Consider the following 288358-nt stretch of genomic DNA (forward strand, 5'->3'; position numbering starts at 1 on the left):
ACAGGCTGCTTTATTTAAGAGTGGCAGATGTGTTTCTTCTGCCCGCCCCTTCCTACAGCAGTCCAAGCTGCCCCATTTTTTTATGGCTTTTTAGGACGCACTGTCTCAGTGGCATTTTGTTTCCAGACTGTTACAATACTGTAATGAACGGGCTGTGCACCGTGCAGTAATTGGTAGATATATTTATTGTTCTTCTTCTTCTAAGCAAACATTCAAGAAACAATAAATGAACTGATAAGTGTTTACAATTATCCCAGTGTTACAGTTGTTGGAGACGCCTTCACTCCGCATTTAGTATTTTTGCTGAATTCACCTAATCTTACAGCCTCCTGGTTTTAAAGACCTGCAGTGCGCGGGAGGTTTTTTACTTGTCACAGTCCTTCAAACTCCAAGTCAGTACAGCAGAAATTGCACCGTCCGGATCACAACGCGCACTCGCAATCACACAAAAAACCAACCAACCAAACAAACACGCACACACACAGCCTGACTCGTAGACCTCAGTCTTTCCAACTGAAAAAGCGCATCAGTTTCCCTTTTAAGTTTTAAGTACAAAGAGGTACAATATTAAAGTGTGCCGCCTGCAATTTAACATTGAAATATGTAGTATGCTATTAATAGATGAAGCATACGCTTTTCTTAATGCTGACATCTATTAAAGTTTTATGTCTGTTATATCGTTTCTTGTTAACGTGTTCCTGTTTCAATAGTAAGCTGATCGTCTAACGTTGCGCCCCAAGAGTATGTGATTAATATTCATGGTAATTTTAAAGCTCCGTGGTTTTGTTCTTATTTTAAAAGTCTTACTACTATTATATCTCAAATATTTGAATGTACGGAGGTCAAATAACACGTTTTGCATCACAGTAAAGGTTTGCTCTGTCAAAAGACTTAAAATGTCTTGGTTATTTGTGAATGCTCATGAGTAAAAGATAATGGCAGAGTGCTAACGATGAAGGAAACTATATTCCAACGGTTAAGGCCAAGCCTTAAGTACCGATAATTACCGGTAAGTACCGATCATTTCTCACTGTAAACGACTAAGGCCTATCTGTAGTGGTTAATTCTCTTTTTATCCTTACCTGACTCAATGTCTAAAACATTTTTTAATCAGAGGCAGTTTTCCAGACCACTTTCGCTCGCTCGTCCACTCTCATGGCATGAAATAAAACATGTATCTCGATATGTTTTAAACACATTGTTATTGTTTTGATAGGTGTCCCTTTTTTGGTATGGACTGGCATAATTTGCGGTGGGTTATCCGTTTCATCTTTCACAATTCTGCATTTTTGTGACAGTGGCTTACTTATTAACTGGACCATTTGTCAGAAAAACAGAGGTCAGTTGAGAGGGAGTAAATAATGAAATGATGAGAGTTTATATTAGTTTATAATATTAAGGAGCTGAAGTAAAACTTTCAGATTCTTGTTCACATAATCGAACATAATCGAAATGATTTACTTGTATCGGAGGGGAAGAGGTGTCACGGGATTTTTGCTGTGTAACAGATTTATGCATAAGGAACATAGTCTGGTGACGCTATTTTGTTAATTGTGCCAATTTCTGCATTGCAATGCATTTAAAAAAAAATATATATATATATATATATATATATATATATATATATATATATATATATATATATATATATATATATATATATATATATATATATATATATATATATAGTACACACCAACATGTGTTTCACAACTCACACTTGTCTTACACACATTGTAGGACTCTTGGTAATTTAATGCATTTTCAACATGATTTTTATTAAATAAGTAAATAAGGGCTTTTATCATTACTGGAGCTCCAGCAAACCGTAGTCTATGCCACTTGTTGAATTAATTAAGCATTAGGGCTCGAAACAAAATATGGACATCCAGTTCAATTCAATATGGTTTCCACCTGCCAGAAAAACAATGCAATATTACAATTCTCATGTAAAATGTCACTAAAAATAAATACAAGTGGTGTTAGTGACTTTTAGACATTTCAGGCTTCTGGATGACTTCTCCAAAATCAAATGAAAGCAGGACACTAGGTGATAAAGTTTGGCATGTTGGCTATACGTTCCATTTTAGTTTTTTTCTGCACTTTGTACATTAAACCTATAGATGGCGAGGTATACTTATTCTTATTTCAGAATTTACTATTTGGGAAATGTACACCGATGTGTGTTAGGGATTTGTCTTGATAGTATTGGCGTGACACACAAGGACAGCACACAAATACAAAAGATAAATATAAAAAAGATGAAAAAAAAAACCTAGATTAGTTGAAAATGTCAAATATTGCAGACCACTGGTCTATATATATATAAGAAAGCTGTAAAATTCATTGTGCTTTAATACTATGCTTCTCAACCTCTTGTCATCTTAGGTTTATAAATAACAACAACTTTAATAATAATAATAATAATAATAATAATAACAGCAATAATAAAAAAAATAATAATAAATAAGCCATTGTTTTAATATTTTAAGGGGCTACTGATTGCAAATTTCAGTTCTTTACCCAGTCAAGGGGACATTTAGATCCATCATACCGAGGAACTGAAATGATTGAAATAAGTCCAGCTACAAGCAGATGACACCTTTTTTTGCATAAGGAACCTTAATGAAATGCGTTGGCACACACACTTCAAAATGTAATGTTGCATAATAAGCCAATGTGTATAAACTCGATGGAGAAAGACAGAGTTCTATTTTTGTCTGACTGAATATTGCCAGGTACATTTTGAAGTGCCTGTGGTCATACTGTATTTCAACCACTAAAATCCAGGATCCCAGTAATGGAGTGTTGTTGCATACTAGAATACTTACTTTACAAACTTATGTACGTAGAATCATTAAACACAAAATTCATTTATACTTGCATGTCTGTATAAACTATATCAATTAAGTCAATTTAAAAAATAAGCAACACATAAAAGGCAACCTTAAATATAACTTTAAAGCATATTAGGAAAATCACAAAGTCATCACAATTTTAATAGAATATAATAAAATGCATGAAATGTGTATGAAGATTAATTTTATTTATTTCACTATATTATAAAATACTACAAGTTACATTTTGTCCAGTGTTTCTGAAAGAAAGGTACTCATGCACTTTATATTTTTTAAAATGAATTTGAAATCCTAAAATATGTAGCTCTTCTACTCTGCACATTACAACAAAACCTCCATAAGTCGATAACGCTTTGTCTGCATCTTCTTTGTCCAATTGGAACAGAAGTGATGGCTGACCACATTTTGAAAAAAATGTTTATTCTCCCCACAGCATTTCTTTGCAATTATCATATGTCAGACAACTTCTATAGGCGCAGTGGCAGTGCTGCTGCCTCACAGTTAGGAGACCTGGGTTCGCTTCCCGGGTCCTCCCTGCGTGGAGTTTGCATGTTCTCCCCGTGTCTGCGTGGGTTTCCTCCCACAATCCAAAGACATGCAGGTTAGGTGGATTGGCGATTCTAAATTGGCCCTAGTGTGTGCTTGGTGTTTGTGTGTGTCCTGCGGTGGGTTGGCACCCTGCCCAGGATTGGTTCCTGCCTTGTGCCCTGTGTTGGCTGGGATTGGCTCCAGCAGACCCCCGTGACCCTGTGTTTGGATTCAGCGGGTTAGCAAATGGATGGATGGATGGAGACGACTTCTCTCACTTCTAACAATGATAAGTGATGTCAACAACAGTAGTATTGTTACTAGAACCAAAGAGGAGCATAAGCAATGTTATTTTAACACCACACTTCTGTCAGATTTTCCAATATAAATGGTGGTCACCCTGAATTCACTGACGTTTCCAGTGCAGGCAGTAATGTAAACAATATGGTTGAGTATTTCAGTGCAAAGATACGGGTCACGGTAGATCTGATAGCACCAAAAAACATGTTAAGAAGTCATCTACGGTTGTAGTACCATGGAAAGCTGAGACAGTGTGCAAACTTAAAAGGGAGTGTCGTTGGGCAGAACATCAATGGAGGAAGAATAAACTAACAGTTCATTATGAAATCCTAATGGCTCATATAGTTAAATATAACTCAGCAGTTCGTCTGGAGAGAAGTCTTACTTTTCTAATTTGATAGCGCAGGGAATCCTAAAGCCTTATTTTCAATGATTGATCACTTTTTAAACCCAGCTCCTTTAGCACTGAAATAATCAGAGACTAAAAGTAAAGATTTTAAGGAACAGATAAGTAATATTAGACTTACTATAAAACCGACTTCAAATAAAAATTTTGTTGAGCCTCAACGAGCTCAGCATTGTGAACTAAGCTGCTCCATTAAAATTGGTTTATCTGAACTTCACAGAATAATACCTTCAGTTAAAACAGTCAATTTGTGTATTAGACCCCATTCCTATAAGCTTCTTTAAAGAAGTTTCTGAATTATATACTTCAGATCATGATATTCTTATAAACTGCCTTAGCCAGAGGGTAGGGCTTTTGGGTACTGCCTTAGACTGGTTTAAATCATATATAACTGGAAGGAAAATTCTTTGTCAGTTATGGCGATAGTGCATCAAAAATACACAATATTCTATATGGTGTACCACAGGGATCAATTTTAGGACCATTATTATTTTCATGTTTCAGTTGGACCAATTAACTTTAAAGTATAATATAAATTATCATAGCTATGCTGATGACACACAGCTCTATTTATCCATTGTACTTGATGACCCACAGGCTCTAAACCCTTTACTCCAGTGCCATGCCAGTATAACAGAATTGGATGAATCTGAATTTCCTTAAACTAAACATTTGAAAAAAAAACAGACTTGTTATTTACTGGCAGCAATAAACAAAGTCAGAATCTTAGAAACAGAATTAATCATCTGGCCCTGCGAATCAAACCAGAGGTCAAGAATTTAGGTGTTAATATTGACTGTGGCGTTAATTTCAGATTCCATTTTAATAATATTACCAAGACTGCTTTCTTCCATTAAAGGAACATTGCAAGGGTGCAATCTGTTATAACATTTAATGATGCCACAAAATTAATAAATGCATTTGTATTTAGCCAACTAGATTACTGCAATGCTCTCCTATCAGAACTACCTAAGGAAAAAATATGAGCATGTCTCCCCAATACTAATATCTTTACATTGGCTGCCAGGGTCCTTTTGAATCAATTTTAAACTACTTCTAATTGTATATAAGGCTTCAAACAATTGTGCTCCCACCTGCCTATTTCCTTATGTACCAAATTGCAGTCTTAGATCTGCACATTCTGGTTTGCTCACTATACCAAGATCAAATTAGAAAAGAACTGGTGAGGCAGCATTCTGTTCTTATGCGCCTAAAATTTGAAATAACTTACCAGAAGAAATACACCAGGCTAAATCTATACAACATTTCAAAAAACCTCTAAAAAAATTATTTTTTTTATCTGACTTTTCAGTAACTACAGTATATCATAATATAGTGATCTGAATTATATGTTTAGCTGTTTTATGTGTTAATAATTACCCAGCCTTAATCTATTGCTTTTTTTAAATGTTTTTTTGTCTTCCCATCTGGTGCTCTGTGCCACCTACATCTGCTCAAATTGCTCTATTTTGCAGTCACCTGAGGTACTGGAAGAAATGAGGAGGAATTGGAAACCTTTACTGATGAATGTATCAACTGTGCCCAGCTAAGGGTGGACGACCAGCTGGCCTATGTCATTCGGAGTTTCAGGATGCATAAATTGATTACCATCAGGCCTACTATCTAACTTACTCGCTTCTGTCTTCCGACCGTGGCCCTCCAGAGATTTAATTTTCTCCTATGGCCATTGTAGGAGTTTTTTATTTTCCACTTCTCCGTGTCAGCTGGTTAAACATTCACATTCAGGAATCAAGAACTTCATACATCCTAAATCAAGACTTCTCAAAGTGGTCGATATTGACCCCCTGGGGTCGATTTGAACTTTTTAGGGGTCAATAGTTTCAATAAAAAAATTTGGGGGTCGACGACAGCAAAAATAGACCAACTTACTACTGCTATTTGTTTGTTACTTCAAAATATCTATGACACCAATAGGTACCTAATAAGAAGTAAAATAATTCAAAAAAACACTTTTTTGATAAAAACACCTCGTACATACCAAACTTATGAATGAAAAGTTAAAATGTGTCATTAAAAGAGTCACATGTAAGAATGCATGAAAATACATGTAGCTCATACATGTCTGTGCATTGTCTTATCGAACTTATCAAAGCAAGTGTGGACATGAAAAACCGTTGCATGTGACTAGGGGGTCGATGGTTTTAAACGTTATTGGTAAAGGGGTCTGCGGCCAAAAAAAGTTTGGGAACTCCTGTCCTAAATCAACTGAAATCAGTATGGATTGTTTTATTTGCTTTTGTATCTTTTCATTAACTTTTTTACTTTGCCAGGGTAAAATGGAGACACATACTATACTGTATATATTTATTTTTATATAAATTAGTTAGATCCGGTTGTTCTATTGTCAACCTTAATGAATAAATATTTTAATTAGAAAACCTTTTTCTGATAAGAGGTAACTTTGTTTAAATTTTGCTTAACAATACCTGGTTGATTTTGTATTTAATATACTTACATTTATTAGAAATGATCATAGTATTAATTAATGATATGTGGCATGGTGGTAGGACTGCTGCCTCGCAGTTAGGAGACCTGGGTTCACGTCCTGGGTCCTCCCTGCGAGGAGTTTGCATGTTCTCCCCGTGTCTGCGTGGGTTTCCTCCGGGTGCTCCAGTTTCCTCTCACAGTCCAAAGACATGCAGGTTAGGTGCATTCGTAATCCTAAATTGTCCCTAGTGTGGTCTGGGTGTGTGTGTGTGTGCGCCCTGCAGGATTTTTTCCTACCTTGTGCCCTGTGTTGGCTGGGATTGGTTCCAGCCGACCCCCGTGACCCTGTGTTAGGATATAGCGGGTTGAATAATGACTGACTGACTAATTAATGATAATAATCCAAGTAAATGTGGTATACCTTTGTTTATGTTGATATATTTGCAGAAAGCACCTTGAGCTGTATTTAAATTTGTGATAAGGTGCTATATTAATAAAGTTATTATTATTATTATTATTATTATTATTATTATTATTATTATGCTGCTAGAGCAGTCTGTATTAATATTGTTATTAGCCAGTTTTGGTACATTCCTAACCCAAACCCCCCAGACACCCGCTTTAATTAGATAAATATTGGTATGTCCCTAGCTCCCGCTTTGCTACTGGTGCTGCTTTAGTCTTAGCTTTACATCCCACAATATTGCATTTTAGGTTAAAGAAATTGCGATGTGCACGCAGCCCCGTCGCGCTACCCATTCTGCTTCAACAGCACCATCGCAGCCCCATCGTGTAGTAGCGAGTCTGTCTGCCAGAGTAGGCTCATTACCACCGACCTCACAACCCCATCGTGCAACACGTCCATCAGCCATAGAAGCTCATCACCGCAACAACGAGTTCACTCACAGCCCCGCTGTGCAGAGCATCTGTCGGACTGGGACCAATCGCTAAGCTAATAGAATAGTATTCTTAGTTGTCACAGCTTTGGAGACTGTATGATTTAATGACTATTTGCGTGCATTCCATATTGAAATACCCAAAACAAACATGTATACCATTGTTGATGTTGAACAACTTTTGCTGCCTAGATGCTTTAATCTTGCAAATGACATATAGGACGATGAGTACAGCTGTTTTTTTGTGCCATATTGTCATTTATCTTAAAGAAGCCAGTATTTGATTTACCAAGTTCCCATGAATAGTTATGATTTTTGAAGGCGAATATATGTTTTCCTGATGGATTTTTTTTTCCAAGACTGAAGTTAACACCAATGAGCCAAATAAGGGCAATAAAGATAACATCCCACAATCACAATGGCAGGCTACCTGGACACTCCATTCTGTATGGTCTAAAGGGTGTTTTGTCCTGTATGTCAGTGAAACCGGTATGTGCTGGCAGGTGACAGTAGTTTACTTTCACGTGGAAAAAAGGTAGAACCCTAGCCAGAAGCTGCCACCAAAATCATGGCATCCATTGTTTCCAATGGTAGGGTCCCCCATGGAAACTGCCAGCTGTTGGCCAAAAGTGTTTTCTCTGTTCAGCTGCCCACCTTTCATGGCCTCTTTTACCAATGTGCACAAAGATAACTTAGTTTTGGGACACCTACTAAATGTATCGAACATTCAGCCCTTTGGAAATCCATGTTTTCTTGTGGTGAGGCTATCTGTTGTTGGTGTGTATGGCAGTCTTGTCTTTCATAATCTGTGTGTCTCTGGTTTATGTCTTCACAAACTAAAAGATGTGTGATCTTGTTTCAGGTTGTGTGTGACTTTTTATTGGGGAAAGTTATATTTTTCATGAAAAGCATGAAAATGCATTCTTAGAAGTAGTATATTTTTGTTTTTGGCCAAAGGTTATAACATGTGATAGGCCCACATGTATGCACAGATGTTAAGCTATTGAGGTCATGTAAACTTATTTTGTTTCAAGATATGTAATGTAAGAAAAGGGCATGTTTCTTTTTAATAGAAATAAAGTGACAAAGATTTATTTTGTTATTGAAATGTGCTGTTTACAATGTGTGTATATGTTTGTGTATATAATGTATAAATATGTATAACACTGAAGAACAATAAATATTTTTTAACAATTTACATTTTGTGTTTCATTTTAAATGAATGGATAAATCTTTGTATTTGTACATCGAAAGCAAAAATTCAATCTAATTGTGCAAAATTAAGTTAACACTTCTTCTTCTTCTTCCTCTTTCGTCTGCTCCTGTTAGGGGTTGCCACAGCGGATCATCTTGTCCCATATCCCCCTGCCTTCTGCATTTTGCTGTGTGACACCCACCATCTGCATGTCCTCTGTCACCACATACATAAACCTTCTCTTGCCTGGCAGCTCTATTGTTAACATTCTTCTCCCAATATACCCCTCATTTCTCCTCTGCACATGTCCAAACCAATGCAATCTCGCCTCTCTGACTTTGTCTCCAATAGGAATTCGCCAGGCTGACGCGGTGGAGGACTTTAAAAAACTGCTAAAAACACATTATTTTAACATGGCTTTCTGATAACTTCACCTTCATCTAATCCTGATACTCTGTGCATTCAATTCATTATAACTATTCATGATGGCTCTAAAACCTGTACTGACCCCTACTCTCTCTTCTGTTTCTTTTCCTGGTTTTCTGTGGTGGTGATCTGCGCCATCACCACCTAATCAAAGCACCGTGATGTCCTACATTGATGGATTAAAAGTCAGAAGTCTACATGACCATCATCATCAAGTCCTTCCAAGAGAACTCTAAATACAAAGAGGCTGTTTATTTTATGTTAGGTAGATTGCCCAGAGGGCACTGGGTGGTCTCATGGTCTGGAATCCCTGCAGATTTTATTTTTTCTCTCCAGCCGTCTGGAGTTTTTTTTTTGTTTTGTTTTTTCTGTCCTCCCTGGCCATCGGACCTTACTCTTATTCTATGTTAATTAGTGCTGTGTTATTCTAATTCTTACTTTGTCTCTTATTTCTCTTTTCTTCATCATGTAAAGCACTTTGAGCTACATTATTTGTATGAAAATTAGCTATAGAAATATATGTTGTTGTTGTTTGTCTCCCAACCGTCCAACTTGAGCTGACCCTCTAATGTCCTCATTTTTAATCCTGTCCATCCTCGTCACACCCAATGCAAATCTTAGCATCTTTAACTCTGCTACCTCCAGCTCTGTCTCCTGCTTTCTGGTCAGTGCCACCGTCTCCAACCCATATAACATAGCTGGTCTCACTACCGTCCTGTAGACCTTCCCTTCCACTCTTCCCGTCTGTCAAAAATCACTCCTGACACTCTTCTCCACCCATTCCACCCTGCCTGCACTCTCTTTTTCACCTCTCTTCCACAATCCCTGTTACTCTGAATTGTTGATCACAAATATTTAAACTCACCCACGTTCACCAACTCTACTCCTTGCATCCTCACCATTCCACTGACCTCCCTCTCATTCACACACATGTATTATGTTTTGTTCCTACTGACCTTCATTCCTCTCTTCTCCAAAGCATATCTCCACCTCTCCAGGGTCTCCTCGACCTGCTCCCTACTATCGCTACAGATCACAATGTCATCAGCAAACATCATAGTCCATAGGGACTCCTGTCTAATCTACAGTAATTGATACTGTAGCAGGAATTACATTTTCAATTAATTACAAAGAATTGAAAAGTAAAACATAACACTTGAAAGAGATTATTTAGCTGTGCAATCAAATTCTCCAACACTAGTCTGTGTTTTGCACTGTTTATTTTTAACACTTTTTGTTTATTTTTAACACTCCTATTCTAGGAGGAGTGGGGCCATATGTTATCTGAGGTAGTGTTGAAAATGACTCTGCGGGAGTTAATTTAACACTTGCATTTTACTGTGTATTGCCTATGCAAGAAATGGATGAAGAAAAGCACCATGAAGACATTTGTGCGTCAGCATTTACATTTGATAATTTGCTTCCTCGCATCGATCCATTCATCAAACATCAAAGTATGCAGATTGAACTTGTTGTAGTTGGAAGCCTGCAGTCACATGTTAATAGTTAATAATGATGCACACGCTGCCCATATTTTTGCTGGTATTGCAACTTGCACACGCGTTATGTTAGTTTCTGAGAAAGTACTCTGAGGATGCATCAAAAGAGCTATGGGAATGCGTGGCAGCCAAGATGTGTGTGCATATGCATTCTAAACATGAAGTGTAAACTGGCCCTTAGTGTTTGCCATTGCTCCAAGTTTAGTATCACCTGCAAATTTCACAAGTTTACAAATTACACCATAATCAATGTCATTAATATAAACTGGAAAAGGACAGAACTCTGTGGGAGTCCACTGAAGACTGCACTCCACGTGACGCAATCTCTTCTTATCTGTACTCTTTATTTCCTTCCAGTTCACCAGCTTGAGATCCAGTTTTACAAGTTACCTTAGATGCCAACAGCTTCTGACTTTAGAACTAATCTTCAGTGTAGGACTGTATCAAAGTCTAAGTTAATTATGCACTATGCTTTGCTTTTGCTCAGCTATTGCAGTTGCCTGTTTAAACAGAAAAGATTGATTTGGCAAATTGTTGTCACCATTGTTGAAGACTGGGGTCACATCTGCAACCTTCCAGTCCTTAGGGACTTCTTTCTGAAGTGGCTTTCTCAGAAATTCCTGATACGGGTGTCTAAATGGAAATCTCTTGACACATTTGAACTCTGGAAGTGTTCCCGATTAATTGTAGGGTCTGCAGACACATACACACAGGACATGTTTTCTAAACATTCATGCCTTTGGAATGAGGATTATGACTTACAATAAGCACTGAAGAAGAGTCAAGGTTATTAACCCAGCAGCTTCATGCATGCACTTCACTTCTTTATTTAAGTTTAATCAGCTATGTGTGTGTTTCGTTTTAAATACAAATATGCAGTTTGTAAATGGCAGTGATTTCCCTGTCTGCTTGGAGAAGCAGAGACTAAAAAGTCAGAAAATCCCTGTTTTATGATGTTACCTCTGATCATTAATCTACTGGTAAACTTCATATAGATTCAGTTATTTAAGCCCTTGAGATGTCAATGTCAATTTATTTATATAGCACATTTAAAACAACATAGGAGTGCTGTGGCCAAAGTGCTTAACAATAATAGAATAAAAGAAAAGAAACAAATAACATAAATAGAAATAAAATATATGAACATAAATAAAATAAATAATAAATAGAAGTAATATTACATAATCACATTGAGGAAACCATCAGTATTACTGAAGGTCATGGAAAGGAAGTGAATAGAAATGAGTCTTTAATCTCGTTTTGAACAGTTCAGTTGTAGACGACTCCTTTATATGATGAGGTAAAGAGTTCCACAGGCGAGGAGCAGCAGCTGCAAACACTTTGTCCCCCTTAGTTTTACACTTGGTACGAGGGACAACAAGAGACAACTGACCAGAAGATCTAACCACTCTGGATGGCTGGTGTAAAACACACAATTCAGATAAATATGCAGGAGCAAGATATGTAAAGATTTAAAAACTAGCAACAAGATTTTAAAATCAATTCGAAAACTGACAGGCAGCCAATGTAAAGAAGCTAAAATAGGAGAAACAGAGTCATACTTTCTTGCCCTGACCAGAAAGCGAGCCTTATTCTGGACCAACTGTAACCTGCATATCAGGGATTTACTAAGCCCAGAATACAGCGAATCAAGGTGAGAAAAGATAAAAACATGAGTAGCTTTCTCAAGATCTCTAGAAGATAAAAAAGACTTGATCTTACCTAACAGACAAAGCTGGAAAAAGCAACTCTTGACTACAGAATTTACTTGTTTCTCAAAAGAGGGGTTACTCTCAAAGATAACACCAAGATTGCGGACTTGAGGTTTGCAAAAGACAGAGAAAGAGCCGAGAAATCCAAGACCAATTTGGGCTTTAGCTGATGGACTCACTATAAGCACCTCCGTTTTATTTTGATTTAGATCAAGAAAATTATTAGCCATCCTGGATCTTAGTTCAGAAAGACATTTGTGCAGTTGGTTTATTGCAGAGTTGCAGACAGAAATATAAACCTGAGTATCATCAGCATAGCAGTGAAAAGAAATGTTAAATTTCCTAAAAATAACTCCAATAGTGTGAAGGTATATAGAGAATAAAATAGGACCTAAAATGAATCCCTGAAGAACACCATATTTAAGAAGAGCAGTAGATGTCTGAGGGGTCTAATAAAGTTCTGAGTTTTTGTGGTTATGTTCAATTGGTGATTAAGGATAATACTGCTGACCACTGGAAGAAGTTAGAAAAGAAATATTATGAACTGTTCTGCTGCTTTTTTCATTTATTAGGTTACGGAATACAAGCATTCTTCAGCCCATTTATCCATCCATCTCTGATCCCTTTTAATTCAAATTTAGTGTAGCACAGACCTAGTATTAAGGGTTGGCTACTTTCATTTATTGTTTTCTTTAGATACAACTATTCTCAGTGGAAATATGCATATAGAGATGTTAGTTTTTTTATGTTACAGAACATTTTGTTTACTGGGAAAAAGTTACATTTATTAATGTTATATCATTTACTGCTTTACAGTGCCATTTTGTTTTATTCATTGGCTCCACTATTTTGTAGATTCTGTAGGTAAGATGGTCCTCCCAGTTGGTGTGGTGTGAAGGTGGTTTCGTACACTCTATTTACCATCTACAATTTGGAAAAAATTTCTAAATTTCAATTTGTAAGACAGACCTTCCTGTTGTATCTTTGTTATTCCGGTTTCTAATTTTTTTTTATTGTCTCTTGTGACTACAGTTCAGTTTAGCCTACTGATTTATGTTTTTTAAGTTATTTTAAATTTTTCATTAATTCCTCTCCTTCTGACTCTAACTTTCATTAATTTCCTGCTCCAGTTCTTCACTGCTCATACCTTTGAGAGTCTCTCCTGGAAGGATTTGCCAATTTCATTGAAGTGAAAAAATTACTACTTGTTATGAGAAGGAGACAGAAACATGAAAAAAGAAAGTCTGGAGTGTGAGAACTCCAGACAGGCTACTAAAGCAAACCAAAATATCACAAAAGCCCCATCCTAATCCAGATGGTCTCTAACAGCAACCAGCTGGTTTAGGTCTAACTATAGTCCACAGAGAAACTGACTGTAACAAAGGACCACTTTATCTTTAGTATGTTCAGGACTTATTGTGTTCACTCCGGAGTGTCGATCAGGACACTGGCAAATGATGCAGAGAATTCCACACAGCAGATTAGATTGAAATTGAACTCATTTATTTGGAGATATACACCTGTACTCGAATAGGTATAGGTGGATTTGTATGTGTGGTCTACAATAAAAAGAATACATAAAACTTATTGATAAAGTACCCAAAGTCCACTAGATGGCAGTATTACTGAAATTAAGCACTAGCTTACCGGCAGTATAGAATCCAAATCAATAACGTAATCAGTACATGTAAACGACTTTACGTCTTAACATATAAAAAACATAAAATACAAGTTAAATGCAAACGAACCCACCTCTGGTCATCAACGCACACTTATCTTAACTCGGTACACTGCTGATTCTTACTTATATCAAACAAATGCGGAATTGACTATCTTTAATGTGATCCGTGTCTCTTTATAATTAATATCTCTCTAACACTGACCTTAAAGTTCAAAATGTTCTTAAAATTAACCAAAAGGCCTCACAAGATGATTAAACTAAAAGCTCTGCCTTATTTAGACAATGTGTTAGAATTTGGTTTCTATTTCTCATATTTTTTTTAATTTTCATTTTTTTTTGAGGGGGAGGGGGTTGCTGAGTATGAATTCCACATTTATTTCTGGAGTTTCCATTTGCTTTAATAAGTTAAAAAATATTTTGGCCAGTTTTGCCCACCTTTTCTATGATCACCACAATTTGGGGCTCCCATCATTAAGGCGCAAGGTAGAAACCAATCCTAGACAGGACACGGGGGAAGAAGGGCACACATAAAGTCACTCATATCAGGGACAGTTGGATGTCTTCATTTGTCTAATTACTGACATCTTTTGAACGTGGAGTGGTACCGGGACAAAAAGACAAGAACACAGAGAGAGAAGGGTTAAACTCCACAAACAACTTTATGATGCTGTGAGACATTTTATGTTTTTTTGTGCCTTTTTGCTGTACTTGAAAATTTTTGCTGAATCATATAATCCGACAACTTTTAATTATTAACCTTCAACTAAAGACCAAATAAAAGTTCATGTCAGTTCGTCTGATCAGCCTCGCAGTTCATTTGCAAACTTTTGGCCTTTTCTGATTTGAATTATTATTATTATTATTATTATTATTATTATTATTATTATTATTATTATTATTGTTGTTGTTGTTGTTGTTTTTGTTGTATTCAAAACATGTTCATTTCTTATAGATGGAATTGTTATTAATTTGAAAAGTGATGTTTTGACACTGAAAACGGCTATTTAGCTTAATACGTCACATTGTAACGTTTTGTAAATTTGTGGTTAATAGTTCATTGGAACATAATGGATAAAAGGCAGAAAACACCTTTTAATTCTATTTTAAAATGATTACGAATAAAAGTCTAATATGAACTCACAAAGTTCACACAATTGTGGCGCAATAGCTCCACTGGCACACTCCCTAAAACTTCAAGAGTTATTTAAACTCCACCTAAGACCAATACGTTTATTTTAACACGAAAACATGGAACTCTTCGGAGCTGTAATTTTAGCAGCCATCGTACTGGGTTTGCTGTTTTTCTCTTTTTCTAAGAGCGACTCGATTCGTTACACGAACATGCCGCCAGGTCCGACTCCCTTGCCAATAATAGGGAACCTGCTGCAGGTGAACGGTGGGAGACCGCATCTGAGCTTCTTAAAGGTGGGCGAATTTCGTGGAAAAACACTGCTTGAAGGTCTGGAGATCCACCATGTCTACACTACGGTGCTTTTCCTTTTTCTCTAATCCACAGATGAGCAAAACTTATGGCCCCGTGATGACGGTTCACCTTGGTCAGCAGCCCGCGGTGGTTCTGGTCGGGTTCGAGGCGGTCCATGAAGCGCTCGTGAAACAAGCGGACGCATTCTCCGGCAGAGCGGAGATCCCGGTATTCATGAAGGTCAACGAGGGATACGGTAGCTGTCACTATTTGTGCTGATTTTGCTCTGATTTTAAAATCGATTTTAATTAAGTCTGTTTATTCGGGCATACGTTTTTGGTCTGCCTATGACATTTACATTTGGGGTACACTGATACCTTATACATTGAACACTGAAATGCGCGTATGAATACATTTTGATTATCACATGTGAACACCTTAGATGTTTACACGATTTACATTCCGATTTATGCTGTATTTCGTTTGTTTTCATTTAATTAACCCAAATTCATACAGAGCGAAAAAGGTCCAGCAAAAATACTTTCTTCTTTATTGATCATTTGGTCGTTTATTTATTGATTAGCCACGCTTGCCAATTGGCGGAAGGAACAGTGTGCACCACACCTTCTCAAAAGAGTTCATATCGGGGTTTCTGTTTTTCAGAATTATCTATTTTTCTAAACGGGAAGCTGCACGCTTCTTTTAAATATGTTACGGTATCAAAAACAAAAAAAGATTGGCAAACTAAAAGTAACAGTTGGGGAAGAGGGGGTTAGAACAGGGAGTGTAGATACTGTTAAGTTTTCCGGGCCAGATGCACACGCACGGGTCAGTGGCACAGAACAGTTCAGAGACCTGGACGGGACTGATTTTTAAAACCCGCACCGGCCCAGTCCCACATACACCTGGCCTCATTTGTCCCGCTCCGGCACGCATTCTAACGGTTTGGTCTTGCTCCTGCCTCCGGAAAAAACACATTGCTTCCATTAAGGAAAAACGTACTGTATGGTTGATAAGCCTGTTTACCACAATTTAGTAGAAGGATGTGGCTGAAGGTTTTCCCATTTGGCCCAGTTGCTCTTTTCACTTTTTTGCGAAAATTCTACTTCATCAGTATTTAAAGCAGATCTTCGGATGGGACTTAAATAATAATTTCTCAGTATAAATCTGCACGTCTTTTTCACAGAAAGGAATAGGCTACAAAAGAACATCGTGTAAGCAGCATGTCTTGTTAAAGGTTTGTCAGTAGGCAACCGCTTACTGTTCTATATTGAAATAAAGTACGATCAATGTTAATAATTGCTATTCACTCCACAAATATGTGGAACGGACACGGAAGGTAGGTGCTGCCTACGTACAAGTAGCTTTGCTTAAAACGTACGCTTTTCTGTTCGCCGTATTACTGGTAGCTTAATGAACACTCCCTACTTTCTCACAGTAGTTTTTGCTTATCAGTACCAAGCAAAGCATTGTGAACTTAATGGCATCTCCACCTCTGCTCCAAAGCTCTGCGAGGAAAGAGGACGTTACTAACAGCTGTCCAGTGAACTTCACTGCAATCTTTGATTTAGTGCAATCGCATTAAATTGCGATCATTATTGATCATTACACATCTCTTCGTGTCCCTGGGCCTTTGCGATCATCTTAAATAAAAGGTAAGGAAACAGAAGCTTTGGGCTGAGAAATGTTGCTTCTTTGTTGAACATGTGGATAAGAGTTGGTGCTGAACATTTTGTTGACAAGTTCTTTCAAAAAGTTATAACATCTGATTCTAAATCAGTCGTCGCATCATTAAGAAAAGAAAACATACCAGTTGTGAGTATAATTTTGTTGTATTTTGTTATTGCTGCAGCACTGAATTCAGCACTATATCTTGTCTCGACAGACTGTTTTGAGTGACCTAGTAAGTTTGCTCTGTTGTCCAGGATGTTTAAAATACTGAGAGAATCTTGTTAAGAATTTGGCCACTACAGTTTACTCTGGTGTAACTTTGCAAAGCAGCGATCCTATCTGTCCGTCTCTTATGTATCATTGTTTGATGAATGTCTTTGGGTAGCCATATGATGTGAAAAGTCGGAAAAGATAGCGCCTTTCATTCCTTTTAGCCTCCTTGGTATTACAATGGGTGTGAAGTCTTCTGAATTGAGTCTGAACCCAACTCTGTTAATGATGTTGAATGATATCTAGTAAAGTGTAATATTTTGTGTGTATAACATTTCTTATGATAAACATCTCTTTCAATGGATGTGCCTAGGGAATCCATTCCCGGGAATTCTGGAATCCCGCATGTCATTCTCGGGAATCGGTAGATCGCAAAGTTAGTGCAGGTAGATCACATTGCATTCAAATTTTTTTTTTTTTTAAAACGTTAGTCTATCATATATCCTCCCTATGGCATTTGACACTTGATTGACATACAGGGCGGCCAGTCTGAGGTCTCTTTTCTTCTAACACACTGGTCATCCCGCACGCATGATCAAACGCGCGAGCTACTGCAGAATTCCGGCTATCTAAGTGATCTAGTTAGCCTTCCAATTTATATCGACTAAAGAAGGGATTTAAAAAAAAATTGTTTGGGGAGGGTACGGGCTTTATGTGTAATTAGAAGAGGATTTTTTTCTCTCACAATGTCACAATCGAAGTGCGTTTGTCTGATCTGTCAATCTATCATTGCTATTCCAAAGAAGGAAAATGTGGAAAGGCACTTTCGAACTGTTCATAAAAACTACGAAACTCACGTCCTTCCAAAAAGCGATATGAGAAAGAGAAAAGAGAGGGAACTGAAATTGCAGTTAATCGGACAGCCGTCATTTTTCACTCGGCTGAATTCAAAAGCTTCTTAACTGCATTATTCGGCTCTATTTATTTATGCGAGTCAGCCTTTTCCTACATGTAGATTATTAAATCCAAATACTGTAGTGACCATAAATGTATTGAATTGTTTTTGTGCCATAAAGGTTATTCAGTTATGCAAGGTACGACAACATATATGTTATGTATAAAGTATACTCTGTGTATATATATATATATATATATATATATATATATATATATATATATATATATATATATATATATATATATATATAGTTGAAATAGTTTTACTGTCAAATAATGCAAAGAGTACACGACACGTGTTTCTCGGGAATTGAACATCGGCGTGTGGTTCCTTAATTTGACAGTAGGCCTATATAGATCGTTACCTGGTAGGTAACCTCCCATACAATGAGATTGTTATTCAGACTACGAATGCCTTGAATGTAATTACCCCGATCTACATACTGTCAAATAAACGAACCACACGCCAGCTTCGCCTCTAATGCTGACGTCCGAGGTTCGTTTGCCGAGAGGGGGTGCAGTGAGTGTGTACGCCTGATGAGCCCAGGCGAAACACGTGTCGCGTACTCTTTGCATTATTTGACAGTAAAACTGTTTCAACCATTCTATGATCTGCTTCTCGCAACTGAAAGAGGGCACCGTGGCGGATGTTAGCCGACTTGCTGACCAACCACAAGCGTTACCTGGTAGGTTATCACCCATACAATCAGATTGTGATTCAGACTGCGAAAACCTTATATACTTTTTAATGTAGGTAGATCATTTCAACCTGGTTATTTTAAAAGTAGCTCGCAAGCCGAAAAACTGTGGGCACCCCTGATCTAGTTAGTTGCGGTAATAAGAGCGTAGAAAGCATAACTTGTCCAGCTTGCGGTCGGCCAGGTGAGAGTACTTCGTGCAGAGTACGCCAGCCGCTGAGAAAGCACGCTTTGCCTCCACTGAAGTAGGCAGCACAGTCATCAGATACAGATACACTTGTTCTAAACAATGCCCGCGCTTGCCGTTGCTGTGAAACACCGCCATTTCAGCTGTTACTGATGCATCCAGTTTCTTGTCATCATTCTGTGATGGCAAGTTTCTTGGCACAGATAATGCGGATGCAACAGACTGACGCATTGCAATTTCAAGTTGCTGTTCAAAGCTGTTGTCTGACAGACGTCAATGAAGTCTTCAGTTTTCAACTATAACTCTGTTATTTCTTGATCGATTTTCACACTTTTACACGCAATATATGCGAACTTGGCCGTTCCTGGTTTCCCGGGAATTACAGCAGTTCCATTCCCGGGAATGCGGGAATGAAAAATGTCCGGTAAACGGGAGCCGGGATTGGATTCCCTAGATGTGCCCAGGAAATTGATGCATTGACTTATTTGCTTTTCCATAGTAAACAGGATTGCAGGGAATATATATATATATATATATATATATATATATATATATATATATATATATATATATATATATATATATATATATATATATATATATAATGTGGCGGGTGGCGGATGGCAGAGGCCCTTTCCTGGCTGGAATACCCCTGTGATAGAAGGACCCGGGGAGAGGACATTTTCAGGGCAATACCTCTCCTGGACAGTTTCAGAGCCCTGGACTGCAGCACTTCCACCCCACCCACAGCCTAGCAGAATAAATCATTTAAGTAAATCGAATTATTGAAAGACCTTTGCGATTTCTGTTTTCTTAAACCATCTTCCAGTTCTGCAATATCAGTCACTGACACATTTTACATTTCCCTGATACTTACCTGTTGTGTTATTCAAAGCAGGCACCTGCTGTCACTTGACAGCGATCATTCAATTAAAACACACGGTTTCCTTCAATGATTCCAAAAAAGCAAATAAATAAATAAATAACTCTTGCAATTACTCCAGTTATAACCATTATCCTTCATACTTTAATAAACTTTTAAATAATGTCTTATTTGTCTCCATAGTTAGGCTGGTTAGAAATTGAACTTTAAGAAATCTATGCATTTTAAGTGAATTAACCTCACAATTTTATTTTTAGTCATATATAACCAATAAACTTTTATTACAAATTTTTTTTTCTTTCTTAGTCAATTTTTGCATAAAATTGTGTTACTTGAAAATCTTTTTATATATATATATATATATATATATATATATATATATATATATATATATATATATATATATATATATATATATATATATATATATATATATATATATACAGTATTTATGCGTGTACCACACATACATTTTTTTCCTGAAAATTAACATTAGAAAATCAGGTGCGCGTCATACACAAGGAAATGTAATTCTGTAATGTTTACTTCTTCTGCTTGGGCTCGCTTGCTCTCTCGCTCACGCTCACGCTCTCTCTTTCTCTAAACGCTTCCTATACAATCATAACATGCGTTGTACATGGGGCAAAAAATGATTTTTGCGATTTTCTTTGTAAAAATTAGGGTGCGCGTCTTACACGAGGGCACGCGGTACACGAGTAAAAATGGTATATATATATATATATATATATATATATATATATATATATATATATATATATATATATATATATATATATATAGTGAAAAGGATGCTGTATAGTGCCTGACCCAGCACAGACTCACTCAGAGGTACGTGTAAAACACACAAAACTTTTATTTTTCTTCATCTGTGGGGAACGTCCTCCCCGTGAACCCCTCAGGCAATACACCATCCCAAAATCACTTAAACCACAACACACAACCCTTCTTCTGGCACCACCACTCCCCCTAGACAACATCGTCCTCTTCCTCCCGATTCTGGCTGCCGAGTGGTGTTCGCTGGCTCCCTTTTATCAGGCACCCAGAAGTGCTCCAGGTGGATGATTGCTGACATCCGGCTGCACGTCCAGGTAAGGCAAAACCAGTGCCTAAAAGGGGCCAGCCTCTCTTGTTGCAGCACCCCTTGGCGGCGCCTGTGGAACCCCACAGAGCTGCTCAGAATTCCAACCCCCATGAAGCCCTGGGGGAGTCCAAGGCACCTCTGCAACTCAGGGATGCTGCCCTCTAGCATCCAGGGGGAGATGTTGGGCTTCCCCCCCTTGTCTCCCTGGCAGATGTGGTGAAGAGACATCCCGGCCAGGCATGGGCCCCGGCCATCTGTCACAATATATATATATATTATTTATTTATTTTAGAGGTGGCCCTATGACCCAGCCATAAGGTATAGGGCACTGTTCATATCGCAGCACACCAAATAAAAAGCCAGTCGGAATTTTGAAGATTTCACCAGAGAAGCAGCTCCTGGGTGTCTTATTCAACTAGACATCACTATAATTTTATTAAATTTTGAACATGCATAATTCAAATGAGTATGTATGTTACAGCATGTAATTATATGTTTTTTAAAGTAACCACTATTTCCTTCTCTTTGTTTATCAAAAGAGTGAATCTAGAAGTAAATAAATAATTTTGCTATTTAAAGAACAAACATACTTTTAAAGACACCACCAGAACAGTGAATTCACAAAGTAAAAGATATAGCGTATCTACTGTGTTCTGTCGAGTAAAGCGATAAACAGTCTCATTTAGTTAGGAAGATGCATAAACCAAACTTCTTCTTTATTGCCACAAAATAATTTCCAAACATTATTTCATGTACAAAAAACTGTTATGAACAGAATTACAATTATGTTATTGAAATAATTCATTTTACATTAACTTAAAAACGATATTGTGTATGCATTGTCCAAATCAGACAGCTGCTATAAAAAAGAGTAGTGTAAATGATGTATATTCATGCATGTGTTGAGCATATCAGGTTTCCAGTCCAAATTGGTTAGTGATACCAAGTTTCACGCTTCATTTCCAGTGTGAATATCAGCTCAGTGCTTTGAGCCGCAATGAATGGAGGGAAGTCATTTCCACTGCGCATGTTAGTTTACTGCTTCAGACAACACTTGGGGAGGTGGGGGTCATTTCCAGTGTGCATGTCAGCTCGATGTTTTGAATCCTTATTCATTGAGCTTCATTTGTACTACGCATGGTATCACCAGATTTCAAGAACTCAACAGAATTGTCAGGGGAAATAAAAGTCTGAGGATCATTAATACATTTTAAATGATTGTTCCAGATAATACTTAATGTCAAGAAACAAAACTATAAATTATTCATCTTACAAGTGCCGACTGGAATGCCTAATGCTGTACAGAAGAGCTTTAGTGATACAGCTCACAAACCCCCTTCTCACTGTAACACTCTCTTCTCATAAATATCTCTCCTTTGCCTCTTAACATTAAATTATAAAGACATATGAAAAGTACATGTGCATATTGTTTCATGTGTATGACAAAATGAAGCATTTGATTGACGATTTCATGTGTTGTTATGTCTAATGATTGCGGGTTTAGGGATTTGAATTACTACATATTAAATGAATCAGGTGGAATTTGTCCTTACTACTTGTTAATGAGTTAGGTACACGGTAAATGTGTTGATGACTGGGATTGTGCTTATGTAACTGGATGATTGGTTAGGAATGGTACAGAGAGGAGAACTATAAGAGGGGACTGGGCAGTCTAATGGTCTGGAATCCCTACAGATTTTATTTTTTTCTCCGCCGTCTGGAGTTTTTTTTTTTTCTGTCCCCCCTGGCCATTGGACCTTACTCTTATTCTATGTTAATTAATTTTGACTTATTTTGTTTTCTTATTGTGTCTTTTATTTTTCTATTCTTTATTAAGTAAAGCACTTTGAGCTACTGTTTGTATGAACATGTGCTATATACATAAATGTTGTTGTTGTTGTTGTTATAACTTTTATGTAAGGAAATATTTTATTATTATGCTGTGCTGTGACTAAGACAATTTGTATTGATCGTCTGTCTGGACCTTGATTAATGTTTTCACAAGAGAAGGATGTTGCTGGTAAAGTCAGATGCATTTTTTTAAAGCACCTCCAGATGTGTTTATCCTGCAGCTCTTTGTTGCCACAGCACTCAAGCCGACCGCTTATTTCCTACGACAGCACTGCCTACACATTCAAACTGAGAAGATGCATAAAAGACACAAATATGTGACGATTTTTGGGGTATTGTGGGGGTAAGTCAATAGGCTGGGTGTCGTCCAAGACACCCATACTCCCATCCCCACACTTACATAACCACAAACTTTACTAGCCAATATTTGGACACTGTGTCAGTAGCCCCTGGGGTTAACCCATTGTGGTACTTCTGTTTCACAAAGCGAAATTAGATAATCCAGGGACTCAGAATTAATTTTATTTTGCTATAGCATTATTTCTCACCAGTGGATTAGCCAATCGGCACATGTAAACCCAAATTAACTGAAAATGTAAATGCTTTTATGAGCTGAGCAGTGAACTGCTGATCAACCATTAACTACAAGTCTGAGAAACAGAGGAATTATTGGCATATCCTCCAAAGAAGGGGCAGAACAGCAGTCAAAGAAGAAAGAAATGGGTGGATAAATGTCACAGACGGTTAAAGCAGTTAATCGGTAAATCCCGTTTAAACTTTGTGCACTAAATTATTGTTATTGTGCCAAATGCATACCTGACAGTATTAATTAATTTACTCGAAACATTATATGCCCTCAAGTAATAATTGTATTCCATTTTCAGAACGTTTATAATATTCAAAATCTGCAAGACCCGTGATGTTAAGTGTTCATTGAATAGTTCTAGTTGTTACTGTGAGGAATGTCGAATGTAATTCTTACTGCCCTTAATCCTACTGTCTTTTTTTTTAAACATTTTATTGAATTTATTAAAAGGAAATGACATTCCGTACAAACAAGTCAGATTTTACAAAACTAAGTTCAAATCAAATCAACCCCCACCCATGAGAAAGAGAGCTAGGCCAACAGAGTAAAACTTTAATAGTAGGAAAAATAGATAGATAGATAGATAGATAGATAGATAGATAGATAGATAGATAGATAGATAGATAGATAGATAGATAGATAGATAGATAGATAGATAGATAAAAATCAATAAATCCAGTTTGGTCTTGTGATATTATTGAAGGAAGCACTTTCTCAATCATTTTAGCTAGGACTTTGGAGAGTATCTTAACATCATTATTTAGAGATTAGAATGGTCTGTATGATGCACATTGTAATAAGTCCGTATTTTGTTGAGGGAAAACAGTAATTAATGCATGGCAAAAAGTTTAAGGTAGAATTTTATTATCTCTAGCTTACATAAATGTTGCCAGTAAAAAGGTGGTTAACTTAATTGAGATATTTTCTATAAAACTCGGCAGGGTAGCCATCAGGGCCTGCTGCTTTCCCACTCTGAAGTGAGATTATAGCGTCCAGCAATTCTGAGAGTGCCAGAGGTTTATCCAATTCCTCTGCACTGAGGGTATCTAATTGTGGTATCTGTAATGCATTCAAATATGCATTAGATTGTGTCTTGTCTTCTTTAAACTGAGTAGAATATAATGACTTATAGTAGTCTCTAAATGTGTGCATTATATTTTTATGGGCAATGATTTTGAACTTACTGCTTGATGATTTGTTTAGCAAAGATCTTATTAACCTTTTCTATATCTTGATTTAAAAATGAATACTTTCTCTTCAATTCGTGATTGAGTCCTTTAACATTTCAGCTCACAAAGTTAACTGTTTGGTCATGGAGACATTGCTTCTGAACTTTTATTGACATTTTTTAGTCTTAATTTAAGATAGCACATTATTACATAAGGCAACGTTGACCTTAATTTCCAATTTTTACAGGAGATATTACTATGAAGCCTATTGTTGGCTATTGTCTGTTACAATTATAAGGATTTAAAGGATAGATTAGAAATAGCTTGCTCTCTTTATCTCCCATTCCAGTCCCCCCACCCCCTACATTTTGCCTCCCCACGTAAGGCTAGACCACACTTCACAAAGTCCTCTGACATACCTAGAGACAGAGCACATCCAAAACAAAACAAACCCCCCAGGAGCAACTTATAAGAGTTAAAATAGAGATAACTATTGACAGTAGAGACCAAATACTATAAACCTAAAATATAATCTTAAACAGTCTTGAGAGAGTAAGCTCAGGGAGTGATGTTAAACAGTAGCACTGGATAAGCAGATAATGTTTGATAGTAAGCCCTAATACAATAAACTAAGGGTATGATGTTAAACAGTCCCCTATGAAAAAAAAAGTACACATACATACATACACGCATATAATTTTAATTAAAACGTAAATAAAAAGTGGCCAAGAAGGAAGTGGGATGTATAATTATAGTACCAGTATCACTGCGACTCACGATTGTATTTCAAAAAGGATCAGTTTTCTTAGCTCTTCTGTTTCCTGCATAGAAGTAAAAAATATAGAACTTGCTTTGAATGTCCTCTTTCAGTTTGGTGGGTTACAAGAGGTTGTATCTGAACTGGGCTTTCTGTAAGCGCTGTTTAATGTTGCAAATTGTGGCTTGTTTAGCTGCTGTTGAGGTTGAGATTTCAGGGAAAATACAAATGTAGTTATTTTCAAATAAAATCTCTTGGTTCTATCTGAGATGCAACATTATTTGTAATTTAAATAGTAATTTTTCAAAATGTACAATGAGAGTTTTAGGTTTTGAGGTATTTGATCCACGTATGCGGTAAGCTGACGCTATCACGGTGTCTGATTTGAAGTCTTCTCCAATGATTTTAGAGTATAGTTTGGCTATGAATTTCACTGGGTTTGGACTTTCAAGATTCTCAGGGAGACCTTTGATTCTGATATTTTTCCATCAGTGTCCATCTTCCAGTGCAGCTAGTCTGTCTCCATATACTTTGAATTGCAATTTGTAGCCGTTGCTTTTCCGTAAGTGGTAGATGCCAGTTGTTTTGCTATTTCAATATGAGTTGTAAACGTTTGCTTAACATCTTCAGACTGTGCACCAAGAGCTCTAAGTTTATTCTCAAACTTAGGTGCATTTTCCTGTATTTTTTCCTTAATTTTTTTCTAGCATACCTTTTAAAGGTTGCCTCAAAGCAATTACTTAAACATTTTTCCTGGTCTTTAATATCCTGAAGCAACTTCTCATTTGTCTTGTGTATGTCCTTTATTTCTTTCCTTATATCATTTATATCACTTTTCCTTTTATCATTTATTTCTTTCTTTATATCCTTCTTTATATTATTCTTGAGCTGTGGCCATTACAGCGATCATTACCTTCAGTTCAGACAGATAGTTTTGGTCATCTCAATGCTTTGCAGGTGAAGTAGCAAGCCCAGTTGGAGTTGGTGTTGCTGGCTCGTGAAGGTTAGTTTGCAACGTGGAATGTAAGGCCTTTTTCAGTTTCAATGTGCCTTCTGGAATTGACAAGTTCTTCTGGCCCGACTTGCTTGCACATTCACTCCCACTGTCACTCTCGGCTGGAGACAATGCAGCAGCGTCAGGTCCCAGGAATTCTGTGCTTTCACCTACCTGTTCCAGTTTAGTCTCTAGCAGGCTGTCCCTTGAGCTTGAACTTGATGCCCGTTTAGGCATGGATGAAGCTTTACTTGTCTTTTCCATTTCTTTCTGAGCCTTTTTAGTGCTGCTCATGCTTATATATGCTTGCATATACTGTAATTGAACCCCCTTGGGTTGAGTAAATACAGAATACCTCAGATGAGACAAAGGCTTGAATTTTGATGCCTAAATTCAGGAAGCATGCTTATTATAAAATCATGTTCTGAGATTTTTCAGTTAAGGGAGACTTAAGGTTAAAGCTAAGGTGGTTCTGACTTACTAATAATGGCAGTGTAGGGTGGCCACGTGTTGCATGTTGATTAACACATGTAAGTAAGATTTTCACTGTACTCTCTACATTATAAATCTCTAATTCAGTTCAATTCAGTTTATTTTTATATAGTGCTCTTCACAAAATGCAGGTAAGGAACTCTGTGACTAATTCTCTGGTAAAATCCAAATACAAACTGTACAGATTACTACTTATGTAATAAGTACACATAAAGACAGTTTTATTTTAACTCTTTGAGGGCTGACTCAGTTTTCTGAAAAGCACACAAAGCAATGGTTTCACAAATAAATCAATATAAAACATCTGCTGCTATGTGCCGTGACTGCTGTTGGTGCACATTTGGCACCTCTGGTGGCAGTGTCTGCACAGGGGCACCTCAATGGTCAGCAAGAATGCACGGTGGGCTGGCTGCCTGGCTGTCTTCACACAGCAGGTAGGTGGTGGTGGCGGTCACAGTGTCACGCAATATGGTTTGTACCTCCTGTCATCATAAGTGGTAATCCTCCCAGGCAAGTGCTGCTGTAGGAGCATCAGCTACACGAAAGTGTTCAGCACCACAATCAGCTGGGGACCAATCAGATGATGCCAGTACCTCACTTTCGTTTTCGATATCCATCTCCAGATCACTTGCATCAGACTTGGAGTCTGACAAATCAGAGTCCTATTCAACGAAATTACGTAAAACTTCCATGCTTTGCACATATACTTTGGTTTCTTGCCAGATGTCGATGCCATTTCAGAGGTTGTTTGCTCTTTGCTACAAATGCATGCATTTGGAATCGAGGTCAAATCTGCAAAGCTATGTAACTTTCCTTCGAATTAAAACATAAAGGCGAGTTCTGTTGCAGTTTACAGCTGATTACCATCCCTACCCCTAAATTTTGACAAAAGTCAACATCAGCCCTGAAAGAGTTGAAGAAAGCAAAATAAACTATTTTGAAACTGATTTCTGTCCATGGATTATTTGTTGAACTATGACCAGATGACAGGGGAAGAGAGGAAAGCAAAAGCTTAAATCAGCAGCATCCCTAGAGAAAATAAATCTCTGAAGGATTCACAGTGAGTGATAGTTTAGCCAGTTTGGAATGCTGGATGGACTTGGGGGTTTGGTTAAAAAACAGCATCCTTCAGTGTCCATAACGGGCAATCTGCCATATTATAATTAGATGACTGATGACAGAATCATTCCATCCATTGATTCCAATACTTGTATTACCTTAGATGTCTTCCAAGAGTGGGAAAACAGCTTGGCAGTAGAGTAGCAGCACTAAGTGCCACAGCAGAATACTGAGAAGAAAAAGAGAATGGAGGAGCGTTAGTAATGGCTCAAACTATTGTGTTTCTTATATTTAATAATTAGAGATTTAATGTGCACAGTTAGTCAACAGCTCTATTTAGGGTATGCCAGACTAAGCAACCGAGACTTCAAGGGATCTCTGATATAAGCAGATGGATCATTCCACAGCTTTGAGGTCCTGTAACTAAAGGCTCAACCTCCCACTGTTATTTTATTAATCCTTAGAATTTTTAGTAAGCCAGCATCTTAAGATCTTAATGTGCAATCTCTTTGTAAGAAATAATGAGTTCAGATAAGTAATCTGGGCCTGGGCCATTTAAGGCTTTATATGTAAGAATTTTCTAAATCGGTCCAATGAAATTTTAAACTTTTAAAGACTGAAAGTATGTGGTTAGACAATGATTCTTGCAGCAACTTTTTTTTTTTAAATTAGTGAAAGGCTGACTAAAGAACACTTTATACAATCTATGAATAACACATTTCAAAAGTCAATCCTAATAGCAATAAATACATGATTTAAGTTCTCAGTATCCTACATATTTGGAAAATTGAGGTTAAGTTGCAGCCTGCTGCTGAAAGAGCAAGTTCAGGTGTTTTAGATATAAAGGAACTAGCTACTTGTCTCATCCCCATTTAGCACTATTGTTACTAATCCAAAGTATAAATATGTTTTTGAGAACATATTGACATGACATATCTGTGACTTTAGGCTTCTTCTTCTATTCTTTTTTTTCTTTTCTTACTACAGCATACCAAATAGCTTAGTAGTCTGGCACTCATTGATAATGACATTCCATACTCAATAAACCTTTTCTTTTCCTTATGTTACTCAGTTATGTTTACCTGTTTTGTAAGTCACTTTGGATAAAAGCATCTGCCTAGCAAATAAAAGTAAATGTGAATTATAATGGCGTCATCACTATTTGCTGCCAGCTGATAAGATGTTTCTATACTCCTCAGAATGAATTGTGCCACTGCTGTCAGCAGTTCCATCATTAGTGAAGATAAGTGTGCCAATTCCTGTGGCAGCCAGACATGCCCAAGCCATAACACCCCCACACCACAATGTTTAACAGAGGAGGTGGTTTGCATTGGATCTTGAGCAGTTCCTTTTTGTCTCCCCACGTGGCTCTTGCCATTACTCTGATACAAGTTCATCTTGTCTGATCTACCCACAAGAACTCTTTCCAGATTTCTGCAGGCCCTTTTCACAAACTGTAATTTGGCCATCCTGATTTTGTGGCTAACTAGTGGTTTGTATCTTGAAGTGTGGTCTCTGTATTTCTGTTCATGAGGTTTTCTGCAGATACTCTTCTCTGACACATCCAAAACTGCTGTTTCTGAACTGTTAGACATGTGTTTGGGGCCTTTTCTTTACCATAGTGAGGTTTCTCCCGTCATCAGCGGTGGAGGTCTTCCTTGGCCTGCCAGTCCGTTTTCAATTATTGAGCTCATCACTGCATTCTTTCTTCTTAATGATATTCCAGTTGATTTAGGTAATCCTAAGGTTTTATCGATGTCTCCAACACTTTTATTCTTGTTTTTCAGATTCATAATGGCTTCTTTAACTTTCATTTGCACAGCTATTGTCCTCATGTTGAACAGTGGCCACTACAGACTCCAAATCTTATTTTATGCTTACATGGATAAAGAAACGAAACACATCCGAGTGGTCACAAACATCTATTATGCCGATTGTGCACTGAAATGAGGAGACCATGTATAAATAGGATTGTAATTTCTACATGGTGTGATTGAAATGTATGCAAATACCTCTAAATTAAAGTCTGCAATGTGCACTTTAATCACATTTGAATTGTTTTATTTGTAATTTTAAATGGTGGAGCAGAATGAATGTTTAGTAATAAAAGTGTACAAGATTAACTGCTTCCTCTGGTAAAATGATTAGTGGTTCCATTCCAAGGCATCCAACTTTTATCCTTTAAAGTTTTTCTTTTCAAACATAGCAGGGAGGATTGAAGGCAGAGGATAGAGACTACACCAGAGGTGGTGGGGATGATGTGGTTTTCTTGTTGGGGTAGAAGGATTTCATTGGAGGATACTGATTGGGGCCCATGTCCCCACAATCTTTTGCAATCTGGGTACCCCATCATATTATCACTACATTTTTAATCTATAAAATACAAAGTCCTTAATCAATGTTGCCATGAATATACAGAGCCTGTTGGTAAGTTAATTGGATTATGTGTGTTTGGCATTGCATGACATTCTAAATGAGGCTCAAAAAGAAAATGAGATGTTTTTGGTCACAACACATATCCATTACAATCAGAAGAAATTTCATATTAGAAAAATCAGATGTAAGCACAAACTCGTGCCTTACTGTGCAATATGTCATTGTCATATAGTGCACTGGTGGTTGATGTACGTAAATCACCAAAAAACTGAAAGGTGATTGAGTAATAAAATTCACTGCTATGTCTTTGTTGCAGGAATAATTTTCACTAATGGGGAGCGCTGGAAACAGCTCCGCCGTTTTTCTCTGTCCACATTCAGGGATTTTGGGATGGGGAAGAGGAGCATTGAGGAGTGGATACAGGAGGAAGCTCAACATCTTGTAAAGGAAGTTCAAAAAAACATAGGTGAGCAGAGCTGAATGTTCAATAGCAAATTTGTAATGGCAATCACATCTTTAAGAGATTCAATCCTGTATGTGCCTTCTTCAGCAGCATTGAAGGTGTACCTCCATTAGACTGAGTAAAACCTTTATTTAAACATCTTGCCATCCTACTCTGTCATAAAGGCATATTTCAAATTGCATACCTCATTTCTTTTTTAGAATAAATCAAATTACATTTTTTTCATATCTATTGGAACCCCCCAAAAAAAGTAAAATTGTGAATTTCCCCTTGGGATTAATAAAGTATCTATCTATCTATCTATCTATCTATCTATCTATCTATCTATCTATCTGATCATCAAAACATAGCATCTCATTCAGCACGTTTTTGAAATTGGAAGTATTTGTTATATCTTTCCTATGAGTAGTTGTGTATCTTAGGTTTGCACTTCCTTAAAATCATTTTTGAGATTATTTTTTGATTATTTAGACTACCCCTTTTAACATTGCAGTTTGGAAACACGATGTCTTAAAGTGAATGCTATTCAAACATAAAGTTAAGGTTTTCAGTGATCACTTATCATAATCAGGAATTAGATAACAGTTGACCTGTACATTACTTTCAAATTTCATCCCATCTGAAGGTTGTATTTCTCTTGTGTCAGTGTCATATAATGAGTTTATAGCTGCTTATGCTCTCAATAAGCTTATAATTGAAAAAGTAGGTTCAAAATTGCACAAAATGGTATTAAGAGCATACAGGCTCTTTCTATGGTTCATTAAAGAACTACCACAAACACTCGTGTATTACCTGTGGTAACGGACATGTTAAAAATGTTATAGCTGTGCTTGAGGGAAACTTAATTTTCCAAGCTTGTATTTTCTATAAAGCATAATAATGATGGACAAAGAAATTAGTTATGGCGAACTGATGATAGAAGTCTAACAGATAACAGTGATGGAGTGAAAAAGAAGTTTTTCATTTTTTTTGGTTTTGCGGCTCAGTTGATGAAGTAAATTTGCCTAGAACATGGCTGAAGTGACATTTAATGGGAGTATAAGCAGTGGATAGAAAGAGTTAAACCAAATATGTTCAAAACATAACAGAATATGTTTACCAAATAAGAGGAGACCATGCAATCCATCAAGCTCAAGTGGTTAGTTTAAACTTAAATTATCTCCTATACCATTTAAAAGTTTTCAAGGTCTCCATTTGAACTGAACAACTATGTAGATTGTTCCAGATTCCCACAACACTTTGTGTGAAGGAACAATTCCCAGCTTTACTTCCTCTTGAGCTTGTGGCATGGAATGCATATCTATCTATCTATCTATCTATTATATTGCTTTTCCTATCTATCTATCTATCTATCTATCTATCTATCTATCTATCTATCTATCTATCTAACCCACTTATCCAGAGAAGGGAAGAAACTGGCATCTATTCCAGCAAGCATAGGGAAACAGTTCATCGCAGGGTGAAAACATACTTTCACACAAACACACACTAAGGCCAATGTAGTGTACAATTCATTACTGAAATGAAGGAATTGTGGGGATCATTTTTACGAATACCATTTATGATTTTAAAGACCTGATCTGGGTTCACACACAGCATTCTCTGCTCAAGACTGAAGAGGTTTGATCTCTTTGCCTCTCAGAGAAGGACATAACCTTTATCCTGTGATACAGTTAACAGTTCTTCTTTGCACAGAATCTTTTTTGTTATCAGAACCACAAACAAGTCTCCTGATACAATTTTAGCAGCACTTTATAGATTTGGTGTATAACATCCCATACATTTTAACAATTTTTACAAATACATTCTCAAGACAGTGTGGTTTTCCCTGTACCCTAAAGATTTGCATATTAGATCTATTGGAGATTCTAAATTGACCGTGTGTGCTTGTGTGTTTGTTTGTGTGCTTGTGTGTGTGTGTGTGTGTGTGTGTGACTAGGCCCAATAATGGACTAATTCTTTCTAAAGGGTTAGCTTCTGTCTTGCACTTGATTCTGCTGGAATATGTGTAGACCATAACATGATCTTGAACTGGATTAAACAGGTTTGAAAATGCTTTATATGTTTCATATTATGGTATTTAGTTTTTAAAATAAAGCCTAATATTTTATTAACAACTATTGATGTTAACGATGATACAACATTATTTATTAATTTAGAATTTTTTTAAACATTTCAGCCTTTTGAATGCTATCTATACAGTTATGGACAAAAACAGGTAGCATATATTGGAGTGAAAGTAGGAAACAAAGCCAGGGCAGGTGAAAGGGGAAAAGATGAGAGTAGGTGTGAAAATGCTGGCATTAGAGAAGATGAAAGGAGAGATGTAAAAGTTAGTCAGTCGTTAAGACCTGATAAAATATTTGATCCTAGAGTGAGAATAAGCTTATATTCTTCTGATTCTCTGTGAAAAGTGTCTTTGGATCAATATTAACAGATCACTAACAAAAAGATCAATGAGACTGTACTCAAAATATGTGTAATGTTCTACCATTGGTTTTGTGAGGTCTTTGATCTTAACGGCCTGAACATTTTTTCCTTGAATGATCTGCTACCCATCTCCCTGTCTCACCTTATGTAGATGGCTAGACTCACACATCCTACAAGAGATGCAGTAAATAAGATTTTTAGCAAGAGGCTCGTTGTTTAATATCGAGTTTACCAGAAGGACCAGATTCAAGGGTATTGTTGGTGACATATTTACAAATGACACAGCTGATCTTTTTACAGCTCAAAGTGCTTGGTGAAGAATGTGGTCTGTTTTGTCTTGGTAGAGTTCTATATTACTCTAGTTTCCCCTTTTGTATTCTTTATTGTGTAGCCTTTGTCAGAATGCCTCAAATCCCATAGACGTAAAAGTATTTTTAAGATATTGTACTTTATAACTTCTCTCCACCTTCCCTTCTACATCAATAACCTCAGGCAATTAGGAAGAGTAAAAAGACAAGCAAGAGTTAAGTTACAACTTTAAATAATGCATTATTGATAATATTCATAAAATGATACCGACACGCAAAGTACAAGTGAATATTGGCAACCATACAACCTGATAAATATTGATATGTAGCTTCAGGTGGCACACAGACTTTAAAAGTTTCTAGTTAAGTCATCATTTCAGGCTTCTTCAGGACAGGCCACACACCTGTCTCAATATGGCTGCTGAGCTATTCTCTTCATTGTGTTGTCATTTTCATGGTAATGGTGTGTGTGTGTGAGAGAGAGAGGAAAGGGTAAAGCAACCAAATTTATACATTCTCTGTTCAAATCCTATGGCCAATAGGGTGTCATGGTACAGAATGGCTTCTGATTCAAAACCAAACAGCCAACTTTAGACCAATAGAATTCTGGTGCGACACATCATTCAGTTACTGGCTTATTATCACACATGCCCCCAAAAGCCATATATAGAGTGAAGCTTGCAAGCTAGGTAGTTCGGCTTTCCTGTGTGGGTTAATTGATAGTGTATGTCCTGCAGAGATTCACTTGCCAAACCAGTTTGAGGCACTTCACTTAACCCTGCCACAATAATTTGCTTCCTGAGTCAGTCCAGAAGACTCTTGGGTAGGTTAGACATGAAAACATATCATTGAAATAAAGCACTAATATTACAATTGCTTTCTCTGGCCACAACATTGTCAAAGGTAGGAGATCCAGGAAGGGTTAATAAAAATGACTATTGCGGAAAGGTTTATGAAATTTTGTTTAATGACCAGTGGGAGAAAGAGAGTGTTAGGGTGGAATGAGAGGTCTAGCATTACCGAGGCTCCTCCTAGAGTGGATGTTACAAGGTCTGCTCCTGGCTTGATTGAGGGCTTGTCCAGATGGCAGAGTCTAAGCAACTGTGAAAGCGACAGACAGTTTTTAAGGGTGTGAAAGGAGGAAGGAGCTGTAGAGGAAGTAACTGTGTGAGTCAGTTGGATTGTAATAGATAGAGGTTTTAATTACTGGAAAGCTGATAGAAAGGCTAATATCAATGAACAGGAAAGTTGTGGCAAACATACATACAGTGTATATATACAGTATATATACATTATATAACTGGTGGGGCACACATGTGACACCCACAAAACCGAAACCAGAGAATTCAAAGTTTTTAAAAGAAAAGGAAATTTATTAACAAAAACTGCTATGTAACACACGAAGGGAAAAACAATAATACTAAAAATACCCAAGATATCTGGCATTCATAAGTGAAAAATGTGAAGTGGTTGGTCCATGTATGCACTGTCAACCACATCCCATCACACAAATTACAGATCACCCTTCTTTTCATTCCTCTGCCCATCTTTCCTACATCTCTCTCTCTCCCATTAACTCCAGTGGAGCCATTATCACTAGTCATCTCCCTTCTTCCAGCTTGCCTTGGTGCTGGTTGAAAGATGCTTTTAAGCCCGGGTCCAGGAACACTTCCTGGCAACTCTTACCAAATACTTCAGGGTTTACCAGGTGACTATTCAAAAGCCTGTTCTTGCTCATGTGGAGTCCCAAACTTGCTGTTCTGTACTTTTAAGCCCTGAAGTGTAAACCACAGTATTCTGACGTAGTCTAGCAAACCTTAACAACACCACAAACCCTATTGTTACCAGTCCTACCTCGTTACAATGCATGAAGTAGTGGTCAACAGTGATTAAAAGCTCTAAGACATAACCCTTATTTTAAGAAATATACAAGTGTTATTTTATATGCTGACTTTTTGTAGCAATCCCTCCTTTGTGACATTCTATTTTTATGAAGTTTCTGCCACTTTTTGAATCAATACTGAAGCTGCAGGATAAGTAAGCACTGCTTAAACATTCTTATGGATAACTGGAAAAAATAACAAGCCTAAGACCCCACAGTTTCCCTGACATTCACCTACCCTTGTACTATTTGCCAAAAATCAGTATGAAACTGAAGGAGAGGAATACTGACATTCTAACACACAGACACAACATTACAGCAAAAGACATTCAACATCACTTCAAAAAGTGGAGGAAGGTTGAAATCAATGCATATAATCTGTGGGTAATTACTGTGAAAGCCACCACACATAATAATGATGCATGTACATTACTGTTAAGTAAATGTTAACTTTAAAACTTTTGATCATCCATCATATATATTCATATTGTTTTCTATAAGAATGTTGTTTCCTAAAATTCTTTCATTTAAAATGCTTACAAAAGATCTATTTGACTTTTAAATAAAAGTCACCCACACTTTTAGTCTTTCTTCCTTCATTCTCCATTGTCTTTCATATATCACGAGGGACATTCAAAAAGTTTCTGCACTTTTTTTTAACTGTATTTACAGTAATTCACCACTCTATCGCAGTTCAGCTATTGCGCCCCTGCTATATCGCGGAAAAATTCAATAAGTACATCCTACCTGTAGTGTACTTTGCAGCCAATTCATAACAAAGCATACGGTTTTCAGCAGACAAAGAGTTTCGCATTACAGCACCCAGATGATTTCTTACAAAGCCTGTTATTGGCTGAAAGAGGAGACTCAACCTATTAGAGTGGATTATATTTTCTGATTAGTTGCTGCTAACGTGGTGTAATCTTGCAAGAACAGCGAGCATGGGTCCCTGACGAATCGCGTATTGCGTACCTTACTTGTGGTCAGACTTTTGTGAGCTTTTAGTTTGTTTTAAGCCCTACTATGGCTCCCAAGTGTCTTTTAGCTTGTAAGCCTTCTGGTAGTATGGAAAATAAAATTAGTAGATTCATCCATCCATCCATTTTAAGTGCCTTGAGCATGGGAAAGGCGCTATATAAATAAAATGTATTATTAACCCGCTATATCCTAACTACAGGGTCACGGGGGTCTGCTAGAGCCAATCCCAGCCAACACAGGGCACAAGGCAGGAACCAATCCTGGGCAGGGTGCCAACCCACCGCAGATTAGTAGATTTATGTATTAGCATAAATAAATATAGGAAAATGTATAAGCATTAACCTTAGTGCTAATATTAATACAAAGCTAAGCCTACTAAACAAATGGTTAAACAAAGGAACATGCCATATTTCTTTTTTAATTGCAGCTTGGCTTTAGCTGCCAATATAATCTAGCGAGAGGACCCAGGAAGGGAGGAAAATGAGGTAATGACAGCCTAAGGATGGAAGAAGGGAAAACACCTGTTGGCTCTCAGCCGACCTAAAAATAAGCGAAGCAGATAATTGACAGAAAATAAAAATACTGTGGTCATCATAAAAGAATTTGACAGGCCAGCTACAGGAAAGGGGAGTCAGAATAAGCAGTGAATGAGCTGGTTTGAGCGAGGTCAGAATGATAAGAAATGAGATATAAACTGTGATTTTTGAACTGTTTGGGGCTCAGCCTGATTTGGCTGAATTGGGTTGAGTCCGTGTGGTTGTTTATTGCAATTAAACAATAAACTCTGTTTGCCCATCCTCCTGACTCCTGAGAGCCTTCATTCTGGGTGAAGACCTTTGGTGCGTCTTTGCGCCGACAATTTTCTCTTTCGACAGTAGCAGTGAGCCTAAGCGCCAGAGGAAGACCTTGACCATACAGGAGAAGGTAAAACTGATGATGATTATTATGTTACTCATATCTTTAGCCCAACATCTGTGTATCATATATGTATCCAAAGTGTGTTTTAATAAGTTTACATGTCTTTAAAGCGTGTGGGAGGGGTATTTTAAGGCTTAAACCATAAAAATATTGTGGTCGTTCTATATCACGGATTTTCACCTATTGCGGGTGGGTCTGGAACGTAACTTCCGCCATAGGCGGGGGATCACTGTATTAAGAATTTTAAAACAAATTACATCACTCTTCTACATTGTCACCTTTGTTTGTGATGCAATTTTCCCAGCGTCATAACTTTTTAATGCCCAATTACTACTCCTTCCACCTTCACCGTTTCCAATGAAAATATAAAGTGCAGAAACTTTTTGAATGTCCCTCATAGTTGAAAAGGTTCTGATAAGAGTATAATTTTATCTGCATGTTAATCTCCTGTACCTTTTCTGATACTTTGATCTTTACAGGACACCCCTTTGATCCCACTTTCTTCCTGAGTCGCGCTGTGTCTAACATCATCTGCTGCCTCATATTTGGACAGAGATTTGAATACCACGATGACAACTTTCTTCATCTCCTGTCCCTATTAAACACAAATGTGCGATTATTCAGCAACCCTTTCACTCAGGTAAGAAATTAGTTTAAGGCTTGTCAGTGCAGTTTTAATTCAGGTCTTACCTGTAATTGACTAAGCATGTTAGCTGAAAAGGCTTATACCAGATAGATATGAAGTTGAAATTCAAACAGTAAAAAAGCAAAAGTGAGAGCACCAGAGCATCTCTTGCCTGCTCATCAACTTATATGAGGCACCAAATTAATGAACCACAAATACTGCAAGTGGAATGAAACATTTTTCAGGAACAAACTTGTTTTGTAAATTTTGCTTCCTCCAACCAATGAAGCTTTGTTCCACTTTTCCAAATTTGAAATCAACGGCCCTCCTGGATTTTGGCACCTATAAAGTCTCTTCTAGATTCACTTCTGTACTGCTGAAAACACTTCTGGAGTCATAGGATAAATTTTTATCCAAGCTATAAAGACTTTATGTTGTACATTGGGATTGTTTTGTGTAGTATTTACAAAAGTAATTCAGAAAATAATTCAATCATATGTAAAGAAAAAAATAGACAACTTAAAAGTATAGATAGATAGATAGATAGATAGATAGATAGATAGATAGATAGATAGATAGATAGATAGATAGATAGATAGATAGATAGATAGATAGATAGATAGATGTGAATGTGCTATATAATAGATAGATAGATAGATAGATAGATAGATAGATAGATAGATAGATAGATAGATAGATAGATAGATAGATACTTTATTAATCCCAAGGGGAAATTCACATAATCCAGCAGCAGTATACTGAAACAAAAAACAATATTAAGTTAAAGAGTAATAAAAATGCATGTAAAAGCAGACAATAACTTTAAATAATGTTAGCATTTACACCCCCGGATTTAATTGAACAGTCGCATAGTGTGGGGGAGGAATGATCTCCTCAGTCTGTCAGTGGAGCAAGACAATGACAAAAGTCTGTCACTGAAGCTACTCCTCTGCCTGGAGATGACACTGTTCAGTGGATGCAGTGGATTATTCATGATTGACAGGAGTTTGCTTAATGCCCGTCGCTCTGCCACAGATGTTAACCTGTCCAACTTTACTCTTACAATGGAGCCTGCCTTCTTAACAAGTTTGTCCAGGCGTGAGGCGTCTTTCATCATTATGCTGCCTCCCCAGCACACCACCGCGTAGAAGAGGGCACTTGCAACAACCGTCTAGTAGAACATCTGCAGCATCTTATTGCAGATGTTGAAGGACGCCAACCTTCTAAGGAAGTATAGTCGGCTCTGACCTTTCTTTCATAGAGCATCAGTATTGGCAGTCCAGTCCAATTTGTCATCCAGCTGCACTCCCAGGTATTTATAGGTCTGCACCCTCTGCAAACAGTCACTTCTGATGATCACAGGGTCCATGAGTGGCCTGGGCCTCCTAAAATCCACCACCAGCTCCTTGGTCTTGCTGGTGTTAAGGTGTAAGTGGTTTGAGTCGCACCATTTAACAAAGTTTTTGATTAACTTCTTGTACTCCTCCTCCTGCCCACTCCTGATGCAGCCCACAATAGCAGTGTCATCAGCGAACTTTTGCACGTGGCAGGACTCCGAGTCATATTGGAAGTCTGATGTATATAGATTGAACAGGACCGGAGAAAGTACAGTCCCCTGCGGTGCCCCTGTATTGCTGCACACAATGTCAGACCTGCAGTTCCCAAGACGCACATATTGAGGTCTGTCTGTAAGATAGTCCACAATCCATGCCACCAGGTGTGAGTCTACTCCCATCTCAGTCAGCTTGTTTCTAAGGAGCAGTGGTTGGATGGTGTTGAAGGCGCTAGAGAAGTCCAAAAACATAATTCTTACAGCACCACTGCCTCTGTCCAAGTGGGAGAGGGATCAGTGTAGCATATAGATGATGGCATCGTCCACTCCCACCTTCTCCTGGTATGCGAACTGCAGAGGGTCGAGGGCGTGGCGGACCTGTGACCTCAGGTGGTGAAGCAGCAGCCGCTCCATGGTCTTCATCAGATGTGACGTCAGAGCAACAGGCCGGAAGTCATTCAGCTCACTAGGACGTGATATCTTTTGTGCTATATGTGAGGTAAAAAATAAACTCAAAACCTAATGATTGCTAATAAGACAATCTTTTGTTAATATTGCTACAGATTTTGGACACCGCTATAACCACATAGCTATCTTATGTCAAAAGGCCTTCATGTTGCCATAGGTCATGTGGCATATCCCACATTACAGTGACCTGATATAGTATACAAAATTGATGACACTCATGAATAACTGCATGATAACAGCATAAAATGTAAATGCATAAAATTATTTTGAAACAATGTTATCCAAAATAAAGATCACATATAGTATATCAATCATAAAAAAATGAATAGCATTATTTTCAAGAACCTGACACATGTGAAACTAGGAGTGAGTACCTACTGAATGTAAGTAGCTCCCATGAGTGAAAGCATTACACTAATGAAAAAATAAACAAGAGTAAGCAGATGAATTGAAGCAAAATAAAGACAAATATAAATAAAAAAAATAAAGAACAAAATATGTGAAATATGGTAAAAAAAGGCAAGAGAAGATAATATAATATTATAGACACATGTAGTCTGTCTTGTCATACTGGGTGGAAGTCTTTACTATATTATTAATGGAATGGAGATGGTGGAGCAACTCTGCTTATCTTGAGACACTTTGTATACAGTTTAGTAAAGATGGTGGCAGATGGGAGTGGCCATCAGGATGACTGATAGACAAGCCAAAAAGGGGAAAATGAAGAAAAAGATTAACTTTTTTTTCTTTTTCCTTTTGATCTAGCTGTTCAACATTTTCCCAAGCCTCATAAAAGTCATGCCAGGCGTTTACAATAAGATTTTGAATAATGCAAAGCAGCTGAAGCAATTTGTCTCAGAGCAAATTGAGAAGCACAGAGAGACGCTGATGGCTGACAGCCCTCGAGATTACATCGACAACTTTCTTATCAAAATGAAGCAGGTGAGTAAAGAGCAGAGCCACACAAGTAAAGAGGTGCAGATATTGAAATGAGTTGGATTAAGGGTTAAAGAGCTAAAAACATACCTAGCATTGCAGCATTTCATAAAGGTTTATACAATTAAAAATTCAGTTCTAGGTTTCTTGTAACCTTTCTTAATGTTTCCATCTTTTGATCTGTAGGGGTCATGAGGTAGTAGCAGGTGGAGTTTTCTAGGATCATTATTGTCATATTTACAGAATACAGCGAAATTCTTGCATGTGCCAATCAGCATAAAACAAGTCACCACCTTTCAGGGCTATCATTAGTGAGTATAACAATGTTACCTCAAAACATTTGCTATCTTTACCAGAAAAGTCTCAGAATACAGTTTACAGTACTACTGGAGGGCAAATTGCATTTTATTCAGATAGATACAGGGATTCAAAGAGTATTCAGATCCCTTCACTTTCTGCACTTATTATTTTTTAGATTTCGTTTTAAATGGATTGTCACCCACATAGGGACAGTTTATAGGCTCAAATAGTGCTATTCATCAGCCAAACCAGGTGTTGACACTCTCACCTGATCCTCTCTCCTCTTGTTCCTCTGCAGTTCAGCTGAAGGACCTTCCTCTCAATAACATCACCATCGGTCCACCCACTGCTGACATCACTTCCGGCAAACTCTGATGACATTACTTCAGGTACCCAGAACATTAGTTCCTGTTCTGGCTGCCCTGACTCCATCTCTTCCTCCTATCCACCATATTTATAGTGCAGTCTCAACCTGTTAGTCAGTTCAGTTGTGAACACTATTTATGTAAAGACGTGTTTTTTTTTACTTTTAGCTGATTTTTCAAGTATATGGGCTATCCCCAAACCTTTTTCTGTCTGCTGCCTAATTTTTTTTATCACAGGATACATTTTAAATTTTTACCCATCTATCTTGCAACACTCAGTTACCACGCATAACAACAAAGTTAAAACATGTTTATAGAAAGTTTTACAAATGTATTAAAAATCACAAACTAAAATCATTCATTCCCATAAGTATTTAGACCCTTTGATGTGGCAATTTAAATTGTGGTCAGTTGCATCCTATTTGATTTAGTTAATTTTGAGATGTGCGTAAGACTTGAGAGTCCATCTGTTTCAAAGTGAATTGATTGGACAGCATTTGGAAAGGTATATATACCTTTCCAAATGCTGTCCAATCAATTATTAAATACGATAGAAGGTCCCACAATTCACACTGCATGCCATGACAAACACCAAGCCATGAAGTCCAAGAAAATCATTGTAGAGCTCTGTGATCAAATTGTGGTGAGGCACAGATCAGGGCAAGTGGATAAAGCAATTTCTACAGCTTTAGTGTTCCCATTAGCACAATTGTTTCAGTAACTGTGGGATGGAAGAAGTTTAGAACCACTAGGACTCTTTCTAGTGTTGCCTGTCTGGCCAAACTGAGTAACCAGGATATAATGCCTTGCTCAGGCAGATGAGCAAAAACCAAATGATCACACTAACAGAGTTTCAGAAGTCCTCTGCTGAGATGGGACAACCTGTTTGATGGACGACCATCTCAGCAATACTCCATCAATCAGACGTTTATGAAAAAGATATTAACTCCTGCTTGCTGCCAAAGGGGCTTCTGCAAAGTGCTGAACAAAATTCTCAATACTTACATAATTGAGAGATTTCAGTTTTTGATTTAAAACAAAAAAATGAAAACTTTTCTAAAAACATGCTTTCACTGTGTCATTTTGGGTTATTAAATCTAGACTGATGAGTGAAAATGAGAAATTTATTCATTAAAAAATTAAATCTATAACATAATAAAATGTGCAGAAAGTAAAGAGGTCCGAAAACTTTCTGAATCTACTGTAGAAAAGACACTATAAGATAGATAGATAGATAGATAGATAGATAGATAGATAGATAGATAGATAGATAGATAGATAGATAGATAGAAATTTGGTGATTTACAGCCAGAAAATCACTTGCTATAGCAACATCACGAGACCAATTTCAATTATTTCCTTTTTGAAGCATTTGTTTTTCCCCTGTGTAAACTTAGACCTTTCAAATACTGAATAATATACAAAAATGGCACATTTTCTTTTTCCTTTTTTTTCATGACAAAGAAGAATGCCACATAAAAATAATTTTAAGTCAATGATTTTGAATATTTTTGCATGGTATTGTTTGTATGAATATATACATTATGTTTACGGTTCTCTATAGGTGTACAATATATGAATACTGTACTGTGCTGGTACTAAATGTATGAATGTACAAATGAGAAATATTCATAGATGAGAAAATTTTCTTCAGTAAGAAAAAGTGCTCCAGGATCCGAATACTTTTTGTAAGGTACTATTTGTTTTTCATAATGGTTGTGAAGTGGTAGTGTTGCTTCCTCACAGTAAGGAGACCAGGCTTCACATCCCTGGTCCTCCATTTATGGAGTTTACATGTTCTCTCGTTGTCATTGTCAGGGATTGCTCCTGGTGCTCTGGTTTCCACCCACAGTCCAAAGATGTACAGATTAGGTGAATTGGATATCCAAAAGTGGATGTAATGTGTGGTTTGGGTGTGTATGTGCTTGTGTGTGTTTGCCCTGCGATGGACTGGCATTCTGTCCAGGGTTTGTTCCTACCTTGCGACCTGTACTAGCGGGGTTAGGCTCCAGCACACCCCACAACCCTTTTACAAATAAGCGGGTTAGTAAATGACTATTCGACTGAATATATATTTAAAGGTAGGCATGACAGCCTGATGTTCAAGACTACCAGTTCATGAATCTGGTAGGGATTAAATTTTGCACGTTCTCCTCATGTCTTTGTGGGTTTTCCTCCAAAGACCCACTAGTTATTTTAATCATCATTGTCCAATTTGGCCCCATGTTGGTGTCTATATGAGTGGGCCCTGTAATTGAATGGTGTGCTCTTCAGAACTGTTACCTGCCTTAAGTACAGTTCTACCAAACTAAGCACTGGTCTTCCACATCTCTGATCTTTTTATTATATTGATTTATTCAACAGTTTAATTTGGCATACCAACATCTCATGCTACCAAACAGTAGCCATTTTACAGTTTTACTGCTTGATTACAAAATTCACTTTTTTTGTCATTCAGACAAATCCTAATCTCTAACTTATTAATATACATAAAGCTACCCAGTTTCTGGCTCCACACAGTGTTAGTAATTGTGTTACATTACACATCAGGATGGCCGTAGCTGTTAGCATGGTTTCCTGCTCACAGGAGAGACATTAGGTATAATGGAAGGATTAAAACCCAGGGATGACATGATTTTGCCTTCTTATCAGAGTGGCCTGCACAAACCTACTGTATTTACTGTACTAGATAATTGGAAGATGGTGGTGAATCAAGTGGCTTAGGTCTTCAAAATTTTGACTTGGTCAGGTTTTAGAGGTGACATTTTATATTATTGGTGAACACTTAACCTCAGAACTTGGAAACTTCTTACAGCGTTCTGAGCCTGTATTCAGTGAACATTGCTAGCGAGAGAGGTTTCAGTTAACTTTACAGATTAATTAATTTTTGGTGGCAGATATCATTTCATTCAATACTTATTTACTGTCTTTTTTGCATCCCTTTTTTCACAGGAAAGTGGAAATCCTTTGACAGAATTTAATGCAAACAACTTGTTGATCAATGTTGCCAATTTCTTTTCTGCTGGAACTGAGACAACCAGCACCACTCTACGTTATGGACTCCTAATCCTCATCAAATATCCTCACTTTCAGGGTAGGGGCCAGTTTTAACTAAAATGTGCAACACATCCTTATGTATCTTTACAAAAATGCGCAAAGTAGCTACTGGCAATGTCATATTTGTCTGTCTTTTTTGAGGATGGGTGCTCTAGGTGTCTCTTAAGCCAATATATACTCAACATTTTGTGAGAAATCAGGAAAATGAATTACAATACCAGTTACTGGTGTGTAGCTTTGAATAGTGTGTGATTAGTTTTGATGCTGAGAAGCCCACAGTGCAGCAACGTGATGTATGTATATTGCAGTCTTGAGTTACCTGAAAAGGTATTATGTAAATTAGGCACCTGGTATTTGTGTAACTCTTGTAGTTCACACTTAATTCTCATTTTCTGTATTATTATTATAACATAATGTTTAAAAAATGCTCTTGTATGAAAATGTGTTGATCAGAGTGTTGCCTGAGGTAACCGAATTGTCATCTAATCCCAGGCATTTTTCTTATTTTCGAAATGGTTTGTCATTGTCGCGGACACTTGCAATTGGCTGATGCTCGAAGCACTTCTGTGTTTTTACTTGATTGTTCATTTTTTATTTCTTACATTGTTAGAAAAGATTCATCAAGAGATTGACTCTGTAATAGGCAGGGAACGCCCTCCTTCAGTGGAAGATCGCAAAAATATGCCTTTTACAGAAGCCATGATCCATGAAATCCAAAGGTTTATCGATCTCATCCCCTTGAATCTTGCCCATGCAACCACAAGAGATGTAATCTTCAGGGGATACAATATCCCAGCGGTGAGGCCTTAAGCATTTTCCAGTAGTATAATATTGATTAGCAGACAAATTTAATATCTGTTATTTTAGAAATTTTAGAAAGACCCTTTCAGAAAATAAAATAAATAAATAAATAAATAAATATTTAATTCTGCTCTATTTATTTTCTTAATTTATTTTAAAGTTTTAGAGTTATGGTCTTCAAATAGTGCCACTACTTGTTAAGGTCTTTATATTATGGAAATCTAGCTCTTTCACCCAGGTGTGTAAATGTCATGTACTATTTACAGGCTTTTCAAATTATTCAGTTTGTAAACTTTCATATTATTAAATATGCTGATGCAAGAATCATGACTACACTAAGTACGACCACATAATTCCTGCTCTCTAGTATTTATACTGACTTCCCATTAAGTTGTATGGTGATTCGCGGATTTCTGCGGACAATGGGTCTTTTAATTTATGGTACACGCTTCCTCAGTTTGTTTGCCCAGTTGATTTCATACAAGGGACGCTATTGGCGGATGGCTTAGAAGCTACCCAATCAGAGCACGTATTACATATTAACTAAAACTCCTCAATGCTATAAGATATGCCTCCTGCGCTTTGCTCGATTGTTTGCTTGTCTCTGCCTCTCTCTCTCTCCCTCTCTGACATTCTCTGCGCCTGACGGAGGGGGTGTGAGCAGAGGTGCTGCTTTCACAGAAGCTGTTTGCCTAGTGAATACAGACGCTCCTCTAAGAAATGCTGCTTTATCGAGGTGCGTCCAAAAGCACACTTATTGATTTTTTGATTGTTTGCTTTAATCTCGCGCTCTCTCTCTCTCTCTCTGACGTTCTCTGCGCTTGACGGGGGAGATGTGAGCAGAGGGGCTTTTGCACAGAGGCTGTTTGCTTAGAAGATACGGACGCTCCTGTAAAAAATGCTGAAAGGCTACCTTCGCATTGATCCCTTCATTGCCGCTGCTTTATCGCGGTGCTTGCATACTTAAAAGCGCAACAGCCCTATTGATTTTTCATTGTTTACTTTACTCTCTCTCTGACATTCTCCGCTCCTTACGCACACTTTGAAGAGGAAGATATGTTTGCATTCTTTTAATTGTGAGAAAGAACTGTCATCTCTGTCTTGTCATGGAGCACAGTTTAAACTTTTGACTAAAGGGTGTTATTTCATGTCTAGAGGGCTCTAATAATGTTAAAAAACGTATTTAGAAGGTCGTAAACAGGCTTTCTATGCTCTAACTGCGAAAATATTAGATTTATAAATAAAGAATCCTACTTCGTGGAAATTAATTTATCTGTCTGGAGCGGATTAACCGCGATAAACAAGGGTTTACTGTATAACTGTGCGGAGAATATTTATAAACAGTGTGGGAGAGTTTCTAAGGGCTTAAAATATATAAAAATAATCATACAAACATATGGTTTCTACTTTGCGGATTTTCACCTATCGCGGGAGGTTCTGGAACGCAACCCCCGCGATCGAGGAGGGATTACTGTATATATATATATGCAGACATCCATGCCGTCCTCTTAGCTGCAGGAAGCAGATCATGATACATAGTACCTGCCAAATAATGCAAAGAGTACATGACATACATTTCAGTCCGGCCAGGTAATGCCAAAAAGACATCCGAGTTCCTTCTGATTAGGGACAGCAATTCTGTCTTCTGGGTGTTCTTCAAGACATCAACAATAGCAACCTTCGTCTGAGAGACTGTAGCGGAAGTGACCAACACCTGGTTGGGATCATGCCACTCCTTTAAAAGATTAATATGTAAGATTTGCAGGGCTTTTGCCAGTCAGGAATTCTAACCTTATAGTTCACCGGGCTCATGACTTCCTCCACTACCGCTGGACTCCGCCATCTTGCCACAAACCAATGTATGTCAAACAGGATCAAAATGAGAACCTGATCGCCCCTTTCGAATTCACAAAATTTTCTTTTTCTATCATAAATATGTTTCTGAGACTCCTGTTCACAGTTCTGGTACTCCACAGTGATAGAAGACAATTTAGAAATATGTTTTTGGAATGAAACGACTCGATCAATGAATCTGCTCCCATGAGTTTCAGGGCGGACGCCCATCCATTCTCTTTGAAAAATGTCTAACAATCCTCGTGGCCACCTGCCAAATTATAGCTCAAAGGGACCTAAGCCAGTAGAGGCCTGAGGAGATTCCTGAACACTGAACAGGAGAAAGGGCAACACGGTGTCACAGGAGGTCAGGTTGTCATGAGCTACACACCGAATCATTTGTTTTACAGTCTTATTAAATCTTTCACTTTGGCCATTTCTCTGCGGATGATAGACAGTGGTGCTCAACTGTTTAATGATATTGCTATTTCATGACGCAGGAAGTAAGGGCATTTCTTAGTCAGTTACAATCTCATAAAGGATACCAACATGAGTGAACACTTCTGACGAAGCTTTAATAACAGCCAGTGCATTAGCCTTCCACAAAGCGGCCACCTTGGGATATGTTGTTGCATTGTCAACCAGCACGAGCATATACTGCTAACCATTCTTACTCTTGGGAAGTGGACCAACAATGTCTAACCCAACGCTCTCAAAAGGGATGCCCACAACAGGCATTGGTGAGAGGAGAGCCCTAGTGGATCTGTGTCAGGAACCAACCTGACAGTCGATCCATGACTTACAAATCTGCTCCACATCTTTACCCATATTCAGCCAAAAAAAGTGTTTTGAAATGTGGTCCCTCGTCTTTTCCTCACTGAGATAACCTCACAGGAGATGGGTGTGGTCAATTCTCAAAATCGTCACTCTATGAGCCCTTGGAACCACTAACAACTCAATCAGCCCACCCTGCGGTCAGAAATCAACAGATACAAAAAGCTGTACTTAATTAAAAAGTGCAGAGTTTTAAAACCCGGGTCCTCCCACTGTCCATGGTAACAATCATTTGTGACATGTGCTTGGTTAAATGCAAGGTCTAAGCTGCTGTCAGCTCATTGAAAACATTGTCCCCAATTAATGTTTTCACCGAGCCTGAAGTAGCAGCCTCATCAGGGGAGGTTGAAGGTGCCACCACTGCCCACCCACTGTCCCAAAAGTTCAGGTGAGAATTCATCCCCATCCTCACTAGACAAATCAGACTCAATCTCAAAGCCAGCTCCCAGGTTGACTATGTCAGTGGTGAGCCTCTGCCTATCTACTACAGAAAGAAGTGCTCTGCAGGTAGCTAGAATGTGTGGGAAGAAGGCATTCCTCTTCCCTACTAAGAGAGGCCATGGTGAAGTGTCAGATATAGCAGTCCACACTTTAATGCTCCTCCCTTTAAATTTCAGAGGGAGTAAGACAGTCTCATACCCTTAAACATTCCCACGAACACAACAATTACTCACCGGCTCTGTCATTGTGCAATAAATCTGTCAGAGAAAGTCTTGGTGGACTATAAATAGGTCACTACCTGAGTCCAATAGGGCTGGGACCTTGTGTCAGGCCAACTTAATGGAGACCTTAAGGTTGTCTTTTTTCTAGACTGTGGGGTGACCCTGAGGACAGCATACCTCAGCCAAACCGATCTCCTTGGACTGTGCTGGCAACAGATGGCACTCCAGAGCCAAATGTCCTGGATGATCATAGCAAAAGCACTTGTGCTCAACCCCTATTGCAGGATTTTCACAGTGCTGCCTTATAACTGTAGGGCCAGCCTGCGTGCCCCCACCAGTGGTGTCAGCACCTCTAGAAGCCAGGGTTTTGACTGGTGGGGCTGTGGTAGGGCTGAGGAACACAACCTCTCCAATTGACCACTAAGCAGGGATGTGAGAGTTGGTTCAAGGTCAGAGCCATGTTAGGGTAGCCCATCTGTCTCCATGTGGCTTGGTTACCCTCCAATCTGCAAATCAAATCGAGCCACCAGAGGATGTCACTTCTGAGCATCTCATCACAGAGGTCATCGCTTTTCCCAGACAATAGTGAGGCTTTTCACAATGTGCTCAAAGGCGTCTCCACGGAACCAACTTTGAATAATGTCTAATAAGTACTGTACCTGTCGCCATATAGGACTGTCCGGATCACTTTGCCACAGCAAAAACTTATACCCCCTGGCCAATGACCTCATAGCCGTACAGAGTATAATTTGCTGCTTCAGGAAATCATAATCATTAAATCTCTCAAGAGGAAGGTTTTGCATAACCTGCAGGGCCTTTCTGATCAAAAAGGGGGCACGATAGCTGCCCAGCCTCCCCTGTCCCAGCACATCAGCGTAGCTGTTCATTTAAAATAGTATAGAAACACTCCAAGTTGTCTGAAGGAGCCATTTTCATGAGCTTGGGCGAGCAAGGACAGGAGCATCTGCAAGGGCCTCATCAGGTTCAGGTGGAAGAGGAACATTTTGTGCCTGTTGGGGAGTAAAAGTAAAAGTAATTGCTCCCTGAACCTAATAACTGGTTGGGCCACCCTTAGCAGCAATAACTGCAATCAAGCGTTTGTGATAACTTGCTATGAGTCTTTTACAGCACTCTGGAGGAATTTTGGCCCACTCATCTTTGCAGAATTGTTGTAATTCAGCTTTATTTGAGGGTTTTCTAGCATGAACCGCTTTTAAGGTCATGCCATAGCATCTCAATTGGATTCAGGTCAGGACTTTGACTAGGCCACTCCAAAGTCTTCATTTTGTTTTTCTTCAGCCATTCAGAGGTGGATTTGCTGGTGTGTTTTGGGTCATTGTCCTGTTGCAGCACCCAAGATCGCTTCAGCTTGAGTTGACGAACAGATGGCCGGACATTCTCCTTCAGGATTTTTGGTAGACAGTAGAATTCATGGTTCCATCTATCACAGCAAGCCTTCCAGGTCCTGAAGCAGCAAAACAACCCCAGACCATCACACTACCACCACCATATTTTACTGTTGGTATGATGTTCTTTTTCTGAAATGCTGTGTTCCTTTTATGCCAGATGTAACGGGACATTTGCCTTCCAAAAAGTTCAACTTTTGTCTCATCAGTCCACAAGGTATTTTCCCAAAAGTCTTGGCAATCATTGAGATGTTTCTTAGCAAAATTGAGACGAGCCCTAATGTTCTTTTGCTTAACAGTGGTTTGCGTCTTGGAAATCTGCCATGCAGGCCGTTTTTGCCCAGTCTCTTTCTTATGGTGGAGTCGTGAACACTGACCTTAATTGAGGCAAGTGAGGCCTGCAGTTCTTTAGACGTTGTCCTGGGGTCTTTTGTGACCTCTCGGATGAGTCGCCTCTGCGCTCTTGGGGTAATTTTGGTCGGCCAGCCACTCCTGGGAAGGTTCACCACTGTTCCATGTTTTTGCCATTTGTGGATAATGGCTCTCACTGTGGTTCGCTGGAGTCCCAAAGCTTTAGAAATGGCTTTATAACCTTTACCAGACTGATAGATCTCAATTACTTCTGTTCTCATTTGTTCCTGAATTTCTTTGGATCTTGGCATGATGTCTAGCTTTTGAGGTGCTTTTGGTCTACTTCTCTGTGTCAGGCAGCTCCTATTTAAGTGATTTCTTGATTGAAACAGGTGTGGCAGTAATCAGGCCTGGGGTGGCTACGGAAATTGAACTCAGGTGTGATGCACCACAGTTAGGTTATTTTTGAACAAGGGGGCAATTACTTTTTCACACAGGGCCATGTAGGTTTGGACTTTTTTTTCTCCCTAAATAATAAAACCATCATTTAAAAACTGCATTTTGTGTTTACTTGTGTTATATTTGACTAATGGTTAAATGTGTTTGATGATCAGAAACATTTTGTGTGACAAACAAGCAAAAGAATAAGAAATCAGGAAGGGGGCAAATAGTTTTTCACACCACTGTATAAGATTATGAATAATTTGGCACTAAGGTTTTCTGCGTTGTCATAACTCCACTGATGACAGTGCTGTAAGCAGAGGAGCAAACAGGAAATGTATTCTTACATCAAGAAAAAAAGGTCCAAGAATCTCTCTGATAAAATAATTATTTCTGTCTTCTTTTCATTATCACCTTATATCTCATTATATACGCAAAAGGTATATTTTCTTAAGTTTAAAACTTTCCTGCTTCAAAGTTAAATGCTTTTTTCATTTGCTGATGGACCTATGTACCCCTTAGCTCTATTGTAAGCTTTACAAGCAGACAAAGTATTTTTTAAATTAAAAAATTAAAGGATTCACTTTAGAACATAATTTTATGTGGCAAGTTTATATAAATCTGCGGTGGGCTGGCAACCTGCCCGGGGTTTGTTTCCTGCCTTGTGCCCTGTGTTGGCTGGGATTGGCTCCAGCAGACCCCCATGACCCTGTAGTTAGGATATAGTGGGTTGGATAATGGATGGAAGTTTATATAAATGATGACTGTGAAGAAGTAAATTTGACTTGAAAAATACCCTACTTATGATTCCAACACACGACTTTTCTTCTGGTGCTGGAAAATCTCAGAAAAAATAACTGATTTGGTTTTTGTGTTTAGTTTGGTTTCAAGTTCTCTTTTCTGAAAAAAAAAACCCAAACATATGCAATTGTGTTTTCCAGTTTTATTTATGGTAAAATAAACTACAACCAGAGCATCTTCCGCTACCTTTACTAGCAGCTAGCCTACTTTCCTTAAGCTGAAAATGACCCTAATTCAGAAGCAGCACTTAAACAAATTAAATCTAAAAGAGTACTACTAAGCAAAGGCAAAGAGTCCAAAACCTCATAATCTAACTTACCAATTCCTGATGTGGCGTTTTTCAAATTAAAATGAACTCTTCTTTTAGAGCACCCAGAGTACTTTCCAAGCTAACTACACTGTGCTGGCCTGGGTGCCACTCAAGTATTTAGCCCTGCTTACACTGTAATGAGCTGATATGCAGCTGCCACCCCTGTCAGCCTGTCAAGAGCCATCCGCCAGTTGGTACAATATATAGTGGAACCTCGGGTCACGACCGTAATTTGTTCCAAAACTCTGGTCGTAACCCGATTTGGTCGTGACCCAAAGTAATTTCCCCCATAGGATTGTATGTAAATACAGTACAATTAATCCTTTCTGGACCGAACGAGCTATATGTAAATATATTTTTTTAAAGATTTTTAAGCACAAAAATAGTTAATTATACCATAGAATGCACAGTGTAATAGTAAACTAAATGTAAAAACACTGAATAACACAGAGAAAACCTTGAACAGAGAATGCTCGAATCAGTCTCTTTAAAAACAAGCCCGGTGCATTCTTCATCTGCCTTCTCGGCCTTACATGGCCAGCCCTCTCTTTCCCTCTCTCGCTCACTGCACAGGGAATGCACAGGGAGAGACTGAACACATGCGGAAATCATCGGTGTGTACGAACCGGAAGGGAAACTGGCTTGTTCGTCACCCAAGTGTGTGGTCGTGAACAGATGCAAAAGTTTGGCGAACTTTTTGGTCGTAACCTGATTTGTACTTGTTCAGAGATGTTCGTGAACCGAGGTTCCACTGTATAATGAAATAATAAATTTTAAAAATGCATATTTAAGTAACCAGTTTGTTTTGGTCATAAATGTAATCCAAGATTCTCAAATAAAGCAAAGAAGTCTGATCCAAAACTATGGCTTTAAATTGATACTTTTACAGTGTTAAGTTATATTTAGTTTGCATTTTTATTGCTTTTTTGATGTATATTTTGTAATTAAATCAAACACCATGGTCATAGTGAAAGATAATTAAGAATTCATACTTATATATTTTTTGGCTTTATTTATTTATTTACAGTATTCATGTGCATTTGTCAGTGTAGCTTCAACCAAATTAACCTTTTATTTTTTTTTTCCTTTTCTGTTTTGGCTACAGAAGACAGTGGTGTTCCCTGTGCTCCATTCAGTGCTGTTTGATAAAACACACTGGGAATCTCCTTATACCTTCAATCCAAGACATTTCTTAGATGAGAATGATCAGTTTAAAATAAACCCAGCCTTTATGCCATTCTCAGCAGGTAAATGGGGCTCTGTTACATTCTTTAAAAACTCTTTGTTAACAATTAGGGGGGACAACAATTTATAACTAATGCATTGTGACATACAGTACAGTATTTCACTACTGCATCATCAAGCCAACATCCAGGATTAGAATACCACTGCAGGTTACCAGGTTTTCCTTTACGTTTCCCGTTTTCATTCCACATCTCAAACACACATGCATTAAGCTAATTGGTGCATCCAAACTGGGGCCATTTAGGTGTATGCATGAGCCAGGCAATGAACTGGCGCACTGTGCAGGATTGACTTCTTTTTGGTGCCTAACGCTACACTGATTATTTCCACCCAATTGCAACCAAGAAATGGAACGGAACATGGAGCTGTTATGTTGACAGACAGCAAAGTTTTAAATATACCATCTTCACATAATAATTTAAAAATGAATTGACTTTACTTGGACTCGTTGTATTTCAAATACTTGTGGGCATTTCTGTTATCTACATTAACCAAAGATGTATTTTAAGAGATTTTCCTGTAAGATATTATTTTATCATTATTTTAGGGATTTTAAGCTTGAATTCCTCCAGTTCCTAATGCAATTATCAGCCATTGGATCCTGTTAGTGACCAACTGTGGCTCATCTTCCCATTTTACACCACATGCTCTGAAGTCTCCCTATATTTTTATCACTGCATGACTTCCTGGGTTGTCCTTGCCTCTTTTTTCTGATTGATGGTTTCCAGACCATGGATATACAGTATGTGCTTGATGTGTGAAATTGAGTCGGAAGATGTGTCTTGTAAACTTTAATCTATGTTCAGCAATGTTGTCCTCTAGCTTCTTTTATACTGTTTGTTTTAGTATTTAGCTATTTGCTACATGATCTCTCCAGGTTACTTTAAGAATTCTTCTCCAGCATTGCTGATGGAAGACCTGCAAGTTATGTGCTGCCTTCATTGTCATCTTCCACGTTTCACTGACATATGTTTCTGCAGGCAATACAATTATTGAGTAAAGCTTAGGGATACCTTGTTTTTAATGTTGGTGGACCCACATAAATGTAAAATATTTTACTCTATGTCACTAGTTTGCCTTTCTATACACCTACCAACCTTTTTGGATATATAGTTCACAATTGCAATGCAGTTGCACCCAGAACTAAGGTCCATCACCTTAATTTCAGTTGTTCCTTCTGACTTCACCCAGGTGGAACTGCCACTATGGCCTTCCTGTAAGAAATGTCTCTCCTCACTCCAAAATGACCTACCTCTGAAAGAAACTCATTTCCAAGTCCCAGTTGTAGAACATAGCAAATGTGCAGGCATGAAAGCAGGTGTAACAAATTTTAATCTTTAAGCATTATTCAAATATCTACTGCCATATCAGGAAGCAAATAGAGTGTGTCAATCTACCCCATACAACCTGGCAATGCCATAATTATTGGGTGGTGACTTAAAGCATTCTCAGTTTGATGTTCCCCTCTCCTCCACGCCTTTCTCTCTGATCAGCTCATTTGTCTGATCTTATATAGTTGTAACTACTTTTAATGAAATGCTAATCAATTACAATGCATACTGACACACCCACCAAAAGTCACTAATTTTCCTGGGCGGCTCCAGAAGACTGGCACCCTGCCCGGGGTTTGTTTCCTGCCTTGCGCCCTGTGTTGGCTGGGATTGGCTCCAGCAGACCCCAGTGACCCTGTAGTTAGGATATAGCGGGTTGGATAATGGATGGATGGATGGATGGGCTCCAGAAGATTTTTAGGGGTGTGACCAGATAGTGCCAGAGAATATCATGGGTTGACACAATTAAAGTCTACAGACTAAGCAAACTAAAAGGTATAACAGTTATTAATATAATAATAGCATTGCATAGCAGTAATATTATACTAAAGAGTGCAGAAATAAGATAATTTATTGGCTTATTAAGCACAAATTTGCCCAATTCCAATTTGAAGGAATCGTTTGCAGTAGCCTACTGCAGATGAACATTGTACTTATCGTTTTCAATTATTCCACAGCAAAACTAATCACAGTAAAAGCATATCGATCATTTACACAGGAGTAACTTGAGTATACTAATATACATATAAAAAAATGGTGTATATTAAAGTATGGCTGTATATCTCCCAATCAATCAAAAATAACAGATAAAAATCCACTAGACTCTATCCCAAAATACAGAATAATTTTAAAGAAAATCTCATAATAATGTTGTTGTTTAAGTAAGAAAAAACAAAACATAAATAGATCTGTGTTTTCACTCACTTTGTATGACTTGCTGCTTTCTTCTCAGTAACAGCAGACCCCTTTCTGTAAAAATAAGAGTTTGCTAACATACAATCATTCCTCTATATACACATATTTATGTTACCTGTACATCTCCCTGCAGTAGTTGAAGTAAGACAGTGTTCACCTGTACCATACTGGCATCACTTCCAATATAAAGACAGAGTACAGGCACCTGTTTGAGAAGCTTCAAGGAGACCGGTATCCATGACCCTTCGATCAGCTTCACTGACTCACGATGATCGATCGAGGTTTCAACGTCGTCAATAATAAAAGTACCACAAGTAATCTGCTTCCACTTCAAGCAATGTCTCTCTGCTAGTCAAGACCTTACTCATTCACAGACTCACTCAATGCTGGTAAAAATGACTCAATACAACTTTATTCCTGTGTTACGGTACATTTTTGTAAATTATTTTATGTCTAAAAAAGAAGTTGAGGTTAGATGCAGCTAAATTACATAATTCCTACAAGAAGGTAAATGTGCCTTGCCACTTACACTATCTGACCACCTAAAGTTATCTAGTTAGCTATATTACCATTACCTTACTCACTGTATCTCTCCTATAGCTGTAGTTAGTGTTGTGAGCATCCTTTATTCAAACAAAATAACTTCATTACAACTGTTCTCACAGTAGAACCATCCAGCGTTGTGAGCAGCATTACTCACATCACTGAGAAATGAGTAAAGTGAAGAGGGTCAAATAAAATATGGATTTTTGAAATGTAACCAGTAATACCATGGACACTGTCTAGAAAATTTCACTGCAATTAGTTTCAGACTTTTTCAACTGTCTGAACTGGAATAGGCAGTATTTTTGTATGGTGGCCATCATCCCCATTTGCAGTCTGTGGAGGCACCATTGCCCATTCCTAGCCAATTTGCAGTTGCCAAGTAGCATAACATGAATGTTTTTAACATTCAAAAGGAACCTGGAGTACACAGAGAAAATACACGCAAAGATGGAACATGTAAACTTCATCACTGACTTATTTGGCGCTGTCTCTCCGTGGCCATGTATTGGACTAAGTGTGGTAAGTGAAATGTGGTATTTAGTGGAATAACACAGTATGTAATTAGTCAAATTGACTTTTTATGACAAATTCCACAAAGCACTTTACAGAATGCCAAAGTTGTTCAAATAAAATATACTGTCAATTTTATGAATGCTTTAATTCCCTTGATATCACAGTCTATTCTGTAAAATGTGAATTTTGTATACTTTTGGAAACCTGCAACACTCACGGTCCTGCTATTGAGGACCTGTAGTGATCATATTCAGCTAATGTAGGTGTCTTTGTTGTTTTACAGGAAAACGAATTTGTGCCGGTGAGGGTCTGGCCCGTATGGAACTCTTCTTGTTTTTTGTGACCCTCCTACAGAACTTTTCTTTCTCGTCATTAAATGACTCTGAAAAGATCAACCTTAGCCCATACGCCAGCTCAGTTGTAAATGTACCCCAAGCATACAAACTTAATGTCCATGCACGTTAGGAAGAAAAGGTCATTAAAATGTAAACATTTATGAATGAGGTGAAAGAGAAGCTTTGGTTGAACTAAATCGTTTAGAATAGTTTGGGTGATTATATTTGTCAAACAGCCTAAAAATTACATAAAGGACCTTCTTGGTGAATGTCTAATCAATGTGATTGTGGATTTCCCCTCAGGGTCAATTAAAATCTATCTATCTATCTATTATAAACTGACTTTCCATTCTCTCTCTTTGTACATTTTTGTTCTTTTAAAATCAAAAACATCAGAGTTCATTTCAAGTAATCCATGTTAGTGCCCTGATCGTTGGATTTCTAGTTATGTTATTTTATCTTTTCTCATTAAACATAATGTTATCTGTATCTGTTGTGTCTTCTTGTATTGTGATGGGGTTAAATGCATTGGAGCAATTCTGGTACTACCACAAAAGAAAACATACAAAATAAATACTGCTTGATATAAGTGCTCAATAACTCTGTACTTTAGAAAATTAGAGAAAAGTGGAACAAAATAAAATAGGAAGAATGTAAATTGTCTAAATAATTGTTTTGTTGGGAGTGAGATCCTTCCCCATATGGAGGAGTTCAAGTATCTCTGTGTCTTGTTCACGAGTGAGGGAAGAATGGAGCGTGAGATCGACAGGCGGATCGGTGCGGCGTCCACAGTGATGCGGGCTCTGCATTGGTCTGTCGTGGTGAAAAAGGAGCTGAGCCGTAAGACAAAGCTCTCAATTTACCAGTCGATCTACGTTCCTACCCTCACCTATGGTCATGAACTATGGGTAGTGACTGAAAGAATGAGATCGCGAATACAAGTGTCTGAAATGAGTTTCCTCTGCAGGGTGTCTGGGCTTTCCCTTAAAGACAGGGTGAGAAGCTCAGTCATCCGGGATTAATCATATCAAGATTACACAACAGTGTGGTACAATGTACAAGTACTAGTGCCTTGCAATAAAGTAGACAAGGGTTTACATCCTGAATGTTCCATGTGTGGAGTTTGCATGTTCTCCAGTTTTGTTTAGGTTGCCTTTGGGTTCTCCGATTTCTTTTCACAGTCCAGATACCTGCAGTGTTGAATTAGCATTGTGTACGTTGTGGTAGATAGGGGGCGCTCTCGCTCCCTTGAACCCCAGTCCACGACTCCAGACACCAAGTAAAAGTCCTCAAATCGACTTTATTTAAATGCCACAGTGCACAAAGCACCCTCTCCTCCACAATACTCATAAACAATCACAATAATAACTACAAATACAATCCTCCAGTTCCCAGACGCATTGCCACCCTTCCACCCAGCTCAGCTCTCCATCTGGGAGCTCCCACAGTCCTTTTATACTCTCTGACCCGGACGTGTTCCTAGCCAACAGTCTACAAGTCCTTATTCCTTCCGGGTCAGGGTAAATAGTACTTTTTTTCAACCCGGAAGCCTGTCGCTCTTCCTATGACGAACTTCTGGGTCATAGGGCACAAAGAATTCTTCAGTCATCCCTGCAGCTCCCTCTCGTGGCCCCAATGGCATCCAGCAGGGTGGTGCATAAAAACTCCATTGTTCATGATGCCCTGCTGGTCTTCTGGGGACCTCCATGCTGCAAGGAGGGCTCCATCTGGTGGCTGGGGGGTACTGGCCGGGATAAGATAGATAAGATAGATAGATAGATAGATAGATAGATAGATAGATAGATAGATAGATACTATCTATGATAAACGACTGGCCATCCTCCACAACGTATTCACATCACAATAGACTGGTGCCTTGTCCGTAGATTATTCCTGCCTTTTGCCTGATGCTTGCAAAGAAAGGCTCCAGCTTTCCTTTGACTATATGACATTGGATGAGCAGGTTAAGAAATTGCATAGAATGGACAATTACATAGCAATAATAAAGGAGCTCCAATTTTTTAAATAAAAATGTTATAATAATTAGTAATTGCACTTAGTAAAACATATACCTTCTAACTTCTGCAGATGCCAAAGAGTTAAAGAACTCCACTTTTAATAAAATACAACCTGTGGCTATCAATGACAGTTTACACTAAACATAATAGTGTGGCATTTGTGGGCACCCAATTCTGTACAAGGACAGTGATATTATTAATGCACTTAGTTTTAAGTTTTAGAATTCATAGTTCTCAATCAACCTTTTTTTTGTTTTATTTGTATAGTTATTTCTTTGACTGGACCACTGTGCAAAAATAAATAAATTAATGGAATCATTTTAGATTAGTTGGAGTATCTGTAGAAAATTTGCCTTCTGTGGTCAAAAAGTCACCATCTACATTCACTGAGCAAGAATGGCCATACTGGTTCGAGCTGACAGAAAGGCTGCGGCAACTCAGGTAACCACTCAGTGCAACAGTAGTGAGTAGAAATGAACCTCAGAACACCCAACACGTTGAATGTTAAGGTGGATGGGCTACCTCGTTTGTTATGTATGTGTTTCTAATATGTAATGCTTGGCATTACATGGGGTAATCCATGCCCCGGCCACCCCCCTGGCATTCCATCCCGCTAAATGATAAGTATCAGCTCATATGTAATTTATATCCACTCATTAGCAAACAATTGAACGAAAAAGCATCTTCAAACGCAAAACATTTTGAACCTTGAGGAAGATGGTTTATAACAGCTGAAGATCATGCCTGGTTCCAGTACTGTCAGCCAAAAACAGAAAGCTGAGGATGCAATGGGCACAGTCTAACCAAAACGGTACAGTTGAGTCTGGAAAAAAGTAGCCTGGTCTGATGAAATTCAGTTTATGCCAGTCATACAGACGAAAGGGTCATTTGGTGAAAACAGCATGAATCCATGTACCCAATTTGCCTTATGTGACCAGCCCAAGATGGTGGTGCTTGTGGAATGGTGTAGGGAATATTTTCTTGACATATTTCGGACCTGTTAATTTCAATCAATCATATTTTGAATGTCACAGGCTATTTTACTTTTGCTCAAACCATGTCCACCCCTTCATGGCCACTATTTGCCAGTCTTCTCATGGCTACTTCCAGCATGATAATGCACAATGTCATATAGCAAAAGTTATCTCAAACTGGTTTTGTTATTGATAACCTGCTGCAGCTGAGCCCATACCCGGTACTCCAAGAGAATTTTATTAAGGTCGGTACAGTTTTAAATTCCCGAATGGTCTTTCTCCTTATATATCACCAAAAGAGGCTTATCAAAGTTACATTACTTACTCTATTGACCCGTAATGACAGTACACCTTAGTTGTTTGTACGTGGTGGTTTTGGTTGGGTTCCACTAGACGTTGGTGCCGGGATGGGGGTGTTGACACTGACTAAGAAGCTCACCGGTGACTTTGGTAAGAATCTGCTTCAGTTTTGACTGATGACCCACATCAAAGTCTGACAGCTACCCGGTTTAAGAAACATTTTAATTATGGAATTGCAAATGGCCTCTTTCTACGTACATTCTGTATTTTAAGTCGGGTTTAATAGCAGTGTTTTAGAATGCTACATGAGCTTATCCAAAAGTAATTTTCGTGAACAGCTGATCAAATGTGCTTATCTGACATTCAGTACATCCAATGAAGGGTCTCAGAAAGGCGAAACAAAGACTCACGTCCATTACTGGCTAGGGTGGGCTTTTGTGAAGGAGCATGGGAGAAAGATTACAGAAAATGTATGTATTATATTTTAACAAAATTCTAATAAGCTGCATTAGACTGGCCCTTTAATGTACATTTCACAGCAGCTGGCTATCAGTAACTTATGTCCAGCTATTAATTCTGGACAGACGCCCAAATAAAAGAGTTGCAACATTGGACCTCTGTGACATTGAACTGTAAATGAGATAAAAAAAATGGATAAACTTGAGCAGATTTTTAAACACATGTTAAAATAGCTTTTATTATTTTTAACATTTATTATGGTAAACATAAACTCAGCAAAAAAAGAAAAGTCCCTTTTTCAGGACTGTGTATTTCAACAATAATGTTTTAAAAATCCAAATAACTTTACAGATCTTCATTGTAAAGGGTTTAAACAATGTTTTCCATGCATGTTCAATTAACCCTAATCAATTAATTATCATGCACCTGTGGAATGGTCGTTAAGACCTTAACAGCTTACAGAAAGTAGGCATTTAAGGTCACAGTTCTAAAAACGCAGGACACTAAAGAGACTTGTCTACCGACTGTGAAAAACACCCAAAGAAAGATGCCCAGGGTCCCTGCTCATCTGCGTGAACGTGCATTAGGCATGCTGCAGGGAGGCATGAGGACTGCTGATGTGGCTAGGGCAATAAATTGCCATGTCCGCACTGTGAGACGCCTAAGACAGCGCTACAGGGAGACAGGAAGGACAGCTGATCATCCTCGCAGTGGAAGACCACGTGTAACAACACCTGCACAGGATCGGTACATCCGAATATCACACCTCCGTGACAGGTACAGGATGGCCACAACAACTGCCCGAGTCACACCAGGAATACACAATCCCTCCATCAGTGCTCAGACTGTCCGCAACAGGCTGAGAGAGGCTGGACTGAGGGCTTGTAGGCCTGTTGTAAGGCAGGTCCTTACCAGACATCACAAGCAACAACGCCGCCTATGGGCACAAACCCACCTTCGCTGGACCAGACAGGAGTGGCAAAAAGTGCTCTTCACTGATGAGTCACGGTTTTGTCTCACCAGGGGTGATGGACGGATTCGTGTTTATCGTCGAAGGAATGAGCGTTACACCGAGGCCTGTACCCTGGAGCGGGATCGATTTGGATCGATGGCTAGGGCCATTCCCCCCAGAAATAACCAGAAACTTGCAGGTGCCTTGGTGGAAGAATGGGGTAACATCTCACAGCAAGAACTGACAAATCTGGTCCAGTCCATGAGGAGGAGATGCACTGCAGTACTTCAAGCAGCTGGTGGCCACACCAGATACTGACTGGTACTTTTGATTTTGAGCCTCCCTTCATTCAGGGACACATTGTGAAACATTTTTAGTTTATGTCTTATGTTGTTGACTTTTAGTGTTCATACAAATATTTACACATTAAGTTTACTGAAAGTAAAAACAGTTGAAAGTCAGAGGACGTTTCTTTTTTTGCTGAGTATATTTAATATAAGGATCAAAAATTGCATAAATTGCTAGATGACAGTAATTTGCAGAATTTGTAATTGGATGAAATTCACAATGGTTCTTTAATGGGACTTTATGGCTTTTTGAAGGCGGAGTGGTGGCTTCGATGCTAGGGATATGCATCAACAATTGGAAGGTTGTCGCTTTGAATCCCATAAATGCCAGAAGTGATTCCTCTCTGTTGGGCCCTTGAGCAAGGTCCTTAAGCTGCAATTGCACCGTATGACGTTAACCTGCAAGCAGGCACTCACACTGTTCCACTCCATTCGAAGTCACCTATTGCACGGCTACACTCGGGTCCCAGTCTAGAATCCAGAGGTAATTCGTGGAGGGTGCGGCAATGTGCTGTATCAGTACATGTTCCTAATTTCTCTTTATGTTTTTTTACTGGTTGTGTGGTTTCTCGTGGAACTATTGCATGAGCAAGTGTGACCCGGTGGAAATTTTAAGGATTTGTGTGGTATTTATTTATTTTGTGTCTGAGATTGTTCTTTCACTATTTTTTATTTTTTTATTAAAAACGCTGAGTGAGATTATTACTTAAATGTGTTTTGAGGTTTTATTACTATTTGGATGTTTTTCTTTTTGTGTGTGGGTTTTGTATTCTCTCTGAAGTGACATTCATCACCATCACTTGGAAGATCTAATTTAGCCCATGTCATGTATGCTGAATTGGGACCAATTGGGAGGCAGGACTTCTACTTTTTAAGGATCGGCCAGAAGTGTTTTGTTGGTGCGTGACCCTGGTTTGAACTTGGGGATGTTGTGTGCGGTACCCTGAGAGTGAGTGCTGTTTTTAGCTTTTCCAAAGGAGTGCGGACAACTGGAGGAGATTGCTTTACACCGGATATGTGCAGCGGGTGCTTCACCTTAAATTGACAGAATCCAGGACTGATTGTACGACTAGCTCGAAGGAGAGAGGCGCAGAGAGTGAGATAAGAGATCGGAGAATCGACTAGCTGGTGTTTCCAATTCACTTCATGCTGTCGAGGTTTCGATGTATTCGAGTCCCAGAAGATGAGCTGATAGAGCATTGCAGGAAGCAGCCTTTTGAGACAAGCTTATATGGAGGATCTCCAGTGGATGCAGGATCGAGCTGAACGAGTAAAGTCAGCTGTGCCTTTAACTTCTTGGGTTTTACACAGATTTGTTGATAATCAACAGAGACAGAAAATCTGGAGTATCTGTACAAGTGCAAATGCGTTGGATTTTGATTGATTGATTGATCTATTCTGTCTCAGATGTTGGTGATGACCGCATGGTATTTTTTTAATTTAACTGAATCTGTCTGCCCCTGAGTGTGTAGTGTGAGATGTCATGAGCATTCTCAGTTTAAGTCATCTTCCCCGTCTGTGAGATGGGCGCGCTGTCGGTGGATACTCTGGCTGGGCCTCTGCTGCGGTGCTTCGCTGGGGTCTGTGTTAGCCTGTAACCTTTTTGTGAGTGTGGTTGTAGTAGACACGGCAGGCCCGATGTCTACTTGGTTGCATCGGTACAGAGCTCATTCCATGTATACTAGATAGGAGCGTGGGGCTACCTGTTGGAGGCAAGTTCCATATGCTGGTTCTGTCACCCGGAAGAGGATTCATTCTTATGCTTTGTCCCACGTTCAGTTCGGGAAGGTCTCTGTCCAATTTATCGTATGATTGTTTGGCGACTTGCCATTTAAAATGCAGCTGATCAGGGACATCTGTAAGTACACATGATTGGAGCAGTGTGTCAGTCACCTGGAGGGGTGTTTTCAACCTGCGGGCCATAAGCAGATCTGCGGGATTGGTGTCCATGCCCATAGTCGTTTCTCCAGAGCAAAATTGCTTTCCATGGGTTGTCACCCTCACGGTTCGGTCGTCTGCAACCGATCTTAACCATTTTCACTTGTGATTCCACTTTGCCGTTAGCTTTAGGGAACCTTGGGGTCGAAGTAACGTGCTCATAATCCCACTTCCGAGTGAACTTGGAGAACATAGTGCAACAAAATTGTGGACCGTTGTCCATAATGACTCAGTCGGGCTAGCCATACCTGGCCAATTGAGCCTTGCATCTCTTAATGGTGGTGTCTGCCGATAGGTCAGGCAATAGTTCAACTTCCCAGAAGTCTGAATAGTGATCAACGACGAGCAGAAAGGCCTTTCCTGCATAGTTAAACATGTCCATACTCAGAATTAGCCTTGGACTGTGTGGGGAGTGGATGTGACATCATGCCTTCTTTCTGCTGTCCATGTGCATATTCGTTGTCCTACATAGTCTATAATTTCCCAGTGCATATTTGGCCAAAACAATGTCTTGCAAGCCTGTCTAAAGCAGGCTTCACCACCTATGTGGCTCCAATATATGTGCCTCAGCATCTCTGTACGCAGTTGCTTTGGAATTAATTATATGCTGGCCTTTAAAAAGTACCCCGTCCTGTAGACCGATTTTGCCGCGGTAGGCCCAATACTCCCTAATGGCCATGGGTGTTTCCGTCTTCCTGTCAGGCCATCCGTTTAACACTACTGAGTTGAGGATTTGGAGGTGCTCCTCACGCTCGGTGGACTCGTTGATTTGTAATAGACACTGGCACGTGACATTCAAATAGTCAGCCTGGTTTGTGTCCTTTATATGGTCCTGTTCATTGTACATGCTGCAGACGGAATGCTGGACATCTGACGTGTGTGTTCCGTGAGAGCGTATCGTGGCGCTGCTCAGCGTGTCGCTCACATATATAATCAGGTCAAGTTTGTAGGTTATTTCTGTATTGTTCTTATTGTGGGTTCCAATAACTCAGCGACATGTTGTTTAGAAAAGAGTATCTCTTTACTTGCATAGTCGTAGACATGTACAACAACTTCTGCAAAACACCTATTACCACTTCCTGTATGTAAATTAAGACATTACTATTAGCTGTTGAGTTCAACGATCAGCATCAACTATCATTACAACTTCCAGAGCATAGTTTTGGAGTGAGAGTAGTATACTTTGAAGTCGTTTTGGAGTGCTAAGCAAAGGTTTATTAAAGATTGTGACTAGCGGTTTGTGGTCAGTTTCAACTATCATTACATCTTTCTTTCCTTATTAACTCAAAAGACTGTCATTTCCTAAAACATGGTATCACCATATTTTCAGTATTTTAAATTTCACCATTTCAAACTGTGTACAATAGCCAACACCCAAGAATTTTCATATTTTCAAATTGTTTTAACATGACTCAATCAGTCTTTCAGGATATTTCCTGTGACATGCAGATTTCCTTATTGTTGTTCCTTTAAATACTCTTCAACAACATTCTCCTGCTCATTATTAGAATGTTCCTGTTGATTAAAAGCTTTTTTCCTTCAGAAGATGCTGTTGATTCCTTTGTATTGTATTATTCTACCTTCTTCTGTTTGTATATGGTCAGATCTTGATTGCGCTTGTTTTAGTACAATCCTACTTTTGGGATGCGCTTTTTTTAGTACAATCCCACTTTTGACACCAGGTATTGTTGTTATTGTGGGTTCCATTAACTCAGCGACAGGTTGTTTGGAAAAGAGTAACTGTTTACTTGAACAGTCGTAAGACATGTACAGTACAACAACTTCTGCAAAACACCAACTCCTATTACCACTTCCTGGATGTAAATTAAGACATTACTATTAGCTGTTGAGTTCACAGATCAATATCAACTATCATTACAACTTCCAGAGCATAGTTTTGGAGTGAGAGTAGCATACTTTGAAGTCGTTTTTGGGTGCTAAGCAGAGGTTTATTAAAGATTGCGACTAGCGGTTTGTGGTTAGTTTCAACAGTGATCTCTCCACACCATACAGATAGCTATGAAAATGGTGGCAGGCAAACACAATGCTTAAACATTCCTTTCTCGATCTGAGCGTAATTCTGCTCGGTTGCAGTGAGAACTCTGCAAGCAAATGCTACAGGATGCCCTTCTTGTAGTAGGCAGCAGCCGAGGCCATTCTGACTAGAGTCACTTTGTGCTGTGATGGGCTTGTTAACATCGTAATATCTTAATATTGGCGCTGCGGCGATTAGGTGCTTGACCTCGTCCATGGATTTCTGGTGCTTTGGCAGCCAGTGCCACTGATCGTCTTTGTCCAGGAGCTTGCGTAAGGGCTCACACACTTCTGAGAGGCGGGGCACGAATTTCAACAAGTATGTAATGGATCCGATGAGCCTTTGTATACCCTTTGAATCAGTGGAAGCAGGCAAGTCTTTTATAGCCCATACCTTCTCTGGATCTGGCTTGAGATCCTCTGCTGAGAGTATTTGTCCATGAAAACGAACTTCATTCAATTTAAACTGCAACTTGTTGATATTCCTTCTCAGCTTCACTTCTCTGCAGCAGTCCATTAGGGCAATTATATTGGCATCATGGTCGCGAGTGGCTTTCTCCAGACAGTTTCCGCAACCCACTATAAGTGTATAATCAACAATTGGCTCAGCACCACACAGGCCAGCTAAAAATTCATTTTTATTTCTTTGGTACACATCAAGAGCTACTGACCAGCCAAAGGGTAGCTTCAGCCAATGCATTCACCCCCAGGCTTTAAGCAACTTATTAAAGACGTCTTCGAGTGTCTCCATTATATAGTGGGACCTTTTCAGATCTTTGTTCAATGCGTTTGGATCTATGCAGATTTGGATTTTTCCAGCTTTTTTTACCATGACCATGTTGCTTATCCATTCCATAGGGTCAGTCACTGGGGCTAGATGGCCATCACGTATGTGTTTGTCCAGTTGGGCTTTGACAGCTGTCCTGAGGACAACTGGACCATTTCATGGTGAGCATTGCACTGGTGTGACAGTCCGATCCAAGTCAAAGTGTACTTCCCCAGGGAGAGATTTGATGGAATTGTGGAATACATCCTGGTATCTGGTGGTAAGTTTCAGTTCAGTCAGCGTCTCTGTGATATTGCCTTCTAAATTCTGAAGTTCTTTCGGTATTGTGACGTACATCAGTCCCAAACGCTCACATGTTAAACATGATAGGAGTGGATTTTGATTTACTTCAACTATTTCAAATTCTATAGCTTGAGGCTGTGTCCATTTATCAGACATTCAGTGCAGAAAAGGCCCACTGACTTTATCACCTTCCCCAAATGCAGTTTCAGTCTCGTCTGGCTAGGAATTCGCTTAACGTTGAGTGCTAGCTTACATTTATCCTGCAGACAGGGGCGGCCTTAGGCGTGTGCGAGGCATAGGGCTGACCAACCCCATTCAGGGACGTGAACGTCACCAAACACTGTTACTGGTATGTGTGGACTGTATAAACTTGCATGCGAATTTAATAAATTATTATTTTATGTTAACATACACTGGATTTTCTCATTACAGTATTCAGCTACATTTTTGCAAGATAACATGCAGACTTTATCAAAATATAACAATATAATCTATTAAAAAATGCGCCACAATCCCTTTCACTCATGGCGTCAACAGAAATGAGGCTAAACCAGTAATAAAATGTTGCTGCACGTTCCACTACCAAACACCTCTCACACTGTTTCAACTAGGCCTACTGTAGCAAACTGAAAAAATACTCAACTAAGAAACAATGGTAGGCTCTCTGGACACGAATGAGTCATTAGAACACTCTAGACGAGAACGGGCCATTCAGCCCAACAACGCTCGCCAGTCCCATCCACTTATTTCCTCCAAGAAAACATCAAGTCGAGTTTTGAAAGTCCCTAATGTCTTACTGTCTACCACACTACTTAGTAGCTTATTCCAAGTGTCTATCGTTCTTTGTGTAAAGAAAAACTTCCTAATGTTTGTACGAAATTTACCCTTAACAATTTTCCATCTGTGTCCCCGTGTTCTTGATGAACTCATTTTAAAATACAAGTCTCGATCCACTGTACTAATTCCCTTCAGAATTTTAAATACTTCAATCATATCACCTCTTAATCATCTTTTGCTTAAACTGTATAGGCTCAGCTCTTTTAATCTTTCCTCATAATTCAACCCCTGTAGCCCTGGAATCAGTCTAGTCGCTCTTCTCTGGACCTTTTCTAGCTCTGCTATATCCTTTTTGTAGCCTGGAGACCAAAACAGCACAGAATATTCCAGATGAGGCCTCACCAGAGTGTTATAAAGGTTGAGCAGAACCTCATTGGACTTGTACTCCACAGATCGTGCTATATAACCTGACATTCTGTTAGCCTTCTTAATGGCTTCTGAACACTGTCGGGAAGTTGATAGCTTAGAGTCCACTATGACTCCTCAATCAATCAATCAATCAATCAATCAATCAATCAATCAATCAATCAACATTTATTTATATAGCACATATTCATACAAAAAAAATGTAGCTCAAAGTGCTTTACAAAATGAATAGAGAAATAGAAGACACAATAAAAGATAAACATAAGTCAACATTAATTAACATAGAATAAGAGTAAGGTTCGATGGCCAGGGTGGACAGAAAAAACAAAAAAAAAAACTCCAGAGGCTGGAGAAAAAAATAAAATCTGTAGGGGTTCCACACCAAGAGACCGCCCAGTCCCCTCTGGGCAAAAGAGCTCCTTAATCCTTCTTATAAGGTGTACTCTCAATTTTCCGACCACCCATTATGTATTCAAACCTAATATTTTTACTTCCTATGCGTAATACTTTACATTTGCTGATATTAAATTTCATCTGCCACAAATCTGCCCAAGCCTGTATGCTATCCAAGTCCTTCTGTAATGATATAACGGATTCCAAATTATCTGCTAATCCACCTATCTTGGTATCATCTGCAAACTTAACCAGCTTGTTACTTATATTCCTATCTAAATCATTTAAATATATATTAAAAATAGCAGCGACCCCACCATTGACCACCGCTGGTCACCACTCTTAACATTGGCCAGTTCTGATGAGGTTCCTCGCACCATCACCCTCTGCTTCCTGTGTCTGAGCCAATTCTGCACCCATCTAAAAACATCACCCTGAACTCCCACTTCTTTTAATTTGATGCCCAACCTCTCATGTGGCACCTTATCAAATGTTTTCTGAAAGTCCAGATAAATAATATCATAAGCTCCACTCTGATCGTATCTTTTTGTTGCCTCCTTATAGAATTCCAGCATGTTAGTAAAAAACGACATCCCTCTTCTGAACCCATGCTGACTGTTCAGAATAACTTCTGTCCTTGCCATGTGTTGCTCAATCTTATCCTTAATAATTCCTTCCATTAATTTTCATGTGATGCATGTTAGGCTTACTGGCCTATAGTTGCTTGGATCTGCCCTGTCACTTTTTTATATAATGGGATGATATTTGCCATTTTCCAGTCCTTTGGAATCTTTCCAGTGCGCAGTGACTTCCTAAAAATATGTGTCAAGGGTTTATATATGTACTCACTAGCCTCCTTAAGAACACAAGGATAAATATTATCTGGTCCTGGTGATTTGTTTGATTTCATCTTATTTAATCTGAGCAGCACTTCTCCCTCTACAATTTCCAAATCCCTCAGTACCTCCTTAGTAGTCACGTTTACCACTGGGAGATTGTCCACTTGCTCACTTGTAAACACCTCAGAAAAATGTAAATTTAGGGCATCTGCTATTTCTCTGTCTGTATCTTTTAATTCCCCTTTACTGTCATAAGCGACAAGCCATCAGTTGTTCCCAAGTCAAAACAGAAGCCAACTCAGCAATTAATGGGCTATATCTCTTTTAGAAGGGATTATACTGGCGACCCTTTAAGGGCGATAAAGGTGGACTATGGAATGTTTTCAAAGACGTACATGTACGGAAGTGACATTGAAGAGGGATTTTAAAAGGGTTCCCCTTAGAAGCATCTCAAATATGCAGAATATAACTTGGGACACGCAGACCTCAAAAGCAGTGCCCCCTTAGGCGCGGGGCCTGGGTCGGTCACCCCACTTGCCACCCCCAGACGCCTCTCTTGTCCCGAGTCCAGCTGGCAACGTTGTTGGGTGTCGTTGAGCTGCAGGTTGTTAAACCCTTTTTTCCTCGGGAGCTGGGTGACCCCATTGTACTGGTGGTGTATATGTTTGTCAGCTTTGTCATCCTCCTTCCGTTCAAGCTCGGTTTGGTTGTATACCATATGCAGCTGACGCTTGTCTTATTTTGCTATAAGGCACACCATCGTGAAGTGGTTGAGAGGTCCTCAGAATCGGCAACCTTTGCCAAAAGCTGGGCACATGGCTCTTCCCCGGTGTGTGTGTGCTGCCACAGTACTTGCACTTTTCAGCTCTCCCAGGGTTACTCAGAAGTCATGACTTGGTAGACTTGAGTATGCCTTGTTGTGCTGGCTTTTGGATGTCCACGCCATTAATTATGTCATCCGCTTTAGCCTGTGTTAGCACCTTCATTCGCAAATCTGTTTGCTCCACAGCTCGGTAGATGTCAATAGCAGATGCCAAAGTAAGTTTCCATTCTCTTAGCAAATGACGTTGTGTGCTTTCATCATCAATACCTAGCACCAGCCTGTCTCTAAATCAATTTGTCTTTCAACTGTCCATAATCACATGTTGCAGCTTTCTCCCTTAGTTTAGTTACAAATACGTCTATTGTCTCATCTTCTTCTTGCTTAAGGGATCTGAAGACAAAAACTTCGAATATGACATTCTTTGTCGGCTTGAAATGCCTCTCGAGGGCAGTCAAGATGGCGGTGGCGTCGTTTTGCTGTTCTTCCGTCAAGTGCAGATTGTGTTGGTAGATGTGTTGCCACTCATTTCCCATTACTTGTCTGAGGGTGGCTGCTTGTACATCTGCGGCTTTCTCATTAAGCTTCTCTCCCCATTCCCTTACCTATAAGTGTGTATTTCTGTGGTTCAGCAACACTCTATTATATTTGTTTTGCTTCAGTGTTTTCACTGCCTTCACCACTACTCCAGTGTTTCTCTTGCTCTTTGAATATTCACATGACAATTGTACTGAGTGAAAGGAAAGGCTGTGCAGACAAGATTAAAGGATGGATAGGGAGATGAACTGTAAACTTTAAGCATTGCTGGGTAAATACCACAATATCTGAATATCTGTCACTTAAACCAAAATACTAAATCAAACAATGATCACTATAATTCTTTTTCCGACTGCTCCCGTTAGGGGTTGCCACAGCAGATCATCTTCTTCCATATGTTTCTGTCCCTCATCTTGTTCTGTTCCACCCATCTCCTGCATGTCCTCTCTCACCACATCCATTAACCTCCTCTTAGGCCTTGCTCTTTTCTTCTTGCCTGGTGGCTCTATCCTTAACATCCGTATCCCAATATACTCAGCATCTCTCCCCTGCACATGTCCAAACCAACGTAATCTTGCTTCTCTGACGTTTTCTCCCAACAGTTCAACTTGAGCTGATTCTCTAATGTACTTATTCCTAATCCTATCCATCCTCGTCACACCCAATGCAAATATTAGCATCTTTAACTTTGTCACCTCCAGCTCAGTCTCCTGCTTTCTGGTCAGTGCCACCGTCTCAAGCCCATATAACATAGGTGGTCTCACTACTGTCCTGTAGACCTTCCTTTTCACTCTTGCTGATAACCGTCTGTCACAAACTACTCCCGTCACTCTTCTCCACCTATTCCACCCTGCCTGCATTCTCTTTTTTACATCTCTTCCACAATCCCCATTACTCTGTACTGTTGATACCAAGTATTTAAACATTTGCCATCTCAACTCCTTGCATCCTCAACATTCCACTGACCTCCCTCTCATTCACACACATGTATGCTGTCTTATTCCTACAGACCTTCATTCCTCTTCCCAATAGAGCATATCTCCACCTCCCATGGTCTCCTCAACCTGCTCCCTACTATCGCTACAGATCACAATGTCATCAGCAAACATCACAGTCCACAGAGATTCCTGTCAAATCTCGTCTGTCAACCTGTCCATCACCATTGCAAATAGGAAGGGGCTCAGAGCTGATCCCTGATGTAATCCCACCTTCACCTTGACCATCAGTCACTCCTACTGCAGACTTCACCATTGTCACACTTTCCCTCATACATATCCTGTACAACTCTTATGTACTTCTTTGCCACTCTCGACTTCCTCATATAATACCACAGCTCCTCTCGTTCTTTAACCAAAAATGATCCCAACCCGAAAATCAGAAAATAACTTTAATTATCTCATTTCTTAGATGTCGTGAAGCACACAGTGCACACTAATAAAGCATAATGTGGGTGACACCAAGCACCATGAATTCCAAAAGCCTCAGCAGCCATGCAACATGTCAAGGAAATAGAATGACTAAATGGCAGAATGGAAGAATGAAAGCATAATGATAAAAAATATACTGCTTAGAAAATGAAAGGAACACTTACTTGTAGTTACTTGGCATTTTAGCTTGCCAACACACACACATGTGGGAGGTACACGTTGGACTTAGTGATTACTAAAGATTAAAAGTTGATATGAGGCAGATCGTGGATATCAGTTTATCAGACTATTTTCTCTCATTTTTTAATATAGAGATACTGATAGCTTAACAAGAAGCATATTGTTAAAAAAACACTTTTTTGATACATCTGCAGCATAAATGTTTGCTAACATTTTAAACAACCAGTCTATTTGTAGTGCTTACTACAATAGTGATAATAATGTAAATAGTAAAGTGGAAAATTTGAATGCTAAAAGTGAGTGCTGCTGCTGACATAGTTGCTTCTGAAAAGACAGCACTATTATATCATAGAAGACCCAAAGAGTGTCTGATTTAAAGAAAACATGCTGGAGAGCTGAGCATAAATGGAGAAAACTAATTTGATAGTTCATTATGAAATATTGAAGGCTAAAATAACAGAATATAACAACATAGTCTGTCTTGCGAGGTGGTGCTACTTCTACAAATTAATAAATAACAGTGCTGGTAATCCAAGAGTCTTATTCTCTACTATTGATCATTTGCTAAACCCAGGTCACTCAATAGAATGTCTCCAAAAGACTTCCATTGAAACGTGTGAGGCTTTTACTATATTTTTTAAACACAAAATGAATATTAGAAATAATACAGAACATCCCCCCAAAGCGGACCCTAATAAATCTCAGTAATCCATTTTAAGCAAATTCAATTCTTTCACCAGGATAGATTTACCTGATCTATGTAGAATAATTTCTCAACTGAAACCATCCACCTGCATCCTTGACCCAATACCAGCAAGCTTTTTCAAAGAAATATCTAATGTGCTAATTGATAGTGTACTGGACATAGTAGATTCATCACTAAATACAGGGGTCTTCCTAGACTGTGTTAAGACTGCTGTGGTGCAACCCCTGCCAGAGAAAAATAATCTCGAATCCTCTGTTTTTTAAAATTTCAGACCTATTTCTAACTTGCCTTTCTTAGGTAAAATTCTAGGAAAGGCATTCATAACACAGCTAAATGATCACTTAAATAAACATGCTATTCTTGACAAGTTTCAGTCAGGTTTTAGAACAAATCACAGTACAGAAACTAAAGTTAAAGTAATTAAAGTAGTAAATGACTTGCGGCTGTTTATCTGTTCTCATCCTCTTAGATCTGAGTGCCACATTTGATACCATTGATCACAATATTCCTATAAATCACCTTAGTCGGTGGGTGGATCGCTCCGGCAGTGTCTTAAATTGGTTTGAGTCTTACGTAACATATAGAAATTGTCTGTCAGTTGTGGTAATTATACTTTGAAGACACATGACATTTGATATGATGGGTCCACTGCTCTTTTCGATCTATATGCTTCCAATAGGTCAGATTATCCCTAGGCATAACATGAGCTATGACACACAACTATATTTATCAATAGTGCCTGATGACCCCGACTCTCTTGGTTTACTGACCCAATGTATTACTTGTGTTTCTGAATGGATGAGTAGTAATTTTCTTAAACTAAATAAGGAGAAAACAGAAATCTAACATTTATTTACTGTATATAGCACATTTTCATAAAAATAATGCAGCTCAAAGTGCTTTACAAGCTGAAGAAAAAGAAAAGAGACAAAATAAGTAAGAATTAAAATTAGGGAACACTTTGAATAAAACACATAGAATAAAAGTAAGGTCTGATGGCCAGTTTAATATTATTTGTTTAATAGATATATATTTTACAATAACTGAGCTAAAGTTGTAGCAAATTAACAAAAGAAACAAACTAGAACAAACTAAGACCTAAGATAGAGCTGTGGTGAAAACATGAATGAAACATAGCCAGCTTGTTTTTGTAGCTCAGATCAAGTCCAATGCCCTACACTGTAAAAGACACTCATTCTTCAAAGTGACCCCAAGCAAGACATATAAAACACGTGAACTAAGGTAATTTCACAATCCCTTCTCTTTTTAAAAGAGGGATTCCCGTATACATTTTGTTATATTTTTATGTATAAACTTATTTTTATGTATAATCATTTATGTAAAAGCTATACAGATGATTATGACTGGCTTCTAAGTCGATGTAGATTTCCAAGAGCTATACTCTTGGAGCTGTGTGTTGTTAGAATACTAGGATGTATATTTGTATAATTTTTATGATGTTTATTGTGTGGCAATTGGTTATGCGGAGAAAGAAAGCGGACGGACAGTAATTGGTGATTGGTATGCTGAAGTATAATTACCACAACTTACAATAAATTCCATCCAGGGTCATTTGCGTCCCAGAAAACACCTTTTGGGAGACAGGAACAATGCCTGGACGGGATGCCAGCTCATCACTAATACATGCTTCAATGCATTATACATCTTAGATTTCTAAAATGTTCAGAGAGCTGTAATATCATGAATGTAATGTATTCTATGTGGTGATAACTGCCTGTGAACTCCTGTTGGCAGAGAAAGCCTGCTTAAGAAGCATGTAGCATTTAATGATATTTTTAATGTTTCTGATTACATTTTGCCTGAAGAAGGGGCCTGAGTTGCCTCGAAAGTTTGCATATTGTAGTTAACCAATAAAAGGTGTGTCACACGCGTGCGCTTAGGAGGCAGTCAACAGGTCCTCAGGTGAGTGAAGAATGGACAAATGGGGGGTTGTACTGTGGTAATGATGCCTCTCTTTCAGACTTTGCAGAAATAAAGACGAGAAATAACACTACAATACCTGCACCAGTTCGGAATTCTGAAAATGGCGACTCATCCACTTCTTTAACAATGTCACTTCCGACCCCATACAGATGATGTCACTTCCGGCTCTTAATAATGATGTTACTTTTGGTCCCACACAGATGATTTCACTTTCCGGATCCTCAGGGTGACGTCACTTCCAGTCCCACACAGATGACATCACTTCTGGTCCTTCATGATGACGTCACTTCCGGTCCCATCCCGATGACGTGATTTCCGTGCTGATTCATTTCCTGCCACCATTTTCTCATGATATAAAAGCCATTGAAAAACACCAGTGAACTGTCGAATGTTCTATCTTATTTGACCAACGATAGTGCTTCAATAATATATGGGGCATATTCCCCAACTCTTTAACGTGTCATTTTGCTTGACTCTTCTCTGCACTCATAATGGCTAACATGGTACAACACCCTAGTACTATGCTTCTGAAAGAAATTTGACATTTACAGGTAAGAGGAGGCAGAGGCAATACTTTATGATCAGATATCTCAAATCACTGCTATAAGTGTTGCCGACAGATAAGCCAGATGTACAGATCAAGTTCAATATATGACCACCAAAGTGAGTAGGAAAATCCACCTGTTGCACCAAGCCAAAAGAGTCCAGTAAAGATTGGAATTTATTTCTCAGCTTACATGTAGTAATGTCGATATGGATGTGGAAATCAATGAGAAGAATGACTCTCTCCGAAATGGAACTTAAGTGAGTTAATAATTCATTCAAATCAGATAAAAAAGATGCATTGTATTTTGGGGACGATAGAGAACAAAGAGTAAGACAGGACCTGATTTTGTTATTCGCTTAAGAGCCAGACACTCGAAAGGCAATGGAAAGATAATTGGGATTCTTTTGATGTTTAGTTCAGTTCTAAAAGTTACCGTGACTCTTGATGATGTTGCCTTCATGAGAGACGTAAAATCATTTGGTTTATGCCAGGTTTCTGTTAGGCACAGTATTTCAAGTTTGGAGTCTGTAATGAATTCTGATACCTCCAGCGCTTTGCCATTAAGAGATCTTGTGCTAAAACAATGTAATATTATCTGGTTCATTAGGTTCATTGTGCACAAATCCATGATCAGAATTTATTTTAGCAAATTGTACATTTGGCACACTGACACTCCTATTTCCAAAGCAATAAACAGGATGATGTATTCCTGAACAAATGCTGCCGTAGGACTTTTTATTCACAGCCCCCATTGTGGTGATGACCTGACCTATGATGTAAATATGTCGCACAATGCCAGTGTTTTTAGGACATTCCAGTCTGACAATTTAATCTGGACTAATTGTTTAACATTAAGGAGTTTGTCACGAATATTTTAGCATAGTATAGTGTCAGGGATGCCAGGGGCAACGACCCGGCCGGGACGCCTTGAGGGACCGGAAGAGGGTCTATGCCCACCCTGGATCATGTGGGGGCCGCCATCCTGGTTGTTTTGGGGGCCACGGGTAGAGGGCTTGGAAGCCCAACCCTGCCTTGGGGACCCTGGATCTCAGCACTTCCGCCACACCAGGAAGTGCTGGGGGGACGAGGAGCAGAGACACCTGCAGAGCTTCCGGGAGAACAGCCGGCACTCTTCCCTGGACAAGGCCCCAGGGATACACTTGGAGCCCATCTGTGATGAAACAAAAGGGGCTGCCTCCCTTCATTCGAGGCTGGAGTCAGGTGGAAGCAGGACAAAGCAAGAGAGGAGAGTGGAGGCGGCCTGAAGAGAAGGCATTGTGTGGCCAGGACTGTGTGGGGTTTGTGTGTGTGCACGGACTTTAGTATTGTAAATATTGTAAAATAAACGTGTGGTGGTGATAAACAACATGTCCGCCTGTCTGTGTCTGGGCTGCGTCCACAATAGATAGAGCAATACTTATCTGATAATAGCAAAGAAGCAGCACAGCACAGCAGAGAAGGTGAGACGGGCAGGGTGGAGTGGTGCAGATGAGTGGCAGTAGCAAGCAGCAGAAGAATCATAGTACGAGATGCACAGATGCATATGAAGATACCATAATTCGGAGGTTCCAAGATACAACCACATACACATAACACTAGGTATGATCGTCCCAGAGCTGCAAGCCAGATGGGTGTATAGAAGGAATCCAGAGCAATCCAGTATATCCGTTATAATCAAGAAGACAGATCCTCCACAGCTCCTAGATCGCCACAGTGCACAGAAATGTTCATCACCACAGAAAGATTTATTTGTCCCCAAGGCCCAATCAATGCAAAGTCTATAATGTCTATAAAAATACATGTAAATCAATACAGTTTGAATCAGTTGCATCCATAAATTATACATGCAATAAATAAGTGAAAGTTTAACATGAATTTTAGTGAAAAGTGTTGTTAATAGAGAAGAACAGCAGCAACATGCATTCGCTAGTGTCCCCTACCATTTCCGAATGTGAAACAGGATTCCATGTGAACACCAGGTGAACATGGGTCAGATGGTCTTGAAAGATGGCAGAGCGCCTTTCCGAATCACCTCTTGTGAGTGTTGTGTTCAAAAAGGATTGTATGTTAATGGTAGGATCACATACCCTGAAATGTCAGCACATCTGAGAACTGATTGTCATTTTGCATCATATTGGTATTTCCCCACTAAATGATCTTGGTATAAGGTTAGTAACCACATTTGTTCTTGATTATATGCATTTAATATGTTTGGGAGTTGTGGGGAAATGAATATTTTTACAGGGAGCCTAGTGGTATTCTTAGTAGAATTTCAGACTAGATGAACTCTGTGAGGCAGTACATTCCAAGAATCCTATCCAGAAAACAAAGATCTCTGTTAGATGTTTCACAGGGGAAAGCTACTGAATTTCATCAGTTTTTCATGTATACTGGCCCTGTTATACTATTTAAAAAGCTATCAAATGACAAGTGCCTTAACTTTCCAGCTTTATCTGTCTTAGTGAGGATCATTCCGAGTCCTAGTCTTTGTGCAGAGTATTGTGATTATGCTACAATTTTGCTAAAATATTTTGTTGAGGATTTTGTTCATATATATGGTGTATAATAATGTGCACTGCTTAATTCACTTAGCCCAAGATGCAAAAAAAAAAAAAAATTGGACACCTAGACAATGTTTCCTTTTGAGAATTTCTTGGGCAAACTTATGAAAATGGTGAAAAGGCCACAAAATTCTGTTGTGCAAATTGTCAGGTATTTAAAGAGGGCTAATGTATCACTACACATAAAGTGAAAAGGATATAATAAACATTTGTCAGGATCTTTACCACCTATATACAAGAATGGTTCACAAATAAATATTACAAAATTAATGACCCTTTTATTTCCTGTTTTAATAGAGACATCTGTTAATATAATAGCAGAGTTGCACTTTTTAAGAACATTTTGCAGTTTCCTTCTGCGAAAATACATTTTTTATGTCAGTATTTTGACAGACATGAGCCTTTTTTAACCATCCTCTTACATCTTCATGTTTGGGGATTAACAGTGTTTCATCACTTTCTGCCCACCTGTGTGCTCTGTCAGTAACTGATAAATAGTATCTAGGAAGATAATTCTTTTACCATTCAAAAACTCTTTTGTTGAATTACCTCAGCTCTACAACTGCTGAAGGAGTGTGTACATACAGTAGCTCTCACTCTCACACTTCCTTACTCCCTTTGTTTCTTTTTGTGAAGTTACTGCTGCTAAGCACTGCAATGCTCATGTTTAAAGTGGTGGAATTTACAGAGGCAGGAACAGGTGCCATCATTCCTACCAAGTGACTCCATGGAACACAGAAAGATACATGCTTCTGGCCATTTGGGAAAGTTGATAACACTGCCAGAGAAAATGCTAGTCCATCAAACAAACTGCAGGAAGTATAATATTTGTGTTTTGGGAGAGGCAGGTAAATTAAATGAAAAGTTGCTATAGCTTTCATATTTTACCCTTTTGATCATCATCACCATTTACTCAATGAAAACTGTTTGTTTCATAGCGAATTATGCACAGGCCAGAAAAAAACTAATAAAAGCAGAGATGTCAACAGATTTATAGAAGGATTCAGAAGATGAAAAAGGACCTTGGGAAAGAAGGCAAGTTCTATAATTACTTAAGAATTTGCAGTTTATGTACTGATTATACATATTTTCCTGATAATTGAATAACGTGTATGATCCTATGTATCAGTTTTTGACAGTATTAATACCTGCAGCTTTCTTATAGACATCTAAGTATTTATAATCTGTAGTAGGCCAACATAACAAAAAAAGTTCTGTAAAGGTTATAACATATATGGTTGTTGAATTCACATTAGAAAAAATAGACAATTCAGTTTTCTCTAAAGTCAAGTTACACTTGGCAAATCAGGCTGTGCATGCCCATGTTTACTAAACAATCATCAGTGGTAAAAATTGAAGAAAAGAAAAAAAAGTTTATTCTATCCCATCATTTTAATATGTGTGATTAAACTTGCATGGAAATTATGAATATATTAGCCAATACATTAAATGCTTTATGTGATAGATGTCTGATTTGCATTATTGGTTCCGTTACCCTTTCTCTGAAACAGACGAAGAACGGCATGCAAGTCAACTGACATACAGTATATTGAACTGAAATGTTAAACTGTAAAAAAATCAGAAACTAGTAAACCACCATGAAAATGCTAGAAAAATGTTTGAATTTCACTGTTTAAAAATCTATATGGGTTGTGTTATTTTTTGTTTATGGTTTGAGATTACATGTATGTATCTATCTATCTATCTATCTATCTATATTTTTCCTTATTTCCATATATTTCCAGGTCAAGAACACTCTGGAGTTTGGACTATGAATATCAACATTGTAGACAGCCACCTATAACCCCAAAGGCATTAATATCTGGGCCCACAATGAAAAGACCACAGTGTTCAAAGTTTTTTTTTTTTTTATATCTTCAAGCACAGTAAGAACTCTGACCTACAACCTTTCACATGGTGACCTCAGCATCTCATTCCATTTAGTTGTTTGGAACGTAGTAGCTTGAGGTGTATTTGCAGAATACTGTGGTCTTTTATCAGATTGTGATGTGCTCATTGTGGGTCCAGAAATAAGCCCCTAAATCCCTTTCAGAGGTTGCCTCCTGTATGACAAATTGTCTCCCATCTTGCATTTATAACTGATGTTTCTTCTGCCCACATGTAGAAAAGTGCAAAGTGCTACATTAAACTACATTTTCTGGGTGTTCGCCCAGTTCTGAAGGTTGTACATGTCATTTTGATTCTTTTTGCTGCCTCCTCTGTGTCTTCCATCCCTCCAATATTAGTGTCATCTGTGAATTTCACAGGTCTACTAACTATACCAGATCAATGTCCTTAATAAAAATCAGAAAAAGTAATGGTCCAACAACAGACCCCGAGAAACTCCACTGATGACCTTCCTCCATCTGGAGTATTTACCTCTTACCTGTACTCCTTGTCTCCCAGTGGTTAACCATCTACAGGTCCAGGTTGGTAGTTTACCTCTGATGCTTACAGCTTCTAGTTTCAGATTTAATCTTTGGTTTAAGACTGTATCAAAGGTTTTTTTTTAATTCAAAGTAAATGATATCATATTTTTTGTTTTTGTCAACTTTTCCAGTTGCTTCTTCAAAAAAATCTAAAAGATTGGTTTTGCAGGACCTTCCTCTCATAAACCCATGCTGGTTACTATTTGGAATATTATTTTAAGTAATTTTCTAATTTATTTCTTATTATAGTTTCCATAATTTTATTTTTCTATTCTTCATTATGTAAAGCACTTTGAGCTACTGTTTGTATGAAAATGTGCTATATAAATAAATGTTCTTGTTGTTGTTGTTGACTTATTGGCCAGTAATTACTAGGATACATTTTTTTCTCCCTTCTTGAAATTTGGATTCACAATTGCAACTTTCTAATCCTCAGGTACTTCATCCACTTCATCCAGTTTAAGTATGGTGTGATTGTACATACATAAAACAGAACGTGATTTTGCCAGCATTAAATGAAAATTTGTGTCCGTGTCCATTCTTCTAACTTAAACTGAGCAATTGAGCAATTGCTACACTCATATTGCAAATAGAGCACATAGTGAGAACGAGCCTACTTTAGTTAAAAGTAATCAGTTACATTTCATTAATGCACACGTCATCTGTAATATCATGATGTGGCTGGCAAACATTACGTCTCAGTGGTCTGGGTCCACCTGTGATTCATTTATTTCTAGGCAAAGTAGCTTTGACAGGTACTGTATCTGGTGGATGTCTTGTTGGTAAAGAAACCCTCAATGTTTCATGTGGCTTATACAATGTATTGTAACAGAAATCATACCATTACATGTGCCAAGTGATAAAGGTTACCCCCTCAGACACTGGCATCTTATGACTTTCATGCACCATAAAAGCATAGAAGAGATCTGCTAAAATGCCATGTATGATCTTGTATTTTCAGTTGTGAAGCACAGCCAGATACTTTTGAAGGCAAGTGATCGTTTCTGCATGTTGGTTAGATGATGAAAATGTTGTGTCACGATGAACCCTTAGATGCCTTGCAGAAGTTGTTTCCTGTAGGACAATGTCACCTATCTTATATTTATAACTGAAGTTTTTTTGCCCATGTGTAGTAATTTGCACATTTCAGCATTAAACTGCAATTTCCAAGTGTTTACCCATTTTCTGAAAATGATCCAAGTCTTTTTGAAATTTTTTGCTGGTTCTTTACTGTTTGCCAATGTTCCAATTTTAGTTTCACCTGCAGATTTCACATGTTTACAAACTACCCTGGAATCAATGTCATTAATATAAACTTTAAAAAGGAACGGTCCAAGGATAGAACCCTGAGGGACTCCACCGAAGACCTCACTCCACACGAAGCATTCTCTTCTTATCTGTGCCCTTCATCTCCTGCCAGTTTACCAATATGTTTTGCAAGTTTCCTCTGATGCCTACAGCTTCTAGAATTAATCTTCAGTGTGGGACTGTATCAAAAGCTTTTGGAAAGTCTAAGTTAATTATGTTGTATGATTTGCTTTTGTCGGCTATTGCAGCTGCCTGTTCAAAAATATATAAAAGATTAATTTGCCAAGATCTTTTCTAATTCGGCTCTCGTTAGGCCTTCATAATTTCAATTGAGACAGAAAAAGACTTAAAATATAATCACCAGAATTTATTTTGTCTCCCTTCTTGAAGACTGGGGTCATATTTATAACTTTCCAGTCATCAGGTATTCCTCTGTTCTCAAGTAACTGCTCCGAAATTCCTAATAAGTAAATAGTCTAAATCGAAAACTCCTAACACATGGTGGGAAACAGTCTATCTTGATAGAACTGAGCACATTTGATGAATCAACCCTGAAGTGTTCCCAATTAATAAGGTGTGCAGACTCAGTAAATGTTAGTTCAATTATCTAAACATGTCCTTGGGATAACTGTTGTGACTTATGGTAAGCTGACAACTATTAAGTTGGCACTGAAGAGGAGCCAAGGTTATTGACCAAGCAGCTTCATGCAATTGACTACTTTATTTAAATTTTAACCTGCTATGTGTGTGTTTTATTTTAAATACAAATATGTAACTTGCGGTTCTGGCTGTGATTAGCTTATCTGTTCTCAGAAACTGAGAATAAAATGCAAGAAAATCTCCCAGTTTCATGGTGTTACCTCTGATCATTAATCTACTGGTTGACTTAATATAGTTTCAGCTATTTAAGCACTGCAGATATCTGTGGGGTCCAACAAAGGCTCTGGTTTCTTGTTGCTATGATCACTTGGTGTTTAAGAATAATACTGCTGATTATAGGAAGGAATTTGAAAAGAAATATTGTGACCTGGGCGGCACGGTGGCACAGTGGTAGCGCTGCTGCCTCGCAGTTAGAAGACCCGGGTTCGCTTCCCGGGTCCTCCCTGTGTGGAGTTTGCATGTTCTCCCGTGTCTGCGTGGGTTTCCTCCCACAATCCAAAGACATGCAGGTTAGGTGGATTGGTGATTCTAAATTGGCCCTAGTGTGTGCTTGGTGTGTGGGTGTGTTTGTGTGCGTCCTGCGGTGGGTTGGCACCCTGCCCAGGATTGGTTCCTGCCTTGTGCCCTGGGATTGGCTGGGATTGGCTCCAGCAGACCCCCGTGACCCTGTATTCGGATTCAGCGGGTTAGAAAATGGATGGATGGATATTGTGAACTGCTCTGCTGCTTTAACAACTATTTGGTTACAGAAAACAGGCATTGTTTAGTCCATCTACTGATCCCTTATAATCAAAATTCAGCGCAGCACAGAGCTAATGTTAAGTGTTGGAAAATTTAAATTATTATTTTCTTTAGATATACAGTACAGGCCAAAAGTTTGGACACACCACCTCATTCAATGTGGTTTCTTTATTTTCATGACCATTTCCAGCACTCCATCACTCTCCTTCTTGGTCAAATAGCCCATACACAGCCTGGAGGTGTGTTTGGGGTCATTGTTCTGTTGAAAAATAAATGATCGTCCAACTAACCTGACTTCTGCACAACACAACTGCTGGTCCCAACCCCATTGATAAAGCAAGAAATTCCACTAAATAACCCTGATAAGGCACACCTGTGAAGTGAAAACCATTTCAGGTGACGACTACCTGTTGAAGTTCATCGAGAGAATGCCAAGAGTGTGCAAAGCAGTAATCAGAGCAAAGGGTGGCTATTTTGAAGAAACTAGAATATAAAACATGTTTTCAGTTATTTCACCTCTTTTTGTTAAGCACATAACTCCACATGTGTTCATTCATAGTTTTGATGCCTTCAGTGAGAATCTACCAATGTATGGTTGGTTCATAACCAAATGGTTATGAAAATAAAGAAAACACATTGAATGAGGAGGTGTGTCCAAACTTCTGGCCTGTACTGTATATTCTTGGACAATATGTATAGAAATATTGGTTTTGTGTCATACAGATCATTTTGTTTACCTGGAAAAGGTTACATTTATTATTCTTATGTCATTTACCATTTCATAGCACCATTTTGTTTTATTTATCCATTTTGTGGATTCTGTTGATAGGATGCTTTTTCCATTTGCTATGGTGTGGGACTGGTTTCTTAAACTGTATTCAGCATCTGCAATTTGGATAATAACAAATTTTAAGATAGACCTTCCTGTTGTATCTTTGCTATTCTGGTTTCTAATTTTGTGTTCTCCCATGTGACTACAATTCTGATTAGGCTTCTGATATTAGATTTTTGATTTCTTCTAAATTTGTCAGTAATTACTCTTTTTCTGACTCAGATCTTAATTAATTTCCTGTCCACTGTGTATATTCATTTTGTCACTGTGCATACCTCTGAGAGTACAGTATGAGCCTCTCCTGGATGTATTGGGTGTAAACAAACCTTGATTGCCAACTTCATTGAAGTGAAAAAATTACTGCCTGTTGTGAGAAAGAGACAGGAACATGATGAAAAGGAGTGTGAGGTTTTCAAACGGGATAATAAAGCAAATCAGAATGCCACAAAAGCCCCATCCTAATCCAGCTGCTCTCCAAATGCAAACAGCTGGTTCAGCCCTAACTAGTACCCAGACATTGGAGACTGACATTACAGTTCAAAAATGTTCTTAAAAGTCTTAAAATTACCAAAGTGTCTATCAAGGTGTGGGAAACTGAAAGCTCTTCCTACTTTAAACAATGTTTGAATTTGGTTTTTGACTTTTTGCTCTTGAGTTTTTGACCTTGGCATTTGACCCTTATTTTGACTTTGATGTTCATGTTATTGATGAACCAGTTTTGAGTCTTTTCCATCTCCTCATAATACAAAATTATGAAAGTGAATAATTTTAATTCAATTATGAAAAGAAACAACTCAAGTAAATAAATAAGAGCCAGGAAAAGAAATTGCTGGCTGTCACATAACAGCACTTTCAAGTATTGTCTTCATGTGCTTCTGAGGCAGGCTTGATGTTCATACAAAATAATTATAAAACAGTTACTTGTTTCAATAACTTAGGAACAATGAAATAATGATTTAATATTAATTTAATCCTTAAGTATTAGAATCATGGGGTGGTACTGTGGCGCAGTGGTAGTGCTGCTGCCTCGCAGTAAGGAGACCCGGGTTCGCTTCCTAGGTCCTCCCTGGGTGAAGTTTGGATGTTCTCCCCTTGTCTGCGTGGGTTTCCTCCCACAGTCTAGATAGATAGATAGATAGATAGATAGATAGATAGATAGATAGATAGATAGATAGATAGATAGATAGATAGATAGATAGATAGATAGATAGATAGATAGATAGATAGATAGATAGATAGATAGATAGATAGATAGATAGATAGATAGATAGATAGATAGATAGATAGATAGATAGATAGATAGATAGATAGATAGATAGATAGATAGATAGATAGATAGATAGATAGATAGATAGATAGATACTTTATTAATCCCAAGGGGAAATTCACATAATCCAGCAGCAGTATACTGATACAAGAAACAATATTAAATTAAATAGTAATAAAAATGAAAAAAATTAAAATAAAATTAATGTTCGCATTTACTCCCCCGGGTGGAATTGAAGAGTCGCATAGTGTGGGGAGGAACGATCTCCTCAGTCTGTCAGTGGAGCAGGACAGTGACAAAAGTCTGTCACTGAAGCTACTCCTCTGCCTGGAGATGACACTGTTAAGTGGATGCAGTGGATTATTCATGATTGACAGGAGTTTGCTTAGTGCCCGTCGCTCTGCCACAGATGTTAAACTGTCCAACTTTACTCCTACAATGGAGCCTGCCTTCTTAACAAGTTTGTCCAGGCGTGAGGCGTCTTTCATCTTTATGCTGCCACCCCAGCACACCACCGCGTAGAAGAGGTCTGCCTGTAAGATAGTCCACAATCCATGCCACAAGGTGTGAATCTACTCCCATCTCAGTCAGCTTGTCTCTAAGGAGCAGAGGTTGGATGGTGTTGAAGGCGCTAGAGAAGTCCAAAAACATAATTCTTACAGCACCACTGCCTCTGTCCAGGTGGGAGAGGGATCGATGAAGCATATAGATGATGGGATCCTCTGCTCCCACCTTCTCCTGGTATGCGAAATGCAGAGGGTCAAGGGAGTGGCGGACCTGTGGCCTCAGGTGGTGAAGCAGCAGCCGCTCCATGGTCTTCATCAGATGTGACGTCAGAGCAACAGGCCGGAAGTCATTCAGCTCACTAGGACGTGATACCTTTGGGACAGGAGTGATACAAGATGTTTTCCAAAGCCTTGGGACTCTCCCCTGTTCCAGGCTCAGGTTGAAGATGCGCTGTAGAGGACTCCCCAGTTCCAACGCACAGGCCTTCAGCAATCGTGGCGATACACCATCTGGACCCGCTGCTTTGCTGGCACAAAGTCTTTTCAGCTCTCTGCTCACCTGGGCTGCTGTAATTGTGGGTGGGGATATCTCACCTATGCTGGTATCAGCAGAAGGATGGTTGGAGGATGCAGTACTCCGAGGTGAGAGTGGGTTACTGTGATCAAACCTATTAAAGAAGTTGTTCATTTGGTTTGCTCTCTCCACGTCTGTCTCGATGGTGGCACCCCGCTTCAAGCTGCAGTCAGTGATAATCTTCATCCCATCCCACACTTCCTTCATGCTGTTGTTCTGCAACTTCTGCTCCAGCTTTCTCCTGTACTGCTCTTTCGCCCTGAGCTGGACTCGGAGTTCCTTCTGCACGCACTTGAGCTCATGCTTATCACCACCTTTAAAAGCCCTTTTCTTCTGGTTCAAAAGGCCCTTGATGTCACTTGTAACCCATGGCTTGTTGTTAGCATAGCAGCATACTGTTCTTACTGGAACTACAATGTCCATACAGAAGTTGATGTAATCAGTTGTGCATTCAACAGCCTCTTCAATGTTCTCACTATGTGACCCAAGCAATATATCCCAGTCTGTAGTTCCAAAGCAGTCTCTCAGATCCTGCTCTGCCTCAGGGGACCACTTCCTGAATGAGCGTGTTGTTGTAGGTAGCGCCCTCACTCTTGGTTTGTATTGAGGCTGAAGCAGAACCAGGTTATGATCTGCTTTCCCAAGCGCAGGCAGTGGGGTGGCACTGTATGCGTCTTTAACGTTTGCATATAGTAGGTCAATATTCCTGTTTCGCCGAGTGTTACAATCCACATACTGGGAGAAGGCAGGTAATGTTTTGTCCAGATGTCCTTGCAGCAAGTGGAGATTTTAACGTTTACATGTCCTGAGTTGCACCACTTTGTATTGACATAGAGAGCGAGTCCTCCTCCTTTCTTCTTCATGCAGGTACTTGCGTCTCTGTCCGCTCTAACTGTGCTAAACCCGGGTAGCTCCACGTTAGCATCTGGGATGATAGACATTAGCCACGTTTCACTAAAACACAGCAGGCTGCATTCTCTGTAGGTTCTGACATTTTTCACCAGCACTGCCAGTTCGTCGATCTTATTTGATAGTGAGTTTACATTTCCTAGGATCACAGAAGGCACCGACGGTTTATAACGCCATTTTCTTTCAAGTTGTCTTGATTTAATCTTATCTTTTATCTTTGCGCCGGCTCGGCTGCCCCGATATCGTCTTCTTACCTCGTCAGGTAAATAAGGAACCACACCGCCATAAGCATTTCTTCTCAGTGCTTTAAGCTGACTACTTGAATAGGCGATTCTCGGAGTGTAAAAATCCATGTCAAATAGTAAAATAGTAAAAAGTGTCCAGGGAGCAATTCCACATAAAAGAAAGTGGTAGAAGTGATCAGTGAAATAGAGAAAAATAGAGATAAAAAGGTAAAAAGTTAAAGTCATATACGGAGCTGCTGGAAAGGCTGCCACTCAGATGCGGCGCCGGAAGTATATCGGAGACATGCAGGTTAGGTGGATTGGCGATTTTAAATTGACCCTAGTGTTTGTGTGTGTCCTGCGGTGGGTTGGCACCCTGCCCAGGATTGGTTCCTGTGTTGGCTGGGATTGGCTCCAGCAGACCCCCATGACCCTGTGTTCAGATTCAGTGGGTTGGAAAATGGATGGATGGTATCAGATTCACCTCATATTTAGGGAAAAGAGACATTATTTTAAAAAACTGCCGAAAGCCATATGTAGAAGGTTTTTTTTTTTTTTTTATTGTCATATAGGACTTTATAATTAATCATTCAGCCTATGAGATGAGGGCCTGTAGAAGGGCACTTTATAAAGTTGGAGTTGTGTACCTCATTCAGCATAAGTTACTGATAAGGAAACAGGAGTCCAGGGAATGATTTATTCATTATCTCTTTTCAGAAAAGAAAACACAGAAGATGGTCAGCCATTCAGATTACTTGTACACTGTTTTTTCAGTAATTCTGCTATGAAGACATTTTAGAAGTTTGAGGTCCTTATAGAAGTCTGTGTCCTTATAAGCATAATGCCATTGTTAACATTTTAGAAAGACAATGGGAGTTTATTGTTAACGAATTGCGGATTGTTATAGAGCATTTTAAAGTTACTGATGATGTTTTAAAATGAATAAGCACATTGTGTGAATAATACATAGAGAAATAATAAGTTAACTGAAATGTTAACTGAAGTGAATGAGGGACATGCAAACAGAAAAAAAACGAATATGAGGTTATGAGATTATTGTTTGTGGATTTAAATAACATGAAGTAAAGGAAAAAGATTTGTGAACAGGATTTAATGCAGATATCTCTATGGCAGTGTTTCTCAAATAGTGGCTCCATCAAGAGGGGCGCGTTTGACCTCGGGGAACATGCTTTTTTATTTTTCTTTTAAATTTTTTTTTAATTTAGAATGCACTTTAAATCTTTTCTGTTACATTTAATAAAGCTATTCTTTGTTGTAAATTGGTCCATATTTCTTTCTTTTTTATTCTCTTATATGTTAATAAGGATACAGTGTTATGCAGAGGTGTACTTATAACAATTTTATAGACAAATGATACTATTTATAGTCGCGTGGGGGGCGCGAGATGTTTTCTTTTTCCTAGGGGGGGCATGACAGAAAATAATTTAGAAGCACTGCTCTATGGATTGTTAAACGTTATATTGTCATTAAATGCATTTTTGTTTTTGATTTAGTGTAAATTTACTGATGAGGAAACAAGCATCAAGTGAGTGTTTTCTTAATTATCTTCCTTTCAGGAGACTACACTTGACATAAACCATTAATTAAAGTTTTTGTTTTTTAGTTGAGTCCAATATGTTTAAAGCATCACTAATTACAGAATATATTTTGAGTGTGTTCTACTATCCATCCATCCATTATCCAACCCGCTATATCCTAACTACAGGGTCACGGGGGTCTGCTGGAGCCAATCCCAGCTAACACAGGGCGCAAGGCAGGAAACAAAGCCCGGGCAGGGCGCCAGCCCACCTCAGTGTGTTTTACTACTTCAAAATAATCTTTATTTGTTCTTATTTTGAAATTGCTTGTACATTTTTATTTCAAAGCTTGTAGTCTCAGTGTATTTGTCGAGCAAGTAAAATGTTATTAGCATAAAAAATAAAAAGTATGATAAACAAGATGACAAGAGCTACCCAACTGGAGAATTACAATACAACCACAGTAATCCATACATGGCACAAACACAGATTAAAATGTAAAACCGATGTGTTGAAATTAGTTTAGTCAATGGTCAGTGTCGCTGTTGAAGACTATGGTTAAAACTAACAATGGTATACAGTCATGTAATGCCAAAACATAAAATATTTGTGCTGAATATTAGAAATATTAGGACATTCCCTGTAGGTGAAGCAATTTAAACTTTCTCTACTTCTTTCACTGTTAACAATTCCTGTGAAAATTCAGAAGAGACCCATTAACTCAGCCGAAGAAAAAGACTAACAAATCCTGTGTATTTAATTGTAAACACAGGTTTCTTTAATGAGGCTTTCATTGAGCTGCCTTCTCTACTCTCAATGGCATGGCTTTGAGAGATGCTGCTCCTTAAACTTCTAAAAGAAAACAAACAAAATTAGGAATGTCATACGGAGCAGAATGCAAACATAGCAGAAGTTACTTGTATCCTGATTTCCTTCGTAACCTCCTCATTATTTGCTGCAGCAGGTGTCTTCTTATATAAGACTCATTTCATCAGCAGCCTGAAAATTTACCCCTGCCCAAAAACAACAGGCAGATGGCTTTGTTCTCTTTTGGGATCCACTGCAAGTGGCTTTTGGCTGCTTAATTTGCATTTGTTGTAGAGCATGTGTGCACCAATTGATTCATTCCTGCCAGGCTGTAATGCTACAAACCTTTAGTACTGATTGCCTCATAAAAACAAAAACTACTGCTGGACACTACACTGCCTTCTTCTTAGGTTCTTGTCCCCAAACATTGCAAAGTCATGGTTCTAAAAGCCATATGTTCGACAAAGGAGACAAGGGGCTACAGATATCTCAGATACTTGCTTCCTGAGTGTTCATCATAAGTGGAAGTTCACAGTAAAGACTTTCCTGAATCACTGAATCCTCCTCCTGTAAGTATTCATCCATGTATGAGGGCAATCAGTCTTGGTGCAGTTGATATGGTCACTTCCAAGAGCTACTTAGTTTGACGGAATGTCATTTATCCCTTGATGGGTTATACATCCATTCTTGGTCTCTTGGATAACAGAGTTGTTCATGAATCATCACATCACGTTACATTTTTGTGCAATTCCAGTTTCCTTTAAGAGCAGTCTGATGTATCCTTGCATTCCTGCAGTTTCTGTTCAAAGAGACTCTGTTCTTTGGCTAGAGAGAGCCTGCAATCAAATGCCAGAGACTTTTGTAATCCCAGACCTAAAACAAATAGTTCAGTATTGCTTTAGTGAATTCTTGAACAATATTGGCATGCAATCAGGGTTGAAGGTTGAGGTTTGAATGGGACTGATTTTTTAAACTCCTGTGGTACTCCATTTCGCTCAACATACATTTGGCCTCATTTGTCCTACTCAACCCAGCAAACTGTTTTGTCCCGCATTGCACATTGCTTCCATTAAGAAAAAAGTAATGGCTGATAAGACTGTTTAACACAATCTTGTACAAGGAGGTGGCTGAAGGTTTTCCCTCTTTTCGCCCAATTGTCCTTTTCACTTTTTTGCGATGATTTGGTCTTCATCAGTAATACAGATCTTTTGATGGAACTAATTTTTGGGCACAAGTCCACACGCCTTTTTCACAGAAAGGAACAAAAAAAGAGTAGTGTACAAGAGACATGTCTTGTTAAAGCTTTATAAGTATACAACCGATAACTATTCCATATTAAAATAAAGTACGGTCTATGTTAATAATTGCTCTTTATTGCACAAAAATGTGGAACAGACATGGTAGGAACAAGTCGCATATAGGTTTTGCTGAAAACGTAAGCTTTTCTAGTCGCTTCATTACTGGTATCTTAACAAACACACCCCACTTTCTCACAGTACTTTTTGCTTATCAATACAAGTACACTGTAACCAAGCAACGCACTGTGAACTTAATGGCATATCCTTGTCTACTCGTAAGCTCTGTGAGTAAGAGGGAGTTACTAACAGCAATCCTTCACTGCGCTCTTTGATTGGTCCAATTGCATTAATTCACGATTATTACAAATTATTATAATTTGTGCTCTTGCGCGTTTGCGATCCTCTTAAATAAAAGATATTAAAACAGAAACTTTGGCCTGAGAAATGTTTCTCCATTGTAAAGCATGTGGATAAGAGTTGGTGCTAAATACTTTGTTGGCAAGTTCTTTCAGATGTCGTAAAATCGGATTCTAAATTAATTGTCGCGATATTGAACGGTTTCAGAAATGAGGCCGTAGTTGTGATCTTCTTATTAATGCGGTCAATCGTCAAATTGCTGCAGTACTGAATTCAGCACTATATCTTGTCTCCATGGACTGTTTGAGTGACCTCTCAAACTTACCCTTTTGTCCAGGATGTTTAGAATACTGATAGAATCGTGTTGAGGATGTGGGTACTACTGTTTAATCCGATGTGGCCGAGCAAAACAGTGATCGTGTTTGCTCCTCCGTCAGTAAGTCAATTCCGAAATTATTTTTTTCAGACAGTAAAGCGTGATTGTTTTCACCCTTTTTAATCGCACCTGCTTCAAATGGGGTTGCAAAAAGTACCACTGAAACAAGATTGTAGCTCTCGTTAATATAATGGATGGCTACAGATAAAGCGGTTTTCTCAAGATTTTCCAAATATCAGTTTTGACAGGTAACCCATTAACTGTCTCTAGCATGTCATACACAATATCTTTTCTGAGATTGAAGCTTTTTCTACATCGTTTCGCGATTCAGTCGTCGGATGGGGAAGACTCTCTTTAAACTTCAGACTTCCCAATTTTGGATGCCGTGTCAAGGTACTACTACTCAGAATGAATATACCCCTGTCGCAAAGCTCAATGTCCTTGCAAACAAAACACACATATCTTTCCCGTGCTTCGTTTTTAGCGTTGTTACTTTTGACAGGTTTGGCCAGAATGTCAGTTTAATTTGACCCTTCGCTTTAAACCTGAGGTACCTGACTCGTGTCCACTGTATGTTAGCACATTTATCGCAGCAAGCAAACGGCACTTCGTTGATGTTGCCACCGATAACAAGTGAAAGCGACTGTCAAATGTCAGACTTCCCTTTCCTGAGTTTTGCAGTCTTCTACTCTCCTTTTTTAATGCTTTTTTCCACCGCTGTGGATGTAAGGCTGTATCCGTGTTCTGCAGTCTTGAGAAGGCTACATGTGAGGCTGTATATTGTAGCGACCCGTGGTTGAGTCTTAAAGTTTTTAGAGCCGTACTCTGCCGTGCACCTCTCCCAAGCTGTAGGCTAGCGGACTGCCAGCGTTATGCATGCAGCTGCACCCAGCTCTTTAGGTAGCGAGCACTCGTGTCCCATACACCGCACGACTCCGAGTGTCCCGGTAATAATTGCTTCGATAGAAATCTTAGCAATACACAGCTCTGTCCTGTTGTATCTCTTTATTAGAGCAGATAGTCAGCAAAAACAAAGCTTAAGCTCATTTGTTTAGCCATTGCCAAGGTCATTAATGAAGCCATCTTTCTTATCGATGGTAACTATTTACATTCAAATAACCCCCGGACGGCAACAACCCAACCCACCCCACCAGTTGAGCACAGACACATACAATAATTACAACAGGAAACACAATTATATTACTTGGTTAACTTAATGCAACAATAAGCTTTTACATAAATTACCCACAATGCTATTTACATAAATTACCCATAATGCCACACGCCGCCAGCGCTGCTGCCGGGTCGCTACAATATGCATGCGATCTAACTGCTTAGACAAATAAATTATATGAATTCATGAATATATTAGCTCTGAATCACAATCTGATTATTTGGGTGTTTACCTACCAGGTAACGCTTGTGGTTGGTCAGTCAGCAAACATCCGACAAGTCCTCTCAGTTGCGAGAAGCAGATCATAGATGTTGGGCAGTGTCTGCCAAATAGTACAAAGTGTACACGACAAACATTTCACCGATCTTCAGCCAGGCTTCAGGCTTCACCTCAGGCGCTGACTTTCGAAGTTCGATCCCAGTAAGGAAGCAAAGGTGCATACACCCGATGAGCTCCAATCAGGTCAAAATACGTGTCGTGTACTCTTTGCATTATTTGCCAGATACTATATCACTATATATATATATATATCTATATCACTAGCTATGAACTGCTTCTCGCATATGTCCACCGCCTGCTCCCGCCCGCAATACCGAAAAGGTCATGGAACTTCTCCACCAGCCATGACTTTTATGAATGTCCAGTCTTTTACGTGAGACTTGGAATAATATAGACTTTCAAAATAACATCCTTGGTCATAGTTTAGTTCCACATGTACTCTGAACTGGCTAATCATATTAGCAAAGAGAACATCAACTACTGTTTGGCCTTCTAATCAAGTGGTGTATGATTCAGGCCACTAAATTGGTATATTACTTCAGTTCAAAACGATTCCCACACATGGATTGGGGAAACAGCCTTAATACCCACTTGCACACATTCCAAGCAGTAATGTGTGGTGAGGTTAATGGCTGGTGAGGCACTGACTCCTTCAGAGTCAGATTTACAAATATATGAACCCAAAAGAGTAGCTTATTGACTATTCAATTGGCAGCCAGCATGCACATTGACTACTGCTTATGTTTCATATCTGAGCTTTCTTTACACACACATAGGTGCATATTTGGCTAAGAAAGAGCGTTACATTTCTAGCGGCGAGTGGAGAGAGCACATTTGCTCTGCACCCTCCATGTGTTTTAAATTTACCATTGCAATTCCACAATTCATACTCATTCAATACAAATGAAAGCATTGAGTGATATACAAAAAAAACGGATTTCAATTTTGACCTTAATTGAAATATTTCTTCAAAAAAAAAAAAAGCTTTTTATACTGATGCTTTAAGTAATTTTAATAGAGACTGTTCAATAACAGGATAACAAGAAAAACAAAATAATGTTTTATTTAAGGACAAAATTTAGTTTTTAAATTTTGGATTTTTTTTTCTTAGTCTGATCCCATTTTTTATAAAATTGAAAACCATTTATGGTCTTACCTTTATTTGTAAATGAAGTTCATTCACCTATCCTTCTCCACGAAAATCTCCGTCACTTTCTTGTTAAGGTCCTCCTTATTTTCCATCCATTATCCAACCCTAACTACAGGGTCATGGGGGATCAGCTGGAGCCAATCCACAGCCAACACAGGGCGCAAGGCAGGAAACAAACCCCGGGTAGGCCACCAGCCCACCACAGGGCACACACACCAAGCACACACTAGGGACAATTTATGATCACCAATGCACCTAACCTGCATGTCTTTGGACTGTGGGAGGAAACCCACGCAGACACGAGGAGAACATGCAATCTCCACGCAGGGAGGACCAGGGAAGCAAACCCAGGTCTCCTAACTGCAAGGCAGCAGTGCTACCAACTGCACCACCGTGCCGCCTTCCTTATTTTCCTTTAGTTTTAAAAATCTTAATCTTCTATTTTGGCAGTGAGTCTGAACAAAAAATAAAAACAAATGGAGTGCTGCAGTGCACCTGACTTTTTGATATCGCTAACTTATTGGCGCCCAAAGCCTCTGCTTAGAAGAACAGCAGCAAGCAGTTCTCGGACAAGCACCTGTTGGGCTCACATGCTCCCCCTTCTGTGCGGCACGGTACTTTTTGCCTCACCTTGTGCCTATTCACTGTGGTTTTATGTCCGATCAGCTAGACCAGGGGTCTCCAATACGTCGCTCGCGAGCTACCGGTAGCTTGCAACCCCTTTCCAAGTAGCTCGCCAAAGGACTAATGAATCCTACATAAATTTGAAAACTTGATTAGTCAAATTAGGGGTGGGTGATCTTTCCAAAAAAAATCATATTGAAGCTGGCAAATGAGTGAGGTGATAACCGTACTACCACCTTCGGTCCGTTGCGTGGATCTCGGATTTGCACAAATAAAATCGGTACCGCAATCAAACTATCATATATAGCGAAATAAGAGAAGTCGCAAAATCAACCAGAATTTTCAAGCACAATATGGAAAAAAAAACAGATCTAAATCCGTTAAGTAGTTCACTCGTGAAAGACAAAGAGGCTGACAGAGAGACATCGGATTTTATATATTATATATTAGCAAACCTTCAAAATAATGTGCAGTTAAAGCATTTCTGGAGCTTAGTAGAGCTAGATAACTATAAGAATCTTCACCAAGCAGCTCTGAAAATGTCTGCTTTATTTGGGTCTCCATACCTCTGTGAGTCTGATGTGAATGTCATGAAATCAAAGTTCAGAACAAGACTGAGAGACGAACATTTAAATGACTCCAAAAGAGTGAACCAAAGTGGCTCCACTCCACCATACACATCAGTGCCAGTCATTTGACTAACTAAAAAACACATCACACGTTCAACTGGACCTGTGAATAAAATGACACAGTGACATGGAAAATGACAAATGAATAAGTCATATCTGTGGATTTGGAATTGCATTGTTTTGTTTTGACAGTATTCATGTTTTAATTCAATAGTCTGAGATACACTAGAAAATGCATGCAGTTAAAATAAAAGCACTTGCAGGTGAACTAAATATTTTTGGTGATGTTTTAATGGAAAACGTGAGTTGTGGACACCAACATTTTGTAAATGATCAGGCAAAACAAGCTTATTCAGTCTGTTTGGGTTGAAATAAGCTTTGAGAATCAACGTTAGAAAACATGAGTAGCTCTCGGCCATTTTTAATTTGTAAAAGGAGCTCTCAGGGGAAAACAGGTTGGAGACCCTGAGCTAGACTGTGTCACACACGTTAGCCAGAATGTGGAAAGACAGGGTGTATAATAAGCGTGTCTGTAAACATTACACTGGTGACATACAGGGAGACAGCAACAGACACGCGCCAATTACATGCATCAATCCCGTATATGAGGTAGAGTGCAGTCTGAGGTGAGGCTCTTCGCTGCCACACCTCGTGTTTCTCCCCTGTATTTGAACAGAAAATGAGCCAATTCAGCGATTTTGACTACAAAAATGATTGAAATTATTGGAATTATACAGAAAACAAATTTATAGCACAGACCAGTGGACTCGTTTATTTTATGTTATCATTATTATTTCATTTTACTTTTCATGACTACAAGTGAGGCTCTGCCTCACCTGCCTCCTCTGACCACATGTTCCAATTCCAAGTGTGTACCAACACCATATTTCTGTAAGAAGTCCATGATAATATTTTTTTCAGCCAGATTGTCCTTTGAGTCCAGAGGTATTTGGTATCTTCTTCCAGGCGGGTTGACCTCCAGCTGCCTCCCAATCTTGTGTCCTCATCAGGGTTCTTTTTCTAACCATCATTTTTCTCTCCAATGAATCAATTCTACTGCACAACAACTAGCTCCTCATTTGCAGTTTGACATTGCCATTCATTCTCCTGTTGGCTGAAGTACTTAAAAATTAATTGCATGCATATTTAATTCCTTATGTTATGATGAAGTTAATGTGCTGAACAGTGAACTGAAATGACTGTCCAACCAAAAATCTGTTGATGCCTAGTCAGTCGGTAGGTAGACATACAGAACTCATCTGATTGCTGTCTGTGTAGAGGAAGCTGCAAATGCTCTCTTTCAAAATCATCAAGCAAGGATTTATGATCATCTTTCTGTATATAGGTGCTTTGCAGTCTCATCCTATTCTGGAATCAGGCATCAGCAAAGCAGAAGAAATTGAAAATGGCCAAAATAAGGAATTTGCTATGAGAAAAAGTGAGATTATGGCTCAGCAATTGTATACAACACAACTGAAGTCCATTGATGCTGACAATTCATCAACATTAGGAGGTAACCCAGTGAAAAGGTTCTTTAGACAAATGAGTCTGCTCCCACATGATTTACAAATAAAGCTTCATAAAAATCTGTTGATGCCTCAGTCTCCTGGAATGATAAAGGTCATTGCAGTGCTGTGTCATCACTTTGTATTTTTAACTTCAGCCTATATGGATAATGCTTAAAATGGCAGACGACTCCTAATACTTGCAATATGTCCTTCTATGTGACAAAGTAACTACACTCTTGCGTTATCAGAGCCTGACTGCATAGGCTATCACCATCTTGGCTTCTGGATGTTGGTGGGACAATACAGTGCTGAGGCCCATACCACTAGCATCAGTTTCTTAAATGTAAAGATACTGTATGTAGGGTCAGGTGGTGCCAACACAACTACCTGGCATAAAGTGACTTTCAACAACTGGTTAAGCCACTTCTGTCTCAACTACCCAATTGAATAACTGCTATTTATGCATAGAAAGGGGTGGCAATTGTTGTAAACCCTGGCACAAATTCACAAAAATATGAGATCAAATGCAGAAACATGTGCTTTTGCTTATGAGTAACGGGAACTGGTCAGTCCCTGTTCATGTTTACTTTGCTCCACTTAATGTAAATACTCTTTCTGCTCTCCTAAGTGCTGAAAAAAATTTTTTCTTGGGGTGCAGTTTCAATTTAGCTGCATTTAATCAGTCTAGCAAAATTTGCAAGGATCAAATGCAGCTTGAAAATATTGTGTACCAGCACATCAACTAAATACACCAAGCACTGGGAGCAGGGTATTGCAGGTAAAACACAGTCCATTAAATGTTCAAAAGAGGAAGGGGCATTACATAATCCAAGTGGGAAGAATTCCTTTAAGTCTTTTTATTTTGGTATATCAGGTATATTTTGGTATACTTTCCCATCAGACATCACTTCTAACTCCACAGCTTGTTCTCTCATTCACAGGTTGAAGTGGCTTCTGAATTCATCCCAGAGACATTTGTTATCTTAATGGCAGGGGGTTAACTTTGGTTCTGTAATCGATTCAGACATATAAGTCCAGGCAGTAGAGCAGGAGTCACCAATTACAGTCCTGGAGGACCACCGTGGCTACAGGTTATCATTCTAACCCTTTTCTTAATGAGTGACCTATTTTTGCTACTAATTAATTTCTTTTGAATTAATTGTAATTGACTTTCTCTTCAACACTCAGACCCAATGATTGTTTCTTTTGCCCTAGTTAGCAGCCAAATCATAATGAGATACAAAATGAACCAAAACAACTAGTGCCCATCATACAATATCTGAAAATAAAGAAACACAAAGGTCTCAGGAATGCTGATCTGCTCAGGTCCCCAGAACATTTTACCAGAGCTCTAAGAAAAGAGAAAATCAACAATATTGGAAATGTCTACTATTGCACAATGGGAGCAGCGACAAGCCATGGAATTAAAGAACGGGTGTAATTAACGACAAGAATTGTCGCCTCATTAAGCAACTGGTTGGAGTGAAATTGGTTGGAGTTTGAGGCCTTGACTTAGTTGGTCTTCTGTTGGCTCACTCACTTCATTTAATTTCAGTATGGGTGCTGTTTAAGGACAGAAATGAAGCAATTCAAAGGAATGAGGAAGAAATTCAGAGGAACAAATCTTAAAATATCAAATTAATTTAAAAGAATTCCACAAGAAGTTAATTAGCACCATAAGCAGGGCATTCATAAAAAAAAGGGTTAGAATGGAAACCTGTAGCCACAGTGGTCCTCCAGACCCGGGTTTGCTTCCTGGGTCCTCCCGGTGTGGAGTTTGCATGTTCTCCCCGTGTCTGTGTGGGTTTCCTCCCCCATTCCAAAGACATGCAGGTTAGGTTCATTGGAGATCCTAAATTGTCCCTAGTGTGTGTGTGTGTGTGTGTGTGGGTGTGTCCTGCAGTGGGCTGGCGCCATGCCCGGGGTTTGTTTCTTGCCCTGCGCCCTGTGTTGGCTGGGATTGGCTCCAGCAGACCCCTGTGACCCTGCGTTACAATATAGCATGTCGGATAATGGATAGATATATATCAATATAACTGATGCAATAAACAATTCAGATTCCATCATTATTAACATTTGATTGATCTGTTCAATATTACTGTATATAAAATGCATTTTACAATTAGCTTGTCTTAGTCATTACATTTAAGTAAATATGAAACATTTTAGCATTATTGCTTTAGAGATTAATGTTAGAATTTGCTGTATGAATATAAACAAAAATCTGTAAAAAACACAAAAAAGATTATACATTGGAACAAATAATATTGGTAGCTAAAACATCTGCTTAAGCATAACCACCCATGCCTTCATGTGTTGAAGGACATTATGGCCATTAACTGTAGAAATTTTTATTTCTTTATTTATTTTGTTGTTAATTAAAAAGATGTATTTATTGATTTCCTTAGGTTAATTTATTATATTTTGTGGGATTTTTTCTTTTCTTTTTAACTGTGTGGGGATATGTTAATGGGATACTTGACTTGAGGATGTGATAGACAGTGAGGACTCATTAAGGGAAGTCAAATGTTATTTTTATTTGTGAAGCAACTTCTGTAAAAAACAAAAAAATAAAAAATACAAATTTTTTGAAAAAAAAAAAAATCACATTACTAACTAGTAAATCTGGAAGCCTATTGACAAGGAAGGAGTGTCTTGGTCTCCTAACAAAGAGGAACATTTCCTGAAAAGCTTGTAAGACTGGTTGCAATGATTTGTGAAGGATATGCAGCATTAGGGATAAATGAAAAAGGAGATAAAAATGTTTAGTATGAAAGTACGTTTAGATGATGGTTTGTCTTTTCGAAATGTCTTCTTTTCTATTGTGTTGAATTTTCTTAGTGAGGGTATCAGCGGTTCTAAATTCTGGAAGTTGTGTTACGCTATACCTTGTGATCACTGCAGAATCACACGAAAAATTTCCAGGAAAGGAGACTGAATGATCTGGACAGTCTAACCGAAAGTAAAGGATGCAAAATCTGACGTGATCTTTAAAGACATCAGAGGTTATTAATACAGGAAAAGGAAGGTAGAGTTAGTGAAGGTAGAGAAGTTAAATAATAATTAATAATTGGTTACATCAGAGTTTATGCAGCAGAATTGTTTCCTTTTGCTTCCTAAAACTTAAATTAGCCTTTTTACTCCCACCCAAAAAAAAACAAACATAAAAAGTTATAGGTTGATTATGGATCAGGGGCGGCATGATGGTGCAGTGGGTAGCACTGCTGCCTTGCAGTTAGGAGACCCGGGTTCACTTCCCGGGTCCTTCCTGTGTGGAGTTTGCATGTTCTCCTTGTGTCTGCATTTCCTCCCACAGTCCAGACATGCAGGTTAGGTGCATTGGCGATTCTAAATTATCCCTAGTGTGTGTGTGTGTGTGTGCATCCTGTGGTGGGCTGGCGCCCTGCCCGGGGTTTGTTTCCTGCCTTGTGTTGGATTGGCTCCAGCAGACCCCCGTGACCCTGTAGTTAGGATATAGCGGGTTGGATAATGGTTGGATGGATGGATGATTATGGATCATCCTTATGAAAAGAGCATGCATCTGTGTGTGCTTGTAGCGTGTGATAACTCAAACAAAATACAGTGCATCCGGAAAGTATTCACAGTGCATCACTTTTTCCACATTTTGTTATGTTACAGCCTTATTCCAAAATGGATTAAATTATTTTTTTTCCTCAGAATTCTACACACAACACCCCATAATTACAACATGAAAAAAGTTAACTTGAGGTTTTTGCAAATTTATTAAAAATAAAAAACTGACAAATCACATGTACATAAGTATTCACAGCCTTTGCTCAATACTTTGTCGATGCACCTTTGGCAGCAATTCCAGCCTCAAGTCTTTTTGAATATGATGCCACAAGCTTGGCACACCTATCCTTGGCCAGTTTCTCTCATTCCTCTTTGCAGCACCTCTCAAGCTCCATCAGGTTGGATGGGAAGTGTCGGTGCACAGCCATTTTAAGATCTCTCCAGAGATGTTCAATCAGATTCAAGTCTGGGCTCTGGCTGGGCCACTCAAGGACATTCACAGAGTTGTCCTGAAGCCACTCCTTTGATATCTTGGCTGTGTGCTTAGGGTCGTTGTCCTGCTGAAAGATGAACCGTCGCCCCAGTCTGAGGTCAAGAGTGCTCTGGAGCAGGTTTTCATCCAGGATGTCTCTGTACATTGCTGCAGTCATCTTTCCCTTTATCCTGACTAGTCTCCCAGTTCCTGCCACTGAAACACATCCCCACAGCATGATGCTGCCACCACCATGCTTCACTGTAGGGATGGTATTGGCCTGGTGATGAGCGGTGCCTGGTTTCCTCCAAACGTGATGCCTGGCATTCACACCAAAGAGTTCAATCTTTGTCTCATCAGACCAGAGAATTTTGTTTCTGATGGTCTAAGAGTCCTTCAGGTGCCTTTTGGCAAACTCCAGGCGGGCTGCCATGTGCCGTTTACTAAGGAGTGGCTTCCGTCTGGCTACTCTACCATACAGGCCTGATTGGTGGATTGCTGCAGAGATTGTTGTCCTTCTGGAAGGTTCTCCTCTCTCCACAGAGGACCTCTGGAGCTCTGACAGAGTGACCATCGGGTTCTTGGTCACCTCCCTGACTAAGGCCCTTCTCCCCCGATCGCTCAGTTTAGATGGCCGGCCAGCTCTAGGAAGAGTCCTGGTGGTTTCAAACTTCTTCTACTTATGGATGATGGAGGCCACTGTGCTCATTGGGGCCTTCAAAGCAGCAGAAATTTTTCTGTAACCTTCCCCAGATTTGTGCCTCGAGACAATCCTGTCTCGGAGGTCTACAGACAATTCTTTTGACTTCATGCTTGGTTTGTGCTCTGACATGAACTGTCAACTGTGGGACCTTCTATAGACAGGTATGTGCCTTTCCAAATCATGTCCAATCAACTGAATTTACCACAGGTGGACTCCAATTAAGCTGCAGAAACATCTCAAGGATGATCAGGGGAAACAGGATGAACCTGAGCTCAATTTTGAGCTTCATGGCAAAGTCTGTGATTACTTATGTACATGTGCTTTCTCAGTTTTTTTATTTTTAATACATTTGCAAAAACATCAAGTAAACTTTCTTCACGTTGTCATTATGGGGTGTTGTGTGTAGAATTCTGAGGAAAAAAATGAATTTAATCCATTTTGGAATAAGGATGTAACATAACAAAATGTGGAAAAAGTGATGTGTTGTGAATACTTTCCGGATGCACTGTATGTCAGTTTTCACCATGATGTGCACCTGACCATTTTAAGAGTAATTATCTCCACACTTAATCATCACAGTCTAACACCAAAGTCAATTAAGCTTCAGAGATATCAGTCTGTCCAGTTAGGAAGCATATCGTGTATCAACTTCATCTGCTTTGGTGCAAATGAAAGTCACTGGAGAGGCAACTGCAAGACAAAAAAAAAAAAACGGAACAGCATGTGGCGGCCACAGACAATAGCTTTTCTTTCCTGACTGATGCTTCTCTGGTTTTGCTCTTTGCTAGTATCTTTGCCACTACTGGTAACATGAGGAGGTACCTGCAGCCGACCGAGACTATAGAGGTAGTTGCTACTTAAGATTGGCACATACCTGCCGTTGCAAAAAGGTCCATTTATTTTTTGTCGTGTCCCAAATACACTGAATTAAAGGTAAGGGCTGAATGAAGCTAGTGCCAATATCAATAGAGTCAGGCACACGGCAGAAACCAACCCTAGTTGGGACGCGGGGGGCAGACGGGCACAAGTAAAGCCACTCATATCAAGTTGGGCGTCTTCCTGCGTCCAGTCACTGACGTATTTTTGAGGTAGAGTACAAATTGGAGAAACGAACAAACAGACACGCAGAGAAGGGGTAAACTCCACAAAAAACTTTTTAATGCCGTGAGACAACTTATGTTTCCTATAGCCTATTCGCTGCATTGGAAAAAATAGGCTGCATATAATCCACCCTCTTTCAATAATTAACCTTCAATTGTTAAACCAAAATAAAAGTGTCAGATAAAGAGTCTGATCAAAATTATAGTTATTCTCTTTTGCAAGCGTTAGCCCCTTTCAGTTTATAATAATAATAATAATAATAATAATAATAATAATAATATTAATAATATTATTATTATTATTATATTATTAGTGAATTTATGCTCATTTCTTATAGATTAACTTATTCTTAATTTGAAAAGTGAGCTTGACAGTACAAACCGCTATTTATACCTTAATACTTCACATTGTAACATTTTATAACTTTGTGTTCGATAGTTTTTCGGAACGTAATCAACAAAGGCAGAAAACGCTTTTAATTCTATTGTAAAATTACAGAAGTCTACTACTACTGAACGAGTACACAAAATCGGTTGTGGCGCAATAGCTCCAGTGGCACACCCCCTAAAATTTCGACAGGTTATTTAAACTCGAGATCGCACTCACAAGTTAATTTTAGTACGAAAACATGGAACACTTCGGAACAGTAATTTTAGCAGCCATCGTACTGGGTCTGCTGTTTTTCTTTTTGTCTAAGAGACACTCGATTCGTTACACAAAGATGCCACCAGGTCCGACTCCTTTGCCAGTAATTGGGAACCTGCTGCAGGTGGACGGTGGGAGACCGCATCTGAGCTTCTTAAAGGTAGGCGGATTTCTAAGAAAAATGTTGCCTGCAGGTCTGGAGCTCCATCATGTCTACACTACGGAGCTTTTCTTTTCTCTCTAATCCACAGATGAGCGAAACTTACGGCCCCGTGATGACTGTTCACCTTGGTCAGCAGCCCGCGGTGGTTCTGGTTGGATTCGAGGCAGTCCATGAAGCGCTCGTGAAACATGCAGACGCATTCTCTGGCAGAGCGGATATTCCGATATTTACCAGAATCAACGAAGGATACGGTAGTTTTCACTATTTACGCTGATTTTGATTTTAAAATCTATACGTATAAGTCAGTATATTCGGGTAGACGTTTTTGGTCAGCCTATGGCACCTACATTTCGGGTAAACTGGCACCTCTCAGGTATACGACGAATACTGCAAAGCGTGATAGATTTTGAACAAATTATCTTTACTAGATTTACAGTCAGATTTATTTTTTATTGACCACTTCATCATGTGTTTATTCGTTGAATATGCACGCTTACCAGTCAACGGAAGGGAAAACTATATTTACCGTGCAACACTCCTGATAAACATTCTCAAAATAGTTTGTGTCGAGATTTCTGTTTTTTCTGATTATCTCATTTTCTTAACGGGATAAGGTGTAGACACACTTCTGTTAAAATTTTATGATATCAAAAAAGGTTGGTAAACCGAAGATAATCTTCAGGGAGATGGGGTTAGAGTATGTATACTGTACCTTTGCGTTTTAGAGGCCAGTGACACAGAACAGTGTCTAGCTTGCCTAAAAAGTGTCAGGGGACAGGGCTCGCGCTCCCGGAGCAGTGTCTCGCTCACACGGGCCAATGGCTTTTCTAGCATACCAGCTACTGCCGTGCCTTCACACACTCAGGACACCCTACTAAGGTAGAGTATGGGCCCACTTATGGCACAAAACGCTTACTACAATTACAGCACATATTGTACTGTACTGGTACGTTATAGAGTATACAGTGGGAAGCGCTCGCACACCAATGTCTCTCTTCCACTGGCCACTCATCTACATCGTGCTGTATTTTACTGACGTGTCTTCACACACTCCACTGGACACCGACTTATGGTGCAGTGTGGGTTCCCTAATAGCATTATAATAGCCAGGGGCTAACACGGAAGGGCAGTTAACACACAACTTTTTTTTTTTTTTCTCCTGAATTGGGTTCAGATTTTGCAGTATGTTGGGGGCGTGGAACAGCGCAAGTGAAGGTACGAGCTGCAGGACAAAACCTTTCCTTAGTGAGGAAGAATTACGACGTAAAAATAATTTTTAGATAAACACTAGTGGTTATACTGGAAAAAAATAGAAGAGAGAGAGATAAGCGTTTATCTAAAAGGAGGAGCATACTCTTTAAAAACTGTGTATTTGGCAGCTTTGAAGCTATAGAACAAAAACCGGGCATCGTGTTAGGAAAGCAATAACTTATGCAATTGAGAGAAAGTGGAAGTAATTAATTAATTAATTATTAATTATAATAAAGACGGAGGCAGTCAAGTGATGAGAATATTATAGTTGTTAAATATCTGCAATATTTCATCCATCCATTTTCATTTAAACCTATATTTATTTTCTTAAATATTGTGAATTATAGCATGTACATCTTAATAAAAGTGAGTTGTTAAAAGTAGTTATGCAAATTTTAATAATTTGATGTTGGAAATTTTGTAGAGTAGCATGGATGAGTTAGGACTTCTTGTGTTGAGATAGAGCTAGGTGGGTCATGAAGGTGACCAAGCCCAGAATTAGAAATTTTTAGGACCTTACAGAAGTGGACTAACTCTTGAGGTGTACTCTAAAAATAAAGGCGTCAAAAGGGAAACAATTTTGGTTGCCAAAAGAACCATCCACATGAAGGTTACAAGAAAGACTTTAATTTAGATCTGTAACAAGTTCCAAATACTAATGAGTAGATAGTAACAGATTTCCGAGATACCAATGGGTCATAATTTTAAAAGAACTGCATACAATAACACAGGCTATGGGTTTTCTTAATATGTCAGTATCCTCCTAATAGCAACCTACCATACTTTAAATATTTCAGTTTTTTTCTACATATTATGTTTTTCAAAGCACAAAGAACCAAACTCATACTGTATATAAAGAACACTTCCCAGTGCAAAATGGTGCATTGTCAAGCAAAGGCTCAACAAGGAACCACACAACCCAGTAAAGGACAGTAAAGTGTCATTAAAGAACAAGTATTTTTAAGAATGATGTGGGCAGATATGTGGAACCAACGGGTCACCTGGATTTAGTCTTAGTGGTATTGAAATGCAGGTCTGATACAGAGGCAGACAATCTTATACAGTGTAATATCTTCCAGATCCACAGGTGGGGGAACTCCCTTGGAGGGTGAATAGGCTTGTCTCCAGATTTGGGGTGACGGGTGGGGAGCAGGGTTATTGGGATCTAGATGTCATTGCCAGTGTTGGAACAAATGAGATAAGTAAAGGCAGGTTATCAGTTCTACAGTCGAAATTTAAAGAGTTACATGCCAAGCTGAGGCACGAAATTGACAAGTTAGTCTTCTCTTAAGCTTTGCCTGTGCCACACAGCAGTCAGGTAAGAATGAGGACATTAAAATATTTAATATGCTGCTCAAATCGTTAGGTATGATGGAAAGGTATAAGTTTATGTGACATTAGGATTCCTTCTGGAAAAGATGGCACCAATTTGATGGCTTACATTTGAAGGCAATGGTTACCAATGTATTGGGGAGCCAAAAGATTAGGTTAGTTTAGGACTGGGGATCAAGGAGTTTAGGACAGGCCTGGTTTAGAATGTCACATTAAGGAATGTGCAATAGTAGAGTTGCAAATATGCATATTAACTAAATTTCTAGTCTAAAGTTAAAATGCCAAATTATAAGAAGTAACAACTCAGGCTAGTGTTTAAATAAGCTAAACTTATAACTCACACAATGACCAAAGCTGTATTTTAGTTGGCTATCTACCACAAAAAAGTCGGATGATAACTCATTTATTGTAGTTTGCGGTCTGACTGGAGTTTTTGTTCAGCACATATCTATCATGAGCTGCTTTTTTCAGAACATACATTTATGGAAAAAATACATTATATAATTACTAAATTATTTTTGGGCTACACAGAGTTTGGTGAATATACATATTATTAGATATTATAAATAATATTCACTAAGGAGACAACGTATCTTAAGTTAAAGGTAGACTTTTAGTTTAGTGACAAGTGCAGAAGCATTTTCCTGCCACTCAAAAAAAGAGCAAAAAAATTTTTTTTTTTTTTTTGAATGATTGATTGTGTCATTGCAAAGAAGCATTGTGTTATTAGAATTGTGTTACAAGAATTTACTAAAGAATACACTTTCAGGGTTTGTAAAATGGATAGATAGATGACAGTGGCACTGTTAATAAATTAACAAGAATAAATATATCAAATGACATTATGTTTTACATGAGCATTAAAATACACATTTAGTATACCATCTGTTTTCAAGTTCCAGTTTATTGTGACATACAGTACAGGCCAAAAGTATGGACACACCTCCTCATTCAATGTGTTTTCTTTATTTCCATGACCATTTACATTGGTAGATTCTCACTGAAGGCATCAAAACTATGAATGAACACATGTGGAGTTATGTACTTAACAAAAAAAAGGGGAAATAACTGAAAACATGTTTTATATTCTAGTTTCTTCAAAATAGCCACCCTTTGCTCTGATTACTGCTTTGCACACTCTTGGCATTCTCTCGATGAGCTTCAACAGGTAGTCACCTGAAATGGTTTTCACTTCACAAATGTGCCTTATCAGGGTTATTTAGTGGAATTTCTTACTTTTTTAATGGGGTTGGGACCGGCAGTTGTGTTGTGCAGAAGTCAGGTTATTTGGACGATCATTTATTTTTCAACAGGACAATGACCCCAAACACACCTCCAGGCTGTGTAAGGGCTATTTGACCAAGAAGGAGAGTGATGGAGTGCTGTAAATGGTCATGAAAATAAAGAAAACACATTGAATGAGGAGGTGTGTCCAAACGTTTGGCCTGTACTGTATGTGTAAACATGGAAAGCAAAGATCATTAACGGATTGATGATTACAAAGTGGCTGATGGTTGCAAATAAAGGTGCCAGAGTGGTTCTTCAGTGATGCCATAGGAGAACCATGTTTCGTTCCCAAAAGAACTATCCTCATGAAGGTTCCAGATAGAACCCTTGTTTATCTAGATTCATAACACTTTCATTACAGTAAATGACCATGAATAGATGGTAACAGATTTATGAAATATCAATGGTTTCTGACTTAAAAAGAAGTCTTGCTCTATACAGCAAAAACCCTGGTTTTCTCAATTTGCTAGTATCCAGCAAAGAATTTGATCTACAAAACAACTTCATATGAAAATAACTCTTCTCTGAATTAAAAGGTGTTTTATCAAGCAATAGTTCTATCAGGAGCCACTCAACCACTCTGGGACTGAAGAAAGCTGGTTTCTAAAGAAAACTGAGCAAAAATGATGCCTTAACTAAAGACATTTTAAATAAAAACAAGTCTGTGTGCCACCTGAAACTACATATCAGCATTTGTCAGGTTATATGGTTGCCAATATTCACTTGTACTTTGCATATTGTTATTATTTATGAATATTATCAATGATACATTATTCAAAGTGTATCTTAACTCCTGCTTGTCTTTTACTACACCTAACTGCCTGAGGTTTTAAATGTAGAAGGGAAGGTTACATACTACAATACCTTCTAAACAGTGGTAAGTCTGTGAGATCTGAGGCATTCTGACAAAGGCTATACATTAATAATACAAAAGGGGAAAGCAATGGAGTAGGTAAGAACAATAGAATTATTTTAGTCAAAAACTGAATACTAGTCAATGGCGCTTCCAAGGTGTGGAATGGAGTGACCGCGGCCAACATGCAAAAATATTGGGCACCCCACTGCAATTCACCCCTTTAAAATTATGAGACAGGTCTTTTGAGGCATTAGCAGAGGCATCCCATTCTTACAGATGAGTCCTTATAAATCTAGACATGTAGGAGGTTGTCTGTGTTGAGCTGAATAATGACATTCAGAGTAAGCATCTGTTGAAAGTGAAATAGTTCAGAGTGATGTCAAGCTTTTTCTAGCTGACTCTTCCTCATTCACAGGTGGTGATGATGGAGTTTCTGTTACCTCCATTCCTCAATAACAGGTCACTAATTTCCGCTGCTGACAGAACTGGAATCAGGATAATCCACATCTGATGGCTCAGTTAATGCTGGTGATCCCTGCAACAGTTGGTCCACGTCTTTGCCAAACAGTACCATCAGCAGTGCAGACAGTGTAAGAGATATAAACAACAAAAGGAAGCTGATTGAGTGACATAGCGAGTCGGAGAAACTCGAAAGTTCAAGTTCACAAAGTCTCAATGTGCCCGAAATAAAAATATACACATATCAAACTCTTCAGCTCTGATCAGTGGAAAAGTTGTTTGAAAAAGTAGCTGCGAATATGCACCTGACTTTATAGTCGTAAAACAAGGGTCAAATACTCAGTTCAAAATATTAGTTGGAGCTGCTTTGGGCATTCCATGTCAAAGTACCTAAACTAATACAGCCGTTGCAGCTTATCGTATATCATACTGTCTCATTCGCCATATAGATCTGCAATCTGTTGTACTTTTAAACCGCATAACAGAAGGTGTTCTATTGACTCTGCTGGAATGTCAAAGGATGGACGTTCCAGAGCAGGGAACTGCGTCACCTGGGGCCTCATGTATAAACGGTGCGTACGCACAGAAATGTTGAGTAAGAACTTTTCCACGTTCAAATCGCGATGTATAAAACCTACACTTGGCGTAAAGCTACGCACTTTTCCACGGTACCTCATGCCTTGTCGTACGCAAGTTCTCCGCTCGGTTTTGCAAACTGGCGGCACCCAGCGTCAAAGCAATGGTACTGTTCTTGTGTGATTACTCCTTATTTTCATGACGCGGCTTTATAAATACACAGAAACTAACCGCATATTGTTTATTAGTGTAATGCATCTGATTGTAATTAACTCGTAACAATATAATGGTCCAGGGAACAGCCATAGTATTCCAAATACCATAACTGCTTTAGCGTTGTTACTCTTCTTCTTCTTCCTCCTCCTCCCGTTAGGAGTTGCCACAGCGGATCATCTTTTTCCATATTTCTTTCACTGCACCACTCGGAGTATTTATATCACTGTATCTGAGTGTGAATCACAGCAGCAGCTGATCGGAAAGAGAATTATCGGTATACGGCATTAAGCACACGCTGTCTCTGCCAGGGCAAAACGTTTCAAAGCCTTTCCTGTACGGACCTCGCGGTTCAAAACAGTTTAATCCCAAGAACTTTAAATGCACTCAATCAATTGCTCCTTGTAGAACTGTTTGTACTTATAAGTACAATCACCCCACTGTAAACTTGCACTATAGTTATAATATCGCACAACCTGAGCCACTTTATAAAGCACGTATTTACATATGATGACGATATCATTTGTAAGGTGAAATGCAGCAAAATATGTTTGTTAAATTATACAGATAAAACTTTAACTTCATTTAAATAATCTATATTCTTCACTGGGAGTGTCTTTAAGGATAGAATAATTAAACATGTACTACGAAGATATTTCAATGTTCTTTAAACGTTTTGAAGAATCGGCGCTAAGCTTACAGATGGCTTAACGTCTATTACAGAGCTGATTGTATGGCGATCGGTTACTTGGGGAAAGAAAAGCACTGACTGCAGTGACGGCTACGCCAATATATATTGAATATAAAACAGAAAGATAAAATAACAACACAGCTAAAAACGCAGCGACAAATTTCGGCAAAAGTTAAATGCTTGTGTCATGAGCACGAGGCGGCTAGTGTCTGCAACATACGTGGCCATCCACCGTGCATAAGATACTTTACTGACATTGGCAGGCGAAGGAGCCAGCCACCGATTCTTTCTCTGCCCAGTGCCACCACAAGCCAAGAGCCGCCCCTGAGTACTGCTGCAATAAATTATTTCATCGAAGTGAAACATGTTTAATAACGTGCTTTAACTCCTATCATCATGAAAATGACATCACGTATACATCTCAGTATTTTAGTTATTCAGAGAGCTGTAATATCACGAATGTAATGGATTCTGTGTCCAGTTGGAGGAAGAGAGCCGGTTTAAGAAGCAAGTAGTGATTCACACACATAGATCACAAACATAGAAAATCAAATACAAAACAAAGCATTTAACGTGCTACTTTAATTACGATGTGATTTTAGAAACTGGTTAATTAAACAATTTTAAGATGAATTTTATGATGTTCTACTTTAATGACAAAATAAACTACGTGATTAAAGTGGAAATTTCGAGATTGAAGTTGACATTTCGTGCTTTTTCCCCACCGTGTGGCTTTTTTCTCTGTACCCTAATAAGCTTTCATATGACACTCAGACAGTGGGCTTACAACTCGGCTTTCCACGGCGACTTTGATATGTGACTTCTTTTTATTTCCGGCACTGTGCGATTTTGTGGATGTGAGCTTTCAAGTTTCTCCAACACACTATGCCACTCGATCAACTTCCTTTTGTTGATTATACCACGGCTTATTTGAACAAATAGTATGTTTTTCCTTTGCCTCCACTTGGTATTTGCTGTAATTCTTATGTTTCCCCCCGTGCTTTTCCCATTGTCTTTTCACAGAAGGCTGCGCTTATGGGCGATTTATATTGATTTGCATATTCAAATAGGCGTAATTCTGGGAGGATTTGGGGCGTAACATAATGCGTGTGCACGAGCGTTAGTTTTCAAGCTGATCGGGATTTATGTAGCGGAAGAACATGGAAGTTGGAGTACGCACAGATTCCTGCATCTGGATTTTTCTGTGCGTAAGCACATTTCGGCTTTTGTGCTTACGCCATGTTATAGTGCGAGTTCTACGCACGGCGTTATACATGAGGCCCCTGAACTGGAGTGTAGTCGAGTCTGTTCCATCAGTTCTTCGATAATTTCAAAAATAGTTTAATCTATATTGGAGTCTAAAAGGGCCGCCAACATTGTAATTTCTTCCGATAAATCTTCAATTCTCTCTCTGAAATATGCACTATCTTCGGCAGAATCCATTTTATCGGCTGTAGTAAGCATTTTTCTAATTAAGTCTCGTGCTGCCGATTCACCAATCAGTAACTAGAGGGCGTGTTAGAGCCCACCCTCTCAACTTTGACGAGTGAAAGTGACAGTTTTATTTCAAGTCGTATTTCATGACGGTTTGTACGAATGTTACGGGCAAAATTAAATAAATAAATAAATAAGCAACAAAAAACATATTTCATGACACATTTATTTATTTATGTTCTCATTTCATGACAAATTTATTTATTTAGGCTCTCATTTCATGACACATTTATTTATTTATGTTCTCATTTCACAGTACTTTTATTTATTTGCGCATTTATTTATTTATTTTATTTTGTCCGAAATAATCCTCCATACAAATGGACTGGTTGTTTAAGATGTTTGTAAACTTTGAAGCTGCTGATGAACCAAAGAAGCGTTTTTTAATAATTTGCTTCTCGTGAATTTTTTCTATCATTTTTTCTGTATTAAATAGTAAGAGAAAATGGTCTGATAAACCAGTATCAACGATCTGCTGCACATCAACTTTTAGTCCTTTAGTAATTACTAAATCCAACATATGCCCTGCTTTGTGTGTAGGCTGACTAACGTGCTGTCTCAAATCTAAAGAGTCCAGGAGGTTCATGAATTCTTTTACTTTCAGGTCACATACGAAAGTAAAAGTCACCAACTATTAGGAACATGTCATAGTTCGTTATTATAATTGACACCAAGTGTGAGAATTACTCAAGGAAAGATGCATTGTATTTAGGAGGACTATACATGGACAAGGCAGAAACTCCATGAATAAAAAGTGCAAGATATTTTCAGAGGACTTGAATTTTTGTTTCGAATATTCATTGCTCCTTTGCAATTATTATTATACACAGTGTGAATTCCTTGTCGCCACTTTTTGTTGTGTTCCTTCCAACTCCAACAAATAATGACTACAGACACCGAAAATAAATTTAACATGCTTTTTACTGAACTGAGATACGCATTTACTTTTTTCCCCCCAAGGCAATGAACAAAACATTTGTTAATGTAAATGGGGGCATTCACATTGGTGCTTAACAAGGACAAATACATAACAAAACCTTTTATACTTTGTGCAGTAAATTATTGTAATTGTGCCGATTGTACATCTGACAATACTTGAAACATTATATGCACTCAAGTAAGAGTTCTAGTCTGTTTTCGTAATTTCTGTGATATTCAAAAAGTGTAAGACCCCTGATGTTAAGTGCTCATTGAGTTGTGCTAGTTGTTACTGTGAGAGATTTTAAACGTTAATCACCCTGTACTTGACCCTACTGTCTTATGATTACATGCCGAAACTGACCAAAGGTTGATTACTTTTGTTAGCAAATTTGCAAAAGAAGACTTGGAATGGTACCCACTGTTTGAATGTAATGTACCCTTTTTAAACTTAAAACCCGGATATTTGGTTTTATCATTTTGTAATTGAATGTTGGCATCTCATATCATGTAAAGAATAGAGGCACATTGATATTTGTAAGGTGTATCTGATATTGTAATGATTAGGCTGGAGATTCAGAGGGCCATGTGGCTGGACACCTACTGAACACTGTGCTTTCAGAAGAAAGAGTGTGTTATTCAAATGAAGCATCACCAAACTCTACGGCAGGCCATTTAAACATTTAATCAATTTTCCTTGATAATCAGCAGTAACATACCATTTTCTGTACACATTTAAATGAAGAAGAAATTTAAACCTCTGTTCTTTGGAAGCTCCAGGTTTACACCAATGACAAATTACAGGTAGTCCCCAGGACTACAAGTGCATCCAACCTATGACTTATGAACGGGGCCGCAGCTGCGACGCATGCACCTCAGTAACTGCCGTTCCGTCATCTTCAGCCTGGGGACGCTGCAAGTGGTGGCTGGACGGAGGCTGGAGGGGGGCGATTTTGCTGCTCATGCAGTGTAGTGTCCCTTGGGTGGCTCCCGTGGACCATAGTCACCGGGGCCACGGCTATCGCTCGTGTGCAGGACGGAGGCTTGATGGGGTGGTTTGCTGTCTGCCCACCACGCTGTCACAGCTACTGCTCCTGACTGGACACAGGCTGGATGGAGCAGAGGGGCCGTTTCACTGCCCGCCCACCTAAACACAACCTGCCCCGTTCGTTCTTGGTGGGTAGCTGGTAATGCTGCAAGCGGTGACCCGGTTGTGGCTGAACGGAGGCCATTGAGGGTGAACGGGGTGGCGGGGGGTAGCATTGTAGTGTGCCTCAGGTGGCTGCCTGTTGAATGGGGGAGGTGGTGGGCGATTTACTACCCGCCTTTGGCCGCACCGTGTTCGTTCTCGGTGGGCGGATGCTGCAGGCAGCATACTCTAGTGGAGGTGACGGTGTGACTGTGCGGGTGGTGAACCGCCCCTCGCCACCCCCATTCATTCTTAATAGCAAGCCTGCTTGTACTGTTATGCACATAGCTGGAAGTTGTCTCTTGTCAATACACCAGACGTGTTGATGACGGGTGCCTTCCTGCTGTGATAGCGTGTACAGTGCTGTGCAGAAGAGCTTGTCTTAACCTTTTGTCTTCACCCTTCAAGAATGTCTCTGAAACAAATCTGATGCAAGTGCTGGTGATACGTAAAGAAGAGAAAAACCATCACCATTGAAAATAAAGTAGAAATAATAAAAAGGTCAGAGAGAGGTGAAACTCCATCATTCATTGGCAGACCACTTGGTTACAGTTGGTCAACAAGAGCATTTATTAAAATAATGTATCTGTTCTGACTTACATACAAATTCAACTGAAGTACAAACCTACAGTCCCTATCTCGTACGTAACCCGGGGACTGCCTGTAATTACAATGGTGACAGTCATAATTAAACATAATGAGGTACTACTTGCGAGTCCTTTTCTATCTCTCTGGATATAAAAAGCCCCCTTTGTAAGGGCCCGTAGTCTTTGTTGGACATTCACTGCAAAAATGAGACAAAGGAGTATTCTGCTGATGTGAGAAACAGCATTATTAAAATGCACAAGGTAATGACTATAAAAATAGCAAAGGGTTTGAATGTCCCATTGTGCACTGCTGGATCCATCAAAAGAAAGTGGAAGGTTCATCACAGCACCCAGACTCTTACTAGAAAAGGTCATCACTCAAAACTAAATATCAGAGTGAGATATCAACTGGTCAGGGAGGCGACTAGAAATCCAACTGTTGTCCACAGATGTCTGCAATGCTCTGTGGCTGAAACTGGAGTGAAGGTGCAGGGGTCCACCATTTCAAGAGCTCTCCATAAAACAGGCCTCTACAAGAAGGTAGCAAGAAAGAAGCAATTCCTGAAGATGGTCCACGTAAAAGCACTTTCAACCGTGCGCTTGTGGGTTCAAGTCTTGATAGTGACACTGTGTGACCAGAAGCAAGTCACTTCACCTGTCTCTGCGCCGCGGGTTCGCTGGGCATAAGAAATTTACTAACTAAATGTTGCATGTTGGATAAAGGCATCACTCGTAAATGTAGAATATTTTGCCTTTAAAATAAGAATGCGGTTTGCAAAAGCTGTGTGAAAAAGTACAGTCGCGGGTTGCAAGCAAGATGTAGCTGGAGCAAAATAAGACGGCCGAATCCGTACCTAATTTCAGCCTTGTGTTCATTACAGACTCAATGGCAGTTTCTGTTAAATAGTAATAATTACTGCGAGTCCTTTTGCAAACGTATTGTGGGAAAAAGAAAATACTGCACCATTTTAATGCATATCTGTGTCCTGTCCGCTTCTCTTTACACTCCATGACTATACCTGCCCTTGAGTTCCTGTTTCTGGCCCCTCCTATTTCACAGTTCACACGAATAAAACCGATATAGTTTATACACAAACTTGCGATAGGCTGCACACGTATAACCAGTATGTTTTATGCGGAACCGACATAGTACACACATGAAACCTGTAGCAAAGGACAACTGTATCTGTAATGTGTTCAGGACTTATAATGTTCACTCTGGAGTGTCAGTCAGGACACTGGTAAATGATGCAAAGAATTCCACACAGCAGCTCAGAATGAAATTGACTTATTTATACGAAGATGTGCACCTGTATTTGACTAGGCATATATTTGTGTGTGTGGTCTACAATAAAAAGAATACATAAAACTTTTTGGTACATTATACAAAAGTCCACTACATGTCAGTATTACTCAAATTAGACACTACCTTCTCAGCAGTATGATATCCATATCAATAAAGTTTGTCAGTAAACAGTATTAACAAACTTATAGTAAAGTACATTGATGTAATACCATAAACTATTATTAAATAATATTGGTGTATGTAAATAATACTAAGGCACATTCTCAACATATAAACGCTAAACAGTACACTTTAAAGAACTTTGCATCTTAACGTATAAAAAACATACAATACAAGTAAAACGCAAATGAACCCAACTCTGGTTATTAATGCTCACTTCTTATTAATTCAGGACACTACTGACTCTTAGTTATTACAAACAAATGTTTCTGTACGCAAAAATGACTACTGTAGTACACGTACATCTCTTTCGCTTTTTGAACATCCCATATGTGCTCTCCTGCATGCTGAGAGGTGCTCCTTGAAACGTGTCTTTTAATTATTGCTGTCTCTCTAATACACATACTAGTATAAGACGTGCATGAAACCAATATAGTCCATACACAACATCCATTGTTAGACCGGCACATAACGCAAGCCAATATAGTTCATATGCAAACCGATAACATGCGAGCATAAACCGATGCAATTCACTCACAAACCAGTAACAAACGTACTGGAACTAATTATATAAACACAAAAACAATATAGTCCATATGCAAACAAGTGGCATGCATATACAAATGGATATAGTTCACGCACAAACCGATAATATACAGACACGAACCAATGTAGTTCATATGAATAAAACCAATATTGTATACATGCAAACCAATTAAGTATGCACACAAACTGATAGTAAATATTGAAAAACAAATAGTGTTCACATGTAAACCAATAGTTTTCATACAAAAATACAGTATATGATTTATGGCCTGTTTTGCCCGTCATAGTATGATGCAGTTGAAAGGCAATTAATAAAGACTCATCAATGATTCAAACTCCTGAAATGTGTGTTGGTGCTGTTGCTCCCTGACTGGTATTGAGTGTTACAATATCCAGTATCTATCTGGCTGTCTTTCTGTACATGAACAATGATGATGTGAAAAACATTTCCTGTTTATATTGTTGTAATAATATTATTATAATACTAGCCAACCCGCAGCGTACCATACGCCGCATAATCAGGCCGGTTTTTTAATAATTTTTAAGCACTGGGAGAAAATTAAAATATGAAAAATCGGTAATGTAATAAATCAGCAAGAAAAGCAACATTGTAACAATGCACAGAACGAACCAACACACAATCGTCTGTGACTGAAAACTGGCGGACCGCAATCGGAAGAATGATCAATTGTCCAGGGCGGAGGTCATGGTGATGTGCTTTCGCAGTGACAGCATCCATAAGTCCCCTGTATTGCTCTACACGCAAATCTTGTTGATGTGAGCGAAGGTAATGTAGACGCGCGCCTTCTGTTCTGACATATGCGTCAATGATGTATTGCTGGAACAGTTTGCCACTGGAATGCAAGAAATGAAGATCTCATGGCAAGCCTGAAAGCATAAAATTGGAGCTGTGTGACTCGCGTTCTTTTCGCGCTTCGCTTTTCCTCAACATGGGTTAATTGTATGTGCCAGCCTGGATCTACGTAAGGGAATAGCAGTGGATAAACTATGGGGTTACAGTTCATATTGAGAACAGAGATACGCTTACAAGCATCTCCCCTTGGATATATGCAAATGTCGCGTTGTGCAGGAGGTTCCCCATCTTCACCTACAAACATAGCTGCAACATCAGTTTGACGGGTCGGGGCGTTATACCTTCTCATATCCAGACCTGGATTTTCCATGAACAACATTTGTACAGCAGTAACAGGGTTACCATGAGTGATAATGTCATACATTTGCATGTAAGACTTTACGAAGGGATTAAACTGCCATGTCATGTTTTCTAGTTGAAGCAACAAAATATCACTGCAAGCGCAATTACATTGATTTTGCAAACGGTGACTGGTAGCCTCAGCAGAATCGAAGATATATAGCTGACCGTATTGTGGTGAAGTGTCAGGATTGTTATATAAAGGAGAGACCTGGTGATAAATTTGACCGTGGATTCTGAAAGCATATGGTCCTTGTCCAGATGGTTGAGCGATGTGTGCGCCCATTGACGCAAAAGCTAAAGCAGAGTTGTATTCTCTGATATGATCACAGTAATTTCGGGACAGCGGGTTCTTGCCAGTTAAGAGGTCTTCTAATAAAAGAGGGGGTTTGGATAGTGGTGGCAAAGACACCTTGCCAGCATGACAACACTTAATGTAATGTCCGGATTTGTTGACCTCTGCTGGCCAATGAAGAGCATTGCAAGAAGCACATAGTGCGGTAGGAAGGTCAATGTTATGTTCTTGGACGTGAAAGGCGGTATCTTGTTGAAAAGCTGCAGAAAAGTGAATGTGATGTCTGTGCATGAGCGATTTAGTGCTGTGTTGACACTGAAGGGAATTGGAATGAGTTGTGTCGAAGCATTGCTGGCAATGTTCACATTGCATAATTCGTCCAGTGGAGTGTGTTTTTAAATGCATGTTGAGAAATCTCTGCACTCGGAACGTTTTTGAGCAAATTGTGCATTCAAAGATCTGTTTGGAATGCGTTTGCTCAGTGGAGTGGGTGTTTAAATGTGCTTTGAGATATTTCTGGCGTGTGAAGGTTTTGAAGCAGTGTTGACACTGAAAAGAATTCATCAGGGAATGTGTTTTGAGATGGTTAGTAAGGCATCTGCGTGCGTGAAAGTGTTTGTCGCAAATTTTGCATACAAATCTTTGTGTTGAATGGATCTGCATATGGTTGTGGAGATCCATCTCACCCGTGAAGTCCTCGGTACAAAATGTGCAATTGAAGGTGAGAGTGTAATGAGTTCGTGTTTATTGAGAGCGCGTTGTTGGCAATGTTCACATTGCATCATTCGGTTAGTGTTGTGTTTTTTCAAATGCGCGTTCAGATATCTGTGCACTCTGAAGCTTTTGGAACAAAAGCTGCATTGAAAGTCCTGTGTGGAATGCGTGTGTTCAGAGGAGGGTGTCTTTAAATGTTTTTCAGGAAGAGGAGAGTGGGCAGGTGACGTCACATTAGTGTGGCGAGCAAGTGGGTGTGCACGCTGTGTGCACATACCGACAGAGTCAAAAGATGTCACCAGAAGGTAATCACATGGGTATTTGAGAGGCATGAGAACCTCGTAATGCCCATGATCCAAAGAACCGCTAAAGAGCAGGGATATGACGAAACACTGGGCCGGATTGTAAACTCGAGGAGGGGCATAAGGACGTTCTTGGAAGTAAATGCTGATAGTAGCTGGAAGGATTTGGGACATTGCCACAATTTCTGCCTCGCCACCATAGACTCCGGACGTATTCATGTAATCAGCGTATTGTTGAGCAGACTGTATAACAATGCCTCTGTGACTAAGAACAACGGACACCACGTCACCTAAGTTATCCCAATGTTGGCAAACAAAGCTAACAGCCATGTTACGAAGTTTGAGAGCAACAGTTTCGTCAATGACATTTCTCCAAAAAAAACCTGACTGATAGAAACAAACAGTTACCTGAAGCAGGAAATTTCTATAACATTGAAAGAAGTGTTGTTTCCATGAAATACATTTCAAGCGGTAGCCATGGAGGGCAAAAGAATAGTCAACGTGGCTCACAGCTGGGTTTGGACCGCAGCACAGACCAAATGGAGTGAGTATGTGTTTGATGAGCTGTTTGATTTGGCGGGCAGTGGTTTGAGGTGCGTTCCTGAGCACGTGGGAGGAGGGGTAGAGTTTCTGGGCGGGGCTTCGTTGTTCCTTTCGCATGGTTTTTCATGGTGGACGCAGTTGGGTGTTGAAACCGAAAAGAATAATGAAAAGTCAACGTGGCTTAGACGTGCATGTGGACTCCTAGCACAGATGAAAGGGGCTAACTGGGTGGTCGGTGAGTTTTTGCGTCTGGGCACATGGGCAGGCAGTGTGAATGCCTAGAGAGCGAGGGTAGACACAGACCGGTGAAAAAGGAGTGCTGGTGGGCAGGGAAACGTGTTCCGTATTTCTGCAGGAGCATCTAAGAAGTCGCATATTTGTCGCGGATGCGAATTGCTGTATGTAGCGTGTAAAACAGTTTGCCATGGTGCACGCGGTTGTGCGTCGTGACCGAAAACTCAGTTTTTAAAGACTGCTCACTTCATTGTGTTTTAACCTCAGTTGTAAAGGATTGTTTTAAAGATCCCATGGGATACCCCTCGCAAACTGTTTTACACGCTGCATATGGCGATTTGGCGCAACGTGTAGGTGCATGTGGCCTCTACGACAGAAGAATATAAACGACGCTGTTTCTTCTGTGTCATCGTGTCCAAGTTGGTGGGCGTGGCTCTGCGAGTTGTCGTCGTATCCAATGGTCTTGGAGTTGGTGGGCGTGGCTCCATCCTGCGTGCGCCATAGGTGTCTTACTTGTCGGCGGCTCAGTGAATCCACGCCCCTTCCGGCGTGCTTTCCATGGTTGTCTTGCCTTAGAGAATTATATATATAGAGAGAATTATATATATAGATTCTGCCTAGCTAAGTGCTGTGATTGGCTAAGCAGCAAAGTATACATAGTGACTAAGTGAGTTAGTTAACGAGTGTTTAGTGATGTTGCAGTACTGATTATTATACAGGGCTCATTAAAATTGATATCATGAATGTATTAAAAGAAACACCTACTGTATTTCTTTAAGACTGTGTTAACAATTTCACCCTGATTCTGTTGTTTGCGCTCTATAAAATACATTGCAGTTGTATCCTTCATTCACTCTCCATGCTTTGATAAACATGTGTGTTCAATCCACACAGTCAATTTAATTGGGAAATCCTGTAATCCATTTATTCATTTATCAGAAGCTTTAATCCAAACTAGTTTACAAGGGTGAAAAAATAATTGAATAACATTATGTTGGGATTAGTGTGGTTACAAGTTCCACACGGCAAGATACGTAAACAAGCAAAAACAAGAGGATAAACAGGATCAAAGCTAAGAGCCAGAAGTGCTATAGATAGTAGTGACAGACATAAGCCAAATAAACTACAATGCAATAGAGAAGTCAAATTGTTGCTTTATTTCAATACAGAACTCTAGAATAAAACTATATCAATAAGCTTATAGGTAGGTATTCCCAGAAGAGAAGAATCTACAGACATGTTTCTATAAAATTGGTTTAAGTCAAAACACACTCTAGCCTAAGTAACTCACCTATCTTAACACATTTGCAAAATCATTATCTAGAACATAAAAACACAACATCTAAGCCTTAGAAAAAGGAAAAGGACATAAATATACTGTACTGTACACTGTAATGTAGTAACAGAAAAAATGAGTGAAAAAAAGTCCTTAACTTTATTCCTTCTCATGTCTCAATGTTTTTAAGTTTTTATGGCAGTGAGCATTGTAAACTCGAAACATTGTGTGTCGAGACATTGTAACCCGGGACCCCCTGTATAGAAATGTGACAGCTGTTTAAATTTGATTGCCTCTCTGATGGTGGTTATTTATTTCTGTCTTGGAAAAACAGCTTGTGTCTGTGTATGTTTATGTGTGTGTTCAGACACTGACTGCTTCAAATTTAGGAACACCTATTGTATGTGATTTCTTTCTCAATATTTATTACAGATTGATGCTGATCACAACAAAATTATGTCAACCTTTAACTCAGTTGGAATCACCAATAGTTGTAATGAATTAGCATAGTTTAGGCATTATCCTTGGTACCAGTCTGTCATTTAAAATACACATTACATAAATATCCAAAGCATGTTTTTTCAGTCTTAGAAAATTAAGATGTTTTTCTAAATGTGCAGGACACTGAGAAATTAATTTGGACTTTTTTTAGTATTAACTCCAGTTTTCAAGTCCTTACACTAGCTTTCAGTTAAGCTTAGGGCTGATTTCAAAATCCTCCCTTTAACATAATAAGCCTTCAATGGCCAAGGCCTTGCTTACTAATCTGAACATATCATCTATATATATAATTCACAAAGGCAAGACACCCCTGGAAAGCACGCCGGAAGGGGCGTGGATTCACTAAGCCGCCGACAAGTAAGACACCTATGGCGCACGCAGGGAGGAGCCATGCCCACCAACTCCAAGACCATTGGATACGACGACAACTTCGCAGAGCCACGCCCACCAACTTCGGACGCGACGACACAGAAAGAACGCCGTCATTTATATTCGTCTGTCGTAGAGGCCTCATGTTCCTCCGAGCCACCTTGACTGTTCATACTATGAACTTCATAGAAGCATGTTTCTCGCGGAGGTGAGTCGACATATGCAGCGTGTAAAATAGTTTGCGAGGGGTATCCCATGGGATCCTTAAAACAATCCTTTACAACTGAGGTTAAAACACAATAAAGTAAGCAGTCTTTAAAAATCGAGTTTTTGGTTACAATGCACGACCGCGTGCACTATAGCAAATTGTTTTACACGCTACATACAGCAATTCTCTTCCGCAACAAACATGTGTCTTCTTCACTCACGGACAATTATATGTTGCTCTCTCCAGAGTTCCATCTTTTCATTCACTTTCTGTTGTATCCTCAAACCCTCCCTTTTTAGACAACTGTGTCTTTCCAGAAGTGTTCAACCATCAATAAATAATTGTGCAGCGTTTGTTATGCCGTGGGTTCACTATTGTGTTGTCTTTTGCTCTCTCCAGAGTTCCGTCTTTTCTTTCACTTACTGTTGTATTCTCACACCAACCTGTTTTAGACAACCGTGTCTTTCCAGAAGTGTTTAGCGTTCAATAAATAATTATGTATGAGATTGAGCGTGTGTCTACCCGGCGCAGAGAGGCGTGGGTAAGCCTTTGAACCCCATTCGGGCTGCAAACCGTGGAATTCCCACTAAGTGCGACTCATACGCTCTCACTAATTATGTCCCTACCCTTTGTGCACACCCCACTCCCACCTCGCTACTACCATGGTCGGGTGTCTTGGTGGATTATATATAGAAAAGCAGCCAAAACCGCACAGAGCAATGAGACGTCTACGTGAGTCACAGGTGCATCTGGACTGTGTAAAGACGACAACAACTCAAGTGACGAGTTGGAGGTGGGAACATGAGCGGGCAGTGCATACTAAATGAGAATTCAGCAGACTAGCATGACGGAGGGAGCTGAATGGACGTCCTTCTCCTCTCCTCTCCTCCCATTCCACACAAAGTGCCGTGCACCCCCATCCCTCCGTCTGGCAGGAGAAGGCGCGATGACGGTCCACCAGTTTTCAGTCACGGACGATTGTGTGTTGGTTCGTTCCGTGCATTGTTACAATGTTGCTTTTCTTGCTGATTTATTACCTTACCGATTTTTCAAATGTTAATTTTCTACCTGTGCTTAAAAATCATTAAAAAAACGGCCTGATTATGCGGCGTGTGGTACACCGCGGGTTGGCTAGTTGCTTATAAACCAGAGCACAATTTACAATTTCAAGATGCTGGCTTACATCTGAGTCCAAAGATTAATACAAAAACAGGGAGTCTGAGCTTTTAGTTACAAGGCTCCAAAGCTGTTCAATGATCAGGTCAGGTCAGGATGGAGAGCATGCATTGCTAGAGCACGTTGCCACACCCATCATGTGACAAAATAGCTCATAATCCTAGTTGGCAATGCCAGGCAGACATGCATTTCAGTCAAACACTCCAGAAATGACCATCTATTTACCACAGCCTGGTGTTACGTGGGTGTCCCCTTGGACTGGTCCGTCTGCTCATGTCCTCAACAATGAGGATCATGTGAGCTGGATCACCGTCAAAGAGTCTCGCCACATGACAATAGTGCTGTAACTGATGTTCCTTCACAATGCAGGTAATGTGCCACATTTAGGACTCCATGAGCAACTGCTTGTTCGACACAAAGTCAAACCAGTGGTACCCATGGATTCTCCGAAGAGACACACACTTCTTTCCAGCAACATCATGACCCCACCATGCTCTCTTAATCTGTCTGCTGACTTCATAGGAACAGTCACCAGAGATATGAATGTCACTGCTGAAGTAAGTAAACCTCTCGATGTGGTTGGCACTATCTCTTCTGACAGACACAATGCTGATGGCTGTGCCCAAGAGTTCATTAAAGACCTTGATCTTGTTTTTATCCAGGTCACTCAGAAGCTCAGACACTCAGACTCCTTGCTCAGTCGCTCGAGAGCCCTGATCAGAGCCTCCATTGGCTCTGCGAAGAGTACAGTATCATTGGCAAAGTCAAGATCATTGAATCTTTCTTCAACAGATGCCTCAAAGTCGTTGGATCCTCACTACCCTTCCCAACACCCAATCCATGCTAGCATTGAACAAGGTAGGAGCAAGAACACATACCAGATGAAACCCAGAATCAACTGGGAAAAACAGAGAGGTTCTCCCTCTACTCTGCACAGCGCTTGCAGTACCAGTGTACAGGTCAGCCATGTTCAATGAACTGCCTGCTTGCATAAATCCAAGCTGCCAAACTCACTAGTTTAGCCTAGTGTGCTCTGACTAGAGCTGCTGATTAGCTGTGCATACTGAATCTCTGTTTGTTAGTCAATTGTACAAAAATATAACTAATACCAAATTTAAAAACCTTTACTAACCGTCCTCTGTTCTCCTCTTGCCTATGGAAAAGCCATCTTAGATAAAGGAGCATTGGAATCATCAGATGGAAAGATTCATATTGGACAGTCCAGCACATACTCTTCCATAGGAATACCCAGGAGGGTGTGGGAGGCTAGTTGGCCAATGTCTCCAGGATTATGACCATACCTAACTTTGTCTTTATTTTTACTTTGACAGTTTTCATCTCCTCCATTTTTAATTGGCCATAGTTTAATTAATATACAGATATTGGTTTCCATTTATGATAATCAGTTTCTATTTTGTTTTCTGATTATTTTAATGAATGTGTATCGTTATATGTACTAATCCTGTGTTTAGTAATTAGTATAATCTATACTTGCATTTTTATTCATAGTGATCTGTGCCTGCAATCAGCGAATAACCCCATACAAAAATAAGTACTATTGTATTGTCTATGTGTAACAACTCCAGTGTTGTGGAGAAAGCTGTCAGTAACCACAAATAAAAAAAGTAGTAGTTGTACTTAATTTGCATCACTGTTAGCTCAAAGCCCCTGAACTTGTCATGTTTAAGAAGGTTACTTAAATATATTAAGGTCTTGGATGTAAAACGGCAACATTCATGCAGACACTTCTCTGGGCATGCTAGAATTTTTGATTGAGGTCTGATTATGTTTCTCTGGGAAGTATTTGGTGAATGAGTTGTGCTTCTGTGTTCATTTTCTAGAAGCCATACCACATGCAATTCAGAACAGGTAGTCCATCTAAAGTTAAGTATCCTCGGGCCTGGCCAGTACTTAGATGGGATACCATCTAGAGAACACGCTTGGGTTGCTGCTGGAAGATGTGCTGGTGAGACCATCTGAGGTGCTTACCCTGTGGTCTTTACGTGGATCCCAATGTCACCAGTGCAGTGATGGGGACAATGTGCTGTAAAAATATGGCACCTTGTCCTGACTCTCTGTGGTTATAAAATATCCCTGGGCCTTTTTTTGTAAAGAGTAGGGCATTCCTGATGCCCTGGCTGCCCAGTAGTTCTGGCACCCTAATCATTCCCGGTCTCTTATTGGCTGACTATCCCTCTCACCCTGTAGGTGTTGATAAAGTTCTGCGCTGTTTAAATCTTGAAGGATCAGTGCTAAGGATTACATTACTTTTCATGCAGTGGTCTTAAGCCATTATTTGTATTAGCTCATAACTACATTTAGCCCATATTTAAATATTTTTATCTTTTGTCTCAGCTTATACATTGATTTACAATAAAAAATAAAGAAAACATGTCAAAACTCTTAAGTCTCTTTAATTGGTTTGTACTAGCAAAAGTTACCCATTTAGCTTGTTTCAAAATGAGCCTTCCAATTTGTTTTCAAGATCATATTGTTCTTACAGATGAACAACAGTTGATAAGAGATAAATGATGACGTTGTTGTGAACTCATAAAAGCAACCTGGTCAATGCAATGAGCACACACATATCTTAGTAGCGGCAGCAGGGCCCTAGCACAGCATAGGGCATTTATGTGGATTTACCAATAACCCATTTCTCCAAACTAATCAGTACTTAAAAGTGTTTGATCTGTTTATTTCATATAGGTAATCATTTGTTAGCCCCACTCACACAAGCGCAAATCGTAATTAACAAATTAACCGGCTGGCACATCTTGCGGAAGGAAAGAAAAGACATACACAGGAATAATGTGCAAACTCCACACCAAGGTGTGAATGTTTGCGTGGAAATTCAGGAAGCATGCTTATTGTAAAATTATGTTCTGGCATTTTTCAGTTAAAGGAGACTTAGGATTTAAGCGAAGGTGGTTAAAAATGGCACGATAAAATTGCCATGTGTTGCATTCTGAATAGAACATGATAGTAAGAATTTCACTGTATTCTATATGCATGAGAGTAAAGTCCCTAAAAATCTCTTATTCAATTCAATTCAGTTTATTTTTATAGCACTGTTAAATGAGTTCAGGTGAAGAATGCAGTGACAAATTTTCAGGTAAAATTCAAATACAAACTTTACATATTACTAATTACATAATGAGTATACATAAAGTTCATGCAAAAGTTTGCTGATGACTCTGCTATTGTGGGCTGCATCAGGAGTGGGCAGGAGGAGAAGTATAGGAAGTTATTCAAAGACTTCGTTAAATGGTGTGACTCAAACCACTTACACCTGAACACCAGCAAGACCAAGGAACTGGTGGTGGATTTTAGGAGGACCAGGCCCCTCATGGACCCCGTGATCATCAGAGGTGACTGTGCAGAGGGTGCAGACCTATAAATACTTGGGAGTGCAACTGGATGATAAACTGGACTGGACTACCAATACTGATGCTCTGTGTAAGAAAGGTCAGATCCGACTATACTTTCTTAGAAGGTTGGCATCCTTCAACATCTGCAATAAGATGCTGCAGATGTTCTACCAGACGGTTGTGGCGAGTGCCCTCTTCTACGCGGTGATGTGCTGGGGAGGCAGCATAAAGAAGAGGGACGCCTCACACCTGGACAAACTTGTGAGGAAGACAGGCTCTATTGTAGGAATGAAGCTGGACAGTTTAACATCTGTGGCAGAGCGACGGGCGCTAAGCAAACTCCTGTCAATCATGGAGAATCCACTGCATCCACTGAACAGTATCATCTCCAGACAGAGGAGTAGCTTCAGTGACAGATTGAGGAGATCGTTCCTCCACCACACTATGCGACTCTTCATTTCCACCTGGGGGGGTAAACGTTAACATTATTCAAAGTTATTGTCTGTTTTTTACATGCATTTTTATTACTCTTTAATTTAATATAGTTTTTTGTATCAGTATACTGCTGCTGGATTATGTGAATTTCTCCTTGGGATTAATAACGTATCTATCTATCTATCTAAAGACACATTTTTTAAAGCAGACTGGAAAACAACTAGTTTGAAACTGATTAACTTAAATGGAGCCCAGCACTATCTGTCCATTAATTTAAACTTCTGAACTATTACCAGATGACAGGGGAAGAGAGGAAAACAAACACTCCAGTCAGTAGCATTCCTGGAGAAAATAAACCTCTGAAAGGTTCACAGTGAGTGGCAGTCAAATTCATTTTGGAGTGCTGGGTTGGGGAGGCCTTAGCATGAAACGGTGCCTTTTGGTGTCCATAGTGGGTAGTCTACACTTTTAGACTTAAACTACTAAACAATCTAATAACAGAATCATTCTATCGATGGTTCCAATGCTTGAAGTACCTCAGATGTCTTTTCCATGAACAGGAAAGCAGCTTAGCAGTAAAGTAGCACTAAGCACTGGCACAGCAGGATACAGATAAGAGAAAAAGAATGGAGGAGGATTAGTAATGGTTCAGATTTATTATATTACTTTTATTTTTGAACAAAAAGGTAACAAAAAAGCAAATAAATAAGCTAATAAAAAACAAAAAGCTAAAAAGCTAATAACCAGAATATAATATGCAAAGCTAATCAACAGCTCTAATCAGGGTATGCTAAACTAAAGAACTGAGTCTTTGAAGCATCTCCTTTATAAGCAGGCAGATTATTCCATAGTTTTGGGGCCCTGTAACTAAAAGCTTGACCTCCCATTATTTTATTAATCCTTGGAATCTTTAGTAAGCCATCTTGAAATCTTGACATGCAATCTGTTTGTAAGAAATAAGAGGCTCATATAAGTAATCTTGGCTTGGACCATTTAGGGCTTTATATGTAAGAATTTTCTAAATTGGTTCGAATTAAACGGTAGTCATTTTAAAGACCTAAAGATTAGTGATATGTGATGGCACTTTGTAGATCTTGTAATGATTCTTGCAGCAGTTTTTTTTTTTAAATTAACCATAAGTTGCATATGGAACACTTTTATAAAACCTATGAATAACACATTGCAGTAATTAATTCTACTAGCAATAAATGCATGAATTCATTTCTCAGTATCCTGGAAAATCTAAGTTAAATCAATAACATATTTTTTTTCTGCAGCCTACTACTGACAACACTTTAAAGGGAAGTTCAGGTATTTTAGATATAAAGATAAAAGGAATTAGCTGCTTGTTTCGTGCTTATTTAGCACTACATGTTATTAATCCAAAAATGTAACATGTTTATGTTTATTATAATACATTGAAGTGAAATATCACTGTATTTAGGTCTCTTCTTCTATTCTCCTTTTGTTTTCTTCCTAGAACATACCTGATAGCTTAGTAGTTTGATACTCATTAATGATGAAGTTCCATGCTCAATAAACCTTTTATCTCCCCTATTATAATGGACTCATCACTGACTTTGTGCCTACCAACCTCCCACAGTCAAATCAAACATCATGTCTGACTAAAGACTAAACAAACTCCACATAATACAAATGAAACAAAAAATGATAATTGCATTTTCTACAGTCACAACCCTACTGTTTCATATTCACATTCTTCTTTTTCTTCTTTCGGGTGCTCCCGTTAGGGGTCACCACAGTGGATCATCTTTTTCCATATCTTCCTGTCCTCTGCATCTTGTTCTGTTACACCCATCACCTGCATGTCCTCTCTCACCACATCCATAAACTTTCTCTTAGGCCTTCCTCTTTTCCTCTTCTCTGGCAGAACTATCCTTAACATCCTTCTCCCAATATACCCAGCATCTCTCCTCTGCACATGTCCAAACCAAAGCAATCTCGCCTTTCTGACTTTGTCTTCCAACCGTCCAACTTGAGCTGACCCTCTAATGTCCTCATTTCTAATCCTATCCATCCTCGTCACACCCAATGCAAATCTTAGCATCTTTAACTCTGCCACCTCCAGCTCTGTCTCCTGCTTTCTGGTCAGTGTCACTGTCTCCAACCCATATAACATAGCTGGTCTCACTACCGTCCTGTAGACCTTCCCTTCCACTCTTGCTGATACCCGTCTGTCACAAATCACTCCTGACACTCTTCTCCACCCATTCCACCCTGCCTGCACTCTCTTTTTCACCTCTCTTCCACAATCCTCATTACTCTGTACTGTTGATCCCAAGTACTTAAACTCATCCACCTTCGCCAACTCTACTCCACGCATCCTCACCATTCCACTGACCTCCCTCTCATTTACACACATGTATTCTGTCTTGTTCCTACTGACCTTCATTCCTCTCCTTTCTAGAGCATATCTCCACCTCTTCAGGGTCTCCTCAACCTGCTCCCTACTATCGCTACAGATCACAATGTCATCAGCAAACATCATAGTCCACGGGGACTCATCAAATCTCATCTGCAAACACTGTTTCATATTCACATTACATAAAAATATTGAGAAATTGAAAAAAAAAATTGAAATTATGAAAAAGTAGGCAAATAGTATCAACAATATTTAAATGACAGGAAATTTTGCAATTTTATAAATTTGTCTGGTAATTGTAGTTATGGAAAAATAAGCACATTTTTATTCCTTTAACAAGTTAGGAAAAATAATAAATGGTTTATCTTTAGTGATGCTCTGCCAAGTTTCTAATACAGCCCCCCTTTTGCTTGCCCTTTTAATTTTTTTCTTTAGCATGTAGCAGCCATGCTCAATTTGATTTAAACTGGGTGATTGGCTTTTCTGTTCATGAATTTTCCATTATTTAGCTTTGAAAAACATCAGTGTTTCCTTAGCAGTATGTTTGAGATCATTATCTTGTTGTAGGATAAAACACTGAAAAGATGGTTTTTATACCCTCCATAACTGATTGTGCAACTGCTGTCAGCAATGCCATCATCAACGAAGATAAGTGTGCCAGTACATGTGTCAGCTATACATGCCCAAGCCAAAACACCCCCACTACCATGTTTAACAGATGAGGTGGTATGCTTTAGATCTTGGGCATCTCCTTTTCATCTCTTTGCTCTTGACATCACTCTCTCATCAGCAGTGGAGTTCTTCCTTAGCCTACCAGTTCATTTGCGATTACTGAACCCACCAGTGTGTTCTTTCTTCTTAGTGATATTCTATACAGTTGACTTAGGTAATCTTAAGGCTTTACAGATGTCTCTAATAATGGTTTTATTTTTTTTCAGCCTCATAATTGCTTTTTTGTCTTTCATTGGCTCGACTTTTGCCTTCATGTTGAATAATGATAACTACAGACTCCAAAGGTAGTCTCTAAGTGGAAGCAGGCCAAGGAATCTTATGTCTGAGTATTCAGAAACACCTGTGACGCCATTTGTCTCAAACATTATGGTGCCCTAAAATGGGTGGGGGGCATGTATAAAAGGTGTAATTTCTACTGTACTGTACATGGTGTGACAGAAAGGCAATGTGCACTTTAATCATGTCTTGATTATTTGATTTCTAATTTTAAACTGTGGAGCAGAGGTGTAAATCAAAGAAAAATGTTTCTTTGTTCCAAACTAGATAGATAGATAGATAGATAGATAGATAGATAGATAGATAGATAGATAGATAGATAGATAGATAGATAGATAGATAGATAGATAGATAGATAGATAGATAGATAGATAGATAGATAGATAGATAGATAGATAGATAGATAGATAGATAGATAGATAGATAGATAGATAGATAGATAGATAGATAGATAGATACTTTATTAATCCCAGAGGGCACTGATAATATATTCAAACAGCATTTACAACTTGCCTCAGCCTCAGTCACCAACTATCGCACAAATGAGAAGCTTCAAGACCAGCTGCAGGGCAGACTTTAAAGAGGCTTTTCAAAAAAATTCTTGAAATGAAATAATGATAGGGCGTAAAAATTATATTTCCACGTAAACAAATACAACAAGGGAATGAACTTGATGAATCGTCTATGGTAGTGTGCTCCTGATTCAAAAGATTGTCTGGTAATGAAAGATTACAGAATTAACTGCTTACTTTGTGAAAATGATTATTGGTTCCATTCCAAGGCATCCAACTTTTATCTTTTAAAGCAGGGAGGAGTGAAGACAGAGGGCAGAGGTAGTGGGGATGATGTGGTTTTCTTGTAGGGGTAGAGGGATTTATTTGGAGATTACTGATTGGAGCCCATGCCCCTACAATATTTTGCCATCTTAGTATTCCATCAAATTATCACTAAAATTTTAATTTAATCACTAAAATCAGAACTGCATTCTTAATGAGGCTCAAAAAGAAAATTAAGTGTGTTTCGTCACAACACACATGCAATAAAATCAGTACAATCTGCAAATTATTAAAATAAAATGTAAAAACAAACATATGCCTTAGTACGCAGTATTTTAGCGTCATACAGTATGTTGGTTGTTTATGTAAATCACCAAAAGAATGCAGAAATTCACTTTCATGTCTTTCTTGCAGGGCTAGCTTTCACTAATGGGGAGCGCTGGAAGCAGCTCCGCCGTTTCTCTCTCTCCACATTCAGGGATTTTGGTATGGGGAAGAGGAGCATTGAGGAGTGGATCCAAGAGGAAGCCCGGTATCTTGTAGAGGAAGTTCGAAAAAATATAGGTGAGTTACAGCTAAATGTTCGATAGCAAATTTGCAATGACAATCACATCTTTAAGAAAAAGCAGATTCAAGAGGAACTCAGACTGGAGCCTTCTCATTATCGTTCTTCTGTGCCTTCTTCAGCAGCATTGAAGGTGTACCTCCAGGGGGCTGAGTAAAACCCATATTTACATATCCTGCCATCCTACTCTGTCTTAAAGGCATTTTTCTATGTGCATACCTAATTTCTTTTTTAGATTAAATCAAGATATATTTCTTTTATATCTGTAGGAACAAAAAAATGTAAAATTGATTATCAAAACACAGCATCTCATTTAGCTGGTTTTTGAAATTGAAAGTATTTGTTTTATCTTGCCCAAGAGTAGGTGTGTATCTCAGGTGAGCACTTTATTGAAATCATGTTTGAGAGTAATTTTTTGATAATTTAGGATACCCCTTTGAATATTGCAGTTTGGAAACATAAAGTCTTAAAAGGGTGGCATGGTGGCGCAGTGGGTAACGCTGCTGCCTCGCAGTTAGGAGACCCGGGTTTGCTTCCTGGGTCTTCCCTGCGTGGAGTTTGTATGTTCTCCTCATGTCTGCGTGGGTTTCCTCCCACAGTCCAAAGACATGCAGGTTAGGTGCATTGGCGATTCTACATTGTCCCTAGTGTGTGTGTGTGTGTGTGTGTGTGTGTGGTTGCCCTGTGGTGGGCTGGCACACACCTCGATTTTGTTTCCTTCCTTGAGCCCTGTATTGGCTGGGATTGGCTCCAGCAGATCCAGCGGATCCCGCTTAAGTGGTTAGTTTATTCTTAAATTGTCCCCTATATTATTTAAAAGTTTTCAAGGTCTCATTTTCAGTTTCATAACTAAGTAGATTACTGCAGATTTCCCACAACACTTTGTGTAGATTTTCTGTAGCAATTACTGGCTTCAGTATTAAATACACTTCCATTGAACTTGTGTCACAGAATATCTATTTTTCCATCTATCGATATATTTATTTTCTAAATCCAGATATGCAGGTTAGGTGGATTGGCAGCTCTAAATTGTCCTTAGTGTGTGGGTGTGGGTGTATGTGTCCATGCGGTGGGTTGGTGCCCTGCCCAGGATTGGTCCCTGCCTTGTGCCCTGTGTTGGCTGGGATTGGCTCCAGCAGACCCCCGTAACCCTGTGTTCGAATTCAACGGGTTGGAAAATGGATGAATGGATGGATGGATAAATCCAAATATCCAGAGCAGGGTTTTGAACAAACTGCCATCCATCCTAGTAAGCAAGCACAGAGTACAATGAAGGAGCAGTTCCTGGACAGTGTACCAGTCCATTGCAGGGTAAACACCCACTTGGACACAAATACACACTAAAGTCAAAGTAACATATAATTCATTGCCTAATAGAAAGAATTGCGGTGGATTAGTTTTATGAATGCCATTAATGATTTTGAAAGCCTGGTTTGAGTTCAAATGCAGCCTTCTCTGCTAAGGACTGAAGAGGGCTGATTAGCCTGTCAGAGAAGGGCAGCACCTTTATCCTGTGATACATTTAATTGTTCTTCTCAGCACAAAGGTCAGTCTTTCTTGTTATCAAAACCTAATCACAATTCTCCAGATACAAATTCAGTAGCATATTACAGACTTGGAGCATAACATCCACTAAATTTAATACTATTCACAGATACATACTCCGGGCACTGTAGATTTCTCTTTACATTCCAAAGATGTTAATATTAGATCTATTGGGCATCTTAAATGACCATTTGTCACTGCATATGTGTGTGTGTGATACTGGGCCCAGTTGTGAACTAGTGCTTTCAAAAGGGCTAGCTTCAGTCTTGCACTTGATTCTCCTGGAATAGGCTTACACCATCTCATGATCCGGACCTGGACTGTAGTTTTTACAATAAAACCTAATATTTTATTCTCATTTTTAATGTCTTCTTCATCTTTTATTGATGTTAAATATGATACAACATCATTTAATGGGATATAATTGTGTTCAACATTTCAACTATTGAATGCTATTTGTACAGTTTTGGAGAAAACCCTGTAAAAGATTACAAAATAGAAAGATTAGTGTGACTAATCAATATATGTGAAGTGTTCTACCATAGGCTTTGTGAGGTTTTTAATCTTAATGGCACAAACATGCCCCCTGGAATGGTCTGCTAGCTATCTCTCTCCTTTACCTATGTAGGTGGCCCGACACGTCCTACAAGAGATTCAGTAAATAAGAATTTTAGCAAAAGGCTCATTATTTAATATTAAGATTTCCAGTAGGGCCAGATACAAGGGTATTATTGGTGACATAGTTGTAAGTGATACAGCTTCTCCTTTTACAGCTGAATCTGCCTGTTGAGGAATTAAGCTCTCCTCTGTGAATTGAACTGTGGACAAGAAGTTTGCCTAGGTTAGGTGGTCAAAGGTAGAAGAGTAAAGAAAAAGGCAGCTGTGGAAGGATTATAGATAGATAGGAAAGGGACAGACAGACAGACAGTGTTATATAAACACAGACCAGACATCATAAAAAGGTTTGGGGCAGCCACCCGTATAATATCCCTAGCTGCAAAAGTTTGTAGAATTGAACAGAGATGTTCACAACAGAACTGATTCCATGTTGGTAAAATGTCGGCTTTAAAGGCCCATACAGGAAGCGACGTCATCAAAGGGCCGTGTCCCGGAAGTGACATTGTCTGGACCGGAAGTGACATCATCGAAGGGGCGTGACCCGTAAGTGACCGGATCCTAGTAGGATTTCTCGGGAAAGGTCTGCAGGGAACTGAGAAAGACAGTCAGTGCACCCCGCCCTCCCCAGGGAAGATGTGGTATTAACATTACTTAAGCCCTTCAGCTGTCTCCTACTCGCACGTGTGTGACAATAGATAGATACTTTATTAATCCCCAAGGGGAAATTCACATACTCCACCAGCAGCATACTGATAAAAACAATATTAATTAAATAGTGATAAAAATGCAGCGCAAGTTAAAAAATGCAGGGTGGAGAGTGCAAAGCAGGTATAACAGACAATAACATTGTATAATGTTAACGTTTACACCCCAGGTGGAATTGAAGAGTCGTATAGTGTCGGGGAGGAACGATCTCCTCAGTCTGTCACTGAAGCTGCTCCTCTGTCTGGAGATGATACTGTTCAGTGGATGCAGTGGATTCTCCGTGATTGACAGGAGCCTGCTCAGCGTCCGTCGCTCTGCCATAGATGTCAAACCATTACCAGTGGGAGAAGGAGAGTGTTAGGGTGGAATGAGAGGGTCAGCATTACTGAGGCTCTTCTTAGAGTGAATGTTATAAGGTCTCCTTCTGGCTTGATTGATGGCCAGATGGCAGAGTCTAAGAAACTGTGAAAGAACTCGACAGTTTCTTTAGCATGCTAAGGGTGGAAGGAGCTGTAAAGGAGGTAACTGTGTGAGTCAATTGGATTATAATAGATACAGGTTTTAATTACTGGAAAGCTGATAGAATGATTAATAGCAACAAGCAGAGTCCACAAGGCCCAAACCAGATAATTCAAAAGGTTTAAAAAGAAAAGGAAATGTATTAACAAATACTGCTAAATAGCAGATGAAGGGAAAAGGATGATACCAAAAATACCTAAGATATCTGGCATTCATAAGTGAATAATGTGGAGTGGTTCGTCCATTTTTGCACTGTTCATAAAATTCCATCACTCACAAAATACAGATCACGTTTCTCTTCATTCCTCTGCCCATCTGTCCACCATTTCTCTCTCCTCCTAACCCAAGATGAACCTGTTTATCATTAGCCATCTCCCAGCTTCAAATTTTCCTCTGTCCTGATTGAAAGATACTTTTAAACCTGGGTCCAGAAACACACTCCAGGCAACTCTTACCAAATGCTTTAGGGTTACCAGGCCACCATTCAAAGACCTGTTCTTGCTCCTGAGGAGTTACAAATTTGTTGTTCTCCCATGTACTCTTGTGTGTAAACTACAGCATCCTCAAGTAGCCTGGGAACCTTAACAACACTGCAAAATCTATTTTGACCAGTTCTACCTTTACAATATATGAAGTAGTGGTTATGATTAAAGTTGTAAGACATTACTCTTTATTTAAAAATTATGAAAGTGTTACTTTGTGTGCTGTCCATTTCTTGTAATCCCTCTTTAGTGACATTTATTTATTATAAAGTTTCTGACACTTTCTGAATAAATACTGTTTATTCCATTTTTATGGATAACTGAAAAAACAGCATGCCTAAGACCCCACAGTGTTCCCCATATTCAGGTGCCCTTGTACCATGTTACCAAAAATCAGTATGAAACTGAAGGAAAGGAGATAGTCATTGTCATGTTTAGTCCTTCCCTTCGTCCTTCTCCATTGTCTTCTATATATTAGTTGAAAAGGTACAATTTTATCTGCATTTTAATTTCCTGTACTCTTTCTGGTACTTTGATCTTTGCAGGACACCCCTTTGATCCCACTTTCTTCTTGAGTTGTGCTGTGTCTAACATCATTTGCTGCATCATATTTGGGCAGAGATTTGAATACCACAATGATAACTTTCTTTATCTGCTGTCTCTACTCAATACAAATGTGCGATTATTAGGTAACCCTTTCACTCAGGTAAGAAACCAGTTTAAGGCTGGCCAGTGCATGTTTAAGTCAGGCCTTACCCATTATTCACTAAGCATGTTAGCTGAAAAGGCTTATACTTGATAGGTATGAACCTGAAATTCAAACAACAAAAGATGACTGATTAACTCATCACAACTTTTCCTGTGTGCTCTGTCACAAAACGACCAAGAGACATTGAGAAGGTTTGGGGCAGCCACCCATATAATATTTCCCGGCTGCAAAATTGATTGAATAGAACACACATGTTCACACGACTGAGTCCAAAACAGAACTGACTGCTGTCTTAAGATGGCGGCTTTTTAAATGGAAATAAAGGAAGTGATGTCATCAGGACAGGAACTGGAAGTTACATCGTTGGCTGCCCCAGGACTAGGTGGGACTTCCCGATAATGGTCTGCAAGGAATTGAGAAAGAGAATCAGTGCACTTCGCCACCCCCTGGTTAGTCGTGGAATTACGTTTATTTAAGCCCTTTATGAGCGTTGTGTGACAGCTCATAAACTTGGATGGCACACCCCTTACAATGTGGGATGTTACCCTAATGAAGGAAGCACAAATTACCACTGGCTGTTTGAAAAAAAAATATTTGGCAAACTTGCCCAAAAACATTGTAACAAAAATAAAGTACACAAAATAATTAATAACTTCAGAATCAATATTGGTACCTACAAAAAAGTGTATCCCCTAAAATGACAGAAAAAAGCACATAAAATATTAAAAAATAAATTCTTTCCCGATGAGTTTCAGTTATATTGATTCAGATTTTGAAGACCTCCATAACCATGTAGCTGTTTTATGTCAAAAGGTCTCCATATTGTCATGGGTCATGTGGCATGTACCACATTAGTGATCTGAATTAGTACAAATAATTATGACACTCATGAATAACTAACACATAATATGATAGAAGGCGTAAAATGTAAATGCATAAAATTGAAAAAAAAAAAATTAAATTATGTTGTCAAAATAAAGGTCAAACATAGTAAATCAATCATAAAACAATTAATAGCATTATTGTTAATGTGACATAACTGAAGCTAGACGCGAGTGCCTACTGAAGGTAAGTAGCTCCTATGAGTGAAAGCATTAGACTAATGAAAAAAGAAACACATTTATAGAATGTACCAAGCAACTGGCACTGCTGTAATGTGATTACGTTTAGCCTAAGGTCCAGCAATGCCATATCAGCTTCAACTAATTTTTCTGTGTCTGTTTTCAGGGCAATAATGTTTCAGTGATTTATAAAGTACAAATATTGAAACTGTTAATGGCAGTATAGAAGCCGAGATAACGTATAGAGCATAAACAGGAAACAATTTTACTTACCTTGAGACATACTGTATGTGGTTTAGTAAATATGGTGGCAGATGGGAGTGGCCATCAGGATGACTGATGGACAAGCCAAAACTGGGAAAACTGATTAATCTTTTGTTATTCCTTTTTATTTAGTTGTTCAACATTTTCCCAAGCCTCATAAAACTGATGCCAGGAGTTTACAATATGATTTGGAATAATGTTAATTGTGTGAGGCAATTTATCTCAGAGCAAATTGTGAAGCACAGAGAGACACTGATGACTGACAGCCCTCGAGATTACATCGACAATTTTCTTATCAGAATGAAGCAGGTAACTAAAGAGCAAAGCCACCAAGTAAAGAAGTGCACATACTGAAATGAGTTGGATTTCTAAAACAAAATAATGACATTAGGACTAAAAACATGTCTAGCATTTTTACATTATTTAAAAGGTATACAGCATTAGAGATTAAGTTCCAGATATGTTGTAACATTTCTTAATGCTACCAACGTTTGATTTGTATGTCAGAAGTAGGGGTCATGAGGTGCTAGCAGGTATCTTTTTGGATAAGTTAATTTAGGTTTGTAGGGTCATTATTGTCGCAAAACAGAATACTGTACAGTGAAATTCTTATTTGCATGTACCAATTAACATGAAACAAATCAGGGCCATCATTAGTGAGTATAACAACCTTACCGTCAAGCTTTTGCAAATTTGCCAGTAAAAAATATGTACTACTGGGAGACAGATTACATTTTCTCAGATAGATACAGTAGATTCAAAGAGTTTTCAGAGCCCTTCACCTTCTGCAAACTTTATTGTGTTGTAGATTTCATTTTATATGGATACATTTTAAATTTATACCCATCTATCTACACTCAATAACCACCTATAATGAGAAAATTAAAACATGTTTTGCAAATTTATTAAAAATCAAAAACTAAACACTAATTCACATTAATATTTGGATGCTTTGCTGTGGCAATTTAAATATTGGTCAGGTGTATCCTATTTGTTTGAATTATTCTTGAAATGTGTCTAACTCGGTTGGAGTCCATCTATTTCAAATTGAATTGATTGGACATCATTTGGAAAGGTATATAGAAGGTCCCACAATTCACACTGTATGGCAGGACAACCTCAAAGCCATAAGTGTCCAAGAAACTCACTATAGAGCGCTGTGATCAAACTCTGGTGATACACAGATCAGGACAAGGGGATAAAGCCATTTCTTCAGTTTTGATTGTTCCCAGGAATAGAATGGCATCAGTAAAGGTGGAATGGAAGAAGTTTGGAACCACTAGGACTCTTTCTAGTGTCACCTGTCTGGCCAAACTGAGTTATCAGGATGTAAGTGCCTTGGTCAGGCTGGTGAGCAAAAACCAAGTGATCACACTAACAGAGTTTAAGAAGTCCTCTGCTGAGATGGGACAACCTGTTCGATTGATGACCATCTCAGCAACACTCCATCAATCAGGCATTTATGAAAAAGATATTAACTCCTGCTTGCTGTAACTGCTGCAAAAGGGGCTACTGCAGATTACTGAACAAAGCACTGAATACTTTTTTTTTTTTTAATTTAAAAAAAAAAATTAAAACTTTTCTAAAACCAGTGTTCACTGTGTCATTATAGGTTTTTAAGTGTAGATTGATAAGTGAAAATGCTAAATTTATCCATTTAAAATTAAATTTACAATGCAATAAAGTGTACAGGAGGGGTCAGATAGATAGGATATTTATTTACTGTACATTCAGAAATTCACTTGCTACAGCAGCATCACAAGACCAACTTCAATTATTTCCTTTTTTAACATTTGTTTGAACCTAAACAGTTCAAGAACTGAATACCTACAAAAGCAGAATATTTCCTTTGTTTCTTGCTTTTGCATAACATAGAAAAAAAAAATTGATTTTCTGAACTTTAAAACTAAAAATTGTTCAAAGGGTAATTTTTAGATCAGGATTTGTCATTCATTAAAATTACACAATTGGTCAATGATTTTGAATAATTTTTCAAGGTAATGCATGTATGAATGTATTCAATATGTTTATGGTGCTCTGTAGGTGTACAATATATGAATACTGTCCTGTGTTTGTAATAAATGTATGAATATAAAAATTCTAAAGTGAGAAATATTCATAGTTGAAATTTTTCTTTAGTATAAAGAGTGCCCCAGGATCTGAATACTTTTTGCAGGGTACTATTTGTTTTTCAGCTTAGTGGCGCAGTGGTAGTGAAGCTTCCTAACAGTAAGTAGGCCAGGTTTCACATCCCAGGTCCTCCCAGCATAGAGATTGCATGTTCTCTTAGTGCCTACGTAAACTGCCTTGCACTCTGTACTAGCTGGTATAGGCTACAGCACCCCCTTGCGACACTGTTCAAGACTAAACAGATTAGTAACTGACTATTTGTTTGAATATATACTTAGGGTGGCATGGCATGCTTGCGTTCAAGACTGCCTGTGCATGAATCATAGGTTTAAATACTGCACTCAGATTTGTTTCATGCAGAATTTGCATGTTCTCCTCATGTCCGTGTGGGTATTCCTCCATAGACCCGGTAGTTAGGTTAATCATCATTTTCAAGTCGGCACTGTGTTGGTGTGTATATGAGTGGGCCCTGTGATTAACTGGTGTGCCCTCCAGAACTGTTTAATGCCTTATGTACAGTGCTTATAAGAAAGACAAATCATAAAGGAGATCTCCATAATAATCTCTTTTTGTGTTTTCTCCATGATAACAGTGAGATCAGAAGGAAATAAAATGGAGACATTTTCTTTTATCTCTTGCTTCTCAATGTTTTTCTCCTGAGACAAAATACCAAAAAAATTTGTGAAAAAAATTGATTGTTAAATGAAACGTAAATGAGAATCTCTCTGAAGTCTCACGAACCATCAAAGATCAACCTTTGAGCAATAATATTTTCCTATAGGTGCTGCCAAAATAAGCTCTGGTCTTCCACATCTCTGACTTGGATCTTCGTATTATATTGATTTATTCAGCACTTTGATTTACCATACCAACATCTCATACTATCAAGCAGTAGCCATTATACAGTTTTTACTGCTTGATTACTAAATTCTCATTTTATATAGTTATTCAGACAAATCCTAATCTGTAACTGACTAAAACTTGGGGATTATGGGTGAAGCTATCCAGTTTCTGGGTCTAGGCAGACTGAGCTATTTTGCTACAATACACTTCCGGATGGCCGTAGCTGTTAGTATATTTTCCTGCACATAGAACAGACATTTGGTATAATGGGAGGATTAAAACCCAGGAATGTCACAATTTTCTTTCCTTATTAGAATGGTCCACGCACACCTAATGGATTTTAAATACTTGATAATCAGAAGATGATGACGATACAGGTGGCCTAGGTTTTCAAAACTGTAACTGTGTCTGGTTTTGGGTGTGACATTGTATGCTACAGTTCAACATTTAACTCCAGTGCTTGGAAACTTGTTACACCATTCTGAGCCTTTTTTCTGTGAACAAAGCTACACAAAATAAATTCAACTAACTTTACAGATTGAGTAAATTTTCAATGCTTATTTTCTAGCTTTCTTATATCCCTTTCTCACAGGAAAGTGCAAATCCTTCAACAGAGTTTAATGAAAAAAACTTGTTGATCAATGTTGCCAATATCTTTACTGCTGGAACTGAGACAACTAGCACCACTCTACGTTATGGACTCCTAATCCTCATGAAATATCCTCATTATCAGGGTAGGGGCCATTTTAAAATAAAATATGCAGCACATCCTTATGCATCTTTATGAAAAGGCACAAAGAACCTGCTGGGAATGCCATATCTGTCTGTCTTTGTGTGGGGCTGTGGCTCTAAATGTACCTTAATCCTGTGTATATGTACACAACACTCTATGTGAAAAATCAGGAAAATAACTGCCAGTAACACTTAGTGGTGTGTAGCTTTGAATTCTGTGTCAATAGTTTTGATTCTGAGAATCCCACAGTGTGGAAAAGGGGTATGAATTGCAGTTCTGAGATATATGAAACTTTTAACGTGAAAATATTTCTACACTTTTCAAAAGTAGTATATAAATGAGGCACTTGATGTTCATGTAACTCTTGCAGTTCACACTTAAGTCTCATTTTTGTATTATTATTATTATTATTATTACATAATATTAAAAGAAATACTCTTGTATGAAAATGCTGTACTGATCAAAGTGCTCCCTTAGGCATCTACATTGTCACGTCACCCCATGCATAGGCACTTTTCTGTTTTTCTAAGTGGGTTGTCATTGTCATGGACACTTGCAATTGGCTGATGCACTTCTGTATTTTTACTTGATTGTTCTTTTTTCTCTCTTTTTTTGTCACATTGTTAGAAAAGATTCATCAGGAGATTGACTCTGTAATTGGCAGGGAACGCCCTGCTTTTGTGGAAGATCGTAAAAATATGCCTTTCACAGAAGCCATGATCCATGAAATCCAGAGGTTTATTGATCTCCTCCCCTTGAGTATTGCACATGCAACCACACAAGATATCAGCTTCAGAGGATACAATATCCCAGCGGTATGGCCTTAAGCATTTCTGTACCTTATTTAGAAAATCTAAATGTAATTTCTACATCACACTGGTTACTTTGAAAACGTGTAAAAATTTTCAAAATATGGATAAGACTTGTTGGGGCCCTTTCAAAAAAAAAAAAAAGGGCACCCTAATTATATACTGTATATTACAGGTTCTACTTTATTAATGTCTTTAAGAATTTTGAAAACATGAAATAAGTCCCAATACAGTCATTTCTTCTCCCACAGCCTGTCAGACTAGGACATAACCTTTAGTCCTGGGATGCACTTTGTTATATTTCTCTGTACATCTTCAAGTGCTGCTATCAGTTTCAAAGTGTGGTGAGCAAAATTGCACACAATGCTCTACGTGTGATCTGACACATCATAAAGTCTAAGAATCAGTCACTTGATTTGTATTGAATGGCTTTTACACTATAACCTAACTAGCCAACCCGCGGCGTAGCATACGCCACATAATTATCAACGTCTCAAGTCTCTGTCGTGCGCCTGTGTGTGGGTGTCTCTCTCGCATGCTTGTATGTGTGTGTGTGTGTGTGTCCGTGTCCGTGTCTCTCTCTCGCACGTGCCTCTCTCCGTGTGTGTGTGTGTGTGTGTGTGTGTGTGTGTCTCTCTCTCTCTCTCTCGTGTGTGTGTGTGTGTGTGTGTGTGTGTCTCTCTCATGTGTGTGTGTGTGTGTGTCTCTCTCTCTCTCTCTCTCTCTCTGTGTGTGTGTGTGTGTGTGTGTGTGTGTGTCTCTCTCTCTCTCTGTCTGTCTCTCTCTCTCATGGCGTGTGCGTGTGTGTGTGTGTGTGTGTGTGTGTGTGTGTGTGTGTGTGTGTGTCTCTCTCTCTCGCACCTGTGTGTGTGTGTGTGTCTCTCTGTACGGCCTGTGTGTGTGTGTGTGTGTCTCTCTCTCCCGCGCCTGTGTGTGTGTGTGTCTCTCTCTCTCTCTCTCTCGCGTGCCTGTTTGTGTGTCTCTCTCTCTCTTTCTTTCTCTCGTGTGTGTGTGTGTGTGTGTGTCTCTCTCTCGCGCCCGCCTGAGTGTGCGTCTTGATTAATGAAAACATTCTTGGCAAATGCTTGTTCAAATTGTTGGTGGGTGGGGCTCTGTCGTGCGTATCCCATGCTCTGTCTAGCGTGCTGCTTCTTGCGTGCCCTGGTCGGCTACTTAGTAAATTATAAATTCTTGATTAATGAAAACATTCTTGGCAAATGCTTTCACTTTCGCTCGAATTGTTGGTGGACGGGGCTCAATCGTGTGTATCCCATGGTCTGTCTTGTGTGCCATGGTTGGCCGCTTAGTGAATTGTTGGTGGGCAGGGCTCTGACTTGCGTGCTTCTTGCTTGGCATCGACTTAGTGAATTATATATATATATATATATATATATATATATATATATTATATATATATATATATATATATATATGTTTTATCCTACTTTCTCAATGCCTGGATTAGATTCCAATGCAGTTCTTTTCTTCCTGAGGCTAAATAGGTTGTATGTTTGAGTCTGTCAGTGTAGGACATGTCCTTAAGTCCTCTGATAAACTTGGTCACTCTCATCTGCACAGATACAAGTGCTGCAATTTCTTTTTTGTACCGTTGTGAGCAGAACTAAAAACAATACTTCAGATGTGGTCTTCGTGGTGTATTAATGATGATATTGATGAGATAATGAGCTTCTAAATCTTTGTCACAAGTGGCTTAATGTAAGACAGTATCTCCAATCTTGTATTTCTGATTAATGTTCCTTATGCCTATATGTAGAACATGGCAGGTTTCTACATTACAGTGCACTTTCCAAATGTTCACTCTATTTGAATAATGTTTTAAAATGTTTATAAACAATGTCCTTCCAATTTTGGTTTCAACAGGTTGATCCCAAAGGAAATTTGATTTTCTATTTCCTTATTCATTAAGTAATTGTCCATCTATTACTCTATGCAAATAGAATAGCATACCCTGATGAGAGGCCCATCTGATTCTCAGTGACGACTAGTTGGTGGGAAAGACAGCCCTGCACGTCAGCCAGCAGGGAAACATATTCCGAAGTTAAAGGCTTTTTCATTTGCTGATGGACCCATGTACCATTTAGCCCCATTGTAAGCTTTGCAAACAGACAAGGTATTAAAAAAAAAAAACACCAACGCTTCACTTTAGAACATAATGTTATGTAGCAAATCAATATAAACCACAATTGTGAAGAAATACTGTACATTTGACTTGAAAATAGCAAACATATCCTTTAAGTTCTTATTGCACTACTTTTTTTGTTGAGCATGAAAATCTCAGAAAAAATAACTTTTAGGCTTTTGTGATTAGTTTGGTTTCAAATTTTCTTTTATGAACAAACATATGCAATTGTGTTTTTCAGTTTTTTTTACAGTAAAATAAACTACAATCAAAGTGTCTTCCATTGCCTTAACTAGCAGCTATCTTTTTTTTTTTTTAACCTGCAACTGTCCTTAATTCAGTAGCAGCACTTAAACAAATACAAACTAAAATGTCACTACCAAGCAAAGGCAAAGAATCCTAAACCACACAGCCTGACTTGTCGATTCCTGATGTGCCTTTTTTGAAATTGAAGTGAACTCTTCTTTAGAATGTCTGGGATACTTTCCTAGTGCTTTGATGCTAACTGAATTGTGCTGTTCTGGTGTTACTCAAGCACCTCGCCCTGTGTACTCTGTGATGAGCTGATATGCAGCTGCTTCCCTGGGCAGCCTTTATCAGCTGGTACAATATATAAGGAAATAATAAATTAAAACAAAATGGCTATTTAAGTAAACAAAATGTTTGCTAATTTACTAATGCTCAGGCAATATTTTTTCTTAAGCAGAAATATTATCCAAAACCAGAGGTATAAATTGATATTTTTATGGTACTAGTTTTATTTCATTTACATTTTTATCATTTTATATTTTCATCTAATTAATATTTCTTAATTTAATCAAACTTAAGGGCCGCAGTGGAAGCTAATTATTTCTTTATATTTGTATATTTTTTGCTTAGTACTCATGTGCATTTGTCAGTGTTGCTTCAACCAAATTAACCTGTTTTTTTGTTTTTTTTCATTTTCTGTTTTTGCTACAGAAGACAGTGGTGTTCCCTGTGCTACATTCAGTGCTGTTTGATAAGAAACAGTGGGGATCTCCTTACACCTTCAATCCAAGACACTTCTTAGATGAGAATGATCAGTTTAAAATAAACCCAGCCTTTATGCCTTTCTCAGCAGGTAAATGATGCTCAGTTACATACTTTGAAAACTCTTTGTGAACAATTAATTGGTGAATTAATTTTTGCTGATGCATTGTGGCATAGAGCATAGCATGACTGAATCATCAAGCCAACATCCAATTTTAGAATCCCACCACAGGTTGTAACCTGTGTGAGGTTTTTATGTTCTTCCTCTGCATATGATTGTCCTTTAGGTGTCCTATTTTCACCCCACATCTCATGTGCATGTGGTGAATTGGTGCATCCAAAATGTGGCCATTTAGGTAAACGTGTGCATGAGTGGTCCAGAGGATGAACTAGAGCACTGTGCAGGATTGAGACATAGTCCCTCTAGCATGTCCTGGGTCTTCCCCGGAGCCTCCTCCCGGTTAGAGGTTCCTGGAACACCTCATTAGGGAAGCGTCTAGGAGGCATCCTGATCAGATGCCCGAGCCACCTCATCGGGCTCCTCTCAATGCGGAGGAGCAGCAGCTCTACTCTGAACCCCTCCTGGATGACTGAGCTTCTCACCCTATCTTTAAGGGAAAGACCAGACACCTTGCGGAGGAAATTAATTTCACCTCTTGTACTCGCAATCTTGTTCTTTCGGTTACTACCCATAGCTCATGACCATAGGTGAGGGTAGGAACGTAGATTGACTGGTAAATCGAGAGCTTTTCCTTATGGCTCAGCTCCTTTTTCACCACGACAGACCGATGCAGAGCCAGCATTACTGCTGACGCCCCACCGATCCACCTGTCGATCTCCCGATCAATTCTTCCCTCACTCTTTAACAAGACCCCAAGATACTTGAACTCTTCCACTTGGGACAAAATCTCACTGCCAACCCTGAGAGGGCACTCCACCCTTTTCCGGCTGAGGACCATGGTCTAGAATTTGGAGGTGCTGATTCCCATCCCATCCACTTCACACTCGGCTGTGAACCGGTCCTGAGAGAGCTGAAGATCATGGCCTGATGAAGCAAACGGGACAATATCATCTGCAAAAAGCAGTGACCCAATCCTGAGCCAACGAAACCGGACCCACTCAACGCCCTGGCTGTGCCTAGAAATTCTGTCCACAAAAGTTATGAACAGAATCAGTGATAAAGGGCAGCCATGGTGAAGTCCAACTCTCACCGGAAACGGGTCCAACTTACTGCTGGCAATGCGGACCAAAACTCTGACACCGGATGTACAGGGACCGAACAGCCCTTATCAGGGGGTCACGTACCCCATACTCTCAGTGCACCCCCCACAGGATTCCCAGAGGGACACGGTCGAACACCTTTTCTAAGTCCACAAAACACATGTAGACTGGTTGTGCAAACTCCCATGCAGCCTCCAGGACACTGCCAAGGGTGTAGAGCTGCTCCACTGTTCTGCGACCGGGACGAAAACCACACTGTTCCTCCTGAATCTGAGGTTTGACTCTGACGGACCATCCTCTCCAGGACACCTGAATAGACTTTTCCAGGGAGGCTGAGGAGTGTGATCCCTCTATAGTTGGAACACACCCTCATGCCCCTTTTCTTAAAGAGAGGGACCACCACCCCAGTCTGCAAATCCAGAGTTACTGTCCCTGATGTCCATGCGATGTTGCAGAGGCGTGTCAATCAAGACAGTCCTACAACATCCAGAGCTTTGAAGAACTCTGAGCATATCTCATCCACCCCTGGGGCCCTGCCACCAAGGAGTTTTTTGACCACCTCGGTGACCTCAGTCCCAGAGATGGCGGAGCCCACCTCCGAGTCCCCAGGCTCTTCTTCCTCATTGGAAGGCACGTTAGTGGGATTGAGGAGGTCTTCGAAGTACTCCCGCCACCGACCCACAACGTCCCAAGTCGATGTCAGCAGTGCACCATCCCCACCATATACAGTGTTGACACTGCACTGCTTCCCCCTCCTGAGACACCAAATGATGGACCAGAATCTCCTCGAAGCCGTCCAGAAGTCATTCACCATGGCCTCCCCAAACTCCTCCCATGCCCGAGTTTTTTGCCTCAGCAACCACTAAAGCCACATTCCACTTTGCCTGCCTGTACCTATTAGCTGCCTCCTGAGTCCCACAGGACAAAAGGGTCTTCTTCAGCTTGACAGCATCCCTCACCGCTGGTGTCCACCAATAGGTTCAGGGATTGCCGCCATGACAGGCACCAACCACCTTACGGGCACAGCTCCTGTCAACCGCCTCAACAAAAGAGGCACAGAACATGGCCCATTCGGACTCAATGTCCCCCGCATCCCACGGGACGTGGTCGAAGTTCTGTCGGAGGTGGGAGTTGAAGCTACTTCTGACAGGGGACTCTGCCAGATATTGCCAGAAGACCCTCACAACACGTTTGGGCCTACCAGGCCGAATCAGCATCCTCCCCCACCAACGAAGCCAACTCACCACCAGGTGGTGATCAGTTGATAGCTCTGCCCCTCTCTTCACCCACGTGTCCAAGAAATGTGGCAGAAAGTCTGACGTCACAACCACAAAGTCGATCATTGAACTGAAGCCTAGGGTATCCTGGTGCCAGGTGCACATATGAACACCCCTATTCTTGAACATGGTGTTCGTTATGGACAATCCGTGACAAGCACAGAAATCCAATAACAAAACACAAACTCAGGTTCAGATCGGGGGGGCCATTCCTCCCAATCACACCCTTCCAGGTCTCACTGTCATTGCCCACATGAGCATTGAAGTCTCCCAGGAGAACGAGGTAGTCCCCAGAAGGTATGCGGTTCTAAAAAGTACTTTACAGAATGCATAAGTCATCCAAATAAAGTATACTGTAAATTTTATGAATGTTTTGTTTCCGTAAATAGCACATTCTATTCTGTAAAATGTGTATTTTATATACTATTGGACGGGCAGACGTGGAGATAACGTGTGACATCATCTACTCCGCTGTTGCTAAACTACAAACACAGCACCCCGAGGAGCTTGTGCTAATCTCTGGAGACTTTAACCATGTGACGCTGGACAAAACATTACCTGCCTTCTACCAGTATGTGGATTGTAACACCTGGGGAAATAGGACTATTAATCTACTGTATGCAAACATTAAAGACGTATACAGAGCCACCCCACTACCTGCGCTTGGGAAAGCATATCATAAGTTGGTTCTGCTTTAGCCTCACTACAAACCAAGAGTGTGGGATCTACCTACAACCATAGTCATTTAGGAAGTGGTCCCATGACGCAGAGCAAGCTCTGAGAGACTGCTTTGGAACTACGGACTGGGATATCCTGTAAGGGTAACATAGTGAGAACATTGAGGAAGTTGTTGACTGCACTACTGACTACATCAACATCTGTATGGACATTGTAGTTCCAGTAACAACAGTACGCTGCTATGCTAACAACAAGCCATGTATTACAAGTGACATCAAGGGCCTTTTGAACCAGAAGAAAAGGGCTTTTAAAGGCAGTGATCAGCATGAGCTCAAGCACGTGCAGAAGGAACTCCGAGTACTGCTCAGGTAGGCGAAGGAGCAGTACAGTAGTAAGCTGGAGCAAAAGTTGCAGAATAATAGCATGAAGGAAGTGTGGGATGGGATGAAGATCATCACTGGCTGCAGCTCGAAGTTGGGTGCCACCATCGAGAGAGACGTGGAGAAAGCAAATCTGATGAACAACTTCTTTAACAGGTTTGACCACCCTAACCCACTCTCACCTCAGAATACTGCATCCTTCATCCATCCTTCTGCTGATACCAGCATAGGAGAGACATCCCCACCCATAATTACAGCAGCCCAGGTGAGCAGAGATCTGAGGAGACTTCAAGCCAGCAAAGCAATGGGTCCAGATGGAGTATTGCCACGATTATTAAAGGCCTGTGAGTTGGAGCCGGGGAGTCCTCTACAGCACATCTTCAACCTGAGCCTGGAACAGGGAGAGTCCTGAGGCTTTGGAAAACATCTTGCATCACCCCAATCCCAAAGGTATCACGTCCTGGTGAGCTGAATGACTTCAGGCCTGTCGCCCTGACGTCACATGTGATGAAGACTATGGAGTGGCTGTTGCTTCACCTCCTGAGGCCACAGGTCCGCCACGCCCTCGAACCTCTGCAGTTTGCATACCAGGAGAAGGTGGGAGCAGAGGATGCCATCATCTAAATGCTACACCAAACCCTCTCTCACTTGGACAGTGGGAGTGGTGCAGTAAGAATTATGTTTCTGGACTTTTCTAGTGCCTTGAACACCATCCCAGCTCTGCTCCTTAGGGACAAGCTGACAGAGTTGGGAGTAGATTCATACCTGGTGGCATGGATCGTGGACTATCTTACAGACAGACCTCAATATGTGCGTCTCGGGAACTGCATGTCTGACATTGTGCTCAGCATCAGAGGAGCACCGCAGGGCACTGTATTTTCTCTGGTCCTGTTCAGCCTGTATACATTAGACTTCCAATACGATTCGGAGTCCTGCCATGTGCAAAAGTTCGCTGATGACACTGCTATCGTGGGCTGCATCAGGAGTGGGCAGGAGGAGGAGGAGGAGTATAGGAACCTAATCAAGGACTTTGTTAAATGGTGCAACTCAAACCACCTACAACTGAACACCAGAAAAACTAAAGAGCTGGTGTCGGATTTTAGGAGGCCCAGGCCACTCCTGGACCCTGTGATCATTAGAGGTGACTGTGTGCAGAGAGTGCAGACCTATAAATACCTGGGAGTGCAGCTGGATGATAAACTGGACTGCCAGTACTGATGCTCTGTGCAAGAGAAGACAGAGCTGACTATACTTCTTTAGAAGGCTGGCGTCCTTCAACATCTGCAATAAGATGCTGCAGATGTTCTGTCAGATGGTTGTGGCAAGTGCCATCTTCTACATGGTGGTGTGCTGGGGAGGCAGCATAAAGAAGAAGGACACCTCACGCCTGGACAAACTGATAAGGAAGGCATGCTCTATTGTAGGCATGGAGCTGGACAGTTTGAGATCTGTGGCGGATCAATGGGCACTGAGCAGGCGCCTGTCAATCATGGAGAATCCACTGCCTCCACTGAACAGGATCATCTCCAGACAGAGGAGCAGCTTCAGCGACAGACTGCTGTCACTGTCCTGCTCCACTGACAGACTGAGGAGATTGTTTCTCCCCCACACTATGCGACTCTTCAGTTCCACCCTTGGGTAAACATTAACATTTTACAATTATATTGTCTGTTATACCTGCCTTGCACACTCCACCCTGCATTTTTATCACCATTTAATTAATATTGTTTTTATCAGTATGCTGCTGCTGGAGTATGTGAATTTCCAATTGGGGATTAATAAAGTATCTATCTATCTATCGGAAACCTGCAAGAGTCACTGTTCTGCCATTTAGAACCTGTAGTGGTGATATGCATCTAATTTAGGGGTCTTCATTGTTTTATAGGAAAAAGAATTTGTGCTGGTGAGGGTCTGGCCCGCATGGAGCTCTTCTTGTTTTTTGTCGCCCTACTACAGAATTTCTCTTTTTCATCATCAGAGGACCCTGAAAAGATCAAACTCAACCCACACGCCAGCTCATTTGTAAATACTCCCCAGGCATATAAACTCTATGTCCATGAACGTTAGGAATAAAAGACTATTAAAATGTAAATATTTATGAATTAAGTGAATAAATTAACCTAGCTCTGGGTGAACTAAAATATTAAAAAATAACCTAGGTGATTATATTTGTCAAATAGCTTAAAAGTACATTGAGGATCATCTTGGGTACTGTCTAATGTGATTGTGGATTTTCCCTCGTGGTCAATAAAAAAAAAAAACTCTTATTCTTGTTTTATATGATCTTTCTATTTATCTTTTATAAAGGGCCTTTCCATTCTCTTTCTTTCTACATTTTTAGTTTGAATCAAAAAACATAGTTTGTTTCATGTAATCTATGCCAGTGTCCTGACTTGCATTTACCAGAAGACCACTGGGTTGCTACTAATGCTTTTTTATCTTTTTGTTTAAAACATAATGTCATTCACATTCAATGTGTTCTCTTGTATTGTTATGAGGTTAAATCAAATGGAGCAATTCTGGTACTACACAAAAGAAAAGATTTCCAAATAATACTGTTTGATTTTAATGCTCAGTAACTGTGTACATTTAGAACATTACAGAAAAGTGGAACAAAATAAAATAGTCAGAGTGAAGATTTGTCTAGACAATTGTTTGTTAAAGTTAAATTAGGGAGATTGTATTCCTTGAGTACTAATTCATTTTGATCGCATTGCAAAGATTGGTTTTCATTTATACATTAAGGAATCGTTTCAGCAGATCCCTGTCAAAAGAGTCAAATTACATCTAATGTGAATTCAGTGTTGTATAATAATAAAATGTTAAAACATTTTATTTTTTAGGGCATGAATACTATTTATAGGTGCTGTATTTTAAGCATAAAATGAATTTGAACAAAAAGTCAAAATTGAAATTTGGCATATAATTAGCTTTTCTCAGACTCCTCACAAAAGCTAGGTATTTCTAAGCAGAGGTGGATTTAATGATTTAATGGCCGAAGGTAAAAATAGGAATGGGCCCCTCATAAATGTCATTGATCACACTTTTCCATTCTTATTAGTGTAAGGGATGGACAAACATTTTTTGAAAGTGGAACAAGTTGTTATTAACGAGTGGGCTGTATAATATCTAGGTGTGTCAATCAACCCGGGAAAACTATCATATGTAGTAATGTCAAAAATTAAGTCTAAAAACAGTTGCAATAAACAATTGCTTGCATTATAAAACTCAATATTCAATATTGTGAGAATTGTTCAAAAACTACTCAGTAACAGTAATTTTATGTCACAATTCTGGTCATGAACCTGAAGCGGCTTTCTTCTGCACAAATGGTGGACATCAAATTAAATTGCTGGATGTCGCGATAATTTATTTCATGGATTAGAATCTGTTAGTGCACTCTATAAATGATTTTAAGTAACTTCATTTTTTAAAACACCTGCACATACTTGAATTTGGTCCCTCATAATGAAGCCATAGCAGTATGTTTGCAAAGTAATGTGCAGTGTGTACAAATCATGAAAAGAAACTTTGGTAAGCTTATTTTGAATTTGCTCCATTTCTAAAGGTATTCAGTTACTTTCAGCTGCATAACATTTGGCAGGTTGAACACATTAATATTAAAAGTAGCTTGAAAAATTGTAAAAATTCAAATTCTCAATAAAATATTACAAGTACTGGCAAGTACAGGAATTTACAGTATTACTATACGTTTTCTACTTTGAACCTGCACACATTTAGATTTGTAAAACGGAACTCTTTGTTGTTTCCTGCAGAGGCATTAGCTCTCTTGGAAATGTGTTCTTTTAATATTGTGGCTTATTAAATAATTAAACAATATCATAATATACCAGAAAAGGCGATATCCCTCCCATAGTGATTACGGCGGTACAAGAATCACATGAGACAAAATATCTTTTAGCTTACATTTACTGACGTTTTACGCAGTTACAGACGGGGAGGCATATGGACAGACTTTTATCCAGGTGGGAAATCTGGATCAACACAGTCAGCCATTTTCTCCGTCCCCACGCTGGGAGGTTTTTCGACAACTCTTTGTGTCGACACAGCCTCGAAGGGTCTGGCCACTGTCCAGACCTTTTATAATGTCTTGCTTCATTTGCTGGTCTTCTCTGTCTCCAAACAAGGGCTGAATTCCTCTTCCACAAAATACAGACATATCATAGTGCTTACATGCCGATTCTCATTCTCCCAATAAGGAAAGATTTTTGCTGATAGAGGACAGAAATACCCTAACCTGTGTTTAAGCGGACTATACAAGCCTCCAGTTGTCTTAGGCTATCTAATCCAATGCTTGGCTAGCACTTCTAACTGCTGAGCCCCTGTGTGCCACAGTTAACATGCACATGTGAATAAAACTCATAACAGTATTGTCCAGATACAGTGACATAAAGAAACATGTAGTATAACATTTGTGCCGATTCATACACAGAGCCACAGTGACACCTGAAGTTTTACTTTCAGAGCGCTGCTACGAATGAAATCCATCATTGATAAAATCACCCTGTACAAACTCATTTTTGAACATACAAGACAACAAAAAGCCACCAGCTAAAACACCAGCTTTATTCCTCAGCAGACTATTTTCCTTATTTCTGAGGTAAATGCTTGGTTTCTTCAGATAACACAGGTTAACACTTACTGACTTAATGCGCTTACACCAGCAAACTGTAGGCATATTAAAGGAGATGGAATATTAAAATACATGGGCTGTTTGCAACTGCATCACAGGTCATCCTTTGTACGAGGTGGCGCTTTTGTAGCACAGGTCTGGCATTTAAGATAAAAAATGCACAAGTCTTTATAGAGTCATATAAATAGCATTTATTACATACAACAGATAAATAAATATAATGCTAGACCGTGAACATAAATGAACTTAGTAATGTGCAGTAAAACTCCACAAACCTCCGAAGAACTAGTGAAATTATTATAAAACAGAAAAAACGAGATCTATAAACAAACACTGCAACAACAACACATAGCAATTCATTCATCCATCCATTATCCTAACTACAGGGTCACGGGGGTCTGCTGGAGCCAATCCCAGTCAACACAGGGCACAAGGCAAGGCACACACACACACACACACACACACACACACACACACACACACAATTTAGGATCACCAATGCACCTAACCTGCATGTCTTTGGGAGGAAATGGGAGCACCTGGAGGAAACCCACGCAGACACAGGGAGAACATACAAACTCCATGCTGGGAGGAATCAGGAAGCGAACCCGGGTCTCTTAACTGCGAGGCAGCAGTGCTACCCACTGTGCCACTGTGCTGCCCCATAGCAATTCAGCCTAACAATATTGCGAAAAGATTAAAGGAAAACGTGACAAGCCCCATTGTATCTATATGATGATATATAGATTTTTGGAAGATGATATGGATTGGAATGTCTTCCTGCCGTTTCCCAAAACTGACCTCCTCAAAGTGGGCAGCGATTTCTCCGCTCTGTCAAGTGCCACAGTCACCTCTTCCTGCCTGTCCAGAGGAGCTTCCAGTTCTTCCTCCAATATTATAATATTATACCTTGGTTGAGATGGTGTTGCCCATACTTCAAATCATCTATAATTTTCACTAGAAGTAAATGTGGCCAATGATACTTCTAGTCCCTCTGGGCCCGGTTTCTTTTCTGACCACAGCTGAACTTCGGGAGAGAGTTGCAGTTCGGAATGGTGTACATTACAAGGTGGCTTGGACCCATCTACCGGCACAATTGTATAAACTGACTTATTACTGTCCAAACATTCATACACTATATGGCATCTCTTCTTAGATATCTTGTATCTTCTGTCTGCCTCTGAGATTTACATTTCCGTACATACAGGTGCTGGTCATAAAATTAGAATATCATGACAAAGTTGATTTATTTCAGTAATTCCATTCAAAATGTGAAACATGTATATTAGATTCATTCATTACACACAGACTGATGTATTTCAACTGTTTATTTCTTTTAATTTTGATGATTATAACTGACAACTAATGAAAGTCCCAAATTTAGTATCTCGGAAAATTTGAATATTGTGAAAAGGTTCAATACTGAAGACACCTGGTGCCACACTCTAATCAGCTAATTAACTCAAAACACCTGCAAAAGCCTTTAAATGGTCTCTCAGTCTAGTTCTGTAGGCTACACAATCATGGGGAAGACTGCTGACTTGACAGTTATCCAAAAGACGACCATTGACACCTTGCACAAGGACAGCAAGACACAAAAGGTCATTGCTAAAGAGGCTGGCTGGTCACAGAGCTCTGTGTCCAAGCACATTAATAGAGAGGCGAAAGGAAGGACAAGATGTGGTAGAAAAAAAGTGTACAAGCAATAGGGATAACCGCACCCTGGAGAGGATTGTGAAACAAAACCCATTCAAAACAGTGGGGAGATTCACAAAGAGTGGACTGCAGCTGGAGTCAGTGCTTCAAGAACCACCAGGCACAGACGTATGCAAGACATGGGTTTCAGCTGTCGCATTCCTTGTGTCAAGCCACTCTTGAACAAGAGACAGTGTGAGAAGCGTCTCGCCTGGGCTAAAGACAAAACTGCTGCTGAGTGGTCCAAAGTTATGTTCTTTAATGAAATTAAATTTTGCATTTCCTTTGGAAATCAAGGTCCCAGAGTCTGGAGGAAGAGAGGAGAGGCACAGAATCCACGTTGCTTGAGGTCCAGTGTAAAGTTTCCACAGTCAGTGATGGTTTGGGGTGCCATGTCATCTGCTGGTGTTGGTCCATTGTGTTTTCTGAGGTCCAAGGTCAACGCAGCCGTCTACCAGGAAGTTTTAGAGCACTTCATGCTTCCTGCTGCTGACAACTTTATGGAGATGCAGATTTCATTTTTCAACAGGACCTGGCACCTGCACACAGTGCCAAAGCTACCAGTACCTGGTTTAAGGACCATGGTATCCCTGTTCTTGATTGGCCAGCAAACTCGCCTGACCTTAACCCCATAGATAATCTATGGGGTATTGTGAAGAGGAAGATGCAATACGCCAGACCCAACAATTCAGGTCGTTGGTTCCCTTTTATTGGGTACCCAGAAGTGCTCCAGGTGTTTGATTGGCATTAGTGCCCAAAAGGAGCCAGCAGCTCCTGGTGGCGGCTGCGGAACTCCACAGAGCTGCACAGAATTCCAACCCCCATGTAGCCCTGGGGGAGTCTGAGGCACCGCTGCAACCCAGGGAGGCTGCCATCTAGCATCCAGGGGAAGATACTGGGCTTCCCACCTTTGTCCCCTTGGCAGATGTGGTGAAGGGGCGTCCTGGCCAGACATGGACCCCGGCCATCCATCACAAGTCATAATGCCCTTGAGTATCCCTTTATTTTGCTCTTGACCTCTAAAAATTTCTCTGGATTTGTCACTCAAAATGGGGTACACAGGAAGAATTTTCCTTTCGATCATTGCAGGATCAATAGAGTAGGTGAACATTCTTAAATAGTGCCAAACCTTAACACCAGAATTCCTAACCGAGAGAACAGTTACTGAAAAAGAATTGCAATATTTTCATTAGGCATTTTAACCCTTAACTGTTTATTTTAAACGGAAATGATCAAGAACAAAACTGATTAAAAGACAACTATATATAAACCCCAAGGAGATGCTATATTTACTGATTGGTGTTACCAGTCCCAACAATTTTGTTCAAGCAGTTTTCACTGCTTGCTTAATCACCTTCCACAGTTTTCTGTGTCATGTGCTTCCCACCAGAGCTCTGTCACCATTTCATGTCAAACTCCCTTTCCTGTAGTGTCATAAAAAAAAAAAAAAAACTTTTACTGGCACTTTAAAGTGCTGAGCCTACTTCTGATCACATCTGCAAACCTGCTTGGTCCATCTATTTTCGCAGTTTAGCTAACTAAATTTGCATGCATGAAAAGTTCTGTATATGGGCAGGCACAGTGGCTTTCAAACATAATACTGCCATTACAATATTATTGCTTGTGCTTTGGCACAATATTCTTCACAATTATTTTATTTCAATTACAGAAATTGATCATATCAAAATTACGTAGCAGTGCGACATGATGTAGAAGTGCTAGTGCCCCGCATTAAGGAGTCCAAGGTTTACATCCTGGATGCTCCCTCTGTGGAGCTTGCATGTTTTCTCTGTATTTGTATAGGTTTCCTCAGGGTGCTCGGATTTCTTTTCACAGTCTAAACACCAGCAGCTTTGGTGAACGTGTAGCGGTCTGGTGCCGCTAAGATTCACACCGTCAATATTAATGGGATTTATTTATTTTTATAGAGGAGATCCCAGGGACGCTCCCAGCCTTGGCCCGACCCGCACGCACTCAAAAACAGAGACAAAATAAAGCACACTAGGAACTAACAACAATTAAAGAATATAATGAAATTAAATAATCTAAATGAAAACAATAACACTGTAGCGTTCTGTTCTTTATTGTAGAGTTCTGTTTTGCAGTTTGTGTTCTGTGATTTGCATCCCTCTCAGTTATTTATTCTGTTGTCCCTGTTATTTCTCATGGACTGTAATAGAGTGGAAGGTAAAGGAGGTTCCGGGGGGTGGAGCGCTGGGTTGTAAGGAGGAGGGTGGAGACAGGAGAGAGGTTGGGTCATGTCGCTCTCACATGTGAGATTGTTTTTTTTTGAGTTCTGCCTGTTCGGCGTGGTTGCGGCCAACAGCAACCGTTTTTTATTAATAAAGTAGGGACTAACCAAGTGACCGTCTCGGATCGTCATTACGTCTGGGAAGACGCTACAATACCAACACTGTACCCCTACGGTGATATTACTTTAAACATATAAACGCAAACAACTCCACACAGCAAAGTCCATGGAAACAACACCAGATGCAATGAAAGATGACAAGAGTAAATCCAGAGATCTGCACGCTGAAAGGAAATGAAAAACAGTCCTACCGGTAGACACTGTAAGGGTGAAGACGGATGGATGGTTCAGGAGCGCTCCTTTTCTTGCGGGGTAGCCAATGAATCCACTATCAGTCCTCAGCACACAGATAGGCAGAAGATGATCCAGACCCCAACAACGAAACAATCCAGGGCACAAAGACTAAATACGGCTTAATCAACAGAAGGCAGTCCAACAGGTAAACGGAACACAAAATACAACAACAAAAAACACTTTTTTCTTCCTTGGGCACCTGCCCTCCTTTTAAACCCCTCTGACCACCTTTGACCCCAACAGCCCCTGCAGGGACTGCTGGGAGATGTAGTTTTTACTAATAGTAGCGCTGCTACAAACTGACATTGTTGAAATGGTTCTGTGTTTGTATTCACATCACAGTAAACTGGTGCCTTGTTCATAGATTGTTCCTGCCTTGTGCCCAATGCTTTCAGGGATAGGCCCCTGCTTCCCTACGACTCTGCCTTGGATTAACAGTGCAGAGAAATTGGATGGATGGATGAATGGACAATTACGTAGCAACAACAAAGTATCTCCAATTTTTTTAAATAAAGTTTTATGATAATTACAGGTGGTCCCAAAGAGTTGAAGAACTCCACTACTATTAAAATAAAACCGCCGACTATCAGTGACAGATTTTATTAATCTGTGCATTTGACTGCACTCCTATTGCAATTAGAACACCTACTGAGAATGAATCTACTTTTGTTAACCATAAGTAGCTACATTCCATTAATGCACAAATCATCTGTGATACCATGATGTGGCTGGCAAACATTATGTCTCAGTAGTCTGCGTCAACCTGTGATTCATTTATTTATTTTAGGCAAAGTAGCCTTGACAGATGTAAGGGTACTGTATCTGATGGAGGATTTGTTGGTAACTTACTGAGCCCTAAAGTTTTATGTGGCTTATACTATTTATTATAACAGCAATCATGCCATTACATGTGCCAGGTGATATTGGTTACCTGCTCAGACGCTGGTAACTTATGACTTTCATGGACCATCAAAGCGTTGAAGAGATCTGCTAAAATGCCATGTATGATCTTCTGATTTCAGTTGTGGAGCACAGCCAGATACTCTTGAATGCAAATGATCATTTCTACAAATTGATTAGATGATAAAAATGTTGTGTCACGATAAACCCTGAGATGCATTTCAGAAGTTGTTTCCGGAAGGACAATATCTCCAGTCTTATATTTATAATTGATGTTCTTTTTGTCCATATGTAGTAATTTGCACTTTTCTGCATTAAACTGCAATTTCCATGTGTTTTAGTATTTTCTGAAAATAGTCGAAGTATTTCTGAATTTTTTTGCTGGTTCTTTAGATAGATAGATAGATAGATAGATAGATAGATACTTTATTAATACCCAAGGGGACATTCACATACTCCAGCAGTATACTGACAAAAGCAAAACAATATTGATTAAAGAGTGATAAAAATGCAGTGCAAGTTAAAAAATGGAAGGTGGAGAGTGCAAGGCAAGTATAACGGACAATAACATTGTATAGTGTTAACTGTAGCTGTGTTTTCCCAAAATGACCAAAGTTCAACAGCTTCAACTCAAACAAATGGGATTCAACAAAAGCCTGACACGCAGAAATGATTCCACAGACAAAATATCTTTGTTTTTAAAAGTTTAGTTAAGATTTAAAGTAAAACAGTTCACACAAAAAAAGGAAAATTAAAATAGCAAAAAAGGAAAAAATATTAAGAAAAGTTCAATTCTAAGCTTAATCTTGTTACATCTCAAATCGTTACTATTTACTTAACATTTCTGAACCATTTCAAAGCGGTCAGAAAACTGTATGCTTATCCCATTTCTAACTTGAAAATGGGTCTTTCAAGTCCTTCTTTACTGGGACTTGTTCTTACCAAAACTAAGCTTATTATCACACTGTTTGTCAGTTATAGTAAGAAGATTCTATCTCTTGCTAACTTATAGGGGGAAAAGACTATACCATAAGTTCAAGTTATGACTATGAAAGAAATTTATATTCTATTCAAATTAAGCAAACATTAATATGAGTTTAACTCAAAACATTTTAATTTTCTAAGATTGGCTCTTACAATAAAGTTTAACCGGTTGGAATTGAAGAGTCACATGGTCTGTCAGTGGAGCAGGACAGTGACAGCAGTCTGTTCAGTGGAAGCAATGGATTCTCCATGATTGACAGGAGCCTGCTCAGCACCCGTCGCTCCACCACAGAAGTCAAACTGTCCAGCTCCGTGCCTACATGAGAGCCTGTCTTCCTCACCAGTTTGTCCAGGCGTGAGGCGTCCCACTTCTTTATGCTGCCTCCCCAGCACACCACCGTGAGAGCGCTCACCACAACCGTCTGATAGAACATCTGCAGTATCTTATTGCAGATGTTGAAGGACGCCAGCCTTCTAAGGAAGTATAGTCAGCTTTGTCATCTCTAGCACAGACATTCAGTATTGACAGTCCAGTCAAGTTTATCATCCAGCTGCACTCCCAGGTATGTATAGGTCTGCACTCTCTGCACACAGTCACCTTTGATAATCACAGGGTTTGTTTTTCATCAGGTTTGCTTTCTCCTTGTCTCTCTCGATGGAGGCACCCCGCTTCGAGCTGCAGCCAGTGATGATGTTCATCCCATCCCACACTTCCTTCATGCTGTTATTCTGCAACTTTTGCTCCAGCTTTCTCCTGTACTGCTCTTTCAACACCCTAAGCTGAACTCGGAGTTCCTTCTGCATGCGCTTAAGCTCATGCTGATTACCGCCTTTAAAAGCCCTTTTCTTCAGGTTCAAAAGGCTCTTGATGTCACTTGTAATCCATGGCTTGTTGTTAGCATAGCAGCGTACTGTTCTTACTGGAACTACAATGTCCATACAGAAGTTGATGTAGTCAGTAGGATATCCCAGTCCGTAGTTCCAAAGCAGTCTCTCAGAGCCTGCTCTGCCTCAGGGGACCACTTCCTGAATGAGCGTGTGGTTGTAGGTAGCTCCCTCACTCTGGGTTTGTAGTGAGACTGAAGCAGAACCAGGTTATGATCTGCTTTCCCAAGCGCAGGCAGCTGGGTGGCGCTGTATGTGTCTTTAACATTTGCATACAATAGGTCAATAGTCCTATTTCCCTAGGTGTTACAATCCACATACTGGGAGAAGGCAGGTAATGTTTTGTCCAGCATCACATGGTGAAAATCTCCAGAGATTAGCACAAGCACCTCGGGGTGCTATGTTTGCAGTTTAGCAACAGTGGAGTAATGACGTCACACGCTACCTCCACGTCCGTGCGAGGGGGGATGTAAACAATAACAGCAATGACGTGTCCAAACTCTCTGGGCAAGTAATAGGGACGCAGACTTAGGGCCAACAGTTCGATGTGCCTGCAGCAAATGGAGATTTTAACTTTTACATGTCCAGGTTTGCACCACCTTGTGTTCACATAGAGAGCGAGTCCTCCTACTTTCCGTTTCCCGTAGGTATTTGCGTCTCTGTCCGCTCTAACTGTGCTAAACCCGGGTAGCTCCATGTTAGCATCTGGGATGCTAGTTGTTAGCCACGTTTCACAAAAACACAGCAAACTACATTCTCTGTAGGTCCTGACATTTTTCATCAGCACAGCCAGTTCGTCGATCTTATTTGGTAGTGAGTTCACAATTCCCAGGATCACAGAAGGCACTGAAGGCTTGTATCGCCACTTCCTCGCTAGCCGCTTAGCCTTTAGTTTAGCGCCGGCTCTGCTGCCATGATATGGCCTTCTTCCTTCGTCAGGTAAATAGGGAACAACACCGGCACGGGCCTTTGTTCTCAGCGTTACAAGTTACAGTAACTACCTGAATAGACGAGTCTCGGCGTGTAAAACTCCATGTCCAAGTAGTAAAACGTGTCCAGGAAAGAAGTCCACATAAAAAAGTGATAGGAGTGATCAGAGAGATAGAGAAAAAGGTAGAAAGATAAAGAGGATAAAGTTGTACACGGAGCTGCTGGAAAGGCTGCCATTCACGGTGGTACATAACTACTAACACGTGTTATTATTTGCCAGTACTCCAATTTTAGTTTCACTTGCAGATTTCACACTTTTACAAACTACCCTGGAATCAATGTCATTAATATAAACTCTAAAAGGATCAGTCCAAAGATAGAACACTGAGGGACTCCAACGAAGACCTCACTCCACATGAAGCATTCTCGTCTTATCTGTACTCTTTATCTCCTGCCAGTTTACCAATGTGAGATCCAGTTTTGCAAGTTACCTCTGATGCCTACAGCTTTTAGTTTTAGAATTAATCTTCATTATGGGACTGTATCAAAGGCTTTTTGAAAGTCTAAGTTAATTATGTTGTATGCATTGCTTTTCTCAGCTATTGCAGTTGCCTGTTCAAAAATTTCTAAAAGATGGATTTGGCAAGATATTTCTTAGTTTATCTCTTATTATGTTCATCATATTTTCACTTGAGATAGAATAAGACTTAAGAGGTAATCAACAGAATTTATTTTGTCACATTTACAACTGGGTGGCGCAGTGGTAGCGCTGCTGCCTCGCAGTAAGGAGACCTGGGTTCGCTTCCTGGATCCTACTTGCGTGGAGTTTGCATGTTCTCCCCGTGTCTGTGTGGGTACTCTGGTTTCCTCCCAAAGACATACAGGTTAGGTGGATTGGCGATCCTAAATTGTCCCGTGTGTGTGTCCTGCAGTGGGCTGGCGCACTGCCCGGGCTTTTGTTTCCTGCCTTGCGCCCTGTGTTGGCTGGGATTGGCTCCAGCAGACCCCCGTGACCCTGTAGTTAAGATACAACGGGATCGATGGATGGATATTTACAACTTTCCAGTGCTCAGGTACTTCTCTGCTCTAAACTGACCGCTCAGAATTTCCTAATAAGTCTAAATATATCAAAATCGAAAACTCATAACACTTGATGGGCAACAGTCTATCTTGTGACAGGGTGTGCAGACACAGTACACGTTGGTTCAATTATGTTAAGCTCACAACTATGAAGTTGGCACTGAAGACGGGCAAAGGTTATTGACCAAGTGGCTTCATGCAATTGAGTACTTTTTTAAAATTTTAACCTGCTATGTGTGTGTTAAATTTTTAAATACAATATGTAACTTGTTGTCCAGTTTTATTTTGCTACCTCTGTTCATTAATCGACTGGTAGACTTAATATATTTTCAACTATTTAAGCACTTGAGATGTCTTAGGGGTCTAATGAAGCCTCTGGGTTCTTGTTGCTATGATCAATTGGTGTTTAAAAATAATACTTCTGATTATCGGAAGGTATTTGAAAGAAATATTGTGAACTGCTCTGCTGCCTTAACAATTATTAGGTTACAGAATACAGGCATCCCTCAGCCCATCCATCCATTTGTCCATCTACTGATCAGTGCAGCATAGAGCCAGAGTTAAGATTGTGACAACTTTAAATTATTATTTTCTTTAGACAGAAATATTCCTGGACAATATTTATAGAAATATTGGTTTTGTGTCTTACAAACATTTTGTTTACCTGGAAAATGTTACATTTATTATTGTTATGTCATTTACCATTTCGTAGCACCATTTTGTTTTATTCATTGGCCCCGCCATTTTGTGGATTCTGTTGGTAGGATGCTTTTCCCATTTACTGTGGTGTGGAACTGGCTTCTTAAAACTGTATTCAGCATCTGCAATTTGGATAATAATAATATTTTTTAATTCCTGTTGTATCTTTGGTATTCTGGTTTCTAATATTTTGTTCTTCCTTGTGACTACAATTCTGATTAGGCTTCTGATATTAGTTTTTTGATTTCTTCTAAATTTGTCTGTAATTACTCTTTTTCGGACTCTGACCTTAGTTCATTTCCTGTCCATTGTAAATATTCATTTTGTCACTGTGTGTACTGTGTGTAACTTTGAGAGTACAGCCTGAACCTTACCTGGAAGCATTGATTCTAAGCTAACCTTGATTGCCAACTTCATTGAAGTAAAAAAAATGACTACCTGTTGTGAGAAAGTGACAGGAGCATGACAAAAAGGAGTGTGAGATCTTCAAATGGCATAATAAAGCAAACCAGAATGCCACAAAAATTCCATTCTAATCCAGCTGGTCTCCAAATGTAAACAGCTGGTTCGTCCCTAACTAGTTCCCAGATATTGGAAACTGACTTTAAAGTAAAAAAATGTTTTTAAAGATCTCAAAAAATCATCAAAATGTCTCACAAGATGTGGGAAACTGAAGGCTCTGCCTTCTGTAAACAATGTTAGAATTTGGTTTTGACTTTTTGCTCTTTTTGACCTTGATTTCTGACCCTCATTTTGACTTTAGTACTGTTAATGATGTACCAGTTTTGACCCTTTTATGCCCCCTCATAATATAAAATTATGAAAAATAATAATTCAAAGAGAACAATAAAACAGAAAATAAATAAGAGCCAAGACAAAAAATGATGGCTGCAACATAACAACACTTTCAAGTATTGTCAGAAGCATTTGCTTCTGTGGCAGGGTTGAAGTTCATACAGAATAGTTATAAAACAGTTACTTGTTTCAATAACTTAGGAACAATGAAATAATTCAGTATTAATTTAATCCTTAAGTGTCGGAATCACCTCATATTTAGGGAAAATAGACATTATTTTTAAAAAACTGCTTACAGCCATATGTACAAAATATTTTTGACTTGTAGGGCTTTCTAATCAATCATTCAGGCTATGAGATGAGAGTCTGCAGACATGCACTTTAAAAAGTTGGAGCTCAGCTTAAGGTTACTGATAAGGAAACAGGAGTCAAGTGAATGATTTATTCATTATCTCTTTTCAGATAAGAAAACACAGAAGATGTCCAGTCTTTCAGACTGCTTGCACACTGTGTTCTCAGAAATACTGCTGTGAAGATTATTTAGAAGTCTGTGGTCCTTATACAGTACAAGTCTGTATCCTTATAGCACAATGCCATTGTTAACATTTTAGAAAGACAATGGCAGTTTATTGTTAATAAACTGAGGATTGTTATACAGTAGAGTATTTTAAAGATGCTCCTGAATATTTTAAATGAATAAGCAACCTGTTTGAATAATACATTGAGAAATAACAAGTGGGGCGGCACGGTGGCGCAGTGGTAGCGCTGCTGCCTCGCAGTTAGGAGACCCGGGTTCGCTTCCGGGTCCTCCCTGCGTGGAGTTTGCATGTTCTCCCCGTGTCTGCGTGGGTTTCCTCCGGGCACTCCGGTTTCCTCCCACAATCCAAAGACATGCAGGTTAGGTGAATTGGAGATTCTGAATTGGCCCTAGTGTGTGCTTGGTGTGTGGATGTGTTTGTGTGTGTCCTGCGGTGGGTTGGCATCCTGCCCAGGATTGTTTCCTGCCTTGTGCCCTGTGTTGGCTGAGATTGGCTCCAGCAGACCCCCGTGACCCTGTATTCGGATTCAGCGGGTTAGAAAATGGATGGAAATAACAAGTGAACTGAAACGTTAAATGAAGTGAATGAGAGAAATGCAAACAGAAAAAATGATAGGTTATGAGATTATATTGTTTGTGGATTTAATTAACATGAAGTAAAGGAAAATTATTAGTGAACAGGATTTAATGCAGATATCTCTATGGATTGTTATATATTGTCATTAAATGCAATTACTGTATTTGATTTAGTGTAAATTTACTGATGAGGAAACAAGCATTAAGTAAGTGACTTTTTCATTATCTTCCTTTCAGGAGACTACACTTGACATAAACCATTAAATGGCTTAATTTTGCAGTACATTTTATGTTTTAAACATCACTAATTACAGAATGTATTTTGAGTGTTTTACTACTTTAAAATAATCTTGATTTGTTCTAATTTGTATTGCTTGTACATTTTTATTTCAAAGCCTGTAGTCTCAATTTATTTGTCAAGCAAGTAAAAAAAATAAAAAGTATGATAAACAAGATGACAAGTGATACCCTATTAGAGAATTACAATACAATCACAGTAATCCCTACATGGCACAAACACTTTAAAATGTCCAATGTCTTGAAATTAGACTGTTAAGTCAATGGTCAGTCTCACTTGTTGAAAACTGTGGTTAAAACTAACAAGGATATGCAGTCTTAATGTAATGCCAAAGCATAAAATATGTGTGATCAATATTAGAAATGTTCTGCGATGGCCTGGCACCATGCCCGGGGTTTGTTTCCTGTCTTGCACCCTGTGTTGGCTGGGATTGGCTCTAGCAGACCATCATGACCCTGTACTTAGGATAAAGTGGGTTGGATAATGGATGGATGGATGGATGGATGGATTAGAAATGTTAGGGCGTTCCCTGTAGATGAAGTAATTCCAGCTTTCCCTACTGCTTTCACTGTGAACAATTTGTGTGAAAATTCTGAAGTGACCCATTAACTCAGCAAAAGAAAAAGACTAACAAATCCTGTGTATTTAATTGTAAACATATGTTTCTTTATTGAGGCTTTCATTCAGTTCACATCTGTACTATCAATAGTATGACTTTAAGAGATGCTGCTCCTTAAACTTCTTAAAAGAAAACAAACAAAATGAGGAATGCCACATGGAGCAGAATGCAACAACAGCAGAAGTTACCTGTATCCTGGTATCCTTCTTAACCACCTCATTATCTGCTGCAGCAGGTCTCCTCTTAAATAAGACTCATTTCACCAGAAGCTTTAAAAATTACCCCTGCCCAGAAACAACAGGCAGACGGCTTTCTTCATTTGTTCTCTTTTGGAAACCTACTGTAAGTGACTTTTAGCTGCTTAATTTGCATTTGTTGTAGAGCATATGTGCTCCAATTGATTAATTCTTACCAGGCTGTAATGCTACAAAACATTAGCACTGATTGTCTTTAACAAACAAAAACAACTGCTGGACACTGCACTGCCATCTTCTTAGGTTCTTGTCCCCAAACATATTTCAAAGTTTTGGTTCCAACAGCCATATGTTCCCTTTTAGTCTGGACTCAGGAGACAAGGATGGGCTACAGATATCTCAGATACCTGCTTCCTGAGTGTCCATCATAAGTGGAAATTCAAAGTTAGTAAAGACATCCCTAAATCACTGAATCCTCCTCCTGTAAGTGTTCATCTTGGTGCAGTTGATATGGTTCCTTCCATCCACTCTTGGTCTCCTGGACAACAGAGTTGTTCATGAACTTGCAAATCAAAACATCACATTACATTTCTGTGCAACTTCAGTCTCCTTTAAAAGCATTCTGATGAATTCATGTGGTATATTCTTGCAGTCCTGCAGGTTACGGGCGTATTCTGTTCCCAGGGACTGTTCTTTGGCCAGAGAGAGTCTGTAATTAAAAGCCAGAGACTTTAGTAATTCCAGACCTAAAACAGACATTTCAGTATTGCTTTTGTGAATTCTTGAACAATATTGGCATGCAATCAGGGATGGAGGTAAAGGTTTGCATGGGACTGATTTTTTAAACCTGCACCCACTCGCTCCTGCAGTACTCCATCTTGCTCCCACATACATTTGGCCTCATTTGTCCCGTTCCAGCCAGCAAGCTATTTTGTCCCGCTCCTGTCTGCAGAAACACATTGCTTCTATTAAGGAAAAGCTAATGGTTGGTAAGCCTTTTTAACATGATCTTGTACAAGGAAGTGACTGAAGGTTTTTCCTCTTTGGCCCAATTGTCCTTTTCACTTTTTTGCAGTGATTCTATCTTCATCAGTATTTAATACAGATTTTTCGATGGGACTTAGATAATAATTTCTTAACACAAGTATGCGCATCATTTTCACAGAAAGGAACAAAAAATAGCAGTGTATAAGCAACGTGTCTTGTTAAAGCTTTGTAAGTAGGCAACCGCTTACTATTCTGTACTGAAAGTACGATGTTACTAATTGCTATTTATACCGCAAAAATGTGAAGCGGACATGGAAGATATGGAAGATAAAAATCTTTGTATTAGTAAGTAATTAACAGCTTCTGAAGCATTAGATTTAACATAAATTAGAATGTCAAATAGTTTAATAAAAAGACATTAGTCATATTGCATTTTAAGTCAGGCTTGAAGCAAAATTACCAATTTTGGGAAAGGAAGGACAGAATAGAGAGAGAATGACACACAGAAACTATTGAGGACAAAAGAGGGGGGAATATGAACACCTGTTGTTTGAAGGCTAGGAAGAAAGGAACATACCAATGACAGAATACAGAAAAATGGTCATGGTAGGCACGTGAGAAGCCAGCTGGAATAGTGAGTCAGCAGAAACAGCAAAGGCATTGCTACAAATGAGGTCAAGATGATGTAATCTATGGTAAATAAAAATAGTGTGTTTATGTATTAGCATAAATAAATATAGAAAAGTATATAAGCTGTGGTCCCCGGCCGGGACGCCCAGGACCAGGAGGACCAGAGGAGGGCTTGTGCCTCCTCCAGACCGAGAGGGGGCGTCCGTCCTGGTTATACTGGAGGCCTCGGGTAGAGGGCTTGGAAGCCCAGCCATGTAGGGACCCGTGGCCACCGCCAGGCGGCACCCCAATGCCTGATTATCCCAGGAGCCCGGCACTTCCGCCACACCAGAAAGTGCCGGGGGGAAGACGACAGGGGACACCCAGACGGCTTCCGGGTGCGCAGCCGGCACTTCCACCACATGGGGGTTTGTCCGCGGGAGATTGCCGGGAAGCAGCTGGAGCTCATCCGGGTTCCTATAAAAGGGTCCGTTTTCCCCCAGTCATGGACAAGAGTCGGGTGGAAGAGTGGCAACATCTGGAGGAGGCAGGAGGCGGTCGGAAGAAGAGAGAAAGAGTGAAAGAAAGAGAGGAAAAAGAAGAAGAAGAGAAAGAAAAAGAAAGAGAAGGCATTGGATTGGCCTGGACTGAGGGGTATTGGGGGTTGGTGAGCAGAATTGTACAGAAGAATGGAAAATAAACCTGTGTTTGTGGGTGACATTAACGTGTCTGCCTGTCTGTGTCCGGGGCGAGGTTCACAAAGCATTAACCTTAGTGCATAAATTAATGCAAGTCAGACATGCCAAGCAAATGATTAAATAAAGGTACATGCCATATTTCTTTTTAATTAAGGCTTAGCTTTGGCCATTAATATAAAATAGCTTGAAAGCCAAGGAAGGGGAAATGATAAAAGAATGCCCAAAAATGGAAGAAGGGAACATCTGCCTGGCCGAGACCAATCAAAATAAGCAAAACAGAAAATAAAGATGGACAATAGACAGTAAAAATACCGGTGGCCAGCTGTAGAAGGAAGTCAGGAGATAATAATGGTTAACATGAGAAATTAAAGTATCGGCAGGACAGGTGCAGAGGGGAGTCAGAGAGAACAGTGAATGAGCTAATTTGAGCGAGGTCAGAGTGATAAGAAATTATTATGTAGATAGATAGATAGATAGATAGATAGATAGATAGATAGATAGATAGATAGATAGATAGATAGATAGATAGATAGATAGATAGATAGATAGATAGATACTTTATTAATCCCAAGGGGAAATTCACAAAACAGAAAATAAAGATGGACAATAGATATAAGCTTTGCTATTCACTGTATTACTGGTAGCTTAACAAGCATTCCCCACATTCACACAGTACTTTTTGCTTATCGATACAAGTTCAATACAAGTACACTGTGACCAAGCAAAGCCCCGTGAACGTAATGGCATCTCCTCATCTGCTCACAAGCTCTGTGAGGAAAGAGGGGCTGTCCAGTGAACTTCACTGTGCTGTTTGATTTAGTGGAATTACACTAAATCGTGATTATTAGAAATTATTGCAAATATCTTCTTGTTCCTGCACCTTTGTTATCCTATTAAATAAAAGACCTAGAAATAGAAGCTTTGGCCTGAGAAATGTTTCTACTGTACTTTGAATAGCATGTGGATAAGAGCTGGTGCTGAACATCTTATTGACAAGTTCTTTCAGATGTCATAATATCTGATTCTAAATCTGTCATCGCATCATTGAACAATTTCAGAAAAGAGACCACAGTTATGATTTTTATGCTGATGCGGTCAATCGTTAAATTGATGCAGCATTGAATTCAGCACTACTGTATATCTTGTCTCCACAGACTGCTTGACGGACCTCGTAAGCTTGCTATGTTGTCCAGCATGTTTAAAATACTGATATATTCGTGTTAAAGATGTATTTAGCTACTGTTCAATCCGGTGTGGCCACACAAAGCAACGATCGTGTTTGCTCCTCCGTCAGTAAACAGTCAATTTCGAAATAAACTTTTTCAAACAGTAAAGCGTGAATGTTTTCAACCGTTTTAATCGTTCTTGTTTCAAACAGGGTCACAAAAAGCACATTTGACACAAGATTGTAGCTCTCATTAATATAATGGATGGTAGTAAATATTAAAGCGGTTTTCGTTCCAAATATCAGTTCAGAAAGCACATATAATTATTGAAGGTCTCTAGCATGCCATATACAATATACTTCCTCAGTTTTTGGCTTTTTCTTTAGAAACAGAATAATATACTACGGACCACGATACTGTCGTCAGACGACAATGTCAAGGGATAGCCCGGTTTTAAGGCACAATATCCTTGCCAACAAAATCCACACATTGCAGTTTTAGCGTTAGTTGTTTCTTTTGACAGGTTTGGCAAGAAGGACAGTTTAATTTGACCCTTCGCTTTAAACATGAAGCGCCTGACACGTGTCCACTGTATGTTAGCGCATTTATTGCAGCAACCAAATAGCACTTGGTTGTCATCGCCACTGATAACAATTGAAAATGAGTGCTAACTTTCAGACTTCCCTTTACTGAGTTTTATAGTCTTGTATTCTCTTTTTCAATGCTTTTTTCCCCGCTGTGGATTTAAGGCTTTATGCAGGAGAAGGCTTCGTGTGAGACAGTATATACCTGCGTCCACCTGCTTAGGCAAATAAATTATATGAAATCAATGAATTACAGTAATCCCTCCTCGATCGCGGGGATTGCGTTCCAGACCCCCCCGTGATAGGTGAAAATCCGCGAAGTAGAAATCATATGTTTGTATGATTATTTTTATATATTTTAAGCTCTTATAAACTCTCCCACAATGTTAACATTAATAGAGCCCTCTAGACATGAAATAACACCCTTTAGTCAAAAGTTTAAACTGTACTCCATGACAAGACAGAGATGACAGTTCTTTCTCACAATTAAAAGAATGCAAATATATCTTCTCTTCAAAGGAGTGTGTGCGTCAGGAGCAGAAAATGTCAGAGAGAGAGAGCGAGCGTGACATAAAAGCAAACAATCAAAAAATCAATACGTGCTGTTGGGCTTTTAAGTATGCGTACCGCGATTAAGCAGCTGCAAAGAAGGGAGCAATGTGAAGGTAGTCTTTCAGCATTTTTAGAGTAGCGTCCATATCTTCTAGGCAAACAGCCTCTGTGCAAACTGCCCCTCTGCTCAAACCCCCTCCGTCAGGCACAGAGAGAGTGAGAGAGAACGAGAAAAGCAAACAATCAAGCACTGCTCAGGAAGCATATCGTATATCATTGAGGAGTTTTATTTAATATGTAATACGTACTCTGATCGGGTAGCTTCTCAGCCATCCGCCAATAGCGTCCCTTGTATGAAATCAACTGGGCAAACAAACTGAGGAAGCATGTACTTTAAATTAAAAGACCCATTGTCCGCAGAAATCCGCGAACCAGCGAAAAATCCATGATATATATTTAGATATGCTTACATTTAAAATCCGTGATGGAGTGAAGCCGCGAAAGTTGAAGCGCGAAATAGCAAGGGATCGCTATATATTATATCTGTGTTTATTTGGGTGTTTACCTACCAGGTAACGCGTGTGGCTGGTCGGCCAGTCGACAAACATCCGCCACGTCCTCTCAGGTGCGAGAAGCAGATATGTTATACAGCACCTGCCAAATAATACAAAGAGTACACAACACATATTTCACCGATCTTCTGCCTGTCAAGTAAGCGAACCGCCACCGTGGCATAACGTCAGGGGCTTCGCCTCATGCACTGGCGTTCGAGGTTTGATCCCAGGAGGGGAAGGAAAGAATCGTACACCTGATGAGTCCCAATTAGGGTGAATCATGTGTTGTATTTTTTGGAAGATACTGCACACTGTTAAAAATGTCTGTGATTGTAACGGTGAATACGTATAAAATTAAGAAGGTAAAGAACTGTAAATCATAAAATCTTAATTCACCGTTTAATTAACAGTGACATCTACTAATCAAAAATACAGAAAAATCTGTTCAAATTTACGCTTTTATTTTGTAAAAAATACAGTATGTTATTGTTTTAAAAACACACTCTGTTAATTTAACGGCAAATTACTGTAAAACAATAACAATAAATACAGTAAAACGCATTATTTCTCACAGAACTCACCTGTTGTAAACTTTGTATTTTTCTTGTATTATTGACAAGAGATCATAGTATTAAAACAGTCAAGAATCTGTCGTTATTGTACAGAAATAAACCTGATATTTTACATATGTACCATTTCTCTGGGATTATTTTTTTCTGCAATTCATTTAATCTATTAAATCTTTTTTACTGTCATCAAAAAAAAATTCCTGTTAAACTCTGAATTTAATCCCTGTCGAATAACTGCATCAGGTAGCATGGCTAGTAATCAAAATTGTTTATTCAAATCTGCTTCTGCCAAAATCGTAGATATTGTTAAGCGGTTAAATTCTTTAAAATAACATATGCATATTTCCATTACTTTCTTAATGTAACGTTATGAAATTTTGAACGCTATATATTTTTGACCTCTAAACTTAGACCGCCCGGATAGTGCGCTCTTTACTATTGCTGACGACCATTTTCCCTGATGCTATTTTGAATCAAACTGCTTATTCTAATTTGTTACGGACAAAACTTTAAAAACTTTACGTTTATGGTAAGTTTTAAAAACTTTTTAAGCACAGTATTTTAAGTACTTTGGTGTTCATTTTCAAAATTGTGTATATCGTTAGTATCGTAAATAGCAAGGCATACGTGACAGTTAGATTTTGAAATGTACGCTTGTAGTTTTTGTAGCGCAGCAGTGCAAACTCTAAAAGCACCTGTACTACATTGAAGACTATGAGGGGCCAAACAGGCCATAAATTATATATTTCTGTGTGTAATCTATTGGTTTGCGTGTGAACACTATTGGTTTATAAATATTTACTATCGATTTGCATGCATACTTAATTGGTTTGCGTGCGTACAGTACTGGTTTCATTCATATGAACTATATTGGTTTGTGTCCGTATATTATCAGTTTGTGCGTGAACTATATCCGTTTGTACGTGCATACCACTGGTTTGCATATGAACTATATTGACTTGCGTGTGTATATCACTGGTTCCAGTACGATTTTTTATTGGTTTGTGAGTGAACTGCATTGGTTTACGCTTGCATGTTATCGGTTTGCGTATGAACTATATTGGCTTGTGTTCTGTGTCTGTCTAACAATGGATTTATGTATGCACTATATTGGATTCATGCACGTCTTATACTGGTTTCATGTGGGTAACCTGTCAATTTTTCGCTTAAAAAAACGCATCTGTCTTTTCACAAAACTGTGAAAGGTAAGGTGGCCCAATATGATGTAACTGACCCATGCAGGTCCTAAATCTTAAATGTTTAGCTTTTCAAAGAATTCCTTTTGTCAATTAATATACACATTATAGATGTGCAAACATTGCGGTTAGGGCTTTGCACTTTCAACCCTTTGTTCATGGGTTCAAGTCCTGGGACTGACACTGTGTGACCCTGAGCAAGTACCTTCACCTGTCTGCGTGGCGCCGTGCGGGGTCGCCGAGTATAATAAATCTAACTAGTAGTAACTAAATGTTATGTTGCATAAAGATGTCAATCGTAAATGTTGAATATTTTGCCTTTAGAATACTGAAACTGTTTTGCAAATACTGTGTGAACAAGAACACCTGCGGGTTGCAAGTAAGCATGTAGATGGGACCGAATAAGAAGATGGCCGAATACATACCTAACTTCAGCCTTGTGTTCATTACAGACTCAAGGGCAGATTTTGTTAAATAGTAATGATTACCACCAAGTCCTTTTGCAAACGTATGGTGCGGAAAAAAATATATAGTGCCGTTTAAACACAGATGCGTCTCCTAGACACATCTCTTTACACTCCATGACTCTAGCGGCCCTTGAGTTCCTGTTTCTTGCCCCGCTCATTTCCGCTGAAGATCACGTGGACAACCAATATAGTTTACACACAGAACCAATATAGTTCATACACAGAGTTACCAATATGTTTCATAAACCGACATAGTGCACACATACAACCAACAGAGTTCAAGTGCAAAATCGACAGGTTACCCACATGAAATCAGTATAAGACGTGCATGAAACCAATACAGTGAATACGCAAATCCATTGTTAGACCATCACAGAACGCAAGCCAATATAGTTCATACGCAAACCGATAACATTCAACCGTAAACCAATGCAGTTCTCTCACAAACCAATAGCAAACGTACTGGAACGAGTGATATACACACGCAAATCAATATAGTTCATGTGCAAACCAGTGATATGCATGTACAAATGGATATAGTTCACGCACAAACCGATAATATACGGACCACGAACCAATATAGTTCATATGAATGAAACCAGTATTGTACGAAGGCAAACCAATTAAGTATGCACGCAAACCGATAGTAAATATTCATAAACCAATAGTGTTCACACATAAACCAATAGATTACACACAGAAATATATGATTATGGCCTGTTTGGCCCCTCATAGGCAGACAGCATCGTAATGAACCTCATCCAATTTTTAAATGTGCTGTTGTTGATTGCAAACAGTTGTTTTTCAAATACGAAGCATTTAAGTCACATTTTTATCGGTGACATTACAGTACTATAAGTTCTGTGGTTCCTCCTAAAGAAGTCGATATCACTTTGTCATGCAATATTTCACTATGTGGTCGTACATATCAGGATGTGCAGGGACTTATTGCTCATTTAAAGGAGCATTTACCGGAAGGTCGTGAGATAAATTGCCCCGTGAGAGGATGTTAAAGTGTTTTCTGAATTAAATCTTCGTTTACCTCCCATATGTTTAGGAGACACAGAAACTGTACATCCAGCAACATTACTGATTCACACAGGCCATTGTCATCACAGTTAACTTGTACACTATCTCAGCCGGATCCTGGTGAGTTGGAAGCAGATCCAGGCCAATTAGAAGAATATGGAGTGGATGTGGAAAATTTTGGTGATTTGTATCTGAGAAATGTTTGCTTGTTTTATATCAAGTTGCAAGGTCAGTTGCTTCTTCCAGCCACCACAATACAAAATATTGTAGAAGAGATGCAAAATATTCATAATTTGGGACAGGCATACACTTTGAATAAACTGAGTGTGTTTTTGAAGAATGATTTGTCAGTAGCAGATGAGGACATTGTCAAAATATGTGATATAGTCAAGGCATCAGACTTGTTTTCTATGTGTCATAAGGGACCAATGCGATCGGTGTACACAAGGGCCCAAACCTTTAAAAAACACTTCAGATATGTAGAGATGAACACTGTACTGAGCAATTTGCCTATTATGTGCCTGTGAAAGAGACATTGAAGTGTTTTTTGGATTCAGATGTCTGGCAGGATTGCTTTATGAGATCAGAAGGGAGCTCTACTGAAGTATTTTGTGACTGCAAGGATGGTCAAATATTTAAACAAAGTGCTTTTTTCAATGAAAATCCAGAATGCCTCAAACTAGTGCTTTATCAAGATGCCGTTGAGGTTGTTAACCCTCTAGGCTCTGCAAAAAAGAAACACAGCATTTTGGCTGTTTATCTATGTCTTGTGAATTTACCTGCTTATCTTAGGTCAAAAACTGAACATATGCAGTTGGTATTGTTGTGTAGAAAGAAAAATTTCAAAGATTTTGGCCATGAAAGAGTTTTCTCTCGATTAATAGCAGATTTGAAAAACATTGAGGACAATGGACTTGCTATGACAGAGCAGTCTGTCATTAAAGGCACACTTTATTACATTGCTCTCAATAATTTGGGCTCACATTGTGTTGGTGGTTTCACTGAAAAATGTAGCCATTCACGGTATTTCTGTACCTGCTGTACTTCTGTAACTGCTGAGAGTTACAGTTATGCTATCGATCAATTACAGCTTGAAAATACCACCGAGGTTCAGTGGATAAAGTTCAATTCTGCATTCAATTCTTTGAAATACTTTAATGTTTGCCAGACTGGTTTGCCGCCTTGTCTTGGACATGATATTTTTGAAGGTGTGCTGTCATATGATGTCGCACTGTATCTCAAGTATTTTGTTAAGAATAAGTGGTTCACTTACTCTATACTTAATTGGTGAATTAGGCAGTCCAAATATAAAGGCCCTGATGCTCTCACAAAGCCTTGTGAGGTCAGGTGTAAAGGACTTAGACTTGCAGGTCAGGCTCTTCAGAACTGGAATTTTTTGAGGCTGCTGCCTTTAATAATTGGAGACAGAGTAAACGATCCTGTAGATGAAGTGTGGCAGTTAGTACTTTAGCTGAAAGACATTGTTGACATGATCTGTGCTCAGATGATTTTAGTATCACAGGTCGCTTATTTAAATGCTATTATCCAAGAGTATCTAGAATCCAGAAAATCAGCCTTTCCAGAAAGTAATCTGAAACCTAAACATCATTACTTACAGCACTATCCTGCACCAACACTGAAATTTGGTCCACTTATCAGGTTATGGAACATAAGGTTTGAAAGTAAACATAGCTACTTTAAGAGGTGTACAAGACACTTGAAGAATTTTAAGATCTTGTGTAACACCCTTTCTGAAAGACATCAGATGCTTCAGGTGTATTTATCAGTAGGGGCAGCACGTCCCATGGTCTTGCAAATAAAAGAGAGCTCTCTGGTTTTCTTGGAACTTTACTCTGAGATTATCAAGGATGCAGTGTGTCAGTTTGGATTCAATGCCACAAATACCAAGGTTTCTGTAGAAACTGAGTTTAAAGGAACAGCATTTAAAAAAGGGCAGTTTGTTGTCATTGAAATGATGACTGTGTGGAGTTTGGTGAACTTGTGCTATTTTTATCAAGGAGGAAAGTGTGCACTTGTTAAATTGAGTATTTGTAGCTGAGTTTCTTACTCCATATCATTTGCACTCCCTGAGAACTGCAAGTGACAGAATGCAATGTGTGAAGACTTTTATCACTTATCACCTACATAATGCAGGGAAGAGGGATAGTTCCACTGAAACACAGTGTGTTGTCCTTGTAGGCCATTGCCCCCCTACACTCTCGATTTTAATGAGGTTTTTCAGCTGAAGCAAAATATTTATTAAAATATAGAGAATAAATTGCAAATTGTATTAATATGACATTATTTTTTCAGCTTGTAACAAAACCCCAAACAGTATTCCTTCATAGAGATACCATTTGAGGAGGTAATATTTTTAAAGAGGCAATACACCCTAAGGGTGTCATGATGCCCAATATTTGATTGGTCTGCTGCAACATGATACATTGCATTTGGTAACATGGTCATCTCAAAATTGCAAGTGAAAATTTTTTGGATGTGTAATTAACAACAGCAGCAATGATTTATCGATTCACACAAATGCTAAAGCTAATGAACAGCATATTACTTTCAAGAATGTGCATTATTTATATTTTCTAACCATGTGACATGAAAGTAATTTCTGGTGTTATGGATATGATACAATGCATTATATGACGGGTTCTTTTCATTTTTCAAATAAAAACTTACTGTCAGTTGTGGTTGGTTGATTTCAGATACATTACAATTCCTTAGTGATGGATTTATTTTTATCTTTAGATATGGGTGAGTCTGGACAAAAATGCATAAGCAGTGCTATTGCTGATGTGACATGTCATCTGCAGTATTAAATTCGGTGGTAGATACACTGAAGTCAATTGGAGTGGAGACTTTTCAAGATTTTCAGTATGTTCAGGAAGCAGACCTCCTGCCCGTGCTGAGACCAGTTCAGGCCCGAAAACTAGTGTCTGCATGGAGCCACATCAGTAAGTACATCTTATCACGTAATATTACAATGTGTAACATGTTGATCATGTAATTTGTGTTTGACGATGGTATTTATTTTGCCTGTACAGATCAAAATCCAGATGCATCATCATCATGCTCCACAGTTTACAGTCCCTCAGCCTCATGCTCTTCATCATCACCATTAAGTAGCAGTTCCAGATTTGTTTCAGACTGGGCTGACAGTTTTGAGATTCCTTGGAACAAATTTCCTGAAGAACTGATTAACTGTTTTGAAAGGAAGAAAAGACCAAGTCCACATTTACGATGTTAAAATGTTCAGAATTATCGTTTCTGAAATGATTAAAATCTTTGATTCCCCTAGTAAGCAAAGTACCACTGTTATTGCCAAAAAGATTGTGACCAAGTACCCATCATCCTTGCAGGATGTCATTGAAGGAGATGTAGTTGGACCAGGATATCATTCACTGGTTAAACAGCTCCAGAATCGTGTTGACAATGTGAGAAGACCTGTCATACAAAAAATCAGAAAATGCAAGCATGCTTCAGATAGTGATACTGAGGAGGTCCCTGCTGAACAAAAGGCAGTGGTTCAAGACACATATGGCTGTGTTAATTGGGAATTAAAATGTATGCCACTTTCTGAGACAGCAGAAAGCCAGAAGGATAAACAGGAGAAAATGAAGATGCTGTCTAAGGAGACAAATGTTAACAATGAAGAAATCGGAACCCTTGTGCAATAAACATATTACTCCCAACGTAAAGAGATAAATAAGGGAGCCAGCATGAAACAGCTTTTAGAGAACTGGCCTTTTGTTTTCCAAGAAATTGGCATGGCATGGATGTACACTTCAAACAGCTGACTGGGATTGATCTGAAAGAGATGTTCCTTGCAAGCTTGGACAAAAAGGGAGCGCGGCTCCTGAAGTTCCTAAAAACCACCAGAACAGAGAGAAAAAAGCAAGTCATGAGAGCTGCTGCTAAATTGGACGTGTCCAGAGGTCAGTTGGAGGGCTGTTCTGAAGATGTCAAGGACATATTGATTTTTCTTCTTACATACATTGATGAAAGGCAAGAGGTAATGTTTCATCATGTGGAAGAGTCCTTCCTTGCTGAAGATGTGGTTGATGAGTTGCCAGTCATCCCCTGCATTATTGTTTCTGGTAAGTATATTTTCAAACTAAATGCAAAAATATTGGTGTAAACTAAGTGGGGAAACAGTTTTGCTTTAAGTGTCAAAAAGCTTGTTGAGATGATTTTGTATACATTGTTTATCTATAGGTCCTTCAATCTACACTTCAAAAATGTTCATGCTGGGTATCGACAGACAGATTACAACTAAACACATTCCAACCTTTATCTCAGCACTGTGCATGATGTTCTGCAGCTTTTACTGTTTCAATATTCACTATCCAGTGGAACTGGCATCCACTCTTGAGTTCTTGCAACGGTGAGTATGACAGAATTTATTTCACATAAAACTATTGATAATTGATATTGTGCAGCACATATCAAGAAAACAAGCAAGTAAAGGCAAATGAATTTGTTTTTCAGATGCTTTTTCATCATAAATCCAGACAAGGGCACCAAGGTCGAGTCAAGGAAAAACAAGAAACAGCTCCCAATCAATCCCAAAGTGCTCACTGTAATAACTGACCTTGCTGACCACGACTGGAGAACCAATTCATAGAAGTGTCCTGCATACGAGAGGATTACTGAGCAATGCAATGAGAAGACATGGAACAAATAGGAAATCTGATTCCGTATTTTGGTTTTCTTAGTATTTTTGTTTGTTTGTTTTAGAAGACATTGAACAAATAAGAATTTTGAATCTAATTTAAGTTCAATATTTATTTTTGTATTATTTTCTTATTTGTTAAAGGTATGAAGCAAATAGGAAGTCTGATCCCTCTTTATTGTGGTTTACTAGTTTACTTTTTTTTTATTTTGGAGGACAGGGAGTCTCAGATTTTGCCATAATTTACCTTTGTTAAACTAAGGAACATGGAGGACTTGTTTTTTCACTTTTCTTTCTTTTTTTCAGTTAGAAATAAGAAATATGTTATAAAGCACTGTATAAAGTTGTAAATTAAATTTTGATATTTTTAAATTGTATTTTATGTATAAAGTTAACACAAAAGAAGACACAAACTAATCGTTTCATGGTACCCATTTAGTGCTGCCAATGAAGAAAAAATAGTTTGGTTTATGATATATTTTTTTTCCCTAAAAATGTATCTTACATCTTTAATGGCAGGTGTTCTCAATATCAGAGATTGTCAACATTTTGTCAACATCTGAGCACTTTTTGTGTTGTTCATTTTTGTTTGAAATACTTAATCTATCATAATAAACATCTTTTTTATTGGTTTATTGGTGTTTATACTGAAAATAAAATAATAAATGCAAATGATTATATTGTGATTTTTATTTTGTTATTTCACTCAAGTTGCACTGCTAAATAGCTTTTTCAAGTTAACAGGTGTCACATGGTTACATATAATCATATAATTGACAAGAACTCTGTGTATTCAGATTCACAGAAAGAAAAGAATTTAAGAGGAGTTTTAAAGTCTGAAGTGGAGAGATTAACAAAGATGATGTTGTGATTCTGGATTCACTAAATTATATAAAAGGCTATAGGTATGAACTGTTCTGTCTCGTCAAACATGCACAAACTCCACATTGTCTGGTATATTGTTTGACATCTGCAGATATTAGCTCTACATGGAACAGTATCAGAGAAAAAGAAAAACAATATAAACAAGAAATATTATGAGATTTGAATCACCAGATTCAAGGAATAGATGGGACAGTCCTCTTTTTACAGTACAGAAGGATGACATACTTCCTTTTGAAGAAATTTGTGATGCGATATTTAGCAGAAAAGCCCCACCACCTAATCAGTCTACCCAAAGTCAACCACTTTCATCTACAAACTTTCTGTATGAATTAGACAAGGTTACACAAGACATTCTTATGGAAGTGGTCAATGCCCAGAAAACAAGTGTGCCTGGAGATTTGATAGCCATACCAGGATCCTCTGAAAAAATAATACTAACCAGAAATCTTAACATGGCAGAGCTACGGAAACTTCGAAGGCAGTTCATCAGCTATACGAAGATGCATTCAACTGAAAATATTGGACAGATTGCAAATATGTTTGTACAATACTTAAATAAAAGTATACACTAAAAACAGTGTGTGTGTTTAAAGGAATTCTAACCTCTGGTTTTATCATGTATTCAGTGTTTTATCTTTTTAAAAACAGACTGGCGAATGGACATTCTGTTCTCAAATGTATTTTTTTAAAACATCTTGTTTAAAATAATAATAAAAAAAAATAATAAAAAATAATAAAAATAATTATATTATGCTAGTGTAAATTTAACAGCTAAGAATAATGGTAATTAAAGTTGTCAGATGCACAATGTTTTTATATGCATTGTGCTGGAGTAGTGTCATAGTTTTAACAGTCAAATAACATACTGTACATATTACAGCAAAACATGCAGTTTTAAAGTACAATTTTATGACTGCCTAACTGTAAAATATGCACACTGTACCTTAAAGTAAATTACATCCTTATTGTATATACTACAATTTCAGTTAAAATTAACACCTTTACTTTCATCTTTCCCTCGATTGCAACCAGTCGTCCTGTCCCTGCAGCTGAAAAACACCCCCACAGCATGATGCTGCCACCGCCATGCTTCACTGTGGGGACTGTATTGGATAAGTGATGAGCAGTGCCTGGTTGTCTCCACACATGCCACTTAGAATTAAGGCCAAAAAGTTCTATCTTGGTCTCATCAGACCAGAGAATCTTATTTCTCACCATCTCAGAGTCCTTCAGGTGTCTTTTAGCAAACTCCATGAGACCAAGATAGAACTTTTTGCCCTTAATGTGGGGGTGTTTTCAGCTGCAGGGACAGGACGACTCGTTGCAATCGAGAGAAAGATGAATGCGGCCAAGTACAGGGATATCCTGGACAAAAACCTTCTCCAGAGTGCTAAGGACCTCAGACTGGGCCGAAGGTTTACCTTCCAACAAGACAATGACCCTAAGCACACAGCTAAAATAATGAAGGAGTGACTTCACAACAACTCTGACTTAAACGCAATTGAGCATCTCTGGAGAGACCTAAAAATGGCTGTCCACCAACGTTTACCATCCAACCTGACAGAACTGGAGAGGATCTGCAAGGAGGAATGGCAGAGGATCCCCAAATCCAGGTGTGAAAAACTTGTTGCATCTTTCCCAAGAAGACTCATGGCTGTATCAGCTCAAAAGGGTGCTTCTACTAAATACTGAGCAAAGGGTCTGAATACTTAGGACCATGTGATATTTCAATTTTTCTTTTTTAATAAATCTGCAACAATTTTAAAAATTCTTTTTTTGTCTGTCAATATGGGGTGCTGTGTGTACATTAATGAGGGAAAAAATTAATTTAAATGATTTTAGCAAATGGCTGCAATATAACAAAGAGTGAAAAATTGAAGGGGGTCTGAATACTTTCCGTACCCACTGTATATTTTTTCTCATTGTGCATTTCTAAACACAATAAAAATGTTTGTTCTTTTAACGCTTGGGAAACTCTATATACAATATATTCCAACAAACAACCAAAATTAAACTTAATTTGAATCAATGTTCACCATAATGCGCACCTGACCATTTTTAAGAGTAATTAACTCTACGCTTAATCATCACAGTCTAACACCAAGCCAAGTAAGCTTCAACGATATCAATCTGTCCAGTTAGGAAGCATAAATATTCGTGTATCCGCTTCACCTACTTTGGTGCAAATGAAAGTCACTGGAGAGGCAACTGCAAGCCAACCCCCAAAAAAGGGAATAGCAGGTTGTGGCCACAGACAATTGTTCCTTCCTTTTCCTTCCTGGCTGAATCGTCTATAGTTTTTCATTTTGCTAGTGTCCTTGTCACAACTGGTACCATGAGAAGGTACCTGCAGCCAATTCAGGTAGTCCAGCTCCTCCAGGATGGCACATGCCATTACCAAAAGGTCCATTTATTTTTCTTCTTGTCCTAAACACTTTGAATTAAAGTTAAGGGTTGAATGAAGCTAGTACCTATATATCGATAGAGTCAGACGCAAGGCAGAAACAAAACCCTTGACGGGACGCGGGAGCAGACGGGCACACATAAAGCCACACATACCGGGACAGTTGGACGTCTTTATTTGTCCAGTCATAGACGTGTTTTGGATGTAGAGTGCAAATTGGAGAAAAAGACAAGCAGACATGGAGAAAAGGGGAAAACTCCACAAATAACTTTAATATCATGAGACAACTCATGCTTTCTAGCCTTTTCATTGTACTTGAAAAATTAGCGTATAACCCACATTCTTTTAATAATTTACCCTCAACTGTAAAACCAAATAAAATTCCAAGTCAGAGGTTAGTCAAAATTGTAGTTGATTTCCTTTGCAAACGTTTGCCCTTTTTAGATTTGCCTTTATTAATTATTATTATTATTATTATTATTATTATTAGCAGCAGCAGTAGTAGTAGTGAATTCGTGTTCATTCCTTATAGATTAACTTTTTCTTAATTTGAAACGTGATTTTGACAATGAAAACCGTACTTCACATTGTAACGTTTTGTAACTTTGTGGTCGATAGATTCTTGGAGGATAATCGATAAAGACAAAACGTTTTTAATTCTACTCTAAAATTATTACGCGTAGAAAGTCTACTACTACTGAATGAGTTCACAAAATCAGTTGTGGCGCAATAGCTTAATTGGCACACCCCCTAAAATGTCGTTGGGTTATTTAAACTCAGGATCGTGTCCATTAGTTTATTTTAGTACGAAAACATGGAACTCTTCGGAACAGTAATTTTAGCAGCCATCTTACTGGGTCTGCTGTTTTTGTCTTTGTTTAAGAGAGACTCGATTCGTTACACGAAGATGCCGCCAGGTCCGACTCCCTTGCCAGTAATAGGAAACCTGCTGCAGGTGGACGGTGGGAGACCGCATCTGAGCTTCTTAAAGGTAGGCGGATTTCAAAGAAAAACGCTGCGTGTAGGTCTGAAGCTCCATAATATCTAAGGTGCTTTTCTTTTCTCCACAGATGAGTGAAACCTACGGTCCCGTGATGACGGTTCACTTTGGTCCGAAGCCCGTGGTGGTTCTGGTTGGATTCAAGGCGGTCCATGAAGCGCTCGTGAAACAAGCTGACGCATTCTCTGGCAGAGCGGAGATCCCAGTATTTATGAAGGTCAACGAGGGATACGGTAGTTTTCACTATTTACGCTGCTTTTAATTTTAAATTTGATTCAAATTAAGTGGCTAGGTTTAAGTCAGTATATACGGGTATACGTTATTGGTCAGCCTATGGCAGCTACATATGGAGTACACTGGCACCTCCTAAATATACGTAATGCGCGTATGATAAGTACATTGTGATTATCACCGATGAACAAATTGTCTTTAAAAGATTTATAATGAGTTGTTTTATTGTGGTGGCACAGTGGTAGCGCTGCTGCCTCATTGTAAGTAAGACCCATGGGTTCGCTTCCCGGGTCCTCCCTGAGTTTGCATGCTGTCTGCGTGGGTTTCCTCCGGGTGCTCCGGTTTCCTCACACAGTCCTAAATTATGCTTGGTGTGTGTTTGTCCTGTGGTGGGTTGGCGCCCTGCCCGGGATTTGTTCCAGCCTTGCGCAATGTGCTGGCTGGGATTGGCTCCAACAGACCCATGTGACTCTGTGAATGGATATAGCGGATTGGAGGATAGATGGATGTTTTATTCTGTATTTCATTTTCATTTCATTTAATTCACCCATAAATGAATATATCTGGGAATGGGTCAACCAAAAATAACTTAAATTTTTATTGACCACTTCGTCATTCGTTCCATGCTTAGCAATCAACGGAAGGGAAATGGAAAACAGTATTTACCGTGCCACACACAGGATAAGGATTCTCAAAGGAGTTTGTTTCGAGATTTCTGTTTATCTCTTTTTTCAAAACAAGATTAGTGACATGCTTCTATTAAAATATTATGTAATCAAAAAAGGTTGGTAAACTAAGGTAACATGCGGGGATAGGGGGTTGGAGCATCAATGCAATACTGTTGTATTTTAAGCTTGCCTTGCATTATATGTTACTGATGTGCCCTCACACGGACACCGAGATAAAAAGTGTCATAGGACATGGGCTCGCTCACTCGGGCTAATGGCTTGCCTTGCATAACAGCTACTGCCGTGCCTTCACACTCTCAGGACACACTGCTAAAGTAGAGTATGGGCCCACATGTGGTACAAGACCCGCATTACAATTAGAACACGTTATAACGGGGCGGTGTCACGAACGCACGGGACAGTGGCAAGCGCTCGCGGACCGATGTCTCTCTTCCATTGGCACGCATTTATTGTACATCGTACAGGTTACTGCAGTGTCTTCACACACTCTACGGGATTTTGACTTAAGGCGCAGTGGGGGTTCTCATATAGCATTATAATAGCCATGGGCTAACACGCAAGTACAGATAACACAAAACTTTTTTTTTTTTTTAACTCCCGAATTGGGTTCATATTTTGCAGTATGTTGGGGGCTTGGAACAGCTCAAGCGGGGGGTACTTTTACAAGCGTCATAAGGATAATAATTAGACGCCTTTCCTTAGTGAGATGGAATTAGGACGTAAAAATAATTTTTAGATAAAGCACTACATTGTGGTTATATTGAAAGGCCAGAAGAGCGAGAGATACTCGTTCATTGAGCAGGAATATACTCTTTAAATACAGAGTATTTGGCAGTGCCGGGTGTGAAGCTAAAGAACAAAAAAGGGACATCGTGTTAGGAAAGCAATCGCCTATTTAATCGAGAGAAGGGAAAAGTAATTATAAACAAAGACACAGGCAATCAAGGGCTGATAATATTATAGGTGTTAAATAAAAATGCAATAGTTTATTTAAACCAATATTTATTTTCTTAAATAATGTGATTTAAATCATTTACAATTTAATATAAAGGGGGTTGATAAATGTAGTTATCACAAATTTTAATCATGTGACTATTATAATGCAAGTTCTGTTTGAGGTTGGATCATTTATAGTGGCCTGGATGAGTTAGGACTTCTTGCTCTGAGGTGGAGTTAGGTGAGTTACAAAGTATCAAGGTAAAGGGTGGATTCTGTCTTGGGGCATCAATCCCAGACTTGCAAATGTGAAACCATTTCCAGAACCTTGCAGAGATGGACAGTGACTCTTAAAACTTTTGAGGCATGCTCTAAAAATAAGGGTACCAAAGGGAAATCATTTTTGGTTGTCAAATGAACCATCCACATGAAGGTTGCAAGAAAAAGCCTTTCTTAATTTGGATCTGTAACATGTTCCATACAATACAATACAATACAGTTTATTTTTGTATAGCCCAAAATCACACAGGAAGTGCCGCAATGGGCTTTAACAGGCCCTGCCTTTTGACAGCCCCCCAGCCTTGACTCTCTGAGAAGACAAGGAAAAACTCCCAATAAAAACCTTGTAGGGAAAAATGGAAGAAACCTCGGGAAAGGCAGTTCAAAGAGAGACCCCTTTCCAGGTAGGTTAGGCGTGCAGTGGGTGTCAAAAGTAGGGGGTCAATACAATACAATATACAGAACAGAACAATTCCTTAAGACAGCATAATAATAAAAATTTTATTATTATAGTAAACACCTATGAATACTGGTAGATAGTAACAGATTTGTGAGATAACAATGGGTCATAATATTAGGACTGCATACAATAACACAGGCTAAGTCTATAGGTTTTCTTAATTTGAGGAAAATATGTACTAATGTATCGGGGAGCTATAAGATTAGGTTAGTTTAGGACTGGGGATCAAGGAGTTTAGGATAGGCTTGGTTTAGAATGTCACATGAAGGCATGAACAGTGGCAGAATAACAAATATACATAGTAACTTCTAATCCAAAGGTAAAAATCCATCCATCCATTTTCCAACCCACTATATCCTAACTGGAGGATCACGGGGGTCTCCTGGAGACAATCCCAGCCAACTGAGGGTGTAAGGCAGGAAACAAACCCCAGGCAGGGTGCCAGCCCACCTCCGGGCATACACACACACACACACACCAAGCACACACTAGGGACAATTTAGAATCACCAATGCACCTAACCTGCATGTCTTTGGATTGTGGGAGAACACCGGAGTACGCCGAGGAAACCCATGCAGACACCAAAGGTAAAGTGCCAAATTATAATAAGTAACACCACTGGGGCCAGTGTTTAAATAAGTTAAACTTATAAGTCACACAATGACCAAAGCTGTATTTTAGTTGGCTGTCTACCACAAAAAGTCGGGTGATACCTCATTTGTTGTAGTTTGCAGTCTGACTGGAGTTTTTGTTCAGCACATATCATGAGTTGCTTTTTTCAGAACATCAATTTATGGTAGAAAATACTTTCTATAATTACTGAGCATTGGTGGGCCATAGATTTTGGTGAATATATATTTTATTAGATATTATAAAATAAAATACACTAAGAAGATGACCTGTCTTAAGTTAAAGACAGACTGTTATTTATTTTAATGGCAAGTGCAGAAGCTTTTTCCTGCCACTCAAAAAACAACCAAAAAAGTGCTATTATTTTGAATTATTGATTGTGTTATTTCACAATCTTCTTATTCTTTCTGCTGTTCCCGTTAGGGGTTGTCACAGCGGATCATATTCTTCCATATATTTCTGTTTTCTGCATCTTCCTCTGTTACATCCATCACCTGCATGTCCTCTCTCACCAAATCCATAAACCTTCGCTTAGGCCTTCCTCTTTTCCTTTTCCATGGCAGCTCTATCCTTAACATCTTTCTCCCAATATACCCAGCATCTCTCCTCCGCACATGTCCAAACCAACGCAATCTCACCTCTCTGACTTTGTCTCCCAACTGTCCAACTTGAGGTGACCCTCTAACAGCTCTGTCTCCTGCTTTCTGGTCAGTGCCACCGTCTCCAACCCATATAACATAGCTGGTCTCATTACTGTCCTGTAGACCTTCCCTTTCACTTTTGCTGATATCCATCTGTCACAGATCACTCCTGACACTCTTCTCCACCCATTCCACCCTGCCTGCACTTTCTTTTTCACCTCTCTTCCACAAACCCCATTACTCAGTACTGTTGATCCCAAGTATTTAAACTCATCCACCTTCGCCAGCTCTACTCCCTGTATCCTCACCATTCCACTGACCTCCCTCTCATTTACACACATGTATTCTGTCTTGCTCCTACTGACCTTCATTCCTCTTCTCTCTAGAGCATATCTCCACCTCTCCAGGGTCTCCTCAACCTGCTCCCTACTATTGCTACAGATCAAAATGTCATCAGCAAACATCATAGTCCATGGGGACTCCTGTCTAATCTGGTCTGTTAACCTGTCCATCACCATTGCAAATAAGAAAGGGATCAGAGTTGCTCCCTGATGTAATCCCACTTCCACCTTGAATGCATCTGTCACACCTACCTCAGACCTCACCACTGTAACACTTCCCAAGTACATATCCTGTACAACTCTTATGTACTTCTTTGCCACTCCCGGCTTCCTCATACAATACTACAGCTCATCTCGATGCACCCTATCATATGCTTTCTCCAGGTCCACAAAAACACAATGCAACTCCTTCTGGCCTTCTCTAAACTTCTCCATGGACATCCTCAGAGCAAACACTACATCTGTGGTGCTTTTTCTTGGCATGAAACCATACTGCTGCTCACTAAACATCACCTAACTTCTTAACCTAGCTTCCACTACTCTTTCCCATAACTTCATGCTAATCCGTTGCACTTCCTGATTCACTATCTCCACATCATTCAACCTCTTCTCTCTCTCGTTCTCTTCATTCATCAGCCTCTCAAAGTACTCTTTCCATCTGCTCAACACACTCTCCTCCCTTGTGAGTATGTTTCCATCTTTATCCTTTATCACCCTAACCTGCTGCACATCTTTCCCAGCTCGGTCCCTCTGTCTAACCAATCGGTACAGGTCCTTTTCTCCCTCCTTAGTGTCCAACATGTCATACAACTCATCATACGCCTTTTCTTTAGCCTTCGCCACCTCAATCTTCACCTTGTGCCTTATCTCCTTGTATTCTTGTCTACTTTCTGCATCTCTCTGACTATCCAACTTCTTTCCTATTCCTCTGTATACTCTCCTGTATTTCCTCACTCCACCACCAGGTTTCCTTTTCCTCCTTCAACTTGCCAGATGTCACACCAAGCACCCTCAGTTCCTCTCTCTTTATTTTCCTCCTCTCCTCCTGTCTCCGAACATGTCTCCCCCTCCTTTTCCTTCTTCTTCTTCAACCAACAGTATCCCAATATCCACCAGCACCCTGTTGGCTAACAGTACTGGTGGCGGTCATTGTTAACCCGGGGCTCGACCGATCCGGTATTGAAATCTGTATTGCTGTCTGCATATTGATTTGGCAAAATTTTACACCAGATTCCCTTTCTGACTTAACCCTCCCCATTTATCCGGGCTTGGGACTGGCACGAAGAAACACACTGGTTTGTGTATCCCCAGTGGCTGGGTTGGTTGTGTCATTTCACAATAGCATTGTGTTATTTGAATTGTGTTACAGGAATTTACTGAAAAATACACTTTCAGGGTTTGTAAAATGGAAGGATAAAAGACCGTGTCACTATTACTAAATTAACAAGAATAAATATAACTAATGACATTATATTGTATATGAGCATTAAAATACACATTTAGTACACCATCCGTTTTCAAGTTTAAATTTATTATAACATACGTATAAACACGGAGTGCAACGATCATAAACGGAGAGATGACAAAGTGGCTGATGGTGGCAAATAAAGGTTCCGGAGTGGTTCTTCAAAGTGATGCCATAGGGGAACCTTTTTTTGTTCCCAAAAGATCCATCCTCTTTATTTATCTTGTGGGGAACAGCCCGTACACAGACAGGTAGACATGATCTTAAAGCACCACACACGTTTATTTACAGAATATTTACACAAGTGCACAACCCAGTGCCACATCACCAATCACCCACAAGTCCAGGCTCTTACACAATGCCTCTCTTCTGGTCCGCCTCCACTCCTCTCCTCCGAGCTCTGTCCTCTTCCAACCGACTCCAGCCATCGAATGGAGGGAGGCAGCCGCTTTTATCCCCACCCAGATGTGCTCCAGGTGCCTCCCGATTAGCTTCCGCTGGCACTCCCCAGTGTGGCGGAAGTACCGGCTGTGCACCCGGTGTCCCTGGTCTTCTTCCCCCCAGCACTTCGGGGTGTGGCAGAAGTGCTGAGGGCCAGGACTCCTCCAGCATTCGGGCGCCCCCTGGCGGTGACCACGGGCCCCTATAGGGTTGAGCTTCCAAGCTCTGTTCCCGTGGTCCCCAAAGCCACTAGGGCGGTCGTCCCCTCGTGGTCTGGAGGAGGCATAAGCTCTCCTCTGGTCTTCCTGGGTGTCCCGGCTGGGTACCACCCCCACCCACTCACCACAATCTATATCCATAACAGTCTCAGTACAGTAAATAAGCATGAATAGATGGTAACAGATCTATGATATACCAATGGTTTCTGATTTAAAAAGGACTCTTGCTGCATACGATAATTAGTGCAAAGCCCAGGTTTTCTTCATTTACTAGTATCCAGCAAAAAGTTCATATTTGTTCTACAATCCAGCTTCATAAGAAAAGAACTCTTCCCTGAATTAAATGGTGTTTTATCAAGCAATAGTTCTACAGAGAACCACACAACCACTCTGGAATTTTGATTTTTTGAAAAGAATATCAGGTATGGTGAATGGATTAGGAAAGAATGATGAAATTAATTTAGTCAAAAATGGAATTCTCTTAAGTAGTTCTAGTCAATGACACTTCCAAGGTGTGGCATGGGGTGGCCACGGCCAACACACAAAAATTCTGGGCACCCCACTGGTCAAAGCAATTCGACTTCTTTAAAAACTATTATAAACTGACAGAGACAGATCTTTTGTGGCATTGTCAGAGGCATTATCAGTTAGATCTGCATTCATTTTGTTTGCCTGGTATCCTCCCCCAAATACTCATTTCAGATGTACAGTACTTCTTAAAGTATGGGGACACACGATTGTGTAATAAAATTAACAAAGTTTGTCTAAGTGCTAATTCTGTGGCATGTGAAATACCGTCTTCAGTTCAGAGTACTACTGTGGTTGTATGCAATCTGAGTCTTAGCCTAAACCAGTGCTCAAAATTAATATTCCCTATTACAGCAATGCTCACACAGCCTATGTAATGGTAAAACTGAGAAGACGTGAAAATGACAAAGAGAAAGACATTTATGTGCAAGGTGAAGGTACCTTCTGTGCTATGTTGAAAAGTCGATTAATGATGATTTTCAGGGTGTTGTTGAGGTGAGTCAATAGGCTGGGTATTGTACAAGGCACCTCTACCGCATCTGCACACTTACATGGTCACAAACTGTTCCAGCCAATGCTTGAACACACTGGCACAGGCACCTGGGGTCTGTTCCAGGAAGAGAGAGTAGATCATGCAGGGCCCAAAACAAATACAATTTTGCTACAGCATTATTTCCCACCAACATACTAGCTAATTGTTTTATGCAATTCCAAATAAACTGACCTGGATTAATGCAAGTTCATGGCAAAATCTACGTGCCTTTATGAGTTGGGCAATGAACTGCCAATCAACCATGAACTACAAGTCTGAAAAACTGAGGAATTATCAGCATAGAAAAACAGCAAATTAAAAAAAAAGGAGATGGGGTGGAAAAATGTCAATAAAGCAGTGAATGCATAAAACAGTTAATCAGTGAAATCTGTTGTGTTCCTTCCAACTCCAACAAATAATAACTACAGACTCTGAGAATAAACTCAACCTGCTCTTTACTCCTATATTGAACTGAGAGAGGTCGGCTTGTAGGAAAGTGGCAAATTCCTGAGACACAAACTGAAGACCATCATCACTCAAAAGCTACTCTGGGAAGCCATGACAACACAATAATTCCTCTGACTTTTCAACAGCAGTTGTTGAGTGCATAACAGAAACCTCTGGCCACTTACTATAGGATTCCATAACCACCAGGAACATCTTTTTTTCAAAAGGACCTGAGAAATCCACATGGATAGGCTGCCAAGCTTTTTCAGGACAATCCCATGTGTAAAGCAGCACCAGCTGTGGGCAATTTCTAATTTTCTGAGAAGAATAATATGCCTTGAACCTCTCTCCAATATGTTAATCTAATCCTAGCCACAAGAAATAACTCTGTGCAATGTCCTTCATGTGGATAATACCAACATGAGTTGCATGGAGCTGCTGGATGAAACGTCTTATTAGTGGTGGAGGGATGATGACACAGCGATATCAAATAAGACACCAGCCAGTATAGACAGTTCACTTTTCCTAGGAAGGTAGGGTTTTAGTTCCAGTGAGGTGATAGGGCTTTTACCAGTAAGGACCATGTCCATTAGTTTAGCCATTATTGACTCATTCTGAGTGAATTGTTTTACTTGACTTGAGGTCACTAAGGTCATTTACCTTATTAAAATAAAATACAGTATGTTTATCTGCAGGTTCTCTGAACATGTAAATAGCAAGGGTAAACTTGAGAGTACATCTGCAATGGAATGCAACTCATACTTGCGGTATTTAATATCATAGGTATGTGCAGATAAAACAATGCTGATCTTTGCGTTCAGCTAGCTGCTAGACGTGGTATACCAAATGAGGCCAGAAATGGTAGTAAGGGGTTGATAATTGGTAAGAAGGGCAAATTTTCTCCCAAATAGGTACTGATGAAACATGCGAATTCCTAAAAATATTCCCCGTGCCTCCTTCTCAATTTGTGTGTAATTACTTTTTGCTTTATTCAAGGTGCATGAAGCAAAAGCAATTAGTTTCTCCATACCAGAGGGCATAATGTGTGGCATCTCAGCACTGACTCCATATGGAGAAGCATCACATTTAAGCTGGGATTGCAGTGATAGGTCAAAATGTGTGAGGATATCAGATTTTACAAGAGCGCCCTTAGCTTTGGTAAATGTTTTTCTGCATTTCTCTGTCCACTTCCAAGCCTTGTTTTGATATAACAATTTATGCAAAGATACTTCAAAAGAGTTGCCAAATTTGGAATGAATTTTCCATAATTGAGAAGTCCCAATTACAAATGTAATCGACTTACATTTTGAGGAGCAGGCGCATCAATAATTGACTTGACTTTGGAGGGTGCTTTGTACATATCCGAATTATTCTATAGAGGACTGGAAGAAACTTCTATTTATTTTTATGATCCTTCAAGCCATATTCTTTTAAATCCTGAAGGGTAGTATCCAAGTGTTGAAGGTGTTCATCTTCATTCCTTCCAGTCACAAGGATGTTGTCCAGATAAAAACTGAGTCCCTGGAAGTCCACTTAAGATTTGGTCCATTGCTCTTTGGAATAGAGCTGGAACCGAGGTGATTCCAAATGGTAGGTGGCAGTAACGGAAGAGGTCCTTAGGGATCATTATAATTACCGATTCTTTAGACTTCGGCTCAACATGCATTTGGAGATATGCCTGGGACAGGTTGTCTATTTTGCTCAATTTCTGTCCACAGGCAGGGCTCCAAATAGATGATCTATATGTTAAAGTGGGTACTGTTCTACAGACAACATAGAATTGATGGTCGCCTTAAAATCTCCACATATATGAACTGATTCAATCTTGTTTATCACAGGTACAATATGAGTAGCCCATTCACTTACATTCATGAGTTCCAGAACACCAGACTTAACTAAGAAATCCAGTTCAGCTTCAGCCTTTGGTAAAACAACATAAGGTTTGGGCCTTCTGAAATTTTGGTTGAGTGGTAAGTCTGAAAGTGATGTCCTTTATGCTCCCCAGCTCACCAGAAAACAACTCAGCATGTCTGTTAAAGACTGTATTTAATTTTGTTTTCCCTCTGAGCAGCATACATTCATTTGGCCAATCCAACCTAATTTTACTTAACCATGATCTCCCCAATAATGACATAAAGTGATAAAGTGGCTTTTTACCCATTCAGTTGAACAGTCACTTTTAGCCACACACATTAACAGGTTTATTTGTTTTTTCCTTTTCTTTGTGGCAGATGCCTTGGAAATGGATGTTTTAGATAGGGAAGAGAAACCACTGCACAAAACGAGCAGCTGCACCTGTATCCACTTCCATGGGTACTTCTTGTCGTTCCAATAATGGAGATACTTGTTATCCCTGTGAGCCATCTTCAAAAATACTTCACCTTCAGATGTTTCACTTTCCTCTGTTGTTTGTAATTCTTGAGGCTGCAGCTAGTGAACATGTTTTTTCTTTTGTCTAAATGCTTTTGGCAGTCTTGTCTTTAATTACTCTCTGTAGCTTTCTTGTATTTACTTGTTCTCTCAATGGGATGCTTTTTGCAACAGCAGGCCTTTAAACCTGCAGTCTGGAGCTAAATGACCTTGTTTGCCAAACTGATAGCAGGGCCTTCTACAAGCATCCTTGCTCTTTATTTTTACCTGATGAATTTGCCCTGTTATGCTCAATCGATGAGCCTCCATGCCATTTCCATGGACACACTTATTTCAATTGCCTTTCCTTGGATTAGGGTACTTTCTGTCAGAAGCTGTTTTTGTATTGCTTCACTTCTTAGTTCACACACCAGCCAATCTCAGATTTGTGTCATTTAGCAGCTCATTGAATTCACAGTGTTCAGATAATTTCTTTAGGGCTGCCACGAACATTGTCACTGATTCCCCTTCCTTGTGGTTTTGCTTGTGGAATCTAAACCATTCAGCGATTACTAATGGTTTTGGTGAAAAATGTGCACTCAAAATTCCAACAATCTGAGAACATGATTTCTCTCTAGGATTAATTGTTTGGACAAAACTATGCATTAAGTTGAATGTTTTTGCTCCTATCCACTCAAAAAAGTAAGAACATTTTTTTTTCATCTGTAATGTTGCTTACTTTAAGAAAGTACTCAAAATGCTCCGTATTCAAGCTCCACGGCTCCACATTCTCATCAAAAATCCCTATTTCTCTGATAACGCCAGCCAACTTAAACTTGCAACAGAATCACCGTCACTCTTACTTCTCAATGGAGTCATTTTACTCCCGAATGTGCTCCTTGTACTATTATTGGTACTCACAACAGCTTCCTTGCTGTTGCAATGCTCCCTTTCCGACAAAAATGGCATGTTTTTTTTTTTTTTCCAATTTTCTCTTCGTTAATTAATGGAGTAATATTTGTTGCTCTTTTGCAATTATTACCATGCACAATGTGAATTCAGACTTCATTGTCACCACTATTTGCTGTGTTCCTTCCAACTCAATAAATAACTACAGATACTGAGAATAAAATCAACATGCTCTTTACTCCTTTATAGAGATATGCACACTTCCTTTTCCCCCCAGGCAATGAAAATACAGTCAGATGAAAAAGTTTGGGAACCCCTCTTAATTCTTTGGATTTTTGTTTATCATTGGTTGAGCTTTCAAAGAAGCAACTTCCTTTTAATATACGACATGCCTTATGGAAACAGTAGTATTTCAGCGGGTGGTACGGTGGCGCAGTGGTAGCGCTGCTGCCTCGCAGTTAGGAGACCCGGTTCGCTTCCCGTGTCCTCCCTGCGTGGAGTTTGCATGTTCTCCCCGTGTCTGCGTGGGTTTCCTCCGGGCGCTCCGGTTTCCTCCCACTATCCAAAGACATGCAGGTTAGGTGGATTGGCGATTCTAAATTGGCCCTAGTGTGTGCTTGGTGTGTGGGTGTGTTTGTGTGTGTCCTGCGGTGGGTTGGCACCCTGCCCAGGATTGGTTCGTGCCCTGTGTTGGCTGGGATTGGCTCCAGCAGACCCCCGTGACCCTGTGTTCGGATTCAGCGGGTTAGGAAATGGATGGATGGATAGTATTTCAGCATTGAGAATAAGTTTATTGGCTTAACAGAAAATATGCAAACTACATCATAACAAAATTAGACAGGTGCATAAATTTGGGCACCCCAACAGAGATATGACATCAAAACTTTTGAAAATATAACAGCCTCTAGATGCCTCCTATAGCCTTTGATGAGTGTTTGCATTCTGGATGGAGGTATTTCTGACTATTCTTCCATACAAAATCTCTCCAGTTCAGTTAAATTTGATGGCTGCCAAGCAAGGACAGCCTGCTTCAAATCATCCCATAGATTTTCAATGATATTCAAATCAGGGGACTGTGATGGCCATTCCAGAACATTGTACTTCTCCCTCTGAATGAATGCTTTTGTAGATTTCAAACTGTGTTTTAGGTCATTGTCTTGGTGGAATATCCAACCCCTGTGTAACTTCAACTTTGTGACTGACGCTTGAACATTATCCTGAAGAATTTGTTGATATTGGGTTGAATTCATCAGATCCTCGACTTTAACAAGGGCCCCAGTCCCTGAACTAGCCACACAGCCCCACAGCATGATGGAACCTCCACCAAATTTGACCGTAGGTAGCAGGTGTTTTTCTTGGAATGTGGTGTTCTTTTTCCGCCATGCAAAGCACTTTTTGTTATGACCAAATAACTCAATTTTTGTCTTATCCGTCCAAAGCACTTTGTTCCAAAATGAATCTGGCTTGTCTAATTGAGCATTCACATACAACAAGCGACTCTGTTTGTCACCCTGCCATATAGATGTTCTTTGTGCAATTTGCGTTGAATTGTAGAACGATGTACAGATACACCATCTGCAGCAAGATGTTCTTGCAGGTCTTTGGAGGTGATCTGTGGGTTGTCTGCAGACATTCTCACAATCCTGTGCATATGCTGCTCCTGTATTTTTCTTGGCCTGCCAGACCTGCTGGGTTTAACAGCAACTGTGCCTGTGGCCTTCCATTTCCCGATTCCATTCCTTACAGTTGAAACTGACAGTTTAAACCTCTGAGATAGTTTTTTGTAGCCTTCCCCTAAACCATGAGACTGAACAATCTTTGTTTTCAGATCTTTTGAGAGTTGCTTTGAGGATCCCATGCTGTCACTCTTCAGAGGAGAGTCAAAGGGAAACACGAATTGCAATTGACCACCTTAAATACCTTTTACCACTCATGATTGGACACACCTGTTTATGAAGTTCAAGGCTTAACAAGCTCATCCAACCAATTTGGTGTTGAGAGTAATCAGTATTGAGCAGTGACATGCATTCAAATTGGCAAAATTCCAAGTGTACCCAAGTTTTTGCACAGCTAGCTTTTCACATTTGATTTAATTTCATACAACTAAATACTGCTTCAATAAAAAGCTTTTTTCGGAAAACACCACAGTACTCAGATATTCCTAGGAAATGAAAGACATACCACTGTTATCTTTTTTGTTGGAAGTTGAGTAAATTATTATGCAGGCTGAGAGGGGTTTCCAAACTTTTTCATATGACTGTACTTCCATCCATTTTCCAACCCACTAAATCCAAACACAAGGTCCCGGGGTTTGCTGAAGTCAATCCCAGCCAACACAGGGCGCAAGGCAGGAACCAATCCCAGGCAGGGCACCAACCAACTGCAGGACACACACATCCACACACACCAAGCACACACTAGGGACAATTTAGAATCGCCAGTCCACCTAACCTACATGTCTTTGGACTTTGGGAGGAAACCGGAGCACCCAGAGGAAACTCACGCAGACATGAGGAGAACATGCAAACTCAACACAAGGAGGACCCGGGAAGCGAACCCGGGTCTTTTTACTGCGAGGCTGCCACTGCTCCACCGTGCCGTAGGTATTAGTTTTCATAATATTTATGATATTCAAAAAGTGTAAGACATGTGCTGTTAAATGTTTATTGAGTTGTGCTAGTTGTTGCTGTGAGGGATTTTGAATGTTATTCACCCTGCTCTTAACCTTATACTGTCTTGTAATTATACACAAAAAGAGGCCAAAGGTTGATTACTTTCATTTCCCACTGTTTGAATGTAACATATCCTTTTTAAACTTAAAACCGTATTTTTGGCCTCAACATTTGTAACTGAATGCAGTATCTTAAGAATGAAGAAGAGGACACACTACCATTTGTAAGGAGTATCTGAAATTACAATGATCATGCTGGAGTATCAGACAGCCATGTGGCTGAACACCTATATATTTGAAAAAGGTGAGTAAAGACACTGAAGCCGTGGGTTCCTTTTCAGCCTTTACTTTTCCTTTTTCTTTTCTTCTTTTTTTTTAGTGTACTGAGCATACCTAACACTTTTTTTTTTAAACCCAACAAACACATTTACCTTGTCCAAAGAAAAGCAAACAATTAAGAGATTAGAAACAACTGAACTGAATTATATACAATAAAAAAAATTTCCGTATCTGTATCATATTAAACCAGACTACTATCGATTTTATCTATAATATATCTCTTACACACCTTCTGAGAATTGTGCTATCAGAAGGAAGAGTGCGCAATGCAAATGAAACATTAGTGAACACCATGGCAGGCTGTTTTACCATTTAATCCATTTCCCTTTATAGCCAGCAGTTACAATGCAGGTATTGTTGGTTTCAAATTTAATATCGAGCATTTGAAATTAGACATCAAGTTTTTAAAATTTGAAATGACAATTCTGAAACTTACATTTAATAAAAAGAGCCTAAATATATATTATTTCAGCCCATTTAAAAATTTAATCTATTTTCCTTTTTATGAAATTGTATATCAGGATTATAAAATTTGATATCACGCTTTTGAAATTCGATATCGACATCCTCAAACTTGATATCAGATTTTAAAAGCATGATATCAAGTTTCAAAAGCACAATATCAAATTTTTAAAACTTGATATCAAATTTCATAAACATGACATCAAAATGACAAAATATGATGTGAGAGTTTAAAATGCATATATATTAGCAGTCAAGTTCTGATATCAAATTTTAAAAGTGAGATGTTAAATTTTAAAACCTTGATATCAACTTTCAAATTCTCGATATCAAATTTTATAAGCATGATATCAAAATGACAAAATATGATATGAGAGTTTAAAATGCATATATTTTAGAATTATAGCTGTCATGTTAAGTTTCGAAAGTGTGATACTTGATTTAAAATTTCAGAAGCTCAATATCAAATTTTAAAAACTTGATATCAAATTTTATAAGCCCAATATCAAATTTCTAAGTAATGATATAAAATTTAAAACTCATGATATCAGCAGTTTCAAAGCAGGCATTAAATCAAAAGAATGAAACGTTGAAAAGGCTTTTCATAGAACTCGGTAGGCAGAAAGAATTTCCTGGAGGAAAAAGGTGTAAGGAGCACGGAAAACAGGATGAAGGGCAGAGAGAGCTGGAACGGAAGTCTTCTCATTGCCTTGGTGAAAGAAAGCAGAAGAATTCAATGTGCGGCAGCAGCACATGTGCAAACGAAAAGGAGCAGCGCAGTGTGCGGGAAAAGCATGTAATAAATGACAGAGTAGAGGAGATCGAGAGTGAAAGAGTGGCGTGCTTCTGGGCTGTAACACTGAAGTGGAAGAACGAATCCGAGAGCAATTAAAAAGTTACTGAATCTCCAGTGGCGTTAAGAAAGAAACTGGTTCAATGCACATCTGTTGTATAGTTTTATTTCTTTTTTTCAACCAGTCACATAAAATACTTCTCGTATTTACAGTACAACGCTTCATTTTTTTATTGAACCGACCTATCAAATCCTGTATGAACCAACTCCCCATCTTCCACAGCTAGAACAGTGGGGATGCAGTTGAAAGGCAAAGTGATTCAAACTTCTGAATCATGTACTAGTACTGTTCCTCCCTGACTGGTTTTGAGCATTACAATACCAAGATATGGCTGTCTTTCTGTACATGAATAATGATGATGTGAAAATATTTTCCTGTTTACATTGTTGTAATAACAACAACAACAACAACATTTATTTATATAGCACATTTTCATACAAACAGTAGCTCAAAGTGCTTTACATATTAAAGAATAGAAAAATGAAAGACACAATTATAAAACAAAATAAATCAACATTAATTAACATCGAATAAGAGTAAGGTTCAATGGCCAGGGGGGACAGAAAAACAAAAAAACTCCAGACGGCTGGAGAAAAAATAAAATCTGTAGGGATTCCAGACCATGAGACCGCCCAGTCCCCTCTGGGAATTCTACCTAACATAAATGAAACAGTCCTCTTTGGATTTAGGGTTCTCATGGAAGGGCTCGATGATGATGGTCACGTAGACTTCTGCCTTTTAATCTGTCCATCATTGTTGGAGCATCATGAAGCTTTGAGTAGGTGGTGGTGGCGCAGGCCGCCACCACAAAGAAACCGGAAAAAGAAACAGAAGAGAGAGTAGGGGTCAGTACGGATTTTAGAGCCACCATGAATAGTTATTATGATGAATTGAACATACAAAGTATCAGGATTAAGTTAAATTAAGATTAAAATGAAGTTATGAGAAGGCCATGTTAAAGTAATGTGTTTTCAGCAGTGTTTTAAAGTGCTCTACTGTATCAGCCTGGCGAATTCCTATTGGCAGGCTATTCCAGATTTTAGGTGCATAACAGCAGAAGGCCGCCTCACCACTTCTTTTAAGTTTTGTTCTTGGAATTCTAAGGAGACACTCATTTGAGGATCTGAGGTTACGATTTGGAATATAAGGTGTCAGACATTCTGATATATAAGATGGGGCAAGATTATTTAAGGCTTTATAAACCATAAGCAGAATTTTAAAGTCAATTCTGAATGACACAGGTAACCAGTGTAGTGACATCAAAACTGGAGAGATGTGTTCAGATTTTCTTTTCCTAGTTAGGATTCTAGCAGCTGCATTCTGCACTCGTTGCAAACGATTTATATCTTTTTTGGGTAGTCCTGAGAGGAGTGCGTTACAGTAATCTAGTCGACTGAAAACAAAGAGCGTGAACTAATTTCTCAGCATCTTTCAGTGATATAAGCGGTCTAACTTTACTTATGTTTCTTAAGTGAAAAAATGCTGTCCTAATGATCTGATTAATATGTGATTTAAAATTCAGATTACAGTCAACAATCACCCCTAAGCTTTTTACCTCCGTCTTGACTTTTAATCCTAATGTATCCAGTTTATTTCTAATAGCCTCATTGTATCCATTATTGCTGATCACTAAAATTTCAGTTTTCTCTTTATTTAACTTGAGAAAATTACTATTCATCCATTCTGAGATACTAGTCAGACATTGTGTTAGTGAATCAAGAGAATCGGGTCATCAGGTGCTATTGATAAGTACAGCTGTGTGTCATCAGCATAGCTGTGGTAGCTCACGTTGTGCTCTGAGATAATCTGACCTAACGGAAGCATGTAGATTGAGAATAACAGCGGACCCAGGATAGAGCCTTGTGGAACACCATATCGGATATCATGTGTCTTCGAGTTGTAATTCCCACAACTAACAAAAAATTTTCTCCCTGTCAGGTAGGATTCAAACCAATTTAAGACTGTGCCAGAGAGGCCCACCCATTGACTAAGGCGATTTCTAAGAATGTTGTGATCAATGGTGTCAAATGCAGCACTCAGATCTAAGAGGATGAGAACAGATAAATGGCCTCTGTCTGCATTTACCCGCAAGTCATTTACTACTTTAACGAGTGCAGTTTCTGTGCTGTGATTTGTTCTAAAACCCGACTGAAATTTATCAAGAATAGCATGTTTATTTAGGTGGTCATTTAACTGCATAATGACTGCCTTCTCCAGAACTTTACTTAAGAAAGGCAGGTTAGAGATGGGTCTAAAATTTTCAAGAGCTGAGGGGTCGAAATTATGTTTCTTAAATAGGGGTTTAACTACAGCAGTCTTAAGACAGTCTGGGAAGACCCCAGTATCTAGTGATGAATTTACTATGTCAAGAACATTATCAATTAGCACGCCTGATACTTCTTTGAAAAACCTTGTTTTAACTGTAATAATATTAGAATATTCATCATAGCTAAGTGCTGTAATTGGCTAAGCAGCAAAGAATATATAGTGACCAAGTTAGCTTTTTAATGTGTTTTTAGTGTATGTTGCAGTACTGATTATTATACAGGACCCCTTAAAAATTTAACATGAACATATTTAAATAATAGCTACTTTAATTCTTTTACACCATATTGATAATTTCACCCTGATTCTGTTGTTTGTGCTCTATAAAATTCATTGCATTTGTCTCCTTAATTCACACTCCATGCTCTGATAAACGTGTGTTCAATCCACATAGTAAACTGACTTGGTAAATCCTGTAATCTGTGTATTCATTTATCAGAATCTTTAATCCAAAGCAGTTTAGAAGGGAGAAAAAATAATTAAATAACAATCTGTTAGGATTAGTGTGGATAGAATTTCTACATAACAATATACCTAAATAAGCAAAAATAAGAGGATAAACAGAATCTAAGTTAGGAGTACAGAAGTGCTATAGATAGTAGTGATAGACATCAGCCAAATGAACTACAATACAGTAGAGAAGTCAAATTGTTGCCTTATTTCATTACAAAACTCTGGATTGAAGCTACATTACTAAGCATAATGATAGGTCTTCCCAGAAGAGGAGAGTCATCCTTCTATATAAAAGCGGTCGGGATTGTCCTTCCATCCTGTGAGTGCTACGCAGGCGCGGAGTTTCACACACACCCTGTCCATTTTGCAATGCACGATGGGATTTGTAGTTTCGTTTGTCCAGGTAAAAGATGATTTCCTACTCCAGACTATGCGATATCTTCTTCTTCTTTCTTACTATATAAAAGTGGTCGAGATTGTCCTTCTGTTTCTGAGTGGAAAGCGTAGCGGTATTCCGCTTATCACAGACTTACTACTTGCAGCTTGCGGTACGAAGCGACATGATGTGATCAGAGTTCTGGTGCTCCCATCGTTCCCTTGCTTTTGTGCGCGATGCGCTGGAAAAATAGACAAAATTATGTCTCTGGAAATAATTAATTTTGATGGAGTACAAATGCCTCACCGCGTAGTAAATATCAGGGGGGTTCAAAAGGGCGACCTCAATATTGAAAAAAAAGTTTACATTTCATCACAGAAATAACAGAAACTACGCGTATTAAAGTAATACCGCTCAAATGCAATATAACCAAATTAATGAGTTTGTATAAAATATCAAATTGATCTACATATTGAATTGCCTTAAGAAGTGGTCAACTTAAGTCGGTCGCCTTAAAAGGCGGGTCAGACTAGTGTTTCTATAAAAGTAGAAAGACTGCAGAAAGAATGAAGTTGGGCAGCTTGTTCCACTAGCCAATTCAGACTGAGTTCCTCCCTGCCAACACCACCTCCCTCATCCAACCTATGGATCAAGGCATAATCCGTGCCTTCAAGACTCTTTATACCCAGATTTCTCTCCAATATCTTGTGGATGCAATGGATGTGGATGAGAATTTTACATTGAAGTGTTACTGGCATAACTTTACAATCACGACATGCCTCTCAGTCATCCAAGCTGCTCTTAAAGAGATGAAAAAGGAAATCCTCAATACCTGCTGGAAGAAGCTGTGGCCAGAGTGTGTCCATGACAACAAGGGCTTATCACCTGGAAAAAGTCAGCATGCCGCTGTTGACAAGGCCGTAGAACTGACAAAGATACTGGGTGGCGAAGGTTTTGACGACATCACTCAAGATGAGGTGAACAACCTTATCGATGCCCACTCTGAACCCCTGACGGATGAGGATTTGTTGAAGTTAACAAAGTCTGCCAGCGAAGGGATTGTGTTAAAAAAATGCTTTAGTTGCCTCACATTTTTATACAATCTTTTTGTTCAACCCACTGAATTAAAGCTGAAAGTCTGCACTTCCACTGCATCTGAGTTGTTTCATTTAAAATTCATTGTGGTAATGTCCATCCATCCATCCATTTTCTAACCCGCTGAATCCGAATACAGGGTCACGGGGGTCTGCTGGAGCCAATCCCAGCCAACACAGGGCACAAGGCAGGAACCAATCCCGGGCAGGGTGCCAACCCACCGCAGGACACACACCCACACACCAAGCACACACTAGGGCCAATTTAGAATTGCCAATCCACCTAACCTGCATGTCTTTGGATTGTGGGAGGAAACCGGAGTGCCCGGAGGAAATCCACGCAGACACGGGGAGAACATGCAAACTCCACGCAGGGAGGACCCGGGAAGCGAACCCGGGTCTCCTAACTGCGAGGCAGCAGCGCTACCACTGCGCCACCGTGCCGCCTTGTGGTAATGTACAGAACTAAAATTAGAAAAAAGTTGTCTCTGTCCAAATATTAATGGACCTTACTGTATAGTGGTAACATTGGTATTTTACATTCTAGCACCGCAGGAGACATAGCAGTACAGTACTGTACAGTATACGGGTTTACCTTTACATTCTGTTTTTAGGTAATGTATTAAGATAATTTTTAAGGTAATGTATTAATGTATTAAGCTGAGAGTGCAACAAAATTAAAGTGGTTTGGGGGCATACTGTATTTAGGGTTGTGGAGGACTGCCGGCTTCGTGCTCCGGCCCTCACCCCTAGGCCGCCAGGAGGAGCTCTCCCGGCAGCAGGATCGTGCCCTGAGTTCCAGCAGGGCCTCATGGACTATGTAGTGTTTATACACAGCCCTGCTGGATACCTTTGTGGGCCACTTGGAGTCGCTGTAGGGGGGCCCGTGGGCTCTTATGTGCCCTAAAACCCCTGTGTGCGTCCAGGTGTCCGTGTGTGTGTGTCTTCTGGTGAAGTGAGAAAATTAAAGACATATTAATGGATGCATATTACAGCCACATACAAGCCAGTATTACTGTAGGAGAAAATATTACGGACGTATGCCACCCAAAAAAGGACACGTCAATTAGGACAAAAGACACAGACAATCAAATCCTATATAAGCAACATCTCCTGGAAGAACGGTCAGCTCAACAAGTAAACATCAACAAAAGATACACTGAAAGACAAAGAAAAATACGAGCAAATGGATCGATTGAAGAAAAAGAAAGTGACTGTCAGAAAAACGCTAAAAGAGAAAGACCCAGAAGAGCAAACCTTAGAAAAGGTTGGCATTTACTTGCCAGAGCCAGTATTCAGCCATGGTCAGTTATATATTGCATTATCAAGAGTTAGAAGTTTTCCAGATGTTGTTGTCAAGGTTGTAGAGATTCCTGAACAAGGCAAAATGTTGCCAAACTCAGACAGAATATTTACAAGAAATGTTGTCTATAATGAAATTGTATAGAAAAATTTCATGAGGTAAAAAAATTGAAAATTTTACCTAAATATCTTCTTCAGATATTGTGTCTTACAGATTGTTACAAAGTTTTACACTAAGGCAATATTAATTATACTTACTTACTGTATTGTCATGTATGTTTCTATTTTATTTTTATTATTATTTTACTTTAGGCTTCTTGAAAAAATATTTTTGACAAAAAATTAAGACAAGAAACAGAATGAGGTTAAGGTTCCTTACCATTTAATATAGATTGTTCCTACTAATGTTCTAGCGCCCGTTATTGTAACGGGCTTAATGTCTTGTGTATGTATGTGTATATGTGTGTGTATGTGTGTATATATATATATATATATATATATATATATATATATATATATATATATATATATATATGAAATCTTCATTTGGATCTTGATCTTTGTTTTGTCCGCAAAGGATTTAGAAGAAGAAGCCCCAAATGGCAGTAGAGAGACAGCTTAAACATAGGCATTGCGTTAAGAATCTCCTCCAGGCTTATACTACTGAAGACTGTAGTACTCCAGTCACACCTCAAAACACAGACATTCAAACTAAATAAATTGTTGTGCTTTAAATTAACTAAAGAGATCTTCATTTAGATCTTGATCTTTGTTTGTCCGCGAATTCCACATCACGCGTAGACCACCTTCCAGTTTAGTACATTGTTGTTACTCACGGATGTCAACAATGTGCCGGAATAACGAAAGGGGTGGTGGACAGTTTAGTTTAGTTTGGTTAGCTCCTGAGGCCTGGTTAGAGGATGTGATTGCCGAAGATAAAAGGTATGTGCCTACGTAACATATGAATGAAAGAAAGACAGTAAAATGAATGACAACGTAACAGCACGTTCCAGAAATTATTATTGTTCCGTTGTAGCCGGTGAGTGCTGCGCGTCTCACAGTTGTACCGTGGCTTGCTCACATGTCAGTGAAGTGATCCCTATTTATGCTTTAAAGAGCCTGGATACCTATGTGTCCCCCTTTTATAACCATTGCTCCGTGTATATTGCCTTACTCTTTGGATTGCCACAAGGCAACCTGCGAGATTGGAGAAAGGTTGAGAATACATCGTGAGAGGAAACAATAGCGTCGTGAAAAACGAGACGGACTGTAAATGCACAGAAGCAGAAATGCTCCTACACCACCACATAATTACTATTCGGACAGTGATTCTGAGTAGGCCGTTCCTATCGAATCAATATCCAAGGGTTTTCTTGTGTAATTTTGTTTCCTTTATAACTTTAACACCCGCAACGTAGTTAGGAGTACATGGCTAGTGTAAGAGCCAATCTTAGAAAGTTAAAGTTTTGAGTTAAACTCATATTGATGTTTGCTTAATTTGAATAGAATATTAATGTCTTTCATAGTCATAGCTTATGGTATAGTCTTTTCCCCCTATAGTTAACAAGAGATAGAACCTTCTTACTATAACTGAATAACAGTGTAATAATAAGCCCAGTTTGTTTGGAACAGGTCTCAGTAAAGAGGGACTTGAAAGATCCATTTTAAGCTTAGAAATGGGATAAGCATACAGTTTTCTGACCGTTTTGAAATGGTCCAGAAATGTTAAGTAAATAGTAACGATTTGAGATGTAACAAGATTTAAGCTTAGAATTCAACTTTTCTTAACATTAATTTTCCCTTTTTTGCTATTTTAATTTTCTTTTTTTTGTGTGATCTGTCTTACTTTAAAACTTAACTAAACTTTCAAAAATGAAGATATTTTGTCTGTGGAATCATTTCTGCGCATCAGGCTTTTGTTGAATCCCATTTTTTGAGTTGAAGCTGCAGAACTTTGGTAATTTTGGGAAAACACAGCTACAGCTAGTATAGTATATATATTGTGAAAGAACGAGTCTCAACACACTTAAAAAAAGGTTTGGGGCAGCCACCCATATATTGTTCCTAGCTGCAAAAGGATTAATTTCAACACAGCGATGTTGCTTGTTTGAGTTCCCACACTGAACTGATTTAGTTAGCCAAGATGGAGGATTTTATATTCTGTAACCCGGAAGTGACGTCAGTCTGGGTGCCGGAACAGGAAATAATGTCAGGTCAGGCAGGTCTTCCTGTATTTGATCTGCAGAAATAACAGACAAAGGTTTAGAGCACCCAGCCACCCCCTAGCCTGGCGGGTAATTACCTCCACTTGGTCCATTCAGCTCGCTCCTAGTTGCACGTGTGTTACACGACCTCCCCCCAGCCCAGACCCATCAGGTAGGGTGTTCCTGCTCGTAAAGTCTTGGCACCAGGAAAGGGTATCTGCATTGGCCTGCAGTAGACCTCAACGATAAATGACTGAAAACTTATAAGGCTGTAGGTCCAAAAACCACCTCGTGACTCGTGGATTTGAATCCCTGTGTAACGCCATCCACTGCAACAGTGCATGGTCAGTCACCAGGGTGAATTCCCGACCCAGGAGGAAGTACCTCAGCTGCATAATCGCCCATTTAATCGCCAAAGCCTCCCGCTCCACTGTTGCATACCTGGTCTCTCGGTCCAACAGTTTCCGACTCAGGTACATAACGATGTGTTCCACTCCATCGATACTTTGGCTCAGCACAGTACCAAGACCTGTGTCCGAAGCATCCATCTGGAAAATGAAAGACAAAGTAAAATCGGGTGCCTTCAAAATAGGAGCTGACGGAAGGTCCTGCTTAAGGTCACTAAATGCAGCATCTGTATCATCATCCCAAACCACGTAGTTAGGTTTCCCCTTGTTTGTCAGGTTTGTCAAGGGTGGTGCTCTCTCGGAAAACCGGGGTACAAACCGGCCATAATAACCCGCTAAGCGGAGAAATGCTTGTACCTGCCGCTTGGTTATCAGACGGGGCCAACTCACTATGGCATCTATTTTGGAGCATTGTGCTTTGACCATACCCCAGCCCACTAGGTAACCTAAATATTTGGCTTTGACCAATCCAAAATAGCATTTCTTTGAATTAATATGAAGTCTGGCATTCACTAGTGTCCGTAATACAGCATCAACATGCAGTAGATGTTCCTTCCAGGTGCTGGAATAGATGACAACGTCATCCAGGTAGGCAGCACTGTACGAATTATGGGGTCAGAGCACTTTGTCCACCAGACGTTGGAAGGTAGCGAGTGCCCCATGTAATCCGAATGGAAGTACACGATACTGGCAATGTCCACTAGGAGTGCTAAACGCAGTCTTTTCCTTTGCAGAGTCCATTAAGGGAACCTGCCAGTACACTTTTGTCATATCAAGAGTAGTCAAAAATTTGCCATGTCCTAGCCACTCATGGCATCGGATAGGCATTGAATTGGGAGACTTGGTTAAGCCAACGGAAGTCATTGCAAAACCTTCAACTTCCGTCTGGCTTTTTGACCAACATGATGGGACTGTCCCAGGGACTAAAACTTTACTCTATCACACCTAGATCCAGCATTCGTTTGATCTCCAACTCCACGTCTGCCTTTTTTGCTTCGGGAATCCGATATGGGCGTTCTCTGACTATAACCCCTGGTTTCATCACTATGTCATGCACAACCAGGGAGGTTCGTTCAGGATTTTTGCTCACTATCTCTGGGACAGAGAGGATAACTGCTTCAAGCTCCTGTCGCTGTTGGCTAGTCAAATCATCCCCGAAGTTAAGGTGTAATTTGTGAGTGAAGAGTGAGCAGGGCTGTCCTTCCACGGTTTCAGCAAATTGACATGATAAATCCGCTCTTTAGGTCGACAATTAGGTTGGATAATTAAATAATCGACCAGACCCTTCCACTCCTTAACTTCATATGGGCCTTGCCAATGAGCCAGTAATTTGGAGTATGAGGTAGGAACCAATACCATGACACGATCTCCCGGGTGGAACTCCCGAAGAGATGCGCCATGGTTATAACAATGAGCCAGGGTTGTTTGCGCCTTCTCCATTTGAGAATGTAGGATAAGTCTAGTTTTTGCAAATTTATCGCGTAATTGCGTGATATATTCAAGTATATTTACAGAGGGCAGGACCTCCTCTTCCCAGCCTTCTTTTAGTATATCCAATAAACCTGGGGTTGTCGTCCATACAATAATTCAAAGGGTGAGAACCCCTTGGAGGCTTGTGGGACTTCCCGGTATGCAAAAAGGACGGGGGGGACGGATCCCAGTTCCTTCCATCCTCATTGACTACTTTGTGTAGCATCTGTTTGAGAGTTTGATTAAACCTCTCGACTAGACCATCTGTTTGAGGATGATATACAGAGGTCTTTAAATGTTTTATTTTCAGTAACCTGGCTGTCTCCCTGAACGTCTCTGAGGTAAATGGAGTCCCTTGATCCGTCAGGATTTCTTTAGGGATCCCGACTTGCGCAAATACTCCTACCAACTTCCGTGCGATATTTTTGGACGTGGCTGAGCATAATGGAACAGCTTCAAGCTATTGGGTGGCAAAATCCACCAGGACCATTATGTATTTATGTCATCTGGCTGAAGGCTCTAGGGGTCCCACCAGGTCAACCCCGATACGTTCAAAAGGGACATCAATTAGGGGTAAAGGGATTAGAGGAATGTGCCGTAATTGACAGTCTGGACAGGACATGCAATAATGGCGGACCTCCTCATCAATCCCAGGCCAAAAAAATCGGAGCTTGATTCGCTGTAAAGATTTCTCGGGACCCAGATGGGCTCCCAGGAGGTGGGTATGAGCTACTTCACAGACTTGTCGCCGGTAAGTCCGTGGAACTAAGCGCAGTGACCTCATCCCTCCTTCATGATCTGCCACCCGATATAAAAAGTCATTATTTAATACAAATTTGGGGACCTTGTGGCATGGGATGTGTTGTGCGCTGGCCATCTACTAAGACTACTGCATTTTTTGGAAATTTAAGGGAGTCATCATTTCATTGCTCCCTTTTAAATGAAGCCAGTGTCTGCCTAAATTGAAATTGCAGACGACTGAGGGGATCAGACTCAACCTCAAGGGGCGTGGTTTCAGACCGTGCCGGCGCAGCGCTTGGAGATGACGTATCACTCTGCGACGTTCCGGCTGTTTCCCCTGTTCCCCTCATTCTGTTCCCCTGTTGGCTGTGTACACGGCGTGGAGATAGCTGAGGACGCAGAATCAGCATCCATAACAAGACCTAGTGTTTTTTTAGGGATAGCGAGTGTTATGCCACAGTTGTTTTTCTGACCAATCTCTACCCAGTATCAAGGGGAATGGAGGATTGTCATGCACCGCCACTATTATTTTTTTCAAAATGCTGTTTTGGCAGATGTAGCAGCGGGCAGATTTGTACGATCGGATGTCCCCATGAATACAGGTTAGATGGGTCTTTATTTTTTACCTTTGTTACAGCAACACTAAATGGCGAGCAACAATGGTAATGTTACTGCCAGAGTCAAATAAAGATGGTACTTTAAGGCCATTGCCAAGCGCTTCTCACATATGAGAAAAGGCCAGAGGATTAGCAGGAGCACTCCGCCCCCTGTTCTGCGTCTCCCTGCAGACCCTTGTGTCTCCTCAAGAAGCCCTCCGCCGCGCATCTGAGTTTTCCAAAGCAAGACTCTAAATTAGAGGCACAGCTACCTCTGGGTTCACAGGGATTCCGTTCTGGTTCTCAAAAGTTGGTTTCCTCCCGCAAGGTGTTAATGATCCCCAGTAGGGTGATCATTTTATTATATGAATGACCACAGGTTAGCTGGGTGAGTTTAGTGGGTAGGTCATTTATTATTATTGCACAGGACACCTTTTCCACAATGTTTCGGGCATTTTTATTATATGGCCGTAGCCAACACCCGACTTTTTTCCATAGTGTCATGGCCTGTCCTTGGAGGGATTCCTCTGGGTTATATTCCCAATTTATTATCTCCCTCACCTGCCGACCCAGGACACCCCCACCTTTCTCAAAGCATATTTTCTTTGTTGGTTTCTTTGGGTCAGTCCTCATCCTCAGGAGCCCATAATAGGTCTCCACTGTGTTCCTTTCAGAACCTGGCCCTCGTCTGTAGGTCTTCTGCCTACGCTCCCAGGTTCTCTTTAAGGAGAACTGGGTCGGAACATACTCCAGATCCCCCCAACACACACTGTCAGACCCCAGCTCGGCAACACAAGAACGGTACTCTCCTACCTGATAGGTCTTTAGTGGTCCATCACGATGGTGTGTTGAGACATAATGTTGGTTTGGCTTCCAATTTCACCAGGAGGCCATTCCTGCTGACTACGCTACTGTGAAAGAATAAGTCTCAACACACTTAAAAAAGGTTTGGGACAGCAACCCGTATATTGTTCCTAGCTGCAAAAGGTTTAATTTCAACACAGCAATGTTGCTTGTTTGAGTTCCCACACTGAACTGATTTAATTAGCCAAGATGGAGGATTTTATATTCTGTAACCCGGAAGTGACGTCAGTCTGGGTGCCGGAACAGGAAGTGACGTCAGTCTGGGTGCCAGAACAGGAAATGGCATCAGGTCAAGCAGGTTTTCCCGTATTTGATCTGCAGAAAAAACAGACAAAGGTTTAGAGCACCCAGCCACCCCCTGGCCTGGCGAGTAATTACCTCCACTTGGTCCATTCAGCTCGCTCTCCTAGTCACACGCGTGTGACAGTGTGTGTGTATATATATATATATATATATATATATATATATATATATATATATATATATATATATATATATATATATATATATATATATATATATATATATATATATATATATATATATATATATATATAGTGGCGGATGGCTGGGGTTGGTACCCAGCGGGACGCCCAGGTGGACCGGAGGAGGGCTTGCACCTCCTCCAGACCACAAGGGGGCGACTGCCCTGGTTGTGTTTGGGGCCACGGGTAGAGGGCTTGGAAGCCCAATCCTGTAGGGGCCCGTGGTCACCACCAGGGGGTGCCCCAATACCTTGGGAGCCCTGGACCTCAGCACTTCCACCACACCAGGAAGTGCTGGGGGGAAGAGGAGCAGGGACACCCGAAGGACTTCCGGCTATACAGCTGGTGCTTCCGCCACACGGGGGTGTGTCGGCGGAGGCTCATCAGGAAGCACCTGGACCCATCCGGGGATGCATAAAAGGGGCCACCTCCCTCCATTCGATGGCGAGAGTCAGGTGGAAGTGGACAGAGCTCGGAGGAGAGGAGTGAAGGTGGTCTGCAGACGGAAAAGGCATTGTGTTGGCCAGGACGAAAAGGGTTGATTGGTGCACTTACGACTTGTATATAATAGCTGTAAATAAACGTGTGTATGGAGAAAGAACATGTTTACCTGTCTGTGTCCGGGCTGTACCCCACAATATATATATATATATATATATATATATATATATATATATATATATATATATATATATATATATATATATATATATATATATATATATATAGTAATCCTCCTATAATGTTTGAGACATGCCAATGACAGGTATATCAAAACAGTCAAATTTAGTACTTTGTTGCATATCCTTGGCATGCAATAGCTGCTTGAAGTATGAGAATCATAGTCATCACAAGGTGCGGAGTATCTTTTTTGATGATGCTGTGCAAAGCTTCTAATGCAGTCCTCCTTTTGCTTGTATCCTTATTTTTTTTTTTTCTTTAGCATACGGAAGGTGTATTATCGTAGTATTTCCCTCTACTTACCCTTTACATGATTTTTTAAAGGGAAAGTGTACTTGTCAACTTCATTACCAGGTTGGTCTACTGTTGCACTTTAAGATTAACACAAACATACATAGCTATACGCATACACACAGAAACTCAACAGTGCCTTATGAATGACAAACACACAGCTGGTTATCTCTAGCACTTTAAACCACACAAGTGCCTTAGGAATAATACAACTTGCCACTCTCTCAGCACTTCAAGAGACTTACTTATTATCCACATGAACAACATCTTCTTCTTCTTCTTCCGGCTGCTCCTGTACAATGTTTTAATAATATTTCAGACATAAATATTAGTTTTGGTCTCCAAGAATTCATTAAAACATACAAAGGCTCAGCACTCTTGACTGCAGGCCATTTATCAGCCAAGAATGCCTTACTTTACATACTCTTCCCTAGTATGTGGTGGAGCTCTCATCCGCAGCCCTTAATTAACCTCGCACTAAAAAGGTAATGGCAAATCTTTGGCTGCACCAGGTGCTCAATGAAATCTACCTTATTTTTCCAATCACTCTAGACATCAAAACAAAGCATAGAAAGTTAAAAGGCAGTATGGTATTTATTATAGAAATAATAATACCAGTAAAACAAAGAATAATAGAAAATAGGACTGATAGTAAAGTCTGGATATATATAGTCTTTAGAAAAACCTTACAAAAAGTTAAAGATGACAAGGATGAATGTCGTAGATGGTTTATGATCTAGCATTTGTAGTTATTCATTAGATGCTTTTCTGACAATCCGATGGAAACGGCTCTGTTCTCTTCTGACGTCTTAATCCCTTCTTCCTCCCTCCTTTCTTACTATATCGCTACTCAGACAAGGCATATTTATTCTAAAATTCTGCCGAGGGGTTTTGCAAGATGTGATTGTTAGATATTCTGATTAGCTGGGTGTCAATATGATGAATGAATTTACTGTCTGTTTTCCCAAACAAACCTTTTATGTCCTCTGAGGTATCGGCAGGTCTTCTTTTCCCAGGCTGTAAAATAATTAGATGTCAATCCTTTCTCAGGTTATAAAGTAATTGATAGCCTGAACCACCAGCATGTCTTCCTTTCTTAGTTGGAACAACTGTTTTAAAAGTGAGATATAACTGGGAAGAAGACATGCTTTGATTTGTCCTGAATGGAGTTCATCTTACCCCATAACAGAAGGCTTGCTCAATGGGTGATTGGCTTGGCTATTCAAGAATTTTCCATTATTTAGCTTTGAAAAACTTCAGTGTTGCCTTAGCATTATGTTTGGGATCATTATCTTGTTTTAGGATGAAACACCAAAAAGATGTTTCTATACACCTCAAAATTGATTGTGCAATTGATTGTTTTGTCAGCAATGCTATCATCAATGGAGATAAGTGTGCCAGTACGTGTGGCAGTCATACATGCCCAAGCCATAACACTCCCACTACCATGTTTAACAGATGAGGTGGTATGCTTTGGATCTTGGGCAGCTCCTTTTTATCTCTCTGCTTTTGGCATCACTCTGTCATCAGCAGTGGAGGTCTTCTTTGGCCTACCAGTTCATCTGCGATTACTGAACCCACCAGTATGTTCTTTCTTCCTAGTGATATTCCAGACAGTTGACTTAGGTAATCCTAAGGTTTTACAGATGTCTCTAATAATGGTTTTGTTCTTGTTTTTTCAGCCTCATAATAGATTTTTTGTCTTTCATTGGCTCAGCTCTTGTCTTCATGTTGAACAATGGCAACTACAGACAGCAAAGGCAGTTGAAATGAAATAGGACGAGGGTTGTAAAAACATATACAATAAATTTAGCCAGGGAATTAATTTTGATAAATTGTCAATGGTTGTGTCTTCCTGATTCAAATGATTGTCCAGTAATGAAAAGATCACAAGATGAACTGCTTCCTTTGTGAAAATGATTAGTGGCCCCATTCTAAGGCATCCAACTTTTATCTTTTAAAGGATGAAGGAGTGAAGACAGAGAGGAGAGAGTACACCAGAGGTAGTGGGGATGATGTGGATTTCTAGTAGAAGAATTTCATTGGAGGATACTGATTGGGGCCCATGCCCCCAAAATTTTTTGCCATCTTAGTACCTCATCATATTATCACTACATTTTTAATTTAATTAGTAAAATCTAAAGTTTTTAACCAAAGTTGCCATTTATATACAGAACCAGTTTGTAAATCATTTGAATTATGTTCTTTTGGAATTGCAGAACTGCATTATTAAAGAATTCCAAAAATAAAATGAGAGGAATCTGCAAATTATAAAAATCTTAAGTAAGCACAAACATGTGCCTTAGTATGCAGTATTTTAGTGTCAAAGATTGTTGGTGATTTAGTAATAAAATTCACTTTCATGTCTTTTTTGCAGGGCTAGCTTTCACTAATGGGGAGCGCTGGAAGCAGCTCCGTCGTTTCTCTCTCTCCACATTCAGGGATTTTGGGATGGGGAAGAGGAGCATTGAGGAGTGGATCCAAGAAGAAGCTCGGTATCTTGTAGAGGAAGTTCGAAAAAGCATAGGTGAGTAGAGCTGAATTTCCAAGGCAAACTTGTAATGGCAACCACTTCTTTAACAGAAAGAGGAGATTCAAAAGGAACTCAGACTGGAGCCTTTCCATTATCTGTTCTTCATGCCTTCTGCAGCAGCAGTGAAAGTGTACCTCCAAGAGGCTGAGTAACCACTATTTAAACATCCTGCTATCCTACACTGTCTTAAACACATTTTTCAAACTTTAACCTTCGTTTCTTTTTTAGATTAAATCATAACTATTGGAACTATTGGAACACAAAAAAATGTACAATTGATCATTAAAATATAGTATCTCAATTAGCTGGTTTTTGAAATTGAAAGTACAGTATTTGTTTTATCTTGCCCAAGAGTAGGTGTGTATCTGAGGTTTGCACTTTCTTGAGTTCAGTTTGGAGAGTCATTTTTTTGATAATTTAGGATATTCCTTTGAACATTGCAGTTTGGAAACATAATGTCTTAAAAGAGATGTTATTTAAATGGGAAGTTAAGGCTTTCAGTGTTCACTTATCATAATTGGGGAAACAATTACAGTTGACCTATGTATTACTTTTAAATGCCACCCCATATAAAGTTTTTTCTTCTCTTGTGTCAAGTGTCATACATGGAGGTTATGGCTGTTTACGCTTACAATAATCTTAAAATTGAAATTTTAGGTTCAAAATTACACAGATGAGTATTCATTTCTTGAAGGCCAGATATTAAGAGCATAAGGGCTCTTTTAGTGGTTCATTAAAGAACAATCGTGTACAGTATGAATTGCTTCTGGTAACAAATATTTTAAAATTTTAAAGCTTTACTTCGGAGAAACTTAACTATCCAAGCTCATTTTTTCTATAAAGCATAATAATGATGGTCAAAGAAGTTAGTTATGATCAACTGATGTTATAAGTCTAACAGATAACAGTGATGGAGTGAAAAAGATTTTTTTTTTTAACTCTGCTGATAAAGTAAATTATTTGTCCACAACATGGCAGAAGTGAGAGATTTAAGGGGAGGAAAAGATGCAGTGGGTAGAAAGAGTGAAACCAAATATGTTCAAAACATAAGAGAATATGTTTACCAAATAAGAGGAGATAATTCAACCCATCCAGCTCAAGTGGTTAGTTTATTCTTAAAGTGTCCCCTATAATATTAAAAAGTTTTAAATATAACCTTTTCAACTTTACACTGTGTGCACAATTATTAGGCAAGGGAGTATTTTGACCATATCATCATTTTTAATGCGTATATTCCAACTCCAAGCTGTATTAACTTGAATGCTTATTGGATTTAAGCACGTCAGGTGATGTGTATTTGTGTAATGAGGGAGGGTGTGGCCTAAGGAGATCAACACCCTATATCAAGGTGTGCAGAATTATTAGGCAGCTAGTTTTCCTCAGGCAAAATGGGCCAAAAAAGAGATTTAACTGACTCTGAAAAGTCAAAAATTGTAAAAAGTCTTTCAGAGGGATGCAGCACTTTTGGAATTGCTAAGATATTGGTGTGTGATCACAGAACCATCAAACATTTTGTTGCAAATAGTCAACAGGGTCGCAAGAAACGTGTTGAGAACAAAAGACACAAATTAGCTGCCAAAGATTTGAGAAGAATCAAACGTGAAGCTACCAGGAACCCATTATCCTCCAGTACTTTCATATTCCAGAGCTGCAACCTACCTGGAGTGCCCAGAAGTACAAGGTGTTCAGTGCTCAAAGACATGGCCAAGGTAAGGAGGGCTGAAACCCAACCACCACTGAACAAGAAACATAAGTTGAAACGTCAAAACTGGGCCAAGAAATATCTGAAGACAGATTTTTTCAAAGGTTTTATGGACCGATGAGATGAGAGTGACTCTTGATGGACCAGATGGATGGACCTGTGGATCAGTAATGGGCACAGAGCTCCACTCCAACGTGGAGGTGGGGTACTGGTATGAGCTGGTATTTTTAAAGATGAGCTAGTTGGACCTTTTGCATTGAAGATGAACTCAAAATCAACTCCCAAACCTACTGCCAGTTTTTCGAAGACACTTTCTTCAAACAGTGATACAGGAAAAAGACCATGATTTTTATGCAGGCCAATGCTCCATCACTTGCATCGAAGTTCTCCACTGCGTGGCCAGCCAGTAAAGGCCTTAAAGATGAAGGAATAATGACATGGCCCCCTTCCTCATCTGACCTAAACCCTATCGAGAACTTGTGGGCACTTCTTAAACGCTAGATTTACGGGGGAGAAAAACAATACACCTCTCTGAAGAGTGTCTGGGAGGCTGTAGTCACTGCTCCACAAAAAGCTGATCGTCAACAGATCAAGAAACTGACAGACTCCATGAATGGAAAGGCTTATGACTGTTATTGGAAAGAAGGGTGGCTATATTGGTCATTGATTGATTGATTTATTTTTTTGAAATGTCAGAGATGTTTATTTGTAAATTTTGAGGTGTTTGTTTATTATTCTCACTATAACAGATGAAAATAAACAAGTGAGATGGGAAAATTTTCATTTTTCCTTTAGTTGCATAATAAATCTGCACACTAATAGTTGCCTAATAATTGTGCGCACATATGTATTCCCCTGATGATGTTCACACTCACATTTCCGTTGTGAAACATTCAGGTTTCAGGTTTATTAACATTTTGGATTGACTGATAGCACTGTGTTTGTTCCATATTAAAATTAATCCTCCAAAATACAACTTGCCTAATAATTGTGCACACAGTGTATAACTAAGCAGATTGTTCCAGATTCTCAAAAAACTGTCTGTTGATTTTTTTTAGCAGTTCCTGGCTTCAGTGTTAAATACACTTCCCTTGAACTTGTGTCATAGAATATCTATCTATTAATCCATCCATCTATTTATTTTCTAAACCCAATTATCCAGAGCAGGGTTTTCAAGAAACTGGCATCTGTCCCACCAAGCATGGATTGCAATGCAGGAACAGTTCCTGGACAGGGTGCCAGACCATTGCAGGGTAAACACACACTTGGACAGAAATACACACTCAGGACAAAGTAGCATACAAATCATTGCCTAATTGTAAAAATTGTGGTGGATCAGTTTTATGAATTCCATTAATGATTCTGGAAACCTGGTTTGAATCCAAATACAGCCTTCTCTGCTCAAGACATCACCTTTGTCCTAATTGCTCTTCTTGGCACAGAGCTCATCAGTCTTTCTTGTTATCAAAACCTGTTCACAATTCTCCAGATCCACCAAATTGAACTTGACACTGTCGATTTCTCTTTACATCCCAAACATATACATATTAGATCTATTGGAGATTTGAAATTAAACATTTGTTGCTGCACGTGTATGTGTGTGACAGATCCCAGTAATGAACTAGTGCTTTCTAAAGGGCTGGCTTCTGTCTTGTCCTTAATTCTGCTGGATAAGGATGAATCCTGAACTGGATTATAGTTTTTAGAATAAAATCTAATATTTTATTGTCATTTTTAATTTCTTCTACATCTTTTATTGATGTAAATAATGATACTACACATCATTAATGAGATATAATTATGTTCAATGTTTCAACCCATTGAGTGCTATGTGTTGTAAGAAAGGTGCTATATTGCGCCCGACCCGACACAAATTGGACACGGGAGGCACGTGTAAAACAAATACTCTATTATCTTTCTTCAGCTGGAGGGCACGTCTTCCCCGTAATCCCTCTAGCCACAACACAGTCCCAAGCACTATTCACTCCTCTCTTTCACCACCACCACCATTCCTCCACAGCTTTGTCCTCCTTCCACCCAACTCTGGCCAACGAGTGGTGGTTTCTGGCTTCCTTTTATCAGACACCTGGAAGTGCTCCAGGAGGTTGATTGCTGGCCTCCAACTGCACTTCCAGGTACAGCGAAACCAGTGCCCAAACTAGTGTCCTGGTGCAGCACCCTCTGGCGGCGCCTGCAGAACCCCACAAAGCTGCACAGAACTCCAATCCCCATGAAGCCCTGGGGGAGTCCGAGGCACCACTGCAACCCAAGGATGCTGCCATCTAGCGTCCAGGGGGAGATACTGGGCTTCCCACCCTTGTCCGTCTGGCATATGTGGTGAAGGAGTGTCCCGGCCAGGCATGAGCCCCGGCCATCTGCCACAGTGTACAATCTTAGACAAAAGGATATAACGAAATGCCTATTTTGTGAAAAGGAAAAGCAGGTAACACATATGGGAGGGAAAGTAAGGCACAACGCCAGGGCAGATGAAAGGAGAAAAGATGAGAGTAGGAGTGAAAATGCTGGGAGAGATTTAAAAGTTAGTCAAGTCATTAAGACATGATAAAGTATGTGATCCCAGGGTGAGAATAAGCTTAGCTTCTTCTGATTTCCTGTGAAAAGTGTTTTAAATCCCTGTTAAAGATCACAAACCGAAATATCAGTTTGACTATGTTCAAAATATGTGAAGTGAATATTGCTGCTACTTCTTTGTCTTATCTTTGCACAATGTCTTGTCTTGTTTGTGTTTTAATTTTAAATTTAAATTTTAATTCTGGGCGGCACGGTGGCGCAGTGGTAGCGCTGCTGCCTCACAGTTAGGAGACCTGGGTTCGCTTCCCAGGTCCTCCCTGCATGGAGTTTGCATGTTCTCCCTGTGTCTGCGTGGGTTTCCTCCGGGCGCTCCGGTTTCCTCCCACTATCCAAAGACATGCAGGTTAGGTGGATTGGCGATTCTGAATTGGCCCTAGTGTGTGCTTGGTGTGTTTGTGTGTGTCCTGTGGCGGGTTGGCACCCTGCTCAGGATTGGTTCCTGCCTTGTGCCCTGTGTTGGCTGGGATTGGCTCCAGCAGACCCCCGTGACCCTGTATTCGGATTCAGAGGGTTAGGAAATGGATGGATGAATTTTAATTCTATTTCTAATTTATTATTTGCACTTTATCTTGTTACACTGTGGATACTGAGCTTCGCAATTTCGTCCACCTGTATACTTGTATACGGTTGAGATGACAAAGTTTGCTCTGACTTTTTTTGACTTTGAAGTGTTCTACCATAGGCTTTGTAAGGTTTTTGAAAGTTTGTTGTTTAATATTAAGTTTTTCAGGAGAATCCGATACAAGGGCACTGCTGGTGACATATTTGTAAGTGACACAGCTGCTCCTTTTACAGCTCAAACTGCATGGTGAGGAATTAGGCTCTGCTCTGTGAAGTGAACTGTGGACAAGAAGTTTGCCTAGGTTAGGTTGTCAAAGGCAAGAGATCTGGGAAGGGTTAGGAAAAAGGGCTCCTGTGGGAATATTTAGGGAATTTTAATTAATTACCAGTGGGAGAAAAAGAGTGCTAAGGTATAATGAGAGGGCCAGTGTTACTGAGGCTCCTCTTAGAGTGGATGTTACAAGGTCTCCTATTGCCTTGATTGATGGCCCTGTCCAGATGGCAGAGTCTAAGAAACTGTGAAAGAGCTCGACAGTTTTTTTAGTATGCTAAGGGTGGAAGGAGCTGTAAAGGATGTAACTGTGTGGGTCATTTGGATTGTAATAGACAGGGGTTTTAATTACTGGAAAGCTGATAGAAAGAATAATATCAATGAACAATAGAGTCCACAAAGCCCAAACCAGATAATTCAAAGTTTTAAAAAGAAAAGGAAATTTATTAACAAAAACTGCTAAATAACAGACAAAGAGAAAAATGAGAATACGAAAAATATCTAAGATATCTGGCATTCATAAGTGAAAAATGTGGAGTGGTTGGTCCAGTTATGCACTGTTCATAACATTCCGCCACTCACAATACAGATCAAGTTTCTCTTCATTCCTCTGCCCATCTTTCCACCATTTCTCTCTCCCCCTAACCCTAGTGGTGCCATTTTCACTAGCCATCACCCAGCTTCAAACTTGCTGCTCTCCTGGCTGAAAGATGCTTTTAAGACTGGGTCCAGGAACACTTCTTGGAAACTCTTACCAAATGCTTCAGAGTTAGTAGCCCACGATTCAAACACCTGTTTTGTTCATGAGCAGTTACAGACTTCCTGTTCTCCCATGTACTCTTGAGTGTAAACTACAGCATCCTCAAGAAGCCTAGGAAATCTTAACAGCACTATAAAATCTATTTTTACCAGTTCTACATTTACAATATATGAAGTAGTGGTTATGATTAAAGTTATAAGACATAACTTTTTACTTAAAAATTATACAAGTGTTGTTTCCCTTTCTTGCAATCCCTTTTTAGTGACATTCATTTATTATAGTTTCTGACAATTTCTGAATAAATACTGTGGCATGCAGGATAAGTGAGCTGTACTTCTTCATTCTTATGAATAACTGAAAAAAACAACATGCCTAAGACTCCACAGTGTCCCACATATTCAGCTGCCCTTGTACCATGTTGTCAAACATCAGTATGGAACTGAAGGAAAGCAGAATAAACATTCTAGCTAGCCATAAGAATGCACAAACACAACTTTACAGCCAAAGGCATCAAGCATTATTTCATGAAGTGACAGGAAAGTTCAAATAAATGCATATAATCTTTGGATAATTGCTTTGAATGAAACAACACATAATATTGATGCATGTACATTATTCTATAAAATAAATGCTAGGTTTAAAACTTTTTCATCATCCATCGTATGTATACATGTTGTTTTCTATAAAAATTGTTGCTTGTTGTTTAAAATTCCTACAAAATATCTACAGTATTTGAATTTGAATTAAAAGTCATCCACACTTTTAGTCCTTCCCTTTTCTACATTAATCGAAAAGGTGCTGGAAAGAGTATAATTTTATCTGCATTTTAATTTCCTGTACCCTTTCTGGTCCTTTGACCTCTGCAGGACACCCCTTTGATCCCACTTTCTTCATAAGTTGTGCTGTGTCTAACGTCATCAGCTGCATCATATTTGGGCAGAGATTTGAATACGACGATGACAACTTTCTTCATCTGCTGTCCCTACTCAATACATATGTGCAACTATTATCAAGCCCTTTCACTCAGGTAAGAAACCAGTTTAAGGCTGGCCAGTGCAAGTTTAATTCAGGCCTTACCCATTATTGACTAAGCATGTTAGCTGAAAAGGCTTATACTTTATAGATATGAACTTGAAATTCAAACACAAAAAAAGACCGTTTAACCCATGTGACAGATAGGGGGCGCTATCGTTCCCTTGAACCCTCCAATCAAATGTCAGACACCAAGTAAAAGTCCAAATATTGACTTTATTAATAATGTTCAGTGCACAAAGTACCCTCTCCACCATTATACTCATTAATTCACACAAATACACAATAATAATCACTCCCCTACTCCCAGACGCATTGCCACCCTTCCACCCAGCTCAGCTCGCCGTCTGTCATAAGACAATTAACAACATTATTTTCAACAATTTAACAGAGCTGAAAGAAGAAGTGAGTGCCTACTGAAGGAAAGTAGCTCCTATGAGTGAAAGCATTACACAAATGAAAAAAATAAGCAAATTCAAAGAACTTACCAAGCAACAGACACTGCTGTAATGTGATTATAATGTAATTCAGCTTAAGGTTCAGTAATGCCTTTTACAAATAATTTTTCTGTGTCTGTTCTCAGGACAATAATGTTACTGTGATTTATAATGTAGAAATAATGATACTGCTAATGGTATCATAGAAGCTGAGGTAATGGAAAACAGAAACAGGAAGCAATTTTACTTACCTTGAGACATACTGTATGTGGTTTAGTAAATATGTTGGCAGATGAGAGTGGCCATCAGGGTGACTGATTGACAAACTAAAAAGAGGAAAATGACGAAAAAGATTAATTTATTTTTTCTTTTTCCTTTTGATTTAGCTATACAACATTTTCCCAAGCTTCCTAAAAGTCATGCCAGGAGTTTACAATAAGATTTTGAATAATGCAAAGCAGCTGAAGCAGTTTTTCTCAGAGCAAATTGTGAAGCACAGAGAGACACTGATAGCTGACAGCCCTCGAGATTACATCGACAACTTTCTTATCAGAATGAAGCAGGTGACTAACGGGCAAAGCCACACAATTGCAAATATTGAAATGATTTAGATTACTAAAAGCAAAATAATGACAATGGAACTAAAAAGATCCTGAGCATTGTTACATTGTATAAATTTATACACTATTAGAGATTCAGTTCCTGGTATGTTGTAACATTTCTTATTGCTACAAGCTTTTGATTTGCATGCCAGAAGTAGGGGTCATGAGGTGCTAGCAGGTATTTGTTTGGATAAATTAATTTAGGTTTGTAGGGTCATTATTGTCATGTATAAATGAATACAGTGAAATTATTACTTAAATGTCCAAATCAACATGAAACAATTAAGGGCTGTCATTAGTGAGTATAACAACCTTACTGCCAACTTTTGTCATCTTTACCAGTAAATTCTCAGAATACAGTATACAACAATATGTACTACTGGGAGACAAATTCTGTTTTATTCAGATAGATGAAGTAGATTCAAAGAGTTTTCAAACCTTTTCACCTTCTGCGCTCTTTATTGTTTTGTAGATTTCATTTTATGTTGATATATTTACATTTTTTTCCCATCTATCTACACGCAATAAATACTCATTATGACAAAATTAAAACATGTCTATAGAAAGTTTTGCAAATTTGTTAAAAATCAAAAACTAAATACTCATTCACATGAATATTTAGACTCTTTGCTGCGGCAATTTAAATACTGGTCATATTCATCCTAATTATTTGAAATATTCTTGAGATGTGTCTGGAAATCAATTGGAGTCCAGTTATTTCAAATTGAATCAATTGTACATCATTTGGAAAGGTATATAGAAGGTTCCACAATTCACAAAGCATGGCAGGACAAGCACAAAGCCATGAGGTCCAATGAACTCGCTAAAGAGCTCTGTGATCAAACTCTGGTGATGCACAGATCAGGACAAGGGAAAAAAGCCATTACTTCAGCTTTAAGAGTGTTTTCAGGAATACAATGGCATTAGTAAATTTGGAGTGAAAAATGTTTGGAATCACTAGGACTCTTTCTAGTGTTACCTGTCTGGCCAAACTGACTAACCATGATATAAGTGCCTTGGTCAGGCAGGTGAGCAAAAACTAAATGATCACGCTAACAGATTTTCAGAATCCTCTGCTGAGATGGGACAACCTGTTTGATGAATGAACATCTCAGCAATACTCCATCAATCAAGCATAACTGCTGCCAAAGGGGCTACTTCAGATTACTGAACAAAGCTCTGAATACTTACATAAATGAAAGATTTAAGTTTTCAATTTTTAATAAATTTAAAAAAAAATTCTGAAACCTGTTTTCACTGTGTCATTAGGTTTTTGAGCGAAGATTGATGACTGAAAATGCTAAATTTATCCATTTAAAATTAACTTTCCAATGCAATAAAGTGTGCAGGAGGGGTCTGAATACTGAGAACACAGATAGATAGATAGATAGATAGATAGTGATTTATAATCAGAAATTCATTTGCTACAACAGCATAAGAAGACCAACTTCAATTATTTCCTTTTTAACATTTGTTTCTCACCTGTGTGGACCTAGACATTTCAAGGATTGAATATCTACAAAAGAAGAATATTTCCTTTTTTTCTTGCTTTTTCATAACATAGAAAAAAATACTTTGATAGAGGGCAACTTTTTAGATCAGGATTTGTTATTCATTAAAATTACACAATTGGTCAATGATTTTGAATAATTTTGCAAGGTAATTCATGTATGAATGTATTCAGTATGGTTATGGTGCTCTGTAGGTGTACAATAAATGAATACTGTCCTGTGTTTGTAATAAATGTATGAATGTAAAAATTCCAAAGTGAGAAATATTCATAGATGATTTTTTTCTTCAGTATAAAGAGTGCCCCAGGATCTGAATACTTTTTGCAGGGTACTATTTAATACTATTTTCAGCTTAGTGGCGCAGTGGTAGTGAAGCTTCCTAACAGTAAGCAGGCCAGGTTTCAAATCCAAGGTCTTCCCTGCATAGAGATTGCATGTTCTCTTAGCGCTTGCATGAAACGCCTTGTGCTAGCTGGTATAAGCTACAACACCCCCTGCAACCCTTCCCAGGACAAAGTGGGTTAGTAAATGATCTAACTGACTGTTTGTTTGAATATATACTTGGGTTGGCATGGCACGCTTCCGTTCAAGACTGCCTGTGCACCATTCATAGGTTTAAACACTGCACTTAGATTTTTTTCATGCAGAATTTGCATGTTCTCCTCGTGTCTGTGTAGGTTTTCCTCCAAAGATCTGGTAGTTAGGTTAATCATCATTTTTCAGTTTGGCACTGTGTTGGTGTGTATATGAGTGGGACCTGTGATTAACTGGTGTGCCCTCCAGAACTGTTTAATGGCTTATGTACAGTGCCCATAAGAATGAAAAATCATAAAAGAGATCTCCTTAATAATCTTTTCTGTTTTCCCCATGACAACAGTGAGATCAGAAAGAAATAAAATGGAGACATTTTCTTTTATCTCCAGCTTATTAACATTTTTCTCCTGAGATAAAATACCAAAAAATTTGTGACTCGTACATAAATGAAACATAAATGAGAATCTCTGTGAAGTCTCATGAACCATCAAAGATCAAACTTTGAGCAATAATATTTTCCTATGGGTGCTGCCAAAATAAGCTCTGGTCTTCCACAACTCTGACTTGAATCTTTGTATTATATTGATTTATTCAGCACTTTGATTTAGCATACCAAAATCTCATACTATCAAGCAGTAGCCATTATACAGTTTTTACTGCTTGATTACTAAATTCTCATTTTTTTGTCAAGTTATTCAGACAAATCCTAATCTGTAACTGACTAAAACTTGGGGATTATGGGTGAAGCTATCCAGTTTCTGGGTCTAGGAAGTGCGAGCTATTCTGCTATAATACAGGGTGGTCCAGATCTAATTATGAAAAGGTGAACATATTGCACCCGCTGTTTAACTGACAACCATCTCCCTGCCATTTTGGAATGTAGGGAAGGTGCTACCATCTATTGGCAACAAAAATAATTTTTTGTGAATTCTCTATGTAATAAACATAATAAGTTATAGCCTAATGAAAATTGCATAATTAGATCTGGACCACCCTATACATTTCCGGATGGCTGTAGCTGTTAGTATATTTTCCTGCACATAGAACAAACATTAGGTATAATGGGAGGATTAAAACCCAGGAATGACACGATTTTGTTTTCTTATTAGAATGGTCCACGCAAACCTAAGGGATTTTAAATACTTGATAATCAGAAGATGATGACGATACAGGTGGCCTAGGTTTTCAAAACTGTGACTGTGTCTGGTTTTGGGTGTGACATTGTATGCTACAGTTCAACATTTAACCCCAGTGCTTGGAAACTTGTTACAGCATTCTGAGCCTTTATTCTGTGAACAAAGCTACAGAAAATAAATTCAATTAACTTTACAGATTGAGTAAAGTTTGGCTGCAGATGTCATCTCAGTCAATGCTTATTTTCTATCTTTCTTATATCCCTTTTCTCACAGGAAAGTGCAAATCCTTCAACAGAGTTTAATATAAACAACTTGTTGGTGAATGTTGGCAATATCTTTACTGCTGGAACTGAGACGACCAGCACCACTCTACGTTATGGACTTCTAATCCTCACCAAATATCCTCATTATCAGGGTAGGGGCCATTTTAAAATAAAATATGCAGCACATTCTTATGCATCTTTATGAAAATGCACAAAGAACCTACTGGGAATGCCATATCTGTCTGTGTTTGTGTGGGGCTGTGGCTCTAAATGTACCTTAATCCTGTGTATATATACACAACACTCTATGTGAAAAATCAGGAAAATAACTGCCAGCAACACTTAGTGGTGTGTAGCTTTGAATTCTGTGTCAATAGTTTTGATGCTGAGATGCCCACAGGGTGGTAAAGGGGTATGAATTGCAGTTCTAAGATATCTGAAACTTTTAATGTGAAAATATTTCTGCAATGTTCAAAGTAGTATATAAATTAGCACTTGATATTCACGTAACTCTTGCAATTCACATTTACGTGTCCTTTTTGCATTTTTATTACATCTCTCTATTATAATAAAAAAATCTTGGGAAGAGAGACGAGACGTGACTTTCTCAGAGAGACACTTTCACGTCACACGAGACTAGACTTTGTGCCAGGAGGTATAATCACGCCCAAGGCCAGAAATAAAAGACAAAGAGTAGATGACAAAGTAGAACATCATAAAGAATTCAAAATTGTTGGTACGATACTCATGTAGAGCAGGTTAGAGATAATGGAAGTACGAAAATTCAAAAGTCTCAAAAAAATTACAGTAAATATATTAACACAAACATATGGAAATTATTACTCAGTGAAATAATGGAACAGCAAAAAGAGATTGAATATATTGTTCATATTTAAACTTTATGTCAGAGACTTGTAGATCATCTAATTCTTGTTTCCATCAGGGAAAAGTAATGTTTTTTCCCAATGATGATGCCCATCCGTGAGAATTAAAAGTTTTGTTGTTTTGTGAACGTGAAATCCACATATGTGAGTGGCAGAGATGAGAAGTTGCTGGCAAGTAGTGCAGGCAGGGGGCTTGGTGAGCAAAGCAATCAGGGGGCAAAGCCCTCTAGTAATGTTAACAGAAATACTCTTGTATAAAAATGCTGTACTGATCAAAGTGCTCCCTCAGGCACCTACATTGTAACCTCACCCCATGCGTAGACACGTTTCTATTTTTCTTAAGTGGGTTGTCATTGTCATGGACACTTGCAATTGGCTGATGCACTTCTGTATTTTTACTTGATTGTTCTTTTTTCTCTCTTTTTTTGTCACATTGTTAGAAAAGATTCATCAGGAGATTGACTCTGTAATCGGCAGGGAACGCCCTCCTTTTGTCGAAGATCGTAAAAATATGCCTTTCACAGAAGCCATGATACATGAAATCCAGAGGTTTATTGATCTCCTCCCCTTGAGTTTACCACATGCAACCACACAAGATATCAGCTTCAGAGGATACAATATCCCAGCGGTATGGCCTTAAGCATTTTTCTGTACCTTATTTAGAAAATGTAAGTATAATTTCTACATCACACAGGTTACTATAAAAACATATACAAATTTTGAAAATATGGATTAGACTTGTTGGGGCCCTTAAAAAAAAAAAAGGCACCTTAATTATACACTGCATATTGCAGGTTCTACTTTATTTATACCATATGAGAAATTTGAAAACCTGAACACTAAATAAGTTTAGTTCCCACAGCCTGTCAGACTAGAACATAACCTTTAGTCCTGGGATGCACTTTATTATATTTCTCCGCTCATCTTCAGGTGTTGCTTCAATTTTAAAATGTGGTGAGCAGAATTGCACACAGTGCTCTACGTGGGATCTGACACATCATAAAATCTAAGAATAACTTGATTTATATTCAAAGGCTTTTATAATATAACCTAATACTTGCTTTACCTTTTTAATTGCCTCAGCTCATTGCTTAGATAAGAAACATCGGAAATTTGACAATCGAGTGGAGACCATTCAGTCCATCAGACCAATTTATTTAGCTAATGGATAAGTGGGCCCAAAATCTCGTCCAGATAGGTCAAGGTTTCTACTTAAACCACATATTTTGGTACTTTATTCCAAAGTCCCACAACTCTTTTCCCAAGATCTGCTTTCCCTTAATCTCCACTGATGTCCTCGAGTATTTGATTCACCATTAAGCTGAAGGACTGTTGCTTGATCTATGTTCTCACTGCCTGGATTAGATTCCAATGCAAACTCTTCTTCCTGAGACTAAATTGGTTGCTCTTTTTGAGTATATCAGAGTAGGACATGTCCTTAAGACCTCTGAACTTGGAGGCTCTCATTGCACAGCTTCAAGTGCTGTTATGTCGTTCTTGTACCGTTGTGACCAGAACTGCACACAATACTTCAGATTTGGTGTTAGTAGTGTAACGTTCACCCGTACCGGTCCCGGTACATAACTACACTTGGACGACGTCACAGCCATGTCACAGCCATGTGTGCATGCCCCTCTGTCATGCACCTCGACATACTACACACCAAATGAAACCTCAGAGTCTCGTCTTTCCGATGATATAAACCATTTTGACACACAACAACCACAGCACTGACACTAAATCCTTTTTTACAGAGAGGTAAATAAATAAAAATACTTTTAAAAGTTGACTTTTCCTACCTTTGAAGGCTCTCTACAAGTCAAAAATCAATATTTCCGAGCAATATTGGTCTCATTCTGTCCGTAAGGCTCCAGGGAATATAATCCAGTAAAACAATTAGGTCCAAAACACACGATAGATCCTCAAAGGGACAAAAACTCCAGAAAACGTTTCTTAACTTGAGACTAGCTCCGAAATTTTTTTTCATTTCTATTGGTCATATCAGACGTAAGTTGTTTCTGTCGGCAATAACCATGCTAAAGCATGTTACACGGAAGTGTTAGCTTCTGATTGACACCTAAGTTGGCCAATTACGAGGGGTCTGGGGGGGTGACTGGAGCCTCGTATAGCCAACGGGTGCCACAGACAGTTGAACGATGACGAACAATTCCAAACCCTGGTAGAATCTACAAGTTTGATTGGACGCTGTGAGTGACACTCCAAACTTACAGCCAATGAGCAGCTGAGCACGCCGATATGTAACTTGCCATGCCATCTTGTAAACAAAACCGAAGGGAGCTGTGCGAAGCTGGCATTTGTGCCAGTCTGCAGACTTTGTGCGTGGTTGTTTATTGTGATTTCGCCAAGTTTTTTCGCATTTTAAATATGGATAAACGTACAGATAAACGTAAATACACTCTCGATGAAGTAGTAGAGGCATGTACGCGGCGTGACAGTGATGAATCGGACCAGGACAAGTCTGAGGCAGAGAGCGACATGTGACACGCCCTTGTGCTTTCTGCCTGCTAGGGATTGCTACAATCAGTGGCACATGGAAAAACGCTGAGCTGTGTTGTAACAGTTTGTAAAAAATGTATATAGTTTGTGTGCATTTTATTAAAAAAAAAAATATTTTTATATTGAAATGTGTATTTTTTATTGTTTTTTTCATGGAATGTGAATTTCCATAACTAATAGAGTGACACTGTGTGTAGATATAGATTCCTTTAGGTGTAACCTTTCAGTAGAGCCCTCATTGATATATGTGGGTTGAAACATTCAAAAGTTATTGCACTTTTTCCATACGTTCCAAAATGTGGATAATGGATAAACCATAGGTCCCTCTAAAAAGCACCTGGACATGCCCACATAAAACTGGTGTAAAAATGTCATTTTTACAGGTATTCTTTTCAAATTTGAAATGTGAGTAGTCAACAAGTTATTCTGTTGGTACATAGTGTGTGTTTCTGTCCCCACCTACCTACTGCAGCTATAGAGGCCTTTATTTTCACAAAAAAAATCTTTTTTTTTTGTGAGTTCTAATGTGCATAACTTTTGATCAGTCACACCTACAGTGATTCTGACTACTAAGGGTAACACTAGACAATGTTACCTTTACAAAGAGACCAAACATGTGTTTATACTCCAGATAGTTCAATAACAGCAATGATTCTAATTTGGAGAGGTCAAATTACAAGCGATTTAGCAAAAATGACCCCGCTTGATAAGGGGTAATGATGAGGATGATGATATTGATGAGATAATGAGAATGCTGAACCAACATAAACTCCTAAATCATTTTCACAAGTGGCTTACTATAAAAAAATCTCTAATCTTGAAAAAACTATCTCTAATAATATTTAATTAATGTTCCTTTCCCTATATGTAGAACTTGGCAGGTTTCTACATTAAAGTGCATTCTCCAAATGTTCACCCATGTTGGAGGTAGCCTGGGTCTATTTGAATAATGTTTTGAATTGTTTATAAACAATGTCCTTTCTATGTTGGGTTCAACAGGTTAATCCCATCAAGTCATGTATCCTAAAGCTCATTTGATTTTTTATTTCCTTATTTGTAAACTTATAGTCCATCTACTGCAGTGGGCTGGCACCCTTCCCGGGGATTTGTTCCTGCCTTTTGCCCTGTGTTGGCTGGGATTGGCTCCAGCAGACCTGTGACCCTGTATAAGGATATAGCGGGTTGGATAATGACTGACTATAGTCCATCTATTACTCTATACAAATAGAATAGCATGCCCTGATGGTAGGCCCACCTGATCCTCAGTGACGACCAGTTGGTGGGAAAGACAGCCCTGCACCTCAGTGCAGCCAACAGTGAAAGTGGCTACGGGGGCACCAAAAGAAATGCTGGCTCAGTCAGTTGAGGGATGATATGCATGAAATAAATGAAGTCCTTGAAGATGCCCTGGCTCGGAACAAGTGGAAAGTAATGTGCTGAAAACCATTGACTCTGGTTCAATTCGGAACAAATGTTAGGAAAAAGATTATATTATTCATATTTCTTTCCCTATAATAATAATGGTAATAATAATCTATCCATCTTCCTAACCTACTTATCCAGGGCAAGGTCCCAGGGCTGCAGGAGTCAATCCTAGCAATCATAGTGTGTAAGGCAGAAACAACACTGGGCAGAGCACCAGTCCATTACAGGTGAAACACACACACACTTGGACAACTTTTGCCCTGTCTACTCTGTGATGAGCTGATTTGCAGCTGCTTCCCCGGGCAACCTGTGAAGAGCCTTCTATCAGCTGGTACAATATTTAAAGAAATAGTAAATAAAACAAAATGTTTGCTAATTTGCTAATGCTAAGCCAATATGTTTTTCTTAGGCAGATAACATAGAGAAATATGATCCAAAACCATAGTCATAAATTGATATTGTTATGGTATTAGTTTTATTTTGTTTACATTTAATTTTTTTTATTTGTTTCATTTAATTAATATTTTTTTTTAAATTGAACGTCACATCCCCAGTGAAAGCTAATTATTTCTTCATACTTATGTATATTTTTTGCCTTATTTATTTACTTACGGTACTCATGTGTATTTGTCAGTGTAGCTTCAACCAAAATAACCTGTGTTTTTTTTTTTTCATTTTATATTTTGGCTACAGAAGACAGTGGTGTTCCCTGTGCTCCATTCAGTGCTGTTTGATAAGACACACTGGGAATCTCCTTACACCTTTAATCCAAGACATTTCTTAGATGAGAATGATCAGTTTAAAGTAAACCCAGCCTTTATGCCTTTCTCAGCAGGTAAATGATGCTCAATTATGTACTTTGAAAACCCTTGCTTTCATCCATCCATTTTCCAACCCGCTGAATCCGAACACAGGGTCACGGGGGTCTGCTGGAGCCAATCCCAGCCAACAAGGCAGGGACCAACCCACTGCAGGACACACACAAACACACAGCACACACTAGGGCTAATTTAGAATTGGCAATCCACCTAACCTGCATGTCTTTGGATTGTGGGAGGAAACCGGAGCGCCCGGAGGAAACCCACGCAGACACGGGGAGAACATGCAAACTCCACGCAGGGAGGACCCGGGAAGCGAACCCAGGTCTCCTAACTGTGAGGCAGCAGCACTACCACTGTGCCACCGTGCTGCCCCCTTGCTTTCATTCCTGTACCAATTTCTCTGTTCTACTATCTATCCATCCATCCATTATCCAACCCGCTTTATCCTAACTATAGAGTCACGGGGGTCTGCTGGAGCCAATCCCAGCCAACACAGGGCATAAGGCAGGAAACAAACCCCGGGCAGGGGGCCAGCCCACCGCAGGGAGCACACACACACACACCAAGCACACACTAGGGACAATTTAGGATCGGCAAAGCACCTAACCTGCGTGCACCTGGAGGAAACCCATGCAGACACGGGGAGAACATGCAAACTCCACGCAGGGAGGACCCAGGAAGCGAACCCGGGTCTCCTAACTGAGGGCAGCAGTGCTACCACTGCACCACCATGCCACTGTTCTACTAATATTTTTAATTATTTTTTGCTGATGCATTATGGCAAAGAGCACAGCACTAATGCATCATAAAGCCAAAATCCAGGTTTAGAATCCCCCATACGTTATTATCTGTGTGTGCTCTTGCTCTGCATAAGATTTTTCTTTATGTGCCCCATTTTCATCCCACATCTCAAAGACATGTGGATACCATCTTCACATAACAATAATTTGAACATGAAATTCAAAGCAGACTTTACTTAGACTTTGTTATATTTCATATGTTTATCGAAATTTCTTTTATCTGCACTATCCACAGGTGAATATTAAGAGATTTTCCAATAAGAAGTCAAGCAAAATGACAGTTTATTTGCTAATTCAAAAGATTACAATATGCAAGCTTTTGAAGCAGGTCAGACCATTTCTTCAGGCAGAAGGGGCTTGAGCTGCCTCAAAAGCTTGCATATTGTAATCATTTTAGTTATCTAATAAAATATGTAATTTTGCTTGACTTCTCCTTTCATTCATATTGGTTAACACAGTACAACACCCTACTACTAAAAAGATTTTCCAGTAAGATATTTTATCCTGGAAAGATTTTTAGAGATATCTCTTCTTTAATGTGGACTCATGTTAATGTGCAATGTTTTACTATCTGTCAAACTTTAGTTTACCTATTCATACACCTATCAACCTTTCTGGATATGCAATTTACTGTTGGAATGCATTTGCACCTAGAACTAAGGTCAACCACCTTACTGTCAGTAGTTACAAAGGAACTGACCCAGTAGTAGAACAGAGAAATTGGTACAGGCATGAAAACAGGCATAACAAATTTGAATCTTTATAAGCATTATTCAAATAGCTACAGCCATATCAGAACGCAGACAAAGTGTGGTAATCCACAACATACTACCTGGCAATGCTATAATTATTCCTCCAGATGGCTCTGTTTTTACATTGGTGGCACATGAAGCTTCAGGGGGACTCCAAGCATTCTCAGTTTGACTTCCCACCCTCCTCAACTTCTTTGTCTCTGATCAGCTCATTTGTCTGATCTTATATAGTTGTAACTTTTCTGAATGAAACAGCAATCAATTACAAGGCATACTCACACACCCAAACTCACTCATCTTCAGGGGTGGCTCCAGAAGGAGTGGCCAGAGGATGCCATAGAATTTCATGGGTTGGCATAATTAAAGTCCACAGCATGGGCAAATTACAAGGTGAAGCAGTTATTAATACAATAGTAGGATTTCATAACAGTAATCTTATATTAAACAGAGAAGAAATTGGAAAATGAATAGCCTTATTAGGCACAAATTTGCCTAATTCCAATTTGAAGGAATTATCTGTAGTAGCCAATTGCTAATTAAACATTTTTACTTATCATTTTCAATTTATTCCACAGTAAACTAATCACAGTAAAAACATATCGGATATTTACAAAAGCATAACTGAAGTGTAATATTCAACCACACTTCAATATACACTCAATTATGTTCTCTGTATCAATCAATAAGAAAATAACAGATAAAAATCACTTGATAGTTGTCATTATATTCTGTATCTGCAGGTAGCCTCAATCCCAAAATGCAGAATAATTTTAAAGAAAATGTCATAATGATATTGTTGGTTTTTAAGTTAAAACCAGAGGGGACTGGGTAGTCCCGTGGCCTGGAACCCCTGCAGATTTAATTTTTTTCTCCAGTCGTCTGGAGTTTTTTTGTTGTTGTTGTTTTTTCTGCCCACCTTGGCCATCGGACCTTACTCCTTTTCTATGTTAACAAATGTTGTCTTATGTTAATTTCTTATTTTTTTTTTCTTCATTATGTAAAGCACTTTGAGCTACTTTTTGTATGAAAATGTGCTATATAAAATAAATGTTGTTGTTGTAAAGGAATCCATAAATAGACCCTTGTTTTCACTCTGTCTGTATGACTTTCTTCTCAGTAACAATAGATCGATCCCTGTAAAATTGAGAGTTGTACTAGCATACAATCCTACCTCTACATACACATATTTATGTTCTCAGCACATCTCTCTGCAGTGGTTGAAGTCGGCCGGTATTCTCCTGTACTGTACTCCACCTCTTCCAATACTGGCACCTGTTTGGGAATCTTCAAGGGGGTCCTTTGATTGACTTTCCCTGAATTGTGATGAACTGATTAATGTTTCACCATAAAATAAATAGAATACCAGCAGTAATTTGCTTTCACTTCAGGCATTTTTTCCCTGTTAGTCAAGAAGTCACCCATTCTCATACTCACTCAAACATACAGTCTACGGTCCATGTAAAAGGGAACAATAAAACTTTATTCCTCTGTTACTGTGCGTTTTTGCAATTTATTTAACTTTGAATATACAATTAACATTAAATGCAGCTACTTTACATGATGCGTACAGGCAGTATATACGTTATGTAATGTAAGTAAATGTAGCTTGTTACACTAACTAGCTAAGATTATCTAGTTATAGTTAACACTAGTTAAATATAATATAACTAGTCTAGTGAACACTATATTACTTTTACATTACTCACTGTTTCTCTGTATCTCTCCTGTAGCTGTAGTTGGTAGTGTAAGCAGACACCATTCAAACAGAATCACTTCATTACAGCTGTCCCCAGAGCAGAACTGTCCAGTGTTGCCAGCAGCATTAATCACAGCACTCTGAAATGACAAAGTGCGAGGTCAAAGGAAATGTGTAATTTTGAAATGTAACTGGTAATACCATGGCCACTGCCTAAAAAGTTTCACGTCAGGCAGCTAATTATACTTTTTAAAGTGTGCGCACTGAGGTGAACAGTATTTTTGTATGGTGGCCGCAGCCACCTTGTACAACCCTGGGAGGTGCCATTGCCAAGTAACCTAACATGAATGTTTTTACCATTTGAAAAGAACCCGGAGTACAGTACACTAACAAAATCCACACAGACAAAGTTGGAACATGTAAACTTCACACTGACAGTGCCTGTTGCTAATTGTATAGACTCTGTCTCTCCAAGGCCATGTATTAGACTCAAAGTGTTAAGAGATATGTGGTATTTAGCATAGAAAATGTGGATTAACACAGTATGTAGTCAGTCATTTTGACTTTTTATGAAAAAGTGCTTTACAGAATGCGTAAGTCGCTCAGATAAAGTAAACTGTAAATTTTATTAATGCTTTGTTTCCCTAAACACCACATTCTATTCTGCAAGATGTGAACTTTGTATACTATTGGAAACTTGCAAGATTCACTGTCCTGCCATTTAGAACCTATAGTGGTGATATGCATCTAATTTAAGTGTCTTCATTGTTTTATAGGAAAAAGAATTTGTGTTGGTGAGGGTCTGGCCTGCATGGAGCTCTTCTTGTTTTTTGTGACCCTCCTACAGAATTTCTCTTTTTCATTGTCAGAGGATCCTGAAAAGATCGACCTCAACCCAAATGCCAGCTCACTTCTACATGTTCCTCAAGCATACAAACTCAGTGCCCATGAACGTTAGGAAGAAAAAGGCATTAAAATTTAAACATTTATGAATGAAGTGAATAAATTAACCAAGCTAACTAAAATATTCTAAATAACCTGAGTGATTATATTTGTCAGATAGCTTAAAAAGTACATAGAGGATCATCTTGGGTACTGTCTAATTAATGTGATTGCGGATTTTCCCTTGGGGTTAATTAAAAAACCTCCGTATTTATCCTTATTTTACATGATCTTTTTATTTATCTATTTTTATAAAGGGCCTTTCCATTCTCTTTCTTTCTACATTTTTAATTTGAATAAAAAAACATAGTTTGTTTCATGTAACCTATGTCATTGTCCTGACTTGTATTTACCCAAAGACCACTGGGTTGCTACTAATGCTATTTTATCTTTTCTTTTAAAACATAATGTCATCTGCATTCATTATGTTGTCATGTATTGTGATGAGGTTAAATCAAATGGAACACTTCTGGTACTACACTAAAGAAAAGATTTCAAAATAATGCTGTTTGATTTTAATGCTCAGTAAATGTTTACATTTAGAATATTATAGAAAAGTGGAACAAAATAAAATAGTCAGAGTGAAGATTTGTCTAAAAAATTGTTTTTTGAAGTTCAATTAGACAAATTGCATTCCTTGAGTACTAATTCATTTTGACCACTTTTCAGAAATCTGTTTTCATTTTTATATTAAGGAATCTTTTTCAGCAGATCTCTGTCACAAATGTCAAATTATATCTAATGTGAATTCAGTGTTGTGTAAAAACCACCAAGAGAATGAATATGTTTTAAAGACATTGTATTTTAAGCATGAAATTAATTTGAACAAAAAGTCAAAATTGAAATTTGAATATATAAGACTTTGCTCAGCCTCCTCACAAAAGCCAGATAGTTCTGAGCAGAGGTGGAATTAATGATTTGATGGCCAAAGGCAAAAATAGGAACGGGTCTCTCATAAATTTCATTGATCACACTTTTCCACTCTTATTAGTGTAGACAAACTATTTTTGAAATTGCGACAAATTGTTAATAACGACCCATGCAGTGTGCAGTACAGGTACTCCTCACTTTACGGCCGAGTTCCGTTCGTACGACTACGTCGTTAAGCGAATTGGTCGATAGCGACGAGCTTGCACCGAGAATATAGGATCGAAACTTTTTATGCATTGTTTCCATATGTCTTGCATATACTTATCTGTCACTTCGTCCCAAGCTGATTTAATGTTTTCAATGCAATCTAAACTACTGTACGATTTCCAAAAATCACAAAGGTTTACTACATGATTTTCTGTTGCTGCTACAGCTTTGGAAAAAGTCGTGCGCAAATAAAAAGCTTTGAACGTAGCTATAGTGCCCTGATCCATTGGCTGTAGGACAGCAGTTGTGTTTTTAGGAAGATACACTACCTTTACGTTGGGTGTAGATCATCAAGATGCTGGGGGTGGCCTGGAGCATTATCAAGCAGGAGAATAATTTTAAAAGGAACTCCCATTTCCAAACAATAATGCTGGACTGAGGGTATGAAGCAGTTCAAAAACCAATCTTAAAATAAAGGTTGCATCATCCATGCCTTTTTATTTGCACGATAGTAAACAGGCAGACTGTTTTTACTAACGTTCTTTAATGCATGTGGGTTTTCGGAGCGATAGACCAGGAAAGGCATTAACTTGATCCCAGCATTCCCTCCCAACAACAACGTGATCCTGTCTTTAAAAGCCTTGAAACCGGGCATTGCCTTAGCTTCTTTGTGCATATAGGACCATTCAGGCCTTTTTTTCCACCAAAGCCCGGTTTCATCCACATTGAATATCTGTTCCAGGCAGTAGCTGCCTTTTTTAATCATTCCATCCAATTCGTCAACAAATGTTTCTGCTGCTTCTATATCCGTGCTTGCCGCCTCACCGCTGGTTCTCCAATTATGCAGGTTGAATCTCTGCCTAAACCGTTGAAACCATCCATGGCTTGCTGTAAATAATTCTGTCGATTTTTCACCTTCATGTGCCTTCGAAGTCTCAAAGATACTGCGCGCCTTAGCTTGAATTATTAAAAGGCTTATCGGCATATTATTTTGTATCTGGCTGTCAAACCATATTGCCAATAATTTCTCCATCTCATTAATAAGACCTTTTCGCTGCCTAGTTATTATGGCTTTAAATCCTGTCTATGATTTCATCGCCTCTTTCACTCTAACTTTATCCTTTAAAATCGTTGAAATTGTCGAATGTGCCAATTTCAAGTCACATGCTATTTCTTTAACCATTTTACCCGCTTTGTAGTCTTGTATGATTTTTATTTTCATTTCAAGGTTGATAGCTTTCCTTTGTTTCTTAACAATTTCTCCAGATGATGCCATACTTTTTGTTTTCGTCGACATCTGTACTATTTTAGGGTTACAACTATGTAAAAAAAATGAGGTTACACAGTGACTGCTTGTAAGAATGAAACTGACTGAAAAAGCGCATAGCAAGCCTATAGTACGCTCAGTGTGCATGTCACCATTCGCCACTGACCGACACTCAAGCTGAGAAAGGGGATTCCCCGAATTGCAGGTCGAAACTGGATTGGTCGTAAGTGCGAGTGGTCGTTAAGCAAATAGGCCGTGAGGAGTGAGGAGTACCTGTATAATATCTAGGTGTGCCTATGAACACGGGCAAACTAGCATGCAGTGGTGTGAAAAACTATTTGCCCCCTTTCTGATTTCTTATTCTTTTGCAAGTTTGTCACACAAAATGTTTCTGATCATCAAACACATTTAACCATTAGTCAAATATAACACAAGTAAACACAAAATGCAGTTTTTAAATGATGGTTTTTATTATTTAGGGAGAAAAAATCCAAACCTACATGGACCTGTGTGAAAAAGTAATTGCCCCCTGAACCTAATAACTGGTTGGGCCACCCTTAGCAGCAATAACTGCAATCAAGCGTTTGCGATAACTTGCAATGAGTCTTTTACAGCGCTCTGGAGGAATATTGACCCACTAATCTTTGCAGAATTGTTGTAATTCAGCTTTATTTGAGATGAACCGCCTTTTTAAGGTAATGCCATAGCATCTCAATTGGATTCAGGTCAGGACTTTGACTAGTCCACTCCAAAGTCTTCATTTTGTTTTTCTTCAGCCACTCAGAGGTGGATTTGCTGGTGTGTTTCATGGTCCTGTTGCAGCACCCAAGATCGCTTCAGCTTCAGCAGAGTTGACGAACAGATGGCCGGACATTCTCCTTCAGGATTTTTTGGTAGACAGTAGAATTCATGGTTCCATCTATCACAGCAAGCCTTCCAGGTCCTGAAGCAGCAAAACAACCCCAGACCATCACACTACCACCATCATATTTTACTGTTGGTATGATGTTCTTTTTCTGAAATGCTGTGTTCCTTTTACGCCAGATGTAACGGGACATTTGCCTTCCAAAAAGTTCAATTTTTGTCTCCTCAGTCCACAAGGTATTTTCCCAAAAGTCTTGGCAATCATTGAGATGTTTCTTAGCAAAATTGAGACGAGCCCTAATGTTCTTTTTGCTTAACAGTGGTTTGCGTCTTGGAAGTCTGCCATGCAGGCCGTTTTTGCCCAGTCTCTTTCTTATGGTGGAGTCGTGAACACTGACCTTAACTGAGGCAAGTGAGGCCTGCAGTTCTTTAGACGTTGTCCTGGGGTCTTTTGTGACCTCTTGGATGAGTCATCTCTGCGCTCTTGGGGTAATTTTGGTCGGCCAGCCACTCCTGGGAAGGTTCACCACTGTTCCATGTTTTTGCCATTTGTGGATAATGGCTCTCACTGTGGTTCACTGAAGTCCCAAAGCTTTAGAAATGGCTTTATAACCTTTACCAGACTGATAGATCTCAATTACTTCTGTTCTCATTTGTTCCTGAATTTCTTTGGATCTTGGCATGATGTCTAGCTTTTGAGGTGCTTTTGGTCTACTTCTCTGTGTCAGGCAGCTCCTATTTAAGTGATTTCTTGATTGAAACAGGTGTGGCAGTAATCAGGCCTGGGGGTGGCTACGGAAGTTGAACTCAGGTGTGATACACCACAGTTAGGTTATTTTTTAACAAGGGGGCAATTACTTTTTCACACAGGGCCATGTAGGTTTGGATTTGTTTTCTCCCTAAATAATAAAAACCGGGCAGCACGGTGGTGCAGTGGTAGCGCTGCTGCCTCCCAGTTAGGAGACCCGGGTTCGCTTCCCGGGTCCTCCCTGCGTGGAGTTTGCATGTTCTCCCGTGTCTGCGTGGGTTTCCTCCGGGCGCTCCGGTTTCCTCCCACAATCCAAAGACATGCAGGTTAGGTGGATTGCCGATTCTAAATTAGCCCTAGTGTGTGCTTGGTGTGTGTGTGTGTGTGGGTGTGTTTGTGTGTGTCCTGCGGTGGGTTGGCACCCTGCCCAGGATTGGTTCCTGCCTTGTGCCCTGTGTTGGCTGGGATTGGCTCCAGCAGACCCCCGTGACCCTGTATTCGGATTCAGCGGGTTAGGAAATGGATGGATGGATAATAAAAACCATCATTTAAAAACTGCATTGACTAATGGTTAAATGTGTTTGATGATCATAAACATTTTGTGTGACAAACATGCAAAAGAATAAGAAATCAGGAAGGGGGCAAATAGTTTTTCACACTACTGTATATGTTAATCTCAAACATTAACTCTAAAAAATTGTTGCTATAAAAATTTTTTGAATTCTAAAACTTAATAAAAGCTTCAATATTGTGAGCATTGCTCCAAATCAATAAAGTTTATCAGTAAAAAGTATCAACAAACTTATAGTAAAGTACATTAATGTAATACCATAAACTATTATTAAATAATATTGCTGCATGTAAATAACACTAAGGCATGTTCCCAACATATAAACATTACACTTTAAACAACTTTGCATGTTAACCTATAACAAACATACAATACAAGTAAAACTCAAATGAACCACCCCTGGTCATTAACGCACACTTCTTATTAATTCAGGACACTACTGACTCTTAGTTATTATAAACAAATATTTCTCTATGCAGAAATTACTACTGTACCACATGTGCATGCCCCCATGCATCCCGGGAGGTGCATCTTCAAATGTGAACCGTGTCTCTTAATTATTGGGTTCTCTCTAACAAATTGTGTAAAGTTTTATTAAACCTTTCACATTGCCCATTTGCGTGTGGGTGATATGGTGTGGTTCTGCTTTTCTTCACTTTCATTATTAACATCAGAAGTGGATGACTGTATTTTTTTTTTCTCTCATGGAATAGTAGTCTGGACTGAAACAGGGAGCCCCACATTGATTGATGGCCATTGAAAATAACAGCTATAACCATAAATTGAATCTGTTTGAAATATAAAAAAATGCATTTTATCATGATGCCCTGAGTTATTCTGAGGTCCAATGCCCTTTCCTACTCTTGTCTAACTGTTAAGTCTGCCCTGTCCCGGACAATTAATAATTCAAAGCTACTCACTCTTTCTGCAGCTACTGTATAAGACCAAATATGTTAGATTTCTTTATAACCAAAGGAAAGTTTCACTAGGACTTTAATTTATCGTACAGTATTTCCAGGGTTGCAGAGATAGGAATATAAATGGTAAAACTAGATTACTGAGAGAAGCAAGCATTTGACAGAAAAGTGTTTGCAATTTTTATTATTACTTTCAGTTCTGTTCCCATGTGCAATTAATCATTACTTTTGTTTCTTCATATTTTTAGCGTTATGTAATTGTCATTCTTTGTAAAGCATTTGTTTTCCTCTTAGTGTAGACATTTTATTAGAATGTGTGTGTGCATTTTATGGGCACTGCTATTTTAGAGCTTTTGCTTGCTGTGATGCAATGTGGTCACTAAAGGCATACAATATCTGTGTCATGTAACCAGTGACATCATGTCAACTATATTACTAAAGATGGCAGCACATATTTCACTTTCAAAGATTTTGTGAGAGACCAACGCTCAAACAAATAATTTATTATGCATTGATTCTGGTTTTGACTTTTCTTGCATTCAGAGTTTGACTTTACATTTTACCCTGAAGGATTTTGCTGAATGAGGATGTACAGCAGGGCGGCACGGTGACGCAGTGGGTAGTGCTGCTGCCTCACAGTAAGGAGACCCGTGTTCGCTTCCTGGGTCCTCCCTGCATGGAGTGCCTGCGTGGGTTTCCTCCGGTTTCCTCCCAAAGCCATGCAGGTTAGGTGCATTGGTGATTCTAAATTGTCCCTAGTGTGTGTCCTGCAGTGGGCTAGCGCCCTGCCCGGGGTTTGTTTCCTGCCTTGTGCCCTGTGTTGGCTGGGATTGGCTCCAGCTGACCCCCATGACCCTGTAGTTAGGATATAGCAGGTTGGATAATGGATGGATGGAAGGATGTACAGCAGGGGTCGTCAGTCACAGTCCTGGAGGGCCGCAGGTTTTTGCCCCAACCCAATTGCTTAATAAGAAACACTTATTGCTCAAGTAACACTTCTGCTTCACTTTAGGAGTCTGGCTCGTTACGATTTTGAACCATTGTTGCTTATTTTAGTCTTAAACCGCTGTATTCTTGTTTTTAAGTTGCTCTTAATTAGCAATAACACGCAAATGACAGAAGAGACCAGCATTTCTCTATTTAGCTTGTTACCATTTACACCTGTGTGTATTTATCATGCACTATTGAGTTTAATTAAATATTTGGAAGGAAAGTGAAGAGAAAAAAGTGAAGGACTTAGAATTACTCATCCATTTTAACATTCAAATCATTTGGAAGTTATCCTTAGAAAGGGGAAGAAAATCTAGGATATGAAAATTAAATGACATAGCAGAGTTAAAACACTAACAGGCCATGAAATTAAATTACTGGTAAGAATTGCTTTCTAATTAAGCAACCAGGTTAGAATAAAAAACCTGCAGCCACTGTGGCCCTCCAGGACTGTGATTGAGGACCCCTGATGTACAGTCATAATGCCCTTAAGTATCCCTTTATTTTACTCTTTATTTCTGAACATTTCTCTTGATCTACGTCAATCAGAATAATAATTAAAAAAAATGTCTGATGGTTTACACAAAAAGAATTTTGTTTTCGATCATTACAGGGTCATTAGAGTAGGTGACCATTCTTAAATAGGGCCAAACCAGAAATCATGGTCAAGGAAGCAAAGAATTAACACCAGAATTCCTAACTAAGAGAACAATTATAGAGTAAGAATTGTGATATTTTCATTAGCCATTTTTAAGTCTTCCTAAACTGTTTATTTTAAATTGAAATGATCAAAAACAAAACTAATTAAAGAGAACAATATGTAAACCCAAGTGTTACAGGTTGAAGGAGATGTACTGATTGGTGTTGCCCCACCTGTTTTCACTCCAGTGTTGGGGATCCAACATGCTTGTTCAAGCAATTTTCACACTGCTTGTTTAATCACCTTCCTCAGTTTTCTGTGCCATGTACTTCCCACCCGAACTCTGTCACCATTTCATGACAAACTCCCTTTTCTGTGTAGCCCCACCCCACTAAAACTTTCACTGGCTCTTTAAAAGGCTGAACCCACCGCTGACCAAATCTGCAAACCTGATTGGTCCATCTGCTTTTGCAGGTTAGATACCTATATTCACATGCATGGCAGTGCTTTGTACTGGCAAGCACAGTGGCTTTCAGAAAATAATACTGCCTTTACAATATTATTGCTTCAATAACATACTGTATGGCACAAGATTCTTCACAAATATTTTAGTTCCATTACACAGCAGTGTGGTATGATGTAAAAGTACTAGTGCCCTGCAATAAGGAGACCAAGGTTTACATTATGCATGCATCCTGTGTGGAGTTTTTTCTGTATTTGTGCAGGTTCCTTCAGGGTGTTCGGATTTCTTTTCACAGTCCAAACACCTGCAGCTTTGGTGAACTGGCATTGCTAATTTGGCTCAGTGTGTGTATCCACATCACAATAGACTGGTACCTTGTCCATAGATTGATCCTTCCTTGTTCCCAATGCTAGCTGGTATAGGTTCCAGCTTCCCTATGACTCTACAGCCCTGGATGAAGTTCCATGAATGGACAAATGGACAATTACGTAGCAAGAACAAAGGAAATTCATTTTTTTTTAAAATAAAGTTTTATGATAATTACAGGTGGTTCCACAGAGTTGAAGAACTCCACTACAGAGTCTATTAAACATTATACTTTGGCACCCAATTTTTTTGTGTGCTAAACTCATTTCTGGTTATTCATGGTTCTTGATAAGCTTTTATACATATATAAACTGCTCCAAAAAATTACTAGCAAAATACCCGCGCTGCATTAAAATTTTTATTGACAAGAAAATTAAACCTTTTAAAACTGAGGGAAAATATGCCAGTAATTATTTGTTAAGGATCTCTTTGTATACCACGTTGTCAGTTCGGCCCTCCATTTGTAATATGACCAAGCTGTGCGCTGAGCTTACTCTTGAGCATGCAACGTACAGTTGGCCATGTGAACAGTAATCTTGTTTCAAATTTCACAACTTGGATTGCTGCTGTCATAATCGGTTTGAGTGTCATGATTTGTTTCAGTATTCAGTATTCAGTATTTGCAGGACTTGTGTTGAAGTGACATTCGGCATCTGTAAAGCGTTGTAAGCATACAACCGGTTTCATCGATAACTTCACATCCAGCTTTTGAGAGTTTAAACATTCATAAACATCAAAGTGTCCACTACTCAAATCGTCACCTGTGAGTCTAAGATGTTTAAGAGGCATTGGCAGTTGTCGAAAGGTGTAAAATATTTGACCATTTCAGTACACTCGAAAGCGACAACCGATCAATTCACCAGCAGCCATTAACTCACATGCAGATGCATAGGTGAAGGGCTTAAGCATTTCACTCTTATAGTGCTCCTGTGTAGTATAATTATCTCCTGTACTGTCATCAGTCCACACCTTGAACCTGTCCCAGTCATTCAATACATAAGACACAATGTTCCTCCGGATATCAAGAGTGAGCCTGATATGGCCGTGCAATATGTAACAAAGAGAATGGAAAAGGTAGGTGCCATCTCTGGGCATGGAAACCACTCGGTAAGTGACAGTTCTTTGATCAATGGTTATCACCTCGATAGACATGGGGGGTACGGTTGGAATGATAAAGGAAATGGGTACCTGAGCAATGTAAAGTAAGTCTAAAATACCTACACAATAACTATAATCGTAATAAACGAACAATAAAAAAGTGGAGATTAAATAAAAAGGCTGTAGTTATCAGAAGGGAGACATGAATTCTGTTGCAAAGCAAGGAAGGGAATGTAGAGACCGGAGCGATGGACAGTCTTATATAGGCAGGCAGCCAACAACATGGGAGGCGTTAGGATGGGGGACCCAACGCCGCCTCACACGGTGACCGAGCTGCAGGTTATGGACGTATATATGTATGTAAATAGGATTCAGTTAGCTTTGGGAACCCGTGTACCAAATTTATTGAATATGGACCCATAAGTAACAAAGACTGTTGGAAAGTTCAATATAGCGGCTTACAGTGGCATCATGCCACCGAAATAAGTATGTACATTGGTTTCGGTTAGCGCAGGGAAGCCGCCTACCAAATTTCATGAAGATGGGGCCATAAATAAGAAAGTTCAACATGGCGGACGTTGTCGACCGTTATGACTGTTACATGTAGAATTTTGAAATGAAACCTGCTCAACTTTTGTAAGTAAGCTGTAAGGAATAAGCCTACCAAATTTCAGCCTTCTACCTACACGGGAAGTTAGAGAATTAGTGATGAGTGAGTCAGTGAGTGAGTGAGTGACTGAGGGCTTTGCCTTTTATTAGTATAGATATATATTTGACTGGACCATTGTGCAAAATACAGAATGGAATCACATTAGATTAGCTGAAGAACTTGCAATAAATTTGCCATCTGTAATCAAAAACTCACCACCTTCAGTCTCTGAGTGAGAATGGCTAGACTGGTTTGTGCTGACAGAAAGGCTATGGCAACTAATATAGCAACTTATGATGGTTTGAGTTAGGTCCACACTCCATAGTTGCTTCTGGGAGCCACTTGAACCAATAATGCACCTGAGGATGAGCTGGGCAAATGAGGACAAAAACAGTCAGCATGGGGGTGATGCTTAGTGCTTTATTTTACAAAAAAACCAACACTCCACGTGCAAAGGGCAGTGTTCAGTTCTTATCCATTAACCCATAGAATGATGTGCAAAGTGGAGGTTAAAATGTTCAATAAATAAATCCAATTAAAATGAGGTTAAAATTCTATGTAAAAACAATCCTAAGCAATAGTGATTCCTTTCTAAAAACTGATGTTTACTCTGCTTATCCCAGATGGGGTCTCTGTAGTCAGAGGACCTGGCCAATAACAGGCATATTCAACCATAATACAGCTTCAGTGTCCATTGCCAGTCCCTCAGCTTTCAGTTGGGTGCCATGACAAGCATCGCTCCATCACGCTTAAGGTGATTGGCCTTAATCACATAGAGCACTTGGTTCCCCCTACTCCCAGATCAACTCAACAGGAGTGACCCTTCCCCTCCAGGACCGGCGGTGTGCATCTATCGGGGCTGTCTTCCTAACTGCCTGTTTTCATTCCATTACATGGGCTCCTCCTGAATCCTGACTGTTTTTCTTTCATTTAACCTCCCTGTTTTTTCTTCCTTTTTTGTTCTTTTCATTTGTGTGTCTCTCTTTTTTGTCCTTGATTTTGCCATGTAGGCTCCCTTTATAGCCCTGATTGGATGCAAATTTCTGCCCTCCACCTGTTCAAAGGGATGAATGAAGCACTTGATTGACCCTCTCACATTTGCATGTGAACGTGCTATCAGCCAAGCACCCCAATCAACCTTGGAGTGGCGCATGCACATTCACACATGCACCTGCTATCGCCTGGAGCCTATTTATTAAAAATTGTGCTTCACTATGGACCTCTCTTATCACACCACTCTGTACCACTGTGGTGAGCAGGAAAGTGTCTCAGAATCCTCAGCACTGCGAACTTTGCATTGGATGGGCTACAACACCAGAAGAAAACCCTCCATCTTGTTCATCATTCGTGTGTTGGTAATTTGCGATGCTCTGTACTACCTGGAGGAATCTATGCCAATGTGCTTCATCCCACTAAATAGCAAGTAGCAGCTCATATGTTATTCACATCTACTCCTAAGGAAAAAAATAAAGGAAAAGCATAACCAAATGCAAAATATGTTTAATCTTGAAGAAGATGGTATACAACAGTTGAAGACCATGTCTGGTTCAACTCCTTTCAACCAAAAAGAGAAAGTCAAGGCTGCAGTGGGCACAGGCTCATCAAAACTGGAAAAATGTAGCCGAGTCTGATGAATCTCAATTTATGGTGAGGCAAACAGAATTTGGTGCCAACATCATGAATCCATTCACCCAACTTGCCTTGTGTCAACAGCCCAAGAAGGTGGTGGTGTAATGGTTTGGGGAATGTTTCCCTGATGCATATTGTGCCTATTAATATCAAACAATCATTCTTTGAAACCCACAGCCTATTTGATGGTTGCTGCTAACCATGTACATCCCTTCATGGCCACAATTTACTACTTTTCGTATGGCTACTTCCAGATGTCAAAATTCAAAAGTTGTCTCAAGCTTGTTTCGAAAACATGACAATGGGATTAGTGCTCTCCAGTGGCCTTCCCAGATCTGAATCCAACAGGACACATTTGGGATATAGTAGAATGGAAGATGTGAAGAGTGAATGTGCAGCTGAGAGATCTGCAGAAACTGGGAGATGCAATCATGTCCATATGAACCATAATCTCAAAGGAATGTTGAGGAATCCATGACAAAAAGAATTGTGACTGCTTTTACATCAAAAGGAGGACATACCCAGTATTACTATAGTGTTCCTAATAATTTGTACAGTGACAATATATGGAATCGTAACATAAAAGGAAATTGTAGGACTGGCAGTTTCTTAATAAAGAATATACCTTCTAACTTCTGCAGATGCCCCACATATTGTTATATGTTATGTGTGAAACTGATGAATCAAAGGGACATGTGTCATTTTCTGATGAAATGCATGACCTGTTTTATAACCATCAATCTCTATTTGCTGGGCAATTTTCAGAGGTTGTTGGGATCATGTGTCATTCAAGGTCAGATGAAATCATTTTCAGGGTTTTTCTCAGTTGTGGAAAAGGTGTGTTAATGTCGGAAACAGACAAGCAATTTATATAACTGTACACTTTACATGTAGCGCATATCTTCATTACTTTTTATGATAAGGACACTGGTGGGGGTTATTATCCATCCATCCATTTCCTAACCCGCTGAATCCGAATACAGGGTCACGGGGGTCTGCTGGAGCCAATCCCAGCCAACACAGGGCACAAGGCAGGAACCAATCCTGGGCAGGGTGCCAACCCACCGCAGGACACACACAAACACACCCACACACCAAGCACACACTAGGGCCAATTTAGAATCGCCAATCCACCTAACCTGCATGTCTTTGGATTGTGGGAGGAAACCGGCGCCGGAGGAAACCCGCGAGACACGGGGAGAACATGCAAACTCCACGCAGGGAGGACCCGGGAAGCGAACCCGGGTCTCCTAACTGCGAGGCAGCAGCGCTACCACTGCGCCACCGTGCCGCCCAGGGGTTATTATTTTGCAAACAAATCCAACACATCTAATAACTTTGCACTTCCCTTAATGTATCCAGATCAGCTGCCTACTATGTACTGTAAATGTATAGATAAAGTATTACTGTACATGTTTTCAATCTGGTGAATTTTTGAGGATTTTATTACTTGATTATACATGTTTTCTCTATAGCCAAAGCATATTATATTAATGAATACAGCCCACAATTACAGGTAACTCTGCTGACTCCCCCTATGTGTACTGCAGTGTACACAGTAACACAAACCTGATGGGCCAATTGACAGTCTCCAGTGTCCAGAAACAACTTACACTCTCCAAGCAAACAGTGGTTAAATGGGGAGCTGAACCCATGACACCAGAGCAGTGAGTCAAGTGAGTATAATAAATACACCATGAAAATAATTAAATGCACAGTATCGGTGTAACGTCAATGTGTATAACACTAATCTGACATATTGATGTGTTCTGTACTAGTTAATAAAAAACTGAAATTGAGTTAGACGTCCTGATAAAGATCAAGTTTGCACAAAACTACACGGGGTAAAAAAAGATGCCCTTTGATCTTTGACAAAGCAGCCAAAAGGACGTGATTTTACCGAAGTAGAATTCTTTCATATTTTATTTAGTTATCAACACACGAATATGGAGCTCTTTGGGACGCTGGTTCTAGCCGCGATCGTCTTGGCTCTGCTGTTCCTGTTATTTCGGATGGATTCTTCTCGCACCGCTAATATGCCGCCCGGTCCGACGCCACTGCCTGTTGTTGGTAACCTGCTGCAGCTGAGCCCCCGGGTACTCCAAGAAAGTTTTATGAAGGTCGGTACAGTTTTAAATTCCCGAATATTGTTTCTCCTTATCACCAAAAGATGCATATTAAAATTATGTTTTTGTTGTCTGCCCCGCAGCTGAAAGATACGTATGGACCCGTGATGACGATATACCTAGGTAGTATGCGCGTGGTGGTTCTTGTCGGGTTCGAGGCGGTCCACGAGGCGCTGGTTCAACAGGCCGACGTGTTTGCCGGGAGGGGTGTGTCGCCGCTGACTATGAAGCTCACCGGTGACTTTGGTAAGAATCCCGCTTCCGTTCAGACTGCCAGGGTCCGACAACTACGCTGTTTAAGAAACATTTAAGTATGGAATTTCAAATGGTCTCTTTCCACATTTTGTATTTGATGTCGGGTTTAATATTATGGAGGAATATTTCGGACAAAATTAAATAAATAAATGAATGCGCAAATAAATAAAGGTGCTGTGAAATGTGAACATAAATAAATAAATGTGTCATGAAATGAGAGCCTAAATAAATAAATATGTCATGAAATGAGAGCATAAATAAATAAATGTGTCACGAAATTTGTTTTTTGTTGCTTATTTATTTAATTTTTTCCGTAACATTCCTCCAAACCATCATGAAATACGACTTAAATAAAACTGTCACTCGTCAAAGTTACTAACACACCCTCTAGTTATTGATTGGTGAATTGATAGCACAAGAATTAATTAGAAAAATGCTTACTACTGCCAATGAAATTGATTCTGCCGAAGATATTACTGTACGTATTTCAGAGAGAGAATTGAAGATTTATCGGAAGAAATTAGAGTGTTGGCAGCCCTTTTAGACTCTGATATAGATGAAACTATTTTTGAAAATATCGAAGAACTGGTGGAACGGACTCGACTACACTCCAGTTCAGGTGACACAGTTACCTGCTCTGGACGTCCATCCTTTGACATTCCAGCTGAGTCAATAGAACACTTTACAGGTCTGATCAGTGCAAAATTGTTCGAAAAAGTAGCTGCAAATATGCACCTGACGTTATAGTCGATATTTTCAAAAATAGTTTCATCTATATTGGAGTCTAAAAGGGTCGCCAACATTGTAATTTCTTCCGATAAATCTTCAATTCTCTCTCTGAAATACGTAATATATTTGGCAGAATCCATTTCATCGGCAGTACTAAGCATTTTTCTAATTAATTCTTGTGCTATCGATTCACCAATCAGTAACTAGAGGGCGTGTTAGAGCCCACCCTCTCAACTTTGACGAGTGAAAGTGACAGTTTTATTTCAAGTCATATTTCATGACGGTTTGCAGGAATGTTACGGACAAAATGAAAAAAATAAATAAGCAACAAAAAAACATATTTCGTGACACATTTATTTATTTATGTTCTCATTTCATGACACATTTATTTATTTATGCTCACATTTCACAGTACTTTATTATCATGAACAGCTGATGAAATGTGCGTATTTGGAATTCAATACTTCCAATTGGGTCACAGAAAGGCGAAAGCAAAATGCACGTGCATTACTGGCTGTTTGAGCTTTCGTGACGGGGCATGAAAGAAAGGTGACAGAAAATTGTTTTTAATGAAATACTAATAAGCTGTTTTAGATTGGCCCGTTACTTGCATTTCACAGCAGCTCGCTATCAGTCACTTAAGTTCAGCCATAATTCTGGACTGACGCCCAAATAACAGAGTTAGGTCAAGTCGCAACTTTGGACCTCTGTGTCATTGAACTGTAAGTGAGTTCAAAAAACGGATAAACAGATTTTTTAAACAAGTTAAAATAGCTCTCATTGTTTTAAACATTTATTGGGTTAAATATATTTAGCATAAGGATAAAATATTACATAACCTTTTAAATGAAAATAATTTGCAGCATTTGCAATTGGATGAAATTCACTCATAAAAACAATGGTTATGTACTTATATTTTATGTTTCTTTACTGGGTTGTGTGTTTCCTCATGGAACTATTGCATGACAAGCACCATTTCATTCTGGGATGGATTCTTTGCATATTAATTTGGTTCTTTGTGCTTTGAAAAGCATCCTAATATGCAGACAAAAAAGCTGAAATCTATAGGCGACCTGGACACAAACAAATTAAGAAAACCTGGACTTACCCTGTGTATGTAGCCATCTATTCATGATTATTTTCTGTATGGAACCTTTTATGTATTTAAATAAATAATAGTTTATTCAAGAACCTTCCTGCGGTGGGTTGGCACCCTGCCCAGGATTGGTTCCTGCCTTGTGCCCTGTGTTTGCTAGGATTGGCTCCAGCAGACCCCCGTGACCCTGTATTCGGATTCAGCAGGTTAGAAAATGGATGGATGGAAAAACCTTCATGTGGATTGGTCTTTTTAGAACAAAGTAAAAAGAAAAGTTCTCCAATGATGTCGATCTGAAGAACCATTCTGGTGTGAATGGGGATGACTGGCCCACCTGACTGGATGCACAATGTTACTAACGCATTTTATTTCTCCAAAGTTTTTTAAGGCCACATCTCAAGTAAATAAATTGTTGAAAATTTATTTACTTTATTTACATTCATGAACATAATAAAAATATAATTAGAATGTTCCCATTAAGTCACATTTAATTTCATTAAAATTTAACAAATTACACAAATTATGTGTGAATATAATAATGTTCCAAATTAATTTAACATGAAAATATTTAGTCAATATTTTTAAACATATTGTGACATGGGAGTCACTGTCTTGCACCCCAAAACACGAGCCACATGATGGGATGTTCTTCCACTCAAAACATTGTCAGAGCACCACTCCTAAGCCGTAAGCACTTGCCTTCGTTTGCAGAATAAATTCCTTCGAAAAGTCTGTATTGCACAGAAGCAGGAATGATGATAAAGTGGCTTTTAGTTCCGAAAAGCCTCTCTCACAGGCATCGGCCAAGACAATACGATTCTTTCTTCCCTTTGTCAAGTCAGTGAGCAGGGTGGCCCGATACACAAAATTGGGAATGAACCGCCAGAGGTATCCCGTGAGCCAAGGAATCCATGAAACTGCCTCTGTGTTTTGGGACATGGATATGCAAGCCCCTCCCCAACTTTATGCATTTGAGGGTTGAGCAAACCCTTCCCCATGGAATATCTCAGATAATGGGTTTCCGACATACCCTGCCTGCACTTCTTAGGGTTAAACGTCAACCCCGCCAACCATAAACTATCAAACACTGCCCGAAGACAGACGAGATGAGATTCATCATTACTGAAAATGACAACATCATCAAGATAGGCACCCACATACACAAAATGAGGACACAGGATCTGGTCCATCATCCTCTGAAAGATCAATGGTGTATCATGGAGATCAAAAGGGAGCGACGTAAATTCCAATAGCCCATTGGGAGTGGTGAATGCGGTCTTCTCGCAGCTGGATTCCTCCAAGGGTACTTGCCAATGTCCTTTCGTGTGGTCTAGGGTGGAAATATATGAGGCCTGTCCAAGCTTCTTTCATATACTGAAAGCCATTTTGACTCTTCGGAAGCGGGCCAACAATAATTAATTTCACCCTATCAAAGGGGACATCTAAAATAGGCATCGATACAAGGGGTGCCCTGGCAGGTCTGTGAGTGGAAACTATTTGACAGTCGGAACAGACCTTACAAAATTACTCCACATATTCACCCAAAAAAAGCATTTCAAAATGCGTTCCTTCGTCTTTTGAGCACCAAGGTATACCCTCAAAACGTAACTGTGAGCAATTTTTAAAACCTCCCTATGCTCACTTGGCACTACCAACTGCTCGATACACCCATCACTCATGCAATCAGAAATCACCCGATACAGAAAACCATCCTTAAGTAAAAAATCTGTTTAAAATTTGGGTCCTCTCTCTCCATATAGTAAGGGTCATTTGTGTCTTGTGCTTGTCTGAATGCAAACTCCAAAATGCTATTGGTTCATTGCAGGCGAGGAAACTCCATCTGGATGGCAATCTCTACTTCCTCTGTGTTTGGTGCAGCATTGCACTCACCTCCCACTGCTACTTCATTTTCATCTTGGTCTGTATTGAGTGTCTGGTCTGGGGAGGGTGTTGGTGCATGCAACGGTGTAGAAAAGTCGGCCAGCTGTCCCGGGTCTTCACTTTAGGATTTGTTCCACACCTCATTGGACAACTCCGGTTCAGTTTCAAACCCAGATCCTTGACTGAAATTGTCTGCGCTGAGCCCCTGGCTATCCACTATTGGGGAAGGCATTCTGCAGGTGGCCAAGATCTGTGGGAGCAGGGCATTCCTTTTTCCTATTAGGAGTGGCCAGGGTGAGGTGTCTGATATGGTAGTCCAAACCTTAAGTTTCTTCCCTTTAAATTTAAGACAGATTAATATAGTCTCATATGTTTTAATGTCTCCATGGATGCAGTGGATGTTCACTTTGTATGTGGTCTTATAAGGGGTCTGCCAAAGCAAATCACAGCAGACTATGTAGAGGTCACTACCAGAGTCCAACAGTGCTGAGAATTTCCATCTGGCCAACGTAATAGAGACATTAAAATTGCCCTTCTTTAATATCTTGGGGGAAACTTGTGAGGTGCTTACATGGGCCAGACTCATGGCCATTGTTTGTGCAGGTGGGAGGTGGAACTCCTAAGCCAAATGTTCCGGTTGATCACAGCGAAAGCAGCTACACGCAGTCCGCACTATGGTGTTTCTACTATGGTGTCTTCCACCCATGGCACTGGCGACCCTGGAGGTCTGTGCTGACTGGATCGAAATCGGGGTCAAGTTTGGGTAGCCCTGTTGTTTCCATGTGGTTTGTGCACCCTCTAGTCTGTGGGTAAGATCCAGCAACGAGAGGACTTGGTTCCATAGCATTTCATCACAAAGGCTTTCATCTATCGCTGACAGGACTGCATCAATAGTGAGCTTCTCCACAATGTGCTTGAAAGTGTCTCCACGGATCCAGCTTTGAAACAGGTCCACTAAGCCCTGGATCTGTCCTCGTATGGGATGGTCCAAATCAATATGCCGTCAGGATGTTTGGTTCTCCCTTAGCTTATTAAGTCTGACTTTAGCACACAAACCTAGTCAGTACCAGCATGCCCATATTCTGCAATCAGTGCTGTAGTGATGCCATGATGCCATTGTCTTGTGGAACACCTAAAAATAATTACCTACCAGCAAAATGAAATGTGAAGAAAACCAAAATAGTTAATTAATTAAAATCATAGAAATAGCTCAAAAATCTGATCTGTTGTGAAACACAGCAAAATTTACCAAGTAGGCCCAGTTGCCTTCTTAGATTCATAACTGAGCATTTTAGTTTTTTGTTGTTTTTGTTGGACTTAACATAACACATCAAGTTTGAAGTTAAACTTGCCAGGCCGTCCTAAACCCCCTCTGGTTTGAAATCCATACCATTACTAAAAATTTCAGATACAGCGTACATAGGTCTTGAGCAACAAATTAACAGAACTATTAGAATTTATATTAATCAATTGCATGGCCATGACACTTTTTGCAATTTTTTGCATAAGACCCTTATTGGAGTTTGCTTTATTTAAATCCTCAAGTAACATTCTCAGGTCTCTTGTAGGTTTAATACAAAGCAATGGAGAGCGCTGGAAACAAATCCGCCGTTTCTCTCTGTCCACCATGCGAGATTTTGGAATGGGAAAACGCAGCATTGAGGAATGGATTCAAGAGGAAGCTAAGCACCTCACCGAGGAATTCAGAAAAACTAAAGGTGAGTCAAGTCAGCTGAGATTTTCACAGGATGACATAACTTTAGCCCAACATTTTGAAATACATAAAAACATGACTGACCTTTTGTTAACAATTTGAATGAGTTATGTGCTGCTACATGTAAGAATGTTGTTGCCAAAATAGCCAGTTGTTTGTGCTTCCTGGTAAGGCACATAGACAAATCCCAATAATAGCATGAATGAGCAAATGTTACTGCATTAATCTTTTAATAGGCACACCCAGAAAAAAGAATAGCAACAATTATTTTTTTGCATTTCATGGTTCCTTGGCACAATAACAACAATAAAATATATACAGTATTTGTTTTCACTCACCATAAAGATTTTGAATTTTGGTGGTCTACCAATTGGTTGAAATGTCCATGAATGGTAAAAGTGTTCTTTAAACTCCTTTATAAATGTGTACAATTTAAGCTGACAATTGCATTTATTGAAGAATAGGCAATGTGTACAACTAAAATAAATTGAAATTCAAAGTGAAATGTTGCCAATCATCCTCTCCCCCCTGCCCCATACACACACACACACTTACTTTGGTGAGGTTTGCAACAAGGCCCATTTGTGGACTCTCTACCTTGTGACCTATGTAAAGTAACATTGTAGAATAAGTAAGTATATAACATTTGTAGTGCAACAGCACAATGATGTTTTAGGCCATTAGGGAATTTGTTTGACATTTGGTTAATTTCTGGTGGTATGCTACAAAGCATTGCTGGTTGCCATTACAAATTCGGGGCAGCATTGGACCCAAAACACTGTCCCAATGAGGGCAAACAGACAGGGAGCCCAAATTTGGTCATGAACCTTAAAATGTCCATCCATTTTCTATACCTGCTCATCCAGGGGGGTGGCACGGTGGCGCAGTTGTAGCACTGCTGCCTTGCAGTTAGGAGACCTGGGTTCGCTTCCCGGGTCCTCCCTGCGTGGAGTTTGCATGTTCTCCCCGTGTCTGCGTGGGTTTCCTCCGGGCGCTCCGGTTTCCTCCCACAGTCCAAAGACATGCAGGTTAGGTGGATTGGCGATTATAAATTGTCCGTAGTGTGTGCTTGGTGTGTGAGTGTGGGTGTGGTGTGTGTGTGTGTCCTGTGGTGCGTTGGCACCCTGCCCGGGATTGGTTCCTGCCTTGCACCCTGTGATGGCTGGGATTGGCTCCAGCAGACCCCCGTGACCCTGTGTTTGGATTCAACGGGTTGGAAAATGGATGGATGGATGCTCATCCAGGGTAGGGTCCCTAGAGCCTACCCCAGCAATCAATGGACACAGACAGGAACAATACCTGGGCAGGAGACTGGCCAATTACAGGGTGAGCACACACACACAGAGCATATGGACAAATCAGCACCACGAGTCCAACTAACCTGCATTATTTTGGACTGTGGGAGGAAATCAGGGCACTTGGAGGAAACCAACATGGAAATGGAGAAAACATGCAAACTCCACAAAGGAAGGACCCATAATGTGAACCCTTGCCTTTTTTACTGTGAGACTGTGTTGCTTACTCTATGGCAACATTAAAAAATAGACAATTTTGGGGTAGTGATTACATTGTTCAGCATAACCAAACCATCGCTGGGCCAATGAGGGATTTACTGAACTTGTACTGCTAGCCATTAGCCTATTTTGGGCCATTAGGGGAACTTTGGTGACTCATCCGCCACTGTACAAGAAACAGGTTTTAGAGTGTTTTTCACACTTTTCTTTTTTAAAGGGTGGTACTTGTGCAGAAGTGCATTCTGAGTCCTCATCCTCATCTGAGGATTGATCTCCAGTTACATCCATCATCACATTGAAAGATAGAAATAGGAAAAGAAAAGTAATTGTAAAATAAAGAAAGAATCATGAGTATACTTTGTAAACAATTCAAAACTGTTAAAAATATAACAATGTATTGGTTGTGGAAATATATAGATAAATAACAATAAATAACAGCATATTGACTGCTGTATATGAACAGAAGACATCATATTCTAAATGAAAATATAGAACAATTAGTGTTAATGAATACCTTAATGATAAATGGCCATCTCAACCATTTGGTAACGCATGATTTAAAAAAAATTGTTACAAGTTCATTACCCTTACTTCTTACTACTTAGTTGAATAATTGTGTTCAGTAAACCCTTTGATGTCAAGCTACATGAAAAAATAAGCATACCGTACCTTTGAAAATGTTGGGAACATAATCGCACAAGTCAGTAGAGATTATAATGTTCCTTACTTTCTGTTTAGATACTGCCTGAAAATGTTCTTTTCTTGAACTCACCGTGCCATCTAATGACTATTTTGTGCATAAGACACTTAAATCAATTGATAGAAACGATCCAAACAGAGTGAGTTAAGAACATCTCATCATTTTTCATTTAGATCTTGGGGCTCAAAATAAGCTCAACCAAATGGTTTAGCAGACCATTAAAAGGTTTTAATCACAGTAACAAATATGGCAACATAGCCAACAAAATGGATGTTGTGATGGACATCTGGAGTGGATGGGTATCCCTGCCGGAATGAACCCCCATACCCTTACCTGGCAGAGAGTCTAGTATGGTGGATTGACAGGGGGTGACATACTTTCGTGATTGTACGTTATCACAATATGCTAACTGACAGCATTCCAGGACCAGCGTAACCATACACACACTCACAGGGCATGCTTGGAACTGTAGTGTCATGAGTTCCACCATGGAGAGCTGCAAGGAAATGCCTGTCCCTGTTTTGTGGTGCTTCTGCCTGCTCCAGAGGTGCTTCCTGCATGCAGTGTCCTGACATCAGAAGCACTTTCATGTCCTGCATAAAAACTGATAGTCATCTCATTTGGGGTGTCGGAGGAAGAGAACAACACTTGCTGGAGTGAAATAAAGTGGAGTGCAGAAAAGAAAAGTGACAGAAGCATGACGGATGGGAGGGCAGTATTGTGTTTATATTCACTGGGAAATCCTATTGTGTGTAATCAAAGCACCTTAATTTGGGACTGAGTCACTGTAATTGTGTCTTGGGTTTTGGGGACTGCAATATCCCCTAGGGGCTACAGTGTATATACAGTACAGGCCAGAAGTTTGAACACACCTCCTCATTCAATGTGTTTTCTTTATTTTCATGACCATTTACATTGGTAGATTCTCACTGAAGGCATCAAAACTATGAATGAACACATGTGGAGTTATGTACTTAACAAAAAAAGGTGTAATAACTGAAAACATGTTTTATATTTTAGTTTCTTCAAAATAGCCACCCTTTGCTGGTTTTATTTCAGGTGACCACCTGTTGAAGCTTATCGAGAGAATGCAAAGAGTGTGCAAAGCAGTAATCAGAGAAAAGGGTGGATATTTTGAAGAAACTAGAATATAAAACAAAAATTAAAGGAACACTTTTTTTATTGGGCCTGGCATGAAATCAATTAAACCTGTCTGATAATTTTCTGGTTGGTTAAGCAGCTGAGGTCATTGTTAATCACTTTCAGCTGTATTGGTGTTCATGGACTTAATGACAGGTGCACTAAAGTGGCAACAATTAGAAAACCCTCAAAACAGGACTGGTTTTACATGTGGAGGTCATTTCAAGTTTCTCCCTCTTGATCTTTTTTGGCTGGTTTTCCACTCGTGCTAGTTTTGGCTTGAGTAATCATCTCTACTGGCAGTATGAGGCGATTCCTTAACCCTACAGAAGTTGCACAGGTTGTCCAACTTCTCCAGGATGGCACATCCACACGTGCTGCAGCAAGAAGGTTTAATGTGTCTCCCAGCACAATCTCCAGAACATGGAGGAGATTTCAGGAGACTGGCTGTTATTCTCGGAGAGCTGGACAGGGCCGTAGATGGTCCTCAACCCATCAGCAGGACCGATACCTGCTCCTTTGTGCAAGGCGGAACAGGCTGAGCACTGCTCGTGCCCTACAGAATGACCTCCAGAGGGCCACTGGTGTGAATGTCTCTACCCAAACAATCAGGAACAGACTTCATGAAGACGGCCTGAGGACCCAACGTCCTGTAGTGGGTCCTGTGCCCACTGCCCAGCACCATGGAGCTCGACTGGCATTTGCTCAAGAACACCAGAATTGGCAAGTCCGCCACTGGCGCCCTATACTTTTTACAGAAGAGAGCAGGTTCACCCTGAGCAGCTGTGATAGACGTGAAAGAGTCTGGAGAAGACAAGGAGAACGATATGCTGCCTGCAACGTCGTTCAACATGACAGGTTTGGTGGTGGGTCAGTGATGGTCTGGGGAGGCATATCCATGGAGGCACGCACAGACATCTACTGCGTAGGAAATGGTGCTCTGACTGCCATAAGGTATCGAGATGAAATCCTTGAACCCATTGTCAGACACTACGCTGGTGCAGTAGATCCTGGTTTCCTCCTAATGCACGACAATGCCCAGCCTCATGTGGCAAGAGTATGCAGGCAGTACCTGCAGGATGAAGGAATTGAAACAATTGAATGGCCTTCACGATCCCCTGACTTAAACCCAATAAAACATCTGTGGGACATTATGTTTCGGTCCATTAGGCGCCGCCAGGTTGCTCCTCAGACTGTACAACAGCTCAGGGATGCCCTCATACAGATTTGGGAGGAAATGCCACAAGACACCATCCGTCGTCTCATTAGGAGCATGCCCCGATGTTGTCAAGCATGCATACAAGCTCGTGGGGGCCACACAAGATACTGAAAAGCATTTTGAGTAGCAGAAATTAAGTTTTTGAAAAATGCACTAGCCTGCCACATCTTCATTTCACTCTGATTTTATGGTGTCTACACAATTGAGCCCTCTGTAGGCAAAAAACTTTTATTTCCATTAAAAGACTTGGCATCCTTTTTGTTCCTAAGACATTGCCCTGTCGTTATTTGTATAGATATCCAACTTCATATTGAGATCTGATGTATCTAATGTGTTTCTTTAAAGTGTTCCTTTAATTTTTGTGAGCAGTATATATATATATATATATATATATATATATATATATATATATATATATATTGGTCCCCGGCCGGGCTGGGGCCCCGGGCAGGAGGACGAGAGGAGGGCTTGTGCCTCCTCCACACCTGAGGCGTCCGTCCTGGTTTTGTTGGGAGCCACGGGTTGAGGGCATGGAAGCCCTACCCTGTAGGGGCCCGTGGTTACCGCCAGGCGGCGCCCGATGCGGTTGATCCCATGCAGTCACCGGCGGAGCTGGAGCCCGGCCGGGGCTTGGAGGACGAGAGGAGGGCTTGTGCCTCCTCCACACCGCGAGGCGTCCGTCCTGGTTCTGTTGGGGACCACGGGTACAGGGCATGGAAGCCCAGCCCTGTAGGGGCCCGTGGTCACCGCCAGGCGGCGCCCCGATGCCGGTTTATCCCCGACGGTCGCGGCTGGGGCTGGAGCCCGGCGGGACACCTTGGAGGACGGGAGGAGGGAGTGCCTCCTCCAGACAGAGTGGGGGCGTCCGTCCTGGTTCAGGGGCCTCGGGTACAGGGCATGGAAGCCCAGCCCTGCAGGGACCCGTGGCCACCGCCAGGCGGCGCCCAGTGCCTATATCCGGGAGCCCGACACTTCCGCCACACCAGGAAGTGCGGGGAAGACTTTATGTGGCGCCGGAGAGCTGCCAGGAAGGCAGCCGACACTTCCGCCACGCTGGGCGTGGCCAAGGAACAGATGGCGGAAGCACCTGGGGCTCATCCGGGGCATTATTTAGGGGCGCCTCCCTCCAGTCATGGTGTGGAAGTCGGGTGGAAGTGGACTGAGCAAGAGGAAGGACTGAGGCGGCCAGGAAGGCACAAGAGACTGTGGGCCTGGACTTTGGGAATTGGTCGAGAAGGCACTGGGGTGCACGTGAGCCATTTTGTAAATAATATTGGTGAAAATAAATGGTGTGTGGTGAAACAATGTTGTCCGTCTGTCTGTGCGGGCCAGCGCAATATATATATATATATATATATATATATATATATATATATATATATATATATATATATATATATATATATATATATATTAAACACAAAATGAGGTAGAAAAAGAGTTGGGGAATCCACCCTTTATAATATACACACTACCAGACAAACAGAATAAATGCATCGGAGAACTTCCTGGCTCATTGTCCAAATAGGGACAAAAAAAGAAAGGAAGATGCTGGGCTTTTATAGTCATTCAGAAGGAAGAGGCTGGTCCGTGGGTGTGTAAGGCAGAAGTGAGGTCAATAGGAAGCGGGCTAGAAGGGAGTGCAGGAGTTTTAGGCAGGTCTCTGTTCAGGTGATCTGTAGAAGAGGAAGAAGACAGGTTAGTGCACTTGGTCAATGCCCCTCCTTGTTTTCCACCCTCGTTTAAGCCCTTAGCCTGCCTTCCAAGCGCATGTGTATGAAAATATATGTATGAAGTACTTGTCAATATGTATTATATATAAAATTGTGTATGTTGCATGCAATTTACACTTTTTAGTTATTTATTTTGTATGCAAGTAAGAATTTCACCACTATTATACTGATGCTTTGAAGTTTAAAAACCAAATGAATCCTTTGTTAAGGTTTTGTTAAACAGTATGTGTGTGATAGATGCCATTTTACAATAACTAAGCAAAAACCAAACCAGCAAAATGAACAAACTAAAATAAACGCAGACCAGAGACAGAACTGTGGTAAAATCATGACGGAAACATAGCCAGCTTCTATCTGTAGTTAAGATCAAGTCTAATCTCCTACAGTGTAAAGCAAAATATTTCCTCAAAGTAACCCCAAGCAAAACATGTAAAACATGTGAACTAAGGTCATTTCATGATCACTTCTCTTTAAAAAAAAGGTCAGGATCCCACTCTTCTCACACACATTTTGTCTTTCTCAACCTAAAATTTAGTCTTGGTAACCATCTGCAGACAGCTTTAGGTTGTTATTTTTGTTTCTTCTGCCTTTAATGAAAACCAATGTGACTTTACCTTTGGGCTTGAAACAGTCCAATTCCCCTTATTCTAAAGGAAGGGTCTCAATGCAACATGACTATCTTTTACAGCCTCATTTTGGTTTACTTTGAGTTGAATAGTTGAATGGCTACATAAAAAAAAATCCCAATTTGTGGCTTCAACCTCCTAGGCATATATTTTATGTCCCTGTGATAGTCCGGGTCAGCTACACACTCCCTAGTTGCTTCCGGAAGCCTAATAAACCCAGAAACAGATGGATGAGCAAATGAGGACACAAAGAGTCAGCAAGGGATTGGTGCAGGTGTCTAGTGGTTTTATTGCAGAAGAAGAAAATGTCCACATGGGCAGTGTAAAAATCTTCAATAAATAAAAAAATAATCCATAAAATCCGTGATAATCCAGGAGTTAAAATCCTATCAATAAATCAATAATAAAACTGGAATAAAACCACACAAAAATCAGGTTCTCTTTTCTTCTACCTTCTATCTGAGCCCAGCTCAACTTTCACACTCTTGTCTCCACAGCTCATCCAACAGATTACTCAACTGATGGAGACAGAAGCAGCTGTGGTCCTCATTTCTAAATCCCACTTTGGCTGCCTCCATCTGCCTCTGCTAGACCAGCCAGTTGTCCTCCCATCTTCCCTCATATACTCTTAGCATCTTCTGAATTCCTAGGAAGATCGCCATCAACATCATACCTGCTCGTTCATTAATTCAGCAGGGAACAATCCATCCCATGAAGCTTGATCGTTTACTTCTTGCATGGGGTTACTAAGTCAGGCATGCAATTCTCCAGTCACTCATAGTTCTGTCATTTGTCTTTCCTCTTTTGCACCTTGGATCCTTTATAACACCCTCTGCAATGCAGATGTGGCAATCATGGCTCCAGCAGTAATGAGGGAACAGTTCAGTCCTACACATGAGCATGTGAATTTGGGATCACCCACCCCAACATCTGCCTCTGGTTTCATGCTGCCACAGTACCTATTCCCCATGTGTATTATTTATTTATCTAAAATGCACATGTCACAGACCCGCTATCTCAAAGTCCTTCTGTTGGGATTGCAGAGCCCTTAATACCTATGACTCAGTGTCTCCTTTTCCTCTGCTGGACAAATACCAGTCACCTGTACATTAGCTGCTACTTTAGACATTAAACTAACTCCTGCACCTCTCCTGAAACTCATGTACAGCAGCCAATAGTGCTTTTGTAGGGACTCCACAGTCTCTCTTCCAACACAGCTGAAATATATTTGAAGCCCAGCAGTGGTGATAAAATCTCCTGTAGTCTTTCTAAGTCCTAACTAAAAATGTTTCCTCCATTGCTCTTGTCATGCTTATTTGATCTTGCCTTTTACTGCATGCAAAATCATCCAGAGTTAAAAACACACCAGTATGCTGACCTACAGCAAGTAAGAGAGAGAAGCATATCGCGTATCTTTCTTATATCCATTATGTCTATCAAACTGTAATTCAATATCCTCTGTAATTTAGTGACCTACTTTTCTGTCCGTGCATTACCTCCATGTGGATTTCTTCTTCTTCATGGCTCTTTTTATCCCTGATGCTCCATTTGATCCCCATGAGGTATTGCATCACTTTCTCCACCTTGAAATGCATGGAATCCAACCTAATCATTATGATGCAGTCCTGGTTCTGTCCTCTTTGGTGGGCTAGAATGTCGAGGAGAAAATTCCTTGGGTAGTTAGTCTGTGGAAAAAAGGTGACACATCTATGCCATTTTTGCACTTTGTTATGTGACCCATAAAATCTCCTCTTTCACTGGCTTGAATAGCAATCATACTTCTGTCAAATGACACCATGCTTGACAGGGAATTAAGAGCACCCAACACCACTTATTTTGTTGCTGTGATTGAAATGGGCAGGAAAAAATGTCAGTTATACTACCATTAATTCTAAGATTTTAATTTAAGAGCCCCTTACTTGTTATACTATGCCTTTATTTTCTAATCCATTAATAGTATGTTGGTCAGGCATTTTATCATTTTAAGATTACAAGCTCATTTTTTAACTTGTGTCATATCCACCTTTACGTACCACATGAATTCAAAGATTGGCAGATTTTGATAATGTAGAAACCTAAGGCGTTCAGATTACTTTATTTAATATATAGGAGGTGATGTGCTGAGGGTGGAAAGGGAATCCCATACAGGAAGAGTGAAAGGAACCAGGAGATAAAAGTAGTCTGATATTTAATTCAATTCAATTTAGTTGATTTTTGTATAGCACTCTTCACTGATTGCAGGCACAGTGCAATGTGTCAAGCTCTCAGTTAAAACGCACCGACAAATTTTTACAAATTACTGAATATAACATTACTACACATGAAGACAGAGATTTCTTAAAGCACAAAGAAAACAAAGCAGGAACTGATTAACATAAATTGAAGCCAACGTTATCTGATTACTAATTAATTTTTGAGCTATGGCTAGTTGACAATGGAGGAGAGGAAAACGAAAACTCCAGTCAGCAGCATCCCTAGAGAAAACAAACCTCCACAGGGTCCATTGTCAATTTTAAAAGTTCAGAACTAAAGAATCAATTAAACCTACAGTCAAAACCAAATAAAAATCCTAAACGTTTAATTTGAAGAAGCAAAACATGGTCATAAAGTTAAAGTATTTTGAAAATACAAGCAGACATGAAAGTCTTGTTTTGAGATATCTACAAACTTATCTAGTTCAAAGGCACCTTAATGCCCACCAACCTGATTGTCTGAGAGACAGAGTTGGGTTGTCATGACGGAAGACTTAGATGCTGCCTTCCAAAGAGTGAAGTATTGTGAGTAGTTGGAAAGAGAAGAGAAAGATGTGCTTCTCCTCAGTTTCTGTTTAAAAAAATATTCATTTCAGGGTTTAATTGTTAGAGTGGTATGCGACAAACAAAGTAATACCACATATACTGTACATGTACATCTATATCTTCCTATTAAAGTTTGGATCTGAAGTCTGAAACCTACTTTCCAAGTGTTTTAATAGACACACTGCTGATAATGATGACTATTTCTGCACAACTAGTCAAAGCCCTTTACTTTCTCTCCTACCTTGTGGTACTTGGAGTTGGAATAGTGGTGTTTCAGTTCCAAACAAAGTTGGTCAGGTTGCCCATGGAGTGTAACCCATCAGCCTTCCTTCTTATATGGCTTATGAAGTTTATTATCCTAACCAAGAATTGTCTGCAACACAGAACATGCAACACTGAGCAGAGATCAGGCTGATTGGCAAGGAGGAAACTGCCAAGATGAGACCCCTCAGTCAGCACAGAGCTAGCTCATTCTATCATGGAAGTCCTAATGCCACCTGAAAACCTACTGGGATCAAAACCCTATGATTCACCAATTTCACAAGAAGATTCTTGATATCCAACAAATGATAGAATGAGTGGATCTTAACAAGGAGACATCCATAGCTAATTAAGGTAAACTGATAACCTGCCAAGGAGATTCCAATTGGCAGTATACAACCTTCAGAAGGAGAATCATCATTTACAACAGACACAGAAAGTAATGTGTAAGCAAATAGAATTACTGCGAGATTCCCTGGAGGAGATGAAGAAACCTACAATAGCCACCAGACAAATGTCTCCTCAACATCCAAGTCATGAGACTACAGACAATATACCAATGCCACATCCATGTATCACCTACAGACAACCAACAGATACAGCATCTCATTCACTGAAAAAGCCCTCCAACCTCAGCTTAGTACACAACGTTATTTCATAATAACGGCCCTCAGCTCTTCAATGTCTGAACTGTTTAAGAATGTAGAAAAACCTTTAGCTGACATTGTACCTCATAGGAATAAGAAAGCAGTGACAAGGTCTAGACAAGACCAGGAATATCATGAACTTCATTAGACATAAACATAGAGAGTTGTAGTGGATGGAGTTAGACACTATGGAATACCCTTGCTATGGAAAAGAGCAGTGCCTCAGTTTAAAGCTACTGTAAAAGTTGTAATGCCAAGTCTTATGAATATCACAAGTAAATTGATTAAGGATCCAAAGTGAGCTACTGCCTACAATGAGGAAATCAGGAAGATAGTAGTTGGATATGTGACCAAACTGACCTCTGAAGAACTGATCAGGGATGGAGAATCATGAACTATTCCACATCACATGGTTAGTCATAATGAGGAGAACTGAGAAGTCTTAACTGTTCATTTCAACACAAGGGCCTTAATATAAATGAGCACTTACTTTCTAGACCTGCACTAGACCCATCTGTTTTAGGTGTACTTCGCCAATGGAGTGAACATACCACCGCTATTAATGGAGATGTCAATAGTATGCCTGATGACTCATGTTTACTCCGTTTTGTCTTCCGTGATATGAAGCGAGACAGCTGCCCTTATGTGTATGAATGGAAGGTACTTCCTTTTGACATCACCTTTTGCACTCCAGCAACACATAATATGTAACAGTGACTCCAATGAAAGTATGAGACTATCAGTACAAATAAGCTTTTATGTTAATAACTTTCTACAGAGCCTATCATCTGCCCAGAAAGGAAGACAACTGGTATACAAGAAGAGAAGGTGGGTTTGAAATACTTCACTGGGACAGTAAATTCTCCAGTATCATAAGGCATCTACCAAAAAAATCCCGGTCAGATAATGCAGAATTGTGGTTATCTCATCACCTAACCAATATTCAAGAACCTACACTAAGGTTATGGTGACACTGCTCATCAGATAGACTTGGGTATAAACATAATATCTACAGAGTAATAGCCATTCAGCATGATTCTCTTGAATTTTTACTTCCATTTGCCACTTGAGCAAAGATATTGGTACATCGACTGTGGGACAACCAAAAAGACTGGGATGATCCCCAGTTACCAAACTTGCTGAAAGCTTGGAATGAATGGCAGAATGAGGTCCACCTTTATGTAGTCTTACACTACCCAGGTGTTATACAACAAAATGTTAAATATTTGTGTAGCTTTAAATGGTGTCCAGTTAGAAAAGTTTCTTACCAATGAGCTCACTTTACAGATAAGAAAAATCTCTCTCTGGTCTGATTCCACTACTATACTCTTCTGGCTGCAATCAGAGTCTTATTTTAAATATTTTGTTGGTACTTTAGTGGCAGAAATACAAGAACTTACAGATCGTCACACATCCCATTATGTGAACCCATCTGATGACCTTACCAAGGGTAAGACTTTGGGAAAATTGGTAGAGCCTAATCAATGGTCACAAGGTCCATCATTTGTATTACAATCACTCAAAGAATGGCCATCAACACTAGCAGTAGATCTATCAGAAGATGTAACTAAGTATAGGATCATATGAGTTACTAATCAGATTCATGAGTACTCGCATTATTCCTTAAGAATATCGTTTATGAAACTGACCTTCTTGCATTCAGATCAGACAGCAGTTTCATATTTTCATACACAGCTAAATACACACTTTTCAAAGTTAGTTCTGGTGAGTATCTCTTTGATTAATTGACATTACTGCCTGAAGGGACCCTACTCTATTGGGCTCTTGAACAAGGCCTTTAACTTGAAAATTGCTCCATGGGCTCAGTACAATGGCTGACCCTGCACTCTGACCCCCCCAAAGATCATGACAAAAGACAATTTCCCCTCTTGGATTAACAAAGTATATCAAATCAAAATGATACTCCGTCCATTTTTAATATTATACTTAGACATTAATCGATCTAATTAAATGATTCTCGACTTTATCTCTGGGGAAACCATGGGGCTGCAGGTTTTTGTTCCATCCAACTTCTATTTTTATTTGGATCTGCACTTTAATTAAGCTGCGGTGGACTGGCACCCTGCCTGGGGATTTGTTCATGCCTTGCACCCTGCGTTGGCTGGGATTGGCCCCAGCAGACCCACGTGATCCTGTGTTAGTATATAGCAGGTTGGATAATGACTAACTGACTGATTTTAATTAAGTGTTATGTTCCCATTTCTATATTTTTGAATCAATACAAAAAAATTCCAAATAGTTTATTCTATTTTTAGTGAATGAAATGAGTAAGGATTAATAATTTTTTGCTTTTTATACTGTTTTGGATATTTAGCAATTATATACAACCATCACTGAATAAGGTGCCAGTCCATCACAGAGCCCACTCATGTACGCAACATACAGACTTCATACTGACAGTGACTGAAAGAAAAATGCAAACCCAAATTTAGGCACTGTGCCACAATGCTATCCTATACATTTAATTTATATAAAAGCTTCCTTTTCTTTTGCACAAAGCAACTTTTTCAAACAATACTTAGAACTTGCAAATATAAACCCTTTAATTCATAAAAATATTATCAATTTTTTTTCTAGTAAAAATGTAAAACTTAATTATGCCCAGACTTTGAGCAGAAGTATGAAAATGAAAAAGTGTGAATTTCAAAGATATAACCATATTTGCATGGTGCATAGTCTAACTGGCACATCTATATTAAATGTTTTCATCATAATTTATTTCTTTTTATCTCCATATAATTGCATGTTCTTTGTTCAATTTTAAATCATTTTGTTTTCTCCAAAGGTTCTCCTTGCGATCCCACCATCTTTTTAGGTCGGGCAGTGTCCAATGTCATCTGCTCCATTGTATTTGGGCAGCGGTTTGACTACCAAGATAAAAAGTTTATCAACCTGGTGTCCCTGGTTAATGAAAATCTACGATTAGTCGCCAGCCCCATTGGATTTGTAAGAAAGATTGAATACTTTTTACTATATACATGGAAATAGACAAAAATCAAATGTATTTAAAAACTGTTCTTATGTCTCTTTTTGTGTTTTGTCCAGCTGTATGGCACATTTCCAGTATTCATGAAATTAATACCTGGACCTTTCAACAAGATGTTAACGTGTTTGAATGAACTGAAACAATTTACGTCAGCCATGATTGCGAAGCACAAAGCATCACTGGTCAGCGACAGCCCACAGGATTTTATTGATAGCTTCCTCATCAAAATGAAACAGGTAATAATACCAATAACCAAAGGAGGGAAAGTTTGCTGTAATGCAGTGGTCTGCCAGTGTTACGAATAAGCAAAATTCCAATTAATGTGTTATTTTGAATACCACCTGTACCTAAATAAATAAAATGGAAATTATATAAATAATCACATGAAAATAACAGTGATTATATAAATATTAAATTCTCTCACAATTAAATAAAAAAAACATCAAATTATTATGAAATACAATGGAATAATTTTATTTTGGTTTCAAACATTATTATTTTTAAAGGTCATTTTTACTTAACAATGGGACTTTTTTCAACAGTATATTTCTAAAGTCTTTTTCAATGCACTTATCTCAAATGTCTCCTTTCGTGAATACTATGTCACTTGTCAATTAACCCTTATAAAAATTAAATATATGTAAATTATAAAAAAAAATGAAAACATAGTATTTTTCAAGAAGAAATGTATTTCAGTATATTGCAGTATCATAATATATTATGAAATAAGTCAATTATTGCCATATTGTTTATTGAAATACATTTTTCAAAATAAAAAATACATTTCTCAATATATTTTAATATATTTTAAGTAATATTCTGTAAAACACAACTTACAAAATATTTTACAATATATTTGTAAATATACTCCAAGTCTGAGTTTCTCAACCTGTGGGTCACAGACGAACCCCAACACCACTTGAGCAATTGTTCTCAGTTCACAGGGGCAGTAGGAGCGCACTGACGGTTTTGTTTGATTCATGTAAATAGCACACAGGAACTCCCCACTGATGGAGGCAGCAAATTCACTGAGGAGAAGGTGGGTCACACTAAAAATACTGAGGGAGACCTAGCATTGACCTTTGACAAAGTAGTAATATGATTGTAACCTACTGTGACAACTGGCCCCGGCACAGACAGACGGACATCATATTTTTCCCACACACTATTTATTTATATACACTATATACAAGGTTTCTGCTCACGTGCACCCCCAGTGCCTTCTCGCACCGAATTCCCCAAAAGTCCAGGCCCACAGTCCTTAGTGCCTTCCTGGCCGCCTCCTGTCCTCGCTCTCCAGCTCAGTCTGCTTCCTCCCGACTTCCACCAATGACTGGAGGGAGGCGGCCCTTAAATAAGGCTCCCGGATGAGCCCCAGGTGTTCGTCCTTAGCCCAAGCGTGGCGGAAGTGTCGGCTGTCTTCCTGGCAGCTCTCCGGGTGCCACACAAAGTCTTCCCCCCGGCACTTCCTGGTGTGGCGGAAGTGCCAGGCTCCCGGGATAATTAGGCACCGGGCGCCGCCTGGCGGTGGCCACGGGTCCCTACAGGGCTGGGCTTCAAAGCCCTGTACCCGAGGCCCCCTGCCTAACCAGGACGGACGCCCCACTCTGTCTGGAGGAGGCACTCGTCCTCCTCCGGTCCTCCAAGGCGTCCCGGCCGGGCTCCAGCCCGACCGCAACCGCGCGGGATAAACCGGCATCGGGCGCCGCCTGGCGGTGACCACGGGCCCCTACAGGGAAGGGCTTCCATGCCCTCAACCCGTGGCCCCCAACAGAACCAGGACGGACGCCCCCTCGCGGTCTGGAGGAGGCACAAGCCCTCCTCACGTCCTCCTGGGCGTCCCGGCCGGGCTCCAGCCCCGGCCGGGGGCCACACTACTATGTTCTATCATTAGTACAGTATTTGGTTTGTAAATAGTATTTCATAATAGTCAATTTGAAATATCTAAAGAGGTTTATTATACTTTAATACTCTTACTTTACATTTTGATGTGGCTTGTTTCTTTGTACTTTGAAAGGCTACATGGGATTGTACAATTTTCCATAAATGGAATATTTCAAAACAGAGGCTCTAATAAAGTGTTAACGCATGCCTGTGTGGTTTATACATGACTTTCTCAGCATCAACATTTTGAAGAACACTTGACCATCCAACCATTTTAAATATATTTGTCTCAAAATGCAACGCAAATTAAATAATTTTCTGTTTCATCTGCAAAACTAACTATCCCATCTATTAACTCTCTTCCTAGTCATCCTGCTACAATCAGGGAAGTATTTCACCATAAATGATTAACCAATAGGAATAGGTCCAGTCTTGTGATCTTTGTCTTAACAAGTGACAAAACTATCGTAAAAGAGGCATTTTGGAATGATACCAGTATTAAAATAGAAATCTGGAAATGTGCTGTTTGGAAAAGTTGTGTTGTTAAATAAAAGCAAGGCTTTTATGAAATTAAACCTACAATATTAAAAATTAAGATAACTACATTATTGAACTGAATTAAAAAGACTTATTTAATTACGCATTTTTTCACAAATTTGCATCATTTAGATCTGATCACTGTACTTTTCATGTGATTAGTTATTTAACAATTGCAATTTTTTTTTATTCCATTTTGCCACAAATGGTACTCCATCGTTTTTGCCTTCATTGTACTCCTTGTCCAGCCTTGTGAATTTAAAATTACCCTATTGTGTATGGTTTGATTGTCTAGTAAAGCTATTTACTTTATATTACTGTAGAATTTTGATGTTGTATGAGCGTGTTAAGAACTTTGAATTAGATTAAGTAGGTCTGTAGGTGTAGGTAGGTGGCACAGTGGTATCGCTGCTGCCTCACAGTAAGGAGACCTGGGTTCGCTTCCTGGGTCCTCCCTGCGTGGAGTTTGCATATTCTGCTATGATTTTGTTATCATGGCACTGATTTATGCTTAAAATAGACCTTTACGGCCAATGTAATGAAGAGCTTCCTGTTTAAATGGGGCTGTGAGACCTGAACTCAGCTCTTCGGCGCTCCTTATTTGATTTTTTCCGGCAAACAAATTTTCAAAACAAACCGTATTTTACAACTCTAATCAGAGTCGGAGTAATAATTATGTTGCCGTGGTCATTTTAGATCTGAGATCAGCAAAAATTTAAACAATGACCGTTGTTAATACCCAGCCGTCATTACTCAGTTTGCCAATAGATGTCAGAAGGATGGATGCTAAAACTGAACTGCCCAAAGATAGATTTGCAAATGGGGATACGTTCTAAATTACTTACGGTTCTGGAGCTGTCAAAGGGTTTAAGTCAGTCGACGATGTTAGTCCTGGAAAGTATGTCCCACCAAACCAACATTCCAAAAAGCAACCAAACTTACTGTTATCTGCTCGAACCAACACCAACTTATACTATACTCGGCCATCCAGCAGCGTCACTAAACAATTCGAACATTCTTAGCCAATCATGCAATGCTGCGTCCGAGTTCACAACGTTATGTTTTAACTACAGAGGCAGAGTCCCATCGCATGGTTCTAACTTTTGAGTATTGAGTCGAGGTATTGATGCGAACACCATACATACGGGGTATTGACGCAAACACCATACATATTGGGGTATTGACGTGAACACCATACATACGGATAGTATCAAATTATATATAAGGATAGAGAGATTCCTTCAGTAAAGGAGTCAGCAGCAATAAAATGGCATATCTTCAAGCACAATTCAGATATGGAGTACTACTGAGAGCTGAGACTGAAGCAATAACACAGAGGTGGTTGAAAAATGGACAATAAATTACATTTTTTTAATCTTTAAGGCCAAAAGTTTCCTCAAAGATTTAGACAGTGAGGGAAAAGAACAAACGAAACAATGCAAAACGGTTGGGGTATTCTGCAAGCACTCTGTTTAATAGAAACAATGCCAATAAACATTGAAAAGTCAAACAAAAGATGTAAGTAACAGTTAAGTGCTAAGGCTTCCAAACTAGGCTTCAGTGGACTAATGTGGCTGTGACAGATGCACGTTCAATAATGAACACCGACTTCTGGCCAATTCCGTTCTTTAATACACTCAAAACAAAAAGAGGTGGGCATACCAAAGCACACCAGAATTTAGGTCAGTCATCTTCAATAGGTTCATCCTCTGTTTTGCGCTGGAAGAAGAAAGAGAGGTTAGTCATGAACCTAGGATAAACTAGTGGATGCAAACAAGGTTCAGCACATAAGTGCATTATACATTTTGTTATGATTCAGGCAGTGTCCAATAAATAGTGCAGTGCATTCTTCAGTAAGTACTTAATCCTTAACACGTGCATGTGGGCATTATAATCAATCCAAGTAGCAGATCCACAAGCACATTAAAATCAATTAAACATCACTCATTGGGTCTTCTCAGCAGGCTACCACTGGGATACCCAAAGCCTAGCTCCTTTGTCCCACTACTATCTGTCGGCTGTATAGCCAGCCAGCCACTCATGCGCTTCAGGAGTGCGGTGCCCTGGAGTGCGGTTCCTCTTGCTCATCTAGGGGCCTCCTGATTGCCTTGCCTTCTGCTCAACTCATTGAGCCACATTCCCCAACTCATTCTCTATTCTTTTGACTAGCTCCCTCTCAATATTCTACCAATAATCTTCATTCTCAATTCTTCATTTTCCTTTCACTGTTCTACTCAGACTCTTTATACCTGAGTGAGTGCAGGTGACCAGTTTAACAATCCACAAAGCACCAGTGGCAAATGGCTGAGCTGATTGCATTTGTATGTGAGCAAACAATCAGCCAATTTCCCCATTTCGCAACTCATGCCTCACAGATATCCAGCAGCATGCACACATAGCCACCACTCCTGAGCTGCGTGGTTTTTATTAAAACTCAAACTGCCATAGACCCCTAACTCACTTCACCATAATAGCCGGTAATTAGTGTGAGAAAGTACAAAAAATTTATTTTATAGGGCGTTCAAATTTGAGCCCCCAACTATACAGTACATAAACTCCCAATACATGACTAATATACAGCACAACCTCACATTATGTGATATATTAGTGAACATGTATAGTGGAGGAAAAACATGTTAGGTAAAATGTCCTTTGACATCCCCTCACACTGCGCTTAAGGTATACAGGATGGTCCAGATCTAATTATGCAATTTTCATTACGCTATAACTTATTAGGTTTATTACTCTGAGCCTGCATCCAACTGAATGGAGGACAAGTGGGACATTACATGGAAAATCAGTGAATTAATTAAATGTAAGTCCATTTTCATTTATTACAAGATATTTTGAACAATTCTTTTGTCTTGTATTGTTTTCCTGCATTGCATTAAAAGTTCCATAATTAGATCTGGACCACCCTATAGATAACTTGCTTTTTGCTTATAGTAATACCAGCTTTAAATACAAATGAAAATACATTAAGTACAACATTCCAGTGTACAGTAATGCTATGTTGCAGGCAAGTTGGTTCTGTGCCTGAAAGTAAAGTAGAGGAAAATATGCTATGCTGTACAGATCAATATAGACAAGGATACAACAGACTCCAACTCTTACTCCTCAGGTATCTTGCATTCCTTAGGATTGTTGTTGACCTTGATCTCATTACACTAAACCGATAAAAAATTAGAGGACACCTTAAAGAAGAAGCATACTGGATAACCTGAAAACAAGTATAATTTATGAACCCTTGTCCAATATGCCAGTTACCAGATAAAAGTCCAAATAGTTGTGCACAAACCACCCTTCTCTTCACAATACTCATAAATCCACACAAATAAATCAAGAATCACAATCCACCACTCCCAGACACGTTGCCACCCTTCACCCAGCTCAGCTCCTCGTCTTTGGAGCTCCCACAATCCTTTTATTTTCCCTGATCCAGAAGTGTTCCAATCCCCAATCCATGTGATTCATTACCACTTTCGGGTCAGATAAAAAATCCTTTTCTTCACCCCGGAAGCACGTCATTCCCCTTGTCCATGTGACTCGGGCATACTTCCGGGGCATAAGGAAAATAGTCACTGCTCCCCCATGGTATCCAGCAGGGCTGTAAAGGAAAATTCCAACGTTAATAATTCCCTGCTGGCATTCGGGGCACCTCCATGCTGCAGGGAGGGCTCCCCTTGGCGGCGTTGGGGTATTGGCAGGGATGAACGGCCGGCCATCTATCACAATATACACACACACACACATACATATATATATATATATATATATATATATATATATATATATATATATATATATATATATATATATATGTATATACACACACCTAAAGGATTATTAGGAACACCATACTAATACGGTGTTTGACCCCCTTTCGCCTTCAGAACTGCCTTAATTCTACGTGCATTGATTCAACAAGGTGCTGAAAGCATTCTTTAGAAATGTTGGCCCATATTGATAGGATAGCATTTTGCAGTTGATGGAGATTTGTGAGATGCACATCCAGGGCACGAAGCTCCCATTCCACCACATCTGAAAGATGTTCTATTGGGTTGAGATCTGGTGACTGTGGAGGCCCTTTTAGTACAGTGAACTCATTGTCATGTTTAAGAAACCAATTTAAAATGATTCTAGCTTTGTGACATGGTGCATTATCCTGCTGGAAGTAACCATCAGAGGATGGGTACATGGTGGTCATGAAGGGATGCTCAGGTAGCCCGTGGCATTTAAACAATGCCCAATTGGCACTAAGGGGCCTAAAGTGTGCCAAGAAAACATCCCCCACACCATTACACCACCACCACCAGCCTGCACAGTGGTAACAAGGCATGATGGATCCATGTTCTCATTCTGTTTATGCCAAATTCTGACTCTACCATTTGAATGTCTCAACAGAAATCGAGACTCATCAGACCAGGCAACATTTTTCCAGTCTTCAACTGTCCAATTTTGGTGAGCTCGTGCAAATTGTAGCCTCTTTTTCCTATTTGTAGTGGAGATGAGTGGTACCCGGTGGGGTCTTCTGCTGTTGTAGCCCATCCGCCTCAAGGTTGTGCGTGTTGTAGCTTCACAAATGCTTGGCTGCATACCTCAGTTGTAACGAGTGGTTATTTCAGTCAAAGTTGCTCTTCTATCAGCTTGAATCAGTCGGCCCATTCTCCTCTGACCTCTAGCATCAACAAGGCATTTTCGCCCACAGGACTGCCGCATACTGGATTTATTCCCTTTTCACACCATTCTTTGTAAACCCTAGAAATGGTTGTGCGGGAAAATCCCAGTAACTGAGCAGACTGTGAAATACTCAGACCGGCCCGTCTGTCACCAACAACCATGCCACGCTCAAAATTGCTTAAATCACCTTTCTTTCCCATTCTGACATTCATTTTGGAGTTCAGGATATTATATTGACCAGGACCACACCCCTAAATGCATTGAAGCCACTGCCATGTGATTGGTTGATTAGATAATTGCATTAATGAGAAATTGAACAGGTGTTCCTAATAATCCTTTAGGTGAGTGTGTATATATATATATATATTGTCACAAGAACGAGACATGAACAGATAAAGAGTTGGGGCAGCCACCCGTATATTATGGTATCCTGGCTGCAAAATCGTTTTTTCTTATAGAAATACAGCACTGAAGTGCTTACAACAGAGTCCAAAACAAGACTGACACAGAAGGGAAAAGGGAAGCTTTTAAAGGGGGAGACAGGAAGTGAGGTCATAAGGGTCGGGCACGTGTTCATCGTTCATTGGTTTAGTCCCGGATGTGACATCAGGGGGGCCGGAGCTGGCAAGGTCTGTCTCCATTGGCTCGGTCCCAGAAGTGACGTCCAGAGAGACAGGTGGAACCTCCCGGGTTAGGTCTACAGGGAAGTGAGAAAGAGAGTTAGTGCGCTCTGCCACATCCCGGCATGGCTCAGAACTGCCTTCACTCGAGCCCTTTAGCTGCCTCCCATGCGCGCGTGTGTGACAAGGCCCCCTCAGCCCAGACCCGGGTCGGGCGACCTAACCGAGAGGTCGTAACCCCCGAGAGAGCATCGGCGTTGGCATGGAGAGCACCCGGCGATGAACGAGCGAAAACTTGTACGGCTGCAGGTCAAGAAACCACCGGGTGACCCGCGGATTCGACTCCTTGTGCAGGGCCATCCACTGTAGAGGTGCATGGTCCGTGACAAGGGTGAACTCACGGCCCAACAGGTAGTACCTCAGCTGAGTGATCGCCCATTTAATCGCCAGAGCCTCCCTCTCCACCGCCGCATACCTGGTCTCCGGTCCAACAGTTTCCGCTCAGGAACATGACGGGTGTTGACACCATCGACACTTTGGCTCAGCACGGCTCCCAGGCCTGTGTCCGCGTCCGCCTGGAGGATGAAAGGCAAAGAAAAGTTAGGTGCCATCAAAATAGGTGCGGACGTAAGGGCCTTCTTCAAGTCACCAAATGCAGTGTCTGTTTTTGCAGTCCATACCACAATGTTCGGGCCCTCTTCTTTGTTAAATCAGTCAAGGGCCGCTTTCTCAAAACCGGGTACAAACCGGCGGTAGTACCCGCTAACCCGAAAGGCTTGGACCTGCCGCTTGGTTCATGGACGGGCCATTTCAGAATGGCATCAATTTTGGAGCACTGTGGCCTTACGGTACCCGACCCACCAGGTAGCCTAAATATTTGGCCTCGCTTAATCCAAAGAAACATTTCTTGGGATTAATCCGGAGCCCGGCCTCACCAAGTGTCCGTAATACCGCTTGGACATGCTGTAGGTGTTCCTTCCATGTGCTGGAATAGATGACCACGCCATCTAGGGAGGCAGCACTGTATGAGTTATGAGGCCGAAGCACTTTGTCCACCAGACGCTGAAAGGTTGCTGGAGCCCCGTGTAACCCAAATGGAAGGACACGATACTGCCAGTGTCCGCTAGGGGTACTAAACGCGGTTTTTCCTTCGGAGTCCGTTAAAGGAACCTGCCAGTACCCTTTGTCATGTCAAGTGTGGTCAGGTATTGAGCCTGTCCAAGCCTCTCGAGGAGGTCGTCCACGCGTGGCATTGGATAGGCATCAAATTGGGAGACTTGGTTAAGCCGACGGAAGTCATTGCAGAACCTCCAACTCCCGTCAGGCTTACCGCGAGCACAATGGGGCTGGACCAGGGACTATAACTCTCCTCAATTACACCTAGTTCCAGCATGCGCTTGATCTCAAGCTCCACTTCAGCCTTTTTTGCCTCGGGAAGACGGTACGGCGTTCTCGGACAACAACCCCGGGCTCTGTCACAATGTTGTGCTCAATCAGAGAGGTCCTTCCGGGGTGTTCACTGACTACCTCTCGAACGGTCCGGATAACTGTTTCCAGCTCCTGCCGCTGCCTGGGTCTCAAGTCTGCGCCAAAGTTAAGGTCGTGTGTGTGAGCGAAGAGTGAGCGGGCTGGCCGGAGGAGGGATCGGGTCCCTGTCCTTCCACGGTTTCAGCAGGTTCACATGATATACCGCTCCTTTGGCCGGCGATTGGGTTGACTCACCAAATAGTCGACCAGTCCCTTCCTCTCCTTAACTTCGTAGGGGCCCTGCCAGTGGGCAAGCAACTTAGAGTGGGAGGTAGGCACTAGGACCATGACCCGATCTCCGGGTGGAACTCCCAAGAGACGTGCGCGGTTGTAGTAGCGAACCTGTGCTGCTTGAGCCTCCTCCATGTGACTTTTAAGGACAGGCCGAATCTTTCCAAATCTATCGCGTAACTGCGCGATATACTCCAGTATGTTAGTGGTGGGAAGAGCCTCTTCTTCCCAGCCTTCTTTCAAAATATCCAATATGCCCGAGGTTGTCGCCCATACAGTAGTTCAAAGGGGAGAACCCCGTGGAGGCTTGTGGGACTTCCGATAGGCAAAAGGACGAGGGGGAGGAGCTGATCCCAGTTCCTTCCATCCTCGCTGACCACCTTACGTAGCATTTGCTTGAGAGTTTGATTAAACCTCTCTACTAATCCGTCGGTTTGAGGATGATACACCGAGGTTTTAAATGCTTTATTTTCAGTAATCTGGCAGTCTCCTTGAACGTCTCCGAGGTGAAGGGGTCCCCTGGTCTGTCAAGACTTCTTTGGGGATCCCCACGCGAATACCCTAGTAATTCCCGCGATGGCTTTAGAGGTAGCTGAGCGCAACGGAACAGCTTCGGGTATCGTGTAGCATAATCCACGAGGACTAAAATGTACTTGTGTCCTCGGGCTGAGGGCTCTAGAGGTCCCACCAGGTCGACCCCGATTCTGTGGAAGGGAACGCCAATCAAGGGAATAGGAACAAGAGGAGCACGGTCCCTCCTAGGAATCTGTCGCAGCTGACACTCCGGGCAGGAAGCGCAAAAGCGACAAACCTCCTCATTAATTCCTGGCCAGTAAAACCGGAGCTTGATCCGCTCCAGAGTTTTTTCGGTGCCCAGGTGGCCACCTAGGAGGTGGGCGTGTGCTAGCTCGCAGACCTGCCGCCGGAAGGTACGCGGCACTAGCAGCAGCCTCGTCTCCTGCCCGTCATGCATTGCTACACGGTAAAGGAGGTCATTATCTAACACAAAGTAGGGGCCCTGTGGCATCGACTGACTAGTGCGTTGGCCATTGACAAGGACCACTGCATTTTTTACAAACTTCAGGGAGTCGTCATTCCATTGCTCCCTTTGAAAGAAGCCGGCGTCTTTTAAATTGAAACCGCAACACGGAGAGAGGGTCAGCGCCGACCTCAATGGGCGTGGTTTCCTCCCGCTCCGCCGGCGTTGGTGGATGACGTGTCAGCCTGCGACGGCCCGGAGTTGCCACGCCAGCCAGGACGGCTGCTTCACCTCTCTGCCGGCTGATTACACGGCGTGGAGGCAGCTTGAGACGGTTCATCTCCGCCCATAACGAGGCCCAACTTAACCCGGGAGTGGTATGTGTCTCACCGCTTTTAATGTCAGACCAGTCCCCCTAGTATCACCGGGTGTGGAGGATCAGGAAGGATTGCCACGGTTACTTTCTGGACTGATCCTCCGTAGCTAATGACACAAGCGGCGGTGCTGTACCAGCGGTTTCCCGTGGACACAGGTTATACTGGTCTTGAATTTTAGCCATTGTCGCGTAGCACAAAGCGGCGGGCAACAATGGAAATGTTGCTGCCGGAATCGAGCAGAGCGAAGTTTTAAACCCGCTAACGATCACCACGCCTGTATGCGGGACCGCCAACGGGTTTGTCAGAGCACACCAAGCCCTCCTCCCCTCCACCTGCATTCCTCCTCGCCTCCAAGCGGTTTTGCGTGCCAGCGCGCTGGACGCCGATGCAAGCTCCGGGTTATACAGGGAGGGGCTAGGTCTTGGGACATACCCCGGCTGAGTTTGGCAGAAGGACGGTTCTGCTCTCCCAGAGTGTGAGGCCGCCTCTGTGTTTCCAGAAGCTCTATGAGCCCTGACATGTTCTAAACTGCACGCCCCAGACCGGCTGGGTGAAGCCCTGGGGAAGTGCTTTCAGGAGCAGATAGCACGCTACCTGCTCAATGACCTGGTAGGGCTTGTTTTCCAAGGGCCGTTAGCCACTGCCATACTTTTGCCCATAAGGACCAGGCTTGTTTACTGGTCGGCCTCTCAGGGTCCAACCTCCACTTGTTATTTTACTCACCTGCCAGTCTGGGGCACCCCAAGGTGGTAAAGGGGCTGTGGTTTCACTGGGGGCAGGCACTCTCCCCAAGAGAGCATACTGAGTCCCTCTTGTCTCCCTCCAGGGCAGCCCATTCGGTGAGCCCCACCCGCACACTCCCTGGCCTCTCTAGATGGCCTAGTTCTGCGTGCTGGGAGCGGAGCCCGCACCGGGTCTCGCCGAACCACGGGCACCCTCCCCGCCTGAATACTCGGCCCCGGTACGCTCCCACCTGGGTGTTTTGCAGGTCCTGTCCCCTTCTCTTCTGGGACTTCTCCATCCTGCCGGCTACGCCACTGTCACAAAACGAGACAAGACAGAAAAGGTTTGGGGCAGCCACCCATGTAATTTGGTATCCTGGCTGCAATCGTTTTTCTTTAAATACAGCACTGAAGTGCTTACAACAGAGTCCAAAACAAGACTGACACAGAAGGGAAAAGGGAAGCTTTTAAAGGGGGAGACAGGAAGTGAGGTCATAAGGGTCGGGCACGTGTTCATCGTTCATTGGTTTAGTCCCGGATGTGACATCAGGGGGGCCGGAGCTGGCAAGGTCTGTCTCCATTGGCTCGGTCCCAGAAGTGACGTCCAGAGAGACAGGTGGAACCTCCCGGGTTAGGTCTACAGGGAAGTGAGAAAGAGAGTTAGTGCGCTCTGCCACATCCCGGCATGGCTCAGAACTGCCTTCACTCGAGCCCTTTAGCTGCCTCCCATGCGCGCGTGTGTGACAATATATAGTAAAAGATAGACCGGCCACAGAAAGACACGACACCAGATGTCTATAACATATGCTTTATTTGCGACACAACACAACGACAGTGCACACATCCCACACTAACTCAGTCGTTATTCCTTCATCCCATTCCACTCCTCTCTCGCGACCTCTGTCCTCTTCCACCCGACTCCGGCTCTTCGAAGGGAGTGAGGCGGCCCCTTTTATCACGTCCCAGATTTGCCCCAGGTGCCTAGTGATGGTCTTTTGGCAGCACTTCCTAGCATGGCTTCAGGGTTGTCATTTCGATGGCCTTGATGGAATCCAGGGGGGCTGCCCTCTTGCACCCAGGGAAAAACAGTGCTCCTCCCATGGTCTGACCCTCTTCCAAGCGCCCTGGTGGGGCAAGATCCCTGGTCGTCTGCCACAATATATATATATATATATATATATATATATATATATATATAAAGCCAAGAAATAACATTCCTATCAAGAGGTTACATCTGCTAGTAAATATAGTATACTGAGCTGAAGAATTGACAAAGTCAGTCAGCACAGCTCATACACTTTCCAGCTGATAGGCGTATATTGTGTTGAGTAGCAGAATGTTATATTTGAAACTCTGCAACTCAAAAAGCAATAAACAGATGTTTTTTTGAAAGGCAAAACAAAAACATTGTCAGCCATTAGAAGTTGTGAAAACGCAAGTGGTTTGATTATTTATCAAGATTTCAAAGACAAAAGCAAATCTGTAGCTGAAACAAAAGCTTGAAATCCTTCCACACTAAACACAAAAGGGTATCAGGCCTCCTAATATCCGAACAAAAGATCAGACCTGCCCATGTTCTCAACCCAGGCAACCTGAACCCAAACTCAAAAAAGCAGACTTTCCAGTCTATAGAGGCCCAAAATGGGGCTAAGGCTCTGAACTACTAACAATCAACAAGAACTTTACAAGTCAAGGAGGAAAACCATGAAAACTGATCCAACTCAAAGCAAGACCCATATTTTTAAAGATTTAGACAAAATTCAAAAACATAAACAGGAAAAGCAAGTCAGTAACAAAAAAAAAGCAAAAATAAGTTTTGCCTTTAAAAAAAAAAATCCAATAAACACCAGCCAGAAACAGAACCTTATAAGGAAAGGTGGAGTCAAAATCCACAGTATCCAATAAATGAAAAAACAGATCAAAAGCAAAAACTACTTCTATTCTGCTGAAGCTGCAGTGCCATAAAGCTTTGGCCTGTACACCAGCTGCCTGACAGGCCCTGCCTCCTTAGGCCCTACATACAGGAGCAGGGTAGAACAAACACTACACAGAAACAAAACAAAGAAAATAAATCAAAATACATGGGAAAAAATGAACACAGTTATAATTAACAGAATATTTCCTTTTATTTTTTGTATATTTTTTTGCACTTTCTGAAATTTAATTTTACTATTCTGTCAGTGCCATTTCAACATATAGTATAATATTCATTGTCACTATCCCTTTTGCAGGTCATACAACACAGAGGTCATGTGATAGCATCGCATCATGACTTACCTATGAAAGATGGCTATTGTGATTATGAATCATAAAGATTGTAAAAGATGTGTTTGACTTCCAAAAAGACATGTAAAGGCTTACCAGGGCCTTCACTGGCCAGCTGAGATAAGGCACACCCAGTCCAGCTAACTCCCAACTACTAACAGTAGGCTTTGACTTCCCTAGGCCCAAAAGTGAGAGATATGGTTTATTAAGTTCCAAATGTATCCAAACTGTTCCAAAGTGCCTCACAAGGGGGCTAAACCATGAAAAACGACAGCTTGTAACCAAAAGGCAGATGAGGATCTTTTATCATTGAAAATATTTATTACAAAAAACAAACTACAAACAGTTCTCAAAAGAGCAAAAGGAATTGCCTACAAGATAATCCTAAGGTGAATGATTCCCAAATGACAATTCAATAGCAAAACTCCAGAGAAAGCAGAAAATGTATAAAAAAAATCTTTGAAAGCCTTGCCTGTGCTCCTTTCCATCGAATTTAAATGGTTAGAGACTGAAAACTCAGAGGTGGTGATTTCAGAATGCCCCCTGTCTCCTAAGGAACCACCCAAAAAGGATAAGAAACATCCTTACTTTTAAAGATACAGTATACAATTACAAAAATAGCAGAAAATACATAAAGATGTAAAAAATAATTGAAAAGGAACAAAAAATGCCATTACATAAGTTAACATATAATGGTAGTACACAGTGGAGATAATCTTTACTGGCTGCATTGCACCTTTATATGGAATTTGATCGGCTCAGGAATACAAAGGAGGAAGTGCAGGGCTGTGTCAGAATGCATCTGACAAAGAAGAAAAACTTAATACCATGCTGAATATGGGAAAATGGTCAAAGACATAATATTATAGCTATAGAGCCTTCATCAGATGTTAAGGTGATTACAAAGCAATGCAGAATGTATCTTAGTCAGCTTAGTACATGACTGCAATACAGCTGCCTTTTCACATGCCTTCGAAAGGCAAACAGATGTTAAAAGATCTCAGCCTGTCTGCACAGTCACTTTTCTTCTTCCTCTGTTCAGGAATGTTAGGACTGACACCACTAGATTCAGCCTCTGACATTCTGGGAACCTCATGAGATAACATGATCTTCATTTCTTACATCTCATATGCGCTATGTTCTTTGTGTTGTAGTTATTGCCTTTTCTTGGTGTTATACTAAGAGTGTATTACACACATGCAACGTGAAGTCTTATTGTACCATTTGCAATTGTAGCCAAACCCCAGCATTTAATATACAATAATATAACTTACAATTAGTTAAAATACGTTAAACTTAAAAAATACATACAGTCACATATAAACAAAAATACTTAAAATCCCCATAAAAGAATAAAACCATTTAAATAATTAAAACCTACCACATAAAGGTGAACATTTGAGACACATAGCGTTTACTGCAGCACCAAATTAACCACTAATTTCTTCACACATTTGGCTTCAGACCTTTTCTAGGCCAATTTATACATGTGGATGAATTAGTCGCTTAAAGAGACAACACCCACCTTGTTCACAAACCATTTCTGGCCATCCACCCATATTTATTAATCCTATACAATAATACATTTGAAACTAAATTTCAAAACCAACAGAGAAATGTCAACAAAATACCCCAAATGCTACAATCACATTTGTCTCTGACATGTAAGCACAGAAATTTTATTTTACAGAAATGTCACAGAGGCCGGTGCAGGTGCAAATCACCAATAGATATCTGTCTTTCTTAATATCTGATTTATTAATTAATGCTGACAGAAGAATAATGAATGGCTATTCTGTTCATAATTATAATGAGACAGGCTCAGGCAATACACAGATCTTTATAATGTTATAAACAAAGTATTAATTTAAACGTGAATTTGCACTTTGGACACACATATAAAATAACTGAAAATGAAATAAATTCCTCTAAACAGGCCTGATTATATTTGAGCACTTCAAATTGAAACCTACTATCATCTTATAAAGGGGTCATGAGAAAATCATGTCACATACAGCCATTATATACTGTGCAAGCAAAAAGTTGTAAATGGAAAAATGTAAACAAGTACATTAACCTTAAAACTAATACATTTGACCTTTTGCTGATCCCAGTCTTTCCAATTCTAGGCCAGTTCAATAGACACAAGTCAAGAACCTTGGACAGGGTGTGGACAACTGAAAGGAGCACTTGATGCTTGTACAAAGTGTTGGGGTACCAGCCGGATCACCCTTTTAAAGCTTTTGTTAAATAAAGTAAACAGGCGCTCAATGGCATAATAATAAGATAGATAGATAGATAGATAGATAGATAGATAGATAGATAGATAGATAGATAGATAGATAGATAGATAGATAGATAGATAGATACTTTATTAATCCCAAGGGGAAATTCACATACTACAGCAGCAGCATACTGATAAAAACAATATTAAATTAAAGAGTGATAAAAATAAAAATGCAGGTATAACAGGCAATAAAAAACAAAAATGGATGATGCAGATGAAAACATTTTTGCAAGTGGGTGAAAAATAATGAGCTCCGTCCTCTCTAAGATTCAGGGACATGTCTTTTATAAAGTGTTCCTGCTGAAGGGGTGTAGTCAGTTGTCCTCAGGGGCTGTCGTCTTTGTGTTGAGGAAGAAAAAAGAGACAAGCCAGTCAGTGGCAATGCCCCTTCTGGCCATGGCAGGGCACTACAACCCTTGGATAAGTTCTTGAGGTGTCCTCAGACACCCACATGTGACACAGAATATAGCCATGTAACCACATACTGCATGTGTCCTGACACAACTAGATAACTAATTTCTTTAGTTTAACCAGAAGATGCATGTAATGGGCAAAACAAACAAAAATAAAATAAAACGAAGTGACCAAAACCCAAACGAGAGGCAAAATCACAATCAAAATTTAGGCAAAATTAATCACAAAGAGAATACAATAAAAGTTTTGAAGGATTTATCTGCAGATCAGATAAAACTCAATGCAAACACTGACCTTTTATCCTGTCTACTGATGAACTCAAGATCATAACCCCGGAGATCATGTCCCTAGAAATGTGGGACACAACCAAAACAATGGTATGCAAAATTACTTCCACTATAGGAAAAGGCTAAAACAACCCTAAATTTAGCCCTGATCATGACAAGATGTAAATATACTTAATCACGCAAGACCAACTTATAGTGTCCAATTAACTTAACATTCACACCATGATGGTAAGCAAAGGAAAAATTAACAAACTCTAACTCCAAAAATAATAAAGTATACCATGTTAACTTAGATATGCAGCATATTGGTGGAATGGTTTATGCCCCTCTGACAGCACCAGAAGAATAGGTTTAAATGGAGTTGAGTTTTCATACACAAAATGTGTTTAGAGATTAAACCTTATCACCCCATTATAAGGAATTACCATGAACACATTCAGTTACGACAGCAAGGAGTCAGCAAAACAAAAGAGTAGAATATCACATATTAGTCAAGAGCATGAAATCAAGTGACATTTAGACAAAAGCAGTGGATCTGTAAACTCCCTTTGAGGAAGTTGCTTTAGTGTCCATGGAAATTTAAAAAATGTAAAAAAAGGAAAGAAAAAATCAAAAAGGTTATATTTTTCTGTAATATAATCAGTCATATTTTATATATTTAATGTTCTTATGTAATAAATGTAAGGTCTGTAAACAACACGAACAATAATATAAGAAGAAACTAAAGAGGAAAAAGAAAAGGGGTGCATACTGTTTCAATATATGCAACTTTAATTCTTAGAATATGTTTTTCAGAGGAATTCATTAATTTTTGCCAGTTTACCTCATGGATGGCACAGTAGCTATGATTGCTGCTTCATGGATCCTGCATCCTTGGTATAAATACTATGCCTGTTCGCTGTTTGCATGCATGTTGCATGATCTTTGTAAAATTTTCTCTGGTATTTTCTGCCCACAACCCAAAATACAGTAGATACATTATGCACATTACAGTAATTACTGAATTTACACTAGCCTAGTGTGAGTGTGTGCTTGAGTGGCTCTGGAGTGAAGTTGTCTGCCCCATCTAGAACTTCTGATTCTGCCAGGATAGGCTTTGGCCTCCACACGCGTTAATTGGTTTAAACAAGATCATCTTGAGTAGACTGTCGATTTATACCTTTCTTCCTATTCAAGGAAAATGCAAACCCAGCAACAGAGTTCCACCATGACAACTTAAATATTACAGTTCTAAATCTGTTTTCGGCGGGAACAGAGACCACCAGTACCACACTAAGATATGGACTGCTGATCCTCATGAAATATCCTCACATCCAAGGTAAGAAGTTTTCAAAATAATTGAAAAGTTGCATATTTACATTTATTTACTTAGCAGATGATTTTATTAAAAAAGGGGTCAACATAATGGAACAAACATCAGTGTGAGGTATTCTTTGGCAATAAAGGTTGCAGGCCTAAGTTACAAATTTCATTTTTGAAAGTGATGAGCTCTAAACCACACAAAAGAACACAAGATTTGCTACTCTTATCTTAGCTACTAAGAACCTTGCATCAAAACTGTTACCAACTAGAAGGATATTCATAGAACAAGAGAGTTTTCAAACATTTCTTAGTCATATTGAGGGACTCAAATTTCAGATGAGGTGTGGGGAGCTTGTTTAACCAGTTAGGAGATACACATGAAACAAATCTGTATTGAGCTTTGATTCCATGTAGAGGTGGCATAATCAGTTGCCATTTTCTAGTAGACCTGACTATGCAAGAAAAAGCATAGAAACTTATGAGAGCCTGAATATATATAGGTGTTGATCCATTGACTACTCGTTAGGCAAGCATCAATGATTTTAACTTAATGCATGCTGATAGAGGAGGCCAGTGGAGTGACCTGAAAAGAGAAGTGATTGGCAGGTTAAAGTCAAGACTGTAGTGCAGGGGTGCCCAATACGTCGATCACAATTGACCAGTAGATCATAAAAGTAGTGCAGGTAGATCGTGTTGCATTAAAAAAAAAAATGTAAACGTTAGTCTATCACAAATGGTTTTCAACCAGTGGGGCGGGCCCCCCTAGGGGGGCGCAAACATGTGAAAAAAAGAAAACAAGAATCAAAAATATGAAAAAAACATCTG

The 288358-nt window shown here is 39.6% G+C and overlaps 4 protein-coding genes and 1 pseudogene across 5 annotated transcripts in view; all 5 read left to right on the forward strand.

Moving 5' to 3' along the window:
• Positions 1–15173: 15173 nt before the first annotated feature.
• Positions 15174–151648, forward strand: LOC120539724. The gene is made up of 18 exons (XM_039770108.1): positions 15174–15374; positions 15466–15628; positions 30681–30830; positions 37823–37983; positions 40754–40930; positions 44542–44683; positions 45257–45444; positions 53191–53332; positions 56919–57097; positions 103838–104023; positions 104115–104277; positions 132106–132255; positions 136671–136831; positions 138292–138468; positions 141725–141866; positions 142493–142680; positions 145775–145916; positions 151267–151648. Exons 1-18 carry the CDS (start codon positions 15198–15200, stop codon positions 151446–151448), a joined length of 2970 nt encoding a protein of 989 aa, XP_039626042.1. The 5' UTR covers positions 15174–15197; the 3' UTR covers positions 151449–151648.
• Positions 151649–179025: 27377 nt separating this feature from the next.
• On the forward strand, positions 179026–179877 carry LOC120539725. The gene is made up of 3 exons (XM_039770109.1): positions 179026–179350; positions 179469–179637; positions 179742–179877. Exons 1-3 carry the CDS (start codon positions 179026–179028, stop codon positions 179875–179877), a joined length of 630 nt encoding a protein of 209 aa, XP_039626043.1.
• A 799-nt stretch (positions 179878–180676) lies between these two features.
• Positions 180677–181382, forward strand: LOC120539726 (annotated as a pseudogene).
• A 2600-nt stretch (positions 181383–183982) lies between these two features.
• LOC120538758 (cytochrome P450 2B4-like) lies at positions 183983–237024 on the forward strand. The gene is made up of 9 exons (XM_039768212.1): positions 183983–184205; positions 184285–184447; positions 215303–215452; positions 222211–222371; positions 223200–223376; positions 226870–227011; positions 228184–228371; positions 232379–232520; positions 236531–237024. The coding sequence occupies exons 1-9, from the start codon at positions 184029–184031 to the stop codon at positions 236710–236712; spliced, it is 1482 nt and encodes a 493-aa protein (XP_039624146.1). The 5' UTR covers positions 183983–184028; the 3' UTR covers positions 236713–237024.
• Positions 237025–249537: 12513 nt separating this feature from the next.
• Positions 249538–288358, forward strand: part of LOC120538759 (cytochrome P450 2B4-like) — a 53338-nt gene continuing 14517 nt past the window's right edge. Inside the window, exons 1-7 of one of the 2 annotated variants that reach the window (XM_039768214.1) lie at positions 249538–249651; positions 249906–250095; positions 250185–250347; positions 255631–255780; positions 269221–269381; positions 269481–269657; positions 287408–287549. In XM_039768214.1, coding sequence (XP_039624148.1) covers positions 249922–250095; positions 250185–250347; positions 255631–255780; positions 269221–269381; positions 269481–269657; positions 287408–287549 — 967 coding nt within the window. In that variant the 5' untranslated portion in view covers positions 249538–249651; positions 249906–249921. Of the gene's footprint in view, positions 249652–249723; positions 250096–250184; positions 250348–255630; positions 255781–269220; positions 269382–269480; positions 269658–287407; positions 287550–288358 lie in introns of those variants that run through there. The other variant, XM_039768213.1, reaches the window with a different exon arrangement.

This window comes from Polypterus senegalus, chromosome 11, assembly GCF_016835505.1.
Source record: "Polypterus senegalus isolate Bchr_013 chromosome 11, ASM1683550v1, whole genome shotgun sequence".
NCBI classification, from domain to species: Eukaryota; Metazoa; Chordata; class Cladistia; order Polypteriformes; family Polypteridae; genus Polypterus; species Polypterus senegalus.

Bases quoted from the DNA above. Each gene is read 5' to 3' on its own strand.
- LOC120539724 (XM_039770108.1), top strand. From the start codon at position 15,198: ATGGAACTCTTCGGAGCTGTAATTTTAGCAGCCATCGTACTGGGTTTG. The intron at 15,629-30,680 runs GTAGCTGTCACT...TCTTTGTTGCAG, and splicing joins GAAGGTCAACGAGGGATACG to GAATAATTTTCACTAATGGG. The intron at 53,333-56,918 runs GTAAATGGGGCT...GTTGTTTTACAG, and splicing joins CTTTATGCCATTCTCAGCAG to GAAAACGAATTTGTGCCGGT.
- LOC120538758 (XM_039768212.1), top strand. From the start codon at position 184,029: ATGGAACTCTTCGGAACAGTAATTTTAGCAGCCATCTTACTGGGTCTG. The intron at 223,377-226,869 runs GTGACTAACGGG...CTTTTCTCACAG, and splicing joins TTCTTATCAGAATGAAGCAG to GAAAGTGCAAATCCTTCAAC. The intron at 232,521-236,530 runs GTAAATGATGCT...ATTGTTTTATAG, and splicing joins CTTTATGCCTTTCTCAGCAG to GAAAAAGAATTTGTGTTGGT.
- LOC120539725 (XM_039770109.1), top strand. From the start codon at position 179,026: ATGGATGTACACTTCAAACAGCTGACTGGGATTGATCTGAAAGAGATG. The intron at 179,351-179,468 runs GTAAGTATATTT...GTTTATCTATAG, and splicing joins CCCCTGCATTATTGTTTCTG to GTCCTTCAATCTACACTTCA. The intron at 179,638-179,741 runs GTGAGTATGACA...TTTGTTTTTCAG, and splicing joins ACTCTTGAGTTCTTGCAACG to ATGCTTTTTCATCATAAATC.